This window comes from Moschus berezovskii, chromosome 6, assembly GCF_049115385.1.
Source record: "Moschus berezovskii isolate FMDL1 chromosome 6, NW_MosBer_1.0, whole genome shotgun sequence".
NCBI lineage: Eukaryota > Metazoa > Chordata > Mammalia > Artiodactyla > Moschidae > Moschus > Moschus berezovskii.
This window is the reverse complement of record NC_142465.1, coordinates 70463684-70752041: the sequence shown is the minus strand read 5'-3', so window position 1 is coordinate 70752041 and position 288358 is coordinate 70463684. Positions and strand designations below refer to the sequence as shown.

At 37.8% G+C, this 288358-nt stretch overlaps 4 protein-coding genes and 2 pseudogenes across 9 annotated transcripts; 4 read left to right on the top strand and 2 right to left on the bottom strand.

Annotated features, from left to right (window-relative positions):
- The first annotated feature begins 34630 nt into the window (after positions 1–34630).
- Positions 34631–35233, top strand: LOC129536087 (reticulon-3 pseudogene; annotated as a pseudogene).
- A 41941-nt stretch (positions 35234–77174) lies between these two features.
- PMCH (pro-melanin concentrating hormone) lies at positions 77175–78067 on the top strand. The gene is made up of 2 exons (XM_055394833.2): positions 77175–77508; positions 77861–78067. The coding sequence occupies exons 1-2, from the start codon at positions 77260–77262 to the stop codon at positions 78065–78067; spliced, it is 456 nt and encodes a 151-aa protein (XP_055250808.1). The 5' UTR covers positions 77175–77259.
- Positions 77537–140060, bottom strand: PARPBP (PARP1 binding protein). 4 transcript variants are annotated; one of them, XM_088837152.1, is made up of 13 exons: positions 139967–140055; positions 138674–138726; positions 136360–136515; positions 125716–125949; positions 120323–120430; positions 111134–111304; positions 109951–110105; positions 100123–100306; positions 95594–95772; positions 93001–93082; positions 79566–79701; positions 78738–79100; positions 77537–78197 (listed from the first exon to the last, which is right to left on the bottom strand). In XM_088837152.1, exons 3-12 carry the CDS (start codon positions 136510–136512, stop codon positions 78760–78762), a joined length of 1743 nt encoding a protein of 580 aa, XP_088693278.1. In that variant the 5' UTR covers positions 136513–136515; positions 138674–138726; positions 139967–140055; the 3' UTR covers positions 77537–78197; positions 78738–78759. The 4 variants fall into 4 exon arrangements, with proteins under 4 accessions (XP_088693278.1, XP_055250419.2, XP_055250420.2 ...); XM_055394444.2 differs by having other exon boundaries at positions 77537–79100; positions 139967–140054; XM_055394445.2 differs by lacking the exon at positions 138674–138726 and having other exon boundaries at positions 77537–79100; positions 139967–140060.
- Positions 120464–124358, bottom strand: LOC129535809 (eukaryotic initiation factor 4A-I pseudogene; annotated as a pseudogene).
- A 42-nt stretch (positions 140061–140102) lies between the features above and the next one.
- NUP37 (nucleoporin 37) lies at positions 140103–189279 on the top strand. Its single transcript, XM_055394450.2, has 10 exons — positions 140103–140192; positions 141406–141621; positions 151142–151266; positions 154761–154833; positions 163480–163574; positions 180480–180570; positions 185913–186094; positions 186459–186509; positions 188475–188568; positions 189019–189279. Exons 2-10 carry the CDS (start codon positions 141466–141468, stop codon positions 189130–189132), a joined length of 981 nt encoding a protein of 326 aa, XP_055250425.1. The 5' UTR covers positions 140103–140192; positions 141406–141465; the 3' UTR covers positions 189133–189279.
- A 13856-nt stretch (positions 189280–203135) lies between these two features.
- On the top strand, positions 203136–262372 carry WASHC3 (WASH complex subunit 3). 3 transcript variants are annotated; one of them, XM_055396610.2, is made up of 7 exons: positions 203136–203293; positions 203852–203950; positions 210054–210119; positions 212221–212328; positions 216431–216538; positions 240897–240961; positions 262128–262372. In XM_055396610.2, the coding sequence occupies exons 1-7, from the start codon at positions 203243–203245 to the stop codon at positions 262210–262212; spliced, it is 582 nt and encodes a 193-aa protein (XP_055252585.1). In that variant the 5' UTR covers positions 203136–203242; the 3' UTR covers positions 262213–262372. The 3 variants fall into 3 exon arrangements, with proteins under 3 accessions (XP_055252585.1, XP_055252583.1, XP_055252586.1); XM_055396608.2 differs by having other exon boundaries at positions 216428–216538; XM_055396611.2 differs by lacking the exon at positions 262128–262372 and adding an exon at positions 247943–252039 and having other exon boundaries at positions 216428–216538.
- The last annotated feature ends 25986 nt before the right edge of the window (positions 262373–288358 follow it).

Genomic DNA, 288358 nt, shown 5'->3' with positions numbered 1-288358 from the left:
ATACCCACTTGTTGTCTCTATCTTGGCTTTAATCATGCTCACTTATCCCCATTTCTACACTTCTTTTAATGAATAAGAATTAATTAGACAAGCAGAAAGCATCTAAACATCCACATTCCTAAGGCTTGCCATAGGAATTTTCACTTCTGACTTCTTTTTTGATCCAAATAACTTCTCACATTTATATATACTGTTAAAACTGTTGTATACAAGTAAAAAGCTAAGGCTTAAGTACCTTCTTCCTGATGTTTAGATTAAAAAAATTTGCATGTTTGAATGCTTCATTTCAACTGCTTTACCTTTTATTGTATAGCAGATGTGTACATTTCATTTCCTTAGCTAGTTCTTTTCAGTGGAATTCACCATTTAAATGTTTATTGTTATCTTAGTTTTTAAATGACTAAAAAATTTTGGAAAAAATAAATAAAATCACAATGGACCAATACAAAGATTCTGAAAACAAGGAAATATATAAGTATAGTGATTAATAACAGAGAAGAAATCATTTTCATAAAGGATTTATACCAGGAAGCAATATCCAATAAAATCACAAAAATCATAGATTCTATAAGTACATAAAGAAACATTACTTGAAAGCAACTAACTAGTGAGGCAACAAAAGAAGTGGACAAATAAAGAAAAGCTATAATGCAGCAAATAATGTCACATAAATATCTTTACACTCCTAGAAGTAGCAATTAAAATAACAAAGCTGCAGGGGGAAAAAAATCACTTATGAGATAGATAAGCCTAGAATCCTCCTGAAATATAAAGTAAAAGAATCCAAAAGAAGAAAATGATAAATATAAAGAACTCAGTTTCTGAAGAAGTGACTGAAAGAAAGGGAACAGAAGTGAAAAATAAAGAAATAATAAAGTGAAAATTTTATTGAGCATGGAAAAAAATGTATTAAGCTGGGGGGAAAAAAAACCTGAAATCAATAGATTAAAAATACTTGCTGTGTAAAAGAAATTTTTATTTAAAAATTTATCACCTCAAAATATCTTGGTGATATTTTTATATTTCAAGGAAAAGAAAGATTCAGATAAATTTTAAAAGATTTTCTAAAACTTCCAATTCTAGAAATGACAGGCTAGGTATTTCACACCAACTCTGATTGTTAAAATAATTTTCTTAAGAGTATCAAAGAACTCAAAAGATAATGAGGATGAGATACCAAGAAAAACCAGGAAGTAAACATTTATCAAAATAAACGGCCAACCTCATGCGACGAGTTGACTCACTGGAAAAGACTCTGAAGCTGGGAAAGGTTGGGGGCGGGAGGAGAAGGGGATGACGGAGAATGAGATGGCTGGATGGCATCACCGACTCTGTGGACATGAGTTTGAGTGAACTCCGGGAGTTGGTGATGGACAGGGAGGCCTGGCATGCTGTGATTCATGGGGTCGCGGAGAGTCGGACATGACTGAGCGACTGAACTGAACTAAACCATAACCCACAGGCAGGGAACTTGAGGAGGGTGGGGTTTCATGTTGAGCAAAGTAGAGAGAGAAAACCAGAGAAAGAAAAACCTATTTCTTAAAAATGGTAACCACAAATGAGCTCTTGCACACATTTTTAGCCTTCAATTCAGTTCAGTTCAGTCGCTCGGTCGTGTCCGACTCTCCGCGACCCCATGAATCACAGCACGCCAGGCCTCCCTGTCCATCACCAACTCCCGGAGTTCACTCAAACTCATGTCCATCGAGTCGGTGATGCCATCCAGCTATCTCATTCTCTGTCGTCCCCTTCTCCTCCCGCCCACAATCCTTCCCACTCCTATCAAAGGGCAGTCCAGAAAACCTCAAGCTAGTTTAGTTTAAAGCAGTTCTGGACTGTTTATGCCTCTGGAGATCTGACAGAAATAAATGCAAATCCTGATAGAGGAGACAACTTCACCCTAAGCCCTAGGGAAGAAGCCAAAGATGGAGAAGCTCACAGTCCGCAAAAACAAGACCTGGAGCTGACTGTGGCTCAGATCTGCTGCTGCTGCTGCTGCTAAGTCGCTTCAGTTGTGTCCATCTATGTACCACCGAATAGACGGCAGCCCACCAGGTCTGCCGTCCCTGGGATTCTCCCGGCAAGAACACTGGAGTGGGTTGCCATTTCCCTCTCCAATGCATAAAAGTGAAAAGTGAAAGTGAAATAGCTCAGTCCGGTTCGACTCATAGCGACCCCATGGACCGCAGCCTACCAAGCTCCTCTGTTCATGGAATTTTCCAGGCAAGAGTATTGGAGTGGGTTGCCATTGCCTTCTCTGGTAGCTCAGATCATCAGCTCCTTATTGCAAAATCCAGGCTTAAATTAAAGAAAGTAGGGAAAACTACTAGGCCATTCAGATATGACCTAAATCAAATCACCTATGATTATACAGTGGAGGTGATGAATAGATTCAAGAAATTAGATCTGGTAGACAGAGTGCCTGAAGAGCTATGGACAGAGGTCTATAACTTTATACAGGAGGCAGTGACTAACACCATCCCAAAGAAAAAGAAATGCAAGAAGGCAAAGTGGTTGTCTGAGGAGGCCTTACAAATAGCTGAGAAATGAAGAGAAGCAAAAGGCAAAGGAGAAAGGGAGAGATATACCCGTCTGAATGCAGAGTTAAAGAGAATAGCAAGGAGAGACAAGAAAGCTACCTTAGGTGAACAATGCAAAGAAACAGAGGAAAACAATAGAATGGGAAAGACTAGAGATCTCTCCAAGAAAATTGGAGATACCAAGGGAACATTTCATGCAAAGATGAGCTCAATAAAGGACAGAAACAGCAAGGACCTAACAGAAGCAGAAGATATTAAGAAGAGGTGGTAAGAATACACAGAAGAACTGCACAAAAAGGTCTTAATGACGCAGATAATCACGATGGTGTGATCACTCACCTAGAGATAGACATCCTGGAATGTGAAGTCAAGTGGGCCTTAGGAAGTATCACTACGAACAAAGCTAGTGGAGGTGATAGAATTCCAGTTGAGCTATTTCAAATCCTAAAAGATGATGCCATGAAAGTGATGCAGTCAATATGTCAGCAAATTTGGAAAACTCAGCAGTGGCCACAGGACTGGAAAAGGTGAGTTTTCATTCCAATCCCAAAGAAAGGCAGTGCCAAAGAATGCTTACCACACAATTGCACTGATCTCACAGGCTAGTAAAGTAATGCTCAAAATTCTTCAAGCCAGGCTTCAGCAATACATGAACTATGAAATTCCAGATGTTCAAGCTGGTTTTAGAAAAGGCAGAGGAACCAGAGATCAAATTGCCAACATTCACTGGATCATCGAAAAAGCAATAGAATTCCAGAAAAACATCTATTTCTGTTTTATTGACTACGGTAAAGCCTTTGACTGTGTGGATCACAAGAAACTGTGGAAAATCCCTGCTTCTTGAGAAATGTGTATGCTGGTCAGGAAGCAACAGTTAGAACTGGACATGGAACAACAGACTGGTTCCAAATAGGAAAAGGAGCACATCACGGCTGTATATTGTCACCCTGCTTATTTAACTTATATGCAGAGTACATCATAAGAAACGCTGGACTGGAGGAAGCACAAGCTGGAATCAAGATTGCCCGGAGAAATACCAATAACCTCAGATATGCAGATGACACCACCCTTATGGCAGAAAGTGAAGAAGAACTAAAGAGCCTTTTGAAGAAAGTGAAAGAGGAGAGTGAAAAAGTTGGCTTAAAGCTCAACACTCAGGAAACTAAGATCATGGCATCTGGTCCCATCACTTCATGGGAAATAGATGGGGAAACAGTGGAAACAGTGGCTGATTTTATATTTTTGGGCTCCAAAATCACTGCAGATGGTGATTGCAGCCATGAAATTAAAAGACGCTTGCTCCTTGGAAGGAAAGTTATGACCAACCTAGACAGCATATTAAAAAACAGAGACATTACTTTGTCAACAAAGGTCCATCTAGTCAAGGCTATGGTTTTTCCAGTAGTCATGTATGGATGTGAGAGTTGGACTATAAAGAAAGCTGAGCACCAAAGAATTTATGCTTTTCTACTGTGGTGTTGGAAAAGACTCTTGAGAGTCCCTTGGACTGCAAGGAGATCCAACCAGTCCGTCCTAAAGGAGATAAGTCCTGGGTGTTCATTGGAAGGACTGATGTTGAAGCTGAAACTCCAATATTTTGGCCACCTGATGCGAAGAGCTGACTCATTTGAAAAGACCCTGTTGCTGGGAAAGATTGAAGGCAGGAGAATGAGATGGTTGGATGGCATCACCGACTCAATGGACATGAGTTTGGGTAAACTCTGGGAGTTGGTGATGGACAGGAAGGCCTAGCGTGCTGTGGTTCATGGGGTCACAAAGAGTCGGACACGACTGAGCGACTGAACTGACCTGACTGAAATAGATGAAGGAGTAGAGGTAAAGAGATTTTAATTTTGCCTTTTGCATTTACTATTCCCAAAAGCAAATGTATTCATATTTTGTTATATAAATAAAAATTAAATTTTTATAAAGTTTAAGGATGATTAAAACTTAGTAAGCATGACAACAGGAAGAATTCTTGCAAGAGTTTTCATCAATGTTAAATTTAAATTCAAAGTGCCATCTTTTGCAATGCCATATTGCATTAATATTATTGTTATCAGTTAAAGTACATTATTTTATGTCCAAGGTCTTTGATTAAGCCTTGATTGAATTAATAGTTGTATGATAGCAATGTGTTTCAATGTTATTTAATGAGAAACTTTGAGCTGTTAGCACAAGTGCTTTTAAAAATGCAAAGCATTGAGCTAGCCATTACCGTTTGTTTTAGCTAGGTAATGCAGGAGTCTAGAGAATATTTATATACCAGTTACCATAAAATTTAAATTAAAGCTATACTTATTCTGTATCATGTTATCTTAAAGTGGAATTTCTGCCTAAGTTTACATAAGACAGTTTAAATAAGACAGTTTTCCTATAATATTCAAAGGTTTGTTTTTAATAATTTCAAGGATTGTTGATTTGCAAAATGTTGAGAATATAAATTCTTGTTATAGGAAACTACATTTTTTACAATGTTGGCCCTAGAGAATTGTCTTTGTTCACATAAAACTGTAAACCATGTTTGTCATAGTTTGCATTTGCTCACTAAGTTTACAATAGTTAAACACCCTTTGACCTTCTCCCAGCTCCAGTCTTGTTACAATTAACTCAACCAGACTGGTTGACTTCTTTTGAAGAATGAAAAAAATATATTTAAGACTTTCCTTCTTGCAGAATTTATTTTTGCAATTAAACAACTGATACAAACATCATTTTGAAGGTACAAAGCCAATTCTTACTCCATTGCACATGACTCATCAGGAACCTAATTTAATGCAAAAGTTATAAAAGGAATATCACAGGATGGCAATTAACAGCTTGCTTTCCCCTTTACAAAAATAAGATTTAAACATAAAAGTGAAAACAAAACAAAAAGAAATACTAAGGAAAGTATGAGGTTTAAAAAGAAAATATTTTGAGTAGGAAAGGTCTGACTAAAACTATAAAAGAAAAGATTGGTGAATTCAACTATATATGAATGAAAACTCTAAATTGTCTAAAGAAATAATCAACACAAAGTATAAACAATAAACTAAAAGGAAACATTTACAATACAAATTACAAAGGGTTAATTTCATAAAATGTATAAAGAATACAAAAAATCAGTAAGAAGAGTGAGCAAAGTTTATAAAAACATAACAGAAGAAAGAGTACAAAAGAAAATACAAATTAATTTTTAATAGAAAGAAAAACTATAATGAGATACTAATTTTTACTTATCAGATGAGAAAAAATATTATCATTTATGTTTGATAATAAGAGGAAGCAGGCACTCATACATTGAGGTGGGAATTTCACTTGGTATAATCCATATGAAAGCTACTGAGCAATGTCAAAATTTTAAATACACATAATTGTCATTCCTATATTTTCTTCTACAATCAGTACTTGGTATATTCAAATAATATGCAAAGAAGTATATACAAGGAATTCATTACAGCACTACTCATAATAACACAAATCTGGAAACAACCTAAATTCCCACCAGTAGAGATTGCTTAAACAAACCACAGAGTATTTCTAGAATGGAATGTCAAACACAACTCTGAAATAATATCCAAGACATCTTGTTATATGGATAAGGCAAGGTATAGAACTATATGTGAACTATTATTGTGGGTCTGTTTTTAGACTATATATACATATGAGAATATGTGCACGTGATATCACAGGAAACGAAAAACTGGTAGCAGTGGTAGGACTGAGAGGAGGGAGACCTATTTTTCATTGTATACAAGCTGATGACTTTTGAATTTTTTATCAAGTGTACATATTGTTGTTGTTTAGTTGCTAAGTTATATCGCTGACTTTTGAAATCCCATGGACTATAGCCCACCAGGCTCCTCTGACCATGGGATTTCCCAGGCAAGAATACTTGAGTAGGTTGCCATTCCCTTCTCCAGGGGATCTTCCCAATCCAGGAGATCCAAACCCGGAGACGGATTCTTTACCATTTGCATCATCAGGGAAGCTGATGTGCTATGCTGTGCTGTGTTTAGTTGCTCAGTCTTGTACCACCCTTTGCAGTCCCATGTACAGCAGCCTGCCAGGCTCCTCTGTTCTTTGGGATCCTTCAGGCTGGAGTGGGTTGCCATGCCCTCCACCAACGGATCTTCCCAGCTCAGGGATTGAACCCAGGTCTCCCGCATTGCAGGTAAATTCTTTACTGTCTGAGCCACCAGGGAAGTCCAAGAATACTGGAGTGAATAGCCTATCCCTTTCTTCAGGGGATCTTCCCAACCCAAGAATTGCACCAGGGTCTCCTGCATTGCAGATGGATTCTTTACCAAGCTGAGCTACCAGAGAAGACCAGGGAAGCTGATATCTACATTCAAATTCTGATCTTCCAATTTCTGCCTATGTGAAAGTTAACCATGGGCAAGTTACTCAACCTTTCCAAGGATCAGTTTCCTCATTAGGAAATGGAAATAGTAACAGTACATACCTCATAGGATTGTTGCAAGAATCTGACAGGTTCTTCACTGAGTACATGCTATACACTATGGGTTCAATAAATGTTAGCCACTCTTGCTATTACTAGAAACAGCAGTGTAGTTTTATATAAACATTATTATTACAGCCTACACAAAACTACTCAGAACACCACTGGTTGTCCATTGGCATACTATAGTATATTATAGCAAATTTTCATCTCCAGATGAACTTAGAAGTACAGGGGTACTAAGGAGTTGGAAATAAAGGCTGATGTCCTGGATGGTTTTAGAAAACAGATACAGAAGACAGAATATAAAAGACACTCTCCTACTTACTTTTGGCTTCCTTCATAGCTCAGATGGTAAAGAATCTGCCTGCAATGAGGGAGACCCAGGTTCAATCCCTGGGTTGGGAGGATCCCTTGGAGAAGGAAATGGCAACCCACTCCAGTATTCTTGCCTGGAGAATCCCGTAAACAGAGGAGCCTGGAGGGCCCCGGTTCGAAGGGTCGTAAAGAGTTGAACAGGACTGAGTGACTAGCACAGATATAGAAGACAATGTAAAAGACACTCTCCTACTTACTTTAACCCCACGGTCAGTGAAAGTTCCCTCTCTCCAAGGTAGATGACACAGTGGGAATGGGTAGAAATAGGCTACCATTGACCGGCTCAATCCCACATCCTTCCTCAGGCCTCTTTCCAAAGATCTAGTAGGCTAGATCTTTGGCCATTATGTTTGTGGTTTAGTGCTATTATAACTTCATATTTCCTCTACTATCTTTATTAATATTTTAAAGGGGAGTTTGGAGGCTGTTTCTCCCTGCCTCCTTGTTAGGAAGATATATAGGGGAACAATAGTTATAACCTGATGTTTTCCACTAACAAACTAGTGAAAGTGTTAGCTGCTCAGTTGTGTCCAACTTTTTGTGACCCATGGACTGTAGCTCGCCAGGCTCCTCTGTCCATGGGATTTCCCAGGCAAGAATACTAGAGTAGGTTGCCATTTCCTTCTCCAGGAGATCTTCCTGACCCAGGGATCAAACCTGGGTCTCCCGCATTGCAGGCAGATTCTTTACCATCTGAGCCACCAGGGAAGCCCCCATTAAACTAGCCTCCTATGAAATAAATTACTACTCAATGTTTCTTCCCACATGCTACGCTGACATCTGCCAACACGGAGGTTCAGTGTTTTCAACATTTGACAACACGGAGCAAACAGACTGAAACAGAAAATTAAGGTCTTGCAAAGTGAAAAAGGAAAGAAAGTCACCTCAAAGAGAATATAAAATATGAAACAAGCCTGTTGGGAAAAGTGGTTTGCCAAAAAAAAAAAGGACTCTATACAATTGCATTAAGAAAAAAAAATTAAAAACATGAAGAGAAATAAGTCATATCCTACCAACATATCATTTATCAGAGAATGTATGTCAAAATACCAATACTTGATCCATTCCTTGCTTTAAATCAATGCATAGTTATGAGCTAAATTTTGTAATGTGAAATAATTTTTAATGATTTTATTTCTTTTTCAAGCTTATTCCCTAGTTAAATCTTTTTTCATTATTTATCTTAAAGTTTTTGTCACTATTTAAAATGGACTCCTCTTAAAAGTACACTTTTTCTAGGACCGGTTTTGTACTGATCTTGGTGACATAAGAGCATAACAAAAGTGAGGTCTAAGGACTTTTAAACTTAAACTGTTAAGTCCCTTTCCCGTGCTCTCATTTGAGAATCTCACACGAAATGAAAGTCTTGCCTATTTTTCCAAACATCAAAAAACATTGCACTTAGAGAATTAGGTACAATGTGTTCAACTTTTGAACAATGTGTTCACTTTTAAATTATAAGGCCGGCCTCAAAGCCATAATATTTGGAAGAAACACTAGACCAAACGTTGTAAAGCTACTTTCCACTCAAGTGATTGTTACTATATATAGCTCAATTATACATATCTGAAATGTATATGTTTAGAAAACTCAACATAGATTACAGGATTAGGGTTCACTACAGCTTTCTGACTGGATCTAAGCCTACAGCAGAAATAAAGTTTCTTTTTTCCCTACACACTATCTCCATTAACCCAAAAAAAGAAACTAAACAAATCCAGACTAGTTGCTTTGATTAAAACCATAAATTCAGAGTATGCTTTGCAGACTAGCTCTGTTAGGCTAACTATACCTCTGGGGGCCAGATATCACACCATGCGTCTCTGATTCAGATCTTTCCTTGTGGTTGACAAAGAAAAAGGTTCAACGTGGAAATAAAAATGGGCTCAACCTTTAAGTCCTGAAGAAAAGCAGGGCAAGTTTGTTCTTAAGAGCAAGTCACTTTTTAGATCTGAAAACAACCAGACTCCAAGGTTTCTGGCCTAGTTCACTCTTCTCAGATTTCACCGACTAGAATCAAATGTCTTAGCCAAAAACACCTTCTTTAAGATTTAATACCAATTAAACTAAAGCAGTATAGCAGAGAAGGACCTGAGATCAGTTCCAGTGTTATTGTCTAAAAACTCTTGATTAATATGGCAGAGGGTCTTGAGCGAGACTAGAATAAAGAATCTAAGACAAACATGCTCAACCTGGAGTCCGGGGGTAGAACTGGAGAGGTTTGTGATCATGCGTGGAAGACAAAAATTACATCTTTTCTTTTTCACTGGACTCTAATTTGACATTTCCCCCAAGAACAAATACAGGCAACACATCACAGTAATATTAGCTGCATCTGTAACTGTTACCAATAGAAATCACAAATATTTTTATATCACATTATAGTTACTACAGAGATCTAAAAATATCACTTACACTGCTTCCCTACTTCAAAACTATGGTAGTAGCCAACTTATGGCTAGAATTGCATGTGACTACTATCTTCCTGCTCACAGATGCTCAGCGTAAAACATGGACAACTACTCACCAATTCTGCAGTTCATAGTCATCCGGCCTCCATATTTTCCAAATGTTTTCCTATGAAAGCCACGTGGTCTCACACAGGGGACCCAGAGCCATGTTGCTTTTCAGTGTTCCCTATCTATAATGATTGGCCAATCATTGAAAGAGATGAATCAGATACCACACCAGAGTTTAATGCTCTTATTCAAGCTAAGCAACAAAAGTTTCTATACTATAGTAATACTGTCTTTAATAAATAAAATTAGCTTTAACTTAGCTTTATAATGCAGTGTCTTATAATTTCATGTGTTAATAAAGCACATATATGTCTATGCCATGAATTTAATACTTTGATAGCCATATGTAAAATATAACATTCTCTTTGTAATTCAATGTATTTTATTTTATTCATTTATGTTCTACCAGATGGTCAAGGGGCCCATTGGCACCAAAAAGGGCAAGAGATGATGACTAACAGATAGGGCCAAATCAGCTTTCTCAAGGAAATTTGATTCAACCAATATAGCCAGTTCATATCTTATATGCCAAAAATACTATTTTTTCATTGAAATTTTATATATAATTATACCCTCCTATACCTCAAGTTCAGTTCAGTTCAGTTCAGTTCAGTCTCTCAGTCGTGTCCGACTCTCCGCGACCCCATGAATCACAGCACGCCAGGCCTCCCTGTCCATCACCAACTCCCGGAGTTCACTCAAACTCATGTCCACAGAGTCGGTGATGCCATCCAGCCATCTCATTCTCCGTCGTCCCCTTCTCCTCCCGCCCCCAACCTTTCCCAGCAAGTACCAGCTTTTAAATCTGGTAGGTAATTGCTAATAATTTTTCTCTTAGTTACCACTGCAAGCACTATGAACCAAGGTTGGAATCCTAGAGAGTGTTTCACTTAAATACCCTCCTCCCAGGTGATGCTAGTGGTAAAGAAGTCACCTGCCAATTCAGGAGATGCAGGAGACATGGGTTTGATCCCTGGGTTGGATAGATCCCCTGGAGCAGGAAATGTCAACCCACTCCAGTATTCTCACCTGGAAAATCCCATGGACAGGGGAGCCTGGCTGGCTACAGTCCATGAGGTCACAAAGAGTCAGACACAACTAAGCATACACACACACACTCTAACCACTACCCAGTATATTATACAGAAGTGCAGACACCAACGGAGAAGGCAATGGCAAGCCACTCCGTACTCTTGCCTGGAGAATCCCATGGACGGAGGAGCCTGGTAGGCTACAGTGCATGGGGTTACTAAGAGTCAGACACGACTGATTGACTTCACTTTCACTTTCAAAAGAGATAATAAACGGCAGGAAGAATTTTGAAGCTCAATTTAGAATGGAATGATTCAAAGAAGAATTTATTGGCATTCTGTTTACAGGACTGTTTTTCTATGTAATGTCATTTACTGGCTTCCCCACAATGCAACGCACACATTCCTTTTACTCAGTAAAAGCCTTTCCCTTGTTGGCCTCTGATAAATGCTCCTGAACTCTTGTCATGCCTCTTCCTGCCCCACCTGTCAATAACCCTAACCCTAATCCTGTCTTAGAAAGCCTTCAATTTACTGTGATACATTCACAATTTTTTTCTTCACTTCTTTTTTGTGACTCTTCATCTAATCAGTAACCTCTTTAAATCACACTGTATAAGCTGTTTACTCCATTATATATATTAGCTGTATAAAATGTGCCTCAAAGGATTTGCAGCCAGGGGAAAAACACAAAACAAAACTTCTTTTGCAAAATGCTGTTAGGAGTGCTATGTTGCTGCTGCTGCTGTTTATTTGCTAAGTCATGTCTGACTCTTTGCAACCCCATGGACTGTTACCTCCCTGGCTCCTCTGTCCATGGGATCTCCCAGGCAAGAATACCAGAGTAGGCTGCCATTCCCTTATCCATGGGATTTTCCCTGACCCAGGGACCAAACAAGATCTCCTGTGTCTCTTGCATTGCAGGCAGATTCTTTACCACTGCACTACCTGGGAAGCCTGATGAGTGCTATACTGTAGGATTATTTAAAGTCCTCCAGAAATACAGAGAATGTAGAGATCGGCTCTGTTTGGATAGGTCAGATTTGGTTCACAGGAAAGCCAATCTCAGAAAATGGCTTTAAAAAACAGAGCATACACTATAATCAGTGATAAAATAGAATAAACATTTCCTGTGCGAAAAAGACATGTCTAAGGTTGAAAGGTCTCTGAAATCAGAAAGAGAGAGAAAGGTAGTTCTACATAAAAATAAAACTCAAGCTAGACAAATTATAGTTGAACCAAGAAGACAAAATTTAATGTTAATTTTGACTCACTCCTGAAACCTCACTAAAATGGGATTAAAGGAGTTTAAGATTAACAACTCACAGGTATGGAGAATAGCAGAGGACATGAAAGCAATGCAGGTTGGGAAACATGAAAGCTGAGGGACAAGTAGAACTGACTAGCAGACCAGTAAAAGCTGAATCCAAACTGAAGCCCAGAACTAAACTGATTTGTGCTACAGAATCCAAGAGAGTCTCACAAATTGGACTCCTCGGGTATCTAGAAACTGAATGGTGGAGCTAAATAGGGGTGAACTCACTGAAAAATCTGAACAAGAAGTAGTAGGATTCCTGGGCCACCAGTTCACTGAACAAGTTGAATCTCTATTCTTCTATAGCCTTGGCAGAAGTTTGAAGGCTCTCTTCTGTTGCACACTGAAATGGACCCTGGACTTGGAAACACCAGTCTCATTGAGAATTGAGGTAAAGTGTGTTATTAAAAGAAGAAAATGAGAAAATATTGGAAAGAACATACTAAATGGTGATATGTGGGAGACTCCGTTCTTAACTTCATTCCCAGAATACTAATAGTCACAATTTTACAACATTCAGGCAGTGAATTAAAGAACTTTGCTCTGGAGAAATTGACCCACTGGGGAAAAAAATCGTGTATACATATATATATATATGAATATGTATATCATAATCATTATATATATATATATACAGGTTTACCAAAGAAATAGCCCTTTGCTATTACCCAAAAATGAAGCCTATCATTTAAAACCTATACACAAACACACAGATACAGAACCTCTTAGCTCTGGAATATGATGGGACTACCAAGTTCAACAAACATCTGAGGAAATACTTTAACACTTGAGAGAAAAACAAAAGCAAACAAAGAGGCCAGCAGAGAAACCTGGAGGGGAATGTTCAATACTGGAAACAGAATAAAACTTCAAAAGTAGATTCATATATTTCATAAGGTAAGATGTAGGAGATAGGTCTCCATACATCCTATCTTTGATCCCCCCCCCCCACCCATTCTGATTTGAATTCACTCTAGTTAGGTTTTCAGCCCCTACACTCCATTGGAACTGCTAGTGTAAAGGTCTTTATGACACCAGTGTTTGACAAATCCAATGGTTAATTTGCATTCTTAACTAGTCAGCGAAAGTTGACACAGTCAATCATTTCCTCTTCTTTGAAACATAGTCTTCACTTGGCTTCTAGGTGATCACCTGCTACTAGTTTTGCTCTTACCCACTTGATGTTTCTAAATGTGTTGATTCTTCCTCATCTCCCTGATACTTTAAAGTTGCCCAAAGACTCAGTATTTATATTTCCTCTCAATCTATACCAACTCTTTAGACGATCCCACCCACTTCAAAGCTTTTTATGTATTATTTATGTTACTGAATACCAAATTTATGTCTATAGCATGGACCTCATCCTTGAACTCCAATTTCATGTATTCAATAGTCAACCGCACTTTGCTATCTGGTTACTGAATAGACATCTCAAATTTGACATGTTTAGACATACAGTTCTTACTATGATGAAGTAATTCATATCATATTTATCTTCCCACAATAAACAATTGAAAATTGAACAAAAATAATTTTGTAACATATACAAATATTGAATCATTATGTTGTACACCCCAAATTAATATGTCAATTATACTTCCATAAAAATTGAACAACAATAAATGAAGAAACTACTTTAGGCATTAGACAAAACAAGTATCATTCTTGAGAGAAGAAAAATGCATGAGGTGATCCTCATATGCCTCTTACTTTCTACATTTTACAAATACCGGCACAAAGAATGGATCACAAATAGAAAGGAGAAATGTTAACAAGTAGAAACAGAAAAGTGAAATTTGTGAGCAAAAGGTACCAAAGAAGAGAGAGCTATATGGAATAGCCCCATATATCTGCACAGAGATCCCCTCTAGTCTCTGGATGAATACTAAGTTATGCATGGACAGAGCAAGACTCCAAGAGGTCTTACAGGGAGCAACTACTTCAGAACCATGAGATTAATGCAGATCCCAAAGCTCTCACCATACTGAGAGATGTTCATATTTTCACAAGCCAAATGAAGAGATTTGGCTGAATACCCACAGGTATCTAGTTGCAACCCCAGAATGGACACATATTAAAGGAAGGCTTATTCCATCACTAGATAAGGGAATATTCTAGACTCTCCCAAAGAAAGTTTAAAATCAAGTAGGATCATGCTGATTGAGTAAAGTTCCTGCTAGCTAAAACAAACTTCAACATTGTTTAAAGAAAGACATAATGTTAAACACACTCTCATCAGATCTTCAACAACATTGCATCTTAAATGTCTGGCATACAATTAAAAATTACTAAACTGATGAAGATCTGGAAAAATGTATTAAAACCCAAAACTAGGAAGAAAAAGTCAGTAGAAATTCAGAGACTACACTAATGTTGGAATTAAATAACAAGGACTTTAAAATAACTGGGGCTTCTCAAGTGACTCAGACAGTAAAGACTCTTCCTGCAATGCAAGAGACACAGGTTTGATCCCTGGGTAGGAAAGATCTCCTGGAGAAGGAAATGACAACCCATTCTTGACCAGAGAATTCCATGGACAGAGGAGCATGGCAGGCTACAGTCCACGGGGCCACAAAGGGTCAGACATGACTGAGCAACTAACACTCTTGAAATAACTACAGTTTACCCCTGAACAACAGGCATTTGCACTGCATGGGTCAACTTATACTCAGGCTTTTTCAATGAATATATAGTCAGCCCTCCACACCAGTATGTTCTGCATCCACAGACTGAACTAACTGTGCATCATGTATACTACATTTACAATCTGCAATGGTTCAATCTATGGATACAAAATTTGCAGATTCAGAGGACTGACTATAGAACTTGAACATCTACAGATTTTGGTATCTACAGTGAGTCCTGGAACCAATCATTTCCCTGTGGATACCAAGGGAATACTATATTATAAATATGTTTAAGTGTTGAGTGAATATATGCAGAATCTAAAAAGAGAAATAAAAATCAGGGCGGGGGTGGGGAGGAAAGAATGGACATTCTAGAACTCAAAAAGAAATATCTGAAATAGTTAGGCTTAACTATAAACTACACATTGCAGGTGAAAAGATTAGTTTCGGAGACTGGACAAAGGAAACTATATCTAAACCAGAGCTCACAAAAAATAAAATAAGACTGAAAAAAATGAATACAGCTGCAGTGGCCTGTGAAACAATATCAAGTTATCTAACAAATAAATAGTTGGAATTCTAGAAGGAGAGGGGAAAGACATTGGAGTTAAAAAATTTAAAAAATTAAAAAAACAATGGCCACAAATTCTTCAAGAAGCTCAACTAACTCTAGCCAGATAAACCTAAGAAAAACTAGACCTAGGCACATAATAGTCAAATTGTTGAAAACTAAAAAGTAAGAGAAACTTTGCAAAGGGATCAGAGAAAAAGAGTCCATTACATAGAGATAAATAAGATGATTGCTCACTTCTCATTAGAAATAGTACAACCAGATAATAATGAAATGGCACATTTAAAGCACTGAAAGGAAAATATCATTGACCTAGAATCCTATATCCAGAAAAAAATATGCTTTGAAACTGTAGGCAAAATATATAGTCAAATAAAATCTGAGAAAATTCATAAATGGTAGACCTGCACATCAAGCCCAAGGAAAATATCAGACAGAAATTTAGATCCTCAAGGAATGAAGAGTGCCAAAAATATATATGGGCAAAAATAAATGACTTTTCTCAATTTCTCTAAAGATTTGACTATTTAAACCAAGGACAATAGTTTCCTGTGGAGTTTATAAGATGTGCAGAACAATTCATCAGAAGATATGACAGTTTAAAATGTGTATGTGAGTAGTAAAAAAGTTTCAAAAGAAATGAAGCAAAAACTAGCAGAACCAAATGAAGACATAGGTAAGTCCATACTCATAGTTTAAGGTATTAACCTTCTTCTCTATTGTCAGCAGAGTAAAAAAACAAAAACAAAAAAAAAAACTGGCAATATTAGAAAAAGATTTGAACAATATTGTGATAAGTTTTACTTTCCACAAATGTCCTCAGCAATATTTACAGCCTCATATTGGAAGGACTGATGCTAAAGCTGAAACTCCAATACTTTGGCCACCTCATGTGATGAGTTGACTCACTGGAAAAGATTCTGATGCTGGGAGGGATTGGGGGCAGGAGGAGAAGGGGACAACAGAGAATGAGATGGCTGGATGGCATTACCGACTCGATGGACATGAGTTTGAGTGAACTCCGGGAGTTGGTGATGGACAGGGAGGCCCGGCGTGCTGTGATTCATGGGGTCACAAAGAGTCGGACATGACTGAGCAACTGAACTGAACTGAATGCTCTTCTAGAACCTCCTCACACCCCTATCAAGAGATGGAGTCAATGGACTCTCTTCTAGACTGAACAGACAGCATTTTGTGACTGCTGCTACAAACAGAACATGGCAGAAGTAAGCTTTATGACTTCCAAGGCTAAGTCAAAAAAGGTAATATATCATCTACTTAGCTTTCTCCCTCGCTCATAACATGCAACTTGAGTGCTTTAAACCAACATCTTCCCTGAGCCACCATGCTGCAGAGGTCACTCACTGAGACCACATTAAAACAGAGATGCATAAGAAGCTTAAAATGATTCCAGCTTCCAACCCAGCCCCAACAAGCTAATGCTGAGTGGAACTTGCCTTTGAGACGTCCCAGCTGATGCTGGTTGGGGCACAGTAACCTGTTTCCACTAAACCTTGTTGGAATAACAGCATTTGAGCCAAATAAATGTTGCTGTTTTAAGCCACTAAATATGGGGGATATATGTTACATAGCCATTGATAACAGATATCTTTACCAGCCAACATGATCTAACTGAAATTTATAGGATGCCATACCCAAACAACTAAAGAATCTCTTAAGTACGCATGGTACATTCATCAATATAGATCATATGTTAGGTATAAACAAGTATGAATGAGTTTAGAAGGACTAAGTCATACTAAGTTAGAAACTAATAAAGAAGGAATTCCCTGGTGGTCCAGTGTTCAGGACTCTACATTTTCACTTCTGAGGACACATGTTCCATCCCTGGTCAGGAAACTGGGATCTTATGGACCATGTGGAATGGCCAAGAAAAAGAAAAAGAAATTAATGAAAAAAACAAATTAAAAATTAATAACAAATAGATATCAAAAAAATTCCAAATATATAAAAATTTTAAAAATGAGGCTTTCCTGATAGCTTAATTGGTAAAGAATCTGTCTGAAATGCAGGAGACCCTGGTTCAATTCCTGGATTGGGAATTGAATTCCTGGATCCGCTGGAGAAGGGATAGGTTACCCACTCAAGCATTTTTGGGCTTACCTTGTGGCTCAGGTGGTAAAGAATCCACCTGCAATGCAGGAGACCTGGGTCCAATCCCTGGGTTGGGAAAAATCCCCCAGAGAAGGGAAAGACTACTCACTCCAGTATTCTCGGCTGGAGAATGACATGGACTGTATAGTCCATGGGGTCACAAAGAGTCGGACACAATTAAGCGACTTTCACTTTCACTTCACTTTCACTTTCAACGCTAAAAGAAGCCAACATCAGAGAAGAACTCAAAAAGAATTTGAAAATACTTTGAAATAAATAAGGAGAACACATGATTAAGCGACTTTCACTTCACTTTCACTTTCACTTTCAATGCTAAAAGAAGCCAACATCAGAGAAGAACTCAAAAAGAATTTGAAAATACTTTGAAATAAATAAGGAGAACAAATGTGTCAAAAACTATGGGAGGCATCTAAAGTAGCGCTTAAAAGGAAATGTATAGATGTACTGGATCATTTCCTTTAAAAGAAAGGTTGAAAATTAATTGTCTAAACTTATACCTTAAAACTCTAGAAAAGAAAGAGTAAATGAAACCTAAAATATGAAAATGTAGGGAATTAATAAATATAAGAGAAGAAATAAATGAAATTAAAAAGTCAAACAGTATACAAAAATCAATAAAACCAGAAGCTAGTTCTTTAAAAGTTTAATAAACTTGACATTATCTTGCCAAAACTGATCAAAAAAGAAGAGAAAACAGAGTGGGGTGGGAGAGGAAGACAGAGCATCTAGAATGAAAGTCATAACAAGGATGATACCTCATGACTAAGTGGGGTTTATCCCAGGAGTGCAAGATTTGTTGAGGTAAAAACGAAAACAATACAATTCACCAAGTTAACAGAATAAGATGATTACCTCAATAATTTTCCTGATAGAAGCAGAAAAAACATTTAACAAAATCAGCACTTTTTCTTGATAAGAACTCTCAGCAAAATCATAATAGAAGGAAACTCCTTTAACTTTTTTCCCTTTATTGGCAAGTCTCCCTACTTTAGCCTTTCACTCCTAGAGCCTATTCTCAACAGAGCAACAAAGTTATCTTGTTAAAATACAATTAGATTAATTTAGCTCTTTTGCCCCAAACACTGTTACTCCAAATTTTGCTTCTGAATTTTGCTTAAATTGGAAAGATACTAACTTAGTTATGTACATCATAATCTCTAAAAGAAGCACTAAAAATACTAAGAGATACGGCAAGTCAATGAATTAAAATAGATTACAAAAAAAAGAAGGCAGGAAAAGGAAAAAGGAACAAAAGGAGACAAGCAAAAAAGGCTAAAAATTTATAAAGGAGACTTAAATGCAATTATCAGTAGTTACATTAATGGTAAATGATCCACATACCAATTAAAAGTCAGTGATTGTTAGATGAGAAAATAAAAATATTCTAATAGACAACTACAAAAAAGCTACTTTAATAGTAAAATAGAAGCATCCCTACTATAATCAAGAACAAGTAAAATATGTCTGTTAGATCTATTATTAATTAACATTGTTCTGGAAAAGTTTGCCAACATAATTGGGAAAATTAAAAAGTACAAATATTGGAAAGAGGAAGAAAAAGTAACATTATTTGTACAGGACATCATTGTATAAGTATAAAACTGAACAAAATAATCTGGAAAGCAACCAGGGTTTATACAAAAGATTAGTAGAGTAATAATTAAAAAATAAATAAAGCTCAATGTGTGTCTACATTCCAGCAATAAGAAGTTAGAAAGTAAATTGCATTCCTAAGCAAAACATATATCTCCTAAGAGTTAAACTCATGAGAAACGTACAGAATCTCTGTGAATAAAACCACAATATTGTTATTGAAGAACATAAAAGAAAACTTGTCTAAACGGAGAACTATATCATGTTACTGGGTCAGAAGATTTAACATTATCAAGATGTCATTGCTTTCAAATAAATAAATAAACTCAGTGCAATCCCAGTGGGTTTGAGGATTTATTTTTGGAAATGCAAGAAATGATTCTGAAATTCATCTGGAAGAATAATACACGAAACTAAGTGGGATATTCAGGAAATTATAGTAACGAGAGGACTTTATTTTACTAGGAAATAAAATGTATTCATATATAAAATAATAATTACAACATTGTAGTACTTCCATAAAAACAAGCAAGAGTGAGAGAGAATTTAAAGTTTAGAGCAATTTCGTCATAAGCATAAGATTAATTTGTTAATAGTGGGATCTTAAATCAGTGAGAAAGTAAATTAGCCTAAAAATAGGGATGAATAGCTTGACTATCAATTTTGGGGAAAATAAGTTAGATTAATATTCAACCCAATTCAAAATAAAGTCCAGGATTATTAGATATTTAAATAGAAAAACAAGATCTATACCATTAAAGAAATACATATGTGAATATATAATCATGGTGTGGTAAAGAAAATGACACCCAAGGCATACAGGAAAATATTAAACTTCTTTATATTTATCTCTATAAATATATTTTATTTGGCAAAATAATACATTGAATATAAAATCAAACATGCAGGTGATTAACTGAGAAAGATATACCTTTAAGAAAAAGCTCATATTAATCCATAGAAAGCTGACAAAGAGTCTTTGTCACAAATAAAAATCACAGACAATGATAGAAAACTCTCAAAAGATGTAATTACCTGACACATAATAATTAAAAGTGCAACTTAATGGGCATGCCATGTTAGAATATCAAACAGGCAAAGCTCTATATATGTATTGAAAAATAGATTGGAATTCTTGAAATTTTGTAAATATACCATTTAAGGGAGTTAATCCTAATAAAACAATAACGGATTCCTCTAAATGGATATCCACAGTACCTGATTATAAAACATCAGACCAAAAAATGGCTCTATCCATTTTGTTTTTTTAAAAATCAAATCAAAACAATGAGACAGCGAGAGGGATGATCTTTGGTAAAACTAGGATATACTTGTAACTTTGAACTATATTTGAGAAAGAGCTACCAAAGCCAGGAAAGTCAAACAGAGATGCAGAGAAATGCCTAAAGAGACATCTGTGGGAGCACATCTCAAACAAATGAGGCAGAACCCAGCTAGTTATCTGAGCACGGATCACAGCATGAGGGGCAAAACCACAAGTGTTGTCTGGAACAGTGGGAATAGGATGGCTGGGTCTTTAGAGGAAGTTTCCCAAACTCTGTAGAATAGAAAGACAAAAGAGAAATGAACGAGGAAACACATTTTTTTTTTTTTTTTTGAGAAAAGCAATGTGTTGTTGAGGAAGGGTAAAGGATATAGAGCTTGAATTATGAGCAGTCCAGAAACTGCTGATTTCTTTGCACTGGGGAGAAATGAAGGTTAGAACAATTCACACACACACACTGCTGAGCCATAAAGAGCTCTACTGTGAACCAAGGAAAGTTAATGCTTGCCTGGAACACTATACTAGGGTCTTCCCTGAAGAAATATCCCAAAAATAACTGGAAGAATTCACCTCATTCACAAAAGTAATAAGCAAAAAAGAACCAGACAAGTATGCATGTAAAGTTATTCCAGGAAAAGGAAGAAAAATGTGGGAAAAACACATGGCAGGTGATGAACACACACCAGAAAAATATGGCCACTGCTCAGATAAAAATCATGACCAAATACATGGTCATAAATACAAGGCACCTAATGAATCAAAGAGCTTAAAGCAGAGAACTGGAGGAGATGAAACTCAAGCTGGCAGATTTAAAAAATGAATAGAAAAAAAAATCTGTTCAAGAAATCATGGCGACATTAGGCCATCATTGAAATCACACTAAAGGATAGAAGAACAGGATTAAGGAAAGCAAGCAAAGTGATAGATATGAATTAGAGATGAAAACTCAATACAAAACAAAAAGATAAAACAAAGGCATAATTTTGAAAAATCTAAAAAACTTAAATCTATAATTGGCTAGCAATCCATAACACCCACCACCAAAATAAAAAGAAGCCCTCATGCAATATGATCTACACTAAAACACATCCCAGTGATAGCACGGGACTTCAAAGATGAAAAACAAAAAACAAAAACCTTCAGGCATGAAGGTAAAATGATTCAGTAACCTACAAGCCTGAGACACATTCCTATTTGTTACTCCTAAAGTTACTCTTATTTCTGGCTGTATAACCACCCAACTAGACACTGTGCCTCCTAACTTTCTTTGCAGTTAGTTAGGGTGGCCATATGAGTATGTTCTGGATAACTGGATACACACTAAAATGAAGTGTGCAAAGTAATCCAAAATTTAAAGAAAAGCTACTTTCTCTGAATTTTGCTACTTCATCTCTCTTGAAAATTGGAATATAGATGTGCCAGCAACCCACCTTTAATCTTGGGAATGAGAGTAATGCCCTAGGGGATGGTGGAGCAATAAGACAGAATAAATTGCTCCCTGGATGACTATGCAGTAGTTGCTCTGATAACAGACCAGACCGGATAGATGAGAGAGATATAAAGTTCAGTCTTAATTTAAATCACTCTATCTTATACTTTGTTTCAGTATCATATTCTTTCTCATACCTCATACAAAGAGAAAAGCTAGATTGGCCTCATACTTCACAATAATATTCAATGCTGTAGACTTAGGTATGATACTGTCTTAGCTAGGGCTATTCTAATAGAATGGGGATTCACTGGTGGCTCAGATCGTAAAGAGTCTGCCTACAATGTAGAAGACCTGGGGTTTGATCCCTGGGTTGGGATGATCCCCTGGAGAAGGGAATGGCAATCCACTCCAGTATTCTTGCCTGGAGAATCCCATGGATGGAGGAGCCTGGCAGGTTACAATCCATGGAATTGCAAAGAGTTGGACACGACTGAGCGACTTCACTTTCTTTCTTTCTTTTCACTCTAATAGAATTACATGCAATGGGTGCTTATAAAAAACAGAAATTTATTTCTCACAGTTCTGAAGACTGGTAGGGCTAAGATCAAGGACAAATTTGGTGTCTGGTAAGGGCTGGCTTCCTGATCTGTAGATGGCTGTCCTTTCACTGTATCTCCCTATAGAAGAACAGGTGAGGGAGCTCCCTGGGGTCTCTTTTACCACAGCAGTAATCTTATTCCTGACAGCTCCACCCTCATGGCACCATCAATTCCCCAGATCCCTACCTTCAAATACTATCACTTTAGAGATTAGTTTTCAACAAGTGAATCTTAGAAGGACACAAGCAAGACCCAACCAAAAAGCTATTATAAGATGCAAATTATTATATGTAAAAAAGATACCTTCAAATACTATCACTTTAGAGACTAGTTTTCAACAAGTGAATCTTGGAAGGATACAAGCAAGACCCAATCAAAAAGCTATTAGAAGATGCAAATTATTATATATAAAAAAGATAAACAACAAGGTCCTATTCTACACTACATGGAACAATATTCTGCATCCTGTGATAAACTATAATGGAAAAGAATACAAAAAAGGATGCATACATATTGTATAATTGAATCACATTGCTGAACACTAGAAAATAACACAACTTTGTAAGTCAACTATTTCAATAAACTAAATTTTTAGAAGAAGCTATTATAGACAGTCAGTTCAGTTCAGTTCAGTCACTCAGTTGTGTCCGACTCTTTGCGATCCCATGAACCCCAGCATGCCAACCCTCCCTGTCCATCACCAACTCCCAGAGTCCACCCAAACCCACGTCCATCAAGTTGGTGATGCCATCCAACCATCTCATCCTCTGTTGTCCCCTTCTCCTCCTGCCCTCAATCTTTCCCAGCATCAGGGTCTTTTCAAATGAGTCAGCTCTTCACAGCAGGTGGCCAAAGTATTGGAGTTTCAGCTTCAACATCAGTCCTTTCAGTGAAGACCCAGGGCTGATCTCCTTTAGGATGGACTGGTTGGATATCCTTGCAGTCCAAGGGACTCTCAAGAGTCTTTTCCAACACCACAGTTCAAAAGCATCAATTCTTTGACACTCAGCTTTCTTGATAGACAGCAAGAGAATTTAATAAAATGCCTAAGTTAAAAATTAATATAAAATTATTCCAGTTACAACTTTGATAGACATGCTTATATTAAACCAAACCTTCCTACAAAAGCAAACAAAACCATAGAAAATTTGGATAAAATGAAAAGTACATGTTTGAAAGCAGGAAGAACTATCAAGTCACTAGAACTTGAGAGGTGAAGTTCTACAAGAGGCAAGAAGGGTATTGAGATAAACCCCAAATTTTGCTCCATTATTCCTCTGAATGCATTTGCTGATTCACAAGCAGTTTAGAGTTTCACGTCTGAGAATCAAGCAGAAAGGGCTTGATGAGGCTGGAAGTTGAACAAAACTTTCTGTGGTCTCACAAGACTGAAGGAAAAAACCTGGAATTCAACAAAACAACTAAGACTTGAAAACACAAGAGCTTCAAGGGGGAATGGAAATGTATTAATATTAAAATGAACCCAACATTCAGCAATGCAGTTAACCTCTAGGGATTTGCTCATTTGTAAATAATATGGAGATGAGAACATAAGAAGCCAAGCAGAAAGTGGCAACCAGGACCCTGTAGCAGTTTGCTTGGGCTCTCCCCCAAAAAAACGGACCTCAGATTAGGTTGGTTAAACAACAGAAATGAATCTTCTCACATTCTGAAGTTAAGAAGTCCGAGATCGAGGAGGGCACTAGCAGAGCTGGTTTCTTCTCAGGTCTCTCTCTCTGTAAGGAGATGGCCGTTTTCTATCTGTGCTTTCACAGGGTTTTCCCTGTGTGAACGGCACTGTCCTAAACTCATTTTATAAGGACAGCAGTCATATTGGACTAGGGTTCAATGCAATGACTTCATTTTTAGCATAATTACCTCCTTAAAGGGTTTATCTCCTTTATCTCCCAATAGAGTCTCCTTCTGAGATATTAGTGGTTCAGTTCAGTTCAGTCCAGTTGCTCAGTCGTGTCCGACTCTTTGCGACCCCATGAATCACAGCACGCCAGGCCTCCCTGTCCATCACCAACTCCTGGAGTTCACTGAAACTCATGTCCATCGAGTCGGTGATGCCATCCAGCCATCTCATTCTCTGTCGTCCCCTTCTCCTCCTGCCCTCAATCCCTCCCAGCATCAGAGTCTTTTCCAGTGAGTCAACTCGTCGCATGAGGTGGCCAAAGTATTGCAGTTTCAGCTTTAGCATCAGTCCTTCCAGTGAACACCCAGGACTGATCTCCTTTAGAAAGGACTGGTTGGATCTCCTTGCAGTCCAAGGGACTCTCAAGAGTCTTCTCCAGCACCACAGTTCAAAACCATCAATTCTTCGGCGATCAGCTTTCTTCACAGTCCAACGCTCACATCCATACATGACCATGGGAAAAATCATAGTCTTGACTAGACGGACCTTTGTTGGCAAAGTAATGTCTCTGCTTTTTAATATGCTTTCTAGGTTGGTCATAACTTTCCTTCCAAGGAGTAAGCGTCTTTTAACTTCATGGCTGCAATCAGCATCTGCAGTGATTTTGGAGCCCCCGAAATGAAGCCTGACACTGTTTCTACTGTTTACCCATCAATTTCCCATGAAGTGATGGGACCAGATGCCATGATCTTTGTTTTCTGAATGTTGAGCTTCAAGTCAACTTTTTCACTCTCTTCTTTCACTTTCATCAAGAGGCTTTTTAGTTCCTCTTCACTTTCTACCATAAGGGTGGTGTCATCTGCATATCTGAGATTATTGATATTTCTCCCGGCAATCTTGATTCCAGCTTGTGCTTCTTCCAGCCCAGCGTTCCTCATGATGTACTCTGCATATAAGTTAAATAAGCAAGGTGACAATATACAGCCTTGATGTACTCCTTTTCCTATTTGGAACCAGTCTATTGTTCCATGTCCAGTTCTGACTGTTGCTTCCTGACCTGCATACAGGTTCCTCAAGAGGCAGGTCAGGTGGACTGGTGTTCCCATCTCTTTCAGAATTTTCCACAGTTTCTTGTGATCCACACAGTCAAAGGCTTTGGCATAGTCAATGAAGCAGAAATAGATGTTTTTCTGGAACTCTCTTGCTTTTTCCATGATTAGTGGTTAGGATCTCAATATATGATTTTAGGAAGGATACAATGGAGCCCATAACAGGTCCTAAGAAGTAGAGAAAAACTTTAGGCAGTTTACTGATGGTAGACAGACAAAAATTGGGCCTCAAGACCCACAAAAGGGAAGGAACTCTAATAAACATGCTCGATATTTAGTTAGGTACCCTGAGAGATTACATCTTAAGGCCAAATTGAAAATGGATTGGTCTTCACAGTGGAATCCATCTTTGAATCAGCTCAATCCCAGGCTGGATTGAAGCAAATTGCCTGTCAGAAGCAACTGCAAATCTTATCTGAAGGAACGGACAGTATTTAGACCCTCAAATTATTTCAAAAAATTTTTCATATGCAAGTCTTATTACTCAATAAAAAATTATAAGATATATCAGGCAATAGAGACAAATAGCTGAAAATCAAGAGGAAAAAGAAATAGAAATATTGAAGATCCAGAGTTACTATTCTAGATAAACTATATCTTTTATTTTAGTTGCTCAATCATGTCTGACTCTTTGCAACCCCATGGACTGTTTTTGCAACCTCCAGCCTCCTCTGTCCATGGGATTCTTCAGGCAAGAATACTAGAGTGAGTTGCCATTTCCTTCTCCAGGGGATCTTCCTGACCCAGGAATAGAACCCAGGTTTCCTGCATTGTAGTTAGATCCTTTACTGTCTGAGCCAGCAGGGAAGCCCAAGATACATTATACTGGTTTTCAGAAGGGCCTCAAAGATAGCAAATATATCTGCAAGTAAATTAACCACCTGTTGAAACAAAATCTAACAATTCCTTAAAGAAGACAATAAAAGAAAAACACTCAATAATGTAAACCAGACAATAACCTGTGTTTAATACAAAATTGGGCTTCCCTTGTGACTCAGTTGGTAAAGAATCTGCCTGCAATGCAGAGACCTGGGTTTGATCCCTGGGTTGGGAAGATCCCCTGGACAAGGGAAAGGCTACCCACTCCAGTATACCAGGCTGTACATACTAGTACTAGATTCTGTACTGGGTATTAAATGTTTTGGGCTTCCCTTGTAGCTCAGGTGGGAAAGAGTCCTCCTATAATTCAGGAGACCTGGGTTCGATTCCTGGGTTGGGAATATCCCCTGGAGAAGGAAATGGCAACCCACTCCAGTATTCTTGCCTGGAGAATCCCATGGACTGTAGCCTGCCAGTCTCCTCTGTCCATGGGATCGCAAGAGTCGGACACGACTTAGTGACTAAACCACCAATACAAAATTAGTAGGCATGCCAAGAAGAACAAAAATTTGACCATAAACAAAAAGTGTTTTAGAAAGACACATGTTCAGAAACAATAAAGATGATGGAACTAGCAAACAAGAGTGTTAAAATAGCTATTGGAAACTACACTGAGGGCTTCTCTGGTGGCTCAGTAGTAAAGAATCCTCCTGCCAATGCAGGAGATTCAGGTTCTATCCCTGGGTGGGAATGATCCCCTGGAGAAGGAAATAGCAACCCACTCCAGAACTTTTGCCTGGGAAATCACACAGACAGTGGAGCACGGTGGGCTACAGTCCATGGGGTTGCAGCAGTCAGACACGACTGAGTAACTAAACAACACTACACTGAAGTATTTAAAGCAAAACACACACATAGTAAGAAAAGAAATTTTATGAAGTCTGGAGACAGTTTCAAAGACAGGAGAAAGCTGATAAGCTGTAGGAAACCAATGATGAAGAAAAAAATCTTAAAAAAGCAGCTAGGAAAAAATTATGTGACAAACAAAGGAACCAAAACAAAAATAATTGAACTTACTATTATAACTATGTAAACTGGAAGATAATTAAACAACATTTTTAAACTACTAAAAGAAAAAAGAAAACATGTCAATATAGAGTTCTACAATCAGTAAAAAATATCGTTCAAAATAAAGATGAAATAAACATAGTATAATTAAAGACATACATGTTGTTGAAAGTATTTATCACCAGAATATCTGTATTAAAAGAAATGTTAAAGCTTTTCAGACAGAAGAAAAATAATACCAGGTAGAAAGTTGGATCTATAGAAAAGAATGAAGAAAAGAATAAATGATAAAGATATGAATACATATAAAATTTTATCTCACTTTAAAAATTTCTTTAAAAGATGTCTATGCAAGGTAAAAGTCATAATAATGTATTGTGGAATTAGTAACATCCAGAAGTAAAGTGCATGGCAACAATAAGATAAAAGAGCACAGGCAAATGGAAGTATACTGCTGTTTCTTACATTACACGTGAAGTGGTATATTATTTGACAGAAGAGTGTTAGAAGTTACAGATGCATGTTTCAAACCTGGAGCACCCATTAAGGCAATAAAGTTACCAATGAAGAGATAATGGAATTTGAAAAATACTCAAATCCAAAAGAAGGCAGGAATGAAAAAAAACAAGGTAAAGATAGAAACTTCCAGATCGAATAACATGAAAATAACTCAAACTTCACTCGTAAATTTATTTAAAAAAAAAAAAAATTTAAAAATTCAGCTGCAATGAGAAGTAATTTTTAACTTCAATTTGGCAAAACAAATGTCTGCTAATACTATCGTCACTCAGATGTGGGGAAACAACCACTCATGCATTGTTAGTAGGCAGGTAAACAGGTACAACCTTATGAAGCTCAATCAGCAACATTTCTAAGGATTAGAGATGCACATAGTATTTGACCCAGGAACATTGCTTATAGATATTTATGCTACAGGTAACTTTGTTCATCCATGAAATGATACATATGCAAAATATGTAATAATATTAACTGCAAAATTATTTATAATAAAAATTAGATTACAAGCAATCTAAATGACCATCAAGAGGAGAATGGCCGGATAGGAGTAAAACTATGAACATACATACAGATAGACTACTGTATATAGTAATCTACCCAAGTAATTCCACAGACTGTCTCCCTAGTTAATATGTTCCTGACAAAACAACTCCTGGGTTTTAATATCCAAACCTCAGAGATGTGTGAATCTTCCAATGCAATATTTTCTAGCCAGAGTTTATATAGGAACATTTAATATTTACTTCATAAAACACACTATATTTTTTACCCAAATGACAAGCAGGGAAAGCCTCCAGTGATGTGAGATAGTAAATTTCTGTTGTTATCCAGTTTGTGGTATTTTATTACATCAAACTAACACAGCAAGGTATTACCAGAAAGAGTGGGGCTCAGAAAAGAACTTACCAACGTATAAGCAGGAATAAAAGAGAGTATGTTCAGAAATTTGAGGATTTACAGGGTTAGAGAAAGCAATTGCTTTTTGATACCAAATGGTAAAACTACACAGCTTAGCAATAAATATTGGTTAAAACTCAGCCTCAAGGGAAGGAGCAAACCAAAGGTATGGTCATCATATTCTTTGTTAACTTTGCTGAATACGTGAAGATGTCCCAGAGAAAGACTGTGATGGATGCCCACTCAGTCTTTTCAGTGATAGGAAACGGCTTACAAAAAAGAGATTCAGGGCACGATCTCTCACATCTGAAGAGTGGGGAGACAGCTCAAAGAATGCTCAGCGCTTCTTCCTCCCACAACCCAGACTCGGAGAACAAACATCAAAACCTTCAACAAAGGGGTTATCTGGTAAATAACAGCAACAAGAAAGAGAAGAGGTGGTATTTTTGCACGCAGCATAAACTTCAATGGCAGTATTTTTATCAAGGAGTTAAAATAAGTTCACCAGGAGGACTTTGTTTTGTCTGCAATTGCATCCCCATCACCTAACCCTGAACACCTAGACTAGTATCTGTTCCCCAAATATTTGCTGATTCCAAGAATAAGTAATGAAAAGGCAGCCAGAAGAATAAAGGCATTTTCTCTGCTCGCTTCTCCTAGTCCCATGATGAGGAGGGAGGGGGAAAATGGGAAGCCCACTTGAGCAGTATTCTCAGAAAGAACTGAATTTAGTGACAGTAAAAAGGTGGTGCATGTGGGCTAAGTCACGTCTGACTCTTTGTGACCATATAAACTGTAGCCCACCAGGCTCCTCTGTCCATGGGATTCTCCAGGTAAGAATACTGGAGTGGGTTGCTCTGCCCTCCTCCAGCAGATCTTCCTGACCCAAGGATTAAACCTGAGTCTCTTATATCTCCTGCCTTTACAGGTTCTTTACCACTAGAACCACCTGGGAAGCCCATAAAAAAGAGGGAGCTTTTATTTGAGAAGTTTGTCTAAGATTATGTAGAGGTTCTTTGACCTTAGCCACTAATAGGCAGCCTTGCCATTAATTTATCATTTCCTCCCTAGTTTACTTCTCCCAGAACTAGTCCAGACCTCTTGTGAAGCTCACAAACTTCTTTAATCCCAACTCTAATTCACTTCATTACTGAGAGGACTGAAATTATTCAACATAAGTGTTCTCAATGAATCCTGTTATCATCTAAGCCCCTAAATTGGGACTCTCCCATTTCCATACCACAGATGAGGACATGGCCCCATTTTTTTAAAGCCAGCATAGCTGTATTCATATTTCTCTGCAAAGAGGACATTTTTGCTCTTTTTGCTCTTTACATTCATGTAAAATGTCTGTTCTTTTCTGAATGTAAATTAATGCCTTGGTTCTGTGCCTTGCATCTCCCCATCCTCTGCTCCTTCAGACTAAGAAAGCATTCTCAAGATCTTAAAGTATTTCCAGATATAGAAAATTCTTCTTTTTCTTCTGGCTGTTAGACTAAAACCATTAAAAGTCCATATGAACTACCATTCAGTTCAGTTCAGTTCAGTCGCTCAGTCGTGTCCGACTCTCCGCGACCCCATGAATCACAGCACGCCAGGCCTCCCTGTCCATCACCAACTCCCAGAGTACACTCAAACTCATGTCCACAGAGTCGGTGATGCCATCCAGCCATCTCATTCTCCGTCGTCCCCTTCTCCTCCCGCCCCCAACCTTTCCCAGCATCAGAGTCTTTTCCAGTGAGTCAACTCGTCACATGAGGTGGCCAAAGTATTGCAGTTTCAGCTTTAGCATCAGTCCCTCCAATGAACACCCAGGATTGATCTCCTTTAGAATGGACTGGTTGGATCTCCTTGCAGTATAAGGGACTCTCAAGAGTCTTCTCCAACACCACAGTTCAAAAGCATCGATTCTTCGGCGATCAGCTTTCTTCACAGTCCAACTCTCACATCCATACATATTGCATATAGGAAGGGAACAGAAGCACTAGATCTTAGTTAAAATCATTCTTCAACTGGGGCCAAAGCTGGAAATGCTTCTGAAGGTTCTTAATCTTTCACCCACTCTATTTGCAGACATTCTTGTTCACATTCACTTTCTCAATATGTACCTTTATTAAGACAGAGCTAATCACATCCCGAGTTGGTGAGGGACAGGGAGGCCTGGCGTGCTGTGATTCATGGGGTCGTGGAGAGTCGGACACGACTGAGCGACTGAACTGAACTGAACTGAATCACATCCCAGTTCAGCTCAAGCCATGAGAGTACTCCAAAAAGTAATATTTTCTATAATGTCCTCATGCTAACTATCATGTATTCACCCAGATGTCACCTGATCATATCCGTTCCATAGGTAGCTAGGTGCAGTGAGTTTAAGCCTGCAATTCTAGCCTGAGTTCTCCCCAAGATTTCTTCAAATCACCAAGAGTTCTTATGGTCTCTTCTGCTCAGTTCTCCATTAATTCACTTCAATTCAGAAGTGAAATTCAGTCTCTTCATTAATTCCCATAGAAAAGCCTCCTTTCACATAAAATACAGCTTAGCTGAATACAGAAGGACCACAAGGAAGGATCACAGCCTGCACCCACAGCAAACAGCTTCACATCAACCACTCCTCTTCACCAGGGTCCTTTCTAGTAATCCCACCACCAGGGATTCCCTAGTTGGCTCTTTACAAAATCAGCACTTAACTTCATGTCTTTCTGTAAATTCCCCTCCATTCTTACTCTTTTCCCTCTCCAGAAAACTCAGACCCTGGAGGTTTCACTTTTCCCCTCCAAGGTATTTTTTTCTAGATAGATACTGCTTCTTCCATAAGAGGAATTCCGATGTAAGCTGTTAAATTTAGATTATAATCTAAGTTAATTTCTAGAGATAATTTAATAACTCTAGTCTTGTTTCTTTTGTTCTTTGAATGAGGAAACAGAGGCCTAGAAATCTTAAGTGCCTTGCTTACTTTAGCTCTTACAACACTATTTACAGAGACCACCTGAATCAGAAACACATGAGTGGTTTTTATAAAAAAATACTAAATTTGAGGCTGCACCTTCCATCTGCTAAACCAGGATCTACTAAACAGCTCCCCAAATAACTTTTAGGCACACAAAGTCACTGCCTTATAGTTATAATATAAAGACTGGGCGGGGCAGGGGGGTACAAAAAAATACTAAAGCTGTTACAAATTTAATTAAATCTGAGCTGTAAGAATGACAGTTTGGTTTCACAAAGCACCTGAAAAGACCTTAGACAATTTTGACACAGAACAAAGTAAATACTAGTGTCACTTTAGTGGAAGTAACAGCAGACTAGGAGTCAAAGCTAATGTGTAACCTTGAGCAAGTTACTTAACATCTCTGGACCTCAGGTTCCCAGGGGAAAATACTGCTTTCCCTACTTAACTCCAAGGACTATTTGAAGGGTAAAATGAGATCATGTATGTGAAAACACTTGTAGAAGGAGGGGAAAATAAATAGCTCTCTACAACTGCTAGGTATTATTTCAAAGTCCTACTTGGGCCTGGAAAACATCAATCTTCTGCCTGTTACCAGTGTGCTAGTAATACAGGCTATGGAGTTTCTCAAGAAGCCCGTAGGATCCAAGTTAGGCAGCTCATTGCTCAGGCTGAGTAGCCAGAGAGGGGAATTCTTGATTCAGAACAGCATCTGTTAGTGATTAAGGTTTCAGAGGCAAGTGCCTGAACTGAAGGCAATGCTACAGAATCGGTCATAGCAGCAGTCCCAGTTGTAAAACAGATTCCATCCTTAAAGTGGATATGAAAGGTAAACATGAAAGCACTATTCTGCAGTCACATGAAACAAAAATGATGCTTGTTTAACATCCCCCACAGTACACGTGCAAGCACACACAAGGGGAAAAAACAACAGCCAGAGGCTTGTGGGAAAGAAAGAAATTCCCCCAAGCAATAGCCACCACCGTCAAACTCAGAAGAGCTCGCTTGTATTCTAACAATTGCACATAATGTTTGCAAAGTGGTTATCTCTGGCATTCACTCTCTGATGCTCTCTTCCTTGAAAACTCAAGTTTGATCAAATTGGATCCTTGGCAGAAAAAAAAAAAAGAATCCCCATATCCAAAAATCACTATGAATTCTGTCTGTGTCAGAGATCTGACTGTAGTTAACATGACCATGTTTACTGTGATTTGGAAGACATGATGGACTTTGAACAAAGTCCAAAGATCTGGGCCTGGTATGAAGAGTGATCTTAGAACTTCTAGGTGGGCTGGGTGAGAAATTCTGAGAGTGTTTGGGGTGGCGGTAGAATGAGACCCCAAGGTTTTTATTAATGTTATTTTGGGAAAGTGTGCACTATCTATAAAAGTGCATGTAGGTGTGTGCTTGAGTGGAACTTAGAAAGCTTAGAGAGAGGGCTGTTAAAAACTTTAAAGAAAAAGTCAAGATGAGCAGTTTAAGGTGGGTCAGAATTTACTGTTCAAGCTATAAATTTCAGTTGAAGGTACATGAATAAGAAACATGATGTCCCACACCAGAGGAGAGTCCTGGTTTTTATGGGGAACACCTTGAACATACCCAGAAAGTCAGCAACTTGGATGACCTGGCTGGTTTAAGTTCAGCCTTTCTGGAAGCAGTTGCGAAAAAGCAGGGAGAGCTGTACCCAAGGCCAAAGCAAGTGACCAATAAGAAAACAGAATAATAAGCAAAAACCTGGGACTTCCTTGGTGGTCCAGCGGTTAAGGCTTCACCTTCCAATGCAAGTGGTGTGGGTTCGATCATTGGTCAGGAAGCGAAGATCCCACAGGCCTCTCACCCCAAAAAAGCCAAAACATAAAACAGAAGCAATATTGTAACAAATTTGATAAGTCTTTGAAAAACTTGTCTACATTAGAAAAATCTTAAATAAAAATAAAATCTTAAAGAAAAATAAAAATTTTAAAAAAAATAAAGATTATAAAAATTATCTTAAAGAAAAATAAAGTACCAAAAGCTGACTGTATGAGAGATAATATAAGGAAACTGCTCCAGGAAGGCAGAGCATGGGGCCTACGGGCCAGTCACTGAGGCCAAAAAAAAAACAAAGGTGAAACATAGCCATCTATTTGGTTAGAAGTTTGTTTGTTGGTTCATTTATTTGCTTGTTTTCCATCAGAAAATGAATGATCACCTTGTAAACTAAATTTGCCCATAAACTACTTGAATCTGTCTTATAGAAACTGCTTCTTTAGGTCATGAAACAGGCTAAGAAATAAAATCGTGGGATGCAACAGAAAGGTCATTTAACCAGGACTGAAATACCTGGGCTCTAGTCCAAGTTATGCCAATCACTGGCTGAGGTGGTGTCTCAGGTGGGGCATTTAGCTCATGCATCTTCTGGAAGCCTGCCATGGCGGGGCTAGGAGGGCAGCGGGAGGGAGTAAAGAGAGATGGAAAGATGATCTCCAAGGTCCCATCCAGTGAAAACAGTCATGGTTCCAGTTAGCATATAAAATAATTGAGGAAGTCTGGAAGACTATATATCAAAACATCACTAGAATCTACCTCAAGAGAATGGGATTAGGGCAGAGGCAGAGAGACAAAAGAAAACAATTAGGGAACCCTTTCGGTGGGGAAAAATGCAAAGGGTGAGGGGATTATAAGTGAAATATTAAACAGGAAAAGTTCCAGTTAGCATATAAAATAATAAAGTCTGGAAGGCTATATATCAAAACATCACTAGTAGTCAGAGCATAAGCACGAATTAGAAGGAGCAAAGGCACTTGGGGGAGCTGACAGAATGATTATTTTATTTCCCTGCTTTCTCCCTTGTCCTTCTTGGAAAAGCTCATGTTAGAGCCATTGGAAGCCTGTCAATCCCATCTAACTCCTCTTAATCCTCTGGAGCCCAACCCTCCTTGCCCACTAATGAGGGAAGGGGACATGGGAGGGAATTGCCTGGGAACATGCTCTGATGCCTCCTTTGCAATACACCATCTGATTTTCTGGCACAATGTGAAGAAAGCTGAGCTTGGATCTTGCCCCACACTGATAGTGCTGCTTACCCTGGAGATTTCAGCATCATCAGTGTGGCTTCTTACATTATCCTGGCTCCCCTCTTTCTCGCTATCAACTTCAGGGTCTACAAGTCTGTCATCCAAGCTGTACAAAATTCAAAAGGCCATGCAATCGAGCTATTTTCAGAAGTTTTCCATAATTATGAGAGTAACCCCATCAACATGGTCAACATGGCCCCAAAACTCATCATGTGTGTCTTTCTGGTGAAAGATCTGGCTGTCTTCATGTGGCTAATGACCAGCATTGGTTTAGCACCAATGGGATTGCCCTTCTGATCTTTGCCTAACCGTAAATTTTCAGTGTTCCAATGAAAAGTACAAATCCCAGTCTGACTACTATGTTATGACCAAGTCAGATGTTGAAGGGTCCAGGCAATGTTCTCTGGCATTTCAAAGAAAAAGAAAAAAGAATAAGCACATGGAAATTAAAAATCCAACAGTTACCAAAACACCTGCTCTTGTGCCATGAAGGAATATGTCGTGTTCAACTCCAGACTTTTTTCATCTGGTGTTTTCTCACCTTCTTTCACTTACCCAAGTACTGGGTTTTATTTATTTTTTATTTTTATTGGAGGCTAATTATTTTACAATATTATATTGGTTGGTTTTGCCATACATTGACATGAATCTGCCCCGGGTGTACATTCTTACAAGAGTTTTGTGCTTATTTTCAGTTTGCTGCTGCTGCTAAGTCACTTCAGTCGTGTCCGACTCTGTGTGACCCCATAGACGGAAGCCCACCAGGCTCCCCCGTCCCTGGGATTCTCCAGGCAAGAACACTGGAGTGGGTTGCCATTTCCTTCTCCAATGTGTGAAAGTGAAAAGTGAAAGTGAAGTTGCTCAGTCGTGTCCGACCCTTAGCGACCCCATGGACTACAGCCTACCAGGCTCCTCCATCCATGGGATTTTCTAGGCAATAGTACTGGAGTGGCTTGCCATTGCCTTCTCCGTATTTTCAGTTTAAGGAATCATAATGACAAAAAAATTGATTTGGGGGTGGAAGTGGAATAATGACTATGGAGTTAGCTTTTATATACTCCTCAGACTATTCTTACCCTCCTCTAACTTCGTAACCCTGTTTCATAATAGGAGCAGCTACTCGTGTTATTTTCTGTCTTCTCCCGCCTCACTGGTATAAAACTTTCAATTCTGTTAATAGCTCATAGGTGATACTGATAGTCACTGAATCCTAGAATTGCTGTTATTGTTGTTGTTTAGTCACCAAATCATGTCTGATTCTTTGTGGCCCCATGGACTGTAGCCAACCAGGCTCTTCTGTCCATGGGATTTCCCAGGTAAGAATACCGGAGTGGGTGGCCATTTCCTTCTCCAGGGGATCTTCGTGACCCAGGGATCACACCCACTCTCCTGCATTGGCAGGCAGATTCTTTACCACTGAGCCACCAGGAAAGCCTGAATCCTAAAACACCATCTGATAAATGAGATCAGAAGCAGAAAGTTGGGCCACTGAGCTGACCACCACCTCCCTCTCTGCTCCTACCTAGGAAATGAAAAGCCCCACCATTTGGGAAGGTGGTTTCTATTTCATTTCATTATTTGTTCTCAGAAACTCAAACCACTTCACTATACCCAAACAGGCCAGAAAGTTTGCAGGTAGAGCTGAGCCAAAGAGTCTGGTTTGGTTATATTAGCCAAAACATGTGTGTGTGTATGTGTTGCTGTGTGTCATGTTTGTGCGAAAGCTCACTGGAGTTGACAGGGAGTAATGACAGTATTTTCACTGGATTGTCTTTTCCTTGGCTAATCTTTACTGTTGGAGGTAGAGCAGCAATGCTAGATCCTGACTTATTTTAATTTGCCTACCTCATTTCTCGACAAGCAGGATGAGAAATTACAGTACTCTTTTTATTTATGCAGCTGATAAAACCCTTTCAGAGGGGGGAGGAACAAGATGGCAGAGGAATAGGACGGTGAGACCACTCTTTCCCCCACAAATTCATCAAAAGAACATTTGAACGCCGAGTAAAGTCCACAAAACAACTTCTGAATGCTGGCAGAGGACATCAGGCACCCAGAAAAGCAGCCCATTGTCTTCAAAAGGAGGTAGGAAAAAACATACAAGATAAAAAGAGAGTCAAAAGAGGTAAGGAGGAGCTCCATCCCGGGAAGGGAGGCTTTAAAAAGAGAGAAGTTTCCAAACACCAGGAAACACTCTCACTGATGAATCTGTGGCGAGCCTTGGAACCACAGAGGGCCACATAACTGGGAGGAAAAAGAAAGAAACAATTAAAACCCACAGATTACCCGGCAAATGGTAACTCCCAGTGGAGAAGCAGTGCAGACACCTGCATACGCCATTAGCAAGCGGGGGCTGGGCAGGGAGGAGCCGGCTGAACTGCTTAGAGAGAGGACTGGGCTTGAATGCCGTGAGGGCAGTCTGAGAGAACTGGGGATAGCAAAGCAGACTGTGGATAGCTTCCCCGCAAAAAGGTGGAAAGCTCTAACCTAAGACTCCGCCAGCCCCACTCACAGAACAAAGGACTGAGCAGAGCGAGCCGGCTGCGATTGGCCCATCCCCCATCCCCCACTGAGACAGGCAGGGAGGTCAGCCAGAGCCGGAGGGGGCAACCGCGGCCCCAGAAAGGCATCCCATACAAACTGCAAGCAGGCTTGTTGCTAACCAAGACTTCTTGGGCTCAGGCCCGTCGATATCCGCCTGAGAAGGTGCACCAGTTGTACACCCAGAAAACCGAGTGGCAGGGACTGGGGAGGCAATAAGTCGCAGTGACCACACTCGCCAAACACCTGGTCACCTGAGCTGCTTGGACCAGGGAAGGCACAAAACGCAGACCCAGCCAAGTCTGCGCCTTTGTGGAGTACCCGAGAAACTGAACTTGAGTCGCTCAGACCTGGGAAGTACATACAACCCAGCGCCGGCCTCGGACAGTTCCCGGCAGAGCAACCTAGAGCCTGTGCAGTGTAGACTGGGAAAAGACACGCACTGTGAGTGGGGGCAAAACCAGTGTGGCCGAGACACTACGAGCACTCCCCACAGACACCAGAGATATTTGTCTGCAGTGTTCCTCCCTTCCCAGAACAGGACTGAACAACTGAGCCTTAAAAAGTGTCCACCCGCCCCCTAATATCAGGGTGGAAATTAGACACTGAAGAAACCAGCAAACAGAAGCTAAAACAGAGGGAACCACCTTGGAAATGACAGATAGAGAAGTCTAGAGACTACTCCAAGAATAAGACCAAAAACCAGAGGCAAGAGGCTTAAGCCTGAATCCTGAGAACACCAGAGAACTCCTGAATCCAGGGAACATTAATCGATAGGAGCTCATCAAACGCATCCATACATACACTGAAACCAAGCACCACCCAAGGGTCAACAAGTTCCAGAGCAAGACATACCATGCAAATTCTCCAGCAACACAGGAAAATAGCCCTGAACTTCAATATACAGGCTGCCTAAAGTCACTCCAAACCCACTGACATCTCATAACTCATTACTGGACACTTCATTTCACTCCAGAGAGAAGAAATCCAGCTCCACCGACCAGAACACCAACACAAGCTTCCCTAACCAGGGAACCTTGACAAGTAATCCATCCAACCCCACACACAGCGAGGAAACTACATAATAAAGAGAATTCCACAAACTGCCAGAAGAGGGAAAGGCCACCCCAAGCAAAGCAATATAAGCAAGATGAAGAGGCAGAGAAAGACCCAGCAAGTAAAGGAACAAGATAAATGCCCACCAACACAAACAAAAGACGAAGATATAGGGAATCTACCTGATAAAGAATTTCGAATTTTGATGGTGAAAATGATTCAAAATCTTGAAAGAAAAATGGAGTTACAGATAAATAACCTGGAGAAAAGGATTGAGAAGATGGAAGAAAGGTTTAATAAGGACTTAGAGGAAATAAAAAAGGGTCAATATATAATGAATAATGCAATAGATGAGATCAGAAACACTCTGGAGGGAACAAACAGTAGAATAACAGAGGCAGAAGACAGGATAAGCGAACTAGAAGACAGAATTGTAGAAATAAATGAAACAGAGAGGAAAAAAGAAAAACGAATTAAAAGAAATGAGGACAATATTAGAGACCTTTGGGACAATGTTAAACGCTCCAGCATTCGAATCATAGGAGTCCAAGAAGAAGAAGACAAAAAGAAAGACCATGAGAGAATACTTGAGAAGATAATAGTTGAAAACTTCCCTAAAATGGGGAAAGAAATAATCACCCAAGTCCAAGAAACCCAGATAGTCCCCAACAATAAACCCAAGGCGAAATACTCCAAGACGCACATTAATCAAATTAACAAAGATCAAACACAAAGAACAAATATTAAAAGCAGCAAGGGAAAAGCATCAAATAACACACAAGGGGATTCCCATAAGGATAACAGCTGATCTTTCAACAGAAACTCTTCAGGCCAGGAGGGAATGGCAAGACATACTTAAAGTGATGAAAGAAAATAACCTACAGCCCAGATTACTGTACCCAGCAAGGATCTCATTCAAATATGAAGGAGAAATCAAAAGCTTTACAGACAAGCAAAAGCTGAGAGAATTCAGCATCACCAAACCAGCTCTCCAACAAATGCTAAAGGATCTTCTCTAGACAGGAAACACAGAAAGGGTGTATGAACTCGAACCCAAAGCAATAAAGAAAATGGCTACGGGATCATACTTATCAATAATTACCTTAAACGTAAATGGGTTGAATGCCCCAACCAAAAGACAAAGGCTGGCTGAATGGATACAAAAACAAGACCCCCATATATGTTGTCTACAAGAGACCCACCTCAAAACGAGGGACACATGCAGACTGAAAGTGAAGGGCTGGAAAAAGATATTCCATGCAAATAGAGACCAAAAGAAAGCAGGAGTAGCAATACTCATATCAGATAAAATAGACTTTAAAACAAAGGCTGTGAAAAGAGACAAAGAAGGAAACTACATAATGATCAAAGGATCAATCCAAGAAGAAGATATAACAATTATAAATATTTATGCACCCAACATAGGAGCACCGCAATATGTAAGACAATTACTAACAAGTATGAAAGGGGAAATTAACAACAATGCAATCATAGTGGGAGATTTTAATACCCCACTTACATCTATGGATAGATCAACTAAACAGAAAATTAACAAGGAAACACAAACTTTAAATGATATAATAGACCAGTTAGACCTAATAGATCTATATAGGACATTTCACCCCAAACAATGAATTTCACCTTTTTCTCAAGCGCACACGGAACCTTTTCCAGGATAGATCACATCCTGGGCCATAAAACTAGCCTTGGTAAATTCAGAAAACTTGAAATCATTCCAAGCATCTTTTCTGACCACAATGCAGTAAGATTAGATCTCAATTACTGGAGAACAACCATTAAAAATCCCAACATATGGAGGCTGAACAACACGCTGCTGAATAATGAACAAATCATAGAAGAAATCAAAAGAGAAATCAAAATATGCATAGAAATGAATGAAAATGAAAACACAACAACCCAAAACCTCTGGGACACTGTAAAAGCAGTGCTAAGGGGAAGGTTCATAGCAATACAGGCACACCTCAAGAAACAATAAAAAAGTCAACTAAATAACCTAACTCTACATCTAAAGAAACTAGAAAAGGAAGAAATAAAGAACCCCAGGGTTAGTAGAAGGAAAGAAATCTTAAAAATTAGGGCAGAAATAAATGCAAAAGAAACAAAAGAGACCATAGCAAAAATCAACAAAGCCAAAAGCTGGTTCTTTGAGAAGGTAAATAAAATTGACAAACCACTAGCCAGACTCATCAAGAAACAAAGGGACCCTGAACTAGTGATTCATTTCACATATGACAACATATGTGTTTCAATGCCATTCTCCCAAATCATCCCACCCTCACCCTCTCCCACACTAGTTCAGGGTCAATGCATGTTATAGGATGCTCGGGGCTGGCATGCGGGGATGACCCAGAGGGAGGATAAAGGGAGGAGGGAGGTGGGAGAGGGGTTCAGGAGGGGGAACTTATGTAAACCCAGGGCGAATTCATGTCAATGTATGGCAAAACCAACCAATATAATATTGTAAAATAATTTGCCTCCAATAAAAAATAAATTAATTACAAAAAAAAAACAGTGTTGCAATGAAAAATAAAAAATAAAAAAATAAAAAAAATTTTAAAAAAAAGAAACAGAGGGAGAAGAACAAAATCAATAAAATTAGAAATGAAAATGGAGAGATCACAACCGACAACACAGAAATACAAAGGATTATTAGAGAATACTATCAGCAATTATATGGCAAAAAATGAATAACCTGGAAGATATGGACAAATTCCTAGAAAAGTACACCTTTCCAAAACTGAACCAGGAAGAAATAGAAAATCTTAACAGACCCATCACAAGCAGCCATGAAATTAAAAGACGCTTACTCCTTGGAAGGAAAGTTATGACCAACCTTGATAGTATATTAAAAATCAGAGATATTACTTTGCCAACAAAGGTCCATCTAGTCAAGGCTATGGTTTTTCCCGTGGTCATGTATGGATGTGAGCGTTGGACTGTGACGAAAGCTGATCGCCAAAGAATTGATGCTTTTGAACTGTGGTGCTGGAGAAGACTCTTGAGAGTCCCTTGGACTGCAAGGAGATCCAACCAGTCCATTCTAAAGGAGATCAATCCTGGGTGTTCATTGGAAGGACTGATGCTAAAGCTGAAACTCCAATACTTTGGCCACCTCATGTGACGAGTTGACTCACTGGAAAAGACTCTGATGCTGGGAGCGATTGGGGGTAGGAGGAGACGAGGACGACAGAGAATGAGGTGGCTGGATGGCATCACCGACTCGATGGACATGAGTTTGAGTGAACTCCGGGATTTGGTGATGGACAGGGAGGCCTGGTGTGCTGTGGTTCATGGGGTTGCTAAGAGTCGGACACGACTGAGCGACTGAACTGAACTGAACTGAACTGATTCCATTCACTGTTGCAACAAAAAGAATTAAATACTTAGGAATATATCTACCTAAGGAAACAAAAGACTTGTACATAGAAAACTATAAAACACTAGTGAAAGTAATCAAAGAGGACACTAATAGATGGAGAAATATACCATGTTCGTGGATTGGAAGAATAAATATTGTAAAAATGAGTATACTACCCAAAGTAATTTATACATTCAATGCAATCCCTAGTCAGCTACCAATGATATTTTTCACAGAACTAGAACAAATAATCTCACAATTTGTATGGAAATACAAAAAACCTCGAATAGCCAAAGCAATCTTGAGGAAGAAAAATGGAACCGGGGGAATCAACTTGCCGGACTTCAGGCTCTACTACAAAGCCACAGTCATCAAGACAGTATGGTACTGGCATAAAGACAGAAATATAGATCAATGGAACAAAACAGAAAGCCCAGAGATAAATCCACGCACCTATGGACACCTTATCTTTGACAAAGGAGGCAAGAATATAAAATGGAGAAAAGACAGTCTCTTCAACAAGTGGTGCTCGGAAAACTGGTCAGCCACTTGTAAAAGAATGAAACTAGAACACTTCCTAACACCATACACCAAAATAAACTCAAAATGGATTAGAGAGCTAAATGTAAGACCAGAAATTATAAAACACCTAGAGGAGAACGTAGGCAAAACACTCTCTGACATAAATCACAGCAGGATCCTCCAAGACCCACCTCCCAGAATATTGAAAATAAAAGCAAAAATAAACAAATGGGACCTAATTAAAATTAAAAGCTTCTGCACAGCAAAGGAAACTATAAGCAAGGTGAAAAGACAGCCTTCAGAATGGGAGAAAATAATAGCAAATGAAGCAACTGATAAAGGATTAATCTCCAAATTATACAAGCAGCTCCTGCAGCTCAATTCCAGAAAAATAAATGACCCAATCAAAAAATGGGCCAAAGAACTAAACAGACATTTCTCCAAAGAAGACATACAGATGGCTAACAAACACATGAAAAAATGCTCAACATCCCTCATAATCAGAGAAATGCAAATCAAAACCACAATGAGATACCATTTCACATCAGTCAGAATGGCTGCTATCCAAAAGTCTACATGCAATAAATGCTGGAGAGGGTGTGGAGAGAAGGGAACCCTCTTACACTGTTGGTGGGAATGCAAACTAGTACAGCCACTATGGAGAACAGTGTGGAGATTCCTCAAAAAACTGGAAATAGAACTGCCATATGATCCAGCAATCGCACGCCTGGGCATACACATCAAGGAAACCAGAATTGAAAGAGACACATGTACTCCAATGTTCATCGCAGCACTGTTTATAATAGCCAGGACATGGAAGCAACCTAGATGTCCATCTGCAGACGAATGGATAAGAAAGCTTTGGTACATATACACAATGGAGTATTACTCAGCCATTAAAAAGAATGCATTTGAACCAGTTCTAATGAGGTGGATGAAACTAGAGCCTATTATACAGAGTGAAGTAAGCCAGAAAGAAAAACACCAATACAATATACTAACGCATATATATGGAATTTAGAAAGATGCAAATGATAACCCTGTATATGAGACAGCAAAAGAGACACAGATGTATAGAACAGTCTTTGGGACTCTGTGAGAGAGGGTGAGGGTGGGATGGTTTGGGAGAATGGCATTGAAACATGTATATTATCATATGTGAAACGAATCACCAGTTTAGAGTCAATGCATGTTACAGGATGCTCGGGGCTGGTATGATGGGATGACCCAGAGGGAGGATAAGGGGAGGAGGGAGGTGGGGGGGGGTTTGGGAGGGGGAACTCATGTACACCCAGGGCGGATTCATGTCAATGTAGGCAAAACCAACCAATATAATATTGTAAAATAATTAGCCTCCAATAAAAATTTAAAAAAATAATAAAATAAATAAATAAACCCTTTCGGAGGTGTCCCACCCCCACTTAAAGCATCCTTCTTCTCACCCAAATAGGCTTCCAAGAGTCCATGTAGTATTTGCAGCAAGAGAGAAAGTTATGTTTCGTTTATTAAATAAATACTTGAGCTTCAAGTTACATTGAACTATGCTAGGCACTGTGAAAATAAAATAAGCAAATAATAAAAAAAAAAAGAATAACATCAAGTTATAAAATCTAAATGTAGGATAAGAAAATGTTTTCTAAAAATGTTTAGTTGCTTTTAAAACTTTTATTTTGTATTAGTATATAGCCGATTAACAGTTGGGGTAGTTTCAGGTGAACAGTGAAGGAACCCGGCTGTTCCTTCATACATGTAGGAACATACACATGTATGCATTCTTCCCCAAACTCCCCTCCAAATGCTTGTTAATAATATAACATTTCCTTTAAAAAAAAAAAAAAGCCCAATACAAATCTCTCTTTCAAATAATAGATAAAGGTATAGGTACAGATGAGCTTCCCACGTGACCGCTAGTGATAAAGAACCCGCCTGCCAATGCAGGAGACATTAAGAGACACCGGTTAGATCTCTGGGTTGGGAAGATCCCCTGGAGGAGGGCATGGGCACCCACTCCAGTATTCTTGCCTGCAGAATCCTATGGACAGAGGCGCCTGGCAGGCTACAGTCCATAGGGACACATAGAGTCAAACACGACTGAAGCGACTTAGCACACATGCATCGGTATAGATGTAAATGTATAGCTACAGATAACTCCCTGTTACATAAGGATTTTCTTTCTGCATCCCATTTAGAAGCTTTTGCACACAGAGTTCTGGCCCTGGACAAAAAATGAAGTGAATGACCTTCACCTTCATCATCTTCAAGGTTTCCCAACATTCCTGTAGCTTTCCTGTTCTCTCAGGGTCTGTTTTGCTCATAATTACCCTAGTTTCAAAAGGTCCTCTACTGTACGGACCCCTTCACTCAACAGTCCACTGTGATCCTTATAAATTCCTTTTCTTCCCATCTCCACTGTCCAAAGTGTGCAGCTTTGTGAGGATAGCTATTCAGATATATCAATTTTGCTAGATTACCAGAAGGCAGAAAGGTGTGGTTATAAACATCAGTCCTCAGTTCAGTTCAGTTCAGTTCAGTCGCTCAGTCGTGTCCGACTCTCCGCGACCCCATGAATCACAGCACGCCAGGCCTCCCTGTCCATCACCAACTCCCGGAGTTCACTCAAACTCATGTCCACAGAGTCGGTGATGCCATCCAGCCATCTCATTCTCCGTCGTCCCCTTCTCCTCCCGCCCCCAACCTTTCCCAGCATCAGAGTCTTTTCCAGTGAGTCAACTCGTCGCATGAGGTGGCCAAAGTATTGCAGTTTCAGCTTTAGCATCAGTCCCTCCAATGAACATCCAGGATTGATCTCCTTTAGAATGGACTGGTTGGATCTCCTTGCAGTATAAGGGACTCTCAAGAGTCTTCTCCAACACCACAGTTCAAAAGCATCGATTCTTCGGCGGTCAGCCTTCTTCACAGTCCAACTCTCACATCCATACATGACCACGGGAAAAACCATTGCCTTGACTAGACGGACCTTGGTTGGCAAAGTAATGTCTCTGCTTTTTAATATACTATCAAGGTTGGTCATAACATCAGTCCTAGATTGAGTTAATTATAACTGTGTGGAATCCTGGCTCAAATACTTATTAGTTCTGTGATCTTGAACAGTTTACTTAGCTTCATGTCCTAGTTTTCTTTTAGGTAAGGTTGGATGAAGGGGAGTGGTGGCTAATACCATATTTCATCTAATCTATGATGCCGTCTCTTGTCAGTCTCACTATGATTTGACAAACCCCAAGGCTTGTAAAAGAAAAGAATTGTTCTAAATTATGCTTGTAAAGACACCATTAATTCTAAAATACATCCTAATTTCACTGCGAAAATGTGGGGGAATAAAGTGAATCTTGAAATGATTAAATACAGTAGTATCAACTTCATAAAGGTATGGTAAGTATTAACAAAGATTTAGGCACTTGAATGTTGCTGCTGCTGCTAAGTCGTTTCAGTCGTGTCCGACTCTGTGCGACCCCATAGACAGCAGCCCACCAGGCTCCCCCGTCCTTGGGATTCTCCAGGCAAGAACACTGGAGTGGGTTGCCATTTCCTTCTCCAAAGCATGAAAGTGGAAAGTGAAAGTGAAGTCGCTCAGTCATGCCCGACTCTTAGTGACCCCATGGACTGCAGCCTACCAGGCTCCTCCGTCCATGGGATTTTCCAGGCAAGATCACTGGAGTGGGCTGCCGTTGCCTTCTTGAATGTTAGCCAGTATTATTCATATGTTACTCCTGCCAGATAATATAGTTCATTTTAACAAGGATTCTTTAAACACAATATACAAAGAGTCACTCAGGGCTGGGTCTGGGGGTTTAGAGCCAATGGAAACATACCTTATGGTTGGCTTAGACATTTTTGATGCCCTCATTCAGATCACACATCTTGGAAGTCATTGTTAGGATTACTCCCACTCAAAAACTAGTGACACAAATCTGGAATCAGAACTTTTATCACAGTTTAGAGAGATTTATCCCTACATTAAATAATCAAATCATTCAAAGACTTTCATAATGAGCTGAAGTTTATAATTGCCTCCCCCAGATCACTTTCCAGGCTAAATAGCTTTCAAATACTCTTTAAATCTGGAAGTTTAGTCAATGCACCTATGACTATTTATCTTCAATATTCTAATTTCTGTCTTTTGATGTGTTAAATTGAAAAAGAATGTAGAAGCACCAAACAGGAAAGAATACCTTTTCACTACCAGAAAACATAGTTATCTTTCAGATGAGTGACATTATAGAACAAGAATATTTTAGCAAGCACTCTGAATGACATAAATATCATATATTTATTTATAAATCTAACTCTGTCACCTTTATGTTAAATTCAACACAGGAAATCTAAAAATGACACTCATCCAGAAGTTGGATATAATATATGTAACAAATTTGGTATTCATAGAATGTTTTGTAAAGCATCATTCCTTTATAGGTCTTCAGTTTAGTCTGCAGCTTGATAACTTGTTTATGTCAGCATGCCTGTCTGCTAAGTAGTATACTGACAATATTGATGTGATTTTCCAATGATCTGAATACTAGTACAACAGTTGACAATATCTTGCCACAATTGTATAACTTCATAAAAGCTTTCATCTTCATCTTGCCAAAACTGTAGTGTCTATTTATAACTAGTCAGTCATTTTCAGTGAGTCAGTCCTTTTGCATATCTTGCACAAACAATATGCTGTGATCTAAGTTGATTATTAAAATAGACTAAAACCTTTCATAGACATTTGCTCAAAATAAATCACCTACTTTAGACCCAAGACTTGAAGGATACTGACTAACAACCACCTGCTCAGGCAGTTCAGGAACGGCGCATACCAGAAGATAGTTATTCCAGTTTGCAACAGGAGGCTAGCATCTCAGTCACCTACACTCAGGACTTCCTGCTACTGTACTACCCTTTTCACGTACTCATGTAGAGCATTTACTTACATCCAGGTTCTCCTATGAAACAGGAGGATTCCTTGAAGACAGAACTTGTACCTTATTCATCTTCGTACATTTATTTATCTTAATACCTTTGTTCTTCCTTTCCACAATGCTTTATGCCTAGAAGATACGTAAATTTTGCTGAATTGCATGTCTCCAATCTTCTAGACATCTGTTGGATCATAGAAAAAGCAAAAGAGTTCCCAGAAAACATCTACTTCTCCTTTATTGACTACATCAAAGCCTTTGGCTGTATGCATCACAACAAACTGTGTAAAATTCTTAAAGAGATGGGAATACCAGACCACCTGACCTGCCTCCTGAGAAATCTGTATGCAGGTCAAGAAGCAACAGTTAGAACTGGACATGGAACAATGGACTGGTTTCAAATTGGGAAAGAAGTTACATCAAGGCTATATATTGTCACCCTACTTATTTAACTTACATGCAGAGTACATCGTGTGAAATGTCAAGCTGGATGAAGTACAACCTGGAATCAAGATTGCCAGGAGAAATATGAATAACCTCAGATATGCAGATGACACCCCCTTATGCAGAAAGTGAGGAGGAACTAAAGAGCTTCTTGATGAAAGTAAAAGAGGAGAGTGAAAAAGATGGCTTAAAAATCAACATTAAAAAAACTAAGATCATGATATCTGGTCCCATCAGTTCAGTTCAGTTCAGTTGCTCAGTCATGTCCAACTCTTTGTGACCCCATGGACTACAGCACGTCAGGCTTCCATGTCCATCACAAACTCCTGGAGTTTACTCAAACTCATGTCCATTGAGTCAATGATGCCATCCAGCCATCTCATCCTATGTTGTCCCCTTCTCCTCCTGCCTTCAACCTTTCCCAGCATCAGGGTCTTTTCCAAGGAGTTAGACCTTCACATGAGGTGGCCAAAGTATTGGAGTTTCAGCATCGGTCCTTCCAATGAATATTCAGGACTGATTTCCTTTAGGATGGACTGGTTGGATCTCCTTGCAGTCCAAGGAACTCTCAAGAGTCTTCAACACCACAGTTCAAAAGCATCCATTCTTCGCTGCTCAGCTTTCTTTATAGTCCAACTCTCACATCCATACATGATCCACACAGTCAAAGGTTTTGGCGTAGTCTATAAAGCAGAAGTAGATGTTTTTCTGGAACTCTCTTGTTTTTTCTATGATCCAGTAGATGTTGGTAATTTGATCTCTGGTTCCTTAGTCTTTTCTAAATCCAGCTTGAACATCTGGAAGTTCACGGTTCACTTACTGCTGAAGCCTGGCTTGGAGAATTTAGAGCATTACTTTACTAGCGTATGAGATGAGTGCAATTGTGCGGTAGTTTGAGCATTCTTTGGCATTGCTTTTCTTTGGGATTGGAATGAAAACTGAACTTTTCCAGTCCTGTGGCCACTGCTGAGTTTTCCAAATTTGCTGGCATATTGAGTGCAGCACTTTCACTTCACATCTCTTCATGGCAAATAGATGGGGAATCAATGGAAACAGTGACAGACTTTATTATGGGGGCCTCCCAAATCACTGCAGATGGTGACTATAGCCATGAAATTAAAAGACAGTTGCTCCTTGGAAGAAAAACTATGACCAACCTAGAGAGCATATTAAAAAGCAGAGACATTCCTTTGCCAACAAAGTTCCTTCTAGTCAAAGCTATGGTTTTCCCAGTAGTCATATATGGATGTGAAAGTTGGACTATAAAGAAAGCTGAGCATTGAAGAATTGATGCTTTTGAATTGTGGTGCTGGAGAAGACTCTTGAGAGTCCCTTGGTCTGCAAGGAAATCCAACCATCCAGTTCTAAAGGAAATCAGTTCTGAATATTCAGACTGAGCGAATGAACTGAACTCAACCTTCTAAAACTGATTCTACAGTGGACCCTTGAACAATGCAGGGGTTATGGGTGCTAACTCCCCATGTAGTTGAAAATCCATATGCAAGTTTTGAGTCCTCCAAACCGAACTACTAAAAGCCTATCTTGACCAGAAACCTTACCAACAGCACACTTGGTTAACATATATTTTATATGTTATATGTATTATATGCTGTTTCTTACAGTAAAGTGAGCTAGAGAAAGAAACTGTTAATAAAAAAACCGTAAGGAAAATAAAATGCATTTACAGTACTATACTATACCACATTGATACTGCAAGTTTACTTCATCTGTTTATCAGATGAAACCATTTGTCTGTCAGCACCTACATTAATATTGACTTAGGGCTGGAGAATCCCAGGGACGACGGAGCCTGGTGGGCTGCCGTCTGTGGGGTCACACACAATTGGACACGACTGAAGTGACTTAGCAGCAGCATCAGCATGCAATACAAAATGCTATAGATATCATACATATCACTAACACTAAACATCAAAAATAAAAACATAATATGCAACATAACTTCATATTTATTTACAAGTATAACTGAATTCATGAATTGATAATGAGGAAGCAAGAATATGATTCAGTTCAGTTCAGTTCAGTCGCTCAGTCATGTCCGACTCTCCGCGACCCCATGAATCACAGCACGCCAGGCCTCCCTGTCTATCACCAACTCACAGAGTTCACTCAAACTCATGTCCATCGAGTCAGTGATGCCATCCAGCCATCTCATTCTCTGTTGTCCCCTTCTCCTCCTGCCCCCAATCCCTCCCAGCATCAGAGTCTTTTCCAGTGAGTCAACTCGTCACATGAGGTGGCCAAAGTATTGGAGTTTCAGCTTTAGCATCAGTCCTTCCAATGAACACCCAGGATTGATCTCCTCTAGAATGGACTGGTTGGATCTCCTTGCAGTCCAAGGGACTCTCCAGAGTCTTCTCCAACACCACAGTTCAAAAGCATCAATTCTTCCGTGATCAGCTTTCTTCACAGTCCAACTCTCACATCCATACATGACCACGGGAAAAACCATAGCCTTGACTAGACGGACCTTTGTTGGCAAAGTAATATCTCTGCTTTTTAATATACTATCTAGGTTGGTCATAACTTTCCTTCCAAAGAGTAAGTGTCTTTTAATTTCATGGCTGCAATCAGCATCTGCAGTGATTTTGGAGCCCCAAAAAATAGTCTGACACTGTTTCCACTGTTTCCCCATCTATTTCCCATGAAGTGATGGGACCAGATGCCATGATCTTAGTTTTCTGAATGTTGAGCTTCAAGCCAACCTTTTCACTCTCCTCTTTCATTTTCATCAAGAGGCTTTTTAGTTCCTCTTCACTTTCTGCCATAAGGGTGGTGTCATCTGCATATCTGAGGTTATTGATATTTCTCCTGTCAATCTTGATTCCAGCTTGTGCTTCTTCCAGCCCAGCGTTCCTCATGATGTACTCTGCATATAAGTTAAATAAGCAGGGTGACAATATACAACCTTGACGTACTCCTTTTTCTACTTTATGGTTTTTATTCTTATGGTAGCCCATAATTGATATGACTATTTTACAGTAGTTTATCTTGTATGCTAATGGGTGTATCATTATAAATTTTTATGGGATACAGTACTACTGTATGACTATATTCATAATACAGTTTTGGAAACTGTTATTTAAAATCAAAAACAAGTTTTCTGTGCTGATAGGCTAATTAGGCTAATAGGCTAATAAGCTTCTCCAGAGGCATACAACACAGTGATATAATTATTTGAAAGTCATAAAACCATAAGAAAACAAACACATTATTAAGTTTATATTAAATACCACTCACCTTATGCTTACATAAGGATAGACTAGCATCTACAACTATTTTATTCATTTGTGAGATACTTTTTCCTTATTTTTAAAAATATTTCTAGGCTACCTGTGAATTTTTCAAATTGTTGTGAATTTCTAATTTTTTTTAATATACTCATTGAAAAAGATATGTGTGTAAGTGGACCGATACAGTTCAAACTTGTGTTGTTCAAGGATCAACAAAAAAATACAAAAAATACTTCAAAAAATACACGCATTAGTCTACACCAAGTACTTGAAACTAAAATTCTAGAAGGACTCAACACTGAATTTACCTTTAAGTTTCTCCTAGTAAAGAAGCCTTGGGGAGAGAAGAGAACACATCATGTAGCTGCTGCTGCAGATAAGTCATTTCAGTTGTGTCTGACTCTTTGAAACCGTATGGACCATAGCCCACCAGGCTCCTCTGTCCATGGAATTCTCCAGGCAAGAATACTGGAGTGAGTTGCCATGCCCTCTTCCAAGGGATCTTACCAACCCAGGGATCAAATCCACATCTCTTATGTCTCCTGAATAACTACTTCGTCACAAACAGCTTTCATTAACTCAAAGATTTTTGCTTGATATCCAGCTACTGGAGATTGAAAAAGGCCTCTAAAAGGATTATAAATATAAGACATTTTCCAAGATAATGTGGGTTTAGGAACACTACTAAGAATAACCCCTAGACTATTGGTCCTCCAAAGAGATAGCTAAGCCCTCAAGAAATTGTGGAATAGTCTGCTCCCTGCTGGTAAGACTCAAGTCAATCAGCTAAATACCCTAGAAACTGACACTAGAGAAATACCCTAGAAATTGACACTAGGATCGAGGAACTGGAAGGGACCTCAGAGGTCATCTGAGAATTCTAATCAACACCCTCATTTTACAAATGAGAAGTTTTTAGCCCCAACTAGCTATATGACTTGAACAAGTTCAGAAAACTTATCAGAGACAGAAACATGGAGAAACATTTATAAAAATATTTTCATTGAGTTGAATTTTTAATCATGTTTGACCAGGACACAAATTGATAAAGTTATCTCCTAGACATGTTATGTATATTAAAAAGAATACACTCTTCTGAGTTTGACATCGCAGAAGAAAATACCATTCCAGGGACAAATTGTAGGCTCTGCACATAAACCCACTCCAAATCACAGTCCTCCAGAAGACAATTCCTCAACTTGCACTGCTTGTGCAGATCCTCCTCTAAAATATATTTCCCCAACTTCAACTGTTACTTACATACAGACAATATCAAAATCTTTATTACTAGTCCCAACCTTTGTCTGTCTGTCTCTGTCTCTCACAAAATTGAGCCCTGCATTTCCAACTGCTTACTAAAGAGCATGCCATCACCTCAAAAGCAACAAACCTAAAACAAAACTTATTTTTCTCCTCCATCCCCAACCTAAGCTACTCTTCACATTTCTCATTTACGAACATGAGAAATGTTTTGCAACCATTCTGATACGCAGGTCTCAAATCACACATTAAACCAAAAGATGACATTGTAAATTGTCCCTTACTTCCCACATCATATAATCTCACAGCTGTATTGATTTCTCTTTCTCTTCCTAATGATGTTTTTCCTTTCCATTTTCCTTTCCACTACTGTACACCAGACTTTCATCATATTTTTAGGCAAGTGAAAGGGTTTTCTAATCAATTGTTCTACCTTCAACCACTTCCTTTCCCATCTATTCAACCTATTACTACCAGCATTATCTTCCAAAAACATTACTTCACTATTTCATTTCCCATTTCAAAAATATAGAATAACTCCTTGTGTCTATTGGATAAAACCCAGAGTCTTTGGCTACGCTTCCAAAATCTGATTTTACCCTTTCTTTCAAGCTGTAATTCCCACTATCCTCTTACATTAATTCTCCCCTTCTAAACTGTATTTTCAAGTCTCTGATGCCCTGATTCCTCACATCTGAAACAACCTGCTTACTTTACTCCAAATTTGTATACCCTTCAAAGTAGGTAAAGAATTCACCTGCAGTGCAGGACACCCAGGTTCCATCCCTGGGTGGGGAAGATCCCCTGGAGAAGGGAATGGCTACCAACTCCAGTATTCTTGCCTGGAGAATTCCATGGACAGAGGAGGCTGGCGGGCTATAGTCCATTGGGTCACAAAAAGAGTCAGACATGACCTAGTGACTAAACCACAACTACAAAGGCCAACACAAATCTCGTATTTTCCATGAATCCTCTGATCATCTCCATCTGGAAATGATTATTTCCTTTGTTCAGAACTGACTGTCCCTGACACTTAGTAGGCATTTAACACTTATATTTATTTCATTTTCTCAACCATTAGTTCACTCCTTGAACCCAGGGCTCTACCTAGAGTATTTATTGATTGCCTATTAATAGCTTTGATAAATACTCAGTATCAAAATTTTAAATCTTCAATTATTAAAGAATGTTATGCTTCTATATATCCACTGTTAAACTGTAAACATTACGGTATCACTATTTGTTCAGAAAATAGTTCTAGGGAATCTCCAAATTTTGAAAAATTAACTAGATGTATTTACATTCTGAGAAGCAGACTTGCTTCCTGTAGTTCTAATGTTCAAACATGAAGAAGAAAAGGAGTTAATTATTGATGTCATTACAGAGTGATATTTTAACAGAAACACTAATAGAAAAATTTCAATTTACAAATATCATTAACCACAGCTCATCAGCTTGTGATGCATATCTGATTTCATGTGAATTAGTTCAAATTTCACAGTAACATGATTCCATGTAATTGCAGAAACAATCACTTAAAAGGATGATGAATGCCTAATATAATCCAACTAAAATCACTAATGAAATACATTCCAAATTAAGAGAACCAACCAGTTTGATAAGAATATGGATACTCTGGGGAATATTTATACTATTTGCCAACTGGAATTTTGTCAACTTAGTCACTTAATGGGCCAAGTCAAAGTCTCTACCTAAATAAGAAAATGCATACTTTATTAAATTCTCGGTATCTCTGAGCACACTGAGGCCCCAAATCTTTCTAAAATCCTTTGAGATTGTCTACTTCAGAAATTCAGCAGGCCCTTCTTGACTCTTTGCCCCTCCAGGCTGTCTTCTACATCTGCACAGCCTGAGGCTTGACCTCATTTTTGCTTTGCCGTATTTGTTAAGTAAACAGCTATAAACAAGGTGAGATGCTCTATTGCGTATGTTGAGAAATCAACTTAAGCTGTCTAAATTATTGCAGAATGAATCCTTTTTTGTATTTGTTTTTGTCCTAAGAGGTCTTCATTGCTGATTATAGACTGGTCCATTAGATATTTGAGAACCATATATTTTTTTCCTATATTATATACCCTTGCCGAAATACATTCTCCTGTGCTAGATATAATAAAGCCACTCAAGAAACAGTCATTAAATTGAATTCTTATCCCTGGAATAAATAAGTGCTATCCAAGGAGGATAGGGTCTAAATTATTGGGCTCTCTTTAAAGTGGAAAATTTGTTTCAGAAGTCAGCTAGGTAAAGAACTACAGTTGTTCTCCTGGGATGACTTTTGAAATGAAAACTGACCATGAGGGGAGATCACTATGACAGGCCTTAACCCTGTTGGATTTAATCACCTATGAAAGATCTTTCCCTGTTGTGCACAGGAGGCTTATAAATTGGATGCAGGCAACTCAATTGCTTTCAAAAGTCAGCTCTCTCTGAAGCAATTGGAAAGAACGTTTTCATAATTCCTATAGTAAGAGGAGCTGCCGCAGTGAAATAGCACCAGTTGGGGCTAGGTAGGCCCCTTTTCCCATGCAGATTCCCCAGTAAGTGTTTTTGTTTCTTGGTTTTGTTAAAATAAGATCCAAGTTATGGTTTCATAATTTCCCCGTCACTAGCCCTGAAATGAAGTTACTACAGCCCTTAAACTGGAACGACTCCACTGGCTGCATAGCAAACCTTTGTCCAAGATTCAAACCAAACTGAATGTTTGAGGGTTTGGGTTGTTTTGAGTTTTCTAAACTTCAAGCTTAAATTTTCATGAACCTTATGGCACTTCCTGATCTTTTCTGGGGGAGAGAGTGGAAAAACTGACCTCCTTGGTGCCAGTGTGAGAAGCAGCCCTCCAAGTGTGGTGACTAACTGCAGGGAGAGAAGGTAGGCCTCGATAGGAATAGCAAGGCGGTCAACTCTGGAACTAATTTTTTTTTTTTAATTTTCTCTGAAGGCTTTTCTTATAGTCTATTCTCCTAATATCTACCACATGATTAAAACATTCAGTGGCAAAGCTGGAGTGCAATGTTTCTAAAAACCATAGCATAATGAAAAAAGCAAGCCAGTAATTTTAGTTCAGACTTGAAATAAAATAGCTATTACCCATCATAACAATCATAACTAAGAATTAAACAAACATGGTAACATCCTCAATGCCACCTCGGAAAAAGAACTAGATAGAAAAGAGAGGGGTGCCCATATTTAAGCCTTTGGACTTGGAAGACTCATTGAAATCTACAGACCCCTGGGGACAGAGTAGTATTGCATGCGGGAAAGAAGCACAGAGAGTAAAGGAAGGAGAAATAAGATTTCATGGCAGAACCATTTGCTGTGGTGAAGACAATGTAATCCATGGATCAGACATGCAATCAAGAACTGTGTCATTCTCAATAAGTGTACTCTAGTCTATTCCTGGCTTGGGTGCAAGCCAGCTCAGGGATCATCTCCATCAATGAGAGCTCCAGAGTTCCATACTGACGGTCAAGAGAGAGTTTCAAGGAAGACCGACTCCCCAGAAAATCAAGGATGAAAAGGGCAATTGTAACCACAACATCACTAGCACTGTCTCATTTTTCATCACTATGATGATAAGTTGCTCATACAGAAATCCACAGTGTGGCTAAATACAAAGTCAAATGCATTTGAAGTTGCCATGAACTTTTGTTTAATAAACAAACATCATACTGACCCAGCCAGAGACTCTCTCTTAGGAATTGTAAAGGGAGTCATTTGCAAGCAAGCTCAATTCAGAATGAGATGCTCCACAAGTCCTACGGAATATCTTTATTGTGGAAATACTGGGACCTAGGTCGCCTAATATTGTCTGATAGAAACCCCATAACCAATATAACCTAGATGTTTCTCCAAAGAGCTTAAGTAGGGCAAGTCTGGTGCATTAGATTCAGATGCTTAATCTTCCCTTACCACCAATATTGAAGAGATAAAAACTTTCATTCAAATCTTTGTAAATATTATCTTGAGCAGTCATAACTATCTATAACTGTTCTCTGAAGAAGAGAATGTCCAAACAAAACTGACCATAGGGCAATCATCAGATGTGGGGAATTCAAGCATCATGATGAAAGGGTCACTGACAAATCAGGAAGGTTGACAGTCTAGGGAGTAGATCAAACTATGCATCAGTACAGGAGGAGGGCAGTCTCAATCTAGAATTGTGGAATCATTGAGAATCAGTAACAGGATGGCCAGGAATAAAACTATATGAGTTACCAATCTCTACATTAAAGCACATCCCTTTGAATCCTGATACAATTAAAGTAAATAGAGGAGAGTTGGTTTGTTTACAGTTTATTGTTTTTATGTAAAAGATTTACTATAGAAAATTTAAAATACAGATAAGCACAAATATATATATATACTATAATCCTACTACCCAGACATAACACTGAATATTTTAGTGTATAATATTTGAGACACATACACACAAATAAATATATGCTTATAGTTTTTAAAAGCTGTCTTATAATGGTTTTATCATTTTTCCATTAAATAATATACTAAATACATCTTTCTATGTATACAAATACATACCTACATACATACCTATACATACATACCTACAACATCATTCTTGGTGACAATATTGTATCATAATTTGCTTAGCCAATTTCCTATTTATAGTCATTTTAAACAGTTTATAAGTTTTCAAAACACATTTTTTTTCAGAGGTGAAAAATAAAAGTGAAGTCCCTCAGTCTTGTTTGACTCTTTGCAACCCCATGGACTGTAACCCGCCAGGCTCCTCTGTCAATGGAGTTCTCCAGGCAAAAATATTGGAGTGATTTGCCATTTCCTTCTCCAGAGGATCTTCCCAACCCAGGGATCGAACCCAGGTCCCCCACATGGCAAATTCTTTACCATCTGAGCCACCAGGAAAGTCCATGTTATATGTGTATTGTACTACAATTTGATTTCATTTTCTTTTCCTTTATGGTTTATTGCAGGATATTGAATATAGTTCCCTGTGCTCCACAACAGGACCTTGTTGTTTTTCCATTCTAGGTATAATAGTTTGCACCTGCTAACCCTGAACTTCCAGTCTAACCCACCCCCACTCCCTGCCTCCCTCTGGCAACCACAATCTGTTCTCTATGTCTGTGAGTCAGTTTCTGTTTTGTAGGTAAGTTCATTTTGTCATATTTTAGATTCCACATATAAATTATATCATATGGAACATGTCTTTTTTTTTTCTGACTTACTTTAGTGTGATAATCCTTAGGTCCATCCATGTAGCTGCAAATGGCATTGTTTCATTCTTTCTTACGGCTGAGTAATATTCCATTGTGTATATACATACCCTATCTTCTTTATCCATTCATCTCTCGATGGACCTTTAGGTTGTCAAAGATTTTGTATATACCTCTTGGCATATCTGATGATACCCTTAGAAAGGATTTCTAGATGTGGAACAGTAAAAAATACACATTGGTATTTGATACAGATTTTCAAATTACTCCCAGAAATGCTATATCAGTATGTTTCCACTGACAACATATGAAAATTCATATTTACCTACATCTTCACTAATCCTAGCTTTTATCATTATTCTAAATCACTGCCAATTTAGTAGGAAAAATCTAGGAACTTATTGGAGTTTAACTTGCATTTCTTTATTGGAGGGATAGCTTCTTTTCAGTTTTGTAGATCTGCCATAGGAATCAGATTTGAATATTTATAAGGTATAAATATTGTCTCTAACAGTATAACAACTTTGGGATTATATATAGGTCTTTTCCTACCATGAGATCATTTAACCATTTTATGTTTTATTCAAGTCCTTTTATACTTTGGTTTTTCCTAATTTAAATATTTATATCTGGGCTGGATTTTCCTAAATGGACTAATAGGTTTCTAATTTGACTTTTCCCGAAAAGATCAGCCCATTTTCTTAACACCAGTCATCAAATAAAACAACTTTTCCTCATTGACTTGAATATAATCTTCAGCTTATACTAAATTTCAATAAATATCTGGGTATATTTCTGAGTTTTCCATTTAATTCATGTATATATCTATTCCTGGTTTTCTCGGTACTATACTACTTTAATTATTATAACTTTTTAAAAAACAAGTTTTATTATCTAGAGGTAAGGTCTTGCCCGGAACTTTTTCCTTCAAAATGTATAGGCTATTTTCTCAGGTGATCAAGTTTTTTAAAAATTATAGTTTTAACTGGGACTGTGTTAAGATTTTTAATAATCTCAGGAGAATTGATATTTTCATAAGTGCTCTCCCCTTATTCAAGTCTTCTCTTAAATTTCTCAGAAAAAATTTTACCTTTTGTTTTATCCTACTTAAACGTCTGTCTGCAGTGAGGGAGACCCGGGTTCGATCCCTGGGTTGGGAAGATCCCCTGGAGAAGGAAATGACAACCCACTCCAGTACCCTTGCCTGGAAAATCCCATGGACAGAGGAGCCTGGTAGGTTACAGTCCATGGGATGGCAAAGAGTCGGACATGACTGAGCGACTTCACTTCACATCATATACTCTAAGCATTGTTTTATCACTCTGATAAATGGGATCTTATTTTTTATAAAGGTATTCCCAATATACAGAGATGTGAGGAGTCCCCAAGATCATCCTCAAGCTCAATGGTTCACTATAGGACCCAGAAGTTGTTATACCCATGGTTATGGTTTATTTCAGTGAAAGAATAGAGAATAAAAGTAGGAAAAGGAAAGATCAGATGGGGCATTTTCAGAGGAAACCGGGCTCAAAATTTCAGATATCCCCTCCCAGTGAAGCCACACTGAATCCATTTAATTTCTCCAGTAACAATGTGTGACAACCATATGCAGTGTTGCCAATCAGGGAAGTTATCCCAAGCAGGCTTGAATGCTTGAGTTTTTTACTGGGGACATTCATGTAGACATATAGCATTGCCTCACAGATTTGTTACCCAAGTTCCAGACCCCAGAAAGAGAGCAGGTGTTCATCCTAGATCACATTGTTAGCATCAGTTATTTGAACAAACTGGTATAGTAATGCTGAAGGCCTTGAGCATGGAAAAATATTATTAGACAGAACATTCCAAGATCTCAGCTCCCAGGAACCAACTAAAGGCCAGTCCTGAAAATGGGCCTTTCTTGGGAAAGTGCAGGGTTTGAGCAACCCAGGCTTCTGAGTTAACCCTTTCCTATATAATAGGAGCACTAATGATTTTTATATATTGACATTAGCCAGGTATTATACTGAACATATGTCTTTTTTGTTGATTTTTGTAGTCTTTCTAGATAAAACATTCATATCATCAGTGAACCATAGCAATTTTGTCTCCTGAATTCTGATAAGTACCAGAATATATTGTTTCTTGTTATTAAAGCACTTGCTGGCATTTCCAGAACAATGATGAATAATAGCAATAACAATGGGCATCAAGTCTTGTTCCCATCAATTCTGGAAATATTTCAAAGTTAATTATCATATTGACGTTGGTTTCTGGCTTATGTTCTTTGTCATGTCATTTCTAATTTATTAAAAAAAATTTGACAGGAGGAAATCCAAGGCAGTCCAGTGATTAAGATTTGGTGTTTTCATTGCTGGGTATTGAGTTCGATCCCTGGTCAAGAAACTAAGTCTTACAAGCCTTGCGGTGAGGCTGAAAAAAAAATTTTTTTTAATGAACATCTGTGAAGTTTAATCAAATGCTTACAGAGTATCAGTCAAGATAATCATACCTAACATGCTCAAGGAAATAAAATGTGACCTAAGAATTTTATACCCAGTGAAACTGATCTTCAATGATAAGGGGTACAAATGATTAAAAAATGGAGTGAGCATATGGAAAATCATACACCTTTAAAACTCTTCTCACTAATTATATTGGTAGTGGAAATATTAGTAATAGATCAATATTTTGAGACTGCTATATATAATTCAAAATAAACAAGTAATTACGAGATATTCTAATATCCTTTGTGTCCTTAAGAACTAGGATTTTTAGCAGGAAGAAAAAAGGAGATACAGATAAATATAGAAGAAGTAAATTAAAAATACATATAGCTGAATTTTAACTGGAAGCATCAGTATGAATGCATCAGATATTTTATTTAATATACTGTTTTTATTTGTTCTATCCACTGAAGAGTCTTAGAAGAAATGAATCAGCCCATTAGCAATGAGCATCTCTGCTACCCAGATTGTGGCACTGAAATTCCAATTCTAACTTCAAGACTTCTTGAAGAAATGACAAATTCCAGGTCAGGGGAAAGACCTGTACAAGATGAACCTGGAATATAACGTCACATTAGACAGCAAAAAAGCTGTCAAAGACTCAAGATTCAAATAAAAAAGCTCCCATCGGCAAAAAAAAATGGGACAATTTGAGTTACAAATTGGATAATAATCTGAATGGATTGAAACACAGAAAATATGCTTAAATCTATGAATTCATATTGAAACTTAGAGAAAACAAAGTAAATAATCACCTTTTGAGGGATGAAAGAGGGATGAAACAAATTCATTGGTTTGAACACTGTAAATAAAGGAGAATAATCAAGCAATATTCTGAATATCAGCAGGGTCAGTATCTAACAATAAAAAGTACACACAGATACACCACTTTAGAGAAGCTGAAATGAAGTTGCAGAAAAAAGAAAAGAAAGGATCATTAATATTTTTTTTTTAAAAAAAAAAAAAAGAAAAAAGAAAAGAACCCTCAGAGGTGGAAATTGCATTTCATATTTCCTTTCATATTCAAAGAAGAGGTACTAGAACTGAATAGCATAAACCTTGATAATTTGAAGGGGTAAATGGAATTTAAATAATCAACAATGTTAAAGTGCCAATCTTGATGGTTTATCTTCTAGAACTTTTTTGAATGTCATTGGCAACATCAGCCACAGCATCAAAACATTTATTAGGCATCTGATTAGCTACAAATTTACAGAGCTAAGTACTGCTTGAATGAATTTGATAGCACCATCTCTGCCTCCTAGGGAACATTCATATATGCACATGTCATAACATATGAAGAATTTCAAGGACACAATGATTGTCATTAACAAGAAAAACATACTTTTTGGCAACTTCCAGGGCACATCACTTCTTTCCATCCTTGGCAAGACTTTGGCTGGAATTCTTTTGGATCAGTTACTGCTCAGTGATGGCCACTGTGTACTCCCAGAATAACTGTGGCTTTAAACCACAGGGCAACTGACATAATCTTTGCTCTATGTCAGAAATAAGAAAAATACAGAAAACAGCCTGAATATTACTAAACTTATTGACTTCACTGAAATTTTTTATGTTGTCTGTAGACCTCAAATATGAATTACTACATTGCTTTTTTTGACTACAATTTGTCAGGATCTAAGAAGCAAGTAAGACTGGACACCTTAATTAATCAGCACTCATTTAAATAGCTACTATGCACCCAGCACTATGCAGATTATAGTTATTTATATGATTGTTTAATTATGATCTCTCCCAATAGAATACAAACTTCACACAGAAGAGTCTGAGGCTATCTTGTCCACTACTGAATTCTCAGTGCCTAGCACAGTGCCTGGCATATATTATGAGATCCATAATAACCACTTGTTGAATGAATAAATGTACAAGTGAATTATAAGATACAATACTTATATTTCCCCAGTAGAGAGATCAAACATAAAATAATATCTTATTATCTAGATTAATCTTCACAGTTTCCACTGTCTAAGGCAGTAAATCCTTCATGGATCACAGCCTTGGGGTGGTGAAGAAGCTTGTATAATTCAATGAAGCTATGAGCTATGCCATGCAGGGTCACCTAAGGACAGTTCATAGTGAAGAGTTCTGACAAAACGTGGTCCACTGGAGGAAGGAATGGTAAATCACTCCAGTATTCTTGCCACGAGAACCCCGTGAAGATATGACACCAGAAGATGAGCTCTCCAGATCATAAGGTGTCCAGTATGCTACTAGGGAAGAGCAGAGGGCGACTACTAATAGCTCCAGAAAGAAAGAGGCTGTGCCAAAGCAGAAATAATGCTCAGCTGCGGATGTGTCTGGTGGTGAAAGTAAAGAACAATATTAAATAGGAACCTGGAATGTTAGGTCCATGAAGGTAAATTGGATGTGGTTAAGCAGGAGCTGGCAAGAGTGACCATCGACATCTTAGGAATCAGTGAACTAAAATGGATGGGAATGGGAGAATTTAACTCAGATGAGCATTATATCTACCACTGTGGGCAAGAACCCCTTAAAAGAAATGGAGTAGCCCTTATAGTCAACAAAACAGTCTGAAATGCATGCAGTACTTGGGTGCAATCTCAAAAACAACACAATGATCTTCGTTCATTTCCAAGCAAACCTTATTCATCATCACAGTAATCCAAGTCTATATCCCAAACAATGATGCCAGAAAAGCTGAAGTTGAACGGTTCTATGACCTTCTAGAACTAACACCAAAAAATATGTCATTTTCAACGTATTTCATCAAAAATATGTCCTTTTCGTCAACACCAAAAAAATATGTCCTTTTCATCAACACCAAAAAAATACGTCCTTTTGCATTTCTGCTGCTGCGTCACTTCAGTCGTGTCCGACTCTGTGTGACCCCATACACAGAAGCCCACCAGTGTCCCCCATCCCTGGGATTCTCCAGGCAAGAACACTGGAGTGGGTTGCCATTTCCTTCTCCAATGTGTGAAAGTGAAAAGTGAAAGCGAAGTCGCTCAGTCGTGTCGACCCTTAGCGACCCCATGGACTGCAGCCTACCAGGCTCCTCCATCCATGGGATTTTCTAATGCAAAAGTTAGAAGTCAAGAGATACCTGTAGTAACAGGCAAGTTTGGCCTTGTAGTACAAAATGAAGCAGGGCAAAGGCTAACAGAGTTTTGTCAAGAGAACACACTGGTTATAGCAAACACCCTTTTCTAACAACAGAAGAGATGACTCTACACATGGACATCACCAAAAGGCCAATACCTAAATCAAATTGATTACATTCTTTATAGCCGAAGACAGAAATGTGTTCCATAGTAAGCAAAAACAAAACCTCGAGCTGACTGGCTCAGGTCATCAGCTCCTTATTTCAAAATTGAGGCTTAAATTGAAGACAGTAACATGGATGGACCTAGAGATGATCATATTAAGTGAAGTAAGTCAGACAAGTATCATACAACTTATATGTGGAATCTAAAATAAAAAAAAAGATACAAATGAACTTATTTACAAAACAGAAACAGATTCGCAGACAAAGAAAAAAACTTATGGTTACCAAAGGGATATCAGGGAAGTAGGGGGAGAAATAAATTAGGAGCTGGGGATTCACAACTACACACTACTATATATAAAATAGATAAACAACAAGAATCTAGTGTATAGCATAGGAAACTGTATTCAGTATGTAATAACCTATAATTGAAAATAATCTGAAAAAGAATATATATATTATATAAGAATATATGTAAGAAGAATATATATATTATATATAGTGTTTTGTATATGGTAGTATTTTATATATGGGATTCCCTGGTGGCTCAGAGGGTAAAGAGTATACCTGCAATGTGAGAGACCTGAGTTCTATCCCTGGGTCAGGAAGATCCCCTGGAGAAGAAAATGGCAACCCACTCTAGTATGCTTACCTGGAAAATCCCATGGATGAAGGAGCCTGATGGGCTATAGCCCACAGGGTCACAAAGGGTTGGACACGACTGAGTGATTTCTCTTTCACTTATATGTATGTATGAATCACTTTGCTGTACACTTGAAACTAAAACATTATAAATTAACTATACTTCAATTTTTTAAATGGTTTTTACAAAAGGCTATACAGATTCATGGTTTCAATTCCAATTCACATCATCCATAAATCTCTGGTTTTCCTGGAAATATTAATAGCCAAAAGAAATCTCACCAGCAGAGAAGCTGTGTATGAAGTGGTTAAGAGCACAGACTATGAGCTTGACTCTTACCTCTACCACTTTCTAGATGTGTGATCTTCAGCAAGTGGCTTAGTCTCTACCTCATAGGGTGGCTGTGACGATTAAATTAGCTAAAATACAAAATGTGTTTAACACAAAGCTTGGCATATCAGAAATGCTCAGTAGGTGTTGCTTTACAATTGTAACGATATGTATCAAACACATACCATGTCCCAGGAACTACTAGGCGCTTATGTATCGATTCTCACAACAATCTTTTGAAGAAGGTACCATTGTTATCTGGATTTTGCAGGACAGGAACTAAGCAGAGAGGTTAAGTAACATGGCCACATGCATACAATAAGTGGCAAAACTGAGATTCAAACCCAGACACTCTGGCTCCACAGCACAGCATCTTAAACTATGCTGTTCTGCCTCCCACATGCTTGAGTTGATCATGTCCATGTTTTGTTGTTGTTTTAATAATTGTCTGACTCTTTTAGTGATCCCATGGACTGTAGCCTGCCAGCATCCTCTGTTCATGGGATTTTCCAGGCAATACTAGAGTGGGTTGCCATTTCTTTCTCTAGGGGGCTTCCTGACCCAGGGATTGAACCTGCATCTCCTACACTGGCAGGTGGATTCTTTTACCACTGAGCCTTCTGCAAAGTCCCATATCTATGCTTCAGTTCAGTTCATTTCAGTTCAGTGGCTCAGTCATGTTCGACTCTTTGAGACCCCATGAATCCAGCACACCAGGCCTCCCTGTCGATCACCAACTCCCGGAGTTCATTCAAACTCATGTCCATCGAGTCGGTGATGCCATCCAGCCATCTCATTCTCTGTCGTCCCCTTCTTCTCCTGCCCCCAATTCCTCCCAGCATCAGAGTCCTTTCCAGTGAGTCAACTCCTCACATGAGGTGTAGGCCAAAAAATGGCCCCCTCACCCATGCAAATGTATTCATATCAAAAACCATCTGTGCAGATGTGACGAATTTAAGGATCTGCAGATGAAGAGATAATCCTAGATTATCCTGGTGGGCTCTAAATGCTATCGCATGAATAAAAGAGGGGCAGAGGGATATTAGAGACAGACACACAGAGGACAGACACAGGTAGAAGACCATGTCAGAGCCTGTGAAGGGAGTGTAGTCCTGATTACAGGCTGACTTCAGACTTCTGGCCTGCAGAACTGTGAAAAGTAAATCTCTGTTGTTTCAAGCCATTGCATTTATGGAAATTTGTTTCAGCAGCCACAGGAAATTAATATAATACTCTATCACATTCTAGAACCTATATACCTTGTCCCATCTGTCCTCCTAATAAAAATTTATTCATATATTTATCTCATTTATTGAAAGCCTGTTATGTGCCAGACTCTATTCTTGATGTGCTATGCTAAGCCGTTTCAGTCGTGTTCAACTTTTTGTGACTCCATGGACTGTAGCCCACCAGCATCTCTGTCCATGGGATTCTCCTGGAGTAGGTTGTCATGACCTCCTCCAGGGGATCTTCCCAACCCAAGGATCAAACTCACTTCTCTTATGTTTCCTACATTACCAGGCATGTTCTTTACTACTAGAGTCACCTGGGAAGCTCCTTATTCTTGATGCTAGGGATAAAAAAATAAATTCCCTACCTCAGGAACATTGGGAAAGATGGACAATAAACATGTAAATAAGTTGAGAAAATAATAAGCACAGTGAAAACACAGTGAAAAGGAATAGGGAATAGCTGGGAGGAAGGCTCCTTTAGGCAGTGGGGTCAAGGGAGCAATCTCAGAAAGTAAGACATTAAAAACCTCATGATGATACCCCCACAAATAAGAGAAGGAAGATGCTCCTGACAGAGGGAACAGGGCAAAGATCTGAAGCCAAAAATTATCTTGGGATATAAGAGGAAATAAAAGGAGGCCAATATGGCTGGAGAGTGATGAAAGAAGTAGAGAAGAGCAAGAAATAAATTTAGCAAGGAAGGCGTGGGTCACACTATATAGGATAGTTGTATCAGTTATCTACTGCTATAGTAACGCTGTGAACACACACAAAACTTCATGCTTATAGCTTGTGCTTCCGAGGTCAGCTGGGAGTCTGCTAGGCAGCACTTCTGACCTCAAGTGACTGACTTGCTCTACTGTCTGGTGTTTGAATGGATGACTGCTGAGGATGGCCTCAGTGTGACAACTGGTGCTTTGCTCCATGGGGCCGCTGGCAGAGGAATGACTTCATGGTGATGGCAGAGGTTCAAGAGGGAATCCTCCAATTTACAACACTGCTTCATTAGTTAACGCAAGTCATCCACCCAAGGCCAGAGTCAAGGAGTGGGCAGGTGACCCTGCCCAAGTCGGGAAAGAAAATTACATGGCGCAGATACAGGAAATAATGAACAATTGAAGCTATCAATGCAAGTTTCTGCAGGTATGTAGGGTCTTGATAAACTTATGAATATAAACAATTATTTTCTAAATGGGATGATAATGCATTACAAATATAGGACTTAAGAAAAAGAGAAGGTTCTTGAAGAATATGTGAGATTTAGATGCCTGAATCAGGGCTTCCCTGATAGCTCAGTTGGTAAAGAACCTGCCTGCAATGCAGAAGACCCTGGTTTGATTCCTGGGTGGGGAAGATCCACTGGAGAAGGGATAGGCTACCCATTCCAGTACTCTTGGGTTTCCCTTGTGGCTCAGTTGGTAAGGAATCTGCCTGCAAAGCAGGAAACCTGGGCTCGATCCTGGGGTTGGGAAGAACCCTTGGAGAAGGGAAAGGCTACCTACTCCAGTATTCTGGCCTGGAGAATTCCATGGACAGTCCATGGGATCGCAAAGAGTCAGACATGACTGAGCGACTTTCACTTTCAGATGGGTAGAGGGACAAAATGAGGGAATTCCAAGAGTGGAGAATGACATTAACAAATTTATGAAAGCAGAATCGACTGTTGTACCTAAATAGAAAGAAAAGAATGTCATGTATATCAAGATGCTTCTATCTTATCTAATCTCTATCATAAACAGACGTGAAGTAAAACAACTGGATCTCATAGTCATCCTACATAGTAGAAACCGCTGCTTTTAAAAATGTCATGAGAGCAGAGTTCTCAATGTGATAACCCGGTATGTCTGAGGGCTACAGACAGCCATGAAGAGTAGAAACATTTGGATTCCTAATATGTGTGACAATGAAGATTCAATGCAGTATTCAATGAAATGGTGAAGAAGCCTAAAATTATGAATAAACATATACAATAATTTTCTTTTGGTAACCCAATGTTAAAAGCTATCACCAGATTGTTATTTTGGAAGAATGCTATCATATGTCTCCAAAATTGCCAAGAAGCAAAACAATATCCAAGGATTAACTTTGAAAGAAATTGAAAAATTTATCCAGAAACATAATCTCAAGTATGTTCGTATACCTCTTGATGTTAGTTGTATCAATCTCTAAAATCTGGTAATGCATAATTCATTAGTTCTGGCTCTTCATTTGGCTCTTTAAACATGCTATTAATTCTGCTTATATGACACTAATAGCAACATCTCATCTCATTATGAGACTCAAGCCAGTCCACTAGCCTTCATAGACAAAAATGAATTCAAACTTTTATACAATTAACTCAGAGGAAAATGCATGCGAGGCAGGACCATAATTTGCAATATAAATATTTAGATCAGCCCACATTTAGCAGTTGCAACAGTGGAACAAAGCTTGAGGATACCAATACTCCTACTCACCTGGTCTCATATTCACTGAACTAATTCCGATAGAACATCACCAACTCTCTCCGTATCTCCCATCTGCTAAGTCACTTCAGTCATGTCCGACTCTGTGTGACCCCACAGACGGAAGCCCACCAGGCTCCCCCGTCCCTGGGATTCTCCAGACAAGAACACTGGAGTGGGTTGCCATTTCCTTCTCCAATGTGTGAAAGTGAAAAGTGAAAGTGAAGTTGCTCAGTCGTGTCCAACCCTTAGCGACCCCACGGACTGCAGCCTACCAGGCTCCTCCATCCATGGGATTTTCTAGCAAGAGTACTGGAGTGGCTTGCCATTGCCTTCTCCGAAATCTCCCATCTACCATACCACAAATCCCCCGAATGGGAAGAACCCCTACCTATCTCCACTGTTTGAGCAAAATGTAAGAGTTTTATGGCCCCCACAACTCTCAGCTGGGCCTCATGCACATGAAGAGCCTCTGAACACTCCCTGCAAGGCTGGGTTCTGGAAGCCTTCAATCTCTTCTCTGAACCCTCAAATTAAAGACAGACTCAAAATGATTCTTTCTGGAAAGAAGAGAGACAACAAAGTAACCAGATTCAAACTCTTTCAGAAGTGTAACCTCCTAATTCCACTGTAGAATTCTGAGTGGCATAAATGCCCACCAGGAGATATCTTTCTCTGCCAACTACATAAACATCAGAGAGAGAGAGTGAACCCCCCTTCTAAGGAAATGCCAGGACTAATTCTCTTGCCAACCCAATCCACCACCTCATATACCATTATCCTTTCTTTCCATCTAAATGTGACCCACTCCAGCCATTTATCTCCCCCATACTCTCATCTCCAAAGAGCTCTGTGCTTCCCCTCTCCTCCTTCTCCAATCTTTGCACTATGCTTCCCAGGTAACGAACACCCTATGGCCTCCACTTCACAGATCTTTTCACCACCACACATACTTAATTGCTGGGAATGGGGATGAATGTCCTTTTTATTTCACAGTCAGTAGCTTGTAAAACCTTGTTAGTTCAATCCCACAAATTCAGCAATGCCACTTCTTTCTCTTCCTGATAAATCATCATGCTATATCTTCCATCTTTAAATAGAAATCTTCCCTTGGTGTCACACCCCTTTTCTGGATCCACAGCCTAATTTTTCTGCATTCCTCATTGTAAATTATTGGCACACTGTCTGTATTCACCATCACCATTTTTTCTGTTCCCATTCTTTCTTAAATACTCTATTGGTATTTGATCACTACCAGCATCAAGAAACTTTATTAAGGTCACCAATGGCTACCACATGCCCAAATCAAAGATAAATTCTCAGTTCTCATCTTACACACTCAGCAGCATTTGGCACAACTGATGCCACTGTGCTTTTCCTCACTAAGACAATCATGTTTTTTCTCCTTTATTCATTTAATGTGCTGAATTTCATTAATTTTTTTAAAAAGTTAAACCATTTTACATTGCTGAAATAAACTTTACCTCATCATGAAATGTGATATTTTTCATAAAACTCGGAGAAGGCAATGGCAAGCCACTCCAGTACTCTTGCCTGGAAAATCCCATGGATGGAGGAGCCTGGTAGGCTGCAGTCCGTGGGGTCGCTAAGGGTCGGACACGACTGAGCGACTTCACTTTCACTTTCATAAAACTACGTGAAGGTGAATGGGTTTTGAACTGTATATATCAGAAGGAATTCTAAGTTTACTTATATTTTTTGATAATGCAAGTGAGCAATCTTTGCTCTGGGACTTATAAAATTAGCCATTAAGAAATTCAGGGTTCTCAGTAAAACAATGACCAATCTCTAATTTGGGGTGCACTGAATTTATTGGCATCACATGGCAAAGATATGTTTATTGAAGGAAAGAGAATTTTGACAGAGTGATTTACAAATATATAGTGTCAGTAGTAGTTCTTTAAAAAATTAAGATTTCATTTGATATAAACTTTTTGCCTTTCCAAGGTTTTATGAACCACCCAAGCCCATCTGGCAATAGTTTTTCTTCTTCAAAGTTCCTTTCTACCACTTGGGGACACTTAATTTTCAGCATCAATGGAAAAGAAATCTACTATGCTCCATTGCACATCAGAGTAACCAATGTTTAAAAAAATTATCATTTAAAAAAATTGGAAACTATTTCCGTAATTAAATGGTTATGGGAAAACCTCATAATGTTCAGAGACTATGACAATTTAAGCAAAATAAAGGAAAACATTAACTATCTTTTCTAAACTGTCAAAATGGTTTGGATTTGGTCCCAATTTTGGGTGAAGATCAGCCAAACCAATTCATCTGGTGGAAATTTAAAACCAAATACATAATTGCTAATATTTATTACTCTTCCAGAACAACAGCTAAGAAAAAAAGGTTACCATTAACAAGGACTTTTGTAGATTAAACAACAACCTCCAAATCAGGTTCATACCCTGGGAAACAAACCAAGGTACAATTAGCAACATTAAAAAAATAAAGAAGCCCTAAGAGCAAAGAAGTCAGAGGACTTTGAAATCTTTTATTTATAAATACGCTCTCAGGAAATATGTGCCTAATTGGATTTAAACAGTCTCCAAGAGAATTAGCAGCTAACTATACCCATCTCTGATCCAATATAAAGAAATCAGTATATTAAACACTACCATTTAAGAACTTGAAATATAGCCCATGAGTTTAAAAGGAAATAATTTAATACGCAATATATACATACACATTTTGTGTAAATGGATTCAAACTCACAAGCAGAGAGAATTTTCCACTGAAGAATGAACTGAGACATCCATTTCCAGCAATATGGCAGACTACTTGTGTAGAGAATACCTCTCAGTAAAAAACATCTTAAAATGCTAAGTATGGCCAAATTGGCGGTAAAATAAGGAAAGCAACAGAGGACCAGAAAAAAGAAGTACAATATTTCACAGGAGTTAACAAGGACTAGAGCCTGCATTTTCTCTGAGAGATTCTGTGAATTCCTGGTGTCCGAGCACTTGGTGTTAATAGCCCACATATGCTGGAACAGAGGAAACAACTTAGAAATCATGTAAAATGAGAGACCATATCAGAAACTCCCACTTGAAGCTCAGAACCCCCATAAGGAAGTACACTAGAAAGAAAATCAGCTAGTAGAAGGAAATGTGCCTGTGTCAGGAATGGTTCTGAGAAAAGAAGGGGAAAACTGCATATATACATACATACATACACACACACACACCCCTACATCCCAAAGAATTCCTAATGACAAAAGAACATTCACTTAGTTTAGGATTTGCACTGACTCTGGGGCCTAAAAAGCCTCAAGAAGAAATTTTGGTTTGAAGTGGCCCTGGACTGATACTGTTCCAGGTGCCTGGGAGAATACAGGAATTCCAAAAATTCCTTGGGATGCAGTTCAATGAATATATGCAAAAATGAAATTTCACTGAATACATGAAGAAGATACCATGAGCTAGGATCAGCAGAAATAACAAACCATAGACTCAAACAAGCAAAGACAGCAGACACTGGATAACTAGATACAAATATAAAATGTTTAAAAATAAATAATAAGATTTAAAGCAATAAAATAGATTGAAAATATGAATAAAAATAGAAAATATAACTGAACCAGGCATATCTGAAAAGGAACCAACTAGAACTTTAAAAAAATATAAGAAGTTAAATTAAAAGCTCAATACACAGTTTAAACAGCAGATTAAATACAAGTGACAGTGTACAGGTAAACTGGAATACAAAGGTGAAGAAATTTTCTCAAGTATAGCACAAAGAAAGAAATATAGGAAACAGAGGTTATAAGATATAGAGCAGGCAGGTCCAATACAAGAGAACAAGAGAGAAGCAGTGTTCAAAGAAATAATAACTAAAAAATAAGCAAATAAAGAAAAAACAAACATCTCCTCTTTGGGACTTCCATGGCAGTCCAGTGGTTAAGACTCTGCCCTTCTACTGCAGTGGGCATGGGTTCAATCCCTGGTCAGAGAACTAAGATCCTGCATGCAGCACAGTACAGCCAAACAAAAAAAAAAAAGAAGGAAAAACAAAGAAATTATTGAGTAACACTTTTCTAGAACTGATGAAAAACATCAACCCTCAGATTCAAGAATTTAAGCCTGGATAAATTATAAGAAACTCATGCCCAGACACATCATAGTCTTTGGGACTCTGAGGGAAAGGGTGAGGGTGGGATGATTTGGGAGAATGGCATTGAAACATGTATGTTGTCATATGTGAAACGAATCACCAGTTCAGGGTCGATGCATGTTACAGGATGCTCGGGGCTGGAGTGCGGGGATGACCCAGAGGGAGCATAAAGGGAGGAGGGAAGTGGGATGGAGGTTCAGGAGGGAGAACTCATGTACACCCGGGGCAAATTCATGTCAATATATGGCAAAACCAACCAATATAATATTGTAAAATAATTTGCCTCCAATAAAAAATAAATAAATTAAAAAAAAAAAGAAACTGCAGAACACTGAAGCCAAAGAGAAGATTTTAAAAGCAGCTAGATAGAATACAGAGATTACCTATAAAGGAATCATGATTAAAACCAATAGCTGAATTTTCTGCAGCAACAATGAAAACCAAAAGAACTGAAATAAAATACTAAGGGAAAACAATCATCAAATGAGTAATTGTATAGTCATGAAAGTATTTTTCAAGAACAACAGCAAAAGACATTTAATTAAAACAAAACTTTAAAAAAAATTTATTTTGTTTATTACTAACAGAACTTCACTAAGTTAGCATCTAACTTAGTATACTTCAAAAACATGTACTTCAAAAAGAAGATAAATGGTTATCCAAAGAAGATCTCAGCTATGAAAGGAAATGGTGGGGAAATTATAGTAAACTTGTAGGTAAATCTAAACCAACGTCAAATGTATAAAATAATAAGTGAAATTTGCTCAGTCTTGTCCAACTCTTTGCAACCCCACGGACTGTCCGTGGAATTCTCTAGGCCAGAATACTGGAGCAGATAGCCTGTCCCTTCTCCAGGGGATCTTCCCAACACAGGGATCAACCCTAGGTCTCCCACATTGCAGGAGGATTCTTTACCAGCTGAGCCACAAGGCAAGCCCAAGAATACTGGAGTGGGTAGCCTATCCTTTCTCCAACAGATCTTCCCGACCCAGGAATCAAACCGGAGTCTCCTGCATTGCAGGCAGATTCTTTACCAACTGACCTATCAGGGAAGCCCATAAAATAATAAAGTAATCCCTAATTTGTTTCATTAAAAAATCAAGATAGAACTTAAATCTTTGAAAATAGTAGCATACAAATTAGGAATAGTGGTGACCAGATTTAAAGATTTTAAGGTCTTTACATTATTTGGGAGGAGGACAAAAATACTGATAACTTTAAATAAATGTAAATAACTGAAGATGATACTAAAATGTCTAGTGAAGTGTTAGTGAAAATGATATTAGCTAGGGTAGTCCTTAAAAGAATGTATATATATGGGAGTATCATCGAGTTACAACATTGTGTTAATTTCAGGTGTACAGCAAAATGATTCAGTCATACACCCATATATGTATATAACTATATCCTTTTTAATTTTTTTTCTATTTCAGGTTATTACAAGATATTGAATACAGTTGCTTGTGCTACAGAAAATCCTTGTTTACAAAGTTGGCTTTAAAACAAACCAAAAAAACCCAACTACAACAATAACAAACATTAGTTAAGATTGATCCTACCTGGAAAGAACAAAAAATATATTAAATTTAAATCAGAAGACAATAAAGAGAAGGAGAAAACATATTAGAACCAATAAAAATCACAAAAGAAAGTAGCACTGAATATTAGTAATTCAATAAACAAGATAAATGTAAATGGACTAAACTCTCCAAGTAAAAGACAAAGACGACTATCAGAGAAAATATTCCAAATTCAGCTATATGATATTTATAACAGACACATATAAAACATACAGATGATACAGGAAAAGTGATAGTAACAGACACATTATTAAAGCTAGAGAGGGTCATGACACATGGTTTAGTTTATGGGAAAGGCAAAACAATTTCTACTTTTAATGTCCTGATAACATAAGCTCAAAATAAAGGAAGTAAAAATTGCAAACTAGAAATTGAATTAGATAAACCTATTATCATAATGAAAGATTTGCAAATATTTCTCTATAACTGATAATTCATGCATGACAGAAAATCAGTAAGACAAGATTTGAACAATATATTATCATGTTGGCAATAGAAGAAAGGAAAATTACAGATCAGTCTCACTTGTGATAATAAATGCAAAATGTATAAATTAAATATTACCAAATTGAAATTCAATAATATTTTAAAAGGTTTGATTCATAAATACATGGTTGATTTAATATGGGAAAAAATATGTTCACTTTCTTTTTTTTTTTTCCTACTTATTTTTTATTTTTTTTTTTTAGGTAATTAATTTATTTTTTATTGGAGGCAAATTATTTTACAATATTATATTGGTTGGTTTTGCCATACATTGATATGAATTTGCCCCGGGTTTACATAAGTTCCCCCTCCTGAACCCCCCTCCCACCTCCCTCCTCCCTTTATCCTCCCTCTGGGTCATCCCCACATGCCAGCCCCAAGCATCCTATAACATGCATTGACCCTGTTCACTTTCTAAATGAAAGACTGGCAGAGAAAAAATACAATCATCTCAAGAGATGCAGAAAAAGTATTCAATAACATTCAATAATTCATGATAAAAATTATTTGTAAGCTAAAAACAGAAAAGAACATCCTGCCAGTTATAAAGGGAGCCTACAAAAAAATCTAGGGCAAACATCATGTTCAATGGTGAAAAGTTAAAAGCATTCTCTGTAAAATAAGTAATACTACAAAGAATTGTTATTTCCATATCCAACATTCACAGGTTTGAATCAGTCTGTTCGTACACATGGACAGACACAGAGATAAACACACACAAACACACACACTTGCAATAAGGAAATAACATATTATTATTATTATTTATATCAACTGTCTTCATGGGAAATCCCAAAGAATTAATATGTCACGGAGAGTCGGACACGACTGAGCGACTGAACTGAACTGAACTGAACTGAATTAAAGAATTAGTTACTATTGAATTCAAGATTTTGTATATAAGAACACTAGAGAAAAGCCAACTGCATGTGTACAAACCAGCAGTAATGTCAGAAAAGGTAAATTTTTAAAAGATACCACTTATAATAACTAAAAATAAAAAGCTTAATAAATTATATAATTAATCGCTCAGTTGAGTCCAACTCTTTGCAAGGCCATGGATTATAGCCCACCAGGCTCCTCTAACCCTGGGATTGTCCAGGCAAGAATACTGGAGTGGGCTGCCATTTCCTCCTCCAGGGGATCTTCCCAACCCAGGGGTCGAACCCGAGTCTCTTGCATTGTTAGATGGGTTCTTTACCACTAGTGTGACCTAGGAAGATTATAAACAATTATAATTCATGCAACAAAGATATATAAGAAAAAGATATGAAGGAAACAATAAAATATCATTAAAAGATTAAGGAAGCTCTTAATAAATATGGAAAAGTACCATGTTCATGAATAAGTAAATTATCTCAAGAGTGTCAATTCACATCCAAAATTAATCTGTAGAACAGACGCAATTCCCTTCAAAATTCCAAGATTTATATGGAAAAGAAACGGACAAAATCAGTCAACAAACTTCTATGGAAGAAAAACTGGTCACTGAGTAGAGGGCTGAGAAACTTGACCTACCAGATATCAGAAGTTATTTCAAAGTTATAAAAATTAATACTGTGGATTTGGCAGTAGAATACAGAGTTCAGAAAGAGACCTACACATACATAGAAACCTAATACACTGCAGAGATGGCATTGCAGATTGGCAAGAAGAAGATGAGTTATTTAAGAAATTAAGGACGTTTGAAGAAAGTTAAAATTTAGCTCTTAAACAGAAGATTCTAGATGAATTAAGAATTTAAATCTGAAAGTCAAAACATTTAAACTTTTAGAAAATACTGAAATATGTTAACGATCTCAGGGTTTGGAAGGACTTCCAAATAACAGCATATTAAAAATATTAACCACAAAAAGCACACAAAAAATTAAAACATTAAAATTAAAGAGCTTGGTTCACCAAAAGACATCATGAAGGGATACAAAAGATAAGACATAATGTAATAAAAAAATATCAAAACACATAACAAAGAATTAATATCCAACATATATTAAACTCCCATAAATCAACAAGAAAAAAATAAACAACCCAATAATGAAAAGTTTTTTCTTTAAATGGTATTTTACATAAGCACATGAAAAGACATCTAACCTCCTCGGTAATTAGAGAAATAAACATTAAATGACAATAAGATACCCAAGTGTTAACTAGAACCTACAGCAGTAAGAACTCTCATACCTTGCAGGAGGGGGCTTAAAGTGGCTACTACTATTCTGTAACCATTTCAGCATTAATAAAGTTGAAAGGCACATATTGTATGACCCAGCAATGCCAAAACTAGAAATATACCCTAGAAAAACTATGGCACATATATACCAGAAGATAAGAATGTATTCTCTTACTTGGCAAGGTCACGATTAGAAATGCAATATTTCTGAAATGTTTAATTAATAATTACACAACATACTCATTATCTAAAATTAAGGTTTATGGACAATGTAAATATTCTCTTTGTGGACCTGCTAAATTCACTAATAAATATTAGTAATAATCTTCTGTAAATACAAAGATAGAAACACATCTGATAGGTCAATCTTAGATATAGCACATGTGACCTTTTTTCACACTGACAGGCATATATACTTTAAACACCAAAGACTACTCCAAGCATTTATGGAAAAAAAAATCTTTTTGAAGATTATTTCAATTTAATCAGGATTGAAAGTATTTAAACTTTGACCCTTATAATCCTGAGTCAAGGGCTTTCCAGGTGTCAATAGTGGTAATGAACCCACCTGCCAATGCAAGAGTCACAGGTTCTATCCCTTGGTTGGGATGATCCCCTGGAGTAGGAAATGGAAAACCTCTCCAGTATCCTTGCCTGGAAAATTCCAGGACAGAGGAGGCTGGTGGGCTACAGTCCATAGGGTCGCAAAAAGTTGGGCATGACTGAGCATGAGCACACACACACACATTAAAGCTAAAGAAGTAACTTTAGCTTTAATATTGTATTTAATTGAAAATATAGAGAAGGAAACAATATAAACAAACAGAACATGGAGAGTCTGATGTCCTGTGGTCTTCCTTAATAAGAACTCATTTTCAAGAGACTATAATCTCCTCAACACAAAGCTTTCTACCAAGGATCTTAATGAGATTCTGAGAAAATTCACACTTAAACAATATGCCACTAAAACCAAAACAATGTGGGTATTACCAGCTATACAAAAGGTTGGTTTCTATCTGATGAGTCATTTCTAAAATGATGAAAGTTTTTCAAGTGCTTTCTATTCAAGCTGGAAAATATATAAAGGCAAGAATCATTTACAAAGAAGGATGACTGAGAAATTTCACTTCATTTTATACATCCTTGTTTGACTCTATGCAAACATCAAACTAAGGGATGGCAAAAATGAGTTTCTCTTCCTACATATTAATACTAACTTTTTCTTTGCTTTCTCAAGGCATTTCACTTTCAGCATCCAAGTCGATAAGAAATTTAGAAGATGACATGGTATTTAAAACGTTGAGGCTGGGGAAAGCCTTTCAGAAGGAAGATACCGCAGAAAAATCAATTGTTGTTCCTTCCCTGGAGCAATATAAAAATGATGAGAGCAGTTTCATGAATGATGAAGAAAACAAAAATTCAAAGGTAAGTGGTACTGTGACTTGTCCTTTATTTCAATACAAATTTGAATGATCTTTATGAATCCTTTGAAAGTAAAGTTGATCCTTTTTATAAGCAGAAGCATGTGAAAAAAAGTCACAGTATGCATTAGAACAATCAAACAAACTTCATACATATCAAGCTGTTCTTCCATTCTGGGAAATATCTCTTATTCAAAAAGTTTTTATTCCCTGAAAGTCTTGTATCTAAAGTATTTCTTAAAGAGTCAAAACAGTGCAGGGCATCTTTAAATTGATCAATAAGAATATTACACAACTGTACTATAGTTCCATTCCCAATAGAACAGTTAAAACACAAATCAACCTTTTCTTTACAGAATGCAGGTTCCAAACATAATTTCTTAAATCATGGCCTGCCACTGAATCTGGCTATAAAACCTTATCTTGCACTAAAAGGATCTGTAGCTTTTCCAGCTGAGAATGAAGTTCAAAATACTGAATCAACACAAGAAAAGAGAGAAACCGGGGATGAAGAAAACTCAGCTAAATTTCCTATAGGAAGGAGAGATTTTGACAGTGAGTAGTTTTTTTTAAAATTGAATTCTTATACCTTAATATCATAAAATAGAACTTTGAACTTAACTGAATTTGGGTCCAATCATAACAAAATCAAACAAGACCATGGTTCAACTTGTACTTGATATTAAGTGACTCCTGAAAAAGATGTGAAATTTAAAAGTATTTAATTAGTTATTATAATTGTAATTTACTCAGATTTAGCTATACTAGATCCATTCTTTTATTTCTAATCAACTTTGTGTGATACTACTCCTTTAAAACAATTTAATTTTCTTTTTCCTTCAGTGCTCAGGTGTATGCTGGGAAGAGTCTATCGACCTTGTTGGCAAGTCTGATGCCTGTTGGTCCACATCATCGTTTAAACTGAAAGCAAAATCATTTAATTGCCTCTCGGGAAAAAAGCCCTTAATGTTACTATGACTTGTATTATTTTAAATGTCTGTTTTAAAAGAAAGTGGTATTAAGTTATGCCTAAATGATTGCTTTACTTGTGCATTAAACTTTATGAATTTCTGCATAATTATGACTTACTAGTATTTTTTGAAAACAATGCTTAACATGCTAACCATACGTACACTGCAGACCAAAATAATAAAGCACTATAACTTACACCTTCATTGCTTAAAAAATAAGTAGAAGAATTTGGTAAATGGTTTTATATATATGTACACAAACCTAAAGAACATAAAAGATAATTTCATAGTCTAAAAAACTGAGTCAACTTTGTCTGGCCAGTAATCAATTTGTCCTTGGTGGTACATCTGTTGCTTTTTGCAGCTCTGAGTAGTTTGCCATCCAATTTATTCTGCAGATCTTTTGATGTCTTAGGTATCTTAACAATTTTGTGTTGAAGTGGTTCGTTTCCATTATCACAGAGAATATTTTCATCATCCAAATCCACCTGTTTCCTTTTTGAGCTTGTATTTCCTGTCAGACTACTTGATTTTCTTGCTACTTTTTCTTTTTTACTTCTGCCCAGATGAACATTTCCAGAACTTGTTCCAATTGCTGGTCTTCCAACAGAAGAATTTACACCTTCTATTATGCAAGATGAAAAGAGGAAAGAAATTATATAATGCTTAAAATCATTATATATGAGATTTTACAAATTTTAAAATAGATAAAGAATATTTTAAAATTTATGATTTACAATCAAATAATGCATAAATTACATTACTAACAGATACAGCAATATTACTATCACATTTCTTTTCATTTTACCGTATCACTTTTCATCCCTACAAACAAATTTGCTTTGTCTGAATGCACAACACAATCCTTAAATGCTACTACAAGTTATTTCTTAAATACATTTAGCTAAATCAAACTAAGTCCTAATTCTATACACCAATTTGTACTTAGATATAACTTTTAAAATAAACTCAAGTCTTTAAAAATATAAACTTTTACATTACAAAAAAAACCCCCTAGTTTTACTTAAGATAAAACCAATCAGTACACTAGAATTAAACTGTTATTAAATTGTTCAATTAGGTCATTTACCAGAAAGGTCATTTTCCATGTGAAGAACACACAAAGGCTTTGATGCTGAATTAACATTATTCCATTTATCCTTGCTTATCATGCAGTCATCTTTATAAGTACAGGCAAACTGAGATCTAATTAAGGTTTGCTTCGTCTGGTAACAAGAAAGAAGAAGAAAATATGTAATTTGCCCTTTATTTTAACTTACTTTTTCATCTATATGTAAATATATTCTGTAGTAATTGAGGTACCATAAAAATTTCATTATCTATTGGGAACTTTTAATCCTTAATATTCCACAGTTTGCAAACCCATTCACTGCTACAATTAGCATTTTTGGTTTTTTTTTCAGTAATACCAGTTTTGTGTATGTTTTTGATAATTTTTGTAAAAGCTTACCAAATCAATTATAAACTCTACAAAGGCCTTCGTTACACATTCCTATGTCCGAGTTGCTTTAGAAAGTGGGTTTTATTATAAGTTTAATAATGATATACATAATCCTAGAAAAATAGAAGCTTTTAATCTTAAAGAATTACAGAGTAAACTCTTAGAAAAAAAAGAAATTAGAGAAATAAAGGAAGGGAGAGATACTAGGATAAAATAGAGAAATAGGAGAAGCTAAAAGAAGCAAAAATAGGCAACTAACAAAGAAATAAGATAAAACAGTGCTGAATGAAAGGCTTTATTTCTTAATTAAAAACTTGACAATTTAGAAAATTAAGAAATAAGATGGGCTTCTCTGGTGGCTCAGTAGTAACGAATCTGCCTGCAATGCAGGAGACATGGAATCGATCCCTGGGTGGGGAAGATCTCCTGGAGAAGGAAATGGCTGCCCACTCCAGTAGTCTTTCCTGGGAAATGCCATGGACAAAGAAGCCTGCAGGCTACAGTCCATAGTATTGCAAAAGAGTCAGACAGGACTTAGTGACTAAACAACAACAAACAAGGAGATTTGACCAAGTGATTTAATAGTTGAGTATTCAAAGTATACTTAAAACATGAGAAATAGGAGAAAATTAGAAGGCTAAAAAAATTTAATTCTTAAGCACTTTTTGAAAAGGATGTCAAGAAAATACTTTTGGAAATTCATTCTGTAAATGTAAAACCAGTGGCTGTTATAAGAACAGGAACTAATTTCAAAACAAAGTAATCTACACAGATAATGCAAATCTCAACAATTGCAGGGGCTGTGTCATGCCATTTAGTTATCATAATAGTGAGATTTCTCCAAATAATTAGAAATCATCTCAAATCCTTTTCAGAAATAGACAAGTTTAAATATCAAATACATGATTAAATAAAGAGGACTTAAACAATTCAAAAATTAATACTTCAAAGTACAACTACATCATGCTAAACAAAGCTCACAGAGCATGTATTGATACATTTCACAAAGTCTAAAACAGCACAATTTTATATTATATATTCCATTCCGTTTCCGTTCCGTCGCTCAGTCGTGTCCGACTCTTTGCGACCCCGTGGACTGTAGCCTACCAGGCTTCTCCTCCATGGGATTCTCCAGGCAAGAATACTGGAGTGGGTTACCGTTTCCTTCTCCAGGGAATCTTCCCGACCCAGGGATCGAACCAGGGTCTCCCGCATTGGAGGCAGAAGCTTTAACCTCTGAGCCACCAGGGAAGTACTCAGTAATTATATATTGTGTTTTATATTCAGAGAGATAACTGCATTAACCCCCTCAGATGTTTGCAGAGATAATGACAGTGAAACCCACTGACTATAATTTAGAAGAACTACGAATAGTCCCCAGTCCAGCTGCTTCATAAAAGCAAGTTTTCTCAGGATGACAAATTTTATATGTTTTTGAGTAACGGTATTTATGAGAGCCTCTAACTCCCAGAACACTAAAAATTATGTTTAATTTGCTTGAAGATTCAGACAATTAGAATTTATCTTCCATTTAAGCACAAAAATACACAAAATTGAAAAAATGTGAAAATGGTAAAGATCAAAAACTATTTTTTTAAAAAGTGAAATACAGTAGACTTTGACAATGGATGGAGCTATAGCCCAAGATCTTCATGAATTCACAAGAATGCAACTACTATTAAATAGGTTCTACCATGCTGCTGCTGCTACTGCTAAGTCACTTCAGTCGTATCCGACTCTGTGTGACCCCATAGATGGAAGCCCACCAGGCTCCCCCATCCCTGGGATTCTCCAGACAAGAACACTGGAGTGGGTTGCCATTTCCTTCTCCAATGTGTGAAAGTGAAAAGTGAAAGTGAAGTCGCTCAGTCGTGTCCGACCCATAGCAACCCCATGGACTGCAGCCTACCAGGCTCCTCCATCCATGGGATTTTCTAGGCAAGAGTACTGGAGTGGCTTGCCATTGCCTTCTCCGAGGTTCTACCATGAGATGCCCTAAAATACAATTGAAGGCTTTAACTAGGGATTTAACTTTAATCTCTTTCTGGATTGTATTAATATCATAAGTAGAGAATTAAAACAATTAATAAAGCTATTAAAATAAATAGTTAATAAAGTAAATTTTACATTACATCATATTACTGTAGTAAATTATCCAAAACCTTTTACTTCCATCTACAAAACCAATACTAACTGTTAATATATTTTTACACAATGTTTCTTTCATTTCACCAAGGTAACTGCCTATATAGAAAATTATAAATTTACTGCTTGCAAAGAGTTATAAAGAGTATGGCAAGACCATAAAAGCAAACGGATGCTAAGTGACTGGCAAACAGCACTCCCATAATATCCAAATAATGACGGCACCTACAGGTGGCTTGAGGGACTTCAACCCACAAAACCTTCATCAGTACCACTTATGTGTGTGTGCTTAGTCACTCAGAAGTGTCCGATTCTTTGCAACCCCATGGACTGTACCCCACCAGGCTCCTCTGTTTATGAGATTCTCCAGGCAAGAATACTGGAGTGGGTAGCCATTCCCTTCTCCAGGAGATCTTCCTGACCCAGAGATCAAATCCAGGCATCCTGTAGGCAAACCCAAGATCTGCAGGCAGATTCTTTACCATCTGAGCCACCAGTGAAGCCCTAGTATCACCTATAAAACACTCTACATAAAAATACAATAATTATATTACTGAATACAGACAACTGACATTGTCTCAATCTTATACTTCATATGAAAAAAATTTCTTTAGAAAGTTATTTGTATTAATTTTAAACTTACATCTGAGTAAAAACCTCTCTTTGCTATATAAATACAGTTGTAAAATAAGTTCAATAGCCCTCTTGACAACTAGATTTCTTCTCTTCAGTCCCCCAGTAGAAATTCTCTAGTCCTTAGCCAGAGTAGGCCAGTTTCAGAAAACTAGAGTTATAAGGCAATGGATTCTTAAAATACTGATAACAAGTTGATATGAGAAAGGAAATTAGTTAGCCACTATATTTACCATGAAAAACATTATTTATAAACATAACAAAATACAAGAGAAACCATAATGGTGCTATGGTAACATTGCAATATTTATATCCAAAACTGAAAGTAGTTATATTGAAGATTTTTTTGTAAGAGAGTCTATGTCAGTTTTTTCTCTGCCCTGTACAAATACCTTTTTAAATCAATTACCACTTATTAAGTTCCAACTATATAACAGGCACAGAGAATACTAGATTACTAGGATGGCTTCTAATCACAAAGAAACTCTACTTAAAAAATTTGCTGTTGACACACAGCTGGAAGAAATACTAAATTGGATAATAGAATCAAGACTGAAAAGATCTCAGAAGGCTAGAACAATAAGTAGAAAATAATAAAATGAAAATGAATGAGGATACACAAAGTCCTATATTTAAGTTCAAAATACCAATTACAGATACACAGGATGAGAACCTGATGTAAAAACATATGAAAAAAGACCTAGAGATTTTAATTGATCATGAACTTGACTGGAGCCAACATTGTGATATCCAACTAAGAAATGCACATAAAAAGACAAGATGATATGATGCAAAAGACATCAGATTTGCTGTCAAAAGACCTGGCTTCTTATACTAGCCCTATCACTTACTAACTAGATGATCTTGGGTAAACCTCAATACCTCTCACTTATCCACACATAAATGGGAATATTTGCCTCACAGAGTTGTCAAGATTAAGTGAAGTGAAAAATATGAAAGAGTTATATATAACTCTAAAGATATATGTAGATACTACATAATTATTAATGTAGTAACACATAAAGAGAGTATTCCTATAGAGTAGGAAATCTGTTGAATTAGGTTTCTCAAGACCCAGTCAACTCTAAAATGATTCTAGGAATGTAGTTCAAAAAATGAACTTACAGTCAGCTTCTTCATTTTAGTTATTAAAACAATACAAGCTACACTGACTTGTATTTATAACTTAAAAGAGTTTGCTTTTCCTTTGTTCACAAAAGTTGAATTTTTCTGCACCAGATTAGCGGCTACATAGAACTGAGATTACTTCCTGTTGCAAATTTTCCAAATTTCTCTGTGTATTTGATTTGGAATCACAAATAAGCAAAACAATTCCCTTCTGAAAGTGCTTTTGAAGTACTAAACAACTAAGAATAATGTTCAGATTCATACATGGCTGTTAAAATCATTTTATGTTCAAGTCACATGAGAGAAAAGGATTCAAAGTTTTCCTTTGTAGAGTGATTTCCCCCCTTTGGAAAGATTTCTATCCACAGTAAAATTGCAATGAACTTCAAACTTGCCAAGAATTAGAAAAGTCCTTTTGCCACAACTTTTTTTAAAATTGAAATTATAAGTAGGCTCCCAGTTTAAGGAAAATAGTACTTCACAAAGGAAAGCCTGACTCTAGTTAAATTAAGACAAATGAGTTAAAATATTGAAAAGTCATAGAAACTTCCAGTTAGCTGTATTAATAAGAAAATGAAATTTCTAAGCCCCCATTATACTGATAAATTTTATTAACAAGTTTGGAAATTACTCAACATACCTATTTGACATATAACTATTCAAAATTTATCTTTTCATTCTTACAATACCACATTTTCAAAAGAAAAGAGATCTGCTATGATCTTTTTTTATAATTTGATTTCTTTATTTTTGATTGTGCTGGGTCTTTGTTGCTGCAGGCTTGTCTCTAGTTGTGGTGAGCGAGGCTACTCTCTAGTAGCAATGAGAGGGCTTCTCGTTGCAGTGGCTTCTCTTGTTGAGCAGGACAGGCTGTATGGGGCTCCTGGGCTCTAGAACACAGGCTTAATAGTTGTGGCACATGGACTCAGTCGCTCCGCGGCATGTGGGATTCTCCCAGATAAAGGATCACACCTGTGTCACCTGCACTGGCAGGCGGATGCTTTACCACTGAGCTATCAGGAAAGTCTGAGATTTGCTATCCTTAGTGAAATATAGTGAACTTGTGAACTTATCCTTAGTGAACTTGTGAGTATATCAAATGATCCATTTCTTCAATAAAATTCCATTTAACTTTGCTAAGTAATGGAAAGATAATACTATGACCTAGGTAATAGCATGATATTTTTATGACTCCTTATTGTAATCACTATGCCTTCATTTACTCTTTAAAAACAGCACAAACTTTGAAGTTGTTGTTCAGATACCAAGTCCTATCTGACTCTTTGCAACCCCAGGGACTGCAGCACAGCACGCCAGGCTTCCCTGTCCCTCACCATCTCCAGGAGTTTGCCCAAGTTTATGTCTATTGAACCGGTGATGCCATCCAACCATCTCATCCTCTATCACTCTCTTCTCCTCCCGCCTTCAATCTTTCCCAGCATCAGGGTCTTTTCCAATGAGTTGGCTCTTGGTATCAGGCAGCAAAAGTATTGGAGCTTCAGCATCAGTCTTTCCAGTGAGTATTCAGGGTTGATTTCCTTTGAGATTGACTGGTTTGATTTCCTTGCTGTCCAAAGGACTCTCAGGTCTTTTCCGGCACCCCAGTTCGAAAGCATCAATTCTTCAGCACTCTGCCTTCTTTATGGTCCAGTTCTCACATCCGTACATGACTACTAGAAGTCTTACATCTAAATACAATCCTTACTCTGATACTTACTAGGTATATGGACTGGAAAATAATGCCTTTTAGACTTCAGCAAGGATTAATTGGAATGAGGTATATAACATGTCTAGCATAACACTTAGAAGGTACGCAATAAATCCCACCCTCATTCCTTCAGTCAAAATGAGTTCAAATTTTAGTTCAAACTAATATTCATTCGTTCATTCCGTCGCTCAGTCGTGTCCGACTCTTTGCGACCCCGTGGACTGTAGCCTACCAGGCTTCTCTGTCCACGGGATTCTCCAGGCAAGAATACTGGAGTGGGTTACCATTTCCTTCTCCAGGGGATCTTCCCGACCCAGGGATCGAACCCGGGTCTCCCGCATTGGAGGCAGACGCTTTAACCTCTGAGCCACCAGGGAAGCCCCATAATAAAATAAACTAATATAAACATCCCATATTCATTCTAGTGAAAACTACTGTTCAGTCACCTTCTTAAAGAGACTTGTACTGATCATTCTCTTTAAAACCAAAACACACACAAAGGAACATACTCTCCTTATAACCCTTCCCAGCTTTATTTCCCTCCATAGCACTGATAACCATCTAATACATTGATACAGTATAATTATCTTATTTATTTTCTGCTTCTCCCAACTGAAAGGTAAGCTCCAAGAACAAAACCTTAGTTTGCCAACCGATGGCATGTTCTGGTCCTCTTATGGTGCCCTTCACCCCACAGGGTGAGGATCAAGTCCACAGGAGACTATGACCTCTCTTTTTAGACCCTGTTCCAAGTATCCAAGGGCCCCAGAATCCCTTGCTCAAACTGCCAAGGTGCTGGGCCAGCACTGGCCTCTTCCTCTCGGAAGGGCTTACTGCTTATGAAAAGGGTGCTGGGGAGTGTGTGTATGTTTCTGGGTGGGGGGTCTCTAAGAGCAGGGAACAGAACCAGGATTAAAGGAATTGTAGGGACAGACTAGAGGTTTCCACTTATATTCTTGCACCCCAGTCCCATAAATATGGTCCATCAGAGTGGGGTCGGGTTTTTTTTTTTGCAGTTGTTTTGTCTGCGGTTATATTTCCAATGCTTAGGACAGAGCCTGGTACTCAGTAGGCTTTTAATACATGTTTGTTGAGTGAATTAAGTAAAATTATAACAGACTCTAACAGGTGTATGTGAGAAGGTATGAGGTAACAGAAACCAAGAGGAAGCAAAAGCTTGGAGGTAGAAAAAAAGATATACAGAGAGTAAAGAAACCACAGGGTACAGAAATGAGAGAAGCAGACTGGTAAAGAACAGCTAAATTACCCTAAGGACAAAGCTCTGGAAAAACAGGTACAGAGTAAACTCTACTCTGTTCAGTATAGTAAGAAAACCATTTGGTACAGAAACAAGAGGGAGATATATGTGCACAGAAGAGCTATACCACATTCAAGTGGAGAGAACCATGCAGCTAAAGTCCTTAAGCCCCATTGTATCCACTATTCCTTTCAAGTTCTTAAATATTCCGCCTTTCTTAGGTTCTCATGCACATATTCTTAAACAAGCCCTACAAAAGATAACTGTTCCTTAAAACCACAAAAGCCACACCTTCCTTAATCTTGCCCATTATTTATTCACTCTTGTTGTACACTACCGAATGCACAGCCTCTTTATACTACTAAAGAAATCTAATACTTTCATCGGGTTGTTTGCTCAGCCTGAAATGCTCTCTTCCACCCTCTCTTCATGTTTAAATCCTATTTATTCTAGTCTCTCGTGGTCAGAGCACCAAATCTTAGTCTTATAAAGGGTTTCTAGTTATTGCATTTGTGTGTATCTTTAATCTACTGGAACTGCAACTATTTAATATGCTGGAGCTAATTAATTAAAATTAAACAGAATTAAAAATGGAGTTCCTCAGTAGCAGTAGAACATTTCAAGTGTTCACGAGACATGTGGCTAACACCCACAATATTGGACGGCAAAAACTACAGAACATTCCCACAGAGAGTTCTGTTGAACATTACTATGTAATGTAATACATTACAATCTATTTCCCATGGCACATACGTGAAGGGCAGATGGATTTTCAATAAGACTCAGGGACATTTTTTAGTTTTCTGGGTCCATAATATTGGAACCAAGATGTAGCTTTACATTATTAAAGGAAACCATGCATCTGTTCCTCCCATCTTTAACTACTACCTGATGTGAAAGGGCCAATTAAGCTTCAGAAACATTACAATCGTTATATCTTCAAATACTATTTCAATCCTATTTTCTCCTCTCATTCTGCGGATCCAATTAGGCATATAGTAGGCACATTCTGTGTTCTGATCTTCTCTTTTGTTTTCACATTCCTTATTCTCTCCTTGCTTTAGTTTGGATATTATTCTAATGACCTATCTTCATGTCCACTTGTGCTACCTAATGCTATGCTTGGTTTACCATTAAATTTACCTAATTATTAATTTTAGATAATGTTTTTAAAGTTCTGGAAATTCTATTTGGTTTTGATTTAAAATGTTTGGTTCTCAGGAGTTCCAGGTGGTCTAGGAATTAGGACTTGGCGTTTTAACTGCCATGGCCTGAGTTCAAACCCTGGTCAGGGAACTGAGATCCCACAAGCCACATGGCATGGTCAAAAAAAAAAGATTCTCTGTTGGAATTTCCCAATTTTACATCCAATTTGCCCATCTATTCCTTTAATTGCTTTTAAGTGTTGAAGGACTCTGTCTTTCAAAGGTTTTCACCTTGTGTTCTTTGGTCTCCCAGCCCACTTCATTTCCAAATGTGGCAAATATCTTGAGAAGGCAACAACCATGTGTTTGACGTAGGTCCCACTCCTCAAGTGCAGCCTTGTCTTCTGAGCAACTGCAAGACCGCAGGTGATTTTAGTCTACTGGACTGAGACTCCTTAACTTTCTACTCAGCTCTAAAATTCAGCATAGGTATCCTAGGTAAAAATAAGTGTGCATCCAGCGCCCCAGTGTTTCCAAATTGTTGCCAGCCCCTCAAGACACCAAAATATGTATTAGTTCCTCTTTGCTTCAATGAAGTTCCTTTTTATGGGCCAAGAGCAATCCCTGGCTCATACCCAAAATTGGAAAAATAATCCCAGAGAAGAAAACACTGATAATAGACTGTTCACCTCAGAAGAACTTTACCCTCTCCAGATTTTTTGTTTATTTAAAATGTTTTGCTTACACAGCTTTCCTATGTCTTTTAAATATATTTTCCCCAACTTGTCTGCCTTTTATTTTGTTACTGTAACAGAAATGGTATTTTGCGATGATCTACTACATCCTAGTTAGAAACAGAAGCCTCCAAGTCTGTGAGTGATTTCTTGATTCTGTTCCCTTCTTAAGGGCATTTTACTTTCTCTTCAATAACATTTTGAAGGCTGTATATTTTCTGTTACCCCCCATTTTTCTGTAGCCTGAAGAATGATGGAAGTAGAAGTAATGCTCAATAAAGGAGACAGATCATCTGAAAAAATGTCTGGGTTGGTTCTGCACTTTTCTTCTAAGAATTTATTATGTATCATATGTACTAGAAAAAGTCCCTCTACTTAGAGTCTGTATTTCATTCAAATTGAAGGCGATCATTTGGATAATTGCCACAATTCAGTATGCAGCACTAGAGCCTCCAAAGAGTCAATGTGTGAACTAGAGTTCATTTTCCACATTACTATGCAGTTGCCACTTCTACTATTTCTCTAAAAAGGAAAAAAAATTTAAAAACACCACACATTTAGCTGGCTTCTCAGTTTTGGAAATATTTCAGTGATAATTCTCAGGATTTTGTCAACTCACTAGCACACTATATGGACACTGCAGCTAGATTAAGCTGCTAAATCATGTTGTGCCTTTTCCCTCTGAAATCAGTTTCCTTGCTTAGCCATCATTTTTGAAGTTTACAGTATCCAATTACATTATTTTCTGTTGTTTGCTTTTGGTGAATATTTTTACTAGGTTTTGCTATTCCGTACTCATTTTAAGTATCAGGGAGGGAAATTCTATGACTTGAACTCAATCCACCATTTTAATTTGGATATACTCAGGTTTCAAGTATCCTAAACGTTAAACGTGGATGTCTAATTTTCTAATGCCATGAGCATTCTGCCTAGCTGCTTATAAAAAGGTACTAGAGTTAGAGCCAGCCTATTTTTTCACACTACCTATGCTAGTTTTAACTGTCCCAACTATCCCAAGCTTTAAAGACCCAGTGTTTTTCTGATCTGCTGACTTAAGCTATTTAGTTAACGCTCATGATTATTCTGACATATATATAATATGAAGGAAAATACTAGACTCAGAATAAGGAAAAGAGATGTATAGAAAACTTTTCAGTTGCATCTGATAAGCAAAATACTGCTAAATCAAGCTAGAAGGAAAACTAACTTACAAGAATCTGAGAAGGTAAATATCCCTCAAAAAAATATTGTGATAAAAAAGTATGAAGGTACTTGTATAAACCACTTGGAAACTGGAAGTAAGAATGGGGAGAAAGCATTCTCTAAAGGTTCCTACTGAAACCATGAAGGTTCAGGAAGAACCTTCTAATTTCCTTCACGGGTGAATTTATTTGACCTTCATAGACAATTTTCCAAATAAGGTACAGTAGTAAATAAAACTTGAGCACTTAAAATGAGTTAATGAACACTTTCCAAAGTGGTTTCATAGGATTTTGTTATCAGCAGTGCCTACTTCTATTCCATAAACGAGGAAATGAAAATCCAAGACAAGTTAATTTGCCCCAAATAGTAATGACATGGATATTTCACAATCAAGTATGATCTACATCAAAATTCTAAGTTCTCTAATATTATCTACTGTTGTCTTTCCAAGACAGTATTTCAAGTATAGATCATATATTCTTTCCATGACTAAAAGAAAAGAACTAAATACCAAAAGAGAAAAAGTAACAGGATAATAAAGTAATAAAAGTTGTTAAACTACTTTTCCATAGTTCAGTCAGTTCAGTTCAGTTCAGGGGCTCAGTCATGTCCGACTCTCTGCGACCCCATGAATCACAGCACGCCAGGCCTCCCTGTCCATCACCAACTCCCGGAGTTCACTCAAACTCATGTCCACAGAGTCGGTGATGCCATCCAGCCATCTAATTCTCTGTCATCCCCTTCTCCTCCCGCCCCCAATCCCTCCCAGCATCAGAGTCTTTTCCAGTGAGTCAACTCGTCGCATGAGGTGGCCAAAGTCTTTTTGTACAGTTCTTCTGTGTATTCTTGCCACCTCTTCTTAATATCTTCTGCTTCTGTTAGGTCCACACCATTTCTGTCCTTTATCGAGCCCATCTTTGCATAAAATGTTCCCTTGATATCTCTAATTTTTTTGAAGAGATCTCTTGTTTTTCCTATTCTTTTGTTTTCCTCTAGTTCTTTGCATTGATCGTTGAGGAAGGCTTTCTTATCTCTCCTTGCTATTCTTTGGAACTCTGCATTCAGATGCTTATATCTTTCCTTTTCTCCTTTGCTTTTCGCTTCTCTTCTTTTCACAGCTATTTGTAAGGCCTCCTCAGACAGCCATTTTGCTTTTTTGCATTTCTTTTCCATGGGAATGGTCTTGGTCCCTGTCATGAACCTCCGTCCAGAGTTCATCAGGCACTCTATCAATCAGATCTAGTCCCTTAAATCTATTTCTCACTTCCACTGTATAATCATAAGGGATTTGATTTAGGTCATATCTGAATGGTCTAGTGGTTTTCCCTACTTTCTTCAATTTAAGTCTGAATTTGGCATAAGGAGTTCATGATCTGAGCCACAGTCAGCTCCTGGTCTTGTTTTTGCTAACTGTATACAGCTTCTCCATCTTTGGCTGCAAAGAATATAATCAATCTGATTTCGGTGTTGACCATCTGGTGATTTCCATAGTTACTCAGTAGTAAATAGCAGCAGCATTTTTTTGCTATTCCAGCAAGTATTCAACCTGGCCATGGTTCAGCTGTATACCTGGCTAAACCAATTATTTTCACACTTTGCTTTCATAAAGAGTACTGTACTATAAAATATAACCATAAACACCAATTCTTTCCTTTCTCTATTGCCATTTAGTTTCAGAGCTATGTAGACTAAGCCCGCTCCACTAGGGAAGCCCTATTAAGTAACAAAAGCAATGTAATTACAGTCTCATTCGTACTTATCCATAGCTTCACACAATGGCATAAAATATGTCCTGGTAGTTATGATCTCTTGGATAAGGTGCTTTCTCAAGGATTTTGATTTCCTCATCTATAAATAAGACTGGGTCAGATAAGCTGTTTTCTACTTCCCAAACTTTACAAATTGGTTAATACATTTTACAGCAATTAGTTGATTCATCAATTTCTAAAAAGACCTTCTCTTTCTTCAGATGGATCATCTCATTTTGATTTAGTTTAACAAAATATCCCAATGATCTTTAAATGAAAATATTAAATTTTGTCATTATCCACAGAAGGGAAAAATTAAAGAACTTGTTACATTTCTGTTTCTAATCAAGTCCAAAGGATAGATTATTTTTCAAAATCTTATGCCTTGGCTATAAGTACTTGGGTTAACAAAGAATTGGAAAGTTTTTCCAAAGAAAAATTATGCAAAACTCAATGATGTATTCCATAGATGTTAATTACTAACAGCTACTAATAATCAATAGAAAGATCAGGCTTATTATTCTAAATAAACTAAATGGATTTGCAGTATGTAGATGAAACAGATAACTAAAGTTTTACTAACTGGGACTAAGTTGCCAAATGTGAATATAAAGAACAAATTATAGAGTTCTCAAGTTTTATTAAGATATGAATAATTATTTGATAATTTAAGGATAACTGTAAATTTTACATGAAAATTTTGTTAAATGAATGAATTCCCAACCACAGAACAGTGTCTGGCATATAGCAGATACTCAACAAATATATATATTAAATGAATAAATGAGTTATAAATAAGATTCTTTTTGAGAAAAGATTAAGAAAAATTTAAATGCCTACAAACATGTTATTAACTACATATACACACAATGTTTCATATGTGAACAGGGATGCTAAATGAAAATATAAAGAATAGCTTTAGTGAATGAACAACGTGAAATACTCTCCTTGTCTCTATCTACAATCAATTACATTCTGCCATTATGTCTTCAGATAGAAACAAAATTGAAACTACACAGACTCTAAAGACTCAGTTTAAGATATCAGAAATGTAAATGAGAAAACCATGTTCTCTTTATCTTCCCCTTCATTCACTGAACACTGAACACTGAACAAGCAGGTGCTTGTTCCTTTCCTTCTTTTAGGTCCAGGGTATCAAATATGTCAGAGACAGATTAGCCAAGGTTGTATTAAAAGGAAAGTTTCTATATATCAACTGTTATGATTTATTTTCCATTTAATCCCTATAGTTCCCTATACTATAATGTATATTTATAATACCCAGCTCAGCTTTATATATTTATTTCTTCTAAAAGCAAAACAAATTTTTATCATTTTCATGATAGTACATTAAATTGTACCTTGATTTTTTTCTCTTCCATTGACTTATGGATGCATTCTCTTAAGGGTTTCATCAATGAATTATCCACTTGTGTGGGAGATCTACATCCAAAAAAAGTAAAAATTTACAAACCAAAGTAGCTTTTAAATTTTTCACCTCTCCTCAACCTTACAGTTAGAGAATAAAAGTTTATTCTGAACCTAGTGGTTTACAATACTATATAAAAGTGTTCATATTCCTATTCTAAGAGTTCTAAATACTAATAATTTGCTTAATTAATTAGTTCAGTAACTAAAGGAGATCAATCCTGGGTGTTCATTGGAAGGACTGATGCTAAAGCTGAAACTGCAATACTCTGGCCACCTCATGAGACGAGCTGACTCACTGGAAAAGACTCTGATGCTGGGAAAGGTTGGGGGCAGGAGGAGAAGGGGACAACAGAGAATGAGATGGCTGGATGGCATCACCGACTCTGTGGACATGAGTTTGGGTGAACTCCGGGAGTTGGTGATGGACAGGGGGGCCTGGCGTGCTGTGATTCATGGGGTCGCAGAGAGTCGGACACAACTGAGCGACTAAACTGAACTGAACTGAACTGAACACTTGAGCTTCTACTATGTGTAAGGCATTGTATAAGATGTTGTGAAGAACATAAAGTTCACTCATTCACTGACTCTGAATTCAGGAATTTTGATCTAAGCGAAATAAGATATACACATAACTAAAATTCAAAGTAAAGAAGGACGGATGCCATAGCAGGGAAATTCAAAAGAGAAAAACATAGTTTAGAAATAGGAGGGTCAGGGAAGACACAATAGAGAAGTAGACACTGGCACTTTGGAGCCAGACAAACCTGGATTCCTCGATAAATCCATTTTTAGCTTAATAGAGCCAGAGTCATAACCCCTTAGAGTCAAATGATCATTATATAAGAATAAAGGATAGTCTATTATAAGAAAGACTAGTTTATAACACCACATTGACTTACATTCATATACACTGTCCTTAATTTTAACATTTCAATGCAGGCCATTATTTCCTTGGCTCAGATGGCAAAGAATCTGCCTGCAACGCAGGAGACGCAGGTTCGTTCCCTGGGTTGGGAAGATCCTCTGGAGAAGGGCATGGCAACCCACTTCAGTATCCTGGCCTGGAGAATTCCATGGACAGAGGGGCCTGGTGGGCTACAGTCCATGGGGTCGTAAAGAGTTGGACACACCTGAGCGACTAACACATACACACACACCATGGACTGGTACTTGTCTGCACAATGACAACTGAAAATGCTAAGGTAACTGTAAACATTTTTTTGGCCACATGATTGAGTAAAGAAAAGTATCTCTTTAAAATGGATATGGGGATTAATTTTGTTTAGAAAATTCTATAAACACAAAATAACTTTTTCTCAGAAAATTACATAATTCAATCTAAGAGAAAACTTAAACCATTAGTATTTCTACCTAAAAGCAAGCTTTGTTCAGTTCAGTTCAGTTCAGTCGCTCAGTCGTGTCCGACTCTCCGCGACCCCATGAATCACAGCACGCCAGGCCTCTCTGTCCATCACCAACTCCCGGAGCTTTGTTAAACAGAGGTAAATTACCAGGAGGGAAAAAAAAATAAGGTTCATTTTCTTTATATTGTTCTCTGGGATTCCAAGACAGGGTACAAGTAAATCAATGACAAAATAAACTTTTATTGTAAAGGAATTAGAAGACAGCATTGAATGATAGAGAATCATGAAGTTAGTCTTTCAAGAGAAAAGACAGTGAAGCAAAGGAGAAAGAGCATGAATCAATCGTGGATGGATCTGAACAATTTTAGATGAAAGTCAGATTTCTAAAAGGTAGTTCAAGCAGAAAATAGAAAAGATCAAACAGGTTAATTTTGTAAAAATCCTTCACAATGTACTAAATACAATTTTAAACGGCTGTTCTAAAATTTAAATGTTTCTATAAATGAATATTCATTAATTAAAATATCACCAACTTACTCAGTGTTTTGACTAAATTGTTAAAACTGAAGAGTATCATGTCTTGTATAGAATACCAAAGGTAATTTAGTATTTTCTTCCTAATGTGAGGAAGAACAAGTAAATGTCAATTCCAGTGCAAGTCGAGTATAGCAGCCCTCCTATTCTCAGGCAAAATAGCACAATCCTTGGAGCAGAGACCTCAGGTTCTGGAGAAGGACACCTCTGCCACTTGCTAACTTGGACAGATTGCTTACTATCTTTCTCAAGTCTAATTCTTTACTTATAAAGTGGGGATACTACTAAAAGAGACTCTTGTGAAGGTTGATACAAGTGAAAGCATTCAGCAATGTTTTTGACACAAATATCTTAGCAAACAAATATTTCCAAAACAAAAAACAAGAACAAAAAAACAAAAATTACTGGTCATAATCTCACAAAATACCATTTTATATATGACTTCCTCACATTCAAATGTTCAATCTCCCTTTAACTAACTTTTGATTTTTTTCTTCATGCTTTTTCTGTAGTTCCCAAGTTTCCTACCATAACATATACTTCTTTTATAACCAATGAGGTGCTTTTTCAAAAATTTCATTCATAGACCTAACAGTCACATACATATAACTTCCACATTACTTACCTAAAAAGTGTAAGAACAGAAGTTCCATTAGGATGAATTGTGTTTTCATTGTCATACAAAAGCTCTGCTTTGTTTTTGGTAGGAGCACTGGCTGCTTCTTCATCCAAAAGAACTAGTAAAGCTTTCACAGTATCTCTGCCACAGTATGCAGTGCCATGGTTTATGGCATGAGATTTTGGCTAGAAAAAGAAATAATTTCAAGTAAATGTAATAATCACCCCAGCTGGGTCAATCAACCATTCTTTTCCATTTCATGTGCTATTGTTATCCCTCCTCTTCTATTAAGCTATAAAAAATCAGCCATGAGAAGTGGCTTTAAGGCTTGTGAGTATTTCTCCCTCGAGTCATATTAAAATCTACCTTATGAGCTTCCAGAAGCACCAAAAAATACAGAAAATAATATCATCAAATGAAGACATTAGATTTTGCACAAAATAACACTAGGTTTTATGTCAAAAAGTTTAATTACAATTTATGTGACTGAGCAAGGTAATGTTCAAAATCCTTCAAGCTATGCTTCACAATATGTGAACCGAGAACGTTCAGATGCACAAGCTGGATTTAGAAAAGGCAGAGTAACCAGAGATCAAATTGCCAACATCTGCTGGATCACAGAAAAAGCAAAAGAATCCCAGAAAAATATCTACTTTGCTTCACTGACTATGCTAAAGCCTTTGACTGTGTGGATCACAACAAACAGTGGAAAATTCTTAAAGAGATGGGAATACCAGATGATTTTACCTGCCTCCTGAGAAACCTTATGCAGGGCAAGAACAGGACAGTTAGAATGGGACACGGAACAACGGACTGGTTGAAATATTGGGAAAGGGCTATGTCAAGGCTATATATATTGTCACCCTGCTTATTTAACATATGCAAAGTACACCATTCAAAATGCTGCACTGGATGAATCAAAATCTGGACTCAGGATTGTCAGGAGAAGTATAAATAACCTCAGATATGCAGAGGACACCACCCTAATGATAGAAAGTGAAAAGGAACTAAAGAGTCTCTTGATAAAGGTGAACGAGAAGAGTAAAAAAGCTGGCTTAAGACTCAACATTCAAAAAACTAAGATCACAGCATCTGGTCCCATTACTTCATAGCAAACAGATAGGGAAAAATTGGAAACAGTGACAGATTTTATTTTCTTGGGCTTCAAAGAAAGTCACGGACGTTGATTGCAGCCATGAAATTAAAAGCTTACTCTTTGGAAGAATAGCTATGATGAACTAGGCAGCATATTAAAATGCAGAGACATCACTTTGCTGACAAAGGTCCATATAGTCAAAGCTATGGTTTTTCCAGTAGTCTTGTATGGATGTGAGAGCTGGACCAGAAAGAAGGCTGAACACTGAAGAATTGACTTTTTTGAATTGTGGTCCTGAAGAAGACTCTTGAGAGGCCCTTGGACAGCAAGGAGATCAAAGCAGTCGATCCTAAAGGAAATCAACCCTGAATAGTCATTGGAAGGGCTGATGCTGAAGCTGAAGCTCCAATACTTTGACCACCAGATGTGAACAGTCAACTCATTGGAAAAGACCCTGATGCTGGGAAAGATTGAGGGCAGGAAGAGAAGAGAGCTGCAGAGGATGAGATGGTTGGATGGCATCACTGATTCCAACAGACATAAATTTGAGCAAACTGTGGGAGATAGTAAAAGACAGGGAAGTCTGGGGGGCTGCAGTCCATGCGGTCACAAAGAGTCGGACACAACTAAACGACAGAGTAACAACAATAAATGTGACCTCAGCCGCATGACTTAATCTCTCTGTTTATTTTTTCTCTCTTATACCAGAATTGGGATTCTGGTGATCTGAATAACAACCCCACAGATGGCTGTAAAGATCTACTCAAATGCAAAAATAAAAAGATTAGTTGACCTTCATTCTTTCAGTAATCACCCATAGAAGTGAAGTGAAGTGAAGTCGCTTAGTCGTGTCCGACTCTTTGCGACCCCATGGACTGTAGCCCACCAGGCTCCTCCGTTCATGGGAGTCTCCAGGCAAGAATACTGGAGTGGGTTGCCATTTCCTTCTCCAGGGGATCTTCCCGACCCAGGGATCGAACCCAGGTCTCCTGCATTGCAGGCAGACACTTTAACCTCTGAGCCACCACGGAATCACCCATAAGTACATCCTAAATCCCAAGAACTGTGTTTGAAAGGTAAAAATCAATACCTCAAGGGACCCGTAGTCTCTTTGACAAAATAAATAAGTAACCAATAAAGGCATTACAGAGTGCTAAGTGCCATTTTGAAGACCATGTATACCTTATGCAGTGGGAGCACACCAAAGGAAGCTCACCAATTTACCCTGGTATCAGGGATGGTTTCACAGAGGAGACACACAGGGGTAAGAAAGAATATGGTATTTTCAGTGACCATGTAGCAAAGAAGGGTAACTTAGAAGGAGTCATGTGGGATGAGGCTGGGAAAGCTTTGTATATCAAAGAAGTTACAAGTTAGTCTGTTACAAAGTTAAAACCTCTTACTTTATTTAAAAAAAAGGAAATAAACAATACTTTTTACATTTTAGAAAAAAGATAGCAATGATGGAAATGCATAAAATATATCCCAGGGTAAGACGGTTGTTAAACATGGAACATACATGTGTGCTCAGTCACTAAGTTTGTATCTGACTCTTTGTGACCCCGGGGACTGTAGTTCCTCTGTCCTTGTCCTTGGACTGCCAAGCTCCTCTGTCCATGGGATTTTCCAGGCAAGATACTGGAGTGGGTTGCCATTTCCTTCTCCAGGAGATCTTCCTGACCCAGCGATCAAATCCACATCTCCTGCTTGGCAGGAATTTTCTTTACCACTGAGCGACCTGGGACACAGGACCACAAATTAAGAAACTGTAATAGTCCAGCTCAGAAATGAAGAAGGTAGTAGCAGTGAACTAAAACAGTAGCAGCGGAGACAAATAGTAGATTTAAAGGGGAGAGCTGGAAAAACTTAGTAACTAGACAGAAGAACAGGGAAATCATATGATAATACTACACATACATACACATTAAGAACAAACTTTGATGGTATTTCTGGCTGGGTTCATACCAACTAACTAGTTGTGTGTGCTATAAACCTCTGGGAAAGTTGCTCAGCCTCACTGTGCTTCAGTTAAATCATAGGTAAAAATAGGGATAATGATAGCGTCTAACCAGAGGATTGCTGGACATTGTGCTTAAATAGCAAGAGTTGCTCTTTCAGGGTCATCTGTTATAGATGTACCGTTTTCTTCAAGTTTCATCAACATGGTCTTTGCCTCCTTTCTCTACTTGGCTGACTCTGGCTACCAAGTGAACGGTAATATATAGCTACACCAGAATTTTAATAAACTGCCTATCAAAAACTGGTGCTTAATATACACTTATCATTGGTACCAAACAAGTCCATACTGTTTAATACTAATTTCATTGAGAATTACAGAATTATATTTTTCAAAGATTTTCAATTTGGATGAAAACATCAAATTAAAAACCAAGTTGTCTACATCTTTATTTCCTGTGATAGGAAATAGCAGAGATTGATGCTCTTATATATCTGCACTGTGATAGTTCCTGACATAATAAAACCTGGTTGTCACTTGAGCCAAGTTAGCCATAGGAAGTGTTAACACACACAAAATACATGGGGAAACAACCAGAATCTCTCCTGCGTTCAAATTAAACTAAAAGCATGCATTGTTACAGAAAACAGCTGAAAACAGTGCACAAGGACTAGAGATAAACAAATGAATTACAAAAATTAAACGAAAGTCTTCCTTCGTATACAAGCTATCACAATTACACCTAAGGAAAAGAGGATTTTGTTACCTGAACAGCTAAATTGCAACAAATGAATTATTGTAATACATATTCCAAAATTCTGTTTTAGAATTAAAAGCATGGTAGTCAATTTCTCCTATAAAACTATATTTACAAAACCTTATAATGTTTGACTATCTATGTTAAAAAAAAAAGAGGTAAATTTTCTGGAACATATAATTAAAAGATTACTAAGTATAGGAAAAATTCCTAATATTAGCAGTAAACTGGCAACAGAAGTAGAAAATAAGAGATCATGGAAATAGAAAAATTCTATAGAAGAAAAAAAAAACTGCTGAATAAAAACCATTTCTGTGGTTTTTCTATGGAGTGCCTAGCCCTGGGATCATAACCAGAGAAACCACTCTTCTTTCACATCTGAGAACATGAGGAAATAATTGTTCTGTAAAAATAATTATTGAAAAATATGACAAAACACCTTAATATCCCTCAAGAACTATAAATTTCTAGTGCTACAAGGGATGCTGAAGATTATCCAGTGCCCTCCTTTGATAAACAGAGATAATTTGTCCCATAGATGTTATGATTTCCCCAAGTTGAACATAATCCTGCATAATCCTATTGAGAAACTTACATTTTCAACATCATTTTATAACAAAGGAAACATTCTTCTGACTTAAGTAGCAATAGCAAATCATTTCTACAGCCACTAGAAAAGATAATGTTTTGTACAGAAGGATAATAAAAAATAAAAACCTCATTACCCGTGCAGGACTGATGTCAGTGGTACTAAGAGCTACATCTCCTTGTTGAGAATTGATAATATTTTTAATCCTCAAATCCAAATCTTGAGCAACTTCCTCTACTGCTTTATAAAAAGGATCCCTGCTGTTCTGGCCTTTAATCAGCTGCATCTTTATCACTGAGAGTATCCGACCCCCCGCAGTGCTGAAAATAGAAATAAGATCACTTTTATAATAACATTTTGAGATGACAATATGCTTATAAGCTTGAAAATATAATGCTCAGAGTTAATCAACACTTTTCAAAGAATATGGCTTTGATGTTACAAATCAAACAGTAACACATTTAAGAAAAGCATAAGAACCACTAGAAACAAAATTTTAAAGTTTTTCTAAAAGCAAGTTATTTCAATAAGGTAAGTTACTTCTTCCTTGATTTGAAAGCTGAAGGAAATAATTTAGTTATATATGATATTTGATCAACTCCAGAGCCCACCCTACTGAATCACAATCTCCAGAAAAAGGTACTAAAGAGTTGCATTTATTTTGCAGTTACCACAGGTGAGTCTCATGACTAGACAAGTTTGGGGAAATTTTCATGAAAAAACCAGCTCTTTGAGACGGGAACCATACTTTACTAATTTTCACACTAACTTGGCACACAGAAGAAATAATTGATATTTCTATTGAATAAATGACCACTATCACATGCAACAGGCTTCCCTGGTGGCTCAGACAGTAAAGATTCCACCTGCAAGGTAGGAGACCTGAGTTTGATCCCTGGGTTGGGAAGATCACCTGGAGGAGGGCATGGCAACCCACTCCAGTATTCTTGCCTACAGAATCCCCATGGACAGAGGAGCCTGGTGGCCTACAGGCCATGGGGTCGCAAAGAGTTGGACATGACTGAGCAACTAAGCACGCAACAGAATAGCATCACATGCAACGGGGCTTCCTTAGTGCTCAGTGGTAAAGAATCACCTGCAGTGCAGAAGATGTGGCAAAAGCTGTGGGAAGACCCCCTGGAGAAGGAAATGGCAACTGATTCCAATATTCTTGCCTGGAAAACCACATGGGCAGAGAAGCCTGGCAGGCAGCAGTCCATGGAGTCATAAAGAGTCAGACATGACTGAGCGACTAAACAACAACAATCACAAACAGCAGTCTGAAGTTTTTACTTGTAAGACAAAAGACATGTGTTTTAGTATTTTTATATTATTATTTGTGGTAGAAAAGCACTTAGTTTCAACTTACACTACGGCAGACTAGTTATTCTAGGGGAACATTACACTAGGCTTGGTAGGAATCAGGGAAAATGTCCAAGTACAACCCAATTTCATCCCTAAAAAGTGACAAACAAAAGTTGGAGTGGAAAGCTGGAAGCTGTGAGTGGTAAGCAGGATGAATGAGGGTTTTCCTGAGGAGAAAAAGCTCTAGTAGCAATGTGATCAGGACCCAAACCCTAAGTGCGAGAAATTTCCAGAGTCTGAACCTTCCAAGTGGATATGAACTAGTATGAGTTTTATTCTACAATATTTTGTATTTTTGAAGCTTTTTAAAAAAAATTTTTTTTCCATTGGTTATGGCATAGATATACAATTTTTAAAATTGATATGTGTCTGCTGCTGCTAAGTCACTTCAGTTGTGTCCGACTCTGTGTGACCCCATAGACGGCAGCCCACCAGGCTCCCCCGTCCCTGGGATCCTCCAGGCAAGAACACTGGAGTGGGTTGCCATTTCCTTCTCCAATGTGTGAAAGTGAAAAGTGAAAGTGAAGTCGCTCAGTCATGTCTGACTCGTAGCGACCCCATGGACTGCAGCCTACCAGGCTCCGCCGTCCATGGGATTTTCTAGGCAAGAGTACTTGAGTGGCTTGCCAGATATGTGTCTAGCAACACTTAAACTCTACCATTAATTTTAATAACTTGCATTTAGATTCCTGGAGTTCTATACACATACAATCATATTCATATTGTCACTAAATAGATTTTTATTTGTTCTTCTCAATTGTTATATCTCCTATTTCTTTTTCTAACCTTAGTACATTGAACTGGATATCCAATGTTATGCTGAAAAGAAATGAGAGCAGGAACTCTTGTCTTGTTCTAAATCTTAAATAATATGCTAAAACATTTTATCATTAACTAGGTTTTCAAAGAAACCCTGTATCAAGTTAAAGTCCTTATTCGTAGTTCATTTTACACTGAAAGGGTAGTAGCCCTGTAAGTTGGGCTTGAGCAATCCCTGGGCTTGTCCCTCTGCCCCTTTAGACTTTGGTGGCTATAAAAACAGACCCTCCAGATCACCAAATTCAGCGAGTACTTTCAAAATAAAAGTTGGCTTCCCTTCTTGACTTTCTTCTCTGGCTTTCTTTCTTCCCATTGTTTTTGGCCTGTATTTTCATTATATTCACCTCCTAATCAATACATTTAAGAATTAGTTTATAAATATGATATCCAGCAATATTATTTTCAATGGACGGGTCAGTCAGAGGACCTAGTCTGCCATATATCTGTAATCAGAAGTCTGAACAAACTCCAAGAATTCTTTTACATAAACAAACATTCATTTTCCAACTGGTTTTTCTTCTTAATTTTCTATTAAAACCATAGAAAATAACTGGATGAAATGTAGTCAAAATGAAAACATAGTTCAACACTGTATGCTTTTTCTGGGAATTAATCTCTAATGGAAGAGTTCTGGAAAAGATTCAAAAGCATAATCAAATATGAAAGAGTATCATAGTGTCAGTTATAAGAACAAAAGAAAAAGCTTTCAATAATATTAAAAGTAAAAGTCACCTTTGCCTTCTTTTCTCATTCCTTCTACAAGACCAAATATTCTAAATTTTAAAGATGATATAATCCCCTGGATGAACTGTACTTAGGAAAAATTTGTAAGATTTGTATTTCAGATGCTTGCCAAGCTCAGAATTTTGACCCTTAACAAAATACCGCAAACACTGGTGCTATGACTTCTATTGCTATACATTCATGACAAGAGCCAATACTAGCTCTTCAAATATCTGCTCAGCAACACAGTAGCATAATTCAAATTCTTGCTTCTAGAGTCTAAGAAACTCCTGAAGTTTTAATCCAAATGATGCCAGGACATTTGTGCTAGGCACTGGAGATACAAAATGAATATTGCTTTTTAAAAGGTCATAGTTGACCATTTGATACAATGAGATATGGAAGGTACAGCAGTAATTTAAGTGGGGAGGTAAGAAAGAAGGGGGTCTTCAGGAAAGCATCTCAGAAGAAATTACTTCTCTGGAAGAAGGCGGGTGAGAAAGAAATAAACTAAAGTTCCTGACTACTAAATGCATCACATTAAAGCCCCAAGGCAGAAACAGAAAAATGAAGCAAGTGAGGAAAAACACAACTAAATCCTTAAGACTGAATCAAAACATAGTGACTGAAAGAGGATAATAAGCAATAATACAAATAATTGGCAATATTTTACTATAATTATTGACTATCTTTACTATATAGAATGGAGAAGGAAATGGCAACCCACTCCAGTATTCTTGCCTGGAAAATCCCATGGATGGAGGAACCTGATAGGCTATAGTCCATGGGGTTGCAAAGAGTCGGACGCAACTGGGTGACTTCACTTTCTTTCACTTACCATATAGAATGACTTGCCTTTTCCCTAACATCTTTAAGAATTTGGTAACTATTTGCCATAGTAAATTATATATTTAAAAATTAAATGTGATTAAAGGTGCTATATGAAATATATCAAAAATGCTTCTGAACTATTTTGAAGTGAGAAATGTAACATCAGGATTCTGGACTGGCTAATTTCAATCAGACTTAACATTCTATAAATACACAATATTTAGTCCAATAAATATAATGCAGGTGTGCACTGAAAAGTTGTGTAATAAAATGGAAACATAGGATTTTAAACATTTGAACAACAGGGAACTAACTAATTTATGTAACCTGAAACCCCTAATTTAGATGTTTTTCAGGTGAAAGTATACAGTGCATTTTATGGTGGCACCTACTGGCAAAGTACAGAAATGCAGTCATACTATAGCTCAGAAGGCCTGATCAACAGCTCGCAGTGGGGAGGCAAGCATGATCTTGATTACTTCCCTGTCTGTCTATCGTCCACCTTTCCTTGAACTCAAAGATTACTGTGATTCCCTATCACCACCATCCTATTATAAGACAAGCTATAAGGGTTAAACATATTTTTCTCTCTAAGTTTTAAGGTTGAGAGACAGAAGCCAGGGTAAGATACAAGCAGGGGTGGAGAGCATAGAATGTGTACATCACACTGACACTTCTGAAGTTTCATCCTATACCTAATATGGAATCATTGAGGGGTTTTAATTAAGGGGGTAACATCTGTTGTTTTAAAAACCCTGGCAGAAGTAAGGATGACAGGATGGAGCAACTCAAGACTGGAGGCAGAATGAACAACTCAGAGATAAGTAAACAAAAAAATCCAGGCAAAAAAGGGTGAATGATTGAAAACAGACTTTCAATGAAAAAGGGGAATACAACAGTAGCAATAGGAATAGAGATTAAAAAAAAAAGAGAGAGAGTATCAAAAATGCTAAGTAAGAAGAACTGATGGATCTTTGCAACTGAAGGGATCGTAAAAGGGGAAAAAAGTAGTTTAAGATATGTTCCAAATTCTGTTTGGATGGCTAGAGGGAAAGAGGCTTCATCAAGGTGAGTACTTTAGGAGGATAAGCAGGCTCGCCAGGAAAGATAAAGATTTAGTTTGGGAGATGCTAAGTCTGAGGTCCCTTTGAGGTAACAATCTATGGGCAGTTAAAAGATGTATTTTTGAAGCTAGGAAAAGAGTTTGAATTTCACTGAAATATGGATTAGAATTTGCAAATATAAGTCAAAGAGGCAGATGGAAAATAAGAGAATGACACCTCAGAAGTTAACGGAACAAGAGTTCTATGAAAGAAAATGATCAAATTTGAGGACTCAAAAGAGACCAGAAACTATGACAACCGAAGATCATAAAAGATTTTTGGTAGAACAGCTTCAGTAGAGTGGAAAAGTGAATGAATGTGAGTCAGTTAAACAGAGATAAATAAGTATTGAGTGCCTATTCTATGCCAGAAACTATGCTAGGGCTAGGGAATATTGGTGAAGAAAACAATAAAGCTCTCAGAGTTTACAGCCTCACAAGAAACATATTTCAAATAATTAGCATTTGGGAGGGAAAATAACTGGGAATTAGAATAAAAAACAGTATTTTTTCAAGAATTTGAGCTATAAAAGAAAGGAACTGACAAAAACTGAGAAGATGACTTGTTTTTTCTTATAATGTTTATAGACTGGGGCTAAAGGATGAGTTAGGGAAGGAAATGGCAACCCACTTCAGTATTCTTGCCTGAGAAATCCCATGGATAGAGAGCCTGGCGGACTATAATCCATGGGGTCACAAAAGAGTCAGACATGACCAAGAGACTAAACAACAAAAGGACTGGCAGAAGCTGAAATTACGAAACAAAAATGAATAATCAATGAAACTCTGTCCCAACAGGTCACCTATATTAATTATACTCACTGTAGGAAATAGCCTCCCTTCTCCCCATCTGAACTTCATGTCACCCCCATTCTCCATGAATGTTTAACTCCTTCAAGTTCATCCTTCAAGATTAAGTTGACTGTAACAACCATTCAGGTAAACTCTCCTGACAATCTTATCCCTGGTTCCCACAAACTAGGTCAATTGTCCTTTCTTCTGTATATCCTTCTATTATTATATAAACAGAATATATGTCTTTGGTTTGTAATAACTTTACTATTTAAAATCACAAAATGAATATATACTTAACACATGAAAAAAATCACATTACAGAAGAAAATAAAGACTACTCATTCAACTATTTAGACACCTACTTCTTCAGTATCTTCTCTAGAATATAGAATATTAATAATTACTCATTATGACCAAATAATCCTAAAGGAAATCAGTCCTGAATATTCACTGAAAGAACTGATGCTGAAGCTCAAACTCCCAATACTTTGGCCACCTGATTCAAGAACTGACTCCTTGGAAAAGACCCTGATGCTGGGAAAGATTGAAGGCAGGAGGAGAAGGGGATAACAGAGGATGAGATGGTTTGATGACATCACCAACTTGATGGACATGAGTTTGAGCAAGCTCCAGGAGTTGGTGATGGACAGGGAATCCTGACATGCTGCAATCCATGGGGTTGCAAAGAGTTGGACACAACTGAGCAACTGAACTGAACTGATGACCAAATAGGATATTCAAAATAATTGGCTGCTAAACTGAAGAACTGAAGGCTATTCTCTTATCCAAGGTGCCTCTAAAACATGCTTCTACCCTGTTGTACAAAAGTGTATGTACAAATGTACTTTTACCCTGTTAACTTATGCCAACCAGAAATTCCTCCAAAAAAGAATGTAATCACAACAAATGGATTAAATATATGCACTTACATCTGCTCCCTTCTAAAGTACCACTAAAACAACAAAAAAGGCAAAGATTTTAAATCCATAAAGAAAAAGAGTGTGAGAGAGGGGACAATAGTTGAGAGCAGAAACACGTTATGAAACTACAGAAAGACAAAGAGCAGATGGAAAAGTGGTAACTGACTACCCAGAACAGAGAAAGCTACAAGCCAAGTAACTGCTCAGAGAGACATGGAGAAGTAGTAATCTGAGAAACTGAAGGCAATACTGAAGGCTATGGTGAAGGTGTCATTGCAAATAAGAAAGCTGATTAACAGTATATACAAGGAACACCAAGACCCCTCAATCTCCCGTCTTATTCTGAGCAGTCAGGACTAGTGAATTTCTCTCACTTCAGAATGGAAAGCAGGATCATGCTGAAGAAACTAAGCCAGGGAGGCTCCAGACCTGGAGGCACCAACAACTGAAAACAAAGAGACTGAGTAAAAGTCTGCATGTTCAATTGGGTGACTCAGAATCAAGTTACCCTACTTCAAATCCCAGAATATTGCTAGATGGATGGACTATATTCAGAAGGAGGCTAAAGGATGCCATTGTGGAAACTGGGGATAAGTTCCAAAGGAAAGACCTGCAGTTATTTACATTTGGAGAATCCCCAATAAAAAAGCCAACTGGTGTGACTATGCTGTTCTCATCAGGCCTCATTCTTAAATATGAAACAACGGTCTAGAATCATACCACATTTTAGGAGCACCTTTAACTTGAAAGAGGGCAAAAGAAACAAAAACACTCAACTTAGATAAAACAATGACTATCCAGGAAGCAGATAAAAATAATAGTGCAGCCACTATGGAAGACAGTATGAAGGTGCCTTAAAAAATTAAAAATAGAACTACCATTATGATCCAGCAATTCTACTCCTGGGTACATATCTGGAAAAATTGAAAACACTAATTTGAGAAGATATAAGTACCCTAATATTCACAGCAGCGCTATTAACACAGCCAAGACATGGAAGCAACCCTAGCACCTAACAACAGGTAACTGGATTGAGAAAATGTGGTATATATTCACAATGGACTATTACTCAGCCATAAAAAAGAATGAAATCTTGCCATTAGCAGCAATGCGGATGGACTGAGAGAATATTATGCTTGGTAAAGTCAGAGATACTAAATGACAGCCGTCACATCTGGAATCTAAAAAATAAGACAAATGAACATGTATACAAAACAGAAGCAGACTCACAGACATAAAAAACAAACTATGGTTACCACAGTGGGTAGGGAATAAATTAGGAATATAGGATTAATAGATACTACTATACAGAAAATAGATAAGCAAGAAGTATTTACTGTATAGCACAGGGAATATACACAATATCTTATAATAACCTATAATGGAATATAAACTGCAAAAATACTGAATGGAATATACACAATGGAATATAATAATCTATAATGGAATATAAACTGCAAAAATACTGAATGCTTTATACTTGAACTAACATAACATTGTAAATCAACTATGCAGGAGACCCTAGTTTGATCCTTGGGTCAGGAAGATCCGCTGAAGGGATAGGCTATCCACTCCAGTATTCTTAGGCTTCCCTGATAGCTCAGCTGGTAAAGAATCTGCCTGCATTGTGAGAGACCTGGGTTTGATCCCTGGGTTGCGAAGATCTCCTGGAGAAGGGAACAGTGACCCACTCTAGTATTCTGACCTGGAGAATTCCATGGACTGTATAGTCCATGGGGTTGCAAAGAGTTGGACATGACTGAGCGACTTTCACTTTAGTTACTTTAACTTTAGCTATGTAGAGACGTGGATAAACTTAAGAGTCTGTCACACAAAGTGAAGTACGTCAGGAAGAGGAAAACAAATATCATATATTAACACATATATTTGGAATCTAGAAAAATGGTACATGTGAACCTATTTCCAGGGCAGGGATAGAGATATACATGTAGAGAAAAGACATGTGGATGCAGGGGGGATGGGAAGAATGGGATGAATTGGAAGATTAGGATTGACATACACACACTACCATGTATAAAATAAGCAGCTAGTAGGAACCCACTACAGAATACAGGAAGCTCAGTTCGGTGGTCTGTGATGACCTAGATGGTTGAGATGAGGGTGGGAGGGAGGTCAAAGAGGGATAAGATATATGTACACATATAGCTGATTCACTGTATTGTACAGCAAAAACTAACAAAATAATGAATAGCAATTATATTCTAATAAAAAATAGCTGTATAAAAAATCCATTTAAATGAGGTAAATATAGAAACAAACACAAAAAATATTAAAAGTCGATTCCTCTGAGGACTGTATCACTGTAAGTCTGTAGTATCATTTGATTTTAACAAAATATACCTATTTTGTTTTACTAAAAATAAAATATTCTTTTTCTTTAGTTAGATATTCCTACCCTAAAATATTCTTTAAAATTAATTATCTGCTGTCTGAGAAGAAATGGCCAGTCAATATATTATTTGGAAGTGCAGAAGATGTCACTGATATTGACTATAAGTCATATTCAAATCTTCTTCCAAATTCACTTCACTGTAATAGATATCCATATAAGAAGATAGGGATTTTCCTGGTGGCTCAGCGGCAAAGAATCCACCTGCCAATGCAGGAGACACCGGAGACGTGGGTTTGATCCCTGGGTCGGGAAGACTCCTTCGAGGAAGAAATGGCAACCCACTCCAGTATTCTTGCCGGGAAAACCCCATGGACCGAGGAGACTGGCTGCAGTCCATAGGGTCACAAACAGTCTGACACAACTGGGTGACTGAGCACGAGCATAAGACGATAGAAGGAAACAATTCATAACAAAACCCTGAGAAGAATTCTTCTTGGAATCTTAAAATGGAAAGAAGTTTCACAGAATAAGAAACAATGAGTAAGAGAATGGGATCCAGGGTCAGAACTGAATTCAGGTCCCAACTGTGCTACTTAACAACAATGTGACTAAATTCAGTTTCTTCCTCTCTAAATTGAGTATTGATCTAGAATTTAGGTGGAATAGTCATGTGATTATAATTTATTAATCTAGATTTTTTTAAATTGAAGTACAGTTGATTTATAATGTATTCATTTATGGTGTACAGTAAAGGGATTCAGTTACACATACACATATTCTTTTTCATATTCTTTTCCAATATAGTGTATCCCTGTACTAAACAATAGGACCTTGTAGTTTACCTGTTTCATATATAGTATGCAATAGTTTGTATCTGCTAATCCCAAACTCCCAATTTACCCCTCCTTCCTAAATTCTGCCACCCTCCTTATCTGGATATTTTGTTTCTCTTTCCTAGTTTGGTTTGATGTTTGACCATCTCAATAGTTCCTATTTTTCTATCCACTTGATTCTGTGAAGTTTTAAAGACAGACTAATAATACATATTTGTCATACCTTGGATTTGATATTTCTCCAAGAATTTCATCTAATTTGTCAATGAAATTGATAAAATTAGACAATCCTTTCACATGTGTCCTTAAAGGATCAGATGGTGATGGTGCATATCCTCTCCCTCCAAGCTCTATTGTTCTAATAAACGATGTGGCCACCTATGAATTAAAACAGATGGTTATGTTTAATGATTTAGTAAGTTAAAACTACATCTTATTTTATGCACCTAGGCACATTTACATATTTCTACGTATATAGGTAAGGTGAAGCATTTTTTTTATAATTCATGCTACATTTTCATTCAGAAGCAAATAAAAAAAAAAAAAGGTGTCATGCAGAAGCTGTGCCAGCCAGAGTGATGGCAACATACAGATGGAAACTGAAACTGAAGAGTAGAGTTAGGGACAAATTAAGGGATAAGAATATGTTCCCAAGGGTATATCACTGTTGAGAATTCCCTAGTGGTCCAGTGGTAGGACTCCATACTTCCACTGTAGAAGGGACAAGTTCAATCCCTGGTCTGGGAGCTTTACAGCGCAGCGGCAGCCAGAAAAAAAGAAAGTATATCACTGTCTATAAAGAATTAGACAGTGATATTCTATAAAGAATAAATATATTCTTCAATAGATTAACTACTGGCTACCAGAACTGTTATATGGAACAAAGGGATTTTTCAGTGCCAACTGTGTTGAGTTATTCAAGGTTGGACAATTAATTCAACTCTTCCAAATCTTAGCTTCTTTATTTGTCAAATAAAGATTTAGATGAGATAATTACTAAGCCCTATCTAGCTTTCACACTTTAGGATTATCAGATCATGTGTAGTTTAAAAGGCCTTGCTTTTACTATGATAAAAAATACAAGCTTGATGATTAGGAAATATTTATTCAAAGAGCATTTAATAGGAACTTCTGCCTCTGGGAATTATTTACTTCAGGAAAATTTAACTGCACTAGCATTCTACAGAACACATGTAGGCAAACACTGCTTTAGAAAATATTCCCTTACTAACTTTGAAGGATATAGTAAGAAAAAAAAAATACCGAAGACTTTCAAATACATGAGGTCGAACACATATTCACAATTTAAAAGTTGTTCTATCATAGTTACAAGAATTCTACATTAAGGTACATGGATCCACAGTTCAGAGTCTCTAAAAAATCTTAAAAATGTAACATGTCCATACCAAAAAGATAGACATCTGTTTCTCTCGAGCAGCATGTTTCAAATCAGTGAAGGCTTCTCTTCCAAGTCCTCTATCAGGAATATTGAGAATATGAGCCAGAGCCAAGTCATTCTTCGAATTCACTAGTAGGTTTAAATATGAGTAGATAATTTTCTTTGCTAGTAACCGCACCTGTACAATAAAATATTTCCTTTATTGAACATTTCTAAATTCACAAATAATCTTTTTAATATGCAATAAAATATTTATGATCATTCAATAACAAATTCTCACTCAGCTCTTTGGGAAATGAGAATTGCCATATAAACCAAAAATTTGGTTTGAACAAAGAACATATCCTTGCTCATGAAACTAACTTGCCATCAATGAAAAGCTGTAAATAACAACTATCATAATTGCTGGAAAATGTCTTCTAAGAAATGATATAAAAGATACAGCTGCATTTCTGATGAAACCTGATCTCATTCCCCTACATACATTTGCCACTAAATAATAACCAATAATGAAGTCCCTGAAGCATAATGTATGGGCCTATGGGCACTATTTGGTCCTATACCCATGTCTCTTTACCGGGCAAGATATAAGGACTGAAGTTAAATTGCTAAATTTTTTAAGTATTACAAGATACTGACTTTCATAATACCAAGAAACCAACTGAGTATTAAAAGAAATTGAACCAAATGTTAGCAAATAATAGCAAGTAGTTGTTGACATTAACTGCCCTAAAACACAGAACTATAGACTGTTGAAGCACAAGATAAAAATAATATTTGGAAGAATTTGATATGTGCATCAGTTCTTTCATACATGACTAATTCTTCACAGTCAAATGATAAACCAGGACATTCAATGATCTTTTTCTTCAAATTAGCTAAGCATAGCTTTTCAAGGCCTTGCAACTTCTACTACTACAGAATTAATAATATGAATTCCCACAGGTAACAACTACAAAATATTGTGTAAGTTTTTTAAAACCTAACAATGAAAAAAAAATTTTAAAAAAAACCTAACAATGTAAAGACACTGGATAGAATCCAAAAGCAGACACAAGCTGGAGAAGAATTTAATTTTAGAAGAACTGCAACAAAAACAGTAAGAACTTCAAGTTTGTGGTTATTCAATAATAGGGGAATTGCGATTTCCAGTAACAGTAACTGATCATGTGACCCCCTTAAATAACAAACATTAAATACTAAATTAAAAATTTTAAATACCACTAAGATACTGGAAAGTATCCAAAAAATAGAAGCTGGAGAAACATTTAGTTTTAAAAGAATTGCAATAAGAAGGGTGTGAATTAAGTTTGAGATTTACTGGCCCAAGTTTCATGACTATGGCTGTGGAAAATAGACATGACTAAAGGTGCAAGAGATTAGAATTCAGAGTTGGGAAAACAGCTAGAAATTTAAAGGAGGAAATTCTGGAAACAACTGAGATCATAAATAGCCAAAATCCCTAGCTGACAGCGAAACTATGTAAGCCCAGGGAAGATTTCAAAGGCTCCATCTAAAACACAGACAGCAATCAGAAAGAAATATATGCTAGAAAGATTGAGTTATAAAGAACTGGAGCTATGGGTCTGAAGGTTTCTTAAACCAAGTGCACTCCACAGCTGTGTATAGCTTAAGTGACAGAAAGCTGAAGCTGGACAGGTTTGAAATATTAAATATACAAAGCCAAAACCTGTCAGAACAACTGGAAGAATTCAGGAAAATCCCTAGGAAAAAGGAATCCATGGAAAGAATAGGCTCCATATCGTCCCCAAATACTTGGCTAACTGCCAAATTTGGCAGGCAGAGGGAAGGGTTACAAAAGTCAAGCTAAAAAAAAAAAACAGTAAAGGGAAATCATAAGAAGAGATATCCAAAAAGCTGAACGCCACCAAGGAGACAAAATATAAAGTTGGAATCCAGGCAAGTCACCTGCACACCAGAACAAAAACCAATGTTCTGCAGTAGAACACAAGAAAAAACTAGAGTTGCTATAAAATATTACTTGAAATGTCTTGATTTCATCCAAAAATTACTAGACAGTCAAAGAAAAAGGAAAGTGTGACTCCTTTTCAGGATAAAAAGCAGTCAACAGAAAATGTCACCAAGTGGACCTACGTATTAGATTTAACTGACAGAAGATCAAAGAAACTGCTATAGTCAAAGAACTAAAATAAAATGTGTTCAGTGAATTAAAGGAAAATATGTTATTGGTGACTTACAGGAAATGACAACAGAAAAGTAGACACTGTAACGGATGGAAATTCTAGAGATAAAAAGTACAGTAACTGAAACACAATATTTGCTAGCTATTGTCAACAGAAATTTGGAGAAAGTAAAAGAAACTATGCGAACATACACATGTATCAATAGGAATTACCAAATCTGAAAAACAGAAGAGAAGGAAAAAAAAAAGAAGAAAGAATCAACATATCTGTAATTGAAATCTCTGTAGAGGAGTGAAAGAGACAGAAAATATATTTGCTGAAATTATAGACAAAAGAATCCCAGATTTGGTGGAAAACATCAATTTATTGATCTAAGAAGCTACTCAAATAGGAAAACACAAAGAAGCTCACTCCTGTAACTTACAATCAAACTCTGATATCCAAAGATGAAAAATCTTAAGAGCAGCCAGAACAAAATGACACATTACATATGCAAGATAAGGTTAACAGATCATCAAAAATTAAGTAAGCCAGAAGAATTGGAAACAACATATTAAGTATGCTGAGACATGATCTTAAAAATTACTTGACAATTATAGTAGTCAAGATGGCATAGTATTGATTTCCTTCCCATGGCAGAAACTTTGGAACCCAAGTGATACTCAGTCTTAATTTTCCTATTTCCTTTGAGACACTAAGGGGTGCTCCCCCTCTTATTTTTTAACAGATACTTTAAACAGAGTGGAAAATATGTTTTAATGAAAAGACTTCTCACAGGAAAAGTGTGTTTTCACTTGGAAAACACACAAGTCTTATTGTAAATTGCTAATATGTTACAATTTAATTTCACCTTCTGTGAAAAAAAGGAAAAAATATTACATAATGAGTATCAGGAAGTTTTCAGGCCTATAAAGATGGACTTCCCTGGTGGCTCAGAGGTTAAAGCTTCTGCCTCCAATGCGGGAGACCCAGGTTCGATCCCTGGGTCGGGAAGATTCCCTGGAGAAGGAAATGGTAACCCACTCCAGTATTCTTGCCTGGAGAATCCCATGGAGGAGAAGCCTGGTAGGCTACAGTCCACGGGGTTGCAAAGAGTCGGACGCAACGGAACGGAACGGAAAGATGGACTAAACCCGTCTTCATATAAACATTAATATAAGCATTCTAATATAAAAACATTACAATTTAGTCATTCCCCTAATGAGGATTATTTAGATTGCTCCAAATTTTTATTATAAACATTGCTGCATGTATATTCTGATACTGATCTCCCAGTATACACGTTGAGTGTTTTACTGTACTACTTTATTATTTTAATACATACTGCCAAGTGTCATTCACTTGTACCTACTTATACCCTCACCAATAGATGTCCCATTTTCCTATACCCTGGCCAATGCTTAGTGTCATAAAACTTGAAAATTTTTACCGAGTTCCTCTGATTACCTGGAAGACTAGGCATCTTTTTAAAACTGTGGTGGCCATCTTTTTTTTTTTCATATTAATTGACTGTTCTTTCTTTTACATAACTTTCTATTGTGTAATTTGTTTGCTTTCCTATTATTAACAGTAGTTCTTTTTATACCCCAGCAAAGATCTTCTCTCAGTCTGTTGCTTACCTTTTACTAGTGTTAACAGAACAGGTCAAGAAATTTTACACTTTGTAATCATTAAATTCATTAATCTTCTCCCTAATCTTTTTTGTTTTCTGGGTCTTAAGAAGCCTTCTCAACCTTGAGATTATAAATATTTCTTTTTCATAAGTAAATAAAAATTGTTAAAAAAAAAAAGATAGCACAATATTTACAAAGAGACAGACAAATGAAACAGAACAGTCCAGGAAGGTACCCAACTCAGAGAGTGCGGGCAATTCGTCATCTACATATAAGACAAATGAACAGACAAATGAAACAGAACAGTCCAGGAAGGCACCCAACTCAGAGAGTGCAGGCAATTGGTCATCTACATATAAGACAAATGAACCTCACCTACCCCTCACATCTTATATAAAAATTAACTCAAAGTAGACCACAGACCTAAATGTACCAGAATAAAACAGGAGAATATCTTCATGAATTTGAATTAGGAAGAGTTATTACATATGACACCAAAGGTACAATCCATAATAGGAAAAAAAATTGATAAATTGGATTTCATCAAAATTAAATTACCTGTACATATTCTCTTCTTATTCTCACCCTTTCAATTACTTTTGCCCTGCTCTGGAATCCTGTTTTTATTTTTTTTTAATTCTTAGATGTTTCTCTCAGAATCTTCACTTGAAATCCTCCCCTTGGCTACTACCTTAGGCAAATGGACTCAGAAATGCTAACCTCAACTTATGTTCAAAACTTATGAAATTCATAAACTACGCAGTGACTGATAACTTAGCTAAAGATCCAATAATTTATCATCTGTAAACTCTAAGAAGATATTTTCCTTATTAAAATTAAGATTACTCTGTATTCTGTCTAAGCTCATTAAAATTAAGAAGCATAAAAGAGTTAAAAGGTAGAAATAAAAACTTACAAATCAATAGGAAGTTTCTTAGACAATTATTAAGGAAGCTTCAAGTTCATATACATCTTAAAAGCAGTTTTAAAGATAACATGCTTTGGGATTACTTACGTTTCATGTAAAAAAAAAAAAAACAAACCAATTCTTGAAACATGGGAGGCAGTCAAGATCAATTAAAAAAAATCTCAATGGACAGGAAAAGGTTACCTTAAACATGGACTCAAAATATAATTTAAGCAAACCTGATTAAAACAAACAGTTTGAATATTAACCCTATGAAATTATTTTTCTTCAGTATTAAAGATACTAAATTTTACCTTTGCAGAGAGGATCTCTGATTTTCCAGTATAAAGTAGCAATTCACATATTCTCCTTCTTATCACCTGTTATAACTCTGCATATCATTCAATTATAATTCTCTACATAAGTATCCATACTTTCTAATACTTTATTTTCTTAAGTCTTTCTACTACTTTACGGGTTCCATGAGAACAAATGATGTACCCTCAGGTCCTACAAGAATGACTGGCATTATAGCAGGTAATTAATCCACTTTTATTAATAGGTTATCAATCTGCTTTTATTCAATGGTAAATGAAGGGAAAACTAATACATGTAGCTGGCCCTTTTAGACTATTTTAGAATTGAAATTATTAATAAAAACTTGTGTGCTAAGTCGCTTCAGTTATGTCTGTGACCCAATGCACCATAGCTCACCAGGCTTCTCTGTCCATGGGATTCTCCAGGCAAGAATACTGGAGTGGTTTGCCATGCACTCCTCCAAGGGATCTTCCGGACCCAGGGATCAAACCCATGTCTCTTATGTCTTCTGCATTGGCAGGTGGGTTCTTTACCACTAGCATCACCTGGGAAGCCGTTATCTGGGATCAAATTAGTGCTTACATATTTTTTACTACATTGGCTTACAAAGAAAAGTACTGAGGTACAACTAAATTAAAACCATCTCTAAGATCTATTCTAAAAATTTATTTTAATAAAAGGCATAACATAGTTTTCTGCTTTATTTCAAAAGTCCTTTTATCTCTACTTTCATAGTAAATCACAATACATCATGTGAATCCATAATACAAAAGTTTCCGTTTTAACCTCACAGTGCAACAGTCTGTCTAAAACACACAGAAAGGATGACACAAATTCCCGAAAATCAGAGAAAAGAGACATTGTAATCAGAATTTTTTTTACTCTTTCTACATTTAATTTCATGCAATCTCTGTTTCACTGTGTTTCTGCTGTCCAAAAACAATGAGTTTACCAATATGTATACGTGTGATCCTCACTGGGTATAAAACCAGGGCTTAAACTCCCACATTTCCAGCTATAGGAGATTTTCTTTACGGTTAGAAAATTCTGTCCTTTTGTGATGTTAGGAAAACATCAAGCAAAAACATCTTGGAGTCCTCACAGTTAGAGTGTTTCTTTTAACTCATGGCTACAATTGGAAATCTATCCCTATCATTATGGTCAGATAACATGGCAGTTATGGTTTCCCTGCTCTTGTATTTGCAAGTGGGTTTTAAAGTGGCTCTCTGGAAAAGCATTCCACATAAATACAGTTATGATATCCAGAAGCAAGGGCCTAAATTGAAAAAATCCACAAGATTGAAGCTTTTACCAAGATACCAAAAATAAAGATACTGTTCCATTTATTTGTTTAATAAACTGATTCTATCCATACCACAAAATACTTGCAATGTTTGTTTCGAAGTCAAACAATTTTATTTAAACTTTCTGAGAACTTCAAGTTTCTTTTCCTATCCCTTAACTATTATTGAAATGCATATATACTCAATCTTAATTTGAAGAAAGTCAGATTTTCTAAGTTGAGATTAAAATTCATAAAAGTATATTTTTATTTCTTTGTCAATACATAAATTCTTACATTTAATGAACAAAAAATTGGACTAGAACTAAAATACTTGTAGAATTTTTTATTCAACTGATTGTTTTCTTTTGTGGCCTTTATTCTATTTTTCCCTTCATTACTTCAGAATTTCTAAAGCAACAGTTTAATACTTCAGGGAAAAATAAAATGAAGTAAAATAAAATAAGGAAACAAAAACATTGTTTCTCCAACTCATTCCATTCATCTACTTGAGGAACTGGTGTGGCATTAGTAGGCACACTTGGTGATCAAAATATATCTCTGCAAGACTACAGCCCAAAAACTTATTTTGGAATTTTAATAGAAATATATTGCCTTCCAAAAATACTCTGCAAAAGAAAAATTAGAATTCTGCAAGTAACAGAAAAATCGTTGAGAGGATGGCTGTTATTTTAATAGTCCTCATAAAATCTAATCCATCAGCTAACTGGTGGATAAAAATCTCTCAGAAAATATAATCCAAGAAGGCAAAAGATAAAAAGTAGACGATTAACACTAAGAAACTGCCATTGTTGCTTTTTTTAATTAATTTATTTAATTGGAGGCTAATTACAATATTGTAGTGGTTTCTGTCATACATCCACATGAATCCACCACAGGTGTACATGTGTTCCCCATCCTGAACCTCCCTCCCACCTCCCTCCCCATCCCATCCCTCAGGGTCATCCCAGTGCACCAGCCCTGAGCATGCCGTATCTTGCATGGAACCTGGACTGGAGATCTATTTCACATATGGTAATATACATGTTTCAATGCTATTCTTTCAATGCTATTCTCTTTGCCTTCTCCCACAGGGCCCAAAAGTCTGTTCTTTACATCTGTGTCTCTTTTGCTGTCTCGCATATAGGGTCATCGTTACCATCTTTCTAAATTCCATATATATGCCTTAATATACTGTATTGGTGTTTTTCTTTGACTTACTTCACTCTGTATAATAGGCTGCAGTTTCATCCACCTCATTAGAACTGATTCAAATGCATTCTTTTTAACAGCTGAGTAATATTCCATTGTGTATATGTACCACAGATTTCTTATCCATTCGTCTGCCAATGGACATTTAGGTTGCTTCCATGTCATGGCTATTGTAAACAGTGTTGCAATGAACATTGGGGTACAGGTGTCTCTTTCAATTCTGGTTTCCTTGGTGTGTATGCCCAGCAGTGGGATTGCTGGGTCATATGGCAGTTCTACTTCCAGTTTTTTAAGAAATCTCCATACTGTTCTCCATTGTGGCTGTACTAGTTTGCATTCCCACCAATAGTGTAAGAGGGTTCCCTTTTTTTTTTAAATAAAAAACTAAAGGCTTACAATGAAGGCCTTCAGTTTCTATGTACCAAGTATACAAAAAGTTCGTTCCAGTTTTCCTGTAGGCTATTAATAAAATCCTTTTTCATGGCTATCCCTTTAAGATAATTTTTTATTGTAAAATAAGTTTAGTGATGATAACTTTATATAATTCACTCCCAGTATTTGATGCTACAAATATTAGAGTCTTTGAGTTATGCTGGATCGTTATATGCAACTGGCATAAACCCCATTACTTGAGCTCTCTTAATAACTTTTATAATTTCTTTTTGTTTCTTCTAATAAAGACTTATTATATCCCTTCCATAAATTCATCTAGTAAATAGAGAAATAAACTGGGATAAAGGCCTTCATTCTTATAATCTACCCATTTTCCACATAAGATACAATTTTTAAAGAGGCTCCTTATTAGGATTTTCCATTGGAACAGGCAGGGCCTCACTGCTGGTCATTTAGGTCATTTTACATGTATAAATTAGTTCACTCCTCTTAAATAAAAGGCACAATAACAATTATTGCTTCCTCCCTGTAGTCTTTAAGATAGAGCAAAAAGATCTATAAGTGATCTATCCTCTTGAGGTATGAAAGTACTTCTTAAGTATCACAAGAAAAGATGAGGCAATTTGGTAAGCATCTTGTCAAGGTGGGAGGAAAAAATAAGCAAGCAAGAGAAAACAGTTACAATCACTAAAAGAAACTATGCCTAAGCAGGAAACAATCAAAGGTGGGCTTGGATACTTTCTTGTACCAGAAAAGAAGGAAGTGCTCAAAAGTCTAAGAGGACCCAAATTGAAGTGGACCCCTACATTTTAGCACCAAAGATTAATGACTAATTGATTTTAAAATTATGAATAAATAAAAATTTGTAAGTACATAGTAATATGCTGTTGCTGCTGCTGCTAAGTCGCTTCAGTCGTGTCCGACTGTGTGTGACCCCACAGACGGCAGCCAACTAGGCTCCTCTGTCCCTGGGATTCTCCAGGCAAGAACACTGGAGTGGGTTGCCATTTCCTTCTCCAATGCATGAAAGTGAAAAGTGAGAGTGAAGTCGCTCAGTCGTGTCCAACTGTTAGCGACCCCATGGACTGCAGCCTACCAGGCTCCTCCGTCCATGGGATTTTCCAGGCAAGAGTACTGGAGTGGAGTGCCATTGCCTTCTCCACTCTAATGTACTACTCTTTGCAAATATATTTTTACTCAAGAAACTAAAAACTTGTAAAAAGTAACAAAAAAAATAACTAATGTACAATAAAATTCATAGTGATTTGAAGAAGATCATATCCAGCTTTACTCAGTTTATCCATACCTTTTCATTTTCCTGGTTGTGTTTACTCACTGGTGATGCTGGTTCAGAAAAATCAGCCTCATCATCTACTGTATAGTCTCTGCCAGACAGAAAATCCAACAGGCGACTCTGTAAGAATTACACGATATTACTACAATCAGCTGAGAATTCCACTGCTGCTCCATAAGGAGTAGTACATGTGTGCTAAGACGCTTCAGTCATGTCTGACACTGCGACCCCATGGAGTGTAGCCTGCCAGGCTCCTCTGTCCATGGGATTCTCCTCAAGAATACTGGAGTGGGTTGCCATGCCCTCCTCCAGGGATCTTCCTGATCCAGGGATCGAATCTGCATCTCCTGCATTGGCAGGCAGGTTCTTTATCACTAGCATCACCTGGGAAGCCCCCATAAGGAGTAGAGATCATTTCAACTTCCATTATTCATAGAACTGTCATCATTTAATATACCTAAACAGACAGCTGAGTCCCAAAGAGCTTTTTTTCACTAGTTCTTTGAGGCTCAGCTGACTGTAGAGAAATAAACAGGCTGCCAGTCAGCTGCTTAGGCTGTAAAAGTCTTCTTGTGGTCTCTCAAGCTTCACCAACAGTAAGACCATCTGTTGGGCTACTTACTGGCTTCCTGAGAGTCAGAGAACCCTGGCACACTCATAGAAGGCATGTATTGATCTTTCCGAGATCTCTAAGGACTGCTAAGCTCTTCTCACGATTTTCCTCGTAGCTCAGTTGGTAAAGAATCCACCTGCAGTGAAGGAGTTTGCCTGCAATGCAGGAGACTGGGATTCAATCCCTGGGTTGGGAAGATCCCCTGGAGAAGGAAATGGCAACCCACTCCAGCATTCTTACCTGGGAAATCCCTTGGACAGAGAAGCCTGGAGGGCTGCAGTCCATGGCATCATAACAGTCAGACATGACTTAGTGCCTAAACCACTACCACCACCAAGTTCTTCTCAAGAGTCACCATATTTGCTCCTCAGCCGAGGTCTGATTTTGTCCTCCAGATAACTGCTCAGCTTATGAAAGCAATCGCTGTACCAATTCTCCCTAGAGTTCAGTTAGAATAAAGACTTCTGTGCTCCTAGACGGGGCTTCCCCAGTAGCTCAGAGGGTAAAGCGTCTGCCTGCAGTGCGGGAGACCTGGGATCAACCCCTGGGTCGGAAAGATCCCCTGGAGAAGGAAATGGCAACCCACTCTGGTACTCTGACCTGGAAAATCCCATGGTCTGAGAAGCCTGGTAGGCTACAGTCCATGGTGCCGCAAAGAGTCAGACACAAATGAGTAACTTCACTTTATGCTCCTATATGCCCATGGGGCTCTGCATCCATATCCCTCAGGAGAGGAATTATAAAAGTAGGAAATAAAAGGGAGAGGGGCATTATTCAAATTATGTTCCCAGAACTTCCCTGCATTATCTTTATCTTAACCCCTTATAATTCTTACCTTATTTAGGCTACAATAAATCAAAAACAAAGAATGCTTATCAGGATCATGAGATTTCAGGATCTTTAAATTCAGAAATCTTTTAGAACTTTCTGGTATCTATCTTTTTTTTTTTTTGCCTCAAAAAGTGACATTTATTCAAAGAGTCAAAGAAGAAAAAAAAAAGAAAAAAATGACAAGATGCCCATCCCTTGGCTCCCTTCCCTCCCCCCTCCTGCTGCTCCTCAGACCCCTCCACGGTTTCATCCCTGGCTGGTGCTAGGTAGCACAACAGCCCCCCTCAGATGAGGTCAGCAACATTGAGGGGCATTTCCTCAATGGAGGTGTTGTAGAATGTCTCAATGTCTCGAAGAGTTCTCTTGTCTTCTTCTGTCACCATGTTAATAGCCACACCCTTAGGCCGAAATGTCCGCCATGACCGATTCTGTGGATATAGTTGTCCCTATTGGTGGGGAGGTCATAGTTGATGACTAAGGAAACCTGCTGTACATCAGTGCCTCTGGCCAGTAGGTCAGTGGTAATCAACACTCTGCTAGAGCCAGAGCGGAACTCCCTCATGATAACATCTCCTCCTTTTTGGTCCATGTCTCCGTGCATGGCAGAGACGGTGAAGTCTCGGGCATGCATCTTCTCGGTGAGCCATCCACCTTCCTTCGGGTGTTGATGAAGATGACTGCCTGGGTAATGGTCAGGGTTTCAAACAAGTCGCACAGTGTGTCCAGCTTCCATTCCTCTCGTTCCACATTGATGTAGAATTGACGGATACCCTCCAGTGTCAACTCTTCCTTCTTGACAAGAATTCTAATTGGGTCCCTCATGAACTTCTTGGTCACCTCAAAGCACATCAGAAGGCATTGTAGGTGAGAGCAAAACCACCTGGGTGTTGCTGTTCAGCTTCTGGAATATGTCATAGATCTGGTCCTTGAATCCACAGCTTAACATTTCATCAGCTTCATCCAGTACAAACACCTTGATGTATTTGGGAGACAAGTATCTCCAGTTAAGCATGTCGAACACACGGCCTGGGGTACCCACAATGATATGGGGGGCTTCCATCTGCAGCTTCTGCACCTCAGCATGTACATTGGTACCCCCAATGCAGGCATGGCACGAGGCACCCGTGTAATCTCCTAAGGCCATAACTACCTTCTGTATCTGCTGGGCCAACTCTCTAGTGGGTGCCAGGACCAAGGCCTGGGTGGCCTTTAGATCTAATTCAATCTCTTGCAGAATTGATATGGCAAAAGTGGTCGTTTTCCCAGTCCCAGATTGGGCTTGAGCAATCACATCATAACCCTTGATACAAGGAAGAATGGCTCACTGCTGGATGGCAGAGGGCTTCTCAAAACCATAGTCATATATGCCACAGAGGAGTGACTCTGAGAGGTTCATGTCATCAAAGCTGTCGACAATCTCATTCCAGTTACTCTCAATGATGCCTTCGGGTTCCATCCCCTCGGGGCCATTGTCTCTGGATCAGGAATCCTGACTCGCAGACATGATCCTTAGAAACTAGCCTGATATGTATCTTTAAAGATACTTTAAGATATTTAGCATATTTAAAAAAAAATCAATCTAAGGATATTTTCCTGCTCATTTTTTCCTCACTGCAACTTTCCTGTGAGTAATGTATCGATCAAGTTGTTAGTCTTCTAAGATTTAAATGGAGAAAATGTTCTACTTCATATACTACTATCTCAGCAGTTCATACTTCTTTCCTGATGTTCTGCAGAGGAAACATATTGATATTTGGAGGCAGAACATCTTGAAATGTAGAACCTTATATATCTCACACTATTAGTTAATTCACTTAAATGAAGAAACTTGTTAGAGAACTTAAGAGGTAAAGGATAAAATGAAAACAAAGACTCACGCAGATAATACTCTCATTGGCTTTTCAGAAATTTTTGTTATTCCTACGATCTAAAACTTGTGTTTCATTAGTCTCTCTAAATTAACTTTGTGAAAAATAGTTAAAAATCATCTCTAAAAGCAAGCAAATAAAATATAACTAGAGGGGAATTTAAAAAAAAACTGTCTTCACTCACAAGTATCCTTATTATGGTGGGGGTATGTATGCCAGGGTATGCATACACGTGCATGTATTTTGAGAAAGTTACAAAAGGGCAAGGATTTTCATGACGGCTCAATGAGGCAAGGACAACCAACCACTTGCCAGTATCCATTCTCCCCTTCTTCCTTACTACATTGAGCTTTCTTTTTGTTTCTGGCATGTTACTACACAGAATAAAAACTATATTCTCCATCCTGGCTAGCATCATAGTGTGGCCATGTGACTAAGCTTTGGATAGTGAGATGGAAGCCAAAGAGCTACACCACTTAAAAGGAAAAGAGACTGTCCTCCCTTACCACTTCCTGCTCCAAGACATGCTGATACAACATCTGGAGCGCCAACAACTACCTTGAACCACAAATGATCTTGAGGGTAGAAGTGAAGAACTAAGATGGGAGAGGGCAGAATGACAGAAAACTCCTAGGTATCTGATAACCATGAACCAATCACACAAGTCCTAGATGCTTACTTACCTTTAGACATCTTTTACAAAAGAATGAAACAAATTTCCATTATCTTAAACAACTGTTATTGTGGAGGTTTCTATTCTAAGAAGCCAAAACATTACAGCCAAGTTATTGAAAAGAAATATGTGTAGTTTATTGTCTTAGAATTGAACTCGTACCCAATGCAGTGGAAGCACAGTGTCCTAACCACTGGACTGCCAGGAAAGCCCCTCCATACTTATTACATGTATATACCTCAGCAAACCAGGAATAGAAGGGAAATTCCTCAGTTGATAAAAGGTATCTATAAAATATCCACAGCTAACTTCTTGTTTAATGTTGAAAGATGAATGGTTTCCCTCTTAGATCAGAAACAAAACACAGATAACCTCTGTAATTACATCTTTTTGATATTGCGCTGGAGGTCCTTACCAATGTAGTACAGCAACAAAAAGAATTAAAAGGCACAGTGATTGAAAAGAAGATATACAACTGTTTCTATTCATAGAAGACATGACTGTCTATGTAGAAAATCCTAAATAATCTACAAAAGTGCTGTTAGAACTGATAAGTGCATTTAACAAGGTTGCAGAATGCAAAACTAAGATACAAAAATCAGTTGCATGTTTCTATGCTTGCAAAGAACAAGTAGAAATTGAGTTAAACATATATCATTTGTAATAGCTCCAGAAAAAATAAAATATATACATCTAACAAAAAAAAAGAAATTCCAGTAAACATTTTCTTCTAATTATGGCTACAATTATTTTTTTTATTATCACTGTTTAATTACTACTTTAGTGGCACTTGGTAAATGTTAAGATAAATATATTTTCAATATGTTAAAACATACTAGATATATTCAAATATATTTTAGAATAGTTATCAACCAAGCTATGAAGGATGATACTCCATTAACTTTAAAATTCATACTCTATAAATAAATAAGGTAATGAATATGTCTGCAAAAAAGGAATAGAATATTACCTCATGCAGAGTGTATCATACTTAACATTCTCATTAAATCACACTCCACCTTAGTAAAAAATATTAATCCACAGTCATAGCAATTGTTTATACTCTATATGCCAAAAAACAGATGCACCCTAAATCAAGAAAGTAAAATACAAAAGCAATCCTTGACATTATTCAAAAAGAAATCACACATTTGGTATTGATTTATTAACAAGGTTTTAATCTAATAAGTAGCTGTTCTTATAATTTAACAAAATATTAATAACACAAGTTCAACAAAACTTACCACCAAAATATTTCTCTCAAGTAATGACTAGCTTTCAGATAGCTAAATTTTCTCTTTTAACATGATCCAAAAAGCAAAAGCATTATCAAGTTACTATAAATCCTAATACCATCACTTAAAATAAATCTAGCCAAATTTTAATTTGATTAAGACAGAATTATTTAAAAAATACTTACAGGAGATATGTTCTCATAATTTTCACGATTAGAAGTCAAATCACTACATTTTTTATAAACATCAATCAGATCTAACATGTTACTATTCTTTAAGAAATCATCATAAATCTTCCTGATGTCCTCATAATGATCAATCACTTTTATATTTTCAACTGGTAAGTTTAATTTCTCATGTAGAAAGTATTTCCAGGTCAATATGATATCACTGAGAGAGACTGTGAACTCTCCACTATGCTGAAAGAGAATAAAAATAAAAAATTACCAAAAATAAAATGATTAAATTGGATGCTAGTTACTCATTAACTTACAATTAAGATCAGTTCACTTCAGTCACTCAGTCATGTCCGAATCTTTGCAACCCCATGGACTGCAGCACACCAGGCCTCCCTGTCCATCACCAACTCCTGGAGTTTACTCAAACTCATGTCCATTGAGTCGGTGATACCATCCAACAATCTCATCTTCTGTCGTCCCCTTCTCTTTTCGCCTTCAATCATTCCTAGAATCAGGGTCTTTTCAAATGAGTCAGTTCTTCACATCAGGTGGCCAAAGTATTGGAGTTCAGCTTCAGCATCAGTCCTTCCAAAGAACACCCAGGACTGATCTCCTTTTGGATGGACTGGTTGGATCTCCTTGCAGTCCAAGGGACTCTCAAGATTCTTCTCCAACACCACAGTTCAAAAGCATCAATTCTTCTGCGCTCAGGTTTCCTTATAGTCCAACTCTCACATCCATACATGACTACTGGAAAAACCAAAGCTTTGACTAGACGGACCTTTGTTGGCAAAGTAATGTCTCTGCTTTTTAATATGCCTTCTAGGTTGGCCATAACTTTTCTTCCAAGGAGTAGCGTCTCTTTATTTCATGGCTGCAGTCACCATCTGCAGTGATTTTGGAGCCCCAAAAATAAAATCTGCCACCATTTCCAGTTTCTCCATCTATTTGCCACGAAGTGATGGCACCAGATGCCATGATCTTTGTTTTCTGAATGTTACAAATTGAATTTTGTCATAGAAAACTCTACATTGAATTCCACCGGATTTTAAAAGAACATCCAAGTTGAACTAAAGAATAAAATTAATACCTGATATAAAAGGAAAAGATTTTGATGATTTTTAAAAATACTATCAACTATAAAAAGTTTGCACTTGACAAAGTTAACAACTATGAAAGAAAGTGAAAGTGTTAGTTGCTTAATTGTGTCCAGTCCTTTGAAATTCCATGGTCTGTAGCCCATTAGATTCCTCTGTTCATGGAATTTCCCAGGCAGGAATTCTGGAGTGGGTTGCCATTCCCTTCTCCAGGGGATCTTCCCCACCCAGGGATTGAATCCAGGTCTCCTGCATTGCAGGCAGATTCTTTAACATCAAAGCCACAAAGGAAATCCTTAACAAATATAGTCATCTTATTTCCTGAACTTTACTGAATTTCTTCTACCAAAAGTGGGGGATATGGGTGAGTAGTGAGCTGTACTTAAGTGCTAGTGATTAAGGAAACACTAATTCCTTTTAGTTATTTTTGCTAAGGTAATTTTAGTCTCCTATTTAAAACTTCAGTGCCACAATGGATTCCTACATACTACATTATCCCAAATGTTAGTCTTAAAGCATGATCATAAAATGTAAATTTTTAAAAATTATGTTTTATTACTGTTTCCAGGGAAGCTAAAATATCTGCTACAATTTAGGGTCAGTGAAGAATTTTGAACCTTCCCTGCTTATCATCACACTTAACTATCACAAACAAATGCAAAAACCAACAGTTCAGGTTTCTTTCTGTAAGTTGTCAGATGTTACTAATTACGCAAAATTGTTCTTTTTTTCCTCTTCTTCAATATCTTCATGATAAATTATCTCAGTGGACATATTGAAGATTTTTTTTTAATTGACTGAATTCTGTTCCACTTAAGTATCCCAGATATTAACAATGATGCCCTCCAAAATATGCTAGACCTAATTTAGTTAAAAAAAAACCTAACTACTGCTTTCCAATGCAGGATGAGTAACAAATATAATTAAGTATCTATATGTGGTTTTGAGAAATATATTTTGCTTCCCTCTTCCACAGTTAAGTTTAACATGTTAGCACTTTTTGCTAACACCAATATCTTTCCATTAATAACATTTAAAAATGGGTGGGTATTTAAATAGCACTATTCATTGGAACTAAATTATAACATCATCTTTAGCCAATGAAGATTAATAGAAAGAAATAAAAGGAAGCCAAAAAATACGTTAATTTCTACATATCTGATTCTTTCAAATCTGTATCTTTTATAAAAATTAGCCATATTTTCTAACTAATATCCAAATTTAAGACAAGGTGCGCAAACTGCCTTAAAATAATTAACTCTTTATTTATCCATATGGCAGCAACTAAGAAAATTATCTTTACTGTCTTTAAGGATCCGTTAAATAAAAATTATTAAAATTAATTATATTTCATGAAATTAGTTCAATGCACAATCAAAAAAAAAAAAAATAGTAACTCTCAAACACTGGACCCATAACCCAGATGTAAGACAGATTTGAAATTTCTCAGCATTGCATCAAAATTGTATACTTTACTTCCCAATCCCACAAAGGTTACTTACACACCAAAGAATTTCCAAATGGTATTTAAGTTAAACTACTGCTACTGCTAAGTCACTTCAGTCGTGTCCGACTCTGTGTGACCCCATAGACGGAAGCCCACCAGGCTCCCCCGTCCCTGGGATTCTCCAGGCAAGAACACTGGAGTGGGTTGCCATTTCCTTCTCCAATGTGTGAAAGTGAAAAGTGAAAGTGAAGTAGCTCAGTCGTGTCCAACCCTTAGCGACCCCACGGACTGCAGCCTACCAGGCTCCTCCATCCATGGGATTTTCTAGGCAATAGTACTGGAGTGGCTTGCCATTGCCTTCTCCGAAGTTAAACTAATTAACTAGTTTAATTAAATTAATTCAATTATTTAGAGTTTCAAAACTAAACTGTTATATCTCAAAAATTCCTAAAAACTATTTTGGAACAACAACCTTCATGTTAACTAAATTAATATTTTGCCTAATATAAACGTACAGATTTCATCCTAATGACTCTGTGCTGTCCTCAGTTGTGTCTGACTCTTTGCAACCCCATGGTCTGTAGCCTGCCAGGCTCCTCTGTCCATGGAATTTTTCAGGCAAGAATGCTGGAGTGTGTTGCCATTTCCAACTCCAGGGGATCTTCACAACCCAGGGACTGAACCCACGTCTCTTGTGTCTCCTGCATTAGCAGGCAGATTCTTTACCACTGCACCACCTGGGAAGTCCTATCCTAATGACTATAACTAAAGGAAACTATACAAGTTCTTGATCTTGTGAGAAAAGGTTTTGAATAGATTAACAGTGTTTATACTGGGATTGTAAAAACATTTTAAATCCAAATAAAAATGCACTTCAAATATCAGTTTTCACGATCAGGTGCCCATCATGACAGCATATTCTATTATTCAAACCAGTAACAACTGATTGAGAGAGTTTGTGGTCAAATCAGAAAATGTTTTGCTAAGAAAACATGCCAGCTGGCGAATATTTGAAGGAAGTTCAAAAGGTTCAATGCTTTAGTTCTCTGATGGACATAAGAAGGATTGTATTTCACAAGAATAAAATGAGAAAAAGTGAGTTACACTTATCAGAGTACTTGTACTTTTTACATTTTACCAAAGTTACTTGTATAATTATTCAAAATTTTAAATAAACTTTACTGTTCTAACTAACTGGAATTCTTCTTATTGAAAGAGAAAAGATAGCAAGTTTACTTAAGAGCATTAATTGGATGTATGACCTTGAATAAGATACTGAAATCCCTGAGTCAGCTTCCTTGGTTATAAAGTAAGAGTGTACAGATTAAATAACAACTGATAAACTGGAAGCAATCAAACTGTCAGTTTCCTTTATCTTTTCTTATTCAATGTAAAATAACATTTTGTTGCGGGAAGGGTGGTAGATAAATAGAATACAATTTTTAAAACAGTTTCTTCATATTTTTTATGTCACTATTGGATCATTTTCAAATCTGACAGTCAACCACAGGTGCCATGACAGCTTTCCATGAAGTTATAAAATTAATATCTTTGTTTCATTCAAAGGAATACTCGTAGGGTTCTTAAGGCTAGTTAAGTTGAAAAACAGCCCTAATAGGGCAATGGCCAGACAAATTAAAACTACAGAACCAAAGAAAGGAAAGCTAAAATTTTACTTACAATGTAGTAATGAAGAATACACAGAAGAACTGTACAAAAAAGATCTTCATGACCCAGATAATCATGATGGTGTGATCACTCACCTAGAGGGAGACATCCTGGAATGTGAAGTCAAGTGGGCCTTAGGAAGCATCACTATGAACAAAGCTAGTGGAGGTGATGGAATACCAGTTGAGCTATTTCAAATCCTCAAAGATGATGGTGTGAAAGTGCTGCACTAAATATGCCAGCAAATTTAGAAAACACAGCCATGGCCACAGGACTGGAAAAGGTCAGTTTTCATTCCAATTCCAAAGAAAGGCAATGCCAAAGAATGCTCAAACTACCACACAATTGAACTCATCTCACATGCTAGTAAAATAATGCTCAAAATCTCCAAGCCAGGCTTCAGCAATACGTGAACCGTGAACTTCGAGATGTTCAAGCTGGTTTTAGAAAAGGCAGAGGAACCAGAGATCAAATTGCCAATATCCGCTGGATCATCAAAAAAGCAAGAGAGTTCCAGAAAAACATCTATTTGTGCTTTATTGACTATGCCAAAGCCTTTGATTGCGTGGATCACAATAAACTGTGGAAAATTCTGAAAGAGATGGGAATACCAGACCACCTGACCTGCCTCTTGAGAAACTTGTATGCAGGTCAGGAAGAAACAGTTAGAACTGGACATAGAACAACAGACTGGTTCCAAATAGGAAAAGGAGTACGTCAAGGCTGTATACTGTCACCCTGCTTATTTAACTTATATGCAGAGTACATCATGAGAAACGCTGGGCTGGAAGAAGCACAAGCTGGAATCAAGATTTCTGGGAGAAATATCAATAACCTCAGATATGCAGATGACACCACCCTTATGGCAGAAAGTGAAGAAGAACTAAAGAGCCTCTTGATGAAAGTGAAAAAGGAGAGTGAAAAAGTTGGCTTAAAGCTCAACATTCAGGAAACTAACATCATGGCATCCGGTCCCATCACTTCATGGCAAATAGATGGGGAAACAGTGGCTGAATTTATTTTTCTGGGCTCCAAAATCACTGCAGATGGTGACTGCAGCCATGAAATTAAAAGATGCTTACTCCTTTGAAGGAAAGTTATGACCAACCTAGATAGCATATTAAAAAGCAGAGACATTACTTTGTCAACAAAGGTCCATCTAGTTAAGGCTATGGTTTTTCCAGTGGTCATGTATGGATGTGAGAGTTGGACTATAAAGAAACCTGAGCACAGAAGAATTGATGCTTTTGAACTGTGGTGTTGGAGAAGAATCTTGAGAGTCCCTTGGACTGCAAGGAGATCCAACCAATCCATCCTAAAAGAGATCAGTCCTGGGTGTTCATTGGAAGGACTGATGTTGTAACTGAAACTCCAATACTTTGGCCACCTGATGCGAAGAGCTGACTCATTTGAAAAGACCCCGATGCTGGGAAAGACTGGGGGCAGGAGGAGAAGGGGACGACAGAGGATGAGATGGTTGGATGGCATCTTGATGGACATGGGTTTGGGTGAACTCTGGGAGTTGGTGATGGACAGGGAGGCCTGGCGTGCTGCGGTTCATGGGGTTGCAAAGAGTTGGATATGACTGAGTGACTGAACTGAATGAAGTGATGGAGAAGGAAAGGCAATCCACTCCAGTGTTCTTGTCTGGAGAATCCCATGGACACAGAAGCCTGGCATGCTACCATCCATGGGGTCACAAAGAGTCGGGCACAACTGAGCGACTAAACAACAACAATGAAATTATACATATCTGCCATATAATGAAGTAAAAAATCCTCAGTGAATCTATTATAGATTAAATTTTTAGTGGTATAAAACTGCTAGAGATGTGTCACCTTATTTAAGCTAAAATATCTCCCCTCCTCAGAAAATATGCCAAAACCCTGGAACTCAAAGGTTATTTTCTTTCTCCCCACCAAAGCAATTAAGAACACAAACACACCAATAAACAGACTAACAACCAGGTATTCAAAGGTTTTACTGTAGTCAAATTCAGTTGTAAAGACTATACTTTCAGTTCAGTTCAGTTCAGTTCAGTCGCTCAGTCGTGTCCGACTCTCCGCAACCCCATGAATCACAGCACGCCAGGCCTCCCTGTCCATCACCAACTCCCGGAGTTCACTCAAACTCATGTCCACAGAGTCGGTGATGCCATCCAGCCATCTCATTCTCCGTCGTCCCCTTCTCCTCCCGCCCCCAACCTTTCCCAGCATCAGAGTCTTTTCCAGTGAGTCAACTCGTCGCATGAGGTGGCCAAAGTATTGCAGTTTCAGCTTTAGCATAAGTCCCTCCAATGAACATCCAGGATTGATCTCCTCTAGAATGGACTGGTTGGATCTCCTTGCAGTATAAGGGACTCTCAAGAGTCTTCTCCAACTTTAGGGACTTCTATTCTTAAACTTCACAGAATTAAAAACCTAATGCTCAAAGCACAGGATGGAAAATATAGATGAAGGATATGTACAACCAAGTCCACCTTCAGTTCAGATCAGTTCAGTTCAGTTGCTCAGTCGTGTCCGACTCTTTGCGACCCCATGAATCACAGCACGCCAGGCCTCCCTGTCCATCATCAACTCCCGGAGTTCACTCAAACTCATGTCCATAGAGTCGGTGATGCCATCCAGCCATCTCATTCTCTGTCATCCCCTTCTCCTCCCGCCCCCAATCCTTCCTAGCATCAGAGTCTTTTCCAGTGAGTCAACTCGTCACATGAGGTGGCCAAAGTATTGGAGTTTCAGCTTTAGCATCAGTCCTTCCAAGTCCACCTTACTATCTGCTATTTCGGTGTATGCTGCACATTGCCAAGTGACAAAGTCTAAGCACAGATGGAATGCTTGAGCTGACTCTGCACATGAAGAGGTAAAGCAAAACTGACCCACAACCCACCATCTCCACTGCAAACGTGCATATATACACACGAACTGAGAAAAGTTCAGTTGCATTTCATCTTTCCTCTTCTTTCCCACCCAGAGCCTGAATTTTCAGTAAATTAAGAGAATTAATAAGTAGAAAATTAACAAAGAGAAAGAGATTTTGAGTGAACTCTACACAGGCAAATCCTAAAGAAAAAATGACTTGGATTAAATATTTTAATATGTCAAAATTTTTACAATGAGAACTAAATTTTCTTCAGGGTATATGTCACTTAGTTTGTGGATATACTTTTTAATTACTCACAAACCAACAAAAGAGGTAATCTGAATATGAACTGTTTGATTCTAGAACACCCCTCCTCAATCACTATACAATAATGATTCTTAATAATTTCATTTTCTCTCTTATTTTCTAGTTCTAGTTCATGGTCACCAAGGTTTAACCTTCATCTAGCCCATTTCATTACAATACTGAAGTTTAATATCCTCATAATCTATTATTTACTTTAGCACCATTTCTCCAGATTACTAAAGAAGGACATATTCTTTTTTAAATACTCAGGCAGTAAATTTGGTAAGATTTGGAAATGAACTGCAAAGGGGAACAAAGGAAAGAGACCCTATGATGTTTCTTGGGTGTCCAGCTTCAGTGACTGAGTAAATAATGGAAGGTTAGGTTAGGAAGTTCAGGGAGCAAACAATGTAATCTACTTTTAAAAATGGATGTGGACAGAAATGTTCAGCAAGTACTTGACCATACCAGAGTAAGACTCAGGAGAGAGGTCTGACAAGAGTATATCATGAGAAACGCTGGGCTGGATGAAGCACAAGGTGGAATCAAGATTGCCAGGAGAAATATCAATAACCTCAGATATACAGACAGAGAAGGCAATGGCAAGCCACTCCAGTACTCTTGCCTAGAAAATCCCATGGATGGAGGAGCCTGGTAGGCTGCAGTCCGTGGGGTCGCTAAGGGTCGGACATGACTGAGCGACTTCACTTTCACTTTTCACTTTCACACATTGGAGAAGGAAATGGCAACCCACTCCAGTGTTCTTGTCTGGAGAATCCCAGGGACGGGGGAGCCTGGTGGGCTTCCATCTATGGGGTCACACAGAGTCAGACACGACTGAAGTGACTTAGCAGCAGCAGCAGCAGCAGATATACAGAGTGATGACACCACCCTTATGGCAGAAAGTGAAGAACTAAAGAGCCTCCATGAAAGTGAAAGAGGAGAGTGAAAAAGTTGGCTTAAAGCTCAACATTCACAAAATTAAGATCATGGCATCCAGTCCCATCACTTCATGGGAAATAGAAGGGGAAACAGTGCAATCAGTGATAGATTTTATATTTTTGGACTCCAAAATCACTGCAGATGGTGACTGCAGCCATGAAATAAAAAGACACTTTCTCCTTGGAAGAAAAATTATGACCAGCCTAGACAGCATATTAAAAAGCAGAGACATTACTTTGCCAACAAAGGTCCGTCTAGTCAAGGCTATGGTTTTTCCAGTAGTCATGTACGGATGTGAGAGTTGAACTATAAAGAAAGCTGAGCACCAAAGAATTGATGCTTTTGAACTGTGGTGTTGGAGAAGACTCTTGAGAGTCCCTTGGATTGCAAGGAGATCCAACCAATCTATCCTAAAGGAAATAAGTCCTGAATATTCACTGGACAGACTGATGTTGAAGCTGAAACTCCAATACTTTGGCCACCTGATGTGAAGAATTGATTCATTTCAAAAGTCCCTGATGCTGGGAAAGATTGAAGGCAGGAGGAGAAGGGGATGACAGAGGATGAGATGGTTGGATGGTATCACTGACTCAATGCACATGACTTTGAGCAAACTCCAGGATTTGGTGATGAACAGGGAGGCCTGGCATGCTGCAGTCTATGGGGTCCCAAAGAGTTGGACACAACTGAGCAACTGAACCTAACTGAACATAAGGGAAGTATATCCAATGAACATGGGTAAATGGAGCATATACTGAAAGATATCGACAAAGTGTACAAGAGAGCATCTAAAATACACGTAGAACTCTTTCAAAGTGTAAGAAAGAGGCAAAAATAAGTCAACAGTAAAGTAAGCAAGAAGCCTGCCATGGGTTCCCAAAGAGACAAACACGACTTAGTGATTAAACAACAAAATAAGCATTGGATACGAATAGACAGTTTAAGAAAAAGATACCTCAAAAGGTATCCTTTCAAAGGTGTACTTGAGTGAGTGAAGTCGCTCAGTCGTGTCCAACTCTTTGTGACCTCGTGGACTGTAGCCTACCAGGCTTCTCCATCCATGGGATTCTCCAAGCAAGAATACTCGGGTGGGTTACCATTTCCTTCTCCAGGGGATCTTCCCAACCCAGGGATCGAACCCGGGTCTCCCTCATTGGAGGCAGACGCTTTAACCTCTGAGCCACCATGTACTTAAGCACTGTTTAAAATTCCTAATTTTTAGGTGTTAAATTATTCTTTCTTTTTCAAAATGATGGTTCTAGTCACTATTTTTTCTCAATGGTTTTATGTGCTAACATGAGAAATGTTCAAATCTGTCAATGTCTAATTTGACAGGGAAATTTTACTAGTATATGAAATTCAAAAGTCTGGGAACTACTGACATATAGAATTAAAATAATTCATCAGAATGTCATTTCACTATCTAGCCCAATAGACCCATTGAAAACATTTTACCCTTTAAAAATCTTCTTTTCTAGTCAAGATAATGCTAAGTCTCCTGACCATTTTCAAACCATCATGATTTTAATCCCCCTAGATGCTTCCTCTGAACTGATTATCTCCTTCCTTCACTGTTTCTTCAAATTCTTCCCATCCAAAGACTTCCCTCCTTTAAGTAAAGAACAAGAAGACTTCCCTTACCACTCCAGCCTACATTCATCCTTCTTTCATCAGAACATCTCTCAACCCTTAGGTACAGCTTATTCCAAACACTCTTTTGGCCCAAGCCAACTGTGCAAAAATCACTTCAGGTTATAAAGATTAAAAGTTTGCTTAAAAAAATAAGACAATTTCCAGGGTCTCAGTGAAGATCAGGAAAATCAGTGTCCAAGATTAGGACACAGGAGCCAGTACTTTTTAAAAGCTAAGTGATTTAAAAATACCAAGTGATTCTGCTTCACAGCCTGGCTTAGGAATAATTAATCTATACCACAGAGTCTGAAATTAGTCATAAAACTTGATTACATTTAAATAAACATTATTTATGTGTGCCTTCTACAACTTTTTGCAGAAGTCTTATAAAAATAATTTTTAACCATAATAATCATAAGAGTTGTATGTTTACCTTAAAATTATAAATTAAACATCAAATGTACATGTCACACATTAAATTATACATATAAAAGCTTCAATTTTGACAAATTAACAAATCATTTCAAATCCAACTGCAATATTTTGACACTGACATGCAGAGGCATTTGTGAATAAAGTATAATGACATCATAGATGAGCACATATTGCCTAGAAATTAATGCAATTAAGCTTATTCAAATGGGCAGCAACCAAAATTCATTTTAAAAAAAGTTAACCTAAATACAGTCTACTAACCTGTTTGTTGTTCTCTGCCATGGAAAGCTGCAATGCCAAGAGCATGGAGTCTGCACCACACACAGTAGTTCTCTCAGAGTTACAAAGAGTGTGCCAGTTCCTTCTGAACTCTTTAATCATAGCCAAGATAGACTTCTGATTAAGCCCAGCCATCCTCTTAATGTAGGACAGAATGCAATGTTAAAAAGTCATATTTTAATTGGAAATTAATATTTAACATGTGTAAGGAAGCAGAGTAAGAGAAAAACAGTGAACAAGAGGTCATTTCATATTTACTACGACTGCTTTTAATTAAATTTAGAAAAACAGAGTAATACAATTTCCACCCAATCATATTTTCCTCTCCTTTAGTTTTCTTAAACCAAATCTTGTAAAATAATGAAATCCAATCATTGATCTGAAAATTAATACAAAACAGATAAAGGCAAATTCTGCAAACATGATTATAGACACAAACATAGTGAGCTGTATTTTTTAAAATATTTATTTTGAGATAGATGGTAATATCTATGGCAGAAGACAAAACAGAGAAAGTCAATTTCCTCTCATCCCTGTATTATCCCAAAAGGGGTGGTCTATTTTCCACCCCTTTGAATCTGGGTTACCCTTGTAACTTGATTTGATCAATAGAATGTGACAAGAATGACAGCACAGGAGTTCCAAGCCTAGATCTAGCTCCCAAAGGCCCATGCAGAAAGAGTTAATATGGCAGACCCGACTGCTATCTTTGAAAAAGCATGTTTACAGGGTTGGCCCTTGGTTGGCACCTGGGAACTTAAGATTTCAGGAAGATTTTCAGTAAGAATGGTTCATTGCACTTAAACTATTTGTACAAACAATATAGCTTATGCTGATAGGCTTTTCTTTTTAGTCTAGAGTTTGGGAACATAGAAGATATCTACATGTTCAAACCCCAGTAAAAAGCCTGGGCACTCAATCTCTAAAGAGCTACCCTGACAGACGACATTTCATGTGCTGTCATAACTTGTTGCTGTGAGAATTAACTATATCGTGTGTGACTCCCCTAAGAGAAGACTTTTGGAAGTTTGTGCTTGATTTCTCCTGGCGTTCACCCCCATGTACCGTCTCCCTTTGCTGATTTTACTTGGCATTGTTTTGCTGTAATATATTACAGCATGAGTACAACTATATGCTGAGTCCTTTGAGTCCTCTTAGCAAATTATCCAACCTGGGGTAATCTTGGGGGCCTCCTGACACAAGCCTACAGTTTTAGCTCTTACTCTCTCACTACTCTCAGAATGCCATATGAAGAACTGCAAACTAGCCTACTGGAAAGGCTGTGTGGAGGAGAACCAGCTGACAGGCACTCCAGATGATACTCAACACCACAAACAGACATGTGAGTGAGGCTATCACAGATTACCTAGACCCAATCAACCTGTCAGATGACATACAGCACCCTAAGTGATCCTAGACAAGACCAGCAGAACCACATAGCTGAGTCCAGCCCAAATCGTTGATGCTCAGAATCATAAACATTTAAAATGGCTGTTGTTTAACGCCACTTAAACTTCAGAGTGGTTTGTTACACAGCAATAGATAACCAAAACAATAATAGCTAATACTTAGAAGGTTTCTTGGTGCCAGGTACTTTTCAAAACCTTAATATTTATTACCTCATTTAATCTTCACAAGAGTCCTGAGGAAGGTCTGTTATTATCCTCATCTTACATCTGAAGAAAGTGATACCCTATGCTGCCGAGCTAGCAAATGGCCAAACAAACCTAAATTCAAGACGCCTAACTCCACAAGCAGTGTGCTTTTATATCACTACACTTTTTTTCCCCTACTTTCTTTTAAGTACCCTAGTCTCCAACATAGTCACATGCCATTATCTTATTTGGGGTATTTTACTATTCACATTCAATCAATTTACTCCTCTGTTATCTTTTTCTTCTTTTTTAATATGACATAAACAGAATCCAGGATGTTTACTAGGTATCTTGGGTTTGTATGATTAAAAAAAAAAATGGTATGTGCCATTTACAAAACAATAACAGACATAATCAGGGATGCAAATTAAAGATACAGGTAGAAGACTATAAAGTATCTACAAAAATACAAATCCAAGTAAACAGTAAAACTGTCTTCAAAATATCACCTTCATCTCTTATAGAAAAAAAAAATATAAAGTGAAAAAATAAAGTTTCAGTAACATGATCAGTTTGCCTAGAATCAATCTTTAGTAGTTAATTATTTACTGGAATTATTTAAACATACTGTGAGTCCGGATTGCTAAGAATGAAAACTAATCTGGAATTAGACTGTTCTGAATTCTGGCTCTACCACTTACAAGCTGGAAGAACTCCAAGTTATGTCACCTCTCTCTGCCTCAGCTTCCTTGTCCTGAAAACAAAAATAATAATAGTACTATCTCAGAGGGTTTTGTGAAAAGTAAATGACATAAGTACAAGATACGTTTTTAGAACAACGCCTGGCATATATAAAAGTTCATCTCATTCAGGAGTCAGAACACTTGGAAAGGTTCCAACAGTAAACAGTGAGGCGTGCAGGACATAGGGTCTCTTACAACTATTCAAACTTCACCTTGCAGGGTGAAACTAGCCACAGATAATACATAAACAAATGAGCACAGCTCAGCTTTAGCAAAATTTTATAGAAATTAAAGATCATAAAATTTTCACATACCATAAAATATTATTCTGCGGGACTTTTTTTTCAACCAACCAAACACGTAAAATCCATTCTTAGCTCACGAACTGGCTGCACAAAAACAGGCAGTGCCACCAGTTTGCCAGGTGCCACCAGGTGGCCACTAGTGCCACCAAGCCTCTAGCCTTTACTCTTTCAGTAGCTAGCTGGCTGCGTGAGCCCGAGCAATAAGCCCTGACTGCCTAGGAAGAGGTAGAATACTTCCAGAAATCAAGCAGACAATGACTATGCAAGTATTCTGAATGTCAGGCTGCAACATACAAAGAGTAGTAGAAGATAGCAGCGATAATAAACACTTCAGTATTTGGATTCCAAGCTGCACTGCAGTAAAAATTGTAAGGGAGGAAAATGTCACTGGGGAGCCAGTGTCAGATGGATAAAAGACACATACCAGGGTCCGCATTTACTGGCTGTAGGTCCTTCAGTATTTAAAACCTCTGATGAGCATAAATTTATTCATCTGTAAAACGGAAATGATTATCTCCTAGTTCATAAAATTAGGAGACGTTAGTTAGACAGTAAATAATCGACCTAGTGCTGGGCACTTAGGAGGTGCTCAATAAAAAAGGGCATCGTTGCTGTTCATGGTATGCAGGTCCTAACAGTTCCTTGGGTGAAAGTAAAAGGGAGAGGGCGAAAGTGGAGTCTACCTAAGCCTAGTTTCCTGCCTAACTAACTAATCTAAGTAGGGCTCTGTAGACCTTATTCTTCCAGTCAGCAGATGATCCCTCAGCACCTTCCAGCTCCATCACTGGAACATAAGAACTCTGTTCAACACCCCCAGAACAAAACCAGGCCCCGGAGCAAAAACACTGCACAAATATTACTCTAGGCAACCACATGGCGCTCTGCTGTTACCCTCACATGTCGCAGCTTAAAGCATGCAGACGGGAGAGAAAAAGGTGTCACTCACCTGGCTCGGGGAGAACCCAGGAGGTGCAAACTTCCCCGAAGAAAGCTCCAGCCGGCTGCCCAAGGGCGACTGTTAGAGAGATAGCGGGTTTACATTTTAAATCTCGCGGGAGGGCCCGACAGCCAATCACAGCTCTCGTCCTCTGACCCGGAAGCAGAGCCGGCGCGCGCCGCAGCAGTTCAAGGTGAACAGCAGCTCGGCTCTAGCGGCTTCCAGGCGCCCTCCGGTGCGTATCGCGCGTGAGCCCAAAGGGCATCCATGCTCGGCTGCCGGCCGCCACGCGCCTCCACTCTATCCCTGGGAGTTCTTCCTCTCCTCGGGCCGTTCCCCACCCCTCTTCCTTTCGACCTCGGGCTCCGGGAGGTAGTGGCGGGGTCTCGCGGGATTTGCCTGGCTCTGGAAGAGGTGTCAGGGCTATGCGGGGACTTGTTCCCTCGCTCCCCTGTTTTCGCAATTTTAGAGGGGCAAGTCCAGCCCGCTTGGTACCGTGAGACCCTGAGACTGTAATTAGACTGGACACTGCTTTAATGAGCGGTTAGAAACCGAGTTTCCTGATCTGGAATATTTTGCACTTCCCACACTGCTGCCTTACCTGTTGGTCACTTTTTACAACTGTTTAGTCCCAGATGCCCACTCTTAAGGTTACTGGGTTATAGACTTTCTCAGGTGGAACTCATATGATTTCTTAGTAGATACTCATCAGATATTTGATGTGTTTGCTATCAAGCCCAGCTGTTTTCAGGACAGTTCCTACCGTCCCATTAAAAACAACAAACAAAAAAGTGACCTCTTCAGAATCTATAAGCCTCATCTGGGAATGATACTTTAAGAACGCACACCAGGCCATGAAATGTTAGCTGAAGTTTTGTGCCTGGTTTTATTAATACTATTTTTTATCCCATTTTGGCATTCCTTCCTCCCGATTGTATATTTTGTATCTACTTATATTATAGTACTGTTCACACTGAATCATAAATAACCCTGGATTGTGAGCTCCTTCATGACAGGCTTTTGTGTTTCTCTTGTCCTGGTGCCCAACACTTAGAAAGTCTCACATTCTGGCTCCTCTTATGAGATTGGCAAGCTAGTTAACCATCTGAAGTTTCGATTTTTTCATCTGTAAAAAGGGGACCATAGTTAGTACCTCCCTCTTAGGTTTGTGCAAGTATTAGGCATAGTAATGTTAGTAAAATACTTAATGGTGGCGCTTGCAGGTAGAGCTCCATATGTTAATGATCATTAATTTTTTATGAGTATATTTCCTAGTAGTGTAATTCCATCTTTAAGTACTCCCTGTCCTTTAAGTAATCTGAACAGAATTTTGTGGTGACCTACTCTGCAACTATCATTCACAAAGTAGAATAATTTTTTTTTTTTTTGAGCTGCCTGTCATCACATCCTAACACTGATGGTTTCTGTTTCTGTGCTGTAATCCACAGTTCTGTGACCTTGTCCAGTAGAAGGCTGTTTTTGGAGCTGCACGAGTTTTGCCATACAAGATGAAGCAAGATGCCACAAGAAATGCTGCCTACACTGTGGATTGTGAAGATTATGTGCATGTGGTAGAATTCAATCCCTTTGAGAGTGGGGATTCAGGAAACCTAATTGCATATGGTGGCAATAATTTTGTGTTCATTGGCACCTGTACATTTCAGGTTAGTGTACAAAACTGCAGTGAGTGACAGTGAAGATGTTTCACTGATAAGAAAACTTATACAAACTTTGGTAATTTTCACTAAACTTTGAAAGCATACTAGGCTTAAATGTAAAAAAAAGTGAGATGAAGAACTCCTGAAAAAGACATTCCTAGTAATATATGCCTAATACTTGTGCAAACAGTGAATAAGTATTGAAAAGGAAGAATACAGTTGACCCTTTAACAACACAGATTTGAACTGCATAGTTCACTTATGGATTTTTTTTTTTCCAGTAGTAAATACTAGGATATTATAGAATCTGCAGTTAGTTGATTCTGCAGATGCCGAGGAACTGCCCACAGGGAGAAAAATGAAAGTATTAGTCTCTCAGTGGTGTCAGACTCTTTGCAACACCATGGACTATTGCCTGCCGAGCTCTTCCTCTGTCCATGGAATTCTCCAAGCAAGAATACTAGTGTAGGTTGCCATTCCCTTCTCCAGAGGATCTTCCTGACCCAGGGATCGAACTGGATCTCTCGCATTGTCGGCAGATTCTTTACTATCTGAGCCACCAGGGAGGCTTACTGCAAGTTACACCAGGATTTTCAACTGTGTGGACAGTCATTGCCCTAACCCCCATTATTCAGGGGCAAGGCTATATACATATATAAGGCTCCTCTATGCTTCATGATTAGAAATGGAATATTCTAGTAATTGAAGGTTATGATTAACTATATGTTGTTATGTCCAGGGGAAATACCAATTAAGTGAGATATGATTAATTACTAAATCCAGCTTTTCTGTATTCTACTTTGACATAGAAAAAAAAAAGAAGCTAGTAGTATTGAGAGCATAAAAATGATCTTCCAGGAGACTTATAGCTGTGATGACACCAGCTTTCCTAGTCGCTGTCATGCTTTTTATATATCTAGAGTATACAGAGTATGAGATCTACTAATTGAACAGGCAATTCCATAGTCATTAAGACCATGAACTCTGGAGCCAAAATACCTGGGTTTTTGTTCCTGCCTGGCTTTACCTCTTAATAGCTAGGTGACTTTGAGCAGGTACTTAGCCTCTCTTCTATAAAAATGAGAACAATTACACACTTGACTCTTGAACATTGTGGAGGTAAAGGACTACCAATGGATGCAGTCAGCATCCAGGTGTAACTACAGTTCCCTGATTCCTCATCCATGGATTCAATCAACAGCAATCATAGTCCTCTAGTAGGTATGTTTTGAAAAAAATCTGCATATAAGTGGACACAGTTCAAAATCATGGTTTTCAAGGGTCAACTGTACTTAACAGGGTTTTGTATGAATGTCATAAGTTAGCATGTACAGTTTCTACGTAGTATCGGACACATTTAATACATATGACTATCATCGATTTGGTCAGGCACAGCCCCATATTTAATGGTGTGGCACACATCACGTTTTCTCACAGGAAAGCTAGTTTCTAAGTGTCAGAAAGAATTTGAACAATGGGAGGCCAACCCTCAGGAATCTGTGGTTAATCCCTTATCAGAGTGTTTTATATGGAACACTATTTCCCAGATTAAGGTTAATCAGTGAGGTAATTTGGCAGTGACCAATTTTCAAAGATTTTAAATAACTTTATCACCAAAGTGATATTATAAACATTGTAAATATTATTTTCTCTTTTACTGAGGAGGCAGTTCAGTATCTTACAGTATTTTAACATCATAAATGCAATTTGACATTTTATAGTGGCATAAATGTATTAGGTTATACACAGCTAGACTGCATGTATATTTACCCTAAGGAGAAAGTATGAATTAAAAGCTTCTGTTGGTTGGTGTCTGAGTAGAACACAGGAGTTCTTACGTTATCCCACATTGCCTTTTAGGGTTAGGGTAGGGAATTTCTAGCTTTTAGGCTGAATATGACCCTCAGCCTGATCTCAGCTGGACCAGGTTAAGATCTCATCAGGTTAGGATTATAAAATGTCACAGAGTTAGGAGAAATAATACAACACTCTTGAAAAAAACTGAAGGGAAACCATTTTTCTGATGCACACTATAACCTGCAAAAGGAAAAAGCAGCCCCCCTACAGATGAAATTGAATTTTGGTTCAGTGCTTTTGAAATTAATAGCTAATTGTATTCAAAAGTACTGAAAAAATATGCTTTTCTTTATGTTCAGCTAAGAAATTCTGAGGGAGAAAGTCAAGAAGAGAAGAAAAAGAAGGCAAAGAAGTGATGGGTAGCAGAGAGAAAAAAGGAGCAAAAGATGGAAAGTGACAAAATGAGAAAAAAAAAGAGCAAAAACATTTGTATTGCTCTGTTACTGTTTGTGGTGACAGGTATTATCCCTGTGGACCCTTAGACTGTGAGGCTGGCAATGTGTATCTTAACCCCAAATAACCTTAGGAAAGAATCGGACTTTTATTAATTTATCAAGCAGTGAACACATATTATCTTCTGTGCCAGGTGTTGGGGATACAGCCAAACAACTGTCTCTGTCCTCATGGAGTTTCCATTCTACTTGAAAGAAATGCAAGGATTTATCTAATAACAGAAAAAACAAACTCTATACCACATTTTTAAACCCCTGTTCTTTTCTTCCTGTGCTGCTATTCAGGGAGGTTGAAGCCATAGTTCAAATAGTTCTAGAGAAATGAGTTCCAGTAATTTGCCAGGGGAGATTCAGATTGCTTCTTCTGAAATTATTTTTTTATCTAATTAAGCACTATTATACATTGTTCCTAGTCTCTCATGTTAGAACTTTCAAGTGCTGTAGCACTCAGTTTCTTATCTTGAGAAAAAAACGAGGAAAAACTGAATTTGAAAGATTTCACATTTCTGTCAGAAAAGCAATCCTCACTCTAAGACTATTAGGAAAACACTGCTGATATAGTAATTCTGAACTTCAGCAAAGCATTTTTCAGAATTTCATGATATTCTTTTGAATATGTTGGAAATTTGAGCCAAGTGACAGTACTATTGGTTGGTGTCATATATTTGTCAAATACTTATTAATTGCAGATCAGGTGCTGGGAACTAACAATACATATTTTAAAAAAGCAAGGACCCTGCCCTCAAGGAGATGATTAAATATAATGCAATGCAATAAGACAGCGCTATAAAACTAAAGAGTAGAGGGAGCATGAAGGTTTCTAATTCTCTTTAAAGGGTGGTCGATGATAAATTGCATACACCTGAAACTAATACAACATTGTAAATCTGTTGTAAATCAACTATACTCTAATAAAATTTAAAAAAAAAATAATGAATTGCAACCTCTACTGGGACTTGGATGAGAAGACTTGGACAATCACATTGAATTTATATAGAACATGAAGTTGAAAAGGCTACCTAATGCTTTGGGTGACAAACTTCATTTAACAAATTTTTATTGAGCAACTGTTATATGCCAGACTCTGCTCAGAATCCAAATATTGTTTAATAGATCCAATCCAGAATTGGATTAAGCTGCCAAAGGAACTTAATTCAGTGCTGTCCAATAGAAATAGAATGTGAGCCACAAATATAAATTTAAATGTCATAATAACCACATTATGAAAAGTAAAAAGCAGGTGAAATTAATTTTAATAATGTATTTTTACCCACCATATCCAATATATTTTATATGTGTAACAAATATAAAAATTATTAATGAGATCCTTACATATTCCTTTTATACTAAGTCTATGAAATCTGGTGTGGATTTTGCACTTTATAAAGTGTACATCTTGTGCCAGTCACATTTTTCCAGTGCTTCATAGCCCCGTGGGGCTATTGGCCACCAGTTTGGACCCCACAGCTCTATATCCTGTGCTGTAAATTGATAGTAATATCTAGTGTTTACTTCAGTTCTTAGCAGTGTATTTTGATTCAAAGGAGATAATGTATTTGAAGACAGATTTCAAAGTGGCATTAGAAAGTTTAAAACCGTCATGTGAAAGAGGGATTAGGCTCAGAATGGTAACTTATGTCTTCAATTCTGTTTGAGTGGAGTTGTTACTTACGGTGCTCTAGGACTAAGGCTGAAACTGCTTCTTTGAGTGTATTCACCTAGTGGAGATCAGTTAATGGCCAGACATGTGTTGTCACTGAGTTAAACTACCTCAGTGATGGTTCCAGAGAGCAGAATTTGGAGCAGTGAATAGAATTTACATGGAAACAGATTTTGGTTTAATGTAAAAGAGAACTGTTCTAATAATTAGAACTACACCCAAATTGAATACATTCCCCACGAAAGTAGCTAGTTCTCTCTCACTTGGAAATGTTCAGAGAAGGATTATGAAAACTTTTTTTCAAATGTTCTAGTAGAGATTTAAGCATTTGATGAAAGAAGTAGACTAGGTAAACTTTACAGTCTCATCCAACTAAAATTCTGTATTTGGCCTTAAATGGGTGTGGTGGGAGGAACAGCCAATTTCAACCCTTAGAATAGCCCTTTCATCAACCTGGCTTTGCCCCAACCTCAAATATGCTGGAGACTTGTATAATGATGTGCATTATGGCAAGTTTTCCAAAGTTTCTTAATTTCCTGCCTGTACAATAATGCCTACACCTCAAGCTAAACCCAGAATAGTGTTCATCTCTGCCTATACCACACGCACACACCCTGGCCTTTTAGTTGGCTCAGTGGTGGACTTGGCTGCCAGGAAAAAAGGTTTCACTGGTGATACATAAAATGCAGACTGTATAGTCACTGGGATTTCTTTATTCCCATGACCACCTAATAGCTCCATCTGTACTTTAATAAATTATAGGACCTAATTGTCAATACTGTTGTTACATTAGCAAAAATAGTGTGTTTTGATGGTAAAAAGTTCAATTTTAAAGATTAGTTTGTCAGTGTGGAAAAATAGATATAACCCTATTTATAAAGTCAGCTGTGATTAGGCTTCTAACCTTATTTTTAAGTTCCTTAGTGATAGCTGCCTTGGCATATCTAGCTGTTAACTATACAGTTATTATACAGAAAAATTATGAAGTAATAAAATTTGACAGTGGTTTTTTTTTCCTTGATAAATATATTTGTTTCCCTTTTTATGTTTTTATGGAAAAACTTTTTTCTGTTACGTTCACCTGAAATGTAAAGTTATTTTCAAGGATTATCTGAATTATGTAGAGAAAGGTATATGTAATGTTTGTGAAATGATTGTGCTAGGATTCCAAAGGCTATCCTGAAAAAATCAACACATCTGCTAGGATTCAATTGAAGTACACATTGTAAAACTTTGGATTTAGATTCAGAATGAATAGAATCCTTCACATAACTTCTATCTATATAGACATATATATTCAATTAAATATCAAGTTTCACCTGAATTTTCCCGCAGATCCTATTTTATAATCTAAGAAACTTTTATAAAGGATAACTGTAGTCACTGAACACAGAAGATTCCTTGGACAACTTTGTCATGAAAATTTTTGCTTTAGTCTCTGGATCCATGTAGGGTTTTGATTTAAATAACAAAAAGATGATTTATTTTTTAAATGACAGTATTTTAAGCTTATACAGTGTGTTTTAAAATATATATTACTGATAAAAAGTATAAAGAATAATAATAGTAGATCCCTGTATGCTTACTACCTAGCTTCAGAAAGAGAACATGAGCAACTCTTTTGAAGCCCCCTGGGTTTTCTTTCCTTACCACCTTTTCTTCTCAGCCCCAGGACGTAACCATGTGTGAAGTTTCATTTTTTCTTCAGTTGCCATGTGTTGGTGTTGCAAATCAATATATTGTTTTTCATGTTTTAAACTTTATATCAGTGAAATTATTCTGTGTTATGTTCTTCTCTTCATTATTAAAGGGCTTCCCAAGTGGCCCAGTGGTAAAGAATCCACTTGCCAGTGCAGGAGACACAAGAGACTTGGGTTCGATCCTTGGTACAGGAAGATGGCAACCCACTTGAGTATTCTTGCCTGGAAAATTCCATGGACAGAGAAACCTGGTGGGCTACAGTCCATAGGGTTGCAAAGAGTCAGACACAACTGAGCACCACCACCACTAAATTAACAATTTATTTATTAGATTCTCCTTGTCAAAGTTCATATATCTTCATTGTAGTATGGTATTTTATAATATGAATATACCACAATTAATCTATTCCTCTATTAGAAAGTATTTTACTATTGAAAGTGTAGTATGCATATTCCTGTAGCTTGCCAGTATGCATATTCTTGTGCATATTCCATGTGTTTTGTTACCTTCTCCTTTCATCTTTTTCCTCCCTGATAGTTTGAAAGTTTACATGTTATTTTTCTTCTTTTAATGGTTACCAAAGGTATTTAATATGCATCCTTAATTAACAAAGCTAAAATTAATGTCTTCATGAATAGAGCAAGAACCTTTGACACTTGAACTGTTATCACCCACTACAGACTTATATTATTATTATATTTCAGTTCTCTATCATTTTTCTTTTCATTTTAACCCACAAATTCAACATTGTTTTATGTGTCTAGTATTTGTTTAAATTAATCCACATGTTTGCCTTTGATTTTTCACTCACTGTTCCTTACATCTCAGATCTGCTTTCTGGGGTCATTTTTCTTTACCTGAAAGATATTCTCTATTACAAGGATAAGCTTAAACTTCTTCTGTGGAATAGTAAATATTTTAAGCTTTGCCAGCCATTTAAGGTGTCTGTTGCAAATTATTTGTTTTTTACAACTCCTTAAAAATATAAAAATTATTCTCAGCTTGCGGGCCATACCAAAACAGACCATAGGCCAGATTTGGCTCCTTGGTCATAGTTTGCCAGCCCCTGCTTTAGAAGATCTTTTCCATTCTGTTCCGTCGCTCAGTCGTGTCCGACTCTCTGTGACCCCGTGGACTGTAGCCTACCAGGCTTCTCCGTCCATGGGATTCTCCAGGCAAGAATACTGGAGTGGGTTACCATTCCTTTTCCAGGGGATCTTCCCGACCCAGGGATCGAACCTGGGTCTCCCGCATTGGAGGCAGACGCTTTAACCTCTGAGCCACCAGGGAAGCCCTTTAGTGAGACTTTATTGATGCCAACCGTTGGCTTTGGTTTTTATGAAAATACCTTTAAAACAGCTTTATTCTTGAAATACTAGTTTGTTGTGGCTACAGTTCAACAGTTTTTCGTATAATTTTGAAGATATTTCACTGACTCCCTGCATTTGTTTCTGCTATGAAGCTGATGGTTGTTCTAATTATTACTCTTATGTAGGGCAAAACCAACCAATATAATATTGTAAAATTAAAAAAAATAATAATTATTATTACTCTTTTATAGGACACTTATCTTTTCTTTCTGATTACTATTGCTAAGACCCTTATCTCACTCTTGCTTCTTTTCCCTCACTCCCCTCTTCTCATGTATATACACACATATGTGAGAGTTTGTGTGTTCTGAAGTTTTACTGTATAGTGTCTAGCTGCAGATTTCTTTTTAAGCTGCCTGGGATTTATTGTTTTTTCTGATTATAAATATTGGTGCTTGTAATCAAGTATGAGAATCCTTTGCCGTTATCTCTTCAAATCCTGCCTCTTCCCCCATTCCTTCTACTGGTTTCTCCTACAACCCCAGTTAGCTATGTGGTAGAACTGCTCACTGAATCCCTCTTATCGTCTCTTTTTGTCTTCTCTTAACCTCATTCTGAATAAGTTTTTCAAATCTGTCTTCCAGCTCCTCTGAGCATTGTTTACTTTTTTCTCTTGATAGTCTTTTCATCTATACGTTTTCATTTAGTTCTTTAATAGTTATCTGGTCACTTTGGGTAATCTCATGTTGCTTAGTCATATTTTTTGATTCTCATCTACATCCTCAAAAATACATTTTATCTGATTTTTTATTGTCTCCAGGTTGATTGTTCTGTTTGTGGTATTTTGTTTTCATATGTAGTAGTGCATGCATATAAGATCATATTTGATTGAACTATATTTGTGAGAATTTTGAGACCTAGGTAGAGGAAGTTCATCCAAAAAGAATTTGCCTTTATCCATCAAGTGCTTGGGGCCACTAACAACATATGGAATTTTGAAATAAGTTTTCATTTTCTGGAGCACATAGTTAATGAGAATTCAAGCCTCAAACTTATGTCAGGGCCAGCCAATGGTTGAGATTTTTCACAAGTTACTTTTTTCTTTTTCTTGGCCTTCAGCCATGGTACATATTTTGCATGGCACTTTTGATTTTGGGTTTTTGTTGTCCCTGCTTCCACTTTAAAGGTCCTGGATCTATGCAAAGGTCCCTGATCTGCATCCCTCTTTGTGTAGGCACTAAGTTTTGTCTTCTGTCCCCTACAAACAAAAGTTATTAATTATTGGATGTGGGCAGATGTCCTTAAGATAGCTTTATGCCTCTGTGCTCAGTTGCTTCTAGGGATTTGTATTTTTGCATTATTTTTGTAGTCAGAAAGCTTTTCAGGTTATTATCCATATTGCCAGACAAAGATGACTTGACTTTTCAAAATTCATTCTTGTCTTCCCATGAGAATAAACTGAAATCATTTTAGTAGTACTGAATCAAATAGATAAGCTGACTTTATTAAACATCTTACCCAGAATCAAATAACTAAAAGACTGATCAGTAATTTGCACATCCACTGCTCATAGTAATGGTATAGATGAACAACAGTTTGTTCAATCCCACACATGTGTGAAAGTGAAAGTGTTAGTTGCTGAGTTGTGTCCAACTGTTTCCATGTATAATACTGTGTGAAAACCATTGATACTCTCTGTAATGACTGAGGCATCATAAGGTTTAAGGTATCATACATAATCAAAACTGTATTCAGTGTATATTTTTGATATTATTATTTGATAATCTGTGCATGCATGTTACGTCATTTACCTAGAACATTCTGATTCTTAGAACATTCCATTTTCATTGTGTTTGATGTGAAATATATTTACTATTAGGAATAAAATGTCTCTTGAGGTAAAGTATAACAAGTATATTGTTTTTAGTTATCTTAGAGAGTTATTTTGTAACACGTAGACAGCTTTGAATATTTTTGTTGTTGTTCAATAAACTGGTTGAAAGAAAGTGAAAGTGAAGTCGCTCAGTTGTGTCTCGCTCTTTGCGACCCCATGGACTGTAGCCTACCATGCTTCTCCGTCCATGGGATTTTCCAGGCAAGAGTACTGGAGTGGGTTGCCATTTCCTTCTCCAGGAAATCTTCGTGACCTGGGGATTGAACCCAGGTCTCCCACATTGCCGGCATATACTTTACCCTCTGAGCCACCAGGGAAGCCCCAATTTTGTTTGCTCAGTAGTGTCCGACTCTTTGTGACCCCACAGACTATAGAGTCCATGGAATTCTCCAGGCCAGAATACTGGAGTGGGTAGCTTATCCCTTCTCCAGAGGATCTTCCTGACCCAGGAATCGAACCAGGGTCTCCTGCATTGCAGGTGGATTCTTTACCAACTGACCTATCAGGGAAGCCCACCTTAAAATCTAATCTGCTTTTTGAACTTCTCAAAAGAATATTCATGTCCCCCTGATAAATTCTTCATTATAATAAAATACACAGTTTTATATAGTTTGTTCTCATGACTTTTTAAACATATACTGTGTATGCTTAGGAGGAAGAAGCAGACGTTGAAGGAATTCAGTATAAAACACTACGAACATTTCACCATGGAGTCAGAGTTGATGGCATAGCTTGGAGCCCAGAGACTAGACTTGATTCATTGCCTCCAGTAATCAAGTAAGTTGAAAATTATTAAATGCAGCATTTATTAATATCCTTTTTGTTAAGTGATCTGAAGCCTCTGATCATAGGGACATTTTTCCTCTGTTTCCCCAACTCCAGGAATTAGGTATTTTAATATTTGCTATTTCATAATTTAGACTTATTGTCTAAATTTGTGACTTATGTGCAAACGTAGCAGTGATGCCTTGAAGCATGTGTCTGAGCCTGACTACAAAGCTGTTTATGTGAGATTCCTATGAATCATAAATTCTTCACTGAATTTACCACTTCTTGAAAGTGCTGCTGCTGCTGCTGCTAAGTCACTTCAGTCGTTTCCGACTCTGTGTGACCCCATAGACGGAAGCCCACCAGGCTCTCCTGTCCCTGGGATTCTCCAGGCAAGAACACTGGAGTGGGTTGCCATTTCCTTCTCCAATGTATGAAAGTGAAAAGTGAAAGTGAAGTCGCTCAGTCGTGTCCGACCCTTAGTGACCCCACGGACTGCAGCCTACCAGGCTCCTCCATCCATGGGATTTTCTAGGCAACAGTACTGGAGTGGCTTGCCATTGCCTTCTCCTTCTTGAAAGTGCAACTTTGTTAAAATAACTAAATTTGGTTGAGTCATTAATCAACCTTACTGCCCCATACATAAAGTGAGGAAAGAAAAGTGAAGTAACTCAGTCATGTCTGACTCTTTGCAACCCCATGGACTGTAACTTACCAGGCTCCTCCATTTGGGGGATTTTCCTGGCAAGAATACTGGAGTGGGTTGCCATTTCCTTCTCCAGGAGATCTTCCCAACCCAGGGATTGAACCCGGGTCTCCCGCATTGTAAGCAGACGCTTTACCATCTGAGCCACCAACTCTAGTTCTAATCCTTGGGCTTCAGTTTTGTTGAAAGCATTTGAAAAGAATGACTGCTTTTTGAGAAAAAAAATTAATACACTTGCTGAAGCCTTCTTCACAAAGGCAATGATATGTCAGATTATTTAAGGTCTGTTACAAAACACTGACCTTATTTCCATAAATGTCAAATCTAAAATGTATGTCTTCTTTTAGTAAACAGTAAGTATTTAACAATCATAATTTAGCTCTTACTGAGCTAATCTAATTTTTTTTAATTAAGGGATAATTTACATACAGTGAACTCACCTCTTAAAGGTACAGTTTGATCAGTGTTGACAAATACATATACTTTTATAACCTAGATGCTGGCAATACATAGCATTTCTGTGACCCCCAAAAGATTCTTTTTGCTCCTTCTGGTTAATCCCTGTACCCCATCCCCTGCCTAAGCAACTATTGATCCAGTTTCATATTAGTTTTGCCTAATTGATCTATTTCTTCCAATGACTCTTAATTTATCATTGAAAAGGCATGGTACCAGAGATTTACTAACATATCTGGATCTCTAGATTAGGAGATTTGCTTTAACTTAAGCTTTATTTAAATTAAATAAACTAAATGTTTTAGGTGAGAAAAAAATATTAGCTTTAATGCAGTCAAAACGTGAGAAATTTAGATCCATATAATACCACCCTTATGGCATAAAGTGAAGAGAAACTCAAAAGCCTCTTGATGAAAGTGAAAGAGGAGAGTGAAAAGGTTGGCTTGAAGCTCAACATTCAGAAAACAAAGATCATGGCATCTGGTCCCATCACTTCATGGGAAATAGATGGGGAAACAGTGGAAGCAGTGTCAGACTTTATTTTTTTGGGCTCCAAAATCACTGCAGATGCTGATTGCAGCCATGAAATTAAAAGATGCTTACTCCTTGGAAGGAAAGTTATGACCAACCTGGATAGCATATTAAAAAGCAGAGATATTACTTTGCCAATCAAGGTCCGTCTAGTCAAGGCTATGGTTTTTCCCATGGTCCTGTATGGTTGTGAGAGTTGGACTGTGCAGAAAGCTGATCGCCGAAGAATTGATGCTTTTGAACTGTGGTGCTGGAGAAGACTCTTGAGAGTCCCTTGGACTGCAAGGAGATCCAACCAGTCCATTCTAGAGAAGATCAATCCTGAGTGTTCATTGGAAGGACTGATGCTAAAACTGAAACTCCAATACTTTGGCCACCTCATGCGACGAGTTGACTCACTGGAAAAGACTCTGATGCTGGGAGGGATTGGGGGCGGGAGGAGACGGGGACGACAGAGAATGAGATGGCTGGATGGCATCACCAGCTCGATGGACATGAGTTTGGGTGAACTCCGGGAGTTAGTGATGGACAGGGAGGCCTGGCGTGCTGTAATTCATGGGGTCGCAAAGAGTCGGACACGACTGAGCGACTGAACTGAACTGAATACTAATTTACCTAAAGACAATTAGAAATAAGCTTTATTTTTCAGTACAGGCATACAAAGGCTTCCCGGCTGGCTCAGTGATAAAAAATCCACCTGACAATGCAGGAGACATGGGTTTGATACCTAGAGGGAAGATCTCCTCGAGGAGGAAATAGCAACTGCTCTGGTGGAAATGGCAACTCCCTCCAGCATTCTTGCCTAGAGAATCCTGTGGACAGAGGAGCCTGGTGGGCTGTTGTCCATAGGGTGACATAGAATCGGATACAACTGAAGCGACCTAGCATGCATGCATTCATTGGAGAAGGAAATGGCAACCCACTCTAGTATTCTTGCCTGGAGAATCCCAGGGACGGAGAAGCCTGGTGGGCTGCTGTCTATGGGGTCTCACAGAGTCAGACACGACCGAGGCGACTTAGCAGCAGCAACTAGTGCTCTTGCCTGAAAAATCCCATGGATAGAGCTGCCTGGCAGGCTGTAATTCATGGGGTCGCAGAGTCAGACATGACTGAGACCGAGCACATACGCATGCGTACAGATAGAGAAGTTCTTTCTTCCTCAGCCATAATCTGACATGCTAGGAACCTAAGAATTTTAGGATTAAAGGCAAACTAGTTAAAAAATAGTTGTTTATTGCTTAGAGTTCGTTTTGTAATATACATTGAATTGACTGCAACTTTTAGTTTACTCCAAAGTATGACACCAACTTTTAGTAATAGATACACCAGCTTTTATAGGTATAAAAAGATTATTATCTTTCATCTAATTTAGTGAATTTAATATATCTTAAAGTAAGAAGACTTATAGATAACTGAAGGAGACAAAGACTAAGATAGATGTATAACTGTATTTTTATACCTTATATTGACCTAGCTAAAAGAAGACACTTTTTTAAACCCATCATTTTAAACCTTTAAGAAAAAGTTAAATGTTAAATTCGTGTGTGATTTATAATAAAATTCTATGCTTTTATAATTAAAGAGACAAATCCAATATACTAATATTTTTATGTTTTCCAAGAAAAATGTGTGTCCCCTACTTTCAGCCATAGTTGTATAGCAGATTTTACAGTGGAGCCATAGCATTCCCCCTTCTGCCTAAACAAAAGCATGATTATGAGTTATGAAGATAGCTTTGGTGATTAGAGGTGGGAAGAACTTTCACTTACCTAGACTAAAAATTGCCTTATTTTTATTTTCTTACTTCCAGATTTTGTACTTCTGCTGCTGATATGAAAATTAGGTTATTTACTTCAGATCTTCAAGATAAAAATGAATACAAGGTATATTGACAGTTTAATGTGTAACTCTATTTTAAAACATTTATTATTTTTGTTTTTGTAATTGAATTTATCCCAATTTAAAATGACTTTATGGTTATCTTTGAAATATGTAGTTTAGAATCTCATTTACTTTATTTTAGGTTATAGTAAGGAACTAGGATCATAGTAAGGACTGTGAATTATAAATCTATTATCACTTACTAAATTAAAATAGTAGGTAAGCACAGAAATGAGAGGGAATTAGAAACTTGGTATGATAGACATGAACACCCGTAGAGTAAGAAGTGAACTTCAAGGGAACAAGCTCAGTGTAACACAGTGCAAGGCAGGACTATGAAGTGGTTAAAAGCACAGATAGCCAGAACATCTGGTTTGAAGCCCAGCTGTGCCACCTTAGTAACAGTATGACTTTGGTCAAATTCCCAATCTCTTGTTCTCATTTCCTTACTTGTAAAATGGGGACGATCATAGCATCTGCTTCATGCGATTATGAGCATTGACTGAGCTAATTCATATAAAACACTTAGAACAGTGTTTTTTGCATAGTAAGCCCTGTATGTGAGTTTTCTACTGGTATGATAAATAACCCTGTAAGATAAGGCAGACAGAGAAAGACAAATACTATATGATTGCACTTGTATGAGGAGCTCTTCTTAAAGCTGAACTCATAGAAACAGAAAATAGAATGGTAGTTGTCAGGGCCTGGAGGGTGAAGGACATGGGGAGACGATGATGGAGGGTAAGGACCTCCATTTTAAGAGGAGTTAAGTTCTGGGGGGTCTGTTGTATGTCGTGATGAGTATAGTTAACAATACTGTATTATATCTTGCAAGTTGCTAAAAGACTAGATCTTAAATGTTCTCACCTCAAAACAAAAATGATAATTTTGTGAGGTGATAGAAGTACTAACTAACCCTATCAAGACAGTCATTTCATTAACCCTGTTACAGTAATCATTTCATAATGTATGTGTGTATCACGTATATAATCATCATGTTATACACCTTAAACTTACATAGTGTTATATATCTCAATAAAGTGAGGAGAAATTCATTAAATACCTCTCAGTTTGGACTGAAATTGAATCATGTTTTTTTTATTTTTTTATTGGAGGCTAATTATTTTACAATATTATATTGATTGGTTTTGCCATACATTGACATGAATCCGCCCCAGGTGTACGTGAGTTCTCCTTCCTGAACCCCGCTCCCACCTCCCTCCTCCCCTTATCCTCCCTCTGGTTCATCCCCGTGCACCAGCCCTGAGCATCCTGTATCGTGTGTCGAACCTGGGCTGGTGATTCACTTCACATATGATAATATACATGTTTCAGTGCCATTCTCCCAAATCATCCCACCCTCGCCCTCTCCCACAGAGTCCCAAAGACTGTTCTATACCCTGTGTCTCTTTTGCTGTCACGTATACAGGGTTATCATTTCCATCTTTCTGAATTCCATATATATGCGTTAGTATACTATATTGGTGTTTTTCTTTCTGGCTTACTTCAACTCTTACAGTTTCATCCACCTCATTAGAACTGATTCAAATGCATTCTTTTTAATGGCTGAGTAATACTCCATTGTGTATATGTACCAAAGCTTTCTTATCCATTCATCTGCAGATGAACATCTAGGTTGCTTCCATGTCCTCGTTATTATAAACAGTGCTGCGATGAACATTGGAGTACATGTGTCTCTTTCAATTCTGGTTTCCTCAGTGTGTATGCCCAGGAGTGCGATTGCTGGATCATATGGCAGTTCTATTTCCAATATTTAAGGAATCTCCACACTGTTCTCCATAGTGGCTGTACTAGTTTGCATTCCCACCAACAGTGTAAGAGGGTTCCCTTCTCTCCACACCCTCTCCAGCATTTATTGCTTTTAGACATTTGGATAGCAGCCATTCTGACTGGTGTGAAATGGTATCTCACTGTGGTTTTGATTTGCATTTCTCTGATTATGAGGGAGGTTGAGCAGTTTTTCATGTGTTTGTTAGCCATCAGTATGTCTTCTTTGGAGAAATGTCTGTTTAGTTCTTTGGCCCATTTTTTGATTGGGTCATTTATTTTTCTGGAGTTGAGCTGAAGGAGCTGCTTGTATATTTTGGAGATTAATTCTTTGTCAGTTGTTTCATTTGTTATTATTTTCTCCCATTCTAAAGGTTATCTTTTCACCTTGCTTATAGTTTCCTTTGCTGTGCAGAATCTTTTAATTTTAATTAGGTCCCATTTGTTTATTTTTGCTTTTATTTCCAATATTCTGGGAGATGGGTCATGAAAGATCCTGCTGTGATTTATGTTGGAGAGTGTTTTGCCTATGTTCTCCTCTAGGAGTTTTATAGTTTCTGGTCTTACATTTAGATCTTTAATCCATTTTGAGTTTATTTTTGTGTACAGTGTTAGGAAGTGTTCTAGTTTCATTTTTTTACAAGTGGCTGACCAGTTTTCCCAGCACCAGTTGTTAAAGATACTGTCTTTTCTCCATTTTATATTCTTGCCTTCTTTGTCAAAGATAAGGTGTCCATAAGCGTGTGGATTTATCTCTGGGCTTTCTATTTTGTTCCATTGATCTGTATTTCTGTCTTTATGCCAGTACCATACTGTCTTGATGACTGTGGCTTTGTAGTAGAGCCTGAAGTCCGGCAGGTTGATTCCTCCAGTTCCATTCTTCTTCCTCAAGATTGCTTTGGCTATTCGAGGTTTTTTGTATTTCCATACAAATTGTGAGATTATTTGTTCTAGCTCTGTGAAAAATATCATTGGTAGCTTGATAGGGATTGCATTGAATGTATAAATTACTTTGGGTAGTATACTCATTTTCACAATATTTATTCTTCCAATCCACGAACACGGTATATTTCTCCATCTATTAGTGTCCTCTTTGATTACTTTCACCAGTGTTTTTTAGTTTTCTATGTACAGGTCTTTTGTTTCTTTAGGTAGATATATTCCTAAGTATTTTATTCTTTTCGTTGCAAGAGTGAATGGAATAGTTTCCTTAATTTCTCTTTCTATTTTCTCATTATTAGTGTATAGGAATGCAAGGAATTTCTGTGTGTTGATTTTATATCCTGCAACTTTACTGTATTCATTGATTAGCTCTAGTAGTTTTCTGGTAGAGTCTTTAGGGTTTTCTGTGTAGAGGATCATGTCATCAGCGAACAGTGAAAGTTTTACTTCTTCTTTTCCAATTTGTATTCCTTTTATGTCTTTTTCTGCTCTGATTGCTGTGGCCAAAACTTCCAGAACTATGTTGAATAGTAGTGGTGAGAGTGGGCACCCTTGTCTTGTTCCTGACTTTAGGGGAAATGCTTTCAGTTTTTCACCATTGAGGATAATGTTTGCTGTGGGTTTGTCATATATAGCTTTTATTATGTTGATATATGTCCCTTCTGTTCCCACCTTCTGGAGGGATTTTATCATAAATGGATGTTGAATTTTGTCGAAGGCTTTCTCTGCATCTATTGAGATAATCATATGATTTTTATTTTTCAGTTTGTTAATGTGGTGTATTGTGTTGATTGATTTGCAGATATTGAAGAATCCTTGCATTCCTGGGATAAAGCCCACTTGGTCATGATGTATGATCATCTTAATGTGTTGTTGGATTCTGATTGCTAGAATTTTCTTAAGGATTTTTTTCGTCTAGGTTCATCAGTGATATTGGCCTGTAGTTTTCTTTTTTTGTGGGATCTTTACCAGGTTTTGGGATTAGGGTGATGGTGGCCTCATAGAATGAGCTTGGAAGTTTCCCTTCCTCAGGAATTTTCTGGAAGAGTTTGAGTAGAATAGGTGTTATCTCTTCTCTAAATTTTTGGTAGAATTCAGCTGTGAAGGGGTCTGGACCTGGGCTTTTGTTTGCTGAAAGATTTTTTATTACAGCTTCTGTTTCCGTGCCTGTGATGGGTCTCTTAAGATTTTCTATTTCTTCCTGGTTCAGTTTTGGGAAGTTGTACTTTTCTAGGAATTTGTCCATTTCTTCCAGGTTACTCATTTTATTGCCATATAATTGCTGACAGTATTCTCTAATAATCCTTTGTATTTCTGTGTTGTCGGTTGTGATCTCTCCATTTTCATTTCTTATTTTATTGATTTGGTTCTTCTCCCTTTGTTTCTTGATGAGTCTGGCTAGTGGTTTGTCAATTTTATTTACCTTCTCAAAGAACCAGCTTTTGGCTTTGTTGATTTTTGCTATGGTCTCTTTTGTTTCTTTTGCATTTATCTCTGCCCTAATTTTTAAGATTTCTTTCATTCTACTGACCCTGGGATTCTTCATTCTTCCTTTTCTAGTTTTTTTAGGTGTAGAGTTAGGTTATTTAGTTGACTTCTTTCTTGTTTCTTGAGGTGTGCCTGTATTGCTGTGAACTTTCCCCTTAGCACTGCTTTCACAGTGTCCCAGAGGTTTTGGGTTGTTGTGTTTTCATTTTCATTCATTTCTATGCATATTTTGATTTCTCTTTTGATTTCTTCTATGATTTGTTCATTATTCAGCAGCGTGTTGTTCAGCCTCCATATGTTGGCATTTTTAATAGTTTTTCAACCGTAATTGAGATCTAATCTTACTGCATTGTGGTCAGAAAAGATGCTTGGAATGATTTCAGTTTTTTTGAATTTACCAAGGCTAGCTTTATGGCCTAGGATATGATCTATCCTGGAAAATGTTCCATGTGCGCTTGAGAAAAAGGTGAAATTCATTGTTTTGGGGTGAAATGTCCTATAGAGATCTATTAGTTCTAACTGGTCTATTATATCATTAAAAGTTTTTGTTTCCTTGTTAATTTTCTGTTTAGTTGACCTATCCATAGGTGTGAGTGGGGTATTAAAGTCTCCCACTATTATTGTGTTGTTGTTAATTTCCCCTTTCATACTTGTTAGTAATTGTCTTACATATTGCGGTGCTCCTATGTTGGGTGCATAAATATTTATAATTGTTATATCTTCTTCTTGGATTGATCCTTTGATCATTATGTAGTTTCCTTCTTTGTCTCTTTTCACAGCCTTTGTTTTAAAGTCTATTTTATCTGATATGCGTATTGCTACTCCTGCTTTCTTTTGGTCTCTATTTGCATGAAATGTCTTTTTCCAGCCCTTCACTTTCAGTCTGTATGTGTCCCTCGTTTTGAGGTGGGTCTCTTGTAGACAACATATATGGGGTTCTTGTTTTTGTATCCATTCAGCCAGCCTTTGTCTTTTGGTTGGGGCATTCAACCCATTTACGTTTAAGGTAATTATTGATAAGTATGATCCCGTTGCCATTTTCTTTATTGTTTTGGGTTCAAGTTTATACACCCTTTCTGTGTTTGCTGTCTATAGAAGATCCTTTAGTATTTGTTGGAGAGCTGGTTTGGTGGTGCTGAATTCTCTCAGCTTTTGCTTGTCTGTAAAGCTTTTGATTTCTCCTTCACATTTGAATGAGATCCTTGCTGGATACAGTAATCTGGGCTGTAGGTTATTTTCTTTCATCACTTTAAGTATGTCTTGCCATTCCCTCCTGGCCTGAGGAGTTTCTGTTGAAAAATCAGCTGTTACCCTTAGGGGAATCCCCTTGTTTGTTATTTGTTGCTTTTCCCTTGCTGCTTTTATCAGGTAGATTCCCTATATCTTCCTCTTTTGTTTGTGTTGGTGGGCATTTATCCTGTTCCTTTACTTGCTGGGTATTTCTCTGCCTCTTTATCTTGCTTATATAGCTGTGCTTGGGGTGGCCTTTCCGTCTTCTGGCAGTTTGTGGAGTTCTCTTTATTATGTAGTTTCCTCGCTGTGTGTGGAGTTGGACGGGTGTCTTGTCAAGATTCCCTGGTTAGGGAAGCTTGTGTCGGTGTTCTGGTGGGTGGAGCTGGATTTCTTCTCTCTGGAGTGCAGTGAAGTGTCCAGTAATGAGTTACGAGATGTCAGTGGGTTTGGAGTGACTGTACAGCCTGTATATTGAAGCTCAGGGCTATTTTCCTGTGTTGCTGGAGAATTTGTGTGGTATGTCTTGCTCTGGAACTTGTTGACCCTTGGGTGGTGCTTGGTTTCAGTGTAGGTATGGATGCGTTTGATGAGCTCCTATCGATTAATGTTCCCTGGAGTCAGGAGTTCTCTGGTGTTCTCAGGATTCAGGCTTAAGCCTCTTGCCTCTGGTTTTCGGTCTTATTCTTGGAGTAGCCTCTAGACTTCTCTATCTGTCATTTCCAAGGTGGTTCTCTCTGTTTTAGCTTCTGTTTGCTGGTCTCTTCAGTGTCTAATTTCCACCCTGACACTAGGGGGCCGGTGGTGGACACTTTTTAAGGCTCAGTTGTTCAGTCCTGTTCTGGGAAGGGAGGAACGCTGCAGACAAATATCTCTGGCGTCTGTGGGGAGTGCTCACAGTGTCTCGACCACACTGAGTTTACCCCTGCTCGCAGCGCCTGTTCTGTCCCAATCTCCACTGCACAGGCTCTAGGTTGCTCTGCCAGGAGCTGCCCGCGGCCGGCGCTGGGTTGCATGCACTTCCCAGGTCTTAGCGGCTCAGGTTCAGGTACTCAGGTACTCCACAAAGGCGCAGACTTGGTTGGGCTTGCGTTTTGTGCCTTCCCCAGTCTGAGCAGCTCAGATGACCAGGTGTTTGGCGAGCATGGTTGCTGGGACTTATCACCTCCCCAGTCCCTCCCAGGTGGTTTTCTGGATGTACAACCACCGCACCTTCTCAGGCGGGTGTTGACTGGTCAGAAACCCATGATGTCTTGGTTACCAAGGAAGCCTGCCTGCAGTTTGGTATTGGATGCCTCTCTGGAGCCGCGGTTACCCCCTTCCGGCTCTGGCTGCCTTCCCCTGCCTGTTTCGGCAGGGGATGGGCCGGCCACAGCCAGCTAGCTCTGCTCAGTCCTTTGTTCTGTGAGTGGGGCTGGCTGAGTCTTAGGTTAGGGCTTTTCGCTTTTTCGCAGGGTAGCTGTCCCACAGTCTGCTTTGCTATCCCCAGTTACGTTCTCTCAGACTGCTCTCCTGGCATTCAGGCCCAGTCCTTTCTCTAAGCAGTTCAGCCGGCTCCTCCCTGCCCAGCCCCCGCTTGCTAATGGCGGATGTAGGTGTCTGCGCTGCTTCTCCACTGGGAGTTACCATTTGGCAGGTATTCTGTGGGTTTTAATTATTTCTTTCTTTTTCCTTCCCATTATGTGGCCCTCTGAGGTTCCAAGGCTCACCACAGACTCGCCAGTGAGAGTGTTTCCTGGTGTTTGGAAACCTCTCTTTTTTAAGCCTCCCTTCCCCAGGACGGAGCTCTGTCCCTACCTCTTTTGTCTCTTTTTTTATCTGTTTTTTCCTACCTCCTTTCAAAGACAATGTGCTGCTTTTCTGGGTGCCTGATGTCCTCTCACGGCATTTAGAAGTTGTTTTGTAGAATTCACTCAGCGTTCAAATGTTCTTTTGATGAATTTGTGGGGGAGAAAGTGGTTTCGCCATCCTATTCCTCCGCCATCTTGCTCCCTCCCCCCGAATCATGTTTTTTTATAAGAACAGTATTGCCTTCCTGACTTTCTAGTAAATAAGACCTATGAATAATATTATAAAACAAAGGTAAACTATAAACCTAATCATTTAGAAAACAGTAAAAGTTATGCTCTAAGTTATACACAATGGGCTATATACAATTTTACCATAATAAATGCACTGTATCTATTAGTTTATTTAAAGCCGTATCAGTGAATATCTGAGTGTACAGTGACACATAGAATTTTGTCCCATCAAAAGTCAATAGTTATTAACTATTACTGCTAGTTAAAAAAGACGTTAAATAGTTAATGTGATCTGGCTTATAAAAACTGTGACATAAGCTCTAAAGAAGGACCTGGACTTGTTAAACTTACACCAGAATGTTTGAATGAAATCCTTTTTTTCTCCCTCATTTCCAAATAGTAAGCAGTACCAAATAGAATTACTTTATTAATCTTAGAACTGAGATCTAATTCAAGTGTCTGGAAGGTAAGTAGGAAGCAAAAAACAATATCCATTAAATTATTTAAATATCTGATATCCTGAAGGAGCCTTTTCAGGATTTCAGTTTTAAAGATTTAGACTAATTGGATCTTAACCTGCATGCATAGTCCTCTAACTTACAACTTCACATTTGCTCCTTCTGTGGCCAAAAGAGGGTTTCTGGGTTATTGTGATAATGGGCTTATAATTCTAGCTGTCTTCAGTGCTGGCAGTCACATTGAGCAAATGAATAAAGACAGTAGAAGGTGAAATCCCTGCTGTGTGTTTATTAGGTAGCAGCCAGTGTACAGGGCAGCAGGTATGAGATAGAAACTCAAAAGAGGACTCTTATTTCAGCGCTACTAGAAAGTTCTCCTAGCTTTAACTTTTGTATAAGCTTTATGTAATAAGTGAGAAATGAGGTGATATGAGGACAGGTACAGTTAAAAAAATAAAAACAAAGTGTGTGTGTTTTTGTAAGAAATGCATACTAGAAAAGAAAGATCAAGCTAATAACAGTGTGTTGAATGATCAGCTTCTTTCCAAGATAAACCTTCCAAAAAAGTGGGTGTATAAATCATGCTTTAAAAATAGCAGATTGCTTAAGAAATATTTATAGAAAAGAGAAGCATGCAGTGAAAGCAGTGAAGTAAAAATATTAGGTCGGAATATTGTAGATTATTTTCTTGTGTTCTTACTAACTTTTCCCCTGATGTCAGGTTTTAGAGGGCCATTCAGATTTCATTAATGGTTTGGTATTTGATCCCAGAGAAGGCCAAGAAATTGCAAGTGTGAGTGATGATCATACATGCAGGTATGTTGCTTACGTTACAACAAAATTTTTGAATTTTCATCTTATGTTAATGAGGATTACATTTTAAAAATTAAAGAAAATGTAAATTTCTACATGTATTCCACAAAATGTTATAAAAGAAGCATACTTTATTTAAAGTGTAAGTATGGTACCAACAGGAGTTTCAAAACCAGTAAGTTGAATTCTCATCTCAGTTAATGGAAAATTCCCTAATTAGTCTTGGGTGCCTCTCTCCCTCTTAAGTTTGCATGTTTATGAAATCTAAGTTTTTATCAGGTCAAACATTGAACAGGATCAGTAGGATAATAAAAGGCATTTGCCATTCTGTGACGTTATTTCACAGATTCTATCTGGTAAGTTAATGTTTAATAATGAACTGAGAATATCATTTGCTAAAGCAAGACTCATGGGGAATTTAGCGTTTTGACAAATTCAAAAGTCTCTTTCTAAAGCTTTTCTGTAGATACTCAATACAGTACATTTCAATATTATATTCTTCCACCTTACCATCCCCATCCCTCACCACCGCATAGATTGAACAGATTAGGTAGCTATGACATTTTAGTGCCTAAAGCTGGAGAATATCACAAGTAAAGAACAAGATGAAGACCAAGTGTAGGAGGTGTAAATAAGCTAAGGAATCAGAAGTAAAGCAGTCATTAGAGGAATGCCAGTTGCTCGTTTGCTTTAACAGTGCTGTGAGCAAACTGAACCACACACACAAAAAGAAAACAAAAACCACTGCTCTGCTATTTTGCATAGTTTTAATATTTGATAAAGCTATGACAAAATTGGTAGTATTTATAAATACTTGCAGAAATATAAAACTACTAAGTATGTGTCCTTTCACATTGGAAGTAAAGCCACTAACTTCTTTTTAAAATTTATCTTCTCAGTAGCTCTTTTTAAAGTTATAGAGTCATAGGCCATTATTTTTTATGTACTGCCTGTTAAGATTTTCATATCAGAGATATAAAAGATTTATATTACTTTAAGATAGTCTGAACTGAACTGAACTGAAGATAGTAGAGTCCCAAGTGTTAAAAAACCGAGTTTGTATAGTGACGGAAGAGTTAGTGGAACCATTTTTTAATGTAAAACTTAAATTAGATCACTAGAAAGAAATAATGACATGTTAGTTCTCTAACACATGGAATTTCCTAATCACAAGCATTTGGAATAATGAAATCTTTGAAGGGGGAAAATTAGTGTCTTTGCAAGCCAGTGAATAGTGAACACCAGCCAGAGACCTGGGATTACATTCAGAGTCCTGTGATTTTTTATTTCTTGTAGGAGACTGGGATTTTTGTAGAATAGTAAAATTGTCTTAAAATTTGGGGGACTAGCAGAGGGTTGCCACGTTTTTATTTTGTCAAATGATAAGAATTTTTTAAAAGACTATTGCCTTCTATTTGATTGATTTGATTTTTCCCGCTCAGTCATGTCCGACTCTTTGCAACCCCATGGGCTGTAGCCCACCAGGCTCCTCTGTCCATGGGATTCTCCAGGCAAGAATACTGGAGTGGGTTGCCATTTCCTTCTCCAGGGGATCTTCCCAACCCAGGGATCGAACCCAGGTCTCCTGCATTGCAGGCAGACGTTTTATCCTCTGAGCCACCAGGGAAGCCCCACTGCCTTCTATTATTATCATTTTATTTAAAAAAAAAAAATCACTATTACTCTAAATAGGAGAAAGGACTTAACTTCAAAATGAGTCCTTTAATTTAAATCAATTTAACTTAAAATTTATTATGTTGCTCCTAATTGTCTTACTTTGCTAGCCTGTGGTTGATGGTGTTGCTATTCAGTAAATACTTATTCTCCTGTCCATTCTCCTGTGGGCAGAGACTTTGCTTGCTCTGTTGACCTTAGCCATGAGACTTGTTGAAGCCATTGTAATGTTCGCAGATGTGACTCAGGCAGACACTTTATAAATGTTTTACCTCATTTGTCTTGACCTGCTGTCCTCTGTCTTCTGCTGTAAGATAAACATATCCTAGATAGCTGCTGGCCCCAGGGTGAGAAATACATTAAGCAGAGATGGACCCATCTAGCATTATGAAATAGAGCGTCCCCAGACCCATGAACAAGAAATACATGCCTATTTTTGTAAATCGGAGATACTTGAGGTTGATAATATCATTGCATCAGTGGCTGAGGAGCTAAATTTAGTATTTATCAGTGTAATTTGCCAACCAGAGGGACAATTCTGATTGGCTTTCAAAGTCAAACCTCTTGGACTAAAAGCTAAACAATACAGATAAGATCTTTAAAAGAAACAGAAGATGTAGCTAAATCAAGAAGTTTAAGAAAGAGTAGTAACACACACTCTCAAAGTAACAAAGAAAGTAGGAATTCTGAGGGGACAGACTACAATAGGAAAATGTTTCAGTACAACTGTCTTCATTAACTCAAAGTATACAATTACCGAGTTACAAATAAAGACACCAGCCAAATGGCAGCTCTGCAATTTGGGCAGAAGAAATAGCCATATATATATCCCATGAATCATTCCTACCATTGTACTAAAGTGATGTCTACTGGAGTCTGGATCTGTGTATGTTGGTGATAAAGGTACCTATGTGAAATCCTTGTGCAATCATATTCAAAACCTGTGTCATCTTGGATTTAGTACTGTATGCCGTTGATACCATGCTTTTAAAGAACATGCTGAATAGAATAACTAGGTCAATAAAGAAGTAGAGGATTTTAACATTTTAAACCAGCTCTACCTCACAGACATATATAAAACATCCATACACTCTCAACATCAGCCAATGTACATTCTTCTCAAGTGCACCTGGAACATATTAAAATAAACCATCTATTAGTCCTCAAAGCTAGTTTTTTAATCACACAAAGTATCTTATTTAATCACAGTGTCATGAACTAAAAGTCTTTTAACAGAAGGAAAAGCTACAGGTACATGGAAAGTCAATAACACACTCTCATTAAACAGCCAGTAGGTCAAAATGGAAATCACAAAAGAAGTTAGATTTCACTTTGAGATGAGTGAAGATGAAAACATAACATCCAGAATTTATAGGATGCAGTAAAAAGCAGTGCTCAGAGGGAAATTTATAGCTGTGAACACTTACATTAAAAAGAACTCAAATTAATAACCTAAATTGATACCTTACAAAGCTTAAAAAGAAGAAACCCAAAACTAACAGAAGTAAGGAAATAAGAAAGATTAGAACAAAGATTAACAGAATAGGGAATGAAAAATAATAGAATCAATGACATCAAAAGAGGTTCTTTGAAAAGATATAACAAAATTAGCAAACCTTTAGCTAGACAAACAGAATACTACAAGTGGTAAAAAATCAGAAAAAGTGGGAACATTACTACTGACCTTACAGAAATAAAAAAGGATTATAAGAGAATGCTATGAATAGTTATATGCCAACAAATTAGATAACCTAGGTGTCATGGACAAATTCTTAGAAACACAAAACTGCCAAAACTTAAGGAAAAAAAAGAAAATCTGAATAGACCTATAAAAAATAAAGAAACTGAATCAATAATCAAAAATTTCTCAAGTAAGAAAAGCCAGGATAAGATTCTTCACTGGTAAAGTCTGCCAAACATTTAAGGAAGAATTAACACCCGTCTCTCAAATGCTTACAGAAAGTAGAATAGGAGGAAACACTTTCTGACTCATTCTCAGAATGAGTGAGGCCATCATTATCCTGATAACTAAAGCCAGACAAAGACTTCACAAAAAAAGAAAACTGCACACCAATATTCCTTACAAATATAGATGCAAAATCCTCAATAATATCCAGCTAAAACTAGAAAACTCTTAGAAGAAGAAAACAGGGACAAAGCTTTAGAGTCTTGGATTGGCAATGGTTTCTTAAATATGACACCAAAAACACATCTATTAAAAAATGTAAACTGGGCTTCATCAGAATTTATAACTTTTGAATACCAAAGGACCCTGTCAGGGGAGTGAAAAGATATTCCATTGAATGGGAGAATGTATTTGCAAATTATATATCTGATAAGAGTGTCATCCAAGATACACAGGAAACTCTTCTGATTCAATTATAAAGAGACAAACAACCCAATTTAGAAAAAAATATATGCAAAATACGTGAATAGACGATTCTCCTGAGAAGATATACAAATTGCTGACAAGCACATGAAAAGATGCTGAATGTCATTAGGGAAATGAAAATCAAAATAAAGTACCATTGAGCACTAAGATACCTATAAACACAAAGAAAAAAACAAGTGTTAACAAGAATGTGAAGAAACTGAAACCTCCATGCTTTGCTGGTAGGAATGTAAAATGGTGTAGCCATCATGGAATAGAGGTTGGCAGTTCCTCAAAATGTTAAACATGTAACCCAGCATTTCCAATCCTTGGTATAGACCCAAAAGAATTAAAAACAGGTGTTCATTCCAATGAAAACTTACAAAGGAATGTTCCTAGCAGCACTATTCACAATACCTAAAAGGTGGAGGCAACCCAGATGTCCATCAGTAAATGAATGGACAAATAAATATATATCCATACATGGGCTTCCCTGGTGGCTCAGATGGTAAAGAATCGGCCTGTAATGCAAGAGACTTGGGTTCGATCCCCTGGGTTGGGAAGATCCCATGGAGGAGAGTATGGCAACCCACTCCAATATTCTTGTCTGGAGAATCCCCATGGACAGAGGAGCCTGGCAAGCTACAGTCCATGGGGTCACAAAGAATTGGACACGACTGAGCGACAGATATCCACACATTGAAATACTATTCACCTGTAAACAAAAATTAATATAGATACATGCTACACCATTGATGAAACTTGAAAACACTATGTTAAGTGAAAGTAGCCAGAGATAAAATATTCTGTGTTTCCATTAGGTAAATTCTCCAGAAGAAGCAGATCAATAGACAAAACAGATTTGTGGTTGCCAGGAAGTTGGAGGACCAGACATAGGAGTGACTGCTTAATGGGTACAGTGTTTCCTTTTGGGATTATGAAAATGTTCTAGAACTAGATAGTAGTGGTGGTTGCACAACATTGTGAATGTGCTAAGTGCCCCTGAACTGTACACTTTAAAATTATTTAAATAGTGAATAAAATTTTTTAAATACTAAGTTTTATTATATAATCCTACAATATGAAACAGTGCAATTCTTTTAAATACACTGTTGATCTGTACATATCTTCAGATGTTTGACTTTGATATTTTCAAGGAGACACAATATTATAATCAGCTAAGAGATTTGTGGCCTCAGGGACACCATTTCAAAACACTCTATCCCTTCAAGAGGTTCATAAAACTTAACCTATTTTATTGAAAATTCCCAAATTCTGATTCAGAGTGAAGATAGTCTCACTTGTACTAAAGTCTCAGTCTATCCATTAAAAGTTGTCACTCGTTTGTCTCTTGATACAGAGAATGAATGTATAGAGAATAAATTAATATGTAGACTAGTTCATCCAGACAGCAAATGTGTCTGCTATGTGCCAGGCACTGTGCTATGTTCTTGGTAATCACCGATATATTTTTAAACGTATGAATAATCATTTCAGAACCATTTTAAGCTTCTCTAAAACTCACACAGGTGTTTTATTTCCTGTAAATGAATTATAATAAAAATAATATTACTAAATATTTTATGGAGTACTTTACTGCATACTAACGAACACTGAGTGCCTTACCTATGTAAGTTTACTTAATTTTTACAGCTCGTCTGAGATAGGTTCTGTTTTTACCTTCCTTTTATAAGATGAGGATACAGGGCATAGAGAGGCTAATAATTTGTGGAAAGGGACATAGCTGTTAAGGAGAGGAACTCGAATATCAGGCAGTCTGGCTCTAGTACCTGCACTCTTCATTTATTCACCCTTCTCAGTGGCAATTTTCAAATTCATCCTGTGAGAAGATAGTATTTGTATCTAATAATATTTTACATATTTCTTACTAATGTGAATTCTGTAATATGACTATTTTTATTAAAGATTTCATCTAGTTTTAATATTTTGTAATCTCTGCAAGTTCTTAAGAAAACTGAGTTTATTTAACAGTTCTGTATCTGTCCCAATACCACCTTTATTTAAACATTTTCTAAATGTACTATACAATTTTGAATGAACCTCATAGAAAATATAACCTATCAAAATATATAATGATAAAAATATTATTTTGATTGTACATTTCTCTAAAATATTACTATTTTAATATTATATAATAAAAGTGTTTTATATTACACATATCTATAAAAAAACAAGTAGTTATAGAATAGCAGTACAGTGTATCTATGTTCAGACATGACTACATAAGAAGATATAGTAAAATGTAGTCTTTGTCATTCTTTACAAGAAATAAATTTGAGTATTAGAAAAATAAGATAACAGGAAAATGTAAGGCAGAGGCAAAGCTGCCAAGCTGCACAATTCCAGGGATGTGGCTTACAGAGTACAATGTAAATAGTGCCATCTGCAGTTCTACAATGTCATAAGCTTGAGCAAAACTTGGTATCAGACTAAAAACTGAAGTCAGTAGAAATTAAAAAAAAAATCGTACTATGGAAAGTGAAAGAGTATGGAAATAAATGCTAATCAAAATAGAAATAACCTGACAAAACAGATTATAGGATGTCAAGTTGAAAAAATAGGGAAGGATAATATTCTCCCAAATTAGCCAACTTTTATATGGATGGTGTCAGAGTAATTCACTGTTATGACATGGGATGGAATACTAACAAAGATTAAAAAAGACATATTTCCTATCTTGAAATGACCCCACCTAATACTAGGCCCCACCTAGTATTTCTCAATTTTACTGTGACATTCAAAAGTCATGTAGAATGACTAGCATCCCTGGTTCCCTTTCACTAAATGCTTGTAGCACCCCACTCATTCAGTTCAGTTCAGTTCAGTCGCTCAGTCGTGTCCGACTCTCCACGACCCCATGAATCACAGCACGCCAGGCCTCCCTGTCCATCACCAACTCCCAGAGTTCACTCAAACTCATGTCCACAGATTAGGACAATCAGAAATGTTGTAACTAGGTGTTGGAACCATGCCCTGTTGAGAAATTTTGATTCAGTTAATAGTAAGTGACCATACTAAGTGTTTTATATAAATTAATTCATTTACTCCTCAAAAATACTGTTTGGTAGATTCTCTAATTGAAGAAGTTTTGATCTTTTTATATTATTGAAAAAGCAAATGTTCATATTATTTCTATGCCCTGATCAAAATCAAGTGTTATGTAGGGTTTAATAAAATTGATAGAATTATACTTGGTGTAATGTCTACAGACATGTTATCATCTTCTGCTTGGGAAGAATTTATCATTTTGAAAGATACCTTTGCTAAAACACTCTAGTACCAATTCTTGAAACGAAGATGTCATATTCGTTCATATGTCATTAGGCCAACTTTCAGATGAGGATCAGTTCAGTTGCTCAGTCGTGTCTGACTCTCCGCGACCCCATTTGTAGAGGACAAGGAAAATGATCCTAGAGTAGACTGCCCTGGCCTTTTCACTAAGGGATTTTGCAGGGTCAGGCTTGCTTGACGACCTTATAGTCATCCCAGCCCTAGAAGAGTACCCTCTTAAGTATTTAGTGAGTGAATGAAGGAATGAATACAATTCTGTATCTGTCACCATGTCTTTATACAAAAGATGCCATTACCAAACAAACATCTGACAAGAGATGTGTTTAAGAAAAGAATTCCCAAATAAATCATAGGATTGCTAGTCATGTTAGAACACCATTCTTTTATGGTCCCTCGTCATGTCCTCCATATATAGATCTATCATATACATACATTTATGTACAGGAAAATATAAGTACTAATACTTCAAATTATGATCTAACATCATCTGAATAAAGTTAAAATTATTATTTTTGAGAGGTAAATAAATGCATATTTAGAAAGATTTATTATCCCCCTCCTTCCCAAAGAAGGTAAAAATGGTGTTTAAGTATTTAATGGGTTAAGCTTATTATTTTAAAAACTCACTAATACAGAACATCTCATTCCTAGTCAGTGCCAAATAACAGATGTTCTTGTATATTTAAAACAGTACTGTTCTGTAAGAACAAGTCAGATCAACAAGTATTTATTAAACATGTTTAGTATAGCCAACATTTAGTACTTTGGGGGATACAAAAGAAATAGAAGATGCAGTACTCACTGTAACTACAGAAGATGTCAGAACTAAATCCATTTCCTCCTCCTCCTCCCCAGTAATCTTTAAAATATTAGGTAAAATTTATGGCGAAGGAAAACTGTCTTCCAAAAACCAAGGAATCCTTAATTCAAGACTAAAATATAGAGGCGTGTAATGTGCCATTCACTTTGTCTATAAAACATGGAATATTAGTAGTTGTCATGTTCTAGCTGTCATCTTTTTAACTAAAATGGGAGGAAGGGTGGGACATAAAAAATAATGATTTTTTTAGTAATATAACCAGATTGCTAGATAAGGGAATACTAAATTACCTTAGATATGCACTAAGCCAATAATGCTGTTTTTTGAAAATTATTACAAGAGAAATAGAATGTTTATCAACTGTCTTCTATGTATCCCATGTTAGCTAAATTCTTCCCATAATACTTCTGCATATGTATATTTGCATCTTTAAGATCCAGTTAAGACAGTGTTCCTCCCCGAACCCCACCCCAACTAAGATCACGAAATAAGTGATTTACTTAAAATTAGTCCTTATGGGAAACAGAGAAAAATGGAGACTGAGAGCCTTCTGAAGATAGGCCAAGAGAGCATTGCTTGGAAAATCAATCTGCATTTAAGAGCAGTTAAATGATGCCTGATAATTACAGGTACAAAGTGAAATCAGGATAATATATACTATTCATTATAATGTTATGGTTAAATAATTACAGAAATAAAGTTTTCTGCTTGTCTTCTAAAATTCTAGTTTTTTATAACATTTTGAATCAAGATTAATTATTTCATAGTTCTAATGAGAGCTTTAAGAATGAGATAAAAGAGACAGCTTGTATTGAATTTCCCTCTAGTGAGTGAAACATAAGGATTTAATGTCTTTTTAAGAACCATCCAAAAATTATAGTAAAATCTTTTGATCACCTTTGCAGATCTCTGTTAAGTCAAGGCCATGAAAGTGTGTTAATAAAAGATTGTAATAGAGTGAAAAGTTATAAACTGATGAAAGAATTTTCTGAAATTTTTTATGATCGTGTACTGGTAATACCACTGTGGTGTTCAGCCCTTTGGTCTCTCTCATGCACCCTTGCAGATGAAATATAAAACCAGTACTTCGTAAAGCATATTACCCTATCAGTAACTTAAGCTTGCTTTTTAGCCGTGTAGCCATTGTGTGGTTTTAAGAAGTAAATTGTACAAATAATAACCATATTCTTGAAACATATCCATTCAGGTTTATTTTGAAAGTCCATTAATGTAACTGATAAGGAGTACTTTCCCTCTTTTGTAGCATATAGTCAGATAAGTTACAAAGTCTATCGAAATTTTTCTTGAAAGTTAGTGAAAGGCGAGTATTTCCTGGGTAGTATTACTGGTGTTTGTGTTAAGATTTATGTTAGTTAAAGGAAAAGTCCTTTTATTCTGAATTCCTTGAAGATGAAATAACTAAATATGATCTGTTTGAAAACTACCATATGCTATTTCTTTGCAGTTGAGAGTTTAATTTTGAGGTTTATTTTTAAATCTGACAAAATATCTCACAATTCCTATGCTTCAGAAATGTTTGTCTTTGTAAGTTAAATAAGATGTCACTTCTCTTCTGGGGTGGCCCTCAGGTATGATAAATTGGTAGTTCCTGCTGCATTTGTTTATAATTTTAAGAAAAAAACGAAGGAATGACATGTAAATGTGTAAGATTTACACGAAGCTTCATGATGTGTAATAGTAGATTGTTGTTTGTGTGGTAAAGTTGGTTTATTAGTATTATATTTGAAACAGGCCACTTCCTCTCCCCTTCAAAGTACAGCCTTTGATTATTGACTCTATTTTTGACTTATAAATTTTTGTGTTCATAAATTTTAATATTATTTGTAGACAAGTCAGTATAAAGATATCACAGCTTAGATGTACAAATAATAGAGCATGAATTTTCCTATCATGAATTAAACCTTTTTCTTAAACACTCATTCATGTGATTGTCAGAAACCACTTAGTTTAGTCTTTTTAGTTAAAACATCTTAGTTTATTCTGTTTTAATAGTCTTTTGTGGGTAGTAATCCAGAAGGTAATTTACTTCTCAGGATATGTCCTTGCCCTTCTTCTTTCCCAAGACACTTCCTGGGTACAGGGAGAATCTAATAAAACTTCTGGGCACGAGGAGGGATAGTTGTGTATCTGGCCTTCACACTGTCCTCTGCCTGATTCATAATTTTTAATTATTGAAGGATAAAATAACATAAGTAATTATCTTTCATTTTCATCCTTATAATTCTTCTTACTCTTGTCAGTAAAATTTCTGGTAGTCCATTTCATCTATTATTAATACTATTTGCTTAGTATCAAGTATTTATTTTTTTTAAAAAAAGCAGAATTAGTCTAATATTTTTTCTGAATATATTTGAAACACTTACATATCCTGAAAGTATCCTTTGCAAAATTTTTATTACACTATCATACCATTTTGTGGGCTTCCCTGATAGCTCAGCTGGTAAAGAATCCACCTTCAATGCAGGAGACCCCAGTTCAGTTCCTGAGTCGGGAAATTCCCCTGGAGAAGGGAATGGCCACCCACTCCAATATTATGGCCTGGAAAATTCCATGGACTGTATACTCCATTGGGTCACAAAGAGTCGGACATGACTGAGCAACTTTTTTCACCATTTTGTCACCTCCACTGTTAAAGCCTTTCCCTGCCTATCAAAGTTCTGTATAATCTAAGCCATAAACTAACAGTTTATTCATTCATTCATCTCTTTAACCTCCCGTATCCCTGTCAAGATTTGTCTACCTAATCCCTAGATTTGTGCTTTCAATTATGTGATTCCCTACCTCTGAAGTCCTTTTGCACTTAAAACCAGATATTTTAGCACTGAATAGTTTTATAATTTGTTTCACTCTTCCTCCTCTTGTGTGTTCACTTACTGTGGAAAGATACCACATTTTCCCCTTTTTTGAATCATCCATAGCATGATGAGTGACTTAGTGATTGATTAGTAGGAAATGAGAGGGGAGAATCTTCATTTTGCTGTCACAAACTTGGTGAAAATATGTTTCTTGTCTAGGAGTGTTGAAGGTCCCTTTCCTGTACAAATAACGTTTGTAAAGTGCCTTCTCATCTTTATAACTACATCTAAGTGTTACTTTTATTCTTTTATATTTAATCAGCACAGTGATTCATGTGTTCCAGTCCTGTCTTTTAAAAGGATTGTGGTTTGTATTTTTCACTTTACCCATTAGAAAGGGCCAAATGAATACAGATGTGTCATTTAATGTCATCTATTCCTTCTTTTGTCTGTGTTGTAAACATTTGGTAGCATAAATTTCCTTCTGTGATGAACTCCTTAATAGACAATGAGCTGCCAATTAAAAATGGAAAATAAAATTATCCAGGAAATTTCCTTTTGAATTTTCAGAGGGAACACCTCCCTCTAGTAAAAGACCTCTTGAGAATATCTAGGCTATCCCCTATATTCCAGCACCCAATTTATGAGACCTTTTTATTAATTAAATGGGACACTTAACATTTAAGTATCATATGATTACTGCTGCTGCTAAGTTACCTCAGTCGTGTCCAACTCTGTGCGACCCCATAGATGGCAGCCCACCAGGTTCCCCCATCCCTGGGATTCTCCAGGCAAGAACACTGGAGTGGGTTGCCATTTCCTTCTCCAACCGTATGGTTAGGAATACTTAATATTCTACTGAAAAGCACTCACCCTGAAATGAAGCAATAATTTTGACAATTAACTACCAAAAGTAAGATAAGTTCCTAATCTTAGATCAGGATACCTCTTCACCTGTACATCAAAGAACTAAATCTGTGAGTTCTACGTAAGACCACAGAGTTGAGAGGGGTGGGGAAGTAACAGTCATAGTCAAATTGCATCAAAACTGTCATTTTATTTACCTCAAGAGGAATACTGTCTGTATCCAGTGCCCTTCGGGTCAGTCTGTGTTATTGATTTCTTAATACGTCAGCATTACCTTAAAAGCTTTTGTTTTGAAATTTCCCTTGCAAACATTTGAATAGGTATACATATATGTTTTATATAGCTCCTGATTTTTGACCATGGTAGTTTAACTTGATAATATTATATTTTTATACTTTTATAAAGAGTCTATTATCTTTCAATATGTTTTATTATGTGTATTAAGAAAGTTACAAACCCTTATAGCTTTTCTTTTTCTTGCCATACCACTTGCCTGAAAAGTATGCTTCTGCAGTTATAATGAACTTTAGGTAATTTTACATATTATAAACAAATATACTAGCAATAAATTTGAAAATATTAAAATATGAATTTATGGGGTTTTTTCCAATTATAATAGAAACTTATCTGACATGGTCTGAACTTGCAGTTCCTTAGATAACCAAAAAGTCAGCAAACTCAGGAAATCATTCTAAAGGAATGTCTACCTAACTTATTTAATTTACTTTTTTTATTTTTGTTTGCACTTGATCTTTGTTGCTGCGTGTGGGTTACTTGCAGAGAACAGGGGCTGCTTTCTAGTTGTGGGATGTGGGCTTCTCATTGCTATGGCTACTGTTGTGTGGAGCACAGGCTCTAAGCATGCCGGTTTCAGTAGTTGCAGCACATGGCCTCAGTAGTTGCAGCTCACAGGCTCTAGAGCAAAGGCTCTATAGTTACAGCGCAGAGGCTTAATTGTTCCGTGGCATGTGGAATCTTCTTGGACCAGGAATTGAACTCATATCCCATGCATGGGCAGATGGGTTCTTATCCAGGGCACCACCATGGAAGTCTTACCTTATTTTAATAAATAATGTATATACGAATATTTGCCAACTTTTTGGTATAGACCAAGGATTTTTGTTTTTCTTAAATTATGTGTCCATTGATTTGCTTTGGACTTCTTTTTTGCATAAACAACACCCATAATCCAGTGTCTGCAATGAAAACAAAATTTGTCAAGCAGTCGTAATTCAAATATACTTAGGTTTTTATTTTAATTGTTTAATCTTTTGTAACTGTCATTAATGCCTAATTTAAGAGCATTTTTTCATTTAGAAACTTACCTTTATTTAGTTACCATCAACTTAGTTCCATTGAACCAGTTCTTTCACATTCATATTTTGCCAGCTTATATAATTATGTAATTACAATAGACTAATAAGCATGGGTTGACATGACTTAGAAGCAGCAGTTCACTAAGCCCATTTTTCTGTGAGGTAGGCCTACAACAGATGCACATGTGAGCTATTAGAAAATAATCTTACTCTTGTCAGCTCTGGAGAGAGAAAAAGTAATCTTTCAGAAGGAGATCAATTAAGAGAGTTTTTACTATATATTGTGTTCACTACATTTTAAAACTGATGGAAATGTATTCATTTACAAATACATGAAAATAACATAAAATGCAAGTGGAAAGGGAATAATTTGAGAAATCAGCCTTACAGATAAGCTTAACTGAAAAGTTGTGCCTTTTGCTATTGAGACAAATAATTATTTTATGATTGTTTTGTCAGAAAATTTGTCAGAGAAAGTTTAGGCATTTTCAGTTGGTGATTACCAAGAAAGATGAAAGGAAAAAAAAAGTGAGGTACAGCCAGTCTGGACACCTATTTGACAGTATACTTCCTAACGTTGAATGTATTTGTAAGCTATGATCTAGTGAGTATCCAGAAGGTGGAGGTGGAAAGATGTGGGCATGTGTTTGTGTAAGACAGGAATGGGCGTGTGAATGTCTGTATTCACTAAAAGACATGTACAGGAAAATCTGTAGAAGGATTATTAGTAATGACCATAAATTGGAAACAACCTAAATGTTTGTTAATATTAGAATGGGTAAATACTTGGCAGTGTACTTAATTAATGGAATACTATGTACAGCAATGAGAGTGAACAAAGGACAATATGAAGCAATGTTGGTAACTTTCACAAGATTTAATAATGAATAAAAGATGCCAGACCAAGAAAATACACTGGATAGTATTTTCCATAGGATTCCATCTTTATGATATCCCAAACCAGCAGAAGCCAGGATGGTGGGTACTTTTTGTGAGAAGGCAAGAAAACAGGAGAAGGGGGTGGCAGAGAATGAAATGGTTAGATAGCATCACTGACTCAACGGATATGAATCTGAATCTGAGCAAAGTCCAGGAGATAGTGAAGAAATGTGATTTCATCTGATGGGACTATGTTAACTAGATGAGACATGTAGTAAAGACACAGGAAAATAAGTTGAGCTCCACAAAAGGATTTGAGAGAAGCTTAATTATAGAATCTATCAAAATGGGAAATAAAACCTAACAAGTTAAAGTGTACCATCTGTAGCCAATTTAGCTGTGATAACTCGTTTCAGCCCAATTGGTTGTATTTTGCATGCTTAGTACTTGGATTATGCAACTTTTGAGAATTATTTAATAAGCATATAATTATAAGCCATAAATCATTTTACCCTAATCCCATAAAGTAATCTGGATCACTCTCCTCATTTTTAAATCAGTTTGGTTTTTTTGTTTGTTTTGTTTTTTCCCAAAATATATCAGATTCTGTCCAGGCTAAATACTGTTTAAAACTGAGATTAAAATTTGATTCAGTGGACAAGAATATACTTCATTAATTGGCCTGTTTTTATAGAATATCCATTTTTTTAAATGTCTTTGGTTTCCTTTATTTGAAATTAAAAAGTCATGAAAATATCCTGGTCTGTATTCATTCAATATAATAGCAAACAAAAGTCAAATACATATTAGAATAAAATCAAAAGAATGGAGCCTTTAAACCATTCTTTCATGGGATTCACTGAATATGCAAGACAAATTTCTGCTAGTTCAACAGTGGCAAAATATATGCTAGGCCACTACTTTATTGTATAAACGGTAATAAAGAAGAAAGAAATATTCGGTTGCCTTGACTAATAATCTTATTTACTGTGGAAAGTGGAAACACAATTGAATAAACCCATAGGAAATGTGATTCCAACCTCCTCAGTTAAATTGTAGTTGTCTCCCTATATAGTAACGGAGAAGGCAATGACAAGCCACTCCAGTACTCTTGCCTAGAAAATCCCATGGATGGAGGAGCCTGGTCGGCTGCAGTCCGTGGGGTCACTAAGGGTCGGACTCGACTGAGCGACTTCACTTTCACTTTTCACACATTGGAGAAGGAAATGGCAACCCCCTCCAGTGTTCTTGCCTGGAGAATCCCAGGGACGGGGGAGCCTGGTGGGCTTCCGTCTGTGGTGTCATACAGAGTCGGACACGACTGAAGTGACTTAGCAGCAGCAGCAGCCCTATGTAGTAAATACAGATGAAGTGTTAATTTATCAAGAGGAAAAAAAGTGTATGCTTCTTCTATTTAATCAAGTAGATAATCATTTTAAAGCATATTTATGTTAGTTTATATGTAACTAAGATATTTAAAGATTGGAGATCCTGTAATTTCTATAGAAAGGAAAAATATTTAAATCATGTGGTTTGGCGCAGAATAGTAGAGGCACTGTAAAATAAATATGTCTGCTTTCTTTGAAATAAAATTTTGCCTCAACCTTAAAAACATTCCCTAAGTTTTTTGAAACTGTTTTATGGTCCCTAATGATATATGAACTATAATATAGAAGAAAAAGTCCAAGGCATTCTAATAAATGCATTCGGATCTCAAGGACCAGATTCTGTGGACACTTTGCCAGCTACCCTTTACCTTCTGTCTCTTGCCATCCTAACTCTGTGCCACACTCTGTACCAGTGAGATATAATGTTTGAATGTGAAGAATGAGCTCAAAAACCAGTAGTCTAGATGAAGAATAGGGCTTCTCACAAAAGCATCATTACTGAGACTTCTGAATCTTGATCTCTCCTCTGGGGATGGGAAAAAAATTGAGATGGAAATTGAGTAGGTTCGTTGTAAGTATTGAAGAGAGAGAGAGTACAGGGAACCAGATGCTTGTTCCTTCAGCCATTCTATCCTTTAATCTTTTATTAGTCAAGGCTCCTTTTGAGAAGAATTAAGGAAGTGAGCCATATCAGAAAAGGTAAATGATAGGAAATAGCCTTTGGCCTGGGAACCCAAAGGCAGAAGGAGTAAGCAACTCCTATCTCCCTAAATTCACATCACTTCATGCTAGCTTCTTTATGTTTAAAATGGGAGCATTGGGGTGGAAGAGAGGGGTTAAGTGTATGTTTTAAGTCCCTCTGGTAGAAATTATTGTTAATTGAAGTGACTGCTGAAGGGGCTTCCCTGGTGACTCAGATGGTATGCCTACAATGCAGGAGACCTGGGTTAAATCCCTGGGTTGGGAAGATCCCCTGGAGAAGGAAATGGCAACCCACTCCAGTACTCTTGCCTGGAAAATCCCATGGACGGAGGAGCCTGGTAGGCTACATACAGTCCATGGGGTTGCAAAGAGTTGGACATGACTGAGCAACTTCACTTTCACTTACTGAAGTCAGAATACAACCTGACTAGTGACCTAGAAACTTCAAAATTCTGTCCACAAAATAAATAATTTTTCATGAATAATTTGGTTACTGTGTTATGGTATTGCTGTATTAGATTAATTAGAAAATGTGTGTGACTTTTTCCATTATTGAATGTGGTAAAACTTAAATTCTTCATACTGCTTTTACATTTTCTAAAATAATTATAACTGTTATAATTTTCTATAAAAGATGCTTTAAATACAGATATCTACCCTATAATCTCTAGTTAATAGCCTTGAATAAATTTAGGGAATTTCCTTTTTTTTTTTTAGTAATGTATCAAAAATTTTTAACATTATACTCCTGTTCTTTTATTAGGATTTGGAACTTGGAAGGAATACAGACAGCTCATTTTGTTCTTCATTCCCCTGGAATGAGTGTGTGCTGGCATCCTGAAGAAACTTTTAAGGTTATTATTTATAACTTAGCTTTCTTTTATCAAGTGGAAAAGACATACAAATGTGACATACCTGCACAGAGAAGAAAAAAAAATCAGTGATTTGTTTTTCACCTCAGAGACTCTTAATTGTCACAAATGCATTTAGGTTAAACCTTATAAGTTCTCTGTAATCATGTTTTTATTTGACAACCATCATCTATTTACTCAGAGTATACTTTTCATGCCTTTTGATAGGTTAGAATCTAAACAGTAATACCTGGATTATCTAGTGAGCAGTATTGGTTTTAAAAAAAATATTAAATCCATGCTGTGAGCCATCGTGTGTAAACAGAAAGCATCAGTGACATAAGACAAATTTGACCTAGCTGCAGTGGTATTCAATTTCTGTTCAGACTAAAGCTTTCTAAAATTCTAAAAATACAGTATGAGTTATTATCAATTGGCCTAAATTCCATTGAGAAGATAGGAGCTATTCAACAAGAGTTCTGTCATTTGCCAGTATCTTCTCCTGGGCATTACTCTACATTCCAAAATCTAAAACGATGCCACATTCATCTTCTTAAAGTGAGTTCTTCCACCGTCGAGAGTTCCTGTTAGTTTGTAGGCATCCTGCTTTTCATAGCCCTCTAAGGTCTAAATACTTCTCCATGACTTTTCTCTCCTCACACCTGCACAAAAAGATAAATTTGACTAATCACAGCAGATTAATAATACCTACTTATGTTTGGCTCATGGTCAGCGTTTCATGTAGTTAGCTCATTTAATCCACATGGCAGCCTTATGAGATGGGTACTGTGATGATCTCATTTTACACATAAGGAAACCAAAGCTCAGAAAAGTTAAGTAACTTGCCCAGGTTCACACAGCTACTAACTGGAAAAATGGACATTTGTACCCCAGCAGCCTACTCCATTGGCCTCACTCTTAACCCTAGCATTCTTGTTTCCCCATTTCAGTCTATCATCTTCACATCTTTATGTCTGAATGTTTAAACCCATCACATCTTTGATCTTCCGTTCCTCTTTACCCATCCCATGATCTAAATCTCCTCTACTCTCTCAAAAATCATCAGTGATATTTTTAACAAATCCAGTGGGCTTTTCTTCCATTCTTAATCTCAAGGCAGCTTTTTATACTGTTGATCATTTCTGCCTCGAAACCCTGCTCACTTGATCTTTAAAGCTGCATTATTCTAGCCATCTTGAGCATCTATGCATGTATATTCCCTTTCTCTTTCTCCTCTGCTAACTATTCTTTCATTATGTATTTGTAAATTGTTGTAAAGAGTATTTCTCACCTACACTGTACCCTTTATTATAATAGAGGATAAAAGAAAGAATGAAGTCCTTGTCATTGAGTTACACACTGACTTATAACTAAGAAAAACATATAAATACAGTTACACAGACTTTAAGTGTTGGAATCAAACATCTAGTTAAGTAGAATGATGCATAGAGAAGGATTAATCGTATATTAATCGTATACACTCACAGCCTTCAAAGTAATCCTGAGCTGAGATGCCCCAGACTACATTAGTGTGTTCTCTGAACCCTGGGATACCATGAAAACTTGTTTCAGGCCTATTGGATACTTTATCAGTAGAATTATATTCTGTATGTGAAGATGAATGAAATTTTATAATTTATTTATATTACATGTATAGGGATTATTTCCATGTGTATATTATTTCTGAATCCAGATTGTAAATTTTATTTCACATCTAGATTTCTCCTTTGCAGCAGTGAGTCTACATGAAGCGTAATCAAAGAGTCTACCAGAATGTTAATATTACCATGTATAAATATAATAGGCTACTCTTTAAAAACTGTGACCCAAAAAAAACAAAAACCTGTGACCTAGATGAGAAATGAGGATGTTTATCATAATCTCTATCCCAAAATTTATATCTTAATACTTAATTCATGGTTAAGATTCCTTTCTTCCATATGCTTTAAGTTAGTTTCTATTAATCTTCTGTATGTCTGAAATTTCATCCTACCCATCTCCTTGTTTTTCTTGTTTCCATGACTCCAGAATGTTTGGAAGTCCCTGCTCTAAATTGCATCAACTCAGGATCCTAAAGGAGATCAGTCCTGGGTGTTCATTGGAAGGACTGATGTTGAAGCTGAAACTCCAGTACTTTGGCCACCTGATGCCAGCGTCATTTGAAAAGACCCTGATGCTGGGAAAGATTGAGGGCAGGAGGAGAAAGGGATGACAGAGGATGAGATGGTTGGATGGCATCACTGACTCAATGAAGATGAGTTTGAGTAAGCTCTGGGAGTTGGTGATGAACAGGGAGGCCTGGCATGCTGTGGTTCATGGGGTCACAAAGAGCCGGACATGACTGAGCGACTGACCTGAAGTGAATAATATCAAAAAATCATCTTTGATATCTTCCTTTCGTATATGCAAGCTTTTCCAGATCTTTCAAGTTTTTCTTCACTGTCTCTAGAGTACATTCTTCTTAGTCATTAATGTGTATTCTTCACTTTTCTATTCCCACAAGTAATCCCTGCCAATCCTTAGCTTGTTTCTAAAATCTTTGGCTCTTCAATCTGATTCTCTTACCTACTTTAGTTAAGACTGACCTTTAAATATCAGTTTAAGTGTGTCACTGCTTAACTCAGAAACCTATAATTATAGAAAGGCAACACAATAGCAGTTAAAAGTATGGGCTCTTGAGTTAACTGCCTAGAGTCAGTGCCCAGTTCTCCCACTTACTAGCTAAATGATCTTTGGCAAGTCACAACATCTCTTCTCAATCACTTCTTCATCTTGTAAAAAGGAAGCTCATGAAGATTAAAAGAGTGAACACTTATAAAGTCCTTAAAAAGAAAACTTGATGCATCATAAGCACTCAGTCAATTTCAGCTGCTTGTCATTGTTGACACTATCGTTACTACTAAATGTATTAGGTGGTGGTTCTCATTGCTCTGGCAGATCAAACCCAAAATTTTTGTTCTATTTTGCTTGATCTTGATAAAAATGAGGCAGTCAGAGAAGAAAGGTAATCTGTGATCACCTATCTCTTAAAATTCTTATGAAAGTCTTCAGTTCAGTTCAGTCGCTCAGTCATGTCCACCTCTTTGCGACCCCATGGACTGCAGCACACCAGGCCTCCCTGTCCATCACCAACTCCCGGAGCTTACCTAAACTCATGTCCATTGAATCGGTGATGCCATCCAACAATCTCATCCTCTGTCATCCCCTTCTCCTGCCTTCAATCATTCCCAGCATCAGGGTCTTTTCAAATGAGTCAGTTACAAATTACACAAGAGAGCCATGTAATCTAGAAAGCACCAAGCAAATGCCCGCAATTAATAATAAAGTTACAGGGAATTCCTTGGCAGTCCAATGGTTAGGACTCAGTGCTTTCCCTGCCAGGGCCCAAGTTCAATCCCTGGTCTAGGAACTGAGATCCCACAGGCCACATGGCACAGCTGTTGATAGTAGTAGGATTTCCCTGGTGGTACTGTTGATAAGAATCCACATGACTAAAGAAGCTGTGCTATTAACCCACCTTGCTTTATTGCCTGTCATAATTGAGGTCCAGACAGACTTGGCCCTTCCATAGCTCATAAGTTATACCTGAAATTCTCAAGACTTTTGGAGACAGGTTCAAAATCTCAAGTGTTTTTACTAGGTCCAAAATAAATCTTCCTTGGTCTTCTCCCATTTCCAATCCTTCCCAACCCGTGACTTTACACAGCCCACCAGATCACTCACCAATCTTCATAACCTAGTCTTATAGTAAGGATCACACGTGCTGTAGCTAGACCTGGGCAAACTCAGGCTCTGCCACAGGCTTAGTGATGAGATCTTCCACAAGTTACTTTAATCACTCTGCACCTCAGCTCAGTCTCCTTTCTGAAAAATGGGATTAATGATAGCAGTTTCCTCAGATAGTGGTCATGAGGACTAAATATTTTTTTATATTACAAATTATATTAATAATGTTTATATACAACATTATTTTTGTTGTGTATTTGTCACTGACCTTATGTTATTGAGAATAGTTTTAAATTCCACCTTTTCTCTTAAGAATCCCCTAATTTTAAAGACTGCCTGTGTTCTAAATAATTACTCCTCCTTTTGCATCCCACTGTATTTCCCCTTAAATTATAGTCAGTTTTTTTTTTCCCCTTAATTCTCTTGGAAGAAAGTTTCTAAAGATTAAGGATCATGTCTTTTACCTTTACTGAACATAGCATGGTGTTTTACAAACAAGTGTTTATATGGTTGCTCTTCATTATTCACAGATCCTACATTTGCAAGTGTGCCTACTCAGTAAAATTTATTTGTAACTCCAAGATTAATACTCATCACTCTGACCATCACAGACATGCATGGAGCAACACAAAATTTGACTTGACTAATGTGTACATTCCCAGCTAGGGCTGAATGAGGCAGTACTCTGCCTTCTTTTTTTTTTTTTTTTTTTTTTGCCATTGGCATTTGCCATCTACAAGGATTAATCATGTGCTGCCGCAGCTGCTAATTTTCAACAACCCCTGAAAGTGGAGAGCAGAAATGAAGCACCCTGTGCTTGGGGCAGGGGTCGGGGGAGACTGGCAGAACAGGTCTGCTCTGCCTTCTTGTCTTAGCTTTCATACTGTAAGCAAGTACCCTATTCATGGTCTATTTAGTGCCACATTTTTATGCTTTTTGCTGGCAATTTCTTTCATGTGTAAAATGGCCCCCAAGCACACTGGTAAAGAGCTGCTTAGTATTCCTAAATGCAGGAAGGCTGTGAGATGCCTTACGGAGAAAATACGTGTTAGATAAGCTTTGTTCAGGCATGAGTTGTAGTGCTGTTGCCTGTGACTTCTATGTTAATGAATCAATATGTATTAAATAAGATGTTTATAAACAGAAATAAGATTGTGTATTGATCAGTTGACAAAAATGTTGTGGTCAGAGACTCACAGGAACACAACCCTTTAATTTCCTTTAGGATCAGTGATTTGATATTCACTAATTCAGTGTTTGCAGCAACTTTATAAAACCTTAACTACTGTGAATAACTCAACTGTGTATGTGTATATATATATGTATATACTTAGAGTGAATCTTTATGCTCTTCTTCCTGGGGACCATGTACAGTCATTTAAAATTGTACCCAGTTTTCTTGTGTCTTTCTTTTTGCCAGTTTCTTGTGAAGTTTTTTAATATTTGATACTTTTTTTTTTAACCTAGGCTTGTCTTATTTCCTTTGCATTTTATCTCCCTTTTGTAATATATGCACATGTTTACATATTACTGTATATATGACATTGAATCTCTGTCTCCTTCTCAGATTTGACTGGTAAATTAGGTGGTTGAATTCTCTTTGTTTTTCTGTCTTACAGCTGATGGTTGCAGAGAAGAATGGAACAATTCGGTTTTATGATCTTTTGGCTCAACAGGCTATTTTATCCCTTGAATCAGAACAGATGCCATTAATGTCAGCACACTGGTGCTTAAAAAACACCTTCAAAGTTGGAGCTGTTGCAGGGAATGATTGGTTAATTTGGGATATTACTCGATCCAGGTACTTCCTTATTTATTATTTACCAAAAAATCAGTCACTATTGCTAAATGATCTGTTGACCTATTCTTGTATACCTGGGCCACATTGTAAAGCAAAAATAAGACTCTCCTACAAAAGGGCCAGAATTAATGGGCTTTTACATAACAGACATGGGTTTTACAGGTTTACTTTGAGAATAACAGAAAGAATAATGCAGAGAAGATCTTTCATTGAGGGGGGTGTGTGTGAATGCGCACTCAGTCATGTCTGACTCTTTGCGACCCCATAAGACTGTAGCCCAACAGGCTCCCCTGTCCACAGAATTTTAAGTTCACTTACCTGAGACCAACACATAATTCATAAGGTCCAAAATAATATCTTTTAGTTACCCTCAAGATAAGAGACCTGTCCACATGGATCGAGCCTGCTTATTCAGGTAATGTACTATATTTGATTTTTTGTATTTGATTACTTTGTTCATGCTGTGCAAACTTCTAGAATATGTTTCCAGTCCTCTCCTTTGCATTGACTTTTTTTTTTTCTTGTGGTTTTATAAATGGATGTTTTGCTTTGTTTTTTGGTCTGAGTGAGAGATTGTTTTCCAATATTTTCTTTGAAAATGTTTATAAAATACAGAATGTTACTACGACACTAGTACCACCTCAGCAATTTAGAGCATATGCTTTCGTAATTTTTCTGCTGATAAAGGTGTAAAGTGTAGGTGGGCTCATGTCTGTGCACGTAAACCAATACATTGTTGTCCTCAAGTGAGATCACTCTGGATATTATAGATCTGTGGCTTTTTTCCACTTAAATTAATGTGCTTGTTTTTCATTTCATTCATTTTTACATAATATTGCACTGTATAGTGTAGTCTTGGAAAATTTACTAACAGAGACTAAAATCAGTAGAACATTTACTATATGCTGTATTTCATCAAATCTAAAATATCCCCAATGAAATTGTAGAACCTAAGGACACTATTATTGTATGTATTCCTAAGAAAAAAATGTTTTCAACTAAATGTAAGCATGCCATCGATTATAAAGTGAATCCTGATTTCAGATATGTGAGCAAATATACATTTTAAAATCAACAAACTATAGACTCACAGACGTAGAAAACTTTTGGTTACGAAAAGGGAAAGAGGGGGAGAGGAAGGGATAAACTTGGAGTTTGGGATTAACACATACACACCATTATATATAAAATAGATTACCAAAAAGGATCTGCTGTATAGCACAGGGGATATTTTGTAATCACCTATAAAGGAAAGGAATTTGACAAATACACATATATGTATATATTAAAAAATATATATATATATAACTGAATAACCATGCTGTACACCTGAAACTAACATGATATTATAAATCAACTATACTTCAATTTTAATTTTTTATTCCCAGTTACTATAAATAAAACCAGCAAACTATGGTACTTAAGTCTAAAGGAAGTCATCTCAGGATTGGTTTATGTCATTAAGAATTCAGACCTTTGCATCTACTATCCTCAGTGGCAAGGCTTTGACTTGGTGCTTCCCAGTTGCAAGATGACTTCCAGTGTTCCAGACACCATAGCCTCATACCATGTTGTCCAAAATAAGAGGAGAGGAAGGTGCCACTCACCTTTCATTGGGATTGCTATCTTTGATTATACCAATTGTCTTCTTACCCCTTGGGGTCAGACACCCTGTGTCAGGCCCCAGCTGGGGTTCAGTTAGCACAGAAACAGGGTAGAATGCCTGTTGGACAGCAACTAATAATATCTGCCACACATTAAAGTATTAACTAAACTTATAGGTTTTTTTTTGTTTGTTTTTTTGGTCAAGGAATCTTTTTTTTTTCCCCCTCATAGGTCCCCTACTGCACTTATTATTGTGGCACATTTGCTGGAGGTCCGTTAACACTTGGTGGTTCATTGATTGAATGTGTTCCAATGTCTGTGTTGCTTTAATACTTGAATATTTAAACATCTATGTATTCTAGGTGTTTTTTTTATTCGAAGGAGTTTAAACTCAGGAGTTTATCATTAATTTTAAAACAAATGTCAATAAGAATTTTAAATGTATTGGGTTTTTAATATATTGTGCTGTGAAATATTTTTTGTCTGATTTCCTTGTTTGTATCTCGTGCATATTGTCAGCCTTTTGGGAACTGCTGACCTTGTGTGTAACTCTGAAATTTAATGAAGTGGCCCATGATAAGCAATTAATAAATATTCACAGAATGAGAAAATATTTATAGATAACTTCCCTGAAATTCCCAGTCTGATTGTAAATCCATATTATCAAATTTAGACTTATAAAATTAGCATTTTGGTACAAAGAGAAATAACCAGTTTTAGAAAAGCTTGTGTTTGTGGGATTCTGTACTTATTTTCATCCTTTGTCTTTTCTTAGATGGTCCACAGTTAATGAAAATTTATTTGCAACCACTGGTTATCCTGGCAAAATGATGAGTCAGTTTCAGATTCATCATTTAGGACATCCTCAGGTAATGTGGCGATGTTTGATGGCACATGTGTTTTTAAATTTGTGTTTTCTACTTTTCCACTTGTAATACGTAACTAAAGGATTTATGAAAGAGAAAGCATTTTTTGATGTTTAAATCACCAGTAGTAACAGACTTTTTGCTAGTATTCACATAAAAAGTATTTTATTTCTTCTATTTTCTCCTTCATTTAAATATAATTGTGCTTCCCTGGTTGGTTTAGACTGTGAAAATGTTTGCGTCTAGGCGGCACCAGTTATCCATAGTTGATTTGTACACTTTATTCCAGTTACAAACAAATACTATGTATTTCACCTATGAGGTAGCACATTTTTTAATTCTGTTGCCACTATAAACACAGATTTCAATGTACTTCTTATTTTTGAAAAGTAGTTTTTATTTATTAATGTTGGTGATGTATTGAACTTCTTTAATCCTTTACATATTTTATAGCCCATCCTTATTGGCTCTGTAGCTGTTGGATCTGGCCTTTCCTGGCATAGAACTCTTCCACTGTGTGCAATCGGAAGTGACCACAAGCTGTTGTTTTGGGTGACTGAAATGTAGAATAAATTTTCTGTGTACTTAGATCCATAAAACTGTATTATTAGTACATATTTTGGAGAATTTCTTATTTTTATATCAAATATATACTGTAAGATCTAGAAATGTTCCAGTTGTTCCTTTTGTTAAATAAAATATTGATGGTTTGAAAAATCATTTTCCTGTTCTATGTATGTGTGTGTTTTTTTTTTTTCTAAGTCAACTTTTAAGACTATGACTAACTCAGCAACTCTAGGAAAGAGATGATTAGGGAAGCTTAATGCTTTTGATTTTTATCACAGGATTTTCCAAAAGGTCTCTTATGTTCTATATCTTAAATATATGCTATTTTCCTAATTCTCAAAGACACAAACATTTACAAAAGGGAAAAAAGGCCTCTCCTTTCACCATTATTCTGGAAATTGGTTGAATGTATTAAATGTATGTGTGAGTAAATGCATATACATTTTCTGTTAGCAGTATATACATACACAGGAGACATAAGAGACGTGTGTTCAGTCCCTGGATAGGGAAGATCCCCTGTGGGAGGAAATAACAACCCACTCCAGTATTCTTGCCTGGAAAATTCCACGGGCAGAGGACCCTGGCAGGCTACAGGCCATAGAGTCACAAAGAGTCAGACACAACTGAGCAACTTTCACCTCATAAATATAGGAGTCTTATTACAACTTTCTCAGTAATTATAAACGATTATTATTCAATTTAATATAAGAAATGATTTTCAGTTTCTTTAAAATGTGCCTCATTACGTTATCAATCTGTTTATTTACTATATACGAATTCCTTTTGATTGGGCATCTCAACATTCTCAGAACATTTAGTATATGGGATAAAGCTTACCTTAGAAAATAACTTCTGATTTAATACCTTTAACAATCTCCACCTTTTATAAATCTTCGCCATTCTTATCAAAGTTAAACGTTTTTGAGATGGCACCTAGTGGCAATACAAACTACATGCACCCTCTTCACAGTCTTTGAAGTAAACATTGTGTAGGGCAGCCATGTCATGTGATCTAATCAGAAGAGTATCATACAGCTAAATAAATTTCTACAAACTGCATTCCTACAAGTTAATGCCCTCTCTGAAGCTGCATTTCCACCTGTAAAATGGAAATGGGAATCACTCTCTCATGGAGTTACTGTGAGGATTAAGTAAAGGTGAATGAAGATACCTAACATGTCCAGCACAGATTTGTAGGTAATATTAATTTATTTCAGACATGAATAATTCTTATTTTTGAAGAACTGGAGATTTATTTTAATTAATAGTGTAAATAAATATTCAAGTTTTCTTTTCATAAGACATCTTAAGTATCTTATGACATATCTTATGAAATCAAAATTATCTTTGTGAGATACAGAATTGTTACAGGTAATTTTTTTTTTTTTTAGTAAAATCTTGTAATCATGTACATGTATGGTATAAACTTACATGTGATTAATTACAAGGAAAAATTGTATAGTATAGCAGTTCAGTCACTCAGTCATGTGCAACTCTGCAACCCCATGGACTGCAGCACGCCAGGCTTCCCTGTCCATCACCAACTAACTCCCGGAGCTACTCAAACTCATGTCCATCGAGTCGGTGATGCCTTCCAACCATCTCATCCTTTGTTGTCCCCTTCTCCTGCCTTCAATCCCAGCATGGGGGTCTTTTCCAATGAGTGAATTCTTCACATCAGGTCGAATAGCATACCAGTTCCTAAGTTAAGTATTGAATACAGTAATATTTTAATCACCAAATATTAAAAATATTTTCTTTTGCCCCTTCATAAGTAGATTTTTAACTTAAGGCAAAGTTGAAGGAATTTCGACATGGATCCCTTTAACATCTCTGTGAGGGGACAGAGAACCCTAAAAGCATGAAAATAGACCAAAGAATTTGTAACAGTTTGTCATTTTAGGGTGTGTTTCAAAAATGACTAATTGGGTCAGTATATTTGAAAATTGTCCTATACTTAGGAATTGAGTGGGCTTAGGAATAGAGGTTGGAGAAGCATGTTGGGCTTGGGTGTTTGGGTATCTTGGAGATGGATCCTCTGGAATAAGGGCTTCAGCTCAGTTCAGTCGCTCAGTCGTGTCCAACTCTTTGCGACCCCATGAATCACAGCACGCCAGGCCTCCCTGTCCATCACCAACTCCCAGAGTTCACTCAAACTCATGTCCATCGAGTCGGTGATGCCATCCAGCCATCTCATTCTCTGTCGTCCCCTTCTCCTGCCCACAATCCTTCCCAGCATCAGAGTCTTTTCTAGTGAGTCAACTCTTCGCATGAGGTGGCCAAAGTATTGGAGTTTCAGCTTTAGCATCAGTCCCTCCAATGAACATCCAGGATTGATCTCTAGAATGGACTGGTTGGATCTCCTTGCAGTACAAGGGACTCTCAAGAGTCTTCTCCAGCACCACAGTTCAAAAGCATCAATTCTTCGGCGATCAGCCTTCTTCACAGTCTAACTCTCACATCCATACATGACCCCATTTATAAAAGTTATCCAATGAAATTACCCAATGGGCCTGGTGTCTATAGGGAACATACTGGGGAAAAACTCATGGTGATTGTGTGAATACAGTTCTGTCAAAGAGAGGCAGGAAGTGTTACCCTCAAAAGAGAAAAGGTGATTACATCTGTAAATTAAGACAGTCTCAAGAAATGAGAGGGATGTCTTTAGCCCTTTGGTAGTGGTATGCATTTTATCCTGAGTAAACTTTGAGACTATTTCAAATCCTAAAAGGTGATGCTGTGAAAGTGCTGCACTCAATATGCCAGCAAATTTGGAAAACTCAGCAGTGGCCACAGGACTGGAAAAGGTCATTTTTCATTCCAATCCCAAAGAAAGACAATGCCAAAGACTGCTCAAACTACTGCACAATTGCACTCATCTTAACATGTTAGCAAAGAAATGCTCAAAATTCTCCAAGCCAAGCTTCAACAGTATGTGAAACATGAACTTCCAGATGTTCAAGCTGGATTTTGAAAAGGCAGAGGAACCAGAGATCAAATTGCCAACATCTGTTAGATGAAAAAGCAAGAGAGTTCCAGTAAAACATCTGCTTCTGCTTTATTGACTATGCCAAAACCTTTGTGTGGCTCACAACAAACTGGAAAATTCTTCAAAAGATGGGACTACCAGACCACCTGACCTGCCTCCTGAGAAATCTGTATGCGGGTCAGGAAGCAACAGTTAGAGCTGGACATGGAACAACAGACTGGTTCCAAATCAAGAAAGGAGTACGTCAAGGCTGTATATTGTCACCCTGCTTATTTAACTTATATGCAGAGTACATCATGAGAAACGCTGGGCTTGAGGAAGCACAAGCTGGAATCAAGATTCCTTGGAGAAATGTCAATAACCTCAGATATGCAGATGACACCACACTTATGGCAGAAAGGGAAGAAGAACTAAAGAGCCTCTTGATGAAAGAGGAGAGCGAAAAAGTTGGCTTAAAATTCAACATTCAGAAAACTAAGATCATGGCATCTGGTCCCATCACTTCATGGCAAATAGATGGGGAAACAATGGAAACAGTGACAAACTTTATTTTCTTGGTCTCCAAAGTCACTGCAGATGGTGACTGCAGCCATGAAATTCAAAGACACTTGTTCCTTGGAAGAAAAGCTATGATAGACCTAGACAGCATAATTAAAAGCAGAGACATTACTTTGCTAGCAAAGATTCGTCTAGTCAAAGCTGGTTTTTCCAGTAGTCAGGTATAGATATGAGAGTTGGACTATAAAGAAAGCTGAGCACCAAAGAACTGATGGGTTTTCTACTGTGGTTTTGGAGAGGACTTTTGAGAGTCCCTTGGACAGCAAGGAGATCCAACCAGTCCATCCTAAAGGAAATCAGTCCTGAATATTCATTGGAAGGACTGATGCTGAAGCTGAACTCCAATACTTTTGTCACCTGATGTGAAGAACTGACTCATTTGAAAAGACCCTGATGCTAGGAAAGATTGAAGGTGGGAGGAGAAGGGGATGACAGAGGATGAGATGATTGGGTGGCATCACTGACTCAGTGGACATGAGTTTGCGTAAACTCTGGGATTGCTGATGGACGGGGAAGCCTGGTGTGCTGCAGTCCATGGGGTCACAAAGAGTCGGACATGACTGAGGAACTGAACGGAACTGACTGAAGCATTGAAAATTCTAACCTCTTTGTTTAGATCTCATATATAGGCTATCTGACCATTTCCCAGCTTCTACTTTGTTAAACTTTCAGTTCAGTTCAGTTCAGTCGCTCAGTCGTGTCCGACTCTCCGCGACCCCATGAATCACAGCACGCCAGGCCTCCCTGTCCATCACCAACTCCCGGAGTTCACTCAAACTCATGTCCACAGAGTCGGTGATGCCATCCAGCCATCTCATTCTCTGTCGTCCCCGTCTCCTCCCGCCCCCAATTCCTCCCAGCATCAGTGTCTTTTCCAGTGAGTCAACTCGTCACATGAGGTGACCAAAGTATTGGAGTTTCAGCTTTAACATCAGTCCTTCCAATGAACACCCAGGACTGATCTCCTCTAGAATGGACTGGTTGGATCTCCTTGCAGTCCAAGGGACTCTCAAGAGTCTTCTCCAGCATCACAGTTCAAAAGCATCAATTCTTTGGCGATCAGCCTTCTTCACAGTCCAACTCACATCCATACATTACCACTGGAAAAACCATAGCCTTGACTAGACAGAACTTGGTTGGCAAAGTAATGTCTCTGCTTTTTATTATGCTGTCTAGGTTGGTCATAACTTTCCTTCCAAGGAGTAACTGTCTTTTAATTTCATGGCTGCAATCAGCATCTGCAGTGATTTTGGACCCCCAAAAAATAAAGTCTGACACTGCTTCCACTGTTTCCCCATCTATTTCCCATGAAGTGATGGGACCAGATGCCATGATGTTTGTTTTCTGAATGTTGAGCTTCAAGCCAATCTTTTCACGCTCCTTTCACTTTCATCAAGAGGCTTTTGAGTTCCTCTTCACTTTCTGCCATAAGGGTGGTGTCATCTGCATATCTGATGTTAAACTTTAGTGTGTTCAATTATTGGGTTGGCCAGCAAGTACTTTAAATGGTACAAAGATACTCTTTTTTTCATAGTAAACTTTGTTCTTAGTAAACTGTGTTTAAATTAAACTAAGATGGGAGGAAATATTTGATGGCGAATTAACTATTTGTCATCACTTCTAATTCCTGATAAATAATAGAAGACCTGATTGTGTATGTGTCCCCAAGTTTTAGTTTTTCCATGTTTGTTTATAAATATGCTTAAGAGGTTTCTCTTTGTTGAATAAGTTTTCCTCAGGATTGCTTCTCTTACAAACATTTTAGAAAGAAGAAAAAAAAGTTGTGCTTATGTTCTAAAACTTGTATTATTTAGGACTGTTGAAGCAAAAGTCAGGACATCACAAATCTGCAAGATGTCAGAACTAAATCCTACCCTTTCAAAATGATGGGATCATAAGTCTCATTTTTATGATTTGGCTTGTATGTTATGAGTATTTCAATCTCTCTCCCATGCCAAAAACACAAAATCGTACACCCATGCTCTCCAATTTGTTTCTTTCTTTGCTAATTTGTGACTACATATTGACACTGACCTAGAAATGTTCCTGTTGCTGTTTTAAATCTCATGTCAGTGCAGAAGAAATTGAAATCCGGTTTCCACATTTGTGTCTGGTTTTTTGTAATTGTCCAAAATCTGACATTATCCCAGAAATGCTGATTGGAAGGTTGAGACAGTATTGTGCCCAAGACTAATTTCTGAAGAGAGAAATTTGCTCCAAATTATTCCCCATATTTTTCTATACCTCAAAAAATTAAACTCAGTTTAACCCAACTTTAGACCATACCAGTAATATCCTTGGTTCTGCTGCTGCTGCTAAGTCGCTTCAGTCGTGTCCGACTCTGTGCGACCCCATAGACAGCAGCCCACCAGGCTCCCCTGTCCCTGGGATTCTCCAGGCAAGAACACTGGAGTGGGTTGCCATTCCTTGGTTCTAGGCCCAAATAAAAATTTTTAAGTAAAAACGATCATTATGATACTCCATTTCCACACATTCTTGATGAGAGCTTGCTCAGGTCCTCAGAAGCAGCATTCTGTTCCAGTATATTCTATCAAGCTATTGTGCTCAACAGCAGGGACAGGAGAGAACAACCTTGCTGGTTCAAAAACATTTGTGTTTAACAGGCATCTGAGAAGAATTTCAAACAAGCTAACATTTGTTTCTAATTATACATCTAAAGAAATGTGCCATTTAAAACATAGGTAGAAGTTTTCTTTTGTTATTATTAATGTGGCTTTAATTTATAGCTACCATTTGTTCACTAAGCAGAGTAACACAACAAAATAATTCGGATATCAGCTTTGAGGATCTCATTTCACAAAAGGAAAAATGAGCACACATTTCATGATATATCCATTACTCAAACTCAACAGAACCAATTTCTTTTGCGTGCACTGACACAGACTTCATGGGAAATCAAAAACACTGAATTGTCTTGATGACCTACTCAGCTGTTCCTTAAACTACATTAGTAAGAACAATTGTTGCCCTTATGAGGATCCAGTTACATTTGCCTGACATTTTCTCTGGATGAGCTTATTTCTGTTTTGACTTATGTCTTTGTTATATAGCTGTTTGCCTTGTTGACTGACTTGCAACAGAATACACTACCTTGGGACTTGTAACACATATAAGCTTATAAAATCCATATGAACACTGGTAAGTAAAGGTGAGGTCACCAGGTTTCTCAGCCTTTGCAAACAATTTGAGTAACCAGTAGACTTAAAGATCTATGAAACAAGCATTTCTTTCAACTGCAGTTGTAGTGCTGTATTGAACTGAGTGTTTCCTCCCTTTGTAATAAAAGACAGTAAATGCTGCTGATCCCTTTGCTTCTAATGGTGGTTAAACACAAAACTTTCATCTTTCTTATAAACACAGCTGTTGTCCTATCAGTAAGCCAAATCCAGACAAGATTAGACTTTGGCCAAAATTAAGGTTAATCTCTGCAACCATCTGAAGAAGAACTTTCTAATACTGTTTTAGGAAATCTGTTTTTGAGACTGTATAAAGGAAATCAGACCCAGACAACTAACTTCCAAATAAGCCAGAGGCAACTAGTGGTAAATTAGACCACAGTGATAAGGTAGAGACTGTCTAAACAAATTTTTGTTTCATTTTTACTTAGAGTATAACTGTAAGAAACTAATTTCTTAGTTGACATTTAAGTTTAAACCAGACCAATAGAAATTATTTTTTAATAACTTTCAATGATCTTTTCTTACTTTAACTTTGGTTAAATGCTAGTTCTTTCTTCCACTAGTACTTATGAAAACTAGGTGTGTTTTTGTGTTGTTTTTTTTTCCTGTGATCCAGTGGATGCTGGCAACTTGGTCTCTGGTTCCTCTGCCTTTTCTAAATCCGGCTTGTACATCTAGAGGTACTAGGTTCACATACTGTTGAAGCCTAGGTTGAAGGATTTTGAGCATTACCTTGCTAGCATGTGAAAAGAGTGCAATTGTACAGTAGTTTGAACATTCTTTGGCATTACTTTCTTTGGGATTTCAATGAAAACAGCTTTTCCAGTCCTGTAGTCACTACTGAGTTTTCCAAATTTGATAGGATATTCACAGCACTTAAACAGCATTATCTTTTAGGATTTTGTCAACATTCGGTGGATCATAGGAAAAGCAAGGAAATTCCAGAAAAACATCTATTTCTGCTCCACTGACTATGCTGAAGCCTTGACTGTGTGGATCACAAAAAACTGTGGGAAATTCTTAAAGAAATGAGAATACCAAACCCTTTAAAAAGCTGGTTTAAAATTCAATATTCAAAAAACTAAGATCATGGCAGCCAGTCCCATTACTTCATGGCAAATAGATGGGGAAACAATGAAAACCATGACAGACTATTTTCTTGGGCTCCAAAATCACTGCAGATGGTGAGTGCAGCCATGAAATTAAAAGACGCTTGCTCCTTGGAAGAAAAGCTATGATAGACCTAGAAAGCATATTAAAAAGCAGAGACATTACTTTGTCAGCTGCAGATGCTGCAGCTAAGTCGCTTCAGTCGTGTCCGACTCTGCGACCCCACAGACGGCAGCCCACCAGGCTCCACCGTCCTGGGATTCTCCAGGCAAGAACACTGGAGTGGGTTGCCATTTCCTTCTCCAATGCATGAAAGTGAAAGTGAAGTCGCTCAGTCGTGTCTGACTCTTAGCAACCCCACGGACTGCAGCCTATCAGGCTCCTCCGCCCATGGGATTTTCCAGGCAAGAGTACTGGAGTTGGGTGCCATTGCCTTCTCCGACTTTGCCAGCAAAGTTCCGCAAAGTCAAAGCTATGGTTTTTCCAGTAGTCATGTATAGATATGAGAGACCACAAAGATGTATGAGCGCTGAAGAATGAATGCTTTTGAACTGTGGTGTTGGAGAAGACTCTTGAGAATCCCTTGGACTGCAACGAGATCAAACCAGTCCATCCTAAAGGAAATCAATCCTGAATATTCATTGGAAGGACTGATGCTGAAGCTGAAGCTCTAACAATTTGGCCACCTGATGCGAAGAGCTGACTCATTAGAAAAGACCCTGATGCTGGGAAAGACTGAAGGCAGGAGAAGGGGATGACAGAGGATGAGATGGTTGGATGGTGTCACCGACTCAATGGACATGAGTTTGAGCGAGCTGTGGGAGATGGTGAAGGACAGGGAAGCCTGGAGTGCTGCAGTCCATGGGGCCACAAAGAGTTGGACACAGCTGAGCAACTGAACAACAACAACAACAAAGTGTTTATATATAACAGATAAAATAACTCAGTTCCATTTTATTATGACAGTGAAAGTCACTCAGTTGTGTCCGACTCTGTCACCCCATGGAATTCTCCAGGCCAGTATACTGGAGTGGGTAGCTGTTCCCTTCTCCAGGGGATCTTCCCTACCCAAGGATTGAACCCAGGTCTCCCACACTGCAGGCGGATTCTTTACAAGATGAGCCACCAGGGAAGCCCATGTTATAATTATTGTATAATAGCTTGGCTCACTTTGGTTTACAGCCTACCAAAAAAGTGGGTGGGGGAAGAGGGTTCCATTAAGATTTAAATTCTCTGGCATTTGAGATACTTTGCTAAATGTTCTGTAGGACTGATCCTCCTGAAAGTTGGACACAAATGCCTCAAGCTGTGTTGTGAACAGCTAACATTGCTCCGTTCTCTCCGAATTGATGTACTAAAGAGAACATTTGTGGGAGCATCCTTCTCTTGAAATCTGTAGAGTTCTAATGAGATTCCCTGGGAAAGTACAAAACCTGATCATATATATAGTTAGCTGCTTCAGAGGTCTCACCCCATCCTGGACCTCCCCACCCCAAGTACATTAACCCATGTACTTGGACCCATGGAGCAATTCTGAAATTCTGTCAGTGTTTTTGACCTGTTCCTTTCCCTATCATTCTGCCAACCTACCACAGTAACTAGGATGTGTTTGCATGTGTGTATAATCTTTACAAAACCCTGGGTCATTGCTTCCCAACCTGTTGATGGCAAATAACTAGGAGAATATGAAAGTATTGGAAGAGTTTCTCAATCATCTTACCACTATCATAATCCTCTTCTTCCTTGGAAGCTGTGAACTCCTGGGGTCCTAAGATAACATAGATGGCCCCCAAATCAAACTGCCCACATAACTCTAACAGACATTGACCTAAAGTTTCGTGCCATTTCCCACTTCCTCCCCCAAAACACCCATTAACAGTAGAAGGAATGAGCCTGCCAATGAGGCCTTCCCTCCAGTTCAAAGAGACTGACTTTTGAAGATCTCATTCAGAATTCTTGAGAGGGTTAAAAAGTTCCCAGATACAGCAAAGTGTGCCTGTCATCTTGATACCTATTTTGTGACCCAAGGTTTGGCTCGAGTTCAGATGAAAGCTAGAATACTTTATCCCTGCCTATGTAATAGGTAAGGCAAGATTTTCTAAAGCAGGATATATGACAGGAGAACAAATAGGACCTGGCCTAGAAAATAAAAGGAATTGAAATACTATCTTTGAATGAAAACTTGGGATTTTTACAGTTAACCCATTTCCATTTAATATTCTCATTTTAAATCCTCAACAATGTATATGGATTTATTCAACGAATATTAAATATCGAACCACCATCATCTGGGGTCCCTCAACATTTATTTTTCTATTAAAAACAGCTTCTCATGCTGGAAAATACTGTGAACCACTTCCCTAGACTAACTGGCTCGTACCTTCTGGCCCAGTCATTTTTTAAAGGGTAACAGAAAAGGTTCTAACATGATCATTTTGAATTCTAGAAACAAGGCTACATGAAGAAATGTTGACATTGAACTTACAGAGTAGTGCTAAGTGATTTTATGAGGTTGTGATTCAAAATAACCTGACTGCTTTAAGGAGTCCAGGTGATGAGTCATTTACTGAAACTGCCAGAGGAGATTAATTAGAAGCAGCTGATAGTGGCATCATTTGCTGCTTTTTTTTTTAAATAAATGGAGAAGGTTATTCTGTGAAGAAGACAGGGTACTATAGAAGGTATACAAAGCTAATGACTGAAGCCTGCCTCATTAATACCCCCACCAGTGGGGAAAAAGGAAAAAAATCTGATTTAGGAATTCAAGATAAAAATACGTTGGCTCTATCAAAATGGTAATAGTTAGTTCTAAGAAGAGTGATTGTGGGTTAAATTCTTCCTTCCTATGCTTTTTTATGTTTCCCATAAATAAATATTTCACTTTTAATAATAAATTCTTAACTTAAAAATAAGCAGATTCCGCTATCATGTGCATGGCTCTGTTAACAGGTATAAGGGTATAAAGAAATTTTGACCTTGGACTGCAAGATCAAACCAGTCAATCCTAAAGGAAAACAATCCTGAATATTCATTGGAAGGACTGATGCTGAAGCTGAAGCTCCAATACTTTGGCCACCTGATGTGAAGAGCCAACTCATTAGAAAAGACCCTGATTCTGGGAAAGACTGAAGGCAGGAGAAGGGGATGACAGAGGATGAAATGGTTGGATGACATCACTGACTCAATGGACATGAGTTTGAGCAAACTCCAGGAGATGGTGAAGGACAGGGAATTCTGGTGTGCTGCAGTACATGGGATCGCAAAGAGTCAGACACGACAGAGCAACTGAACAACAACAAAGAAATGGAAACTGGCCTGTGATCTCAAAGAAATTACAAAGAGGTTAACAATACTACATGGTCACAATGTGTTAGGTACCAAATGAGTGATGAAAGCAAGGTGCTTTATGGACTAAGAGAAGTGACAGTTTAGAAGACACTTGGATGGGGGGGCACCAGTTCTTCAGAAGCGGGGTGCAATGTTTTAGGGGTTATTAAAACAGGAGGTTTAATTGAGAGTCTGGAAAAGAGATGATTAGACCCTGTCTCCTAAATACGCTCCCCATGGTTTCCATAGCCAGGCAGCTACGCCTTTCCCTCTGATCACTTCTTGAGAAACTGAAAGAGGCTCTAGACCCAGAGTGAGGTGCCTTTCTGAAACTGTTACCTGAAAGGTCATATACTGAAGGTGAGTGTTCTGTGTTTTCTTGGATTCTGTAATTGTCTTTTTAGCAAATATTCATCACATAAAGTTATATTAACTATATGTATAATTATAAATATATGTAACTATATATGTATAACTATATATAATATATATAACATTATATATATATATATATAACATTATATATATATATATATATAAATTTCTGTATCCCTGAATCTCTGACATTTGTGGACTTAAACATCCTGGGAAAGACAAGCATCTACCAGGACTAGCTAATTCCCAAAGTTAGTCAAACAATTTACTTGCAAGCATGTTTTTCATACACAAACCAACCAATCTGAGCCCACTACCCCCAACCACCTCCTTATCTAAACTTTTACACCAAGCCAATATTTCCCCTGCCATAATTCAACCCAGGGCAAGGAACAGACAAAAGGGACAACTCCTGTGCCCTAAACCCACTGGAATTATTCACACTAGCCAGCCTTCACCTGTTTCTCCTGTGCTGCCTTGCCTTTCAACCATAGAAATCACAATAAAGGATATGGCATAGGCTTTCCCCGGGCTCTTGCTTCTGTCTGCCTCCCAACCAAAATTTGGTGTTTCCCCTACAACCTGTGTGGCATCACCGGTCCCCTTCTCTTGGGAAACATAAGTAACATTCTTTCAATGGTAATTATCTTTCAGTCATCACTCATCAACTACATAAGTTAAAGTCCCAGGGTACAACAGAGCAAAAGGATCTCCCCACTACTAAGCAAGCTTTCTTAATCATTAGGCTATTTTATTGGGCCCCCCAACTGTAAATATCTCCAGATATCTTCTCCTGAGGTAATCCACTTTTTAGGGACTGCTGCCTACAAAAGCCTACAACCCAACTTTCAGAGTGAAGTTAAGAAAGGCACAATTAAAAGAAGGAGCCTGAAACAATGGATTCTTAACTAGGTTAGGTTATATCTAGCCTAGAATGAATAAAGAGGCTAGAATTCCTTTACTTAACCAAGTCCCAATAGATGATTGAATCCGCCTGCAATGCAGGAGACCCCGGTTTGACTCCTGGGTCAGAAGGATCCCCTGGAGAAGGGATAGGCTACCCAGTTCTATATTCTTGGGCTTCCGTGGTGGCTCAGAGGTAAAGAATCTGCCTGCAATGCAGGAGCGGAGAAGGCAGTGGCACCCGACTCCAGTACTCTTGCCTGGAGAATCCCATGGATGGAGGAGCCTGATGGGCTGCCGTCTATGGGGTTGCACAGGGTTGGACGTGACTGAAGTGACTTAGCAGCAGCAATGCAGAAGACCTGGGTTCAACCCCTGGGTTGGGAAGATCCCCTGGAGGAGGGCATGGCAATCCACTCCAGTATTCTTGCCTGGAAAATCCCCACGGACAGAGAAGCCTAGCAGGCTACAGTGTATGGGGTCACAATGAATCGGACACATCTGAGTGATCTAAGCACAGCATCACTCCTGGGGGAAGCGGGGAGCAGGGTAGAGGATATTTAAATTTATTTTCCCACTATGCTGAACCAATACTATAATTGTTTGTTCATCCTGAAGCAGAGCAGAAAGGAAAACAAAAAAATAGGAACCCAGTCTCATTTCCCACACCTAAGAACTGATTAATGATAAAAGTGACTTTCTAGTTATCTGCTATGAAAACAAAGATAACTATTAAAAGATTCTTAAAGACTTTTTAATTTATTGGATATATGAAGGTCGCATTTAAAATGTCTGACTTCTAAAATCAGTATTCATTACAATTTACTTGCCTTGTCTCCAGAATTTAGTACAAGTGAAATCCCATGAGAGAAACTCTAGAGGAAGGATTATATACTCCAGAGGATTTCTGGCAGTTGTCCAAAACTTCTATTGTTTTTAACAGCCCTGAATATTCAGTTAAGTTGTGAGTGACACTGCTGTCAGGAGCTATGGATGATTGATGAACAGTAATCATCAAGGATCTTAGGAGATGGAGAGACACGCCCACTTTTCTCTTAACTAGAAATTACATCTCATAGCATTATATTTCTATTCATTTTTAAAGAGCACTTTGAAAAAAACATTTTTGTCAATCGTCCAACTTAGGATAACAATTCTGTAGTTCTCTAGATAGATACATATGCTAAACCGCATTCAATCTTTGTATTCACCACAAGGCCTAGCAGAGTATCTGGCACTTAATTTTTTTTTTTTTTTTAATTAACGAATAACTCAGCTGCATATATAACACACCAGACTAAGCAGGGATAAACTCAAACAGACCCCACGGCTTACTTATTTTTTGGAGTGGGAGCAAACTGGAGGTAGGTAGTTAAGATTTTGCTAGACTACAGCCTTGCTCCACCCGACCCCGCCTTGTTCGATGTCACAATCCGGAACTGGAACTACCATTCCCAGAATGCCATGCAAATGGGCCGGCTCTCTGGAAGGCGCCGAGTGATTGGCGGGAGGAGGCGTTTCCTTCCGGCGTTTCCCCGGACCGGGAGGCGTGGACTAGGAGAGGCGTTCGGACGCTATTACCGGGTTGGGCGGGCCGGGCTGGGGAGGGGTTTTGGGGTGAGCCCTGGGTCCCCCGCCCGCTGAGGAGATGGATGAGGATGGGCTTCCTCTCATGGGCTCAGGCATAGACCTGACTAAGGTTTGTAAAGTTGGAGTTGGATTTCGGCGACCTGGGAGGAGGATGGGGAAGGGACGCTGGGTTCCCAGAGAGACCCCACCTCTCTGCCCAACCCTGGCCTGTGCTTGTCTTCCCCCTCTCTTGGGAGGGAGGATTCCACAGTTCACCTTAAAAAGGGGTCCTTCCCGAGCCTTCTGAGGTGGGGCGGGAGTAGTATGCCTCTCCTCCCCTTCCCTTCCCGAGTCACGAGTTCTTATGTTCAAGGGTAGGAACTCTTACCCGTTCCGACCTCTCGCCCGACCTCTTTTCTGTTTGGCCCTTCAGTTTTTCGTGTGTTTATGTGTGTTGCCTTTACCTGCGAAAGTTCGCATCTGTGAATCCAGAACCCGTTCTCAAACTTTGCAGCCTCTGTCATTTTGGACACCCCACCCCCACAGTTTAGGAAAACAAGTTAATGACTATTCGCAGTACTTGCAGTAACTATTACACAGAAGAATGTCTCCTTGTTATTAATATCAAGGTGATTGCGTGGTGTACGTTTCGTCCTGTACGGATCATGTTTATTTTTACGTAAAACAGGTGCCAGCTATTCAACAGAAAAGAACGGTGGCATTTCTAAACCAGTTTGTGGTGCACACTGTACAGTTCCTCAACCGCTTTTCTACAGTTTGTGAGGAGGTAGGTCCTTTGATACTGGTTTGAGTGGCCCAGTGTCACCTTGCACTTTAGAAGGTAACAAATGAGTGAAGTAAGAATTACGGTGTATGCAATCATGTACTATGACTTCTTGTCCCCCAGTTATTGTGCTGACGTACCTTAAATCCTCTTTGATTCTATTACCGTCAGTTCCTACAGCCCATCTCTGCTGAATGAACTTTCTGGAGGCTTTGTGAAATAGTTCAGTAAGGTTTATTGTGATTAAACAACAAAAGCAGTTCCAAGATTTCACAAAAACATTTTTTTAAATTTTGAAATTGGTTATGTTTCTCTTACCCTAAAGATTGCATTTTAAATATATAGTTACAGTTTCTATTAAAATTATGTTACATTGCTTGGTGGAAAAGATGATTGGGGAGGTAGCCTAGAAACATAACGTGGGCATCAAATAGCATGATAGAAATAAAAATACTTTCTGCAAATGACTTCTGAATTAAGGATCAAGTAACCCAATGACCCTGGAGAAGGAAATGGCAACCCACTCCAGTGTTCTTGCCTGGAGAATCCCAGGGACAGGGAGCCTGGTGGGCTTCCGTCTGTGGGGTCGCACAGAGTCGGACACGACTGAAGCGACTTAGCAGCAGCAGCAGCAACCCAATGACCCAGATGGCACAGTAGTAAAAGAGTCTATCTGCCAATGCAGGAGACATGGGCTTGATCCCTGGGTAGGGAAGATCCCCTGGACTAGGAAATGGCAACCCACTCCAGTATTCTTGCCTGGGGAATCCCATGGATAGAGGAGCCTGGCAGGCTACAGTTCATGGGGTCACAAAGGGTTGGAAACAACTGAGCATGCACACAAAACCCAATGACAGGTTAGGTACCAGATCCAGGGACACCTGTCTTAACAAAAAACTAAAAAAGAGAGTGGGAAGGAAAATGGGAAGCATGACTTGAAATTGGTTTGAAGAAAGGAGAAAAAAGGGACAAGGAAGTAGGACAGTCATCTAAAACCGAAAGGTGTTCTTGATCAGTTTTCTTTACTACTTGAAGATCATGTTAAACCCTAGGGCTCCACTTTGGTGTCATGAACTACCTGAGTGCTGATATTACTGTTCATCGTTTGAGTATCCCCCATGGTCTAGTCCTTGAATGAGACTGTTCATAGAGGGGTGGTTGCTGCCTAAAAAGTGTAGAAATATAGATGTCCTTGGGGTCATTATTGTGTGTTAGGAACAGGATACACTTATATACACATTAATATATTAAAATCATTGTGCTCAGTCCACAGGCTAGAAAAAATTCCCACACAGATTCCTACATAAGCTTGCAAATTCTACTTTGCAAAAGTTCAGTGACCACTTAAAATTAAATACCCCTTCAGTGGGGAATCCCCGATTGCTTAGCTGAATCTGCCAGCAGTGCAGGAGACAGGAGACACAGTTTTGATCCCTAGGTGGGGAAGATCCCCTGGAGGAGGAAAATAGCAACCCACTCCAGTATTCTTACCCAAAAAATCTCACAGACAGAGGAGCCTGGTGGGCTACAGTCCACAGGGTCTCAGAGAGTCAGGTCTCTGAGAGTGGGGCCTCAAAGAATTGGACACAACTGAGCACACATACAGATAAAATATAAGAATAACTGTCTTGTTGATTGCTTATCCATTATCAAAGCCTCATGATTCATTCTTTCCTCCCTTCTGTTCCTCTGTCAACTACCCACCTCCAACTGTTTTGACTGTATCACTATTTCCTGCTGCTGCTGCTGCTAAATCACTTCAGTCATGTCTAACTCTGTGTGACCCCATAGACGGAAGCCCACCAGGCTCCCCCGTCCCTGGGATTCTCCAGGCAAGAACACTGGAGTGGGTTGCCATTTCCTTCTCCAATGTGTGAAAGTGAAAAGTGAAAGTGAAGTTGCTCAGTCGTGTCCGACTCTTAGCGACCCCACGGACCACGGCCTACCAGGCTCCTCCACCCATGGGATTTTCTAGGCAAGAGTACTGGAGTGGCTTGCCATTGCCTTCTCCATCACTATTTCCTACTTCTTCCTTAAACCCCAGAAAAAACTTTGTTGACAAAAATGCATGAAATTTAAAAGTAGCTAATTGCGTTTTTCTCCTTAGTGGATGGTAATTTAGGATTGACTCACTCATTATTTAGAATTCATCTTGTAGCATTCATCTTGGATGTTTATGTCAGTTGTAGAGTTTTTACTTGGTGTGATGACAATAATATTTATTGTGTACTTATTCTGTGCTAGGCATGGTATTAAGTGCTTTCCGTTCATCCGTTTGTTCCGTCGCTCAGTCGTGTCCAACTCTCTGCGACCCCGTGGACTGTAGCCTACCAGGCTTCTCCATCCATGGGATTCTCCAGGCAAGAATACTGGAGTGGGTTACCGTTTCCTTCTCCAGGGGATCTTCCCGACCCAGGGATCGAACCCGGGTCTCCCGCATTGGAGGCAGATGCTTTAACCTCTGAGCCACCAGGGAAGCCCTCTAAGTGCTTTACATGTACTTAATTATCACAGCCCAGACCTTTAAGAAAGGTCCAATTATCTCTTTTTTAGAAATACAGAAACTGAGATGTAGAGAGGCTTAAATCATTTGCTTAGTCATTTATTTATGCACTCGTATACAAATATATGAGGGAAATATACAAATGTACAAATAGTATATTTGAGGGCATAGTATTTATAGCTGCAGTAGCTGAAGTAGCTACTTGCCTATATTCAAACAGCTAGAAAGTAAGAGCTAGGATTCCACTTCTGATCTGTTAACTGGTTGCAATCTTCTGTTCTGTTGCACCATCTGATCTGAATAAGGCGTGTTTATATCATTTTCAAGTGAGAGATTACAGTGTCTTCTTTATAGCTATTTCAAAATTTAGTTTTTAGATTTGTGTTCTCTTCTTTACCATGCCATTTCTATTTAATATAATGTCTTTTATAAGATAAACTCCAGGGATATAATATACATATTCATAAATGAAGGGCCATTTTCTCCCAAGTTAAGATCAATTTCCAAACTGGGTTGTTATTTGTTTATAGCAGCTATTAAACCTGTGGTCTTTGTTTAGTTAAAGCCTTAAACAAGAACCAAAACCACTCTGTTTCCCTCAAAAAAAAAAAAAAATTGAACTTCAGCTGTTACTTTTTGAACTTGAAGTGAACTGGAGGGAAAATAAAACCTGGTGGGTTTTGGTTTGTTTGGGGTTTTTTGTGGGGGGAGGGTTGTTGGGGTTTTTTCTAACTTTTCCACCAAATGTGCTTTGAACCAAACCCAAACAGTAACTTCAGTTCACTTCAGTTCAGTCGCTCAGTCATGTCCGACTCTTTGCAACCCCATGAATCACAGCACGCCAGGCCTCCCTGTCCATCACCAACTCCTGGAGTTCACTCAAAATCACGTCCATCGAGTCGGTGATGCCATCCAGCCATCTCATTTTCTGTCGTCCCCTTCTCCTCCCGCCCCCAATCCCTCCCAGCATCAGAGTCTTCCAGTGAGTCAACTCGTCGCATGAGGTGGCCAAAGTATTGGAGTTTCAGCTTTAGCATCAACTTCAGTCACAGCTAAACTCAAATGAAAATTAAATTTGAAACCAATAGGAGTGTTTCTTCATCACTAATACTGGTTTTAGAGTTCTTTGATAAAGAGAAAAGTAAAGAACTTAGCTTTTAAAAACCTCTGGTTACTGAACTACTTTGTAACTCTTCTAATGTCTAGAACCAGGATAGGATAAAAGTTAGAAGATGGAGAAAGGAAAGTAGTCAAATCTAACCCAAGTTGCAGAGTTACTCAGGGTCGTCTCCTCTTCCCTCACAAGTCGCCAGTAAGCATTTCTATTCTGGTCCTAATCATCAAAATCTTGTGGTAGTCCATTGGGACAGGGATTGCAGATTTTAAATAGGAAGTACATGGAGAACAGCACAAGTACTGTGCATAGCACAGATAAGGCTGAGTGGAAGTTTAACCTTAATGTGAATTTTAAAAGTATTCAGCAAACAGGGCAATCAGGTATATTTGACTCAGACTTGTAACATACCTAGAATACTGGGATTTTGGTCATTTCTAAATATTCTAAAACTTTTCTTTTAAAAAAAAAAAAAACTTTAAATACAAGCAAAGTCTCAGAATTTTCACATGACCTAAAAAAAAATTTAGTGCTTATATTCTATGTCCAATTTTTAGGCCTACCATCAGACTTCACCTTAAACCAAATAAGGTCTTGCTGAAAATCCTATTAACTGCTATAACTTTTACAACTACTTTTAAAACTTTTACAACTGCTGGATTTAAGTGTCAGATGAAGCTTAGTAAAACCATCAGTTGCTTCCCTCTCTGGCTTCTAGGACATACTCAACCCAAAATGATGTACCAGGAGAACCATTCATTTAAAATACTGTTTCTCATTTAAAGAACCGGATCTGCAAATTGGATATTTTACAAACCTGAAGTCCCACATTACTTTTTTTCCCATGTTCAACTTTTAGCTCCATTTTTCTTCCTCTTTTTTTTTTTTTTTCACTTGAATAAAATGCACTGCCTTGCAAATAGGTGGGTGGTGCATCAAGAACTCTTCAACTTTATCTGACAAACTAGGAACCTTGTAAATTCCCCTGTTGTTCCAACTAAAGATATTTCAGGTTTGCTTTAAATCCTTATAAAGAGGATGGATGGTTAAATGGATGGGAAAGTAGACATACCTTTCTGTTTTCTCTCTGCTGAAAATTTCAGAGGTGGGGACAATTACTATTATCGATCATGTTACTTATATCCATAGTCGTCTACACTTCAGAGTAGTGGTTCTCAACCAGGGAATATTTGGCGATGTCTAGAGACATTTTTTGTTGTTGCAGTTGGGGAGTTTTTGTGGCAATTAGTGGGCAGAGGTCAGAGATTCTGCTACTATCCTATAGTGCACAGGATAGACCTTTACAACAAAGAATTATCCAGCCCAAAATAGAGCCAGTCAATAGAACTCAGTCAATAGAGCCAAGACTGAGAAAGAAACCTGTTTTCTGGTGGTCTAGGAGTTTGGAAGGAAAATGCAGAAGACGTAAACATCATAGAAATGAGCTTTAGCAGCCCATAACTGAAACCAGGTGTATTTTATCAAGTGACAGTGGCATTTTAGAAAGTACATATTTATGTGTGTTATAGCAGTAATTACATGGGAACAGACTCAAAAACACTTATTATGCTGAATAATCTTTGAAAAGCAGAGGTTCTTAATTTTGCCATGGATCCTTTAGCAGTCTAGTGAAATGAAATTAATATTTTTAAATGCATAAAATAAAATGTGTGGGATTATAAATGATATCAAGTGCATACTTTAAAATGGAGAAGGACATGGCAACCCACTCCAGTATTCTTGCCTGGAGAATCCCATGGACAGAGGAGCCTAGCAGGTTACAGTCCGTGGGGTCACAAATAGACAGACATGACTGAGCACTAACACACAACACGTATATATGGCTAATTTAATGGTACAGAATAACTAGAGCATGGTAACTTCTTGTTTCTGGTTGATCTTGGGTTTTGATGGTTAGTTGATTCCTTTGCTTTTTTAGTATTCTTATTTTTTCTCTTTGTTTTGATTCTTCCCGACATTAACTACTTATCTTCCAATTTCATCTTTTTTTACTTTTCAAACTTGAAAAGTTTGAATTAGGGACTAATTGTATATATTTATGTGTTTAAGTGATATACAAAGGCAGACACTGCTCCTTTCTGTTTGGGGCTAGTTTTTAATCCTGGGTTCTATGAAGAATTCCTTCATTCAGCAACAAGTAATTATCGGGCTCCTGTTAAGTGTCAAGTACTACTCTGGGCACAAGGGGTATAACAGTGAATAAAAAACTCTGTCTTCAGAGGGGTTTACATTCTGGTCCCAGTGATTGATTATGGCTCTGATAATGAGTTTCATAAGACTGAAAATGTAACTTCTTCTCTATGAATACAGTTTTATAAAATAACCATGAAACATGCTAATGAAGATAATTGAATACTTGAGTTTCAGTTCTTACTCATGTAAATAAGAGAATAGTATATTAGAAAATCACAAATATTTAAACCATAGTTTTTAACTTTATCCTTTTGTTTCTAATCTTTCTTTTTCAGAAACTAGCAGACCTTTCTCTTCGTATCCAGCAGATTGAAACAACTCTCAATATTTTAGATGCAAAGGTTTGTATTTCTGAATAATTTATAGGATAAACTTGCTCTACATATGTCAGCTTTCTCAGTTGCATTTAACTTTAATTGTATTTAGGAATGAATTCAATTTAGCTCCTGCATCCATGAGGTGGTGCAGTGCTTTCATTTGTTTAATTTATTATAATTGCAAAGGAAATAATCTTCATTATGAACCACTAACTGAGTCTGTTTAAATATACACGTGGGTCGAGGTTTCTTTCATTATTTAATCAAAAACATAATGAGTAACATGTTAACAAATTGAACGTTATATAGTTTGCTTCATTTAATGGAAAACTCACAATTATCTTAATGGTAGTCATTGATAACACAGGAAAAATTCTATAAAACTTTACATGTCTCCAGAACAAAATTTGGAGACAATCTCAGCTATTTTCCATATATAAATATATTAAATGCTGGCGAGTAGTACCATTTCTGATGTCAGAAATCACAAAAGGTAGCTGTCATATAAAAGCAAAAATAGAAGGTTGTTTCCGTTTGAAAGCTTGCAGGTTTTGTGTGATTTTCTTGTATATAAAATAGTGGAGATGCTAATATATTTTTGTGACTTTTTTCTTTTATCAAAAAATTGATTTGAAAAAATAGTTATTGACTATTTATAATCCATGGGGTTGCCAAGAGTTGGACATGACTGAGCAACTGAACTGAAGGAGGTGAAATTACTAATATCTTCTAGCATAGGGATCAGAATGTCTGGTTTGGGCTTTCTGCATTTTCCTGTGGTCTTCAGATACTGTCTTTTCCTCAGAACATTTCTTTAGTTTGTAATTTAAGATATTTGGCCTTGAACATGTTCAAAATAGTCTCTTAGCAGCCATACCCACTTGAAACTATTTGGGCCATGGCCACTGTGCTAAATACTGTCATCAGTCAACAGTTTTCAATGAATACTGCTGCTTTAGATCTTATTGCCATTGCTTTTCCATTATTCTTTATTATGAATATGTGTATTAATTTAACGTTTGTAGAATTCTTAAGTTAGAGTCCATGGTCACAAGTTAAGTTGCCATGTGGACAGGTTAACCTTAATTATTTCCATGACCATAGAGTTAATCCTCAAAGTTAGCCAAAAATTTGACAGATGTGTATCACTGATATCAGGATGAAATCAGAAAAGAATGTTTGCATGGATCTTGGAAATCCAACCTAAAATGCTTAATCACTGACATCATGCTCATTTTTTGTGTATGGAAAATAACACATTGTAGTAACATTCAGTGATATTGCTAAAGAAAGAATAAAAGAATAAGCTGTATCATGTTAACATGTGGCAAGAGTTTTCTCATTTCCTAGATTATTCAAATTTAAAATGTGCTACAGAGCACATTTTGAAGGGGAACAAAATATATTTAATCAAAATCTTTTTACAACTGTGGGACATAAGTTTTCTCATCCCCATTTTACAGGTGAGAAAATTGAGGCCTCGGAAGATTTGCACAGGGTTACATATATTGTGACTTAAACCTTGGCAATCTGACCTCAAAGCCCGTGCTCTCATTCCTTACACTGCTGCTGCTGCTGCTGCTGCTAAGTCACTTCAGTCGTGTCCGACTCTGTGTGACCCCATAGACAGAAGCCCACCAGGGTCCCCCGTCCCTGGGATTCTCCAGGCAAGAACACTGGAGTGGGTTGCCGTTTCCTTCTCCAATGTGTGAAAGTGAAAAGTGAAAGTGAAGTCGCTCAGTCGTGTCCGACCCCTAGCGACCCCACGGACTGCAGCCTACCAGGCTCCTCCATCCATGGGTTTTTCTAGGCAAGAGTACTGGAGTGGCTTGCCATTGCCTTCTCCGAGGATTCCTTATTTAAGAAATAATAATTCCTGAGAAAGAATGGTGACAAGCTAAATTAGATTAGTGAGAAATTATTCAAAAATATTTTATTTGTCAATGTCTTTCACTTTTAAGTAGTTTATGGCACGGAGAATTTCAACCGAAAATGAGATTTTATAAAACCATTTCTATAGCTTTAAAACTTAAGAAAACTATTTAAAACAAACACATACTTAGAAACTTAATCTTTAAAGATCTAATATTATCCTCATATACCAACATTAATTTTCTCCTCTCAGTTATCATCTATCCCGGGCCTAGATGATGTCACATTTGAAGTATCTCCTGTAAATGTCACTAGGATCACAAATGGAACACATTCTGAAGCCACTTCAGAGCAATCACAGGTATGTAATTAAGTTCCAGGAAGCATGAGCACATCTTCTTGGGTGAACCAGATAGACCAAATCTGCAGGTTCAAATAAAGAAGTTAAGTAAAAGTGTAGCACTTGACTAGTAATATTTTAAACTTTAAGATAAAAAATAAAGTGTGAAAAAAGTTACTAGCTTTTCATTTTATTAGTCTGAACAGTTTCCTGAAGTTAATATTTTTCTTGCCTATAAAAAAGAAAATTGACCTATACAGGACTAGGAATAATCTTGAATATAACTACTTTCTTCAAGTTCACCCTGGAAATTTTTTTCTTAGTTCTTATAAGAAATGTGTCTTTTAAATGTTTTAGTATGACACTTTCACACATGAATAAAAATAGATTAGTACAATGACTAACCAAGTGCCCATTACCTGGATTCACCAGTTAAGATTTTGTTGCAATTGCTTCATCTGTCTTTTTTTGTCACTGAAGTGAATTCCGGGCATTGTGTTTTTTCACCCATGTATAATTCCCTGAGCATCTGTGAAAAGTTCTGACATTTTCTTGTATAACCACAATGCCTTTATCGTATACAATATAATGAGCAATAATTCCCTGATAGTATCTCTTTGTTACCAAAACTCTGCTCCATGGGCCAGCAACCTACCTGAGAACTTAGAAATACAGAATCTCAGGTTCCACCCCAGATCTACTGAATCAGAATCTTCATTTTAACAAGATCCTTATGTGATTTGAAGGCTCTTGAAATTTGAGAGGTCCTGATCTAAGAAACACCACTTGTCTAAAAAAAAGTGTGTTTGGGGAGTTGATTTGCTCAAATCAGCGTCCTTGTAAGGCCCAACTCTATGTTTGGCTCTTATGTTTTAACGTTCATTTATGCTTTGTATAAATTAAATTGTGTATTACTTTTTATTTCAAGAAATAAAAATTCTTCATTGTTTAAGAATAATCGTTAGTGTATCTCAGTGAGGTATTAAAATCCAAAATAAAATAATCACTAAAATGGTGGTCTAACAAGTAATACCAAACAAGCAGACTTTCTATGTATATGGAATTTAGCATTTGAACCTGGAGGTACTTTTTATGGGATATCCTTTAGATCCTAATGATGTTGACTAAGATTATAATACCTCCCATGTAAAGGTTTCTGACTGTATGTGTGGTGTGTTAAGTGCTTTTTATAAATTAACTCATTTAATTCTCACAACAGCCCTATGAAGTAAATACTTTTATCAATTTTATTAATACTTTACAGATATGTCAAATGAGGTACACAGAGGTTAACTTGTTGAAGGTCAAACAATAAATATAAGAGCTAGAATTTTTACCCAAACAATCTGGTGTCAAGAATCCTATCTCTTATCTGCTACACTGCACTGTCTCTAGCACCTGTGTTGAACTCATAAAACATAACCCACTCCAGTATTCTTGCATGGAAAATTTCATGGACAGAGGAGTCTGGCGGGCTACAGTCCATGGGATCACAAAGAGTCGGCCACAACTGAGCACATGTGGTCTAAGGCTTTGTGTGGGAGGAGCCATATATTTAGAAATAGTGTATATTTGGCGGATGAATTAGATGACTATTTACTTAACAATTAGGGCTTCCCTGATAGCTCAGTTGTAAAGAATCCACCTGCAATGCAGGAGACCCCGGTTTGATTCCTGGGCTGGGAGGATCTCCTGGAGATGGGAAAGGCTACCCACTCCAGTATTCTGGCCTAGAGATTTCCTTGGACTTCTCTGGCCTAGAGAGGTCCATGGGGTCACAAAGAGTCAGACACGACTGAGTGACTTTCACTTCACTTCACTTTACTTCACAATTAGGTATTAGAAAATTTAAAATCCATTTAATTAATATAACAAATTCCATTGTGATAATCACTGGAATATATATAATATACAAAAATAAATTCAAATGTTTAGAGGAGTTTAACTTTACAAGGTTTTATCAATCAAAGATGAACCATCCTTTTTCTAAAACAAGGCATATGTAAAAACTATTACATGTTTCCATGCTACCTAGTAGTTATTCTTTGGTGGATACTAACCATTATTATAGTTCTATAAATTTATAAAATGATATCTGACTTTCAGTATTAACTTTTCCAGGTGTTACTGTGCATGCCCATATATAATATGTATTTAAAACTTGTGCAGTTGTGTTGGTCTTGCCTATTTAAAGTCTCAAAAAATTGATTATGAGTAATCACAACTGAATTATCTAAAATTCAGAATTGCTTGATATTCTGGCAGTTTTATTGAAAAATTGTTATTAATTCATTTGGAAGATTTATGAAGTGCTGTTGGCTTCCTGAGTTTAAAAAATGTGGTAAAGTTGTGTATTGATTGGCTTAATACAACTGTTCAGCATGTTCTTAATATTGAAATCAACTTTTTATTTCTCTCCATTGTTTTTAATTGTTATATTTTATGTAAAATATTTTGAAATGGACTGAAGTATTGCTTAACACAGAATTTCCATTGATATTACAGTCAACTTGCTTATCAGTTAAAAGATAATCATGAACGTTTTTTAAAATCATCCATTCATTGCAATCTCCAATCTATATATGAGTCAAAGACTCAAGGTTTGCATACTGATTTTTCTGCACCTTTAATTTCATGGTTCAGATCTTATCATTACTCACAGTAGAACATCTAATTGTACAGATTGAGATTAATTTGAGAATAAAATGAAGGACAGTTGAGAGATATGATAGAGGATTTAATGGGTCATACAAATAGCAAAGGTGTAAGACCTGATATAATTAAACCTTGTTGAGGTCTTGGTTATTAGGCTGAAGTTAAAGGCTGAGTTTTAAAATCCAGTGGTCTTATATGTAATTACCATTTGCTCCATTGTGCTACTGTATGAGTTTATTGTCCTTATTTTTTTAAAAGCAAACATGGTCTTGTTGAAACTTTTTGTTTAATTAAATGTTTTGGACGTTTTGTAATTAATGTACTTTGCAGATGGATGTGTATATGTATTTACATATTTGCACACACACACATATATGCACTTTTGTACACTTGACACTGTCATATAACTGGAGTAACCTAAAGAATTTGGGGATATTTTACTTGATTCAGCATTTAAAAGAGATTTAATTTACATTTGAATTATCTGAGGAAAAACCTTAACATGTAATCTATATTCTAATAACTATGAATACTGAAAGATATTTATTTATTTACACTTCAACAGAGATATGCAGACGTAAAATTGATATCATTCAGTTAAGGAACTTACCCTTAATGCTAACATACAGTAAGTCACTAAGTAGACTTACTATAAATGTTTAGGTTGATAGAAAAATCAAGAACTATATACAGACAGTCTTGGCTTTGCCCTTAAATGAAGATAGGATTCCAGTTTGGACGAGTTTTCGTTTACACGGTACCATGCAAAGTTGAGAACTGCCTATATGATGAAACCATTTTTATCCAAAAAGACCATTCCCCATTATTCTTCATTATAAGTAGTATTTATAATCTTAACCACTCTTTGGAGAATATTAATAATTCCATCAGTAGCTGAAATATATATAAACATAATTTTGTTTGAGAAATAAGCTTCTCGTCCACAAATTCTCCAGGCCTTGCCTTTAGAGATGTTAGAATAGCCATATCCACTTAGAACAAGATTATTCAATGAATGAGAAATATAATTGTGTAGATGGTACAGATATCTAGAAAATCAATTTTTTGTCCACTGGAGTTGAACAATTGACAAATCAGATAGCTTTACTAGCTTTATTAAAAGTTCTATTAAAATAATAGATCCATCAATAATTCATGTTTTGTATCCACACTCGAGGGACAAGTAAAGCACAATTTTAATATTTAATGCCTTGAATATGTTTGCACTTTTACGGAAATAATATAGTGTTGACATTACATGTAACTTCCTCTGCAATCATATCTAAGTATTTGTAAATATTTGGAAACATATCCTATAATTAAATTATTGGTTTTTAAATTTAGAAATATGATTTTTTTCTGATATTGTTTGCTTTAGAATAATAAAAAGAAACATCCCTTTTAAGTAACATGATGGACCCCTTTTGTGAATTGTCTAAAGATTTATACACCATGCTCTCTACAGCAGAACAGTTTACAAGACTCTGGACCACAGGAAAGTGAAGTAACACCAGAAAATATCTTAACTGTAGCCAAGGATCCAAGATATGCCAGATATCTCAAAATGGTTCAAGTGGTAAGCTGATTTGGTCTGTCTTCTCTGTCTTGCAGCCTCCTTTGAAATTCTTAACCCTGGAGGTTTCATTGTTATTTTTTCAATCTGAGAAAACTGCTAAACCAGGTGACCAACTTTTCTATCCTCTTACTTCTTTCCTATGTTTAATGAATTCCCTGATAAAGAGTAAGCAAAAGTCAACTCTTTCTAATTAAAACTGATCTCACACTTCAAATTAGTATAGTTTGATATAGATTCATGTAAACTTTTTGCCTTTCATAATCTTTGCAAATCTTGGATATATCAGATAGTAGAATGAAAGTGAATTATTCACTTAGTACATCATATGCCTTTAGCTTAATTTCCTATGTTCTAACACATGGGTTTTTTGTGTATTTTTATTCTGAACTTCACCTATCAATAGTTTGGTTCACAGAAAAGAGCATAAGACACTTGGCCATATAAAGTAGTGCTTTTAATATTATGACTTGAAAGTGGGTAATTTTTCTAAGAAATCATTACATGGTATGATGCAAAAAAATATAACACAATATTTGCTGTTTTGTAACAGCAGAAGTTAGTTTCTTTTCATTCCTGTAGAAAGTCCTATTATGGTAGTGGAAGGAGATGACTGCCCTTTTTCAGTTGATCAAAAAATTAATGCTTTTGTAGAATTTTGTTATCAGGCACAAGAAGTATACTGATGTTAAATAAAGAACAGTTTTGCTGACCTTGGCATTATTTATCACCAAAATAATTTAAAAACAAAGACTATCTGACAACCAGAGAGAGTAGATTGGCTTATTTAGAAGCTACAGTGGTGACAATGGAGAGAAGAAAGTACATTCACTTTTTGTAGCTATTGGAAGAAATGGCTTTGTCACTTTCAAAATTCTTCATTGACAGTCAAAACTCTGGGTTTTAGGCTTTGGGGAGAAAAAAACAGAGTTTGGGTTGAAAATACATAAATTTTTTAAACTAATAAAGATAAAATGGCACTAGTTTGAGTGTGAATCATGATGAATGAATTTTTAAAACTAGAACCAATGAAAGCTTAAGCTAAGCTTAAAATATGAACTGTTAAAAACTCAAAAGTTTTAGAGTAACTGTGAAAGGCTTTTTATTTAGTCTCTTCTTGCCTAACTAATATAATTAGGAAATAGTAAAATCTACTTTGTATCTGTAAGACTACCTTGAAATATGTAATAAAAGACCACATCTTAGGGTAACTGTTATATTCTTAAAACAATGCCTCAAATTTTACAAGAACTTGAAAAACTCTCAATCTCCTTTTTCAGTGTAAATTCATTGTCCATTTATTCCACAAATATTTATTAAACACTTGTTCTAAAGTACCATATTAAGTATTGTCTAGGTTTATTTAGCCAGCTAAGGTTTCCAGATACCACTTGACATTTTTATTTTTGTTATTAATTACTTAGACAAGTTTCATTGCTTTTCAGAATCTCATATATAACACATGTCATATGTTTGTATGTATATCTGTAAATGGATTCTTTACATATTCATTTTTCTAATCATATAGCTTATCATCTCACTAGTAATAACAGCCAAAGTCCTTCACAGGCCTGTGAGATCCTGTACAATTCAGCTCCCTTATTACCTTTTTAATCTCTTATCTTCACTCACTGTGCTCCAGCTTCTATGGGCCTCCTGGTGTTCCTTACATAAATCCACGGACAGTTGCCTAACTCAGGGCCTTTGCATCTCTTCTCTCTCCCTGAAACACTTTTCCCAAATATCTTTATCGTTTTTTCCTTCTCTTACTTCAGATATTTGTAGAAATATTACCTTCTTTCTGGTCCCACTCCCTTGACTCCTTCCCAACTGTATTTTTCTTCATATGACCATCCAATTATGTGCAAAATACTACATATTTAACATACATTATTGGTGTCTCTCCTGCTTCTAGAATATAAACTCCACAAGGGTGGGGAATTTTTTGTTTACTTTGGTATTCCCAGATCTAGAACCATACCAGGCACATAGGATTTAGCTATGAATGAAAATGAAATGCCACTTCAGCCTTTGATAGATTTTGGTGATAGATTACTTTTTTTACACTAGCTCGGTGGTCTTTAGAGTAAGAAACTTTCTGGATACAGGTTTCTAGTTCCCACCCATTAAACGAGAACCTCTGCAGTTGGGACTTGGAGCCAGAGCATATGTATTTTGGAAAATGCTCTTCTGATTAAGAACTGTTTAAAAATATTTTACACTGTTTTATAACATCATTCAAGTAATTTTTATCTAAAAACATTTTAGAAGCAATAAACTTGTTTTCCTTATTTTTTAAACTATTTTTTAAAACTATAGTTTTTTTAACTATCTTATTCTGTAGTGGTACCTGGCTGTTAACCTCAAGCCCATCCTTTTTGTTTGGTGTGGCCATGAGCAGGAGTTTAATTTCTTCTGCCTCAGTCTTTTTGCTGTTTTTAGCCCAACATTCTTGATTTTAGTCCTCTGCCTCCTTCTGCCTTTGGTACGGGTATTTCTAATTCCTAAACATTTCCAGGGTTCTGGAAGTGCTGCTTCTTTGTGGTATCCTCCTCTTCAGGCACATGGACTTGGCCTTCCTTTGCTCTGCTAAGTCATCATTCTTTTATCTGCTTTTAATTTCCATTTATTGTGGTTCATGGATGCCTCTTAGTCATTAAAATTGGAGTTCGTGTTATTTCTTTTTTGCCTTAGTATTTGGAGGTAATAATTTTCAAGAAGAAAGCAGGGACCAACATCTTTGCTTTGAAATTATAAGTTCATCCAAGTTAAATTTAATTTTATTGTTTTTAGTTCATTGTGCCAACCTGTATCCCAGAACCTTATTACCCAACTTTTGTATCCTATTGCTCCTTGTCCTACATTTCATTCTTCAGACAAAACCACAAAACTTTCTCAATATAAGCTCCATGCTTTTCCACCTCTGAATCTTGATCCTCCTCTTGATCACTACCTGTCCAAATTCTACTCATCTGACACGTTCCCTCGGATCCTGAACCCACTGACATATAAAGCCAGAGGTGATATCTCCCTTCATTTATCTGTTCAACCACTTTATCTGTATTTTTTTTATCACTTCATATCGTGTTCCTTGATAACTTAAAAATATTTTTATCTACTGTGTTGAAAAGAAAATCATGAGCAAAAGACCTATGCCTTGACCGATCTTTATATTCACTTTAACACCTTGCCTGTAAGGTTGCTCAGTCAATATCTGTTTTTTTGTTGTTGTTCTTTTTTGTTTTTGTTTGATCACACTGAGTGACATATGGGATCATACTACCCTAGTCAGGGATCAAACCAACACCTCCTAAAGTGGAAGTGTGGAGTCTTAACCACTGGACTACCAGGGAAGTCCCAGTGTTTGTTGAATGTACTATTTTATCCTGAGTATTAACTCTTTCCCAATTTGTATCCCCTGGAAGTGTATAAATGTCCTATTTTTCCAAGTTATTGATTTAAAATATTTTATAGACCCAAACCAAAAATAGACCCTCAAGATTGATGTGAACCTGCCGATCATTACTCTTTAGATGACAGTTACTAAGCTATCTGTAAATCCACTATTCTTCCTGTCTCCTAAGAATATCATGAGTGACCTTCAAAATACCCAATTGCAGATGTAGCAACTTGACAGAGCCCAGAATTGTCCTTCATTGGCATGGTCACTTTCTTGTCACTTCTGCATCATCATTCAGTTCTGGCTTTTTGTTTAAACTTAAGTATGAAATCATTAAATCAGTTCCCCTCATTGCTTGCTTTGTTGATGGATGCAGTTTTCAACAGGGTAACTTAGGAGTCTGTCAGATGCTCTGATTTGAATGAAATTAAAGCTGCCAGTACATATAAAGAACTAATAACACCCACCCATCATGGTTGTATCTTATCCTTGTGTTCGTTTGCAACCTGTTTCAGGAAAACTTGACCTAAATCCTCCATCTGATCAGGCGACCAAAAAGTATGTCCCCTCTGGTAATACAGTCTTTCAGTTCAGTTCAGTTTTCAGTTCAGTCGCTCAGTCATGTCCGACTCTCCGCGACCCCATGAATCACAGCACGCCAGGCCTCCCTGTCCATCACCAACTCCCGGAGCTCACTCAAACTCATGTCCACAGAGTCGGTGATGCCATCCAGCCATCTCATTCTCGGTCGTCCCCTTCTTCTCCCTCCCCCAACCTTTCCCAGCATCAGAGTCTTTTCCAGTGAGTCAACTCGTCACATGAGGTGGCCAAAGTATTGCAGTTTCAGCTTTAGCATCAGTCCCTCCAATGAACACCCAGGATCGATCTCCCTTAGAATGGTCTGGTTGGATCTCCTTGCAGTACAAGGGACTCTCAAGAGTCTTCTCCAGCACCACAGTTCAAAAGCATCAATTCTTTGGCGATCAGCCTTCTTCACAGTCCAACTCTCACATCCGTACATGACCACGGGAAAAACCATAGCCTTGACTACACGGACCTTTGTTGGCAAAGTAATGTCTCTGCTTTTTAACATATTATCAAGATTGGTCATAACTTTCCTTCCAAGGAGTAAGCGTCTTTTAATTTCATGGCTGCAGTCAGCATCCGCAGTGATTTTGGAGCCCCCCAAAAAGAAGTCTGACACTGTTCCCACTGTTTCCCCATCTATTTCCTGTGAAGTGATGGGACCAGATGCCACGATCTTTGTTTTCTGAATGTTGAGCTTCAAGCCAACCTTTTCACTCTCCTCTTTCACTTTCATCAAGAGGCTTTTGAGTTCCTCTTCACTTTCTGCCATAAGGGTAGTGTCATCTGCATATCTGAGATTATTGATATTTCTCCTGGCAACCTTGATTCCAGCTTGTGCTTCTTCCAGCCCAGCGTTCCTCATGATGTACTCTGCATATAAGTTAAATAAGCAAGGTGACAATATATAGCCTTGACGCACTCCTTTTCCTATTTGGAACCAGTCTGTTGTTCCATGTACAGTTCTGACTGTTGCTTTCTGACCTGCATACAGGTTTCTCAAGAGGCAGGTCAGGTGGTCTGGTATTCCCATCTCTTTCAGAATGTTCCACAGTTTATTGTGATCCACACAGTCAAAGGCTTTGGCATAGTCAATGAAGCAGAAATAGATGCTCTTCTGGAACTCTCTTGCTTTCTCCATGATCCAGCGGATGTTGGCAATTTGATCTCTGGTGCCTCTGCCTTTTCTAAAACCTGCTTGAACATCTGGGAGTTCACGGTTCACATATTGCTGAAGCCTGGCTTGGAGAATTTTAAGCATGACTTTACTAGCATGTGAGATGAGTGCAATTGTGCGGTAGTTTGAGCATTCTTTGGCATTCCCTTTCTTTGGGATTGGAATGAAGACTGACCTTTTCCAGTCCTGTGGCCACTGCTGAGTTTTCCAAATTTGCTGGCATATTGAGTGCAGCACTTTCACAGCATCATCTTTCAAGATTTGAAATAGCTCAACTGGAATTCCATCACCTCCACTAGCTTTGTTCGTAGTGATGCTTTCTAAGGCCCACTGACTTCACATTCCAAGATATCTGGCTCTAGGTCAGTGATCACGTTATCGTGACTATCTTGGTCGTGAAGATCTTTTTTGTACAGTTCTTCTGTATATTCTTGCCACCTCTTCTTAATATCTTCTGCTTCTGTTAGGTCCATACCATTTCTGTCCTTTATCGAGCCCATCTTTGCATGAAATGTTCCCTTGGAATCTCTAATTTTCTTGAAGAGATCTCTTGTTTTTCCTATTCTGTTGTTTTCCTCTAGTTCTTTGCATTGATCACCGAGGAAGGCTTTCTTATCTCTCCTTACTATTCTTTGGAATTCTACATTCAGATGCTTATATCTTTCCTTTTCTCCTTTGCTTTTCGCTTCTCTTCTTTTCACAGCTATTTGCAAGGCCTCCTCAGACAGCCATTTTGCTTTTTTGCATTTCTTTTCCATGGGGATGGTCTTGGTCCCTGTCTCCTTTACAATTTCATGAACCTCCGTCCAGAGTTCATCAGGCACTCTATCTATCAGATCTAGTCCCTTAAATCTATTCCTCACTTCCACTGTATAATCATAAGGGATTTAATTTAGGTCATATCTGAATGGTCTAGTGGTTTTCCCTACTTTCTTCAATTTAAGTCTGAATTTGGCAATAAGGAGTTCATGATCTGAGCCACAGTCAGCTCCTGGTCTCGTTTTTGCTAACTGTATACAGCTTCTCCATCTTTGGCTGCAAAGAATATAATCAATCTGATTTCGGTGTTGACCATCTGGTGATGTCCATGTGTAGAGTCTTCTCTTGCGTTGTTGGAAGAGGGTGTTTGCTATGACCAGTGCGTTCTCTTGACAAAACTCTATTAGACTTTGCCCTGCTTCATTTTGTGCTCCAAGGCCAAATTTGCCTGTTACTCCAGGTGTTTCTTGACATCCTACTTTTGTCTTTACCTTCTTTTAACTTAGTTTGATGATTCCTTTATCTTATGTTCAAGAATCTCCATGTAGTTTATATGAATTGGTTTAAAGGTATCTTCTGCCTTCCATTATATAACATTGTAACATACTCCTTTCAAATGTCAGTTGCTATTCATGAATTCCTTCCCATTTAGTGTTCAGTTCAGTTCAGTTCATTTCAGTCGCTCAGTCATGTCTGACCCTCCGCGACCCCATGAATCACAGCACGCCAGGCCTCCCTGTCCATCAGCAACTCCCGGAGTTCACTCAAACTCATGTCCACAGAGTCGGTGATGCCATCCAGCCATCTCATTCTCTGTCGTCCCCGTCTCCTCCCACCCCCAATCCTTCCCAGCATCAGACTCTTTTCCATTGAGTCAACTCGTCGCATGAGGTGGCCAAAGTATTGCAGTTTCAGCTTTAGCATCATTCCTTCCAATGAACACCCAGGATTGATCTCCCTTAGAATGGACTGGTTGGATCTCCTTGCAGTAAAAGGGACTCTCAAGAGTCTTCTCCAACACCACAGTTCAAAAGCATCAATTCTTCGGCGATCAGCTTTCTTCACAGTCCAACTCTCACATCCATACATGACCACGGGAAAAACCATGGCCTTGGCTAGACGGACCTTTGTTGGCAAAGTAATTAGTCCCTGAAATTTGCTTAGTTTGAAATTTCAAGTTTGCTATGTATAAATACACGCACGCACACACACTTTTTAGGAGGTTGGATTTGTTTTCTATTTATTTGTATCTCTTGATAGTTCTTCTACTTTATTTTTCTCTCTTATGATGTTGTTATTGTTTGTAGTCTCAAAGTTTTAGTTGAGGAATTTTCTTATCCTTTGATTTCAGTTTAAAGCCCCTTGGTCATACCTGTAGGTCTTTCTAAGCATAATTTTGGTTCTTCTAAATTACTTAACACTTTTCCAGGAGTATAATCATTCTAGTGTCATAAGTCATCCCCTAAAATATGATTCAGCAACATATGCATAGCTAGTTGTGTTTCCTTTATCATTGTCTTTACAAAACTATAGCTTTAAAGTACAATACCACCCTCCTTTAGAAAATACCTCACACAAGTGGAGAAGAGTCATTAGAGACCCCTTGCAATCCATGGCATTGAATCCTTCAGTTTCTCTCATTAGCATGGGAATAATCTAGATAGCTTTGTATCTCTGTACTCCAGGATAGTAAATTACCTTCCTATTCTAAACAGTTGTTTATTCTTCCAAGATGATTCAGTTCCTTGACAGTGACTGAGTGCAAGGAATGTAAGAAAGAAAAATAAATTTGATGTAAGAGCTTAACCCCAACTAATTCTACAGGGTAGCTTTATTAGAAATTGTCTTATCGATACTAGAAAATGGTTCACTTTCCCAACAAGATTGTAGATTTTCATTAAAATGTCCATTTTTTTCTCAACTTCTGAGAGTAAGATTATCTTGCTTACCCAATTACAAAAATTTAGTTATTAACATAGAGAAAGACCATATCAGCATAACTCATCAAATGAGTTTTACTTTGTCTTATTGTTATGATCTTAAGTAGTTTGTCACCCACCATACACATTACTACATGTTATCAAAGCTGAATTTTAGAAGCCTGCATTCTGGAATTTAAGGAATTGTTTGTATCAAAAAAAGGAAAGAGAGCATGGTGCAGAAAACCTGTCTTTCTGTAAGAAATCTCTATATACCAACAGTTAAAAAAAAAAAAAAATCTCCCAAGATCCCCAAAATAACCATTCTGTACTCAAAAGGGAGTTAACAGTGCCACAGGACACTAATATGAGGGCAGTAATATGATTTCTTTCATTTTTAATTGTCTTTATATTTTTGTCATTTAAAATTTGAGTTGCTGCTCCATAAGTAGTGTCTTTTTTTTAATTAATTATTTTAATTGGAGGCTAATTACTTTGCAATATTGTAGTGGTTTTTGCCATACATTCACATGAATCAGCAATGGATGTATTGTGTCCCCCACCCTGAACCCCCCTCCCACATCCTCCCCCCATCCCATCCCTCAGGGTCGTCCCAGTGCACCGACCATGAGCTCCCTGTCTCATGCATCAAACCTGGACTGGCGATCTGTTTAACATATGGTAATATACATGTTTCAGTGCTGTTCTCTCAAATCATCCCACCTTTGCCTTCTCCCACAGAGTCTGAAAGTCTGTTCTTTACATCTGTGTCTCTTTTGCTGTCTTGCATATAGGGTCATTGTCACCATCTTTCTAAATTCCATATATATGCATTAATATACTGTATTGGTGTTTTTCTTTCTGACTTACTTCACTCTGTATAACAGGTTCCAGTTTCATCCACCTCATTAGAACTGATTCAAATGTGTTCTTTTTAATGGCTGAGTAATATTCCATTGTGTATATGTACCACAGCTTTCTTATCCATTCGTCTGCCAATGGACATCTAGGTTGCTTCCATGTCCTGGCTATTGTAAACAGTGCTGTGATGAACACTGGGGTACACGTGTCTCTTTCAATTCTGGTTTCCTTGTTGTGTATGCCCAGTAGTGGAATCGCTGGGTCATATGGCAGTTCTATTTCCAGTTTTCTAAGGAATCTCCACACTGTTCTCCATAGTGGCTGTACTAGTTTGCATTCCCACCAACAGTGTAAGAGGTTTCCCTTTTCTCCATATCCTCTCCAGCATTTATTGTTTGTAGCCTTTTTGATAGTAGCCATTCTGACTGGCGTGAGATGGTACCTCATTGTGGTTTTGATTTCCATTTCTCTGATAATGAGTGATGTGGAGCATCTTTTCATGTGTTTGTTAACCATCTGTATATCTTTGTAGAAATGTCTGTTTAGTTCTTTGGCCCATTTTTTGATTGGGTCGTTTATTTTTCTGGAATTGAGCTGCTTGTATAATTTTGAGATTAATTTTTTGTCAGTTGCTTCGTTTACTATTATTTTCTCCCATTCTGAAGCCTGTCTTTACACCTTGCTTATAGTTTCCTTCGTTGTGCAAAAGCTTTTAAGTTTAATTAGCTCCCATTTGCGGAGAAGGCAATGGCAACCCACTCCAGTACTCCTGCCTGGAAAATTCCATGGACGGAGTAGCCTGGTGGGCTGCAGTCCATGGGGTCACGAAGAGTCGGACACGACTGAGCGACTTCACTTTCACTTTTCACTTTCATGCATTGGAAAAGGAAATGGCAACCCACTCCTGTGTTCTTGCCTAGAAAATCCCAGGGATGGGGGAGCCTGTTGGGCTAACGTCTGTGGGGTCGCACAGAGTCGGACATGACTGAAGCGACTTAGCAGCAGCAGCAGCAGCTCCCATTTGTTTATTTTTGCTTTTATTTACGTTACTCTGAGAGGTGGGTCATAGACAATCCTGCTGTGATTTATGTCAGAGAGTGTTTTGCCTGTGTTTTCCTCTAGGACTTTTATAGTTTCTGGTCTTACGTTTAGATCTTTAATTCATTTTGAGTTTATTTTTGTGTATGGTGTTAAGAAAGTGTTCTAGTTTCATTCTTTTACAAGTGCTTGACCAGTTTTCCCAGCACCACTTGTTGAAGAGATTGTCCTATCTCCATTGTACATAAGCAGTGTCTTATACCTGTAATCCCACATATACTGTTTCTCATCTTTTTCCAAAATCTTAATGCTTACTAGGACCTCAACCCTCTTGTAATCTTTTCTTTTCCTTCCTTCCTGAATTATTACTTAGAACCATACCATTCTCTCTCTGAAGATAGTGAGTGTGTTTCTCAAGCTCTTTCAGCTTCTCCATTTGTATAAAAGTTTGAATTTGCTGACTTCCAATGTAGTAATCACTTGGAAGACACAGAAAATCCTATAACTTACAGACACAAACTTTAAAAAAAAATTTTCAGGCTTTCTGGGTATCAGGATGGACTACAGTCTTTTCTGGCTTTCTTTGTAAGCTACCCTGAAAACTTCCTCTTCCCAGGTCCTAGATGTCTCCTGGAGTGTGCTGCTTTTATATTAATATTGGCCTTGCTTCTCTTGTCATGTCCCTGTAAGTCAGCTTTAGAGATGAAATAATTAAAACTGCTTAATTAATATAAAGTGCTTTAAACAGAAGCCAACAAAGTCTTTGAAAAATCACAAGTACCAATGCACAGGGAAATAAACAGTACCTTGCTTTTTAGTCTCATTTGTTTTTTCTTTCACCCCTGGATTACTACCTTCTGTGAGATACAAGAATGACTGCAGTTCCAGGAACCAGTTACCTCTGAGACCATTCAGGTGCCTCCGAGGACACCCAGATCTTTACCCTGTACTTCTGGATGCATCATGCTATACTTTCTTAGCTTTGTCACACGGTCCCACGTGACCATACTCTGACCATATTGCCTCTTAAGATATTATTCATTCATAAAACAATATCTAAAGTTCTTTTTAGATTTTTGACCCACTAATTGATCTCCGAGTTGGAACTCATTATTAACAAATGTTCCTGGAACACCTGCTGGCTTTTTCTGATTTTTTTTTCCTTTTAAAGCAAGATTTACACAAGATTTTTCAGTGAGTAATACTGTTGTGTTCCAAATGTGGCAGATAATTGATTCTGATTTAATATTTGTTGTCATAATAGTGCAGCACAAGTCTTTACTAAATTACATATTGCATTTATAACTTAACTGGAATTGTGTGCCTAGATCACTTTTCCAACAATTCACCCCTTTTTTACTGGCAGAGCTTGGTGAATACTTTGCCAGTAATAAATTTTTCATTGGGAAAATCCGACTTCCACATTAAGAAGCTAATGACTTGTATTTTTTGAAACCATATTTGCCAAAACAGTCTCTTCGGACACTTAGTTTTTTTTAAGCTCTGTTTTCTTTGGCTGGCTTTAAATGTGAATTGAATAATCTCCTTGGTTCTGGTGGTTCTGATGCATCTGTTGCCAGCCTGGATGTTGGCCTGGGGAAATGTGACTTCCATTACCTAAGGAAAGCATCTCCAACTGATTCTTAAAATGTGCATCAAGAAATTATACATCTTGAACCTGGGGAAACTAATCAAGCAGAAAGTAGAATGCTTTTTAGGTAAGGCATAGGTTTTTAAGAGTGGTTCAGGGCTTTAAAACCTCGTTTGTGATATGACCTCCATGTGACTTCCCATGGTGTAGAGAGTTCCAGGATAGGTTTCTCATCACTGATTAACAATATAGTCAAAAGGAAGAGCTGCTGGTTGATATGTAGTCAAAGGTATGGAAAGCACTATTGCAGATGTAGTTTTAACAACTCTATGCCACTTTTTAAAAATTTTTAATTCTGTAGGTATTTTAATATGTGTTTTGTTTCGTTTATAATAACTAAAGTTTACTGACCAGTATCAAGGTCAATATTTTTTGATTACATAAAGATTTAGCAGCAGACAGTTTTCTCTGATGTTTTAGTATCACACTGTTCACTGAAGGTAAAAGCTGGCATGGACAGTGACTGATTACCCACACATATGAATGTAGATAAAAAAAAGATAAAAGTGAACTTATCTGTCTGTTTAATTGTGTAATTTAGCCAACTTTGAAAATGGAAAATATTTTTCCTTCTCGGTTCCATTTCCATTTGACTGTAACTGAAAGAAAGAAGCAAAGCTTAGCAGAATGATAAACCACATGAGTAGTAGCTTTGAGTTGACATAAGTGGAACTCAGGGCTTTCTAGGTGGCGCAATGGTAAAGAATCCACCTGCCAGTGCAGGAAACGGTACGATCCCTGGGTCAGGAAGATCCCTGGAGAAGGAAATGGCACCCCACTCCAGTATTCTTGCCTGAGAAATCACACGGACAGAGGAGCCGGATGGACTACAGTCCATGGGGTCTGTAGGCAAAGACTCAGACGCAGCTGAGCACTGAGCACACGCGATGGAACTCAGTGACCACAGATATCCTGCTTCCTCTACATTCTGTCTCTCATCAGACATAAGAAAGATTGGATAAAGATTTTCCCTAGGCTAATGTGACAATTAGCTGCCAATGGAGAGCCCCTGAGGTAACAACCCATGCTTTGCCATGGCCTGAGTAATTAGAAAACCTAGAAACAGGTACTTTTCATTGTATTTGGCAAAAAAAAAAAAGCACTACTGAAATTACTTATTCCCTGCTAAAGTCAGTGAACCAGACTCTAAGGAAACCACATGTAAAGAATTATCATGCCAGTTTTCCAGATTATGATTTTTCAATATTTTGGCTGTCTTTTGACTCCTTCCCTTGTTGTCTTGAAATTGAAAGTTTGGAAAGTCAGAACCAGTATTGCAATGTACACATTTAAAGTTAAGAAATTTTGCTTTTGTGAAGTATTTGCTCTTATGTTTATTCCTTGCTATTTTTTCTTACATGTTTTTGTTAAAGCAGTAAACAATAATACTGCTAAATTCAGGTTTTATCTTTTGACTTCATATCTTTCATTCCAAGTAATATAAATAATTCCTTAACTCTTATGATAGAAGTTGTAATAGAAAGAGCACTATTAAAGTTCATAAGGAAGCTTTTGAAGATTTACTGTGAATCACAGTTTTTATACTTGCTGAAATGTGTGGTATGGTTCTTTTACTCTGAAACTAACTATAATTTGGGTAATTTTTTAGTTACCCAACTTTGATTTCCCCATCTATGTTTTTTCCTGCTGACCACCTCTGACGGAAGTAAGGGCCCTCACATAAAAGTTTTACAGATTGGCAAGGAGGTCCAACCAGTCCATCCTAAAGGAGATCAGTCCTGGGTGTTCATTGGAAGGACTGATGCTAAAACTGAAACTCTAATACTTTGGCCACCTCATGCAATGAGTTGACTCATTGGAAAAGATCCTGGTGCTGGGAGGGATTGGGGGCAGGAGGAGAAGGGGACGACAGAGGATGAGATGGCTGGATGGCATCGCTGACTCGATGGACATGAGTTTGAGTGAACTCCGGGAGTTGGTGATGGACAGGGAGGCCTGGCGTGCTGAGATTCATGGGGTTGCAAAGAGTTGGACACGACTGAAAGACTGAACTGGAGGAAATAGTAGTAATGTAAATTAAGTAGTTGCTTACTCTTTTTAGAAATATTGCAATTTTCACCTTAACTATTAAGAAGTTGTCTAAGATGTGTAAATTAATGGTAGAAAAAGTAAAGACCAGAGAAGCAAATGAGCTTTAATAACTAAATGGGCTCACCTCAGGTGGAATAAAGTGTCATAGAGGTTTTAGAGACCATCAACTTAAGGAAGGCAGTTTTATTTTTTTTTAAATTTTTAACGTTTATTTACTGGCTGTGTTGGGTCTTTGTCATCCTGTATGGGATCTTTATTTGCAACATATGGGATCTGGTTCCCTGACCAGGGATCAAACCCAGGCCCACTGTACTGGGAAATGGAGTCTTAGCCACTGGACTACCAGGGAAGTCCCAGGAAGGCACCCAGCTGAGATCTAACAAGGATCTCAGCATAAGCATTCACAAGGAGGTGGTCAGTCCTAGTATAGAAGATAATTTGTCTTGAATTGATCACATCATCTGTGAGTTAATTTTTTGGTAAGTATTATGCTACAGTTTGGAGAAAATGCTGGTATGTTAACTGTATGTTTTAAATATAAACATAAAGTAGATTTTAAAATACTGAATTTTATTGGGGAAAAAAATGAAAGTTATCGTTTCCTTTACCTGAAGATATCTACCTCTTTTGTATTTATCTTAATACTGCAATTTTAAAAAAATTTCCAGATGTACATATATTTTACCAAAGTTTTTCATAATATAAGGCAGCATCCTAACTTCTCTTTTCTTGTTCTTTTCCTAGCCCAAGTTCACAAGTGACTTTCATTCAGTTGGTTGGTTAGACCATGTGCTGATGACTAATTGATTCAGTCCCCTTCATTGTGGTTCTGAACCCACATAGAATGCCTCATCTTTGTCATCTTTCTTTGATTGCATCACTAGGAGCATTGAATGAAAGACTCCTGAAACACTAATTCAAACACATTACCACTATCAGGCTGTTCGAAAGTAAATACTCTGTGATTTTGATCAGTAGAATATCCTTATAATTAACTACTAAGAATTCTAGTATGTGTATAGTTTTATTACCATATTTGCAGATATTTCACTGAGTCCTTTTTAATAGGCATATGTATTAATACATTTTCAAAAACTGAACAGGAGTCCATCTGAATTTATTACACTTTTAAGCAACAAATTCCAAAATGATTTGCTATAGAAATTCTTTTGAAGTTTTTAATTCCTAGAAAGCAAAAGTATAATTAAATTTAGAAAATGCTATTAATACATATTTCAGAGAACAAATATCATTTGAGTGAAATTAGGGATTGTAGTGTAGCTGACATTTATAATGGAGTTATAGCATTAGTTGACCTAACAAAGCAAGACTTCAAATTATAGATATTATCATTGCATTATAATGAAGGGGGGAAAATGAGTCTTCCACAGAGTACTCTGAAATCAACAATTACTTGAATAACTACAAAGAAAACACCATGTGCTTTTTTGGTCATTACACCTAATAGTTATCATATTACAGGAATATCCTGGGGGAAAATTAGCACATGAGAAAATTGATACAGCTGTATTGCGAATTATCTCATGATAATAGATCCCTCAGTTTTTTAAATAATTTCTTTAAGGGTTTTTCTTGATAGGCGTTTAGGTTAACTTTAGTTCACATTTCTAAAAACTATAGATGGAACTGCTAACGTATTTGTTTTATGAATGAAGTAATAACTGCCTGGGCCTTGGTCATCATGGCTGGTGTCACTTTTGTCCATTTTATCTTGTGATTTGTTCTTACATCTTTAAAGATATCTGATGGGCAGTCAGTGAGAAGCACTTTCTCACTGGGATAATAATCACAAGATAATCACTGAAAAAGGAATTACTCTTTAGCTCCATAGAAACCACTGTATTTAGTGCTAGTAAAGATTTGTGAGCCTATTTTTTGACCACATTTTTAGGTTCAAATTAATGACCCTTGGTGGCAGCAGTATGAGAGTTAATATCAGCGTCATAACATTTTCTAAATCTGTACATCATTAGAAATGAAGCTTGCTTTTTTTTTAGATAGCCATCATCCATTTTACAGTGATTAAGATAAGAGATGTATTTAAATAAGTTTTATATCCCTTCATGGAAAGCTTTCACAAGGAGATAATTGAGCATGTAATTGTTTTTATGTTATGATTTGTTCAGTAAACATTTATTATCTATTATATAGACTATTTCACCTAAAATTTTTATTCTAAATGTAATACCTTATATATAATGGAATATAGATATTTTGAATACAGCACTATTGAAAATCAGAAGGCAAAGGAATGGTTGAGTCCATTTACCTAAATTAAAATTTAAGTAAACACAGCCTGATTGGACGACTGGGTGGTTTTTTCCAACCTGTGGCATTTTTTCAATTCCTACTCACTCCCTCTTCTTCCAATAACAAAAAGTACCATCTACCTATCAACTCCATAGATCCTTATTGTTTACCTAAATAGAAGATAGCATATTTTCCATCTTTTATAACGGAATTGTGATACAAGCTCATAAACTGAGAGGAAAAACTTGAAAATATGTATATTATTATTTTTAAAAAGGAAGGTCATTTATTTCTGTTAAATTGAGTAAGAAGGTTTTTTTTTTTCCCCTCCCTCTTCTAATCTAAAACTGTAGGAGAATTTCAACAGGATATATAAAGGAATTTAGTATCTTGGTTTTCATTAACATAATAATTCAGTTCAGTTCAGTTCAGTTGCTCAGTCGTGTCCGACTCTGCGACTCCATGATACTGGCAGTCCTATAAGCCTCCGGCAGTTTTTGTGATATAAGAAAGTAGTGTTTAACTATTAGTATTGCCATCATAATTTCATTAGTGTGGCTTCTTTACACACTTTCTCCAGTGACGCAAATACAGACATGATTTTTTGGAACATCAGACTTATGGCTGCCTTCTCTCTTCTTCATTACTTATGTTGGACAAACTACCATTATCACTTGCCAAAAATAATCCCACAGTTTAGTAGACTTCAGTTTTGAGGTCTCTCATGTCCTCCTTAGACCACCAGTAGCTTTGTCTTTTGGAGATCAGAAATTGGATGCTTCTTTTTGATGTCTAACAAACCAGACTCTGTTTCTTAACCTCTAAGGAAGAATATAGCAAAACAACTTTTTCTAAGCAACATCTCTGGAAACATAGCAGATCTCTTTGGAATAGATTGTTCGGAACATAGGCCAAATTATTTTTGTATTGCTCTTTAATCATATTTGTATCAAGGTAATAATAATAGTAAAATCTTTAATATAGGGTAAGATAGTTATATGTATTTTTCTTTATATTCATATACAGAAATGACTAAAGATGCACCATATTTTGGTAATATCTATATTCTCATGATGTAACCAGTTTTAAGAAACTAAGGATAAAATACAGAGCTTACAGATTCAGGCTTCTCTTATTCTTATACTATAACCATTTCCATGAAACTAATGTTAAAATAGGAAGCTTTTCTAATTTTACCAACTTCCCTGTTCCCCAGTTCTCCCTTTCCACCCACTACCTCCCCTCTCCAATCCCGTACACACTTTCTCTGCTATATTTTAGGAAACTTTTTTTCAATCCTCATTTCTCCTCCCTTCTGTTTTCTCGGCTTTATAACTTATTTATATAACCTTTCCAATGATATCCTGTGGATTATGCTAAATTATAATGAATAAATCATGTAGTTGAGTTTCAAAGACCTTATACCATCAAACCATAGTTAATAAAAATTGGGAGTTTTTTTAAAGTATGACCTTAACTCTGCTCTTTTCCCATTTCTCCCTAGCACTTCAGTGTTTTTTTATGCAATGTTTCAAACTCCTAACTTTCCCTGTTATACAAAAGAGTTGAGTGGCATTTAAATTATCAAGTAAAAATTTCCAAACTTGTATTTCAAGTGATCAGCTTTCTTCTCTACTGTTAAGTAATTTTTATTAAAAAGTTATTATTAAGTATATTTTATTTCAAAATCTTTCAAGTCTTAGCTCCAGGTTTTTAAAGTGGTGTGAGTTTTAATCTTGAGCATACTTTATTCCAAATGTTAGAGTCTGTTCACACTGGATGCCCTAAAGCAAATAATTGCCTTTTTTCTCTCTATCTTTCATTTATCCTTAAACCTCATAAGCTAGCAAAAGATCCAAAATTTTGTCTTCTCCATCTCTTTTGTCTTCTAAACCTACCATATTTTCACTTTGCAGAATACCTTAAAGATTGCCCCATGGAACAGTATTGTTTTGAGAAGTATGGTTTTGAAGAGACTTCTACAATGATGCTGTTTATTTTCATCCATCTAGTATTTAGGATGCATTAAAGTATCTGTTGCTATCAGAGTCTTAATAGATTAGATTTTACAAATTTATAGTATAAAACTATACTATAGTTGGTGAATATGTAGATCCACATATGTGAATATGTAGGGCCTGTAAATGGCAGCCTTGCCTCTTCCACATGAGAATCTTCCTGGTAACCTGTGAATCTGAAAACCTTTGCTTTTCCAGCCTCCTCTAACCTAGCAAGCTGTAGAGACCTCAACTTTTTCTCCTCCATAGCCAAAATAAGAGATTATAGTTGTAGAATGCATCTCTGACTCTTGCTACAGCTCTCTTTTCCAGGCTTTTTTTATTTTTAAGTAAGGATTAAATTTTTAATACATTTTCTGATTTTAAAAATAAGGATTGTAATTAAAAATAATTTGAACTTAATTTGTCAAGATCTGTCCCACTTCTTTCCCATTCTATTGTTTTCTCTACTTCTTTCCATTGATCTCTGAGGAAGGCTTTCTTATCTCTCCTTGCTGTTCTGTGGAACTCTGCATTCAAATGGGTATATCTTTACTTTTCTCCTTTGCCTTTTGCTTCTCTTCTTTTCACAGCTGTTTGTTAAGGCCTCCTCAGACAACCATTTTGCCTTTTTGCATTTCTTTTTCTTGGGGATGGTCTTGATCACTGCCTCCTATACAATGTCACGAACCTCTGTCCATAGTTCTTCAGGCACTCAGTCTATCAGATCTAATCACTTGAATCTATTTCTCACTTCACTGTATAATCGCAAGGGATTTGATTTAGGTCGTACCTAAATGATCTAGTGGTTTTCCCTACTTTTTTCAATTTAAGTCTGAATTTGGCAATAAGGAGTTCATGATCTGAGCCACAGTCAGCTCCTGGTCTTGTTTTTGCTGACTCTATAGAGCTTCTCCATCTTTGGCTGCAAAGAATATAATCAATCTGATTTCAGTATTGACCACCTCGTGATGTCCATGTGTAGAGTCTTCTCTTGTGTTGTTGGAAGAGGGTGTTTGCTATGACCAGTGCGTTCTCTTGACAAAACTCTATTAGCCTTTGCCCTGCTTCATTCTGTACTTCAAGGCCAAATTTGCGTGTTACTCCAGGTATTTCTTGACTTTCTACTTTTGCATTCCAGTCCCCTATAATGAAAAGACGAGCAATCTCTTCAAGAAAATGAGAGATACCAAGGGAACATTTGATGCAAAGATGGGCTCAGTAAAGGACAGAAATAGTATGGACCTAACAGAAGCAAAAGATATTAAGAAGAGGTGGCAAGAATACACAGAAGAACTATACAAAAAAGATCTTCATGACCCAGATAACCACAATGGTGTGATCACTCACCTAGAACCAGATATCCTGGAATGTGAAGTCAAATGGGCCTTAGGAAGCATCACTATGAACAAAGCTAGTGGAGGGAATGGAATTCCAGTTGAGCTATTTCAAATTATAAAAGATGATGCTGTGAAAGTGCTGCAGTCAATATGCCAGCAAATTTTGAAAACTCAGCAGTGGCCACAGGACTGGAAAGGATCAGTTTTCATTCCAAACCCAAAGAAAGGCAATGCCAAAGAATGCTCAAACTACTGCGCAGTTGCACTCATCTCACATGCTAGCAAAGTAATGCTCAAAATTCTCCAAGCCAGGCTTCAACAATATGTGAACCATAAACTTTCAGATGTTCAAGCTGGATTTAGAAAAGGCAGAGGAAGCAGAAATTAAATTGCTAACATCCATTGGATCATCGAAAAAGCAAGCGAGTTCAAAAAAAACATCTACTTCTGCTTTATTGACTACGCCAAAACTTTGACTGGAAAATTCTTAAAGAGATGGGAATACCATACCTCCTGACCTGCCTCCTGAGAAATCTGTATGCAGGTCAAGAAGCACCAGTTATATCTGGACATGGAACAACAGACTGCTTCCAAATCGGGAAAGGAGTACATCAAGGCTGTATATTGTCACCCTGCTTATTTAATTTATATGCAGAGTACATCATGAGAAATGTTGGACTGGATGAAGCACAAGCTGGAATCAAGACTGCTGAGAAAAATATGACTAGCCTCAGATATGCAGATGACACCACCCTTATGGCAGAAAGTGAAGAACTAAAGAGCCTCTTGATGAAAGAGGAGAGTGAAAAAGTTGGCTTGAAACTCAACATTCAGAAAACTAAGATCATGGCATCCGGTCCATCACTTCATGGCAAATAGATGGGTAAACAATGAAACCAGTGACAGACTTTATTTTGGGGGAGCTCCAAAATCACTGCAGATGGTGACTGCAGCCATGAAATTAAAAGTCACTTGCTCCTTGGAAGAAAAGTTGTGACCAACCTAGACAGCGTATTAAAAAGCAGAGACATTACTTTGCCAAAAAAGGTCTGTGTAGTCAAAGCTATGGTTTTTCCAGTAGTCATGTATGGATGTGAGAGTTGCACTATAAAGAAAGCTGAGTGCCGAAGAATTCATGCTTTTGAACAGTGATGTTGGAGAAGACTTTCAAGAGTCCCTTGGACTGCAAGGAGATCCAACTAGTCCATCCTAAAGGAAATCAGTCCTGAATATTCATTGGAAGGACTGATGCTAAAACTGAAACTCCAATATTTTGGCCACCTCATGCAAAGAACTGACTCATTTGAAAAGACCCTGGCGGTGGGAAAGATTGGAGGCAGTAGGAGAAGGGGATGACAGAGGATGAGATGGTTGGGTGGCATCACTGACTCAATGGACAGGAGTTTAAGTAGACTCCAGGAGTTGGTGTTAGAAAGGGAAGTCTGGCATGCTGCAGTCCATGGGGTTGCAAAGAGTCAGATATGACTGAGCAACTAAACTGAACTGTACCACTTCTATGACAGGTATATGGTCATTAACTTTGAAATCTCTGCATATTATTTTTTTTTAAAAAAAAAGAATTTTATTAAAATATTAAATTTATAATCCGTTTTACTCTCATATTTTTATATATTCTTGCCTGGATCTCAATGCATATTTATTCAGTACATATATTTATTTATTGGGTGAAATGTAAGATAAAATCAGCCTTTTGGAGAGAAGTACCTTTATTTGTTCTTTACAATATTTTTGAAACAAGCTTATGTATAATAGATTATTTGAAGATTTATATATATTTCTAAGTCTTTGTGTTTGTTTTTAATAAATTCCTGTCCCCTCTTTAAGACTTACCTCAGCGAATTCTTTGCTGGTTCTCACTCAGTCTTCCTTTCCTTGGATCTCACCTTGCCCATTGTGCAGATCTCTGTTACCAATTTTATGACTTGGTGATCATCTTTTTAACACATCTATTAGACTATACTCTCTGTTGGCAAGGGCTGAGTATGTCTTTATTTTCTCATCATAAAGCACTGTGCTGCCATTGTGGTGTTAAACACTGAGGTGTGGGATTGTGATATTAGAATTCTGCTGCTGCTGCTGCTGCTACTGCTAAGTCACTTCAGTCGTGTCCGACTCTGTGTGACCCCATAGACGGAAGCCCACCAGGCTCCCCCATCCCTGGGATTCTCCAGGCAAGAACACTGGAGTGGGTTGCCATTTCCTTCTCCAATGTGTGAAAGTGAAAAGTGAAAGTGAAGTCGCTCAGTCATGTCTGACCCTTAGCGACCCCACGGGCTGCAGCCTACCAGGCTCCTCTGTCCATGGGATTTTCTAGGCAAGAGTACTGGAGTGGCTTGCCATTGCCTTCTCCGAGAATTCTACTGCTAACCTCAGTAAATTTATTTTCACCCTGTAAGATCCCTTAGACCAGAAAACATACAAGGAACAACTGCAGAAGAAAGCAGGGGAGCCTTATCTAGGTTAGTGCCGAGAAACTTCCGGGTAAGGCTCCATGAAATTGGACTGGAGTGGCCTCTCTATACATTAGGTTCAAAACTGAATGTCACAACTGACTAGTGATAAGGAAGGGCCAAAGAGAAGAGCACATAACAGCGTAGAGAGGTGATTGAGATTTTCCCATGTGGACCCTGGCTCAGCTTGCCCTTTCTGCCATGTGGGATGAAGCAATATGAGGGAGAGGGTCCCCACCATATATACAACCTTTTAAAGCTTGGTGACCCCACTTACTTTTGAAGGTGATACAATCCAGGTCCTAAAATTTAACACATCAGATGAGTGTTTCCTGATCTTTTGGGAAAGTGGGAGAGTTGACAAAGAGACTTGATTGCATCTGCTCCCCTTAGAGCTTTGTATAAGTGAGCTTTCAATAAATGTTTATATCCGATCAGTCTCCTTTTCAAGTAAATTTATATTTATTTCTGTCATATCCTCTTCTGTTTTGATGTTCTTATCCTGAACTTTGAAATTCACATGTTCTCAATATTTTTGTGACTTACACACTTCTAGGATTATCATTACATTGTGTTTGTATTGGTATTGAGACAATATATAATGTAATCCCAGAAGAGTTCTTGAATTTTGTTTGACCTTTGTGCGTAATGTGTCCAAGTGAAATTGGACCGTTTGCTTATGAAAGGAACGTTGACATAGCTATACTTAAGAGGAGAAGGCCCTGAAACCTTGATTTGAAAAGACATTTATTCATATTGTTAAGTGTTCATGGCACCATCCCGGCCAAGGCCTTAATCATTTGACTTATCAGTGTTTTCTTTTTTTTGGTGCTATAAGAAGAGTGAGAATATGATATCTGGCTTCTGTCCAGCAGAATCAGTAATGGATAAATTCAAATGATTTAATTTGGCCTTATGTGGTATTGGATAGCACTGATTCCATTAAGTCATTTAAAATATATACCTTATTAGATTATTCAAGTGCTATGCACATATTAATATAAAAGCAAAATAAGGGTTATTTAAAATAATGAACCATATAGAAGGAGGCCTTTTTTCTGGCTTCTATATTTTTCCAGTTTTATTGAGAAATAATTGACATACATCACTATATAAATTTAAGATATATGATGTTTTGGTTCACTTTTATCATGAAATGATTACGACAATAGGTTTAGTTAATATCCATAACCTCATATAGCTGCAATATAAAGAAAAAAGTTCATTTGTAATGAGAATTCTTAGGATTTACTGTTAGGTGGCCCAGACGGTAAAGAATCTGCCTGCAGTGCAGGAGACCTGGGTTCAATCCCTGGGTTGGGAAGATCCCCTGGTGAAGGGAATGGCTACCCACTACAGTATTCTTGCCTTGAGAATTCCATGGACAGAGGAGCCTGGTGGGCTACAGTCCATGGGGTTGCAAAGAGTCGGACACGACTGAGTGACTAACACTTTCATTATATCATATACAAGTAATATCTGTAGTCATCCTGTTGTACATTACATCCCTAGTCCATATTTATTTATAACTCTTACTAGTTTGTACCTTTTGACCATCTTCCTCCAATTCCTCCTGCCCCTCCTCTCTCTCTGGAACCACAAGTCTGATCTCTTTGTCTAGGAGTTTGGCTTTTTGTTTTGTGTTTAGATTCCACATATTAGTGAGATCATACAGTATTTGTCTTTCTCTGTTTGATTTCACCTAGCATTATGTGATTTCACCTAGCATTATGCTTTCAGAATCCACCCATGTTGTCACAAATGGTAGGATTCTGTTGGTTTTTATGGTTGAATAATAGTCCATTGTGTGTATATGTATATATACTCTTTATCCATTCATCCTTCAGTAGACATGTTAGTTGTTTCCGTGTCTTGCCTATTATAGTGCTGCTATGAACATGAGAATGCAGACATCAGTTCAAGTTAGTGTTTTGTGGGTTTTTGGATATGCTCTCAGAACTGGAATTGCTGGACCATGTGGTAGTTCTCCTTTTAATTTTTTTGAGAATTATATGCTATACTGTTTTCCACAGTAGCTGTACAGTTTACAGTGTCACAAACAGTGCACAGGGTTTTCTTTTTTCCATATCCACACTAGTATTTGTTATCTTCCGTCTTTTAATCATGGCCATTCTAACGTGCATGAAGTGATATCTCATTGTGATTTTAATTTGCATTTCTCTAGTGGCTAATGATGTTGAGCATCTTTTCATGTATCTGTTGACCATTCATATATCTTCTTTGGAAAGATGTTTGTTCAAGTTCTTTGCCCATTTTTTATTTGAATTGTTTTTTTTTGGCTCTTGAGTTCTGTGAATTCTTTATATATTTTAGATATCAACCTCTTATCAGGTATATGATTTGCAAATATTTTTCCCATTTCATAGGTTGTCTTTTCACTTTGCTGATGTTTTCTTCTGCTGTGTAGCTTTTTAGTTTGATGTAGTGTCACTTGTTTACTTTTTACATTGTCTCTTAATCTTTAGGTATGATTTTTGTAAAACCATTACTAGACCCATGTCAAGGAGCTTTCTGTGTTTTCTTCTGGGAGTTTCATGGTTTTGGGTCTTACATTTAAGTATTTAACCCATTTCAAGTTAATTTTTATGGGTAGTACAAGGTAGTGGTCAAGTTTTATTCTTTTACCTGTGAATATCTAATTTTCCCAGCACCACTTATTGAAGAGACTCTTTTCTCCACTGAGTATTCTTGGCCCTTTTGTCCAATATTGGTTGCTTGGGTTTATTTCTGGGCTTTCAGTTCTGTCCCATTGGGTTATTTGTATGTCTTTATGAAGGAGGCATATTTAATAATTGAATTATCTTGTGTTCTTTGTTTAGGGTGTTCCAGTGATGGCAATAAGAAACAAAATGATATCGGAAGGACTAGACCCAGATCTTCTTGAGTAAGTAGTTCTTCTGATATAATGATATTACTGTCAAGGTGTTTAATTTATCAGTCTTCTTAAAAACATTTCAAGCTCTATATATGTTTTTCCTATACATTGTTTTATGGTCAAGGAAACCTCCTCTACGAATAATGTGTCTGCTATGTTTAAAAAGTGAGAAATCTATGCTAAACTACTAAAACTAGCCTTGAAACATTTTAGGAGTATTTTCAATAACTTGGTGATGAACCTGTATATGCAAAAGAGATGGAAATTGATGACGTTTTTGTTGCACAGCACTAGTATCCACAAGAAGCATTGTTCCTTTTCTTTCTGTGCTGCTTTTTTTCTCCCTCCCTCCCTCCCTGTCCTCTTTTTCTTAATTTGTTGTTGTCACTCAGCAACAAATGTGTGTGTGTCAGTCACTCAGCAGTTTTTTATGTATAAGACCTTAGTATATAGGAAATTTACTCTACATGATCTAGGTTGAGCCAGATGGGAAAATAAATACAGTAAGTCTATAGTAATGGTTATTATGGAACTAGATATTGTTTGTGTGAGTTTCTTAAAAAAATTTTTTGAAAAATGCTGAAAAGTTGTGACTCAGAAATTTGACAGTTATTTATTCCATCCAGGCAAACCTGGCTACACAGCTCATCCTGGATAAGATATATCTTAATGGATTATTCAGAACTGTTTTCTTTTGCAAGTATCTAGAGAGTCGGACACGACTGAAGTGACTTAGCAGCAGCAGCAGACACATATAAAGAGTCTTTCCAGTTTGGGGGTTTTAGGTCACCCCAATGTATTTAGCTATGTTAGCTCTCCAGGCGTTCATTCTGTACTAGCAGTATACTTTGGAATTCTTCTTGGCTCTGAGCCCTTCAAGAAAATGTATGCATTTTTTTCTTTCATATATGCAATATTTTTCTCATTTTATCTTTCAAAATATGAAATTTAAAAACATTTTTTGAAGTCTAGAAGAACAGATTTCCTGCACGTATCTCCATTTAGTATATATTTCAGTAGCAAACAGTTCAAGTACAATGGTATGGATTGGTAATTTGAACTAAACATCTCCAGGATATTTGGCATTTGTTCTGGAAATTGTTTCTGACACACTTTAAAAGCAGATGGATTGTGACACGCACTTTAATGTGAATTGAACATATGGGTCCAATCCATTTTGGTACTCATTGGAATATATGTTGTAAATATATCTAACATTGACCATGACCTCTTTTTTGCTTCTGGAAATACACAGTAGAGCTTCTGTACTAACGGAGAGCTAAAATGACCTTTAAAATGATTATTTTTCTCTCTAGAGAAAATGTAATAGATGGGAAGCTGGCTGCCCTATAAGCATCAGCATATGCTAGTTCTCCATTCCCTCCACCCCCTCCTGGCTGCATTACATCCCCTGCCCAGCTTAAAACTCCTTCATAATCCTTTACTTCAACTGGCTACCCACACTAGCAGCTTGAAAGTCACCCTTGATTCTTCCCTCCTCCCTTCCCCTCACTATGTCAGTCATGGTGGTTTTCTCATTTTTAATCTCACATCTGACCATATGCCTCCACGCCATTGCTGTTTAGTTCAAGCCCTCATCATTTCTCACCTGATTTATTTTAATTTCTCCTTTTTGGTTTTTCTATTCTCTGTCAGTCCGTCACTAAAAGCTTAGTGGATGTCTTCATATAGTTTATCTGTTCACACATACAAGTCTTTCTGTGACTCTCTGCTGCCCCTAACATATGCTCTGACATCTTAGAATTGCAAATAAATGCATTTATCATCAAGACTCTGGCTTCATTTCTTGCCACTCATCCATGCATCCCTGTCTCCTACTGCTGTAGCAGACTACTTATATGGTTCTCTGACTGTACCATTTTCCTGGTGTCTTTGAAAGTTTGTATTCTTCTGCATGGAACTTCCTTCCCCAATGTTATTGGCCAGGCTGATTTCATATTCTTTAAGATCCCATTTAGGTATCACCCTTTTAAGAAGTTAGTAGATGACTACCAAGGGGAGAACCCCTAGGACCTCCAGTACTTTCTTGATGTATCTCACTTAGCAAGTTTGAGCGCACGTCATTGTCTGTAAATGTTGAGAAACATTCAGCTGCAAGGTGGTGCCAAGTTTTAGGGTAGAATTCCAGTAACAGTTAACATTGTCTTACAGAAAAGCTGTTCCTCAACCACAGCCTGGAGCCTGAATTCTGACCCATTACCTCATGAGCACATGCCATTGGTCACAAGGGGCACTGGTTGGAGTAGGGTGACTCACTATAACCTATCACCACTACCACTAGAAAACCAGCTGCAACTACATTTAGCTAGATATGATAAGTGGAATCAACCACCTTGTTAAAGGACTTCTGTCACTTTAGGAATCATGTTTACATAAAAAGTTAAGGAGCCTTGCTTTAAGGGGAAAGTCTGAGATGAAGAAGAAAATGTTCCATCCAAGGAAAGAGTGTGCTTTTATTTAGAATATTAGGTACATATTAAGCCTAAGCCAAGAACTTTCAGTAAAGACGGTTCTTTTCTCTTTTAAAGTATAAACATAAACTTTTTTTTTAGCCCTAAGTAGTGAGACAGACTTATGTAACTGTAGGAAGAAGTAGTCTAAATCTGTTTGCACTGAACAAAGAGCAAAACTGAGGTTAATGTAGGAATAAATACTGATCAGAAAATACACTGTTACTCAATTAGCTTGTGTTTATAACAGTTTGGAAACTAAGAGTACGTAACTTTGAACCAAAACAGTTTACTTGATAAGGGAGAAGAGAACCTGGCTATTTTCCTACAAAAATGACTATCACTGAATTTTAGTAAGTCTATAAAACTAAAGAAAATGCCAGATAATTACCAAATAAATAGTATTTGTTTGCTACTTCTGAGTGATTATTTAATCTTCTTAAAAATCTAAGTTTTTAAAAAGGATGATAGGTCTTATATAACCAAGACTTACTTCTTGGTTCTAGCTTGTAAAAATTAATTCTTAGCTTGTAAAAATTAGTTTTAAAAAATGCAGTGAATTAAAAAGATATGTGAAAGAGTACCTCCTTTGTCACCTTTGTCATCATACACACAAGTTGATGGAAAGGAAAGAAAATAGAAATTTTTCAGGTTGATCTGTTTTAGAAATACAGAACAGATAAATCATGCCTTATAAATTTTTTCAGTCAATGCCTAGATTCTCTTAAGAAAAAGGAAAAATGTTTCTCCCTATCCTACCCTATGGTTTCATTTATGTCCCATAACTAAGGTTACTATTACTAGTAATTACTACTTTACTACTCCAAGATAAATAGTCTAGCCTCTGAACCTGTCCAGCAAGAGATGAAATTAGTGACGGTTAAGTCTCAGTCTAAGGCAGACTTTAGAAATGGTCTACTTGCTGAGGTCCAGATTCTGCCCTGCCCCTTTCTAGCCGTATGACCCTGAACTAATTACCTAATCAATCTGTGCATCCGTTTCCTCATAAATGTGAAATAGAAGAGTTCACCCTTTATAGATTCATTCAGACTAAGTAAGCACTCAGCACAGCTCTGGACAAGCAGTAAATGTCCAGTAAATGTGATTTATGAATGTTTTAATGGAAGAATATGTAGCAAGTTCTAAACAACTGGATTTACCAGGCTCTCAGATCACAACTTGTTTATAGTCCCGTAGTTGCCTGTATACCACTGTGGTCTCAACACAGACATATTTAATGTACACAGAGTAATTATCCTTTTGAGTTATATTCTCTGTTTTTCCAAACTGAAGAATCTGTATTTTCAACTTTGTAGTAAAGAACAGACTTCTGAAATTTAAATTTAACTAGTCACATTCTTAATGTTAGTAGGAGAGTACAGTTTGCAGCATACTGATTTGGCTAAAGAAATCAAGTTATGCAGGCTTTAAACAGAACCAGCTCAGTTGGCATTTGTCCTGGATATATCTATTCAAAAGACATTTATACCCTTTTCTCAGACTGTGCAGTGACCATGATTGTGGTTGCCAGGAATAAAAGTAACCACCTCAGCCTACTTATCACTGAGATGAGAGGAGATTTATTAGTGTTAAACAAAAGGATACTAGAAAGCAAGAAAACTTTAATTATATTCAAGGCATATCCAGCAGAGTTTCCTGCCCTCTAAGGGAATTCCTTATCTGCCAGTGATTTGCCTGTCTCCTGCTACGGAACAACATAATGGATTAAAGGTTGGATTTCGACTAGTTGAGCAAGAATTGATCTCAATTCCCCAACTGAACAATTCCAAAAACAGGTTTTTTCATTTGTTCCATTTTTCCAGTTCTTGCTGAACTGGTATTCCATTCAGGGTAATTACAAGTCCTTGGTGACAGAGGATGAGACAGAGGGACAACAGAGGATGAGATGGATGGATGATATCACCTACTCAATGGACATGAGTTTGAGCAAACTCTGGGAGATAGTGAAAGACAGGGAAGCCTGGCGTGCTGTAGTTCATGGGGTCACAGAGAGTCAGACATGACTTAGCGAGCCAATAACAACAACCAGTCCTTGACCACTGGCTGGCATACTGGCTAGAAAGTATAGGACAGGAAAAAACAGTGTCAGAAAACTGTGATTAGTCCACTGTTGGAGACTTTGATCACAGGAGTCAGTTCAGTTCAGTTCAGTTGCTCAGTCGTGTCCGATTTTTTGCGACCCCATGAACTGCAGCATGCCAGGCCTCCCTGTCCATCACCAACTCCCAGAGTCCACCCAAACCCATGTCCATTGAGTCAATGATGCCATCCAACCATCTCATCCTCTGTCGTCCCCTTCTCCTCCTGCCTTCAATTTTTCCCAGCATCAGGGTCTTTTCAAATGAGTCAGCTGTTCTCATGAGGTGGCCAAAGTACTGGAGCTTCAACTTCAACATCAGTCCTTCCAAAGAACACCCAGGACTGATCTCCTTTAGGGTGGACTGGTTGGATCTCCTCGCAGTCCAAGGGACTCTCAAGAGTCTTCTCCAACACCACAGTTCAGAAGCATCAATTCTTGGGCGCTCAGCTTTCTTTATAGTCCAACTCTCACATCCATACATGACCACTGGAAAAACCATAGCCTTGACCAGATGAACCTTTGTTGACAAAGTAATGTCTCTGCTTTTTAATATGCTGTCTAGGTTGGTCATAGTTTTTCTTCCAAGGAGCAAGTGTCTTTTAATTTCATGGCTGCAGTCACCATCTGCAGTGATTTTGGAGCCCAGAAAAATAAAGGTCGCCACTGTTTCCACTGTTTCCCCATCTATTTGCCATGAAGTGATGGAACCGGATGCCATGATCTTAGTTTTCTAAGTGTTGAGCTTTAAGCCAATTTTTTCACTCTCCTTTTTCACTTTCATCAAGAGGCTCTTTAGTTCTTCTTCACTTTCTGCCATAACGATGGTGTCATCTGCATGTCCGAGGTTATTGATATTTCTCCCGGCAATCTTGATTGCAGCTTGTGCTTCCTCCAGCCCAGCATTTCTCATGATGTACTCTGCACAGAAGTTAAATAAGCAGGGTGACAATAAACAGCCTTGACGTACTCCTTTCCCTGTTTGGAACCAGTCTGTTGTTCCATGTCCAGTTCTGACTGTTGCTTCACAACAGTGAGAGATAAGAGATAATAAAAATATCGAAGAAGTAGTGTTGAAAACAGTTGGGGTCTGTCAGTGTCTAGCAAGCAAGATGGTAGGGGAGCTATATGATGTAAGAACCCCAAGATAAATGGCGGAAACACATCTTACCTAGGATAGATAGCTCGCTTCCTTTTTCTTTATCATATTAGACATTACGTTGTTTCTCTGGCTGGGGAATCTGCTTCCCACAGCAAATAACAGGTATACCTGCCTTGATGGGCATTCAGAATAGAAAAGACCAAAGTGTGTGTAGTTTGAGTAAATGTAATGCTGAAATAAGTCTTACTAGTTACTGTAGTCAAAATTGTCTTTTTTTTTTTTTAACTATCCCAGATGTCTTTATATAGTCAATGTAATCTTAGTTCAGGAATTCAGTGTTTGGCTGTTTCCTTAAGACCACTTATTGCTATTGCATAGGTGGCTCAGATGGTAAAGAATCTGCCTGCAAGACAGGCAGACCTGAGTTCAATCCCTGGGTCAGGAAGATCCCTTGGAGAAGGGAATGGCAACCCACTCCAGTTTTCTTGCCTGGAGAATCCCATGGACAGAGGAACATGGCGGGCTACAGTCCATGGGGTCACAAAGAGTCAGACGTGACTGAGCAACTAGCACAGAGAATGACACTAATTGAGAAGTATCATGTGACATTATAACTGTGTGCACTGTAGTTGATATTGAAAAGCGATTTGAATAGCTATCACACCCTGTCCCCACAACCCTGCTATTCAGCAATGTTTGCACTAATAGTGGTTTTGGGACTTCATCTGCTTTAAATTCCACTGTTTTAAATGGAAAGAAAATGAAAAATATCTTTAAACTATTTACCTACATAAATAAATGTTTTTCCAAAGAATGTTTATAATGTTTGCCATCAAAGTGGTTTTGATTTTAAGCATAAATGTAGTAAATCTCTTTTTAATGAAAACAAATCAGATCAATGATATTTATATTTTGAGACTCCTTTACGTACAGGATCACAGAAACGTAACTCAGATAGCTAAAGTAAAAAGGGAAATTATTGACTCACATCCCTAAGAAGTCTAAGCAGGACAAAATCAGGGGCATAGCACCATTATTGCTGCTGGTCGATATTTTCTCTCACCTGTACCTCGGTCTGCCTTTAATCAAATGTAGCATAATAATCCACTTTTCTCCTACTGCTGATGAGCTTCCGCCTGGAAAACAAGGAATTAGCAAATAATATTTGCTTTATATTTTAAATGGCTGTAATATTGCTAGTTTCACCAACTGAAAGGAAAGAGAACCCCTTCTCCATAGTCCATAGCTCATTTCTAGGGAAGCATTCTGATTGTCCCCGTTTGGCTTATGAGCTCTCCCTTACACCGGTCTCTTTACAGAGAATGATTCTCCTGACCTGCCAGTCCTGGATTATGTGACTGAAACAAGGAACGGTATAAGGAATGGATGAGGACAACAGGGATTGTGGTTGACAGTCTTGTTCATGTAAATGGGAGAAAGATGACAACATGCACACAGCATCCTGTTTGCTAAAAAGTACTGACTTGTATATGGTTAGTCCTTTCCTTTCTAAATTTTGGCTCAGTTTTAGTTGAGGTCAACCTAGTAATCTTTGAAAATATCTCTTTTTAAAGAAATTAAACAGTAAGGACTTTAAAGTTAAGCTTTAAAAATTTTGCTTTTACTAAGACTTTTATTGATAATCTTAATGCCACAAGTTATATAAATATGCTTATTAAAATATAGCTACCAATATAACCACTAAAGATTGAGATTTTTAAAAATATATACATGATAAATCATGAATATGACTTCATATTTTTTCTGCATTTTGCTGACGTAGTCTTTTTTAGTGATTCATATATATGTTTAAAATACTGAGAGTATTATGAAATCTTCATTTCCACATTTTAGTAGTGAAGTGTGACTAGTAGTTTAAAGTAGAAACCATTTAAAACATCTTTAAAACTTCTTTCTATGAAAGAAAATTAAAAGGTATGCACATACACACACACATGCACATACACAGAATCAAGCCAGAGCAGTTCTGATCATTGAAAAGCCAAATACTATTCCCCCTAAGAATATTAATATGAATATCCAGTCTGGAAATGCTGTTAAGAGTTTTAATATTACATTAACATTTTTAAAGCTTTTTAACTTATAAAATGTTTTCATGTATATAACCTCATTTGATTTTCACAATTTTTGAAGTTTTTTAAATAACAAAAAGAACTCTAATATGTAGCTTTTCTTTTGTTTTCATAGCAATTACAATTCAAAGTAGCTTTAAATTTATTTTTAAAATGAATGAGGGCAAGCAAAAAAGTATCAGTAAGAATACGAAGAAATTGTAACCCTTGTGCACTCTGGGTGGGAATGTAAAATTATATAATTGCTGTGGAAAACAGTGTGGCAATTTCTCCTAAAATCACTTCTGGGCATATACTCAAAAAAAGTGAAAACAGAGACTCAAACAGATGCTTGTATACTCATGTTCACAGCAGCATTTTTCACAATAGTCCAAAAGTAGAAACAACCCAAATGCCCGTCCACAAGTGAATGGATAAACAAAATGTATTATCTGCATACAATGAAGTATTATTAATCCTAAAATTGAGAAGGAATTCTGATACATGGTACAATATGGATGAATCTTGAAGACATGATAAATGAAAACAGTCACAAAAAGACAGGTATTGTAATATTCCACCTACATGAGGTACCTAGAGTAGACAAATTCATAGAGACAGAAAGTAGAGGAGTGGTTGTCACTGGCTAGAAGGAGAGAGAAATGAGGAGTTATTGTTTAATTGGTACAGAGTTTCACTTTTGCAGCATGAAAAGTATTCTGGAGGTTGGTTAAGTGGTGATGATTGCACAATACTTTGCATGTACTCAATACCACTGAACTGTACACTTTTAAATGGTTAAGATGGTAAGATTTATGTTATGTGTATTATAACAATAAAAGAAATGAGAAAAGGAAGAAATGAATGAAGACAGAGAATAACAAGTGTTGACAAGGAAATGGAGAAATTATAACTCTCATATTCTGATGGTGGAAATATAAAATGATGCATTCATTGGGGAAAACAGTTTGACAGTTCCTCAAAAAGTCAAACATGGAGTTAACCACATGACTCAGCAGTTCTACTTGAGGTTTGTACTTGAGTATTGTAAACATACATTCACACAAAAACTTGTACACAGATGTTCCACTAGCATTATTCATAGCAGCCAAAAAGTAGAAATAACCTAAATGTTCATCAATGGGTGAATGGATAAACAAATTGGTTTATCCATGCAATGGAATAATATTTGGCCATAAAAATGAATGAAGTACTGATAAATGCTACAACATGGAAGAACCTTGAAAACATTTTATTAAGTGAAAGAATCCTGACAAAAAGGCTAAATATCCTTGATGCTATTTATATGAAATGTCCTGAATAAACAAATCCATAGACACAGAAAAGTAGATTCATGGTCATCAGAGGATGAGGGTGAAAGGAAATGGAATGTGTCTCCTAATGAGTTTTAGGTTTCTTTTTGGAGTAATGAAAATGTTCTAGAATTAGATAGCAGTTATGGTTTTACAACCTTGTGAATATACTAAAACTCTAATTTGTACAATTTTGAATGTGAATTTTATGGTATGTGAATTATATCTCAATTAAATAAATGACTTCTTACGTGTCCATCAACAGATGAATGGTTAAAGACCTGCTATATATATCCAATAGAATATTATTCAACCGTACAAAAGAATGAAGTTTTGCCATTTGGATGGACTTGGAGGGTATTAGCTAAGTGAAGCAAGTCAGGCAGAGAAAGACCAATACTGTATGATACCACTTATATGTGTGGAATCTGAAAAAAATCAACGAACTCTAGTGAGTATAACAAAAAATATGCAAACTCACAGATATAGAGAACAAACTAGTGGTTACCAGTGTGGGGAGGCAGGTGGGGAGGGGCAATATCGAGAGGGGATTAAAAGGTTCAAACTTATATGTAAGTAAGTTACAAGGATATATTGTACAGCACAGTGTATATAGCCTATATTTTATAATGACTATAAATAAAATATTACCTTTAAAAATTGTGAATCACTGCATTGTACACCTGTGACTTATATAATTATGTATACCAACTATATTTAAATTTTTTTAAAAATGACTTCTTAAAATTCCTAAACTTAGTTGTGTGATTTCACTGAAAGCTGACATTTCATATAACTTCTCTCCACTCTCCACCTATTGTCCCTACCAAATGACCTAATCTCATCTACTGTTTTACCCCAGTTACTTTACTTACACCCTAGCTACCAAAAGATTTATAGGTCCCAAATACACTGTGCTGCACCATCCCTGTTTTTTTCTTTATTGAGAATGCTCTCACCCCCACTTATTCCCACATTTTCTGTTTCTGACAAATTCATGCCTATCCCAACACCCTTCACAAGTGTCTTCACCTTTCTTGAGTTTTCTGTGACTAACACTAGGATGTCACAGGATGAATTACCTTTTCCTTTCAAACAAGTGTAGTTAGTACAACTATATTTTGTGTATCACACTATATAACAATATATTTCTTTCTGTCTCCCCCACTAAATTATCAACTTCAGAGCAGCAACTACATATTGTTTCTGTACCTGCAGCACCTAAAAGCTTTCTTGGCCAAGTAGTAGGTATATGATAACAATGAGAATCATAATCATAATAATAGATAACCATTATTTAAAATACCTACTATGTGCCACATGACAAACCTAGACAGCTTATTAAAAAGCAGAGACATCACTCTGCTAACAAAGGTCAGTATAGTCAAAGCTGTGGTTTTTGCAGTAGTCATGTACGGGTGTGAGAGCTGAACAATAAAAAAGGCTGAGCACTGAAGAATTGATGCTTTTGAACTGTGGTGTTGGAGAAGACTCTTGAGAGTCCCTTGGACTGCATGGAGATCAAACCAGTCAATCCTAAAGGGAATCAGTCCTGAATATTCGTTGGAAGGACTGATGCTGAAGCTGAAGCTCCAATATTTTGGCCACCTGATGCGAAGAACCGATTCATTGGAAAAGACTCTGATGCTGGGAAAGACTGAAGACAAGAGGAGAAGAGAACGACAGAGGATGAGATGGTTGGATGGCATCACCCATTCAATAGACATGAGTTTGAGCAAATTCTGGGAGATGGTGAAGGACAGGGAAGCCTAGCGTGCTACAGTTCATGGGGTCACAAAGAGTCGGGACACGACTGAGTGACTGAACAACAACAGTGTGCCACGTATTATTCAGTGTGTTTTGCAGTTAGTTCAGTTCAGTTCAGTTCAGTCGCTCAGTCATAACCGACTCTGCGACCCTATGAATCGCAGCACGCCAGGCCTCCCTGTCCATCACCAACTCCTGGAGTTCACTCAAACTCATGTCCATCGAGTCGGTGATGCCATCCAGCCATCTCATTCTCTGTCGTCCCCGTCTCCTCCCACCCCCAATCCTTCCCAGCATCAGAGTCTTTTCCAGTGAGTCAGCTCTTCGCATGAGGTGGCCAAAGTATTGGAGTTTCAGCTTTAGCATCAGTCCTTCCAATGAACACCCAGGATTGATCTCCTCTAGAATGGACTGGTTGGATCTCCTTGCAGTCCAAGGGACTCTCAAGAGTCTTCTCCAACACCACAGTTCAAAAGCATCAATTCTTTGGCAATCAGCTTTCTTCACAGTCCAACTCTCACATCCATACATGACCACTGGAAAAACCATAGCCTTGACTAGATGGACCTTTGTTTGCGGTTAGTAATCCATCCTAATATTCACAACAATCCAGTCAGTCAGTTGGGTACACAATGTAGTTAAATAACTTCCCCAAAGTTCCTCAGAAACTACATAGCAAGGCTAGGATTTGAACCCAGTATTTATACCCACTACTAGTGGAGAATAATGAAGACTGTGTTCCCATGTTAGCATTTTAGGCAGTGGAGCATCAGTCAAAACCAATAAATGCTGTACTTAGCTCTAATGCTTTATTATACTGAGTCCATATGACTTCCTCGTGGGCATAATTAAAAATTTTTTTAATTTATTTATTTTAATTGAAAACTAATTACTTTATAATATTGTAGTGGTTTTTGCCATACATTGACATGAATCAGCCATGGGTGTAATGTGTTCCCCATCCTGAACCCCCCTCCCACCTCCCTTCCCATCCCAACCCTCAGGGTCATCCCACTGCACTAGCCCTGAGCACCTTGTCTCATGCATAGAACCTGGACTGGCGATCTGTTTCACATATGATAATATACGTGGTTCAATGCTATTCTCTCAAATCATCCCACCCTCGCTTCTCCCACAAAGTCCAGAAATCTGTTCTATACATCTATGTCTCTTTTGCTGTCTCTCATACAGGGTTATCATTACCATCTTTCTAAATTCCATATATATGCATTAATATACTGTATTGGTGTTTTTCTTTCTGACTTACTTCAGTCTGTATAATAGGTTCCAGTTTCATCCACCTCCTTAGAACTGATTCAAATGTGTTCTTTTTAATGGCTGAGTAATGCTCCATTGTGTAAATGTACCACAACTTTCTTATCCATTCATCTGCTGATGGATGTCTAGGTTGCTTCCATGTCCTGGCTATTGTAAACAGTGCTGCGATGAACATTGGGGTACACATGTCTCTTTCATTTCTGCTTTCCTCGGTGTGTATGCCCAGCAGTGGGATTGCTGGGTCATATGGCAGTTCTATTTCCAGTTTTTTAAGGAATCTCCACACTGTTCTCCATAGTGGCTGTACTAGTTTGCATTCCCACCAACAGTGTAAGAGGGTTCCCTTTTCTCCACACCCTCATTTATTGTTTGTAGACTTTTGGATAGCAGCCATTCTGACCAGCATGAGTGAGATGGTACCTCATTGTGGTTTTGATTTGCATTTCTCTGATAATGAGTGATGTGGAGCATCTTTTCATGTGTTTGTTAGCCATCTATATGTCTTCTTTGTAGAAATGTCTGTTTGGCTCTTTTTCCCATTTTTTGATTAGGTCATTTATTTTTCTGGAATTGAGCTGCAGGAGCTGCTTGTATATTTTTGAGATTAATTCTTTGTCAGTTGCTTCATTCGCTATTATTTTCTCCCATTCTGAAGGCTGTCTTTTTACCTTGCTTATAGTTTCCTTCATTGTGCAAAAGCTTTAAGTTTAATTAGGTCCCATTTGTTTATTTTTGCTTTTATTTCCATTACTCTGAGAGGTGTCAATAGAGGATCCTGCTGTGATTTATATCAGAGAGTGTTTTGCCTATGTTTTCCTTTAGGAGTTTTAGTTTCTGATCTTATGTTTAGATCTTTAATACATTTTGAGTTTATTTTTGTGTATAGTGTTGGAAAGTGTTCTAGTTTCAGTCTTTTACAAGTGGTTGACCAGTTTTCCCAGCACCACTTGTTAAAGAGATTGTCTTTTCTCCATTGTATATTCTTGCCTCCTTTGTCAAATATAAGGTGTCCATAGGTTCATGGATTTATCTCTGGGCTTTCTGTTTTGTTCCATTGATGTATATTTCTGTCTTTGTGCCAGTACCATACTGTTGATTCCTCCAGGTCCATATTTCCATACAAATTGTGGAATTATTTGTTCTAGTTCTGTGGAAAAAACTGTTCGTAGCCTGATAGGGATTGCATTGAATCTATAGATTGCTTTTTCTAGTATACTCATTTTCACTATACTGATTCTTCTGATCCATGAACATGGTATATTTCTCCATCTATTTGTGTCCTCTTTGATTTCTTTCATCAGTGTTTTATAGTTTTCTATATATAGGTCTTTTCTTTCTTTAGGTAGATATATTCCCAGTATTTTATTCTTTTCGTTGCAATGGTGAATGGAATTGCTTCCTTAATTTCTCTTTCTGTTTTCTCATTGTTAGTGTATAGGAATGCAAGGGATTTCTGTGCGTTAATTTTATATCCTGCAACTTTACTATATTCATTGATTAGCTCTAGTAATTTTCTGTTGGAGTCTTGAGGGTTTTCTATGTAGAGGATCATGTCAGCTGCAAACAGTGAGCATTTTACTTCTTTTTGTTCTCTTATTGCTGTAGCCAAAACTTCCAAAACTATGTTGAATAGTAGTGGTGAGAGTGGGCACCCTTGTCTTGTTCCTGACTTTAGGGGAAATGCTTTCAATTTTTCACCATTGAGGATAATGTTTGCTGTGGGTTTGTCATATATAGCTTTTATTATGTTGAAGTATGTTCGTTCTAGTCCTGCTTTCTGGGGGGTTTTATCATAAATGGATGCTGAATTTTGTCGAAGGCTTTCTCTGCATCTATTGAGATAATCATATGCTTTTTATCTTTCAATTTGTTAATGTAGTGTATTACATTGATTGATTTGTGGATATTAAAGAATCCTTGCATCCCTGGGATAAAGCCCACTTGGTCATGATGTATAATCTTTTTAATATGTTGTTGAATTCTGTTTGCTAGGATTTTGTTAAGGATTTTTGCATCTATGTTCATCAGTGATATTGGCCTGTAACTTTCTTTTTTTGTGGCATCTTTGTCTGGTTTTGGGATTAGGGTGATGGTGGCCTCATGGAATGAGTTTGGAAGTTTACCTTCCTCTGCAATTTTCTGGAAGAGTTTGAGTAGGATAGGTGTTAGCTCTTCTCTAAATTTTTGGTAGAATTCATCTGTGAAGCTGTCTGGTCCTGGGCTTTTGTTTGCTGGAAGATTTCTGATTGCAGTTTCAATTTCTGTGCTTGTGATGGGTCTGTTAAGATTTTCTGTTTCTTCCTGGTTCAGTTTTGGAAAGTTATACTTTTCTAAGAATTTGTCCATTTCTTACAAGTTGTCCATTTTATTGGCATATACTTGCTGATAGTAGTTTCTTATGGTCCTTTGTCTTTTTGTGTTGTCTGTTGTGATTTCTCCATTTTCGTTTCTAATTTTTTTGATCTAATTCTTCTCGTTTGTTTTTTGATGAGTCTGGCTAATGGTTTGTCTATTTTATTTATCTTCTCAAAGAACCAGCTTTTGGCTTTACGGGTTTTTGCTATGGTCTCTTTTGCTTCTTTTGCATTTACTTCTGCCCTCATTTATATTTCTTTCCTTCTACTAACCCTGGGGTTCTTCATTTCTTCCTTTTCTAGTTGCTTTAGGTTTAGAGTTAGGTTATCTATTTGACTTTTTTCTTGTTTCTTGAGGTAATCTTTTATTGCTGTGAACCTTCCCCTTAGCACTGCTTTTACAGTATCCCATAGGTTTTGGGTTGTTGTGTTTTCATTTTCATTCATTTCTTTGCAGATTTTGATTTCTTCTGTGATTTGTTGGTTATTCAGAAGCATGTTGGTTAGCCTCCATATGTTGGAATTTTTAATAGTTTTTTCCCTGTAGTTGTCATCTAATCTTACTGCATTGTGGTCAGAAAAGATGCTTGGAATGATTTCAGTTTTTTTGAATTTACCAAGGCTAGATTTATGGCCCAGGATGTGATCTATCCTGGAGAAGGTTCCGTGTGCACTTGAGAAAAGGTGAAATTCATTGTTTTGGGGTGAATTATCCTATAGATATCAATTAGGTCTAACTGGTCTATTGTATCTCTTTAAAGTTTGTGTTTCCTTGTTAATTTTCTGTTTAGTTGATCTATCCATAGGTGTGAGTGCGGTATTAAAGTCTCCCACTATTCTTGTGTTACTGTTAATTTCCCTTTTCATACTTGTTAGCATTTGTCTTACATATTGCAGTGCTCCTATATTGAGTGCCTATATATTTATAATTGTTATATCTTCTTCTTGGATTGATCCTTTGATCATTATGTAGTGTCCGTCTTTGTCTCCTTTCACAGCCTTTATTTTAAAGTCTATTTTATCTGATATGAGTATTGCTACTCCTGCTTTCTTTTGGTCTCCATTTGCGTGAAATATCTTTTTCCACCCCTTCACTTTCAGTCTGTATGTGTCCCTTGTTTTGAGGTTGGTCTCTTGTAGACAGCATATTTAGGGGTCTTGTTTTTGTATCCATTCAACCAGTCTTTGTGTTTTGGTTGGGGCATTCAACCGATTTACATTTAAAATAATTATTGATAAGTATGATCCCATTGCCATTTACTTTGTTGTTTGGGGTTCAAGTTTATACACCTTTTTTGTGTTTCCTATCTAGAGAAGATCCTTTATCATTTGTTGAAGAACTGGTTTGGTGGTGCTGAATTCTCTCAGCTTTTGCTTGTCTGTAAAGCTTTTGATTTCTCCTTCATATTTGAGTGAGAACCTTGCTGGGTACAGTAATCTGGGTTGTAGGTTTTTCTGTTTCATCACTTTAAGTATGTCCTGCCATTCCCCTCTGGCCTGAAGAGTTTCTATTGAAAGATCAGTTGTTATCCTTATGGGAATCCCCTTGTATGTTATTTGTTGTTTTTTCCCTTGCTGCTTTTAATATTTGTTCTTTGTGTTTGATCTTTGTTAATTTGATTAATATATGTCTTGGGGTGTTTCACCTTGGGTTTATCCTGTTTGGGACTCTCTGGGTTTCTTGGACTTTGGTGGCTATTTCCTTCCCCATTTTAGGGAAGTTTTCAACTATTATCTCCTCAAGTATTTTCTCATGGCCTTTCTTTTTATCTTTTTCTTCTGGGACTCCTGTGATTCGAATGTTGGGGTGTTTAACATTGTCCCAGAGGTCTCTGAGGTTGTCCTCATTTCTTTTAATCCTTTTTTCTTTTTTCCTCTCTGCTTCATTTATTTCCACCACTCTATCTTCCACCTCACTTAACCTAGCTTCTGCCTCAGTTATTCTACTATTGGTTCCCTCCAGAGTGTTTTTGATCTCATTTATTGCAGTATTCATCATTGATTGACTCTTTTTTACTTCTTTTAGGTCCTTGTTAAACATTTCTTGCATCTTCTCAATCCTTGTCTCCAAACTATTTATCTGTAACTCCATTTTGTTTTCAAGATTTTGGGTCATTTTTACTATCATTATTCTGAATTATTTTTCAGGTAGCCTCCCTATCTCCTCTTTTGTTTGATTTGGCAGGCATTTATCATGTTCCTTCACCTGCTGAGTATTTCTCTGACTTTTCATCTTGTTTAGATTGCTGTGTTTGGAGTGGTCTTTCCATATTCTGGCAGTTTTTGGTTCTTTATTGTGGAGGTTTCTCCCTGTGGGTGGGGTTGGACAAGTGGCTTTGTCAAGGTTTCCTGGTTAGGGAAACTTGTGTCAGTGTTCTGGTGGGTGGAGCTGGATTTCTTCTCTCTGGAGAACAATGACGTGTCCAGTAGTGAGTTTTGAGATGTCTATGGGTTTGGTGTGGCTTTGGGCAGCCTGTATATTAAAGCTCAGGGCTATGTTCCTGTGTTGCTGGAGAATTTGCGTGGTATGTCGCTCTGGAACTTGCTGTCTCTTGGGTGAAGCTTGCTTTCAGTGTAGGTATGGAGGCTTTTGGATGAGCTCTTATCGATTAATGTTCCATGGAGTCAGGAGTTCTCTGGTGTTCTCAGGTTTTGGATTTAAGCCTCCTGCCTCTGGTTTCAGTCTTATTCTTACAGTAGCCTCAAGACTTCTCCATTCATAAGCACTGATGATAAAACATCTAGGTTAATGGAAAAACGATTCTCCACAGTGAGGGACACCCAGAAAGGTTCGCTGAGTTACATGGAGAAGAGAAGAGGGAGGAGGGAGATAAAGGTGACCAGGAGGAGGAGAATGGGAATCAAAAGGGGAGAGAGCATGCTAGCCAGTAATAAAATCCCTATGTGCTCTCCAGTGCCTGGAACACCCAGAGAGGTTTACCGAGTTACATAAGAGAAGAGAAGAGGGAAGAGGGAGATAGAGGTGACCAGGAGGAGAATCAGTTCAGTTCAGTTCAGTCGCTCAGTCGTGTCCAACTCTTTGCAACCCCATGAATGACAGCACGCCAGGCCTCCCTGTCCATCACCAACTCCCAGAGTTCATAGGGGGAATCAAAAGGAGAGAGACAAGTCTAGCCAGTAATCAGTTCCCTAAATGTTCTCCACAGTCCAGAACACACAAAGAGATTCAGAGAGTTGGGTAGAGAAGAGAAGGGGGAGGGAGGAGATAGAGGCGACCTGGCGGAGATAGAGTCAAAAAAGGGAGAGGGCAGTCAAGTCAGTAGTCACACTCCTAAGTAAAAATGGGTACTGAAGATTGGGTTCTTAAAGGTACAAAATTGATAACAAATACCAAAAAGCAAAGATTAAAAATCTTAGAGTAGAGGTTAGACTCTCAAAAATACAATATATTAAAAAAGCAAAACAAAATCACAAAAATTATTAAAAATATAGATGAAATTTGCTTTAAAAATAGGGTCTTTTTTTCTTGCACGGTAATGGTAGGTTATAAAAATGAAAGTAAATGGAGTAATAAAGGACTTAAAAAATTTTAATGAAAGAAATAATAATAGTAGAAATATATCTAGGAATTTCTCTGGAGCTTTTGCAAGCAGTGTGGGTCAGTTCAGTTTCAGATAGTTCCTTGTTCCAGATTATACTTCTCAAGGTCTTTAGGTCCCTTCCAATGTAGTAGGTGCTAACTACAGGGTTTTAATCTGTTGCACCTGTCACTTCCAAAGCGTTCCCTCTGTTTATTTTGGCTTCTTCTGTTTGCAAGTCTCCAGTGTCTAATTTCCGCCCTGACACAAGGGGGCGAAGGTGGTCACTTATTTAGGCTCACTTGTTCAATCGTGCTGTGGGGAGGGAGGAACACTGCAAACAAATATCACTGGCGTGTGTGGGGAGTGCTCTCAGTGTCACGGCCACACTGGGTTTGTCCCCGCTCCCGGCATATGTGCTTTCCCAGTCTACACTGCTCAGGCTCCAGGTTTCTCTGCAAGGGAACTGTCTGAGGTGGGCCCTGGGTTGCATGCACTTCCCAGGTCTAATCTGCTCAGGTTCTAATCCACTCCACAAAGGTGCAAACTCGGTTGGGCCTGCATTTTGTGCCTTTCCCAGGTTGAAGTAGCTCAGGCGACCAGGTGCTTGGCTAGTGCACTCTCCCCAGGTGGGGCGGGGCATCTTATCACCTCCCTGGTCCCAGCCGCTCAGTTTCCTGGGTGCGAAGCAGGAGCACCATCTCAGGTGTGTCATGTGTCTCCTCTGGGGAACTGATCTCTGGCTGCGACCCTCCTGGCAGATACCAATCGTCCAGGATCCCTGGAAGACTTGGTTAGCATCTGGGAGCCTGCTCACAGTTTGGTGGAGGATGCTGTCTTTGGGGCCAAGATTGCCCTTTTCTGGCTCTGGCTGTTGCACGCCTGCCTCCCTGCCTCTGGCGAGGGATGGACCAGTCCAAAGCCGGCTAGCTCTCCTTCATTTCAGTTCAGTCGCTCAGTCGTGTCCAACTCTTTGCGACCCCATGAGTCACAGCACGCCAGGCCTCTCTGTCCATCACCAACTCCTGGAGTTCACTCAAATTCATGTCCATCGAGTCGGTGATGCCATCCAGCCATCTCATTCTCTGTTGTCCCCTTCTCCTCCCACCCCCAATCCGTCTCAGCATCAGAGTCTTTTCCAGTGAGTCAACTTGCAGTCCAAGGGACTCTCAAGAGTCTTCTCCAGCACCACAGTTCAAAAGCATCAGTTCTTCGGTGATCAGCTTTCTTCACAGTCCAATTCTCACATCCATACATGACCACGGGAAAAACCATAGCCTTGGCTAGATGGACCTTTGCTGGCAAAGTAATATCTCTGCTTCTTAATATACTATCTAGGTTGGTCATAACTTTCCTTCCAAGGAGTAAGCATCTTTTAATTTCATGGCTGCAATCACGGGAAAGTTCTCTCTCTTTTTTCTCTCTCTCTCTGGCTATCCCACTGTTTGGGTTGCTGTCTCACATTAGCTCCCTCAGATTGCCCTCAGGGCATTCAGGCCCAGTCCCTACCCTAAACAGTGCAGCCCATGCCTCCCTGTTCAGCTCCGCCCCTCCCCTTGCTGATGGCAGATGCGAGTGTCTGGGCTACTTCTCCACTAGGAGTTGCCATTAGGCATGTATTCTGTGGATTTTATTTATTTATTTTTCCTCCCGGTTATGTTGCCCTCTGAGATTCCAAAACTCCCCACAGACCCGTCAGTGAGAGGGTTTCCTGGTGTTTGGAAACTTTTCTTCTCCTCTTTTAGGACTCCCTCCCTGGGACGGGAATCCATCCCTAACTCTTTTGTCTTTTTATCTTTTATATTTTGTCCTACCTCCTTTCAAAGACAATGGGCTGCCTTTCTGGGTGCCTGGTGTCCTCTGCCAGTGTTCAGAAATTGTTTTGTGGAATTTTCTCAGCGTTCAAATGATCTTTCGATGAATTTGTGGGGGAGAAAGTGGTCTCCCTGTCCTATTCCTCCACTATCTTAGGACCGCCCCCCCATAATCTAAAATTGTACAGCAGAGCAAACGGGTTTATGTTTGACCCATTGCTAGGGAGCAGTGCCAGCATTTCTTCTGTTTCATAGCATGACAGACATGGTATTAAAACCTTTTAAGTCAGAACTCAGCCATAATTCATAATAACATAATTCATAATAATAAGTAAGTAGGAGACTATACATTTTCTTATTTTAGCAATAATTATTATATTTGTGGCAAAGAAGAGTTTTGTTTGTTGGTATCTTAAATCTTATTAAGGATCAAGGAGCCTGAGGGAAAAATAAGTTTTGTAGCTTTTAATTACTAAAACAGAGCAGCTGTATTAGTCTTCCTTTCCCTCTAAGTTTCCCCCAGGTACACTTTGCTTAATTTGCTTTCTTGGTAAGAGTGAACAGGTGCTGAGTGATAGTGCTGCCACATTGATTAAATGATTTACTAACAAATACTATGGAACCTATCAAGTTGACTGTTTTAATGACACCAATAAATTTCCTGTGGTTTTTTTATAGCACATCTATACAGAGCTGTAGTTTTAACCATTCTCACATCATCTTGTTCCTAGGGAATCTTCAAGACGTTATTTTTATGAACTCACTCTTCTTATGTTTATCTGATGATAAAGCATATAAGTGACAACACTCAGCAGACATTAAGAACCACCTTTAAACAGTCACTCTCCTCCCCCACAAGGCTTCCATATTGCCTGTGTTTCTTACTGGCCATTCTTGAAATCTCTTCCATTTTTAAATTACTCCCTTCAGCTTTCCTGAACATGAAGGTTTTCTTTTTTTTTTTTTTTTCCACGTCTAGCTTTCCTCTCTCTGTACCTTACGGACACTTGGAGGCTGCGAAGATTTAGCAGTGGTCATGCCAGCCTCTCCAGATCACATCTCTGTCTGTCGTTGGGTCTCCACAGTAATGAGAAGCAGAAAGTGCTGAAGTAGCACACTGTGTAAGGACTGACAGGAGGAAGCGGTGCCATGGCCTCTACAGGAGTAGCACTGAATCCCCATGGTACTGGAGAAGCCTGCGAGAAGCACGCTGTGGTAGAGAGCAGGAGGCCCTCACTTAAGGACTAAGACTTGGCAGATTTATTGGCAGCAATATTCTAAGATTAACCTAATTTACAGTTAGTGATTTTTTTTCAACTGGAAAAACTGTTAAATTTCTTTTTGTTTGTTTTCTCCTTCTTTTTCAGGAGGCCAGATGCTCCAGTGCCTGATGGTGAAGGTGAAAAAAACACAGAAGAAAGTTCAGATGGCGAATCTTCTTTTAGTGACTAAGCTTAATTTCCATAACAATTACCTATACATGTGTTAGCGCACCTTTGCATTCTATAAGAGAGCCTGAACTGTAATTCTTAGTTATAAAAACATCAAGTGGCTACAGATCTGCCACCAAGCTTCCTCTGTGTTAAAAATAAATAAATAAAGCATTTATAATAAGCTGGCAGTATGTCTTGTTACCAAAATAAAGGGCACTGCTGAGAAATAGAATAACCAAAATAAAGTACCAAGATAGAGTATTTCAGAGATGCAAGGAGCATGTAGAATGAAGTCAATGTGAGGTTAGTGATCAAAAATAGACTCAGTGCAAAAAAAAAGTGAATTTAGCAAGGTGAATGATTCAATTTTTGTGAATACTTTAGCATGAAAAGTATTATGTACACTTGTATCATAGGAGTTGTTAAATTTCTGACAGAAAGTAATACTGGATTGAAATTTTTTGTGACAACTGGAAGCTTATATATCACGTTTATTGTGGGTCTGGAACTTACTGGTAGTATTAGCATGTAAAGGTTTTCACAGCTTGTGCATTAGTTAGATATACCATCAAAGATATTTATCATCAGATAAAAATTAAATTGTAGGTAGTTTCAGTGTGATTCAGAGTGAGCTGATGGGAGAAGCTGACAAAAGGATGTGATACAGGACAAAAGAAGTGTTTTCTGCTATCTGCCCCTTGCCTGTTCAGAATTGAGTCCCATGTTACGTCTGCCCATCACTGTATCTTCAAAGTGATGAGCAGTCACAGTCTATTGAAGACTACTCAAGAGGATTAGTGAGACAAGCTATAATTCGTGTTGCTACAAGTGAACCAAAGACCAAAACTCATATTCATCATCTCCTTCCTGCACCACCAATTTGAGACTTTGCTTGCTCTCTTCCAGAAATTCAGCAGGTCTAGCTTAGCTGCCTGGTAGAGTGACCCAGACCTTCATCCCTACAGAGATCTAGGGCCTTGGTTATTTTGCCCTTTTTCAGCTATAGTTACCACATTTGTCTGTTTGCTGTTCACACCAAGCATGGAAGCATCAGGAATCAGGCAAATCACTGAATTGTATAAGTTTCAGATACACCTCCATTGTTTCATTTTGTAGTTGTAATCCTAGCTCCTCATTAACCAACACATTAACTCCCATTTTTTTTTAGCTTGTTCCCCCAGAGACGTGAGCAGTCCAGCAGGATCAGTTGGCAGCAGTTCTGTTTAAATCTTACTGTGCCTCTTGAAAGAAATGTGCTAGCTTTTTCCTGTTCCCCTGGAAATAACCTCCAACCCCTCAGAGCCTAAGGTGGTAAGGGTGGGAAGCACCATTATGTCCATAGTTCACTGAGAATGCTGGAGGGCCTCTTTCTATCCCTTTGGCTCTTAGCTGGATGAATCCGAGCAGTTGGGGACATGGAATCACATACTGGCTTTTGGTACAGTGCATGTATCCCATCCTGAAAAACAGCACCCCAACCCTGCAGGCTGTCATCTCCAAGCTGGTGTCTAAGCAGACGCCGTAATAGTTCCTTTCATGGTTCCTTTTTGACTGCTTCTAGATAATGCTGCACATGTTAGGATCATGGATCCAGTAATTCATGTTGCTCTTCATTTGCCACAAAATAGTTCCTTGATCTGAGGTGAGGTAATACAAGATACCATGTTGGTAACAGGCATTCTGTAGATTATCAATAATGATGACAGAGGGACTGATGAAAGGGAAAACAAGAATACAAATTAATTACAATGGGAGAGAATTGCTTCTTCCTCCAAGATGGAAGAAAATTAATGCAAATAACTTTCCCAAGTGACTTAATTTATCTTCTGGAGTGTTACAAAATCACTGGTCTCTACTGCTGACTGATCACATATTCAATAGTGGCATAAGTACATCAGCCTTAAAGAAAGCCCAAGGTGTTGGATTCATGTATAACCTCTATCTTGGCCATCACACTAACTTCACTTATGGGTTTGTTGTGGAAGCCTCAAGTGGTCAAGGACAAGGCTGGCTGAAATCTACTGAAAGAATCATCCTGTCCACCTAATCTTTGCTTCCTCAGCTGAGTACTCTTTTGTTGACATTCCATGATACAAAAATCTACACACTTTCCTATTTAAAAAAAGTTATAGAAAAATTTATGTTTATCCTTAACTCAGGCCACATCTTTCTCCATCACCGTGGATGACCCAAATACAATATCTGAAGCTGTGTCTGTCAGGAAGATTTTTTCCCAATCACTGATCCTTCTAGCCACCTCTGAGAAAGACTAAGTGTGAAAGCCAGCCATTTTTGGCTCACACCAAGATATCAAGCTGGTCCACCCAGGAACAAGGCCCACATTTTCCTTCTCTGCCATCTGGTATTTAATACCTCAGCAGTAACCTTACTTTTTCACTTCTCCCTGTCTCCATGCGCTTTCTCATAAAATTTCATTGCCTTTGCTTTCTGGGTGGAACATTCTGCCTCACTTTGGACTTTGAACTTAGACATGTGATTTTCTTTGGGTCAATAGAATGTTAATAAATCTGATCCAGGCAAAAACTTGAAAAATACTTGAGTGATTGGTCTGCCTTCTCTCATGCTTCTACCATTGATACGGAAACATGACTGGGATAGTCTGATGGAGAAAGAGATGGATGGAGCAGAATTAAGTTGTTCTAGTGACTTAGCAGCTAATCCCGGGATGTGAGAAAGCCCAGCCAAGATCAGAAAACCTCCCTAGTCAATTCCCAACTGGCCCTTGATGCCTCAATAATGAATGCTCATGGTTAAGTATCAAAGATTTTTTCGGTTATTACGAAACATTATTGCAGCAATAAATACTGATAAAACTAACCACAGGGGATTCTCCATGGATCACAGGAGTAAGTTAAGGAGATACATCACTGCATGAGAAGTAAATGATGTGGGAATCTAGGCTACTTGTCTGTGTAACTTATATGTGCCCTCTGGACTTATTTAGCCTTGATCCCAGATGTATCACTTGCATCAAATAATGGATTGTTACTGTTACTATCTGACCTTATGATTTGATGAACCTAACACCTAGCTTGTGATGGGTAGCTCTGGTTCATAACTTGATGTCATACGGGAGCAGATTCTGAGAGTCTGTTAGGCACAGAGGCATGCCAGGTGTTGCTTTTCAAACAATGAGAGGCCAGGCCTTTGTTCCAGAACCTGATGGCATTACTGTTAGTCTTCCATTGGAGCTTGTCAGAGATGCCATACAATGTCCTACCACAAATATTTGTAGCATTGATAATCTGTCATATAGCCTGAGCAGGAGAGTCGCTTGCATCACAGCCTGAGCCTGCAGTAGAGTACTCTCTCTTGCTCTGAGTTCCACTTCAAACGAGAAGCTTCCAACTCTTCCCCAAATATGAGTGAGAGCAGCATTTAACTTCAAGAGTCAAAGTTACCATCTTAATGATAAAGGGTGCAGGTTCAGTAACCTGTCCTTAACTTGGAGGGCATGTCCCAGCATCCTCCAGACCACTGGACCCCTAAAATCTGCAGGGGTCTGAATCTTCCACTCTCGGGCTTGTGTGTGTCTTAATAGAGCACCAGGAGTCTTTTCCACTTCCTCTTCACCAGATCTGATTAGCCTGATTTATCAGTATAGGGGAACAGAATGAGGTTCCATGGAATAACAAGATGAACAAAATACCTACAGACTTCCCTGTGGAAGAGAGAAGAGGAGAGTGACAATAGGTTAACATGCATTGTGCTATCCTTCCTATGCTAACATAAACACTTTTGATGTTCTTAATGATTGATAAAAAAAGTTTGTCAAATCAGCAGCCACATGCCATGCCAGAGCTTGCATTGATATGTTCCAGAAAAAGTATATTAACTGTCATGGCAGCCAGATCAGTTCTGACACTTTGTTGAGTTTATGATAGTCAGCTGTCTCCTACCATGACGCTTGTGGTTTTAGCAGGGGCCTTACAGGTGAATGCAGAAGGTACCACCTCTGCATTCTTTATGTCTTTGAGGGTGGTGCCCTTCTCTGCAGTTCTACTCAGAATGCAATATTGGTTTTGGATTACTATCTTACCTGGGGGACAGGGGTACAATTTTAGAGATTTCTGCCTGATCCTCCCCACCATATGGATTTTATTCCACATGGCAGGGAACCAGTGTAAAACTGTTAAGAAAATTCCAGGGACCCATCTGACTGCTACAGGAACCCATCTGGATCAATTGAAACTACTGTAAGATGGACTGGAGCCAGGACTTCATTTACTACCTGGCATTCATAAGTTCCCACTAGATTAGTGTGGGACATGACATTTTAGATCACTTGGTGTCAAGTCAATTCAGCCCTCTTATCCAACTACTTTTGAAAGGATTGCATTGTAAAGTTACTTTGATAAATTGCTTATGGTATTCTAGAGAAAGTGGGCAAATATTTTTTCTATATATTTGTAGTGGCTTAGATAGCATCCTTCAAAGAGCACTGGCCACCTTTTCAACCGATGGACATAAAATAATAGTTATAGGATTACACTTTTCCATTATATAACAGTTGACATCAACTTTCTGCTAACCAGCTCTTGCTTTTTTGGGTTTTATAAGTAAAACTACACTCTAGTCTACTGCCTTCCACCTTGAACATGAGGTACACTGTGCTCCCTACACATCAAGGAGCCTCGATTGCCCCTTCAGCTTTGTTGCTACTTTGCCAGGGATATTTGGAATACCACTACCTGCCCCCTGCCATTACTCTATCATCTCAATTAATGCAAGAGAGCCCAATCATGTGACATCATTTCCTACTGTGAATTCTGGTCTAGATAATTCTGATTTTCTCAAAGATATTGTTGCCATTCTTACTAATACAGTCTTTAATGCCTTAGTAAACAGAGCAGTCTCTGGGCTCTTCCTGGGAAAACAGTAGGCTAGTGTTCTCAACACATGACATAAGTCCATTCTAACATTCCCGCCTCTTTGAGTCATTAACCTCTTCTTTAGTACTTTGACAAGGCAATTCCAGTATCTCCATCTCATTTGGTGTAGGCCACCAAATTTCAAGAAGTCATTCCAATAGCCTGTTAGCACCTACTGTCCTTGCCAGGATGTTAAATCTTAAATCATAAGAGAGTGTTCCCATGTCATGTCAATAAACTCTCCTCTATCCAGTCTTATATTCTGCCACTTTGGTCCAGCACATTCAAGATCTATTCCCACACATGTTCTCCAAACTCCTGCCAGTCATTATTAGCCAGTTCCTACAGTTCTTTCAGTAAAAGCTATCTGTTCCCAGATCAAGAACTATGTTTTCTGTCTCAGCTTAGACTTGGCATTATTCTTCTCATGGCAATCAGAGGAAAAGAGTTCAATTTTGTGGTCATCAGAGTCATCTTACAAGACATCTACTTCAGGTGGCCACTGCATAGTCTCCATCTAAGGGGAGGCTGCTCTTCTCTAGAGAGGGAGAAAGAGCTTCTTTGTCTGGTGTGGAAGATTCAGAGAAAACCAGGAATTCAAGCTGTTCAAACACATCTACCAAAATTGTCTTAACCCAAGTGTCAGTCCCTGTCCTTTGCTATCAGAGCTATGATACTAGCAAAGGAGACTTGTGCAAGCTGCAAATTTCATCTCCTTTGCAGCTCTGCCACCCTTACTATTACACTCTGAGCCTGATTACTGTTTTGCAGCTCTGCCTTAAAATTACACTCTGAGCCTGATTTATCCCTATAGAAGTCCTATGGCTAAGGAGATAGTGGTCACTCTAAACACTGCCAAGGTGACCTTCTGGCTTTCAGTGTGCCCTAATTTGACAGTTGTGTGATTAGTATTTGTTACTTTCTTTTTTCAAGGCTTCCAAGGCAGTTAACAAATGCTAACAAATTCCACAATCCTTTACCCTCAAACCATTCTAGGGACAGAGGTACTGGATAACTCATTTCTTCTTGTTTCATTCCATCCCAGGTGAGATTCCCAGGAATTGAGATGCAGGCCGGGGATTACCACCACCCTGCTTATCCTATCAATGAGGTAAGTGATCCCATTCCAGAATCCCATCCTGATGGTCTGTTTGTGAGGATCACTCTCAAACCAAAGTCATGTGCTATAGTCCTCCGAAACAGACCTTGAGCCAAACATCCGGGTACAAGTAGTTGATCTGGGAATTAATCCTAGGGAGTGGGAGAGCAGGAAGAATGAGAGAGGGAAGAAAATGTAACACAAGGATGTATTATCAAGATTTCTGTTGGGAGTGTTTGGGACTTGATTCCGGGACAAGAACCTATTTATTTATTTATGTATTGGCTGTGCTGGTCCTTCATTGCTGCCTGGGCTTTCATCTAGTTGCAGTGAGTGGGGGCTACTCTCTAGTTGTGATGCGAGGGCTTCTCCTTGCTGCGGCCTCTCTTGTTGAGGAGCACAGGCTCTAGGGCACTCGGGCTTCAGTAGTTGTGGCGCATGGGGCTTAGTTGCTCTGCAGCGTGTGGGATCTCCCCAGATCAGGGATCAAACCCACTTCTTCTGCACTGGCAGGTGGATTCTTTACCACTGAGCCACCAGGGACACACCCAGCACCCCTTTAGAAATGAGCAGGAGCTTCTCAGAACTGTCCACCAGAAGAACTAGAGGTTGAATCATATATCCACTAATCTGGACCCATTAGTTGAGGACGTTTCTCCTCTCCACTTTGGGGATACTTTTGCATTTAGGCCTCAAGGGCTCCCATGACCTGGAAAAAAGACACTGTCGGAAAGTGGAGTCATTCATTTGAGGGGGCATTCATTTGAGGGGGGTGGTTGTCAGTGAGAGATGAGTCTGAGGTTGACGTGAACTGTCCACTACCTGTGGCTGAAGTCTAATGTGGGCCTGGGGGAGGTGTTTCAAGGCACTACCTGAAGCATGCACTACAGCTTCCAAAACACCAAACTGACCTGAACCTGTGTGTGGGCTAAGTCGCTTCAGTCGTGTCTGACTCTGTGTGACCATATGGACTGTAGCCCACCAGGCTCCTCTGTCCATGCATACTGGAGTGGGTTGCCATGCCCTCCTTCAAGCATCTTCCAAACCCAGGAATTGAACCCATGTCTCTTACATCTCCTGCATTGACAGGCAGTTTCTTTGCCACTAGTGCTACCTGGGAAGCCCAACCTGAACTTACCTTTATTTAAAATGTATAATTTTCTTCTGGGATAGAAAGACAAACTGAATGGTAAGCCACCCTCAAGATTTCCAGAAACTTTTCATTAAAATTTTTAGTTTTAAAAATCTTCCAAGAATGAGCAAAGGAGAAACAATGACTTAATCTATATCTTTATACAGTATATGGTAATCATAATATGATTTTTAAAGGTTTCCTTTTAAATACCAAGATCCTCTGTGAAACTTTTTTATCTGAACTAGAGCATGACTCTCATCAAAGAATAAATTGTGTCCATATGCTGGTGAAGAGTGCCCAGACAATGTAACTTTCAGTGAAAACTGTTTTGTTTCTGATCAAGTTCTTCCCCAAAACAAACTTGATTTCCAGAATTCCTGAAGAACTTAAATTCCCACAATTTAACCCTGTACTTTAAATAAATGCTGCAGTGGTGCCAAGGTGTCCTTTCAAAAACATTCCATTTACCTTTCTTGTTAGTAAGATTAATAAACAAAAGAACTGACACTAAAGCAAGTGTCCCTCTGACTTTGATTTCAGATAGATAGCTTTAAATTAAGCATTTATCTTCCTTTGGAACATGGAGTATAACTATTTTATTTGTGACCCCATTTCTTCTCTTCCCCAAACAATATTCCTTTCAATTGGCAGCTTACAAATAAATACATTTGGAAAAAACTCACTTTATACTCTCTACAAAATATTTACTAGGTATCTGTGTATACTTATGTTTAAACTAACATAATTAGATTAAAGCACTTTAAAAATAAATACTTTGATTCACAGTTAACATCACATGCTTTTTTCATGGTAAGCTCTAAGTATTGGAATAGTAACATTCTAGAAGAAATGTTAGCAAAATATCTAGTCTAATTGCCTCAGTTTTACCAGTGAATAAATTGAAGCCCAGAGGAGCTGAATGATTACCCCAAGAAATGTAAAAGAGAAAAGAGATTGATTTATATAAACAGAAGTGCTTAATCTATCAGTAATATTTTTACCTTAAATATTAATACTTATAGTTACTAATAGTTATTAATATAATAATACAAATAGTTATTCATATAAAAACAAAATCCTTAAAATTTCAGTAATCTTATTAAAATTTCACATTGTAATCTGCAAAATAGAGTTGTGAAAAATGTTTTATAATAAAGATATTCTAACATCAACATCCCAGTTTTTTTACTTATATTAAAATATGTGACCCTGTGACAATCAAGTAATGCTACTTCTACATTTTCTTAGGGACATCTTAACCATACTAATTTATACACTGTTACGCTATCAGTCTAGTTTTTCAAATCAAACCTTAGAAAATTCTAAGAAACTGTCAGCATAGTTTTTAAATTAAATGGCCTATGTAAACACAGAGTACCTAAAGAGCAAAATTTTAAAAACCCCAAGGGTAAAATATATGACAAAATTCCATGAAAGACACAAGCTATCAAAAATCACTCCAAAAGAAATAGTTTGAATAGCCTTATATTTATAAAATAAATTGCATGTATAGTTTAAAAGATTCCCATAAAGAAAACTGGACACTCACATGGATTCATTGGTGAATCCTACCAAACATTTAAGGAAGAAATAATGCCAATTCTACACAAACTCTTCCAGAACATTGGAAAGGAAAAAACACTTCCAAGTTCATTCTGTGAGGACAAAATTAATAGGATATCCAAAGCAGACAGACATTGTAGCAAGACTATAGACTAATATCCTTCATGAAAACAGAGGCAAATATTCTTTAAAATGTCTTAGTAAATTGAATCTGATATTATAGAAGATATACAGATGTCTAATAAAAATATGACAATTGCTCATCATTATATATCATTGCTAAGTTGCTACAGTCGTATACGACTCTGTGTGACCCCATAGATGGCAGCCCCCCAGGCGCCGCCATCCCTGGGATTCTCCAGGCAAGAACACTGGAGTGGGTTGCCATTTCTTTCTCCAATGTGTGAAAGTGAAAAGTGAAAGTGAAATCACTCAGTCTTGTCTGACTAGTAGCGACCCCATGGACTATAGCCCACCAGGCTTCTCTGTCCATGGGATTTTCTAGGCAACAGTACTAGAGTGGCTTGCCATTGCCTTCTCCAATTTTAATCATTCTAATAGGTATGTGATATAATCACATTGTAGTTTTAATCTGCAATTCCCTAGTGATATATGATGATGAGCAATAAAAATATGACAATTGCTCATCATCATATATCATTAGGGAATTGCAGATTAAAACTACAATGTGATTATACCACATACCTATTAGAATGATTAAAATCCAAACTACTGATGGGGCTTCCCTGGTGGTCCCGTGGCTACTCCCAATGCAGGGGACCTGGGTCCAAGCCTTGGCCAGGGAACTAGATCCCACATGATGCAACTAAGAGTTTGCATGCCACTACTAAAGATCCCACGTGCTGCAACTAAGACCTGGATCAGCCAAATAAATAAATTAATTAAAATAAAATATTTTTTAAATCAAGATGAATGTTTCACAAAGAATACATGTGGAATATTTTATGGATGTATGAGGAAGGACATCTAATCTCACCTTGGAGAAGGGAAGTATCAGGGAAATTGTTTAGCTGGAGCAGTGTGTGATATGAGTGTTAAAGAATGCCATGAAGAGGGGGCAAGATCAGCAGAAGGAGCATCAAGGACAGATACCAGGATATATGAGACACTATGAGGCAGTCAAGGAACTGAGTCATTCTGGATGAAGAGAGAGGAGGTGGGCAGTCGGGGCTTATGGGTCATGATGTGAGTTCTGAGCCTTTATCTGGACATCTGTGGAGCACTATAAAAAGATATTCAATTCAAGATATGGAAATGACATAACTGGGTTCCACTTTAGATGCATCTACTTGATGCACGGACCTGACTGAAAGAAACCAAGGCCAGAAGCAGGGAGGTATGACGAATGGATCCAAAAGAGAAATTATAAGATTGAATTAAGGCACTGGGACTTCCCTGGTGGCTCAGACGGTAAAGCATCTGCCTACAGTGTGGGAGACCTGGGTTCGATCCCTGGGTCAGGAAGATGCCCTGGAGAAGGAAATGGCAAGCCACTCCAGTACTCTTGCCTGGAAAATCCCATGGACAGAGGAGCCTAGTAGGCTACAGTCCATGGGGTCGCAAAGAGTCGGACACGACTGAGCGACTTCACTTATAGGAATAAAGACTCATGTGAGACCCATCGAAGCAAATCAATACAATTTGGTGACCAACTTGTGAGATTTGAAGGACCCACTCCAGTTATTCTTGCCTGGAGAATCCCAAGGACAGAGCACACACAAAAGGCTGCTGCTACTGCTGCTGCTGCTAAGTCACTTTGGTCGTGTCCGACTCTGTGTGACCCCATAGACGGAAGCCCACCAGGCTCCCCCGTCCCTGGGATTCTCCAGGCAAGAACACTGGAGTGGGTTGCCATTTCCTTCTCCAATGTGTGAAAGTGAAAAGTGAAAGTGAAGTCGCTCAGTCGTGTCCGACCCTTAGCGACCCCATGGACTGCAGCCTACCAGGCTCCTCCATCCATGGGATTTTCTAGGCAAGAGTACTGGAGTGGCTTGCCATTGCCTTCTCCGCACAAAAGGCTACAAATAGAAACAACTATCCAAAAACTCCTGTCAGCATGATTAATTGTCAAACAAATGGTGGTTAAAAAGGATCCATGTCAGGAAAGGATGAAATCAGTTGCATAGGACTGGGAACTTTTGGGGAGACTGTGGGATTCGAGCTGGATCTTAAAAGTCTGTGCTGGGGGGCGGTCCTAAGATGGCAGAGGAATAGGACGGGGAGACCACTTTCTCCCCCACAAATTCATCAAAAGAACATTTGAACGCCGAGCAAATTCCACAAGACAACTTCTGAATGCTGGCAGAGGACATCAGGCACCCAGAAAGGCAGCCCATTGTCTTTGAAAGGAGGTAGGACAAAATATAAAAGATAAAAAGAGAGATAAAAGAGTTAGGGAAGGAGATTTGTCCAGGGAAGGGAGTCTTTAAAAAGAGAGGTTTCCAAACACCAGGAAACACTCTCACTGGTGGGTCTGTGGCAAGCCTTGGAATCTCAGAGGGCAACATAACCAGGAGGAAAAATAATTAATTAATTAATTAAAACCCACAGATTACATGCCTAAGGGCAACCCCCAACGGAGAAGCAGCCCAGACACTCGCATCTGCCACTAGCAAGCAGGGGCTGGACAGGGAGGCATGGGCTGCATTGCTTAGGGTAAGGACCGGGTATGAATGCCCTGAGGGCAATCTGAGGGAACTAACCTTGAGATAGCAACCCAGACTATGAGATAGCTATCCTGCGAAAAGCCCTAACCTAAGACAAGGCCAGGCCTGCTCACAGAACAAAGGACTGAGCAGAGCTAAGAGGCTGCAGACCAGCCCATCACCAGCTGGAAACAGGCAGGTGAGGACAGCCAGAACCGGAAGAGGGGCAATCGTGGCCCCAGAGAGGCATCCTCTACCAAACTGCAAGCAGGCTTTGTTGCTAACCAAGACTTCCTGGAAAGTTGACATCCACCAGGAGGGTCACAGCCAGAGATCAACTCCCTAGAAGAGACACATGGCACACCTGAGAAGGCATGCTGGTTGTATACCCAGAAAACTGAGCGGCTGGGACAGGGGAAGCAATAAGACGCAGCCTCCAACTGGGGGCGACTGCACTCACCAAACACCTGGTCACCTGAGCTTCTCGGACCTGGGAAGGGCACAAAACGCAGACCCAACCAAGTCTGCGCCTTTGTGGAGTACCCAAGAACCTGAAGCTGAGCAGCTTAGACCTGGGAAGTGCACGCAACCCAGGGCCAGCCTCAGACAGTTCCCGGCAGAGCAACCTAGAGCCTGAGCAGTGTAGACTGGGAAAGCACACACACCATGAGTGGGGGCAAACCCAGTGTGGCTGAGAACTGCAAGCACTCCCCACACACGCCAGTGATATTTGTTTGTAGTGCTTCTCCCTCCCCATAGCACAACTGAACAAGTGATCCTAAAAAAAGTGACCACCACCGACCCCCTTGTGTCAGGGCGGAAATTAGACACTGAAGAGACCAGCAAACAGAAGAAGCTAAAGTAAACAGAGGGAACCACTTTGGAAGTGACAGGTGCAATAGATTAAAATCCTGTAGTTAGCCCTGACTATATAGGAAAGGTCCTATAGATCTTGAGAAGTATAAGCTGGATCAAGGAACAATCTGAAAATGAACTGACCCCACACAGTCCACAACAGCTCCAGAGAAAGTCCTAGATATATTTTTACTATTATCATTTTTAAAAATTTTGTTTAAGTCCTCTATTACTCATTTAATTTTCATTTTTATAACCTATTATTACCTTGCAAAAAAAAAGACCCTATTTTTAAAGCAAACTTCATATATATATATTTTATAATTTTTGTTACTTTGTTTTGCTTTTTTAATATTGTATTTTTGAGAATCTCACCTCTACTCTAGATTTTTAATCTTTGCTTTTTGGTATTTGTTATCAATTTTGTACCTTTAAGAACCCAATTTTCAGTACCCATTTTCACGTGGGAGCGAGATTACTGGCTTGATTGCTCTCTCCCCCTTTGGACTCTCCTTTTTCTCTGCCAGGTCGCCTCTGTCTCCTCCCTCCCCCTTCTCTTCTCTACCCAACTCTGTGAATCTCTTTGTGTGTTCCGGACTGTGGACTACACTTAGGGAACTGATTACTGGCTGGATTTGTCTCTTTCCTTTTGGTTCCACCTTTTATCCTCCTGGCCACCTCTGTCTCCTTCCTCCCTCCTCTCTTCTCAGTGTGACTCTGTGAACATCTCTGAGGATCCAGACTGTGGAGAGCACATAGGGAAGTGATTACTGGCCAGCTTGCTCTCTCCCCTTTTGATTCCCCCCCTTCTCCTCCTGGTCACCTCTGTCTCCCTCCTCCCTCTTCTCTTCTCCTTGTAACTCTGTGAACCTCTCTGGGTGTCCCTCAATGTGGAGAAACTTTTCATCTTTAACCTAGATGTTTTATCATTGGTGCTGTATAGATGGAGAAGTCTTGGGGCTCCTGTAAGAATAAGACTGAAAACCAGAGGCAGGAGGCTTAAGTCCAAATCCTGAGGACACCAGAGAACTCCAGACTCCAGGGAACATTAATTGATAGGAGCTCATCAAAAGAATCCATACCTACACTGAAACCAAGCACCACCCAAGGGTCAACAAGTTCCAGAGCAAGACATATCATGCAAATTCTCCAGCAACACAGGAACATAGCCCTGAGCTTCAATATACAGGCTCCCAAAGTCACACCAAACCCACTGACATCTCAAAACTCACTACTGGACACTTCATTGCACTCCAGAGAAAAGAAATCCAGCTCCACCCACCAGAACACCGACACAAGCTTCCCTAACCAGGAAACCTTGACAAGCCACCCATCCAACTGCACCCACAGCAAGGAACCTCCACAATAAAGAGGAACCACAAACTGCCAGAATATGGAAAGGCCACCCCAAATGCAGCAATATAAACAAAATGAAAAGGCAGAGAAATGCTCAGCAGCTAAATGAACAGGATAAATGCCCACCAAACCAAACAAAAGAGGAAGAGATACGGAATCTGCCTGATAAAAAATTCCAAATAATGATAGTGAAAATGATCCAAAATCTTGAAAACAAAATGGAGTTACAGATAAATAGCCTGGAGACAAGTATTGAGAAGATGCAAGAAATGTTTAACAAGGACCTAAAAGAAATAAAAAAGAGTCAATCAATAATGAATAATGCAATAAATGAGATCAAAAACACTCTGGAGGGAACCAACAGTAGAATAACGGAGGCAGAAGATAGGATAAGTGAGGTAGAAGATAAAAATGTAGAAATAAATGAAGCAGAGAGGAAAAAAGAAAAAAGAATTAGAAGAAATGAGGACAACCTCAGAGAACTCTGGGACAATGTTAAACACCCCAACATTCAAATCATAGCACCCAGAAGAAGAAGACAAAAAGACCATGAGAAAATACTTGAGGAGATAATAGTTGAAAACTTCCCTAAAATGGGGAAGGAAATAGCCACCCAAGTTCAAGAAACCCAGAGAGTCCCAAACAGGATAAACCCAAGGCAAAACACCCCAAGACACATATTAATCAAATTAACAAAGATCAAACACAAAGAACAAATATTAAAAGCAGCAAGGGAGAAACAACAAATAACACACAAGTAGATTCCCATAAGGATAACAGTTGATCTTTCAATAGAAACTCTTCAGGCCAGAAGGGAATGGCAGGACATAATTAAAGTAATGAAAGAGAAAAACGTACAATCCAGATTACTGTAACCAGCAAGGATCTCATTCAAATATGAAGGAGAAATCAAAAGCTTTACAGACAAGCAAAAGCTGAGAGAATTCAGCACCACCAAACCAGTTCTTCAACAAATGATAAAGGATCTTCTCTAGATAGGAAACACAAAAAAGGTGTATAAACTTGAACCCCAAACAACAAAGTAAATGGCAATGGGATCATACTTATCAATAATTATTTTAAATGTAAATCGGTTGAATGCCCCAACCAAAACACAAAGACTGGTTGAATGGATACAAAAACAAGACCCCTAAATATGCTGTCTACAAGAGACCAACCTCAAAACAAGGGACACATACAGACTGAAAGTGAAGGGCTGGAAAAAGATATTTGACACAAATGGAGACCAAAAGACAGCGGGAGTAGCAATACTCATATCAGATAAAATAGACTTTGAAATAAAGGCTGTGAAAGGAGACAAAGAAGGACACTACATAACGATCAAAGGATCAATACATGAAGAAGATATAACAATTATAAATATATATGCACCCAACATAGGAGCACCGCAATATGTAAGACAATTACTAACAAGTATGAAAGGGGAAATTAACAGTAACACAGGAATAGTGGGAGACTTTAATACCCCATTCACACCTATGGATAGATCAACTAAACAAAAAAGTAACAAGGAAACACAAACTTTAAAAGATACAATAGACCAGTTAGACCTAATTGACACCTATAGGACTTTTCACTGCAAAACAATGAATTTCACCTTTTTCTCAACTGCACAAGGTAGATCACATCCTGGGCCATAAATCTAGCCCTGGTAAATTCAAAAAAACTGAAATCATTCCAAGCATCTTTTCTGACTACAATGCGGTAAGATTAGATGTCAATTACAGGAGAAAAACTATTAAAAATTTGAACATATGCAAGCTGAACAACACGCTGCTGAATAACCAACAAATCACAGAATAAATCAAAAAAGAAATCAAAATCTGCATAGAAATGAATGAAAATGAAAACACAACAACCCAAAACCTATGGGACTCAGTAAAAGCAGTGCTAAGAGGAAGGTTCATAGCAATACAGGCTTACCTTAAGAATCAAGAAAAATGTCAAATAAATAACCTAACTCTAAACCTAAAGCAACTAGAAAAGGAAGAAATGAAGAACCCCAGGGTTAGTAGAAGGAAAGAAGTCTTAAACATTACGGCAGAAATAAATGCAAAAGAAACAGAAGAGACCATAGCAAAAATCAACAAAGCCAAAAGCTGGTTCTTTGAGAAGATAAATAAAATTGACAAACTATTAGCCAGACACATCAAAAAACAAAGGGAGAAGAATAAAAACATCCAAATTAGAAATGAAAATGGAGAGATCACAACAGACAACACAGAAATACAAAGGATCATAAGAGACTACTATCAGCAACTATATGCCAATAAAATGGGAAACTTGGAAGAAATGGACAAATTCTTAGAAAAGTATAACTTTCCAAAACTGAACCAGGAAGAAACAGAAAATCTTAACAGACCCATCACAAGCATGGAAATTGAAACTGCAATCAGAAATCTTCCAGCAAACAAAAGCCCAGGACCAGACAGCTTCACAGATGAATTCTACCAAAAATTTAGAGAAGCGCTAACACCTATCCTATTCAAACTCTTCCAGAAAATTGCAGAGGAAGGTAAACTTCCAAACTCATTCTATGAGGCCACCATCACCCTAATACCAAAACCAGACAAAGATGCCACATAAAAAGAAAACTACAGGCCAATATCACTGATGAATATAGATGCAAAAATCCTTAACAAAATCCTAGCAAACAGAATTCAACAACATATTAAAAAGATCATACATCATGACCAAGTGGGCTTTATCCCAGGTAGGCAAGGATTCTTCAATATCCGCAAATCAATCAATGTAATACACCACCATTACACAAATTGAAAAATAAAAGCCATATGATTATCTCAATAGACGCAGAGAAAGCCTTTGACAAAATTCAACATCCATTTATGATAAAAAAAAAAAAACCCTCCAGAAAGCAGGAATAGAAGGAACACACCTCAACATAATAAAAGCTATATATGACAAACCCACAGCAAACATTATCCTCAATGGTGAAAAATTGAAAGCATGCCCCCTAAAGTCAGGAACAAGACAAGGGTGCCCACTCTCACCACTACTATTCAATATAGTTTTGGAAGTTTTGGCCACAGCAATAAGAGAAGAAAAAGAAATAAAAGGAATCCAGATTGGAAAAGAAGTAAAACACTCACTGTTTGCAGATGACATGATTCTCTACATAGAAAACCCTCAAGACTCCACCAGAAAATTATTAGAGCTAATCAATGAATATAGTAAAGTTGCAAGATATAAAATCAACACACCAAAATCCTTTGCATTCCTATGCACTAACAATGAGAACACAGAAAGAGAAATTATGGAAACAATTCTGTTAACCATTGCAAAGCAAAGAATAAAATACTTGGGACTATATCTACCTAAAGAGTCCAAAATGCAGTACTTGGAAGCAGTATTAAAAATGACAGAATGATTTCTGTTCGTTTCCAAGGCAAACCATTCAATATTACAGTAATCCAGGCCTATGCCCCAACCAGTAACGCTGAAGAAGCCGAAGTTGAACGGTTCTATGAAGACCTACAAGAGCTTTTAGAACTAACACCCAAAAAAGATGTCCTTTTCATTATAGGGGACTGGAATGCAAAAGTAGGAAGTAAAAAAACACCTGGAGTAACAGGCAAATTTGGCCTGGGGCACAGAATGAAGCAGGGCAAAGGCTAATAGAGTTTTGCCAAGAGAATGCACTGGTCATAGCAAACACCCTCTTCCAACAACACAAGAGAAGACTCTACACATGAACATCACCAGATGGTCAACGCTGAAATCACATTGATTATATTCTTTGCAGCCAAAGATGGAGAAGTTCTATACAGTTAGCAAAAACAAGACCAGGAGCTGACTGTGGCTCACATCATGAAATCCTTATTGCCAAATTCAGACTTAAATTGAAGAAAGTAGGGAAAACCACTAGACCATTCAGATATGACCTAAATCAAATCCCTTATGATTATACAGTGGAAGTGAGAAATAGAATGAAGGGAATAGATCTGATAGCTTGCCTGATGAACTATGGACAGAGGTTCGTGACATCATACAGGGGACAGGGACCAAAACCATCCCCATGGAAAAGAAATGCAAAAAAGCAAAATGGCTGTCAGAGGAGGCCTTACAAATAGCTGTGAAAAGAAGAGAAAAGCAAAGGAGAAAAGGAAAGATATAAGCATTTGAATGCAGAGTTCCAAAGACTAGCAAGGAGAGATAAGAAAGCCTTTCTCAGCGACCAATGCAAAGAAATAGAGGAAAACAACAGACTAGGAAAAACAAGAGATCTCTTCAAGAAAATTAGAGATTCCAAAGGAACATTTCATGCAAAGATGGGCTCGATAAAGGACAGAAATGGTATGGACCTAACAGAAGCAGTAGATATTAAGAAGAGGTGGCAAGAATACACAGAAGAACTGAACAAAAAAGATCTTCATGACCAAGATAATCATGATGGCGTGATCACTGACCTAGAGCCAGACATCTTGGATGTGAAGTCAAGTGGGCCTTAGAAAGCATCACTACGAGCAAAGCTAGTGGAGGTGATGGAATTCCAGTTGAGCTATTTCAAATCTTGAAAGATGATGCTGTGAAAGTGCTGCACTCAATATGCCAGCAAATTTGGAAAACTCAGCAGTGGCCACAGGACTGGAAAAGGTCAGTCTTCATTCCAATCCCAAAGAAAGGCAATGCCAAAGAATGCGCAAAATACCGCACAATTGCACTCATCTCACATGCTAGTAAAGTCATGCTCAAAATTCTCCAAGCCAGGCTTCAGCAATATGTGAACCGTGAACTCCCAGATGTTCAAGCTGGTTTTAGAAAAGGCAGAGGCACCAGAGATCAAATCGCCAACATCCGCTGAATCATGGAGAAAGCAAGAGAGTTCCAGAAGAGCATCTATTTCTGCTTCATTGACTATGCCAAAGCCTTTGACTGTGTGGATCACAATAAACTGGAACATTCTGAAAGAGATGGGAATACCAGACCACCTGACCTGCCTGTTGAGAAACCTGTATGCAGGTCAGGAAGCAACAGTTGAACTGGACATTTAACAACAGACTGGTTCCAAATAGGAAAAGGAGTACATCAAGGCTGTATATTATCAACCTGCTTATGAGGAATGCTGGGCTGGAAGAAGCACAAGCTGGAATCAAGATTGCCAGGAGAAATGTCAATAACCTCAGATATGCAGATGACACCACCCTTATGGCAGAAAGTGAAGAAGAGCTCAAAAGCCTCTTGGTGAAAGTGAAAGACGAGAGTGAAAAGGTTGGCTTGAAGCTCAACATTCAGAAAACAAAGATCATGGCATCTGGTCCCATCACTTCATGGGAAATAGATGGGGAAACAGTGGAAACAGTGTCATACTTTATTTTGGGGGGCTCCAAAATCACTGCAGATGCTGATTGCAGCCATGAAATTAAAAGACGCTTACTCCTTGGAAGGAAAGTTATGACCAACCTAGATAGTATATTAAAAAGCAGAGACATTCCTTTTCCAACCAAGGTCCATCTAGTCAAGGCTATGGTTTTTCCAGTGGTCATGTATGGATGTGAGAGTTGGACTATGAAGAAGGCTGATTGCTGAAGAATTGATGCTTTTGAACTGTGGTGCTGGAGAAGACTCTTGAGAGTCCCTTGGACTACAAGGGGATCCAACCAGTCCATCCTAAAGGAGATCAATCTTGGGTGTTCATTGGAAAGACTGATGCTAAAGCTGAAACTCCAATACTTTGGCCACCTCATGTGACGAGTTGACTCACTGGAAAAGACTCTGATGCTGGGAAGGATTGGGGGCGGGAGGAGAAGGGGACGACAGAGAATGAGATGGCTGGATGGCATCACTGACTCAATGACATGAGTTTGAGTAAACTCAGGGAGTTGGTGATGGACAGGGAGGCCTGGCGTGCTGTGATTCATGGGGTTGCAAAGAGTCAGACACAACTGAGCGACTGAACTGAACTGAAAGAAACAAAAGACCTATATATAGAAAACTATAAAACACTGGTAAAAGAAATCAAAAGGACACAAACAGTTGGGGAAATAGACCATGTTCATGGATTGGAAGAATCAATATAGTGAAAATGAGTATACTACCCAAAGCAATCTATAGATTCAATGCAATCGCTGTCAAGCTACCAATGATATTTTTCACAGAGCTAGAGCAAATAATTTCACAATTTGTATGGAAATACAAAAAAAATCTCGAATAGCCAAAGCAATCTTAAGAAAGAAAAATGGAACTGGAGGAATCAACCTGCCTGACTTCAGGCTATACTTCAAAGCCACAGTCATGGCTGTATGGTACTGGCACAAACACAGAAATATAGATCAATGGAACAAAATAGAAAGCCAAGAGATAAATCCACGCACCTATGGACACCTTATCTTTGACAAAGAAGGCAAGAATATACAATGGAGAGAAGACAATCTCTTTAACAAGTGGTGCTGGCGAAACTGGTCAACCACTTGTAAAAGAATGAAACTAGAACACTTTCTAACACCATACACAAAAATAAACTCAAAATGGATTAAAGATCTAAACATAAGACCAGAAACTATAAAACTCCTAGAGGAAAACATAGAAAAGACACTCTCCAACATAAATCACAGCAGTATCCTCTATGACCCACCTCCCAGAGTATTGAAAATAAAAGCAAAAATAAACAAATGGGACCTAATTAAGCCTAAAAGCTTTTACACAACAAAGGAAACTATAAGCAAGGTGAAAAGACAGCCTTCAGAATGGGAGAAAGTAATAGCAAATGAAGCAACTGACAAAAAATTAATCTCGAAAATATACAAACAACTCTGCAGCTCAATTCCAGAAAAATAAATGACCCAATCAAAATAATGGGCCAAAGAAGTAAACAGACAATTCTCCAAAGAAGACATACAGATGGCTAACAAACACATGAAAAGATGCTCCACATCACTCATTATCAGAGAAATGCAAATCAAAACCACAATGAGGTACCATCTCACTCATGCTGGTCAGAATGGCTGCTATCCAAAAGTCTACAAACAATAAATGAGGGTGTGGAGAAAAGGGAACCCTCTTACACTGTTGGTGGGAATGCAAACTAGTACAGCCACTATGGAGAACAGTGTGGAGATTCCTTAAAAAACTGGAAATAGAACTGCCAAATGACCCAGCAATCCCACTGCTGGGCATACACACCGAGGAAACCAGAATTGAAAGAGACACCTGTACCCTAATGTTCATCACAGCACTGTTCATAATAGCCAGGACATGGAAGCAACCTAGACATCCATCAGCAGATGAATGGATAAGAAAGTTGTGGTACGTATACCCAATGGAATATTACTCAGCCATTAAAAAGAATACATTTGAATTAGTTCTAATGAGGTGGATGAAACTGGAGCCTATTATACAGAGTGAAGTAAGCCAGAAAGAAAAACACCAATACAGTATACTAATGCATATATATGGAATTTAGAAAAATGGTAATGACAACCCTATATGTGAGACAGGAAAAGAGACACAGATGTATAGAACAGTCTTTTGGCCTCTGTGGGAGAGGGCGAGGGTGGGATGATTTGGGAGAATGGCATTGAAACATGTATATTATCATACGTGAAACAAATCACCAGTCCAAGTTCGATGCATGAGATGGGGTGCTTGGGGATGATGCACTGGAATGACCCAGAGGGATGGGATGGGGAGGGAGCTGGGAGGGAGATTCAGGATGGGGAACACATGTACACAGGTGGAGGATTCATGTCAATGTATGACAAAACCAATACAATATTGTAAAGTAATTAGCCTCCAATTAAATTAATTTATAATTTTAAAAAAAAGTCTGTGCTAAGCAGAGAGGATGGAGAAACAGAGGAAGAGCATTCTACCTGAAAAGGCTTCTGAGATAGTGCTTTGTATAATAAAAATAATTTTAAAAGAGCTGCTGATGGCTTCCCTGGTGGCTCATTGGAAAAGAACCTGCCTGCCAATGGAAGAAACCCACGTTCCATCCCTGGAAGATCCCACATGCTGCGGAGCAACTACACCCGGCACCACAACTATTGAGCTTGTGCTCTAGAGTCGGGAGCCACAACTACTGAGCCCACATGCTGCAACTACTAGAGCCTGTGTTCCCTAGAGCCCGTGCTCCACAACAAAGGGTAGCCCCACTGACTGCAACTAGAGAAAAGCCCTCACAGCAATGAAGACCCAGAACAGCCAAAAAATATTTTTTTAAAAATTAGCTTTTTTTTTTTTTTAAAGAAAGATTCCCCTGGATATTTTTCCAAGCCATGCTTCAAATTCTATCAAACATGGAAAATTTCAGCCATTGTTTCTTTTAAATATTTGGTCTGTCTCCACTTGCCTCTCCTCATCTTCTGGAACTCCAAGTACACATATGCTGGGCTGCTGGATGCTTTCCCATAGCTCACTGATGGTCTATTCATGTTCTCCAGTCATTAAATCTCTGTGTTTTGTTTTGGGTAGATTCTACCGCAGTCTTCAAATTCACTGATCTTTTCTTGCCATGTCAAATCTGCTGTTAATCTGTGTCCCATCCAGTTTGCGTTTCAACTGTAGCTGTTTGACTTGGGTCTTTCACTCTTCTTGTCATGCTCATGCTTTCCTCCCAACTCCTTGAACACATGGGATATATTTATAGTAGCTGTTTTATGTCTTTTACTACTTCCACCATCTATATCATTTCTAAGTCTGTTTCTATTGATTTTCTCCTCATACTGGATCTTATAGTCCTGCTTCATTGCACGTCTGGTAATTTTTAATGTCAGACTTTGCAAGCTTAATTTTTGGAGGGTATTGGATATGTTTGTAATCCTTTAAATATTTTTGTTCTTTCCAACAAGATGCAATTAAATTACTTGGAAAGAGTCTTATACTTTCAAGACTTGCTCTTCAGCTTTGTTTGGTGGGTGCAGAACAGCCTTTAGGGTTAATTTGGCCCTTCTGTTGAGGCAATGTGCTTCTGAAGTCTCCCTCAGCTCCTTGTATGTTTGGAAGTCTTTCTATTCTAGCTAGCAGGAACAAACTATTCCCAGATCTGTGTGTGCTCTGGGAACTTAGCCATCATCTCCTTTCCTATGGTTTTTTCTCCAATGTTGGTAGTTTCCTGAAAATTGTGAAATTTGTGAATTATTATTTACCTGAAGACTCAGGGAGAACCTCTGAAGATATCTGTAACTTTTCCTCATTTCAGCTTCCTTCTCTCAAGTTCTCTGCCCTGTGAAGTCTATCTGCATGAGCATCCCTGAACTCTGTCACGCAACTCATGAAGATCACCCAGCCTGCTGGGATCCCCTTCTCTGTGCAGGACCTGGGAACTCCCCAGGCAGTAAACTGAAACATTCATCAGGCTCATCTTAGGCTTTCTTCCTCCTTTTTTGCAGAGATTTCCCTGCCCTGAATTGCCTATTTTCCAATGTCTGAAAACCAGCTTCATAGATTTTGACCAGTTTTTTAGTTGTTTAAGGAGGAAGGGTACATGCGGTCCCAGTTAATCCTCCACAAACACAAGTGGCAATTCAATGTGTCAACTTTGTGTGCATGCTAAGTCACTTCAGTCATTTCCGATTCTTTGCAACCCTATGGACTGTAATCCACCAGGCTTCTCTGTCCTTGGGATTCTCCAGGCAAGAATACTGGAGTGGATTGTCATTTCATTCCCGAGGGGATCTTCCCAGGTCTCAAACCTGGGATCAAACCCATGTCTCTTATGTCTCCTGCATTGGCAGGCAGGTTCTTTACCACCAGAGGCCCCTGGGAAGCCCCATGTGTCAACTTTAGATCCTTATGTCTAATTATTCTGTGAGCTCCTGGAAATTCAGCTACCACCTAGAACAGTGCTTAGCACATTATAGGCATTCAATAAAATTTTTTAATGAACGGGATCCTCTTTCTTCCCAACATTGTCCTCAATGAACTTTTCTCCTTTTAATTCTAACCATTTTCCTAATATGCCAAGAACAATATTGATTCTCTTCTCCAAAATATACCCTGTTTTTACCTATATTCATCTTGGTGTAGTTAACATTCATCCATATTAGTTCTAAAATGGTTAGGAAAGGACTTCCCTGGTGAGGCAGTGTATAAGAATCTTCCTGCCAATGCAGGGGACACAGATTCAATCCCTGGTCCGGGAAGTACCTAAAAGCCACAGAGCAACAAAGCCCATGCATCACAAATATTGAGCCCGTCCTCTTGAACCCAGAGCTGCAACTACTCAAGCCCCTGCCCCTAGAGCCTGTGCTCCACAACAAGAGGAGCCACTGCAAAGAGAAGCCTGCACACCACAACCAGAGAGTAACCCCCACCCACCACAACTAGAGAAAGCCCAAAAATAGATAAATAATTAATTTTGAAAAATAAAATGTTTAGGAACAAAATAAAAGATCCTAAGAGAGAACCTGCATAAACTCTAGGTGCCTCTGGTTAACTTACAGAGGTATTTACTGATACCTCCTTGAGCAGCATTTCTAATCAACTGTGTACCCATCACATGGTGATCTAATCCAGTGTCCTAAATTTTCCTCAAAGGAAATGCTTCATATGCCTCATCTGCCAAAATAAATTAGCCTGGCCTGGTCTAACTCTGTAATTTACAGCCTGAAGACTAGAAAGTGTTAAAAAAAAAAAAAAAAAGGCTAGTATTGGCACATTGACTCTGTCACTTCCGGGCTACCAGGCTAAATGTTTTAAAAAAAAAAAGTCTTGAGTGAAATCATCCCGTAAATCAGATCCTCTTTTTGAAGGATAAAGTAAATTTGGTTCAAAGCTAATAACTGTATTAGTACATAGTGAGCATTTGGGCTTCTTCCATCATCTCTACAGCTGGTCTTCTTTTGTCAGCATGTTTGCTCTTTTGAAAAGTAGAATGACATGAGAATAAAACTACATATATCATTCCAACACTAAGAGGAAAAAAATCTTTTTCCCCGTCATTTTTTATAAATCAGATGTGGAATTAAATGGAAATACATTTTTAAGTGAGAATAAAATTTTTGGTAATATATTCTCCCCAAATTAAATGGAACATGGTATTGGGTGAGAGTGCCACCTACAAGCCACAGCATATGTGACTTTTTACTGCTACTTTCAAAAGGAGCATTTCCCAACTTATTGTCCTTATTCTACATCCATTTTTCACTCTGGAATAATGAATGTGGATCCTTTAAGTCCTGGGAGAAATTAGCACCACTCAAAGTAACTTTGCCGACAGTCCCCAGACTCCTAGGGCTTATCACTAGCAAGATATGGAAGAATGGTCAGTCTGAAAGTGTTTTGGATATTTCTTCTCAGATTTTGATGGAAATAGCAGTGAGTCTGTTTATTTAGGCTCACCACTGAGTCAAAATTAAGCCACAAATCTATTTCCTGATTTCTCTGGGGCACAATATGTTAGTATTTGAAAATTTTCTTGTATATGAGCTATCAATTCAAAATTTGTTTTTCATATATACAAGCCTCATAATAGCTATACATTTCTAGAAGTCCATGCCTCTCTTCAAACTTCTCCCTTTAGACATTAGAATCTGAATGGGGAAAAAAATAATTTCATAGAGTTTCTTTCCTTTAAGTCAAAAAATTTAGGGAGTTCCCTGGCTGTGCAGTGTTTAGGAATCAGTGCTTTCATTGCCATGAGTCGAGGTTCAATCCCTGGTCAAGGAGCTGAGATCCCACAAGCCACATGGGCAGTGAAAAACAAGAAAAAAAATTATTTCAAAATTTAGGGAATACACTGCCCAAACAGGGCAATAAAGCAATGAAAATATAATAATAGTAAAACAAAGCTCTGTAAAAATTTAGTTACTAAGCAGGAAAAGAGTTTGATTTTACAGATGAAAAAGGTGCTGAAACATTTTGACCACAGCTTTTGAGGTGAAGAAGGGGCAGTAACAAGAGGATGAGAAGGCTGTGTTTAATTTATTTTCCCCTCAGTCTGTTTGCACGGGTAATTGAGGGAAGAGTTTTTCAATGCTGGCTATAATTATTAGGCCAAGAAATTTTAGTTGACATAAGGTTGCAACATTCAGTATGCAGGAAAAATAGGGCAAGTCAAAGTCAAAATAAGTTTCTCCTCATGGAGCTATGAGATGAGTGGGAACAGCTTGTACACTAACTGCACAGATGAAGTCATCTTTGTTGTACCAATATTAAAGACTTGACATAAGAATCTTTCAGTTCCATCTTGCTCTGCCGTGTAACGTTGGTGACAGGTATTTAAGAACTGCCTGTTCTGTCCAAAAGGTTCAGTATCTACTGAGCACTATCAGAGTGCCTATGTACATAGTTACAGCTCCCAACTGCTTTGAAGCACAGCAGACCATCCATGTGGCAGGCACCACTCAGGTTGTAATTCTCCCCTTTGAATTTCACAGTCATCATTTAACATATGAAAAAAATATTTTTTCTCACACTTCAAAGACAGTGAATAAGATTTTGCTCTTTTTTTTGAGGCCATTTTTATTGAAAAAACAAACTTACTTGCTATCTACATGCAAAGAGCCTTACAGAAACATAGTAAAATACATGATGTCTCAGAACCTTCAAGTTTATTTTCACTGCATAATCAGTTCCATTTGGTGGAGAATCCTTGAGATTATTTCACATTCTGTTAAATG

Bases quoted from the DNA above. Each gene is read 5' to 3' on its own strand.
- PARPBP (XM_055394445.2), bottom strand. From the start codon at position 136,512: ATGGCTGGGCTTAATCAGAAGTCTATCTTGGCTATGATTAAAGAGTTC. The intron at 111,305-120,322 runs GTATGGATAAAC...TTTATTGTACAG, and splicing joins ACAACCAGGAAAATGAAAAG to GTGCGGTTACTAGCAAAGAA. The intron at 110,106-111,133 runs GTATGGACATGT...TTTAATTCATAG, and splicing joins AACAGATGTCTATCTTTTTG to GTGGCCACATCGTTTATTAG.
- NUP37 (XM_055394450.2), top strand. From the start codon at position 141,466: ATGAAGCAAGATGCCACAAGAAATGCTGCCTACACTGTGGATTGTGAA. The intron at 141,622-151,141 runs GTTAGTGTACAA...GTGTATGCTTAG, and splicing joins TTGGCACCTGTACATTTCAG to GAGGAAGAAGCAGACGTTGA. The intron at 154,834-163,479 runs GTATATTGACAG...CCCTGATGTCAG, and splicing joins AAGATAAAAATGAATACAAG to GTTTTAGAGGGCCATTCAGA.
- WASHC3 (XM_055396608.2), top strand. From the start codon at position 203,243: ATGGATGAGGATGGGCTTCCTCTCATGGGCTCAGGCATAGACCTGACT. The intron at 203,294-203,851 runs GTTTGTAAAGTT...TACGTAAAACAG, and splicing joins CAGGCATAGACCTGACTAAG to GTGCCAGCTATTCAACAGAA. The intron at 212,329-216,427 runs GTATGTAATTAA...TGCTCTCTACAG, and splicing joins CCACTTCAGAGCAATCACAG to CAGAACAGTTTACAAGACTC.
- PMCH (XM_055394833.2), top strand. From the start codon at position 77,260: ATGGCAAAAATGAGTTTCTCTTCCTACATATTAATACTAACTTTTTCT. The intron at 77,509-77,860 runs GTAAGTGGTACT...TTTTCTTTACAG, and splicing joins AAGAAAACAAAAATTCAAAG to AATGCAGGTTCCAAACATAA.